At 43.6% G+C, this 288,358-nt stretch overlaps 1 protein-coding gene, 2 long non-coding RNA genes and 1 pseudogene across 4 annotated transcripts; 1 reads left to right on the forward strand and 3 right to left on the reverse strand.

Annotated features, from left to right (window-relative positions):
• Nucleotides 1-20,873: 20,873 nt before the first annotated feature.
• On the reverse strand, nucleotides 20,874-32,717 carry LOC308657296. The gene is made up of 3 exons (XR_014023897.1): nucleotides 32,614-32,717; nucleotides 21,160-21,274; nucleotides 20,874-21,004 (listed from the first exon to the last, which is right to left on the reverse strand). It is a non-coding gene; the product is annotated as an uncharacterized lncRNA (long non-coding RNA).
• A 3,758-nt stretch (nucleotides 32,718-36,475) lies between these two features.
• Nucleotides 36,476-40,499, reverse strand: LOC308653897. The gene is made up of 3 exons (XR_014023128.1): nucleotides 40,389-40,499; nucleotides 38,053-38,159; nucleotides 36,476-36,537 (listed from the first exon to the last, which is right to left on the reverse strand). It is a non-coding gene; the product is annotated as an uncharacterized lncRNA (long non-coding RNA).
• Nucleotides 40,500-84,654: 44,155 nt separating this feature from the next.
• LOC308645326 (obscurin-like) lies at nucleotides 84,655-232,769 on the forward strand (the record flags this gene model as incomplete). The annotated part of the gene is given in 107 exon segments (XM_081287369.1): nucleotides 84,655-84,658; nucleotides 131,086-131,361; nucleotides 132,596-132,871; nucleotides 137,358-137,633; nucleotides 138,667-138,942; nucleotides 141,186-141,461; nucleotides 142,711-142,986; nucleotides 144,053-144,328; nucleotides 148,621-148,751; nucleotides 148,755-148,896; nucleotides 152,880-153,155; nucleotides 154,405-154,680; nucleotides 158,667-158,942; nucleotides 160,115-160,399; nucleotides 160,518-160,784; nucleotides 160,937-161,206; nucleotides 161,962-162,228; nucleotides 162,457-162,723; nucleotides 162,904-163,016; nucleotides 163,109-163,262; nucleotides 163,447-163,608; nucleotides 163,697-163,801; nucleotides 164,436-164,702; nucleotides 164,983-165,252; nucleotides 165,789-166,055; nucleotides 166,142-166,408; nucleotides 166,494-166,658; nucleotides 166,661-166,759; nucleotides 167,735-168,007; nucleotides 168,617-168,883; nucleotides 169,054-169,320; nucleotides 171,092-171,364; nucleotides 171,809-172,075; nucleotides 172,621-172,887; nucleotides 172,984-173,247; nucleotides 175,089-175,189; nucleotides 175,193-175,352; nucleotides 175,649-176,114; nucleotides 177,758-177,870; nucleotides 178,236-178,499; nucleotides 178,950-179,213; nucleotides 180,723-180,989; nucleotides 181,623-181,889; nucleotides 182,016-182,288; nucleotides 182,834-183,106; nucleotides 183,603-183,799; nucleotides 183,984-184,059; nucleotides 187,353-187,625; nucleotides 188,578-188,844; nucleotides 189,398-189,670; nucleotides 190,506-190,862; nucleotides 192,511-192,589; nucleotides 192,839-192,957; nucleotides 193,225-193,422; nucleotides 194,050-194,082; nucleotides 194,307-194,405; nucleotides 194,617-194,835; nucleotides 195,263-195,323; nucleotides 195,551-195,621; nucleotides 196,183-196,299; nucleotides 196,468-196,607; nucleotides 197,154-197,354; nucleotides 197,505-197,584; nucleotides 197,971-198,144; nucleotides 199,002-199,158; nucleotides 199,545-199,661; nucleotides 199,752-199,916; nucleotides 200,052-200,210; nucleotides 200,398-200,575; nucleotides 201,038-201,151; nucleotides 205,441-205,608; nucleotides 205,872-205,974; nucleotides 206,252-206,381; nucleotides 207,156-207,267; nucleotides 213,378-213,420; nucleotides 215,818-216,956; nucleotides 218,816-219,010; nucleotides 220,162-220,261; nucleotides 220,588-220,718; nucleotides 221,172-221,284; nucleotides 221,526-221,694; nucleotides 221,891-221,972; nucleotides 222,057-222,257; nucleotides 222,933-222,985; nucleotides 222,988-222,992; nucleotides 223,311-223,388; nucleotides 223,673-223,741; nucleotides 223,743-223,846; nucleotides 224,049-224,075; nucleotides 224,829-224,981; nucleotides 225,077-225,122; nucleotides 225,490-225,567; nucleotides 225,833-226,073; nucleotides 226,076-226,128; nucleotides 226,132-226,155; nucleotides 226,159-227,653; nucleotides 228,338-228,412; nucleotides 228,630-228,740; nucleotides 228,821-228,988; nucleotides 229,888-230,010; nucleotides 230,168-230,338; nucleotides 230,852-230,936; nucleotides 231,135-231,374; nucleotides 231,573-231,796; nucleotides 232,041-232,116; nucleotides 232,333-232,482; nucleotides 232,563-232,769. Coding segments are annotated over 107 exon segments (21,225 nt in total). The 3' UTR covers nucleotides 232,741-232,769.
• Nucleotides 232,770-247,519: 14,750 nt separating this feature from the next.
• On the reverse strand, nucleotides 247,520-247,918 carry LOC308645399 (guided entry of tail-anchored proteins factor 1-like; annotated as a pseudogene). The gene has a single exon. The product of its transcript is annotated as a guided entry of tail-anchored proteins factor 1-like (transcript).
• Between the last annotated feature and the right edge of the window lie 40,440 nt (nucleotides 247,919-288,358).

Raw genomic sequence — 288,358 nt, forward strand, 5'->3', positions numbered from 1 at the left:
TTTCTCCCAGAACTCTTGGTTTATAAAACTCCACACACCACCACTAATGCTAAAGCAACAATGAATACAATTGAAGCTATAGAAAACACCTATTCTTTTATTTTATGAAAGATATAACTCATGATTACTTACCGTTGTTACTGATATAAGTTGATACATTTCTGTTTATTGTGCCAACTAACTTTGTGTGAAAATAAAAATTAAGTATGCAATTTAGTTCTATATTTTTTATGCACAGTTGGTTGCAATTACTTGGCTCCCCCCCAATCTGTGAGCCACAAGATATCTACAGGATCACTAGAAATGCACAGAATACAAGTTCTGTTAGAGATCCATTTTGATACATGAATAGACACACAAACAATATGAACAAGCAAGGGAACAAAGCAGGCCAAACAAACCAGAATGACTCAAAAGCAGATTCCACAAAAACCACAGTGAAGAAAATATCAGAGAAGGAATTTTGAAAGTTTATATTTCAACTGATCTATGAGATAAAAGATAATGTAAAAAGTAAAATCACAGAGAAGACACAAGAAGTAAAATATCAATAAGGAAATAGAAGTTATAAAGAAAAATCAATCAGAAATTTTCAAAATTCAGAAATCAATAAACCAAATTAAAAATGCAATGCAAAGCATCACCAATACACTAGATGACTTAAAGGACAAATATTCAGGTAATAAAGAAGTAGTGCATAATCTTGAAAATAAAGTTCATCATGGAGAAAAGATGTTACCAGACCATGAACAGAGTTTTAAAAAAATATATATGGGATAATAAGAAAAGGCCAAATTTAAGATTCACTGTGACAGGTGAAGGTATTGAATTTCAAAACAAAAAATGAACAATCTTTTCAATGAAATAATTGAAAATTTCCAAAATCTTAAGAATGAAATGAAAAATTAAACACAGGAGGTATATACAACTTTGAATATATAGAATTACAACACTCCTAGCCACAATAGTATGAAAATGCCTAACATACAGAATAAGTATAGAATTTTACTTATAATAGAATTTTAAAACCTGATAGTGAAAAATGATTGGTCATATTCAGAGGCAAACCGATCCAGATCTCAGCTGATTTTTCAAAGACCCTAAAAGCTAGGAGGTCTTGAAATAATATATACTAAGCTCTGAAAGAAAACAGATTCTGCATAGAATACTAAATAATATCAGATTTTAATATGAGATAATAACATCCATAATAAACAAAAGTTAAAAAAAATCACAACTAGAAAGCTGGCATTATAAAACACAATAAATAGTTTATTAAGAAAAAATAAAATATGCAAACAAAACCATACAGAAACTAAAACTAAAAGAATATTTAATCAAAGTAGAATTTATTTCAACTTGATAACTAGAAATGAACCAAAATAACAGGAAATATAAATCATCTCTCAATAATAACACTGAATGTTAATGGACTCAACTCATCAACACACATACACTGGCAGATTGATATGGAAAAAAAAGAACCCAACAATAGCCTGTCTCCGAGAGACTCACCTCTTAGACAAATATATACACAGACTAACTGTGAAAGGATGGGAAAAACATATCATTTACATGGATCTTATAAACAAGGTTATCTATTTTCGTATCTGATATAATGGACTTTGAGCAAAAGTTCATCAGAACAGATAAAAAATTCAATTTTCATACTGCTTAGTAGAGTAATACAACAGAAAGAAATAATAGTGGTAAATATATATGCTCCAAACTATGAAGCATCTAAGTAATCAAAGAGTCCTTTCTCAATATAGAGAATCAAACAGATCACAATACAATAACATTGGGAACTTTAAGATGCGTCTCTCATCACTAGAAAGATCATACCAACAAAAGTTAAATATAAAATTAAAATTACAATAAATAATTTAGACTTAACAGAAATGCACAGAATATTTTACTCGTCAATGACTGAATACATTTTCTTCTTAGCTGCACAGGGAACATTTTCCAAAATAGACCATATTTTAGTACATAAAGCAACATTTCACAAATACCAAAAATAGAGCTAATACCTTGAACTCTCTCAGACCATAATGGAATAAAACTAGAAATCAACAAGATGAAATTTTTTAAAAAAACTAACACTAGGAGACTAAATTCACTATTGAATAATGAACAGATAGATGAACAAATCAGAGTTTAAATAAAAAATTAAATGTAAATGAGAATAGTGATACAATATATAAAAACCTTTGGGACACTATGAAGGTAGTTCTAAGAGAAATGTTTATACCATTGAGCCCACACATTAAAAGAATAGAAAGTTACTGAGTAAAATAATCTAACTTTATATCTTAAGGACCTAGAGAAAAATACTAAAATCAGCAAAATAAAGGAAAAAATAAAAATCAAAGATGAAATTGATAAAATCAAGATGTAAAAACTGAAAAAGAAATGAATCAAAAATTTTTTAAATGAACAAAATATATAAATATTAACCAAGCTATCAGAGAAAAATGAAAAGTACCAAGACTTATGGTGAAAATGGAAATATCAGCTCAGATACTACTGAAACAGAGCATAAATAGAAGCTATTTTTTCAAAATCTATACTCCAATAATCTAGAAAATCTAAGACATCAGTAAATTCCAGGAGACATGAGCTACCCAAATTTAACCAGAAGTATATAGAAAATTTAAAGAGGATCAATTTCAAATAATGAGAATAAAAAGGTCATCAAGACTCTACCAACAAAGAAAAGCCTAGGACCAGATGGATGCTCAGCCAATTTCTACCAAACCTTTAAAGAAGAACCAATACCAATCCTCCTCAAATTATTTCATGAAATTGAAAAAGAGGGAATTCTTCAAATTCATTAAATGAAGCCTATCTCACACTGATACTAAGTCCAGACAAAGATACATCAAGAAAAGAAAAATTCAGACTAATATCCTTGATGAACATAGATGCAAAAATCCTCAATAAAATACTGCTAAATCTCATACAAAAATAGATTTTAAAAAATAGTGCATATGACCAAGTGGATTTCATCCCAGGAATGCAACACTGATTCAACAAATGGAAATCAATAAATGTAATTCATCACACAAATAGATACAGAGATGAGAACACTTGATTATCAAAATAGATGCAGCATCTATTTTTTACATAAAACCCCATCTATTCATGCTTTAAACACTAGAAAAAATGAAGGAATCATACCTCAACATTGTAAAAGCTATACATGACACACCCAAGGACAACATAATTATGAAGGGAGAACAACTACAGAATTTCTTCTAAAAACTCCAATGAGACAGGGATGCCCACTTTCACTACTTCTATTAGTACACAATGCAACTCTTAGCAAATACAAAATGTAGAGATAATACTCTGCAATCTATCAGATCATAAGTGAATAAAACACCAGAAGACCAAATTCACGACTGAATGATAAATAGAGAGCTGAACAAATCCCGTCCTTTAATCTCTTGCCAGAGCAAGTTGGCAAAGGAATGTAATTAAAGGGATATGAATAGGAAAGGAAGGGCTAAAACGAGCACTGTTTGAAGAAAACGTGATTCTATATTAAGAAGATCCCCTCAAAAAAAAATACTCACTAGAAAGCTTCTAGAACACAAATGAATTCATCAAATTTCAGGATACAAAAGTAACATTCATAAATCAGCTTTGTTTCTATACTCCAATAAAAGATGAGCTAAACGAGAAATTAGGAAAATTATCCTATTCAAAATAGCATAAAAAAACACTTGGGAAACAATCTAACAAAAAAGGTAAAAGACCTCCACAATGAAAATTACAGAACACTCAAGAAATAAATTGAGGAAGGTCCTAGGAATGGAAAGACTTCCCATGTTCTTGGATAGGCAGAATTGATATTGTCAAAATTACCATACTACCAAAAGTGCTATAAAATTTCAATGCAACTCCCTTCCAGAGCCCAAAGAAATGCTCTCCCTTCCAGAGCCCACAGAAACAGAAAAAGCAATAATGAAATTTACTTAAACAAGAGACCCAGAATACCCAAAACAATACCTAGCAAGAAAAATGAAGCAGGAGGTATCACAATATCAGACTTCAAATTACACTACAGAGCTATAAAGACAAAACCAGTATGGTATTGGCAACAAAACAGGTAAGACCACCAATGAAACAGAAGACAGAGACAAACTCACATAAATACAATTACCTCATACTAGACAAAGGCACAAATATCATATACTGGTGCAAAGATAGCCTCTTTACAAATGGTGCTGAGAAAATTTGAAATCCATATGTAGTAGAATTAAATTGAACCCTAATCCGCCCACCATGCACAAAAACTCAACTCAAAATGGATCAATTACTTAGGTATTAGACCAGAATCCCTGCACCTGATAGAAGAATACGTAAGCCCAAAACTTCAAAATATCAGCTCAGGAACTGACTTATTAATAAAATCTCTAAAGCAAAAGAAGTTGTTGGTGGGCCTGACCTTGGATCTACATGGAGGAATGCTCATCTTTCTCATTGTGCAGCAGGGATGTCCTAACATACAACACTATATTTTGGAACAGAGTGTTGTCAGAACACTGGCAAGCACCATTTACCTGCTCCTTTGACAAGAAATTACTCCCCAGGAAATCAATAAATGTTATTCACCACATCAATACACTTAAAGATAAGAACCATATGATCATCTCAATAGATGCAGAAAAAACATTCGACAAAGTACAGCATCCCTTTATGTTCAAAACATCAGAAAAACTAGAGATAACAGGAACTTACCTCGACATTGTAAAAGCTATCTATGCTAAGCCTCAGGCTAGCATCATTCTGAATGGAGAAAAGTTGAAGGCATTCCCTCTAAAATCTGGAACAAGACAGGGATGCCCTCTATCACCACTTCTATTCAATATAGTTCTCAAAACACTGGCCAGAGCAATTAGACAGATGAAAGAAATTAAAGGCATAAAAATAGGAAAAGAAGAACTTAAAATATCACTATTTGCAGACGACATGATTCTATACCTAGAAGACCCAAAAGGGTCTACAAAGAAACTACTAGAACTAATCACTGAATTCATCAAAGTGGCAGGATATAAAATCAACACGCATAAATCAAAGGCATTTCTGTATATCAGAGACAAAACTTCTGAAACAGAAATGAGGAAAAACACTCCATTCACAATATCCTCCAAAAAAATAAAATACTTGGGAATCAACCTAACAAAAGAGGTGAAAGACTTATACAATGAAAACTACAGAACCCTAAAGAGAGAAATAAAAGAAGATCTTAGAAGATGGAAAAATATACCCTGTTCATGGATAGGCAGAACTAACATCATCAAAATGGCGATAATATCCAAAGTTCTCTATAGGTTTAATGCAATCCCAATCAAAATCCCAATGGCATTTCTTGTAGAAATAGATAAAGCAATCATGAAATTCATATGGAAAAATAAAAGACCCAGAATAGCAAAAGCAACTCTAAGCAGGAAGTGTGAATCAGGCGGTATAGTGATACCAGATTTCAAACTATATTACAGAGCAATAGTGACAAAACAGCATGGTACTGGTACCAAAACAGGCGGGTGGACCAATGGTACAGAATAGAGGACACAGAGACTAATCCACAAAGTTACAACTATCTTATATTTGATAAAGGGGCTAAAAGCATGCAACACAGGAAGGATAGCATCTTCAACAAATGGTGCTGGGAAAACTGGAAATCCATATGCAACAAAATGAAACTGAATCCCCTCCTCTCGCCATGCACAAAAGTTAACTCAAAATGGATCAAGAAGCTTGATATGAAATCAGAGACTCTGTGTCTGATAGAAGAAAAAGTTGGCTCCGATCTACATATTCTGGGCTCGGACTCCAAATTCCTTAATAGGATACCCATAGCACAAGAGTTAATAACAAGAATCAACAAATGGGACTTACTTAAACTAAAAAGTTTTTTTCTCAGCAAGAGAAACAATAAGAGAGGTAAATAGGGAGCCTACATCCTGGGAACAAATTTTTACTCCTCACACTTCAGATAGGGCCCTAATATCCAGAGTATACAAAGAACTCAAAAAATTAAACAATAAGATAACAAATAACCCAATCAACAAATGGGCCAAGGACCTGAACAGACACTTCTCAGAGGAGGATATACAATCAATCAACAAGTACATGAAAAAATGCTCACCATCTCTAGCAGTCAGAGAAATGCAAATCAAAACCACCCTAAGATACCATCTCACTCCAGTAAGATTGGCAGCCATTATGAAGTCAAACACCAACAAGTGCTGGCGAGGATGTGGGGAAAAGGCTACTCTTCTACATTGCTGGTGGGACTGCAAATTGGTGCGGCCAATTTGGAAAGCAGTATGGAGATTCCTGGGAAAGCTGGGAATGGAACCACCATTTGACCCAGCTATTGCCCTTCTCGGACTATTCCCTGAAGACCTTAAAAGAGCGTACTACAGGGATACTGCCACATCGATGTTCATAGCAGCACAATTCACAATAGCTAGACTGTGGAACCAACCCAGATGCCCTTCAATAGATGAATGGGAAAAAAAAATGTGGCATTTATACACATGGAGTATTATGCAGCACTAAAAAATGACAAAATCATGGAATTTGCAGGGAAATGGATGGCACTAGAGCAGATTATGCTAAGTGAAGCTAGCCAATCCCTAAAAAAAATGCCAAATGTCTTCTTTGATATAATGAGAGCAACTAAGAACAGAGCAGGGAGGAAGAGCAGGAGGAAATGATTAACATTAAACAGAGACATAAGGTGGGAGGGAAAGGGAGAGAAAAGGGAAATTGCATGGAAATGGAAGGAGACCCTCATTGTTACACAAAATTACATATAAGACGTTGTGAGGGGAATGGGAAAAAAACAAGGAGAGAAATGAATTACAGTAGATGGGGTAGAGAGAGAAGATGGGAGGGGAGGGGAGGAGGGATAGTAGAGGATAGGAAAGGTAGCAGAATACAACAGTTACTAATATGGCATTATGTAAAAATGTGGATGGTTCAACCTATGTAAATCAACACAGGATTCATTAATAGACTTAAAAAACATAACATAATTATCTCAATAGTGGAAGAAAGCATTTGACAGAATACAGCATCCATTCATGTTCAAAATGGTAAAAAAAAAAAAAATAGGGATAATACGAATGTAACTGAACATTTTAGAAGCTCTATACCAAAAAAACCAAGACTAACATGATTCCAAATGGAAAAAAATGAAACATTCTTTCTAAGAACTAGAAAAAGACAAGGGTACCCTCTTTCACCACTTCTATTCAACATATGAATATTGAAATTCTAACCAGAGCAGTTTGGAAAAAGAGATTAAAGGGATATGAATATGAAAAGAAGAGCTCAGAATATCCCTATTTGCTGACAACAATATTTTATATGTAGAAGACACAAAACTACACCACAAAATTTTTAAAACTCATAACCACACTCAGCATAGTAGCAGGATTTAGAATTAACAATCATAAATCAATTATGATCCTGTACACAAATTATGCATCAGCTGATGAATCACAATGGATTCAAAACAATTTTAAAAATAAAATAATCAGGAAACAATCTAAGAAGTGAAAGACCTCTATTTTGAAAATTACCAAACACTAAAGAAAGAAATTGAAGAAGACCGTAGAAGATGGAATATTTCAAATGTTCATGGATTGGCAGAATTAATGTTACCAAAATTGACATACTACCAAAATGCTATAGTTTTAATGCAACTCCTATTAAAATGTCAATGATATTTCACAAAGAAATAGAAAAAGCAATCATAAAATTCACTTGGAAAAACAAAAAGCCCAGAATATTCAAAACAATCCTTAGTGAAAAAAAAGTGAAGGAGACAGCAGACATCACAAGATCTAATCTCAAATTATACTATAGTGCTACAAAAATGGCATGGGATTGGCACCAAAACAGGCAAAATGTCCAATGGAACAGAAAAGACATCACAAAGACAAAAATCACATACATACTGTCTTGTGAATCTAGACAAAGGCACCAACAACATACATTAAAAGAAAAGACAGCCTCTTAAACAAATGGTACTGAGAAAACTGGAAATATGCATGTGGCAGAATCAAATTGAACCCCTACCCCTATCCCTGCACAAAACTCAACTCAAAGTACATCAAGGAACTAGGCATTAAACCGAACATCCTGTACCCACTAGAAGAAAATATAGGCCCAACTTTCCATCATCTTGGCTTAGGAACTGACTTCCTCAACAAGACTTCTAAATTGCAACAAATAAAATCAAGAATCAATAAATGGGAAGGAAACAAAGTAAAAAGCTTTCTCACAGGAAAGAAAATTATCAAGAACATGAACAGAGAACCTACAAAATGGGAGAAAATCTTTACCACCTGTACCTCAGAACATTAATCTTCTGGATATATAAAGAATTCAAAACAAACCAGCACAGGAGGCTGAAAGAGGAGGATCAAGAGTTCAAATCCAGCTTCAGCAATGGTGAGGCATTGAGCAACTCTATGTCTAAATAAAATGCAAAACAGAGCTGGGTATGGGGCTCAGTGTTAGAGAACTAGCCTTGCAGGTGTAAGACCCTGTGTTTGATCTTCAGCATTACATAAAAATAAATAAATAAAAAATAAACAAGTAAATAAGTAAATTGTGTCCATCTACAACAAAAATAATAAAAATAAAATAAAATAAAACATAGGGCTGGGGATGTGGCTCAGTGGTTGAATGCCCCTGAGTTGAATCCCCACTACTGGCCCCCATGAAAAAAAAAATCAAAAAACTTAACTCACACACACACACACAACCCAATATAGTTAATATTCTCTTCTAGTGGTCATAGGATGTCAATTAATGTGCAAAAATCTGAAACTGATTGTTCACAGAACAAGAAATACAATTGGTGAGCAAATATATTTTTTAAATGCTCAATATCCAACCAGCAGTGCATGAGGGTACACTTTTCCCGCATCCTCAACAGCATTTGTTGTTGTTTGTCTTCATCATGGCTGCCATTCTTACTGAAGTGAGATAGTATCTTAGGGTAGTTTTAATTTGCCTTTCTATGATTGCTAGAGATGGTGAGCATTTTTTCATATATTTGTTGATTGATTGTATATCCACTTCTGAGAAGTGTCTGTTCAGGTCCTTGGCCCATTTGTTGACTGGATTATTTGTGTGTGTGTGTGTGTGTGTGTGTTTAGCTTTTGAGTTCTTTGTATACCCTAGAGATTAGAGCTCTATCTGATGTGTGAGGGGTAAAAATTTGTTCCCAGGATGTAGGCTCCCTATTCACCTCACATATTATTTCTCTTGCTGAGAAAAAAGGTTTTAGTTTGAATTCATCCCATTTGTTAATTCTTGGGTTTAACTCTTGTGCTATAGGCATCTTATTAAGGAAGTTGGGGCCTAGCTCCACATGAGGAAGATTAGGGCCTACTTTTTCTTCCATTAGATGCAGAGTCTCTTGTTTAATTCCTAGACCCTTGATCCATTTTGAGTTAACTTTTGTGCATGGTGAGAGATAGGGATTCAATTTCATTTTGTTGCATATGGATTTCCAGTTTTCCCAACACCATTTGTTGAGGATGCTATCCTTCCTCCATTGCATGCTTTTAGTACCTTTGTCTAATATAAGGTAGTTGTACTTTTGTGGGTTAGTCTCTGTGTCCTCTATCCTGTACCATTGGTCCACCAGCCTGCTTTGGTGCCAGTACCATGCTGTTTTTGTTACTATTGCTCTGTAGTATAGTTTAAGATCTGGTATAGTGATACCATCTGTTTCACTCTTCCTGCTTAGAATTTCTTTTGCTATTCTGGGTCTCTTATATTTTCAGATGAACTTCATAATTGCTTTTTCTATTTCTGTGAGGAATGTCATTGGGATTTTGATCAGAATTGAACTGCTGGTAAGATTATAAATTGGTGCAGCCAATTTGGAAAGCAGTATGGAGATTCCTTGGAAAACTGGGAATGTAACCACCATTTGACCCAGCTATTCCTCTTCTAGGACTATACCCAAAAGACCTAAAAACAGCATACTACATGGACTCAGCCACATCAATGATTATAGTAGCACAATTCATAATAACTAGACTGTAGAGCCAACCTAGATGCCCTTCAATGGATGAATGGATAAAAATGTGTGGCATATATACACAATGGAATATTACTCAGCACTAAAAAATAATAAGATCATGGCATTTGCAGGGAAAAGGATGGCATTAGAGCAGATTATGCTAAGTGAATTTAGCCAGTCCCCAAAAAACAAATGCCAAATGTCTTCTCTGATATAAGGGGGGGTGACTCAAAATGAGGGAGAGAGAAAAAGCATGGGAAGAAGATTACCTATACACAGGGAAGAGGGGTGGGAGGGAAAGGGAGAAAGAAAGGGAATTGCACGGATGGTGGAAGGAGAGCCTCGTTGTTATACAAACCACATGTATGAAGAAGTGAAAAAAAAAAGGAATAGTGCTACCTTAGATTAAGAAGAGAGAAGTGATGGGAGGGGAGAGGAGAGGTTGGAAAGACTGGAAGGATAGTAGAATGGAATAGACATTATTATTATTGGTGTATATATGTGAATGCATGATCAATGTGAATCTACAACCTGTATACTCAGAAAAATGAAATATTGTATCTCATGTGGTTCAAATGTATGATATGTCAAGGTCATTGTACTGTCATGTATAACTAACTGAAACAAATAAAAATAAAAAACGAATTGTAGTGCAAAAAAGTACATGTAAAATGGCATAAATTGACATAAACATACTTTATATTCAGAGTTAAAATTGTGCTTTATATGTGTAATAAGGATTGTAGTGCATTCCACTGTTATTGTGCACTTAAAAAAATATAAAATCAATAAAAAGTAGAAAAAAAAACACAAATGCTAAATTTCTCTAGAAGTTAGAAAATGCAAATTAACACTACATTGATATTCCATTCTTGGTCCAGTCAAAATAGGAATTATCAAGAATACAAGTAACAATAAATGCTGGAGAGAATGTGAGAAAATAGTTACACTCATACTTTGCTAGTGAGACTGCAAATTGGTGCAAGTACTCTGGAAAACAGTATGGAGATTCCTCTGAGAATGTGGAATGGAAACACCATTCAACCAGTTATCACCCCAGTTGAATCTTGATTTTATTTGTTGCAATTTAGAAGTCTTGTTGAGGAAATCAGTTCCTAAGTTGACATGATGGAGAGTTGGGCGTGTGTGTGTGTGTGTATATATATATATATCTCCAAGGGACTTTAAATCAATATACTACAGTGACACAGCCACATCAATGTCTACAGCAGCCCAATTCACAATAGTTAAGCTAAGGAAACAACCTAGGTGAGCTTCAACAGATGAAAGGTTAGAGAAAATGGGGTACATATACACAATGGAGTATTTCTTATCCATAAAGAAGAATGAAATTTATGGCACTTGCTGGTAAATGGATGGAACTTGAGACTATTATACTCAGTGAAATAAGCCAATACCAAAAAAACCAAAGGCCAAAAGTTCTCTCTGATCCTAAATAGAATCAGATGTAGCCCATGTATGTAAAAAATACACTCTCCTGTCATACATATCTAATAAAATAAAATAAAACCTGGTGCTGAAAAAAAATTAAAAATAAGAACAGTGATAAAAAGCTTTAACCTAACACACACATTTAGTAATGGAAAGAGATGACTAAAATTCAGTGGTCTGGACACACTAAAGCAAGACTAGAAATAAATGAAGAAACTCTTACAGAATTATGCGAGTTTGAGATCTTCATTTATGCAGGTTCTAAGCCTAGGTATCTCCCATATATTTGCAGACACCATATTATTGACAAGTATGGAGGAACCACCACAGAAAATGCATTTCAGATCCTCTACTGCCTATATCACTATTTCACTAACATGACTCCACTCTCACAACACTGACAAAGAAAGTTGTTACTTAACAGTGCAAGCTATCACCATTCAGGAGTCACAGATAAGACATAGGAAACTACAATAGAGACACCATTTGGAAAATAATTCGACATCACACATTTAATCAATAGCACAAGACACATCATCCAGGGAAAACAGTTTCCTAAGCAGACACTCAAATGAATGTGGAAAAGATATATATCCCTGAAGATGTACAAATTTCAATATAGAAATATAAGATAAAAAGCAAAGTAGCATGACTGTTTTATAGTTAATTACCCTAGAAACTACTTCCAAAGATAATACAATATAAAAAATGCCAGAATAAAATTCAAAAAAAAAAGTTAAAATAGTGAATTATTTCAAAGATGAAGCAAAGAAAAACTGAGTAGATTAAGGAAAACAATGCAGGGCATGAAAGAAGAATTCAATACAGATTCTGAAAAAGAATCAATTAGAAATCTTGAAAATAAAGAGCTCAATACCTCAAATAAATATATCCACTTGAAGTTAGACCCATAGACTAGATCAAGTGAAAGAAAAAAATACCAGAGCTTCAAGTTGATGATGAAATATCACATTCAGACAATATCAACAACAATCAAAATAATTGTAAACAAATTACAAAACCACTAGACACAATTCATAGACTACTTTTATGAATCACTGGTACACATAATGGAGAAGAGGTACAGGCTACAGGCAATGAAAGCTTTCTCAGTGAATAAAAGAAACTATTTCTTATATCTTGTGAAAGTTATGGACATCCAGGTATAAGATTTTAGAATACCAAATGGACATGGCCCGAAAAGAACTTCTCCAAATCATAGTCTATAAAATTACCAAAGGTACACTGAAATCTATAATAAGGGCCAAAGCAATTATAAACATATCAGAAAAATATTAGATTTCTGAGTAGAAATTTTAAGGCCCAGGAAATGGTATATTTCAAACCCCAAATAAAAATGTTAAAAAAAGAAACAAAGACAATAATTGTAAAATGGATGGAAAGGGTGGTCATCATGTTAAGGTGAAAAAATCAGAAAAAAAAACCCAATTATCACATTCTCTCCCTAACATGTGGAATCTGGGAAGAAAATAAGAATGACTAGAAAATGATGGAGGGAACATTAAGGAAGAGGGAAGGCAACTGGGGATGAAAAAGGGAGTAGAGGGGGAAAATGGAAGTAAGGAGAGTGGTCAGGATTCAAGTATTGTATATGTGTGTAGAGAAATATCACTGTGAAAGTCACTAATGTAGGCACTCAATAGGAGCTGATATTAACAGTTGACAAGAACACCTGGCTTTATAACAAGTCCAATCTGCTATCATGTGACCATATACGAAACAGAATGTATAATTTAAAAATATTCTTACTTCTGCAAAGACATAAAATTTCAGGGTCAACATTAATGTAAAATTTCTTCAGACAATATCATTCAGATGATAAATTTCTTATAGTTAATTATTAAGATATCCTGGATTCTATATGAGCAAGAAATGATATAAAAAATATGAATGGAATTTGAACATTTATTTTTTTCCACTCTTCTTTTGTGATCAAACATTCTTACTCTTATTTACACAGGGCATGAACACCAAGAGTAACTCATTTTTTTAAGTCTTACCTGGATTGAAATTGAAATTTTAAGTCTTACCTGATGTTTTATATTGTGCTTTCATGTATTGAAGAATTAAATCCCTGTTTCTATATTTGAAAAAAGTAATAAAATTGGTATTTTAACACTCATATGAAAACACTGACGAAATATAACTCAATACTTTATAATGTTTTAGATCTAGTATCAGAACTTTTTCATATGCTCTCCTAATCTGTATGCCCTATAAACATTTTGTTAACTTGAAAATTATTTGTACAATGTTTGTTTTTTTTCTGTTTTGTGAGATGGTATTTCATGATGATGGTCAGGCTGATCTTAAATACCTGGGCTCAAGCAATTGTCCTGCCTCAGGCTCTTAAGTAGCTGGGGTAAATGCATGTGTCACTGCACCCATAGCTTGAAGTTAAAGAAGAAAAAAGATGAAATGATCATTAATTGAGAACAGGACAGGTAAATATATTAACTAGTGTACCTTGAACTCAGAAAATGCCCTGTCTCTGTAAAAAATAGTTTTTTTGTTCTTGCACAACTTCTTTCTCTTAGGCTTAAGGCCTTTTAAAAAATAAGGGTTGTATCACTTTAGTTCACCAGGTTGTTATGGAGATTTACTAAGGTAATATTGAAACACGTTAAGCAAAATAGTAAAATAATGGCATACTTAACTACTTACAATCTCAGCTAGAACTAATGTGCATTTTTCATAGGTTCTAATATTCAAAAGTTAAAATTATTTTAAAAAATGCTTGAGTCCTAATTTTCATGATCAATTGGGCACTTCTTTGTGCTTTATAACTCAAAGCAAATCAACAATTAATTTATAACTATTTATAAATATCTCCTTAAATTAGAGAATATAATCATCCCCTTCTGTGAGACTAATCAATAACAACAAAGGCAAGAAATTAACAAATGCCAAAAACTTGGACTACTACTATTTCTTCTCTACCTAGTTGAACAGAATCAGCAGATAAATGTAGCTACATTTCCATGTTGATCTCCAACTGACTTGGAACACAAAATTCTCTTTAACACAATGGATACTGAGGAGTCATGATGGGGCTTAGCTCTCTTAGATTCAATGAATCTGCTTAATCTATTCCTTTTGAGGCAGACCTTAATAAATGCTGAAAACTTTAGGCAGCGATTCCAACAGCTTGGAAATTTCCATTACTTGGGAAAACTACTAGAAGTGCCAATCTAAATTGGCACTCACCATGGAAAACAGTGATGTGGAACCCGCTGCAGTCAAAGGAAATCTATTTCAAGGGATGGAAGGATTTGGGGCACAGATCTGTTAGCCAAGATGACAGAAAACTCTGATCTCTTCCAGAGATTACTTGAAGCTTTACTTGAAGCTTTCTAATAGATTTGAATGATTTTAATTTTATGACAGAAAAGACAAAGTCCTAAAAGGATAATGCACCAGAAAGGGCAAGGCTAATATGGGGATTCCACATAAGGTTCCTAAAAGGGGGGACAGGGTCAGAGTGCTTAGTATTTGTTGGCCAAAGCTAGAGGCCAACCTGTCAAAGCAGAGTGCTTCTGCTTGGAAACAACTGTTGAATAAAAAGCATAAGTGCATGAGAACTAAGAAGAGTGTTGAGTCTAAGTGTGGGTTACCATGAAGACTCAGGGATTGGATCAGTCAGGATATTTTGAAATAAAAGCTCTTCACTACCAGACTGCAGGGCCAGGTCTGGCAGAAACACCACAGCAACAGAACTGACAGAGACAAAGGAACAATTTAAAAATCTATTTATTCCCCTCCATCTGACTACAGAATTATCTTCCTTACACTTCAAGGATATCATTAGGTCCTTGATAAATTAAAGGGGGATGGTAGAATAGCTAACTTCAGCTCAACAGGGAATTTCAAGACTCAAATATCAAATTATAAAATCATAGGTGTGATACTATCTCTCCCTGTGAGGAGGGGTTATACTTGAAATGAACTGGATAATGCTGGAAACCCTAAGGATAAAGGTTTACAAAGTCCTAAGATATTAGCTACTGGTATATCTCAGTGGTAGGAAAATTTCCCAGCATGCATGAGAAGAAAAAGAAAAAGAGAGGGGAAGAGAGAGGAGAACAAACCTTGAAGGTGACTCATGCACACATCACTACTTATTTTTTTTTAAAAATAACTAATCCATTTTAATTATGTATATATGACAGTAGAGTGCAATTTGATTCATTGGACACAACTGCAACAACTTTCATTTCTGATTTTACAGGATGTACCACTGCATCATATATGCAGTCATACCTGTACCAAGGTAATAATGTCTATCTCACTCCACCATCTTTCTTGCCTCCATTACCCCTCCATCCTTCTCTTTGCCCAATCAAAGTATCATCACTGCTTCCTGGCTAGACTTGAAGGGTTTCTGACTAATGAACTGTCCTAACTAACTACGGTTCCATACATAGTAATGCTATGAAATCTCACCTCATATATAAGATGCAACAGGTGTAACTATAGTGGACATACATCTAATGTTGATTAGTATTGTAATGTAAATACTTACGCAGTATTTCCACTAGCAATGGCATAAGACAAGGCAATCTCTCCACAATTATCTGAAGCAGACACATTAACACCACATTGAAGAAGCAGTTCGGCTATGTGTGTTGATTTATGTTCCACAGCCAACATGAGGGCTGTTCTAAAATAAGAGAGATAACTTCAAATTTAGGTATTTTAATAAGTTTATTTAAAAAGACATTGTAATACATTTTACCAATTTGACATCTAGCTTTACATACACTAACAGACATATACATCTTGGAAGATCAAATCTTTATCTTTCTAAATCATTTGTAAGTCTAAAAGGAAAACAAACACATAAAAAAATAAATCACGTGTCCCAAAAGGGGAGAGTTACAAACTTAAAATCCTTCAATGAACATTAATTATGATGAGGTCATTCATCTGGAGTTGGCAAAGATTTCAATGAATAAAGCTCCATTTCTTTCTTAGAGTGATGTAATATATTGTAACTCACAGTCGGCCAAAGGTCAAGGAGTAAAAAAGGTATTTGCAGGTATAACGTAATAACAGTAGCACTGGTGATAATAATAATAATTGTTGCTTCAGTCATTCACTCTTGAGAAGCATTTGCCAGGCATTGAAATCAATGCTACATGTATAATCTTGCAACCAGATTTCAAGCATATGTTACACTCTTTTTCATTATAAATGTTCAAAATTTGTTAAGACTAATTAGACGTCACTTAGGAAAAATCTGAAATCAATATTCTACAAATTAAGTAATTTAAAGAAAATAGTCATATAAAGGAAAAAATAATTCTCAATGTCTATCTATACTCAACACAGCATTTCCAACAGAAAACTATACCAGGAGAAGATGAAATACTGAAGAAAATTTAAAAAATTCAATACTGAATAAAAGCACAAACTAAAAGTCTATATTTTACAAAACTAACATGAAAACTCTAGCTAACACAAGATTATGTGATCAACAAAATCAAATAGTAATCATCAGCCAATAATTATAAGGGCATGTGAATCATACTACATACTCTTATTTGTGTTGCTCAGTTTGAATAATTGCTCTTCTCCTTAATTTTAGTTTACGTTCACAAATTTCACTCTATTCCAATGATTATGTCATTCCCATTAATTTAATATTTTTAACTTGAGTGATTTTACTACAATATTAACCTTTTTCCAAAAAATATAAAGTACTATACCTTCCCTTATCATCAACTTCATGTATGTTTGCTTTATTCTGAATAAAAAATTCTACCATCATCTTTCTGTTTTTCTTTACGGCGAGTAGAAGTGGTGTTTGGCCCCTCTGAAAAACAACAAATATAGTTTATTCACAAAATTACTACTTTTCAACTGAAGTTAACCTTACAAAATACTGTATGAACATAAGCATATAATAATAATGTAAATTAAGTGTAGCCACTCTCTTCTCTTCCCATTCTGCTGCCATACGTGCTGCTCTTCCATTTTGAGATGCCTCTCCTCTGCCTAGAGTGGCCACATGAACTCCAGCATTTCTAAAACTGCTTCATACATTTACTGTTTCCATGGATCTTTGCCGCTGTCAAGCATTCATCCTGGCATCTTGGAGTTATGTAACATGAACCCTCCTCAACCAAGAGCATCTTTAGGACATAAACTGTATTTTATATCCCAATAGACCCATTCCCTAATACATGTTAGTAAAGGATATAAGTATTATATTTCACTAACAAGCCAAATTCTCAACTCACTAGTAGGGTGTATAAATCATATTCTGAAGAACGTCTACTTTTCCAGTAATACCAAGCCTCATAGAAAAGATTCCTTGTTTTAGTGTTTGAGAAAATTTACACAACTGTGCATTGTATGTCCAGTAGTACAGAAATAGCTTTTCCATTGCTTAACACCTACTTGACACTGATTTTTTATTGGAGATATTCACATGTGAACAATTGAAGTTACAGGAATATATTTCTGAGAGCTTTCCAGCAACATGGAAGTTTTCTCCATGTTATACAAGTCCACTTGATTCTTTTTTATTTATGAAATCAGAATCCCAGATTCCAATGTAAGGAATTTCTGCTTAAAATTGATAGAGTCTGAGTAAACTACGTTGCTTTTTCATAATTGTTCCTGTGTCTTCTCTTATTATAAGCTGAAAGATATTTATCTTACATGTCAGAAAGTTCAATACAAAAATATATTATTTTTATGCAATTGGAGAAAATTTTTCCAACTAATCCACTGAGAGGGGATTAACAAAGAGAAATAATCAACTCAAAAAAAAATTAACACAGAGCTGGGATTATGGCTCAGTGGTAGAGCACTCACCTAGCACATGTGAGGCCCTGGGTTTGATCCTCAGCAGCACATAAAATAAATAAAATCAATGTATTGTGTCCAATAAGAATTAAAATATAAATATTTTTAAAAACTCCAAACAAACAAACAAAAAAACCACCCAGTCAATAACTGAGCAAAAGAACTAAACAGAAATTTCTCAAAAGAAACACAAATGTCCCAACTATATATAAAAAAGTCTTCTAACATCTCTAGCAATTATGTTAATGCAAATAAAAACTACACTAAGACTTTATCTTACTCCAGCCACAATGGTAATTATCAAGAACACAAACAGTAATATATACTGGTAAGAATGTGGGGCTGGGGATGTGGCTCAAGCGGTAGCGCGCTCGCCAGGCATGCGTGTGGCCAGGGTTCGATCCTCAGGACCACATACAAAGATGTTGTGTCTGCTGAAAACGAAAATAATAATAATAATAAATATTAATATTCTCTCTCTCTCTCTCTCTCCCCCGGTTAAAAAAAAAGAATGTGGGGATAAGGCACACGTTTACACTGTTGGTGGGACTACATACTAGTTCAACCACCCTGGAAAACAGTTTGGGGATTCCCCAAAATCTAAGAAGGGAACCACAACATGAAGCAGCTATCCCATGACTCACTATTTTCCCAAAATTAGTAAAACAAAATTTTATGTGTAACTGTATATTAATACAGTCACATGTGTGTTTACAGTAGCACAATTCACAACAGGTAAATTATGAAATTAACCCAAGTACCTGTGAATGGATGAAAGGATTAAGAAATTCTGGTGCACATACATACAATGGAGTATTACTCAGCCATAAAAATACATTATGTCATTTGTTGGTAAATGAGTTGGTATCCAAGAATATCATGCTAAGTGAAATAAGTCAAATAAGAAACTCAAAGGTAAAATGTGTCATATGTGGAAGCTGGAGTTAATTAAAGAAAAAGAAATGAAGAACAGAATATCAAAAGATGTGTAGAAAAAGAAGATTGAGAGGCACAGAGATAATGAAAAAGGGAAGGCAATGAAGAAGGAAATCTTTAAAATTCATGTTATATGCATATATAAATATGCCACAGGTAATTACACCTTTATGTGTAAGTAAAAAAATCAACCAAATATAAATAAATAGACAGGTGATAGGAAAGGTAGCAGAATACAACAGTCACTAATATGGCAGTATATAAAAATGTGATGTGTAACCGATGTGATTCTGCAATCTGTATTTGGGGTAAAAATGGGAGTTCATAACCCACTTGATTCTAATGTATGAAATATGATTTGTCAAGAGCTTTGTAATGTTGTGAACATCCAATAATAAAAAAAAAAAAGAACAGAAGTATACCTAGACTATAGGGCTGTAAAAAAAACAAAACAAAACAAACAAAGGAGGTCCAGGAGAAGAGGAGGGGGAGAATGGAGGAGGAGGGGTAGACAGATGGAAAAGAGGGAATCAATGACTCAACTGGAATTCCATGCATGTAAGATTTGGGGGGAATGAATTCAACTACTATGTAAAACTATAAACTCTAATAAAAATAACATTGAAAATGTATTCTCACTTGTAACGACAATCCTGGTAACATAATGCTTGGTTATTTTCCAAAATTCTTTTTATTCTCATCCACTTTAATTGCTACTTAAAGTTACTTATAATTTTAGGCAAAATTTAATTCAGAAATTTTGTGTATCATCAAGATTTATGCTGATCTACACAGATTACTTGTAGTATCATGAAAGGCACTAAACATTTGCATTTTTAAGGAACAAAGCTGAAGACTAATACATAGTACAGCTGGCAAAATCCATGAGTTATCTACTTCTAGCAATAATTTATCCATTCTAGCAATGAGTTGACCTAATCAGCCTTTCAAAAATTCCAGTGGGAACATGATTTTTATAGTATATATAGAGAAAACTATTTAACTTCCAATTTCTAAATTCAAACAATTAATCCCATTTGAAAGAGAGTCATAATATATTATGTAGTCCATATTCTTGTATATCAGTAGAAAACATCATGAAATCTTTATCACACTATATTAAAAAAGAGGAGTTGTAACCTCATTTATAGAGGCAAAGTAGGTGATTGGAGTAAGTGCTGCAGTTGCCAGAAGCAAACTGAAGAACATGTGTGCCCAGCATGTGAGAGGCAAACCCTGCACACCACACCACACAGTACTATGGCTCAAGGGGACCGCATCAGGTTCCTTCACAGAAGCTGGAAGTTCAGATTTCTGCATGAGTCTCTTGAATTCTAAGTGTGGATTCAACTGATGGAGGCAAACTAAATACACACATGAGCTACAAAAGAAGGAGGAAGAATACGCGGAGAACTTCCAACATTTGCTAGTATTTTAATAAAAAGAAAATTTGCTTATAATCAGTATTTTTTAACATGCATTACTGTTAATTTTAAGAAAAATTTTAAATATTTTGAAAATAATAGTGATTGATATATATACCATGTTTTTGGCTTCAATATCTGCGTTGGATGAAAGCAGTTTTGTTGCTATTAATGTGTTCCTATAAAAGATAACATAGTGGAGCGGAGTTTCACCCTTGTTGTTGTGAACATTTGGATTGGCACCATGTTCTAGAAGAATAATTGCACATTCCTCTTCCTCATATTGTAGGGCCTGTTGGTTTTAACCAAGAAATAGATTGTAAATTTTGGAAATCCAAGAAAAATATTTCACGTTTTACCCATTAGTTATAACTAAATGGCATTAACCATTTTTTCTTCTAAGCATTTCATCAAATTCATTTCCTGCAAAACCACTGGTATATCTACCTTCATCAATGGTGTGTTGCCATCACTGTCACACAAATCGACATTACATTTCCTCTTCACTAGAAGAGCCACCACTGCTGGATTACCATAGGCACAGGCATAATGTAGAGGGGTTCTGTGCAAGTAAGAAGCTTTATTAGGAATTCATAAGGTACCTTTTGAAATACACAACTATTTATGCAATTATAAACATTAAGTAGCTCATAATTCCTCTATTTTCTTATGAAGAAGGTACAATATTTAGTAGCTGTCATTACTTATTTTATTAATGAATGATCAGCCTATGCCACTGACATTTTCTTCTTATTTCTTGTTTCTGATACTGCTGGGGATTGCACCCTGGGTTACTCAACTAATGAGTCATATCCTAAGCACATTTTTATTATATAAACAATTTTGATGCAGGGTCTCACTAAATTGCCCACTGTGGTCTTAAACTTCCAATGCTCTTGCCTCAGCATCCTAAGTCACTGGAATCATGGGTATGTGCAACTGTGCCTGGTTCCATTGATTTTACTTATTTTTGGTTGCTTTGTTTTCATATTGCTGGGGATAGAACCCAGGCCTGAAGCATTCTAGGTAAGGAAGGGCTCTACCACAGAACCACATCCCCAGAGCAGAGCAGCCCACATGCCTAGAAAGAAGATGGACTTGAGATTTAGCTCATCTTCAGTATGAATTCTACTTTAGACTCTGTGATGTACTAGTTATCCCACAGTCTTACTCTCCCTCAATTTCCTAAAAAAGTAAGGATTAAAATGAGTATCTCCCTGAATACTACCAGGATGCTTAATGGAGAATCTATGTAAAACATCTGAAGATTTTGTAGCACCAGCAACAGCTCCATAATTGGTAGCTATTGTAATCAATATTATTGCTTTTTATCAACTAAGAGTATTTCAATTAATAAGTTAGTAGTATTGTAGTGATTTTTAAAAATATATTTTAAAAACTATGTATTTCAATGAGTCTAAGATGATTTTTTTTCTTATCATTTTAACAACACTGACAATGGAATCCCACTAATAATTCAGGCTGCATTACAACTATAATTGGCAGCATTTAATTTTTTCTTCATAAACAAAATAAAGAACCATCATAATTCATGGTGCCTTACCTTAAGTGAAATGTGAGACAAACAATAGATTTATGGCAGTTCTCATGACATGGATGGCATTTAAATTCAGTTTTAAAAGTATGATAGGTAAAGTAGGCTGAATAATAACAGTAAAAGGCCAAACCGAAAGCAAACTTAATGCCAAAGGAAAAAGAACCCAAATGAATTAGTATGGTTAAACTAATTCAGTATTTATATATATATGGGATTTATATATGAATCAGGTGTTTTCAATGTTCAGTATTTAATACTGTCTTAATTTTTCACAAGGGACGTTTACAATTTCTTACCTCCATGAATGCATGATTGAAAAGGAGGAAGAACCGTTTCATTTGAAATTGAGTCCTATCACGTCAGTTTGAATTAACTGGTCACATCTAGAAAGTTTTTATGTAAGAGTTGTCTGAGATAGTAGAATATGTCAAATACAAAATAAGTAGCTGTGCAGTTCTTGCGCATTAAAAACGTATTCATTTTATGAGTACAAATGAATAGAATTAAAGAATAATTCTTTAATGCTTTACTTTATAAAAGCTTCACTTAAAAATACTAAAGTTGAGAAGTTTCGTATTTTTATGTGAAACTTTTATAAAGTAATGCAATATTTTTTCAGGAGTAATAATCTTTTATACTTGCTCTCTTCTATTCTCACCAAAACAAAATTATTAACCTATAATTGCATATGTAAAATAAAACATACATATATAAGAAATGTATGTATAGTAATATCTACAATAGATGAAATGCACTATAGGACATCTATATAGAAATGTACTAGAAGAAAACATAAATGCTTTCTTCATGTTGGCAAAGGCGTTCCAAGAAATAATGAATTTGAAAGAAGACTTCTTTTTTTCCTACCTCTCTTTTTAAAATTTATTATGTTGATGATGATGACAATGTTATTGTTGTTTTGCTGGGGATTGCACCCTTACCCTTTGCTTTGACATGCAAGAAGTGCTCTAACATTGAGCTACATTTCCAACCTTGGAATTCTAATTTAATCAGATAAAATACTCTAATTTTACAGATGCTCAAGTGACAGTGACATATGAACACAGAAAAAAATATTTATGTCCTTGGCAACAGAAGGAATTTAAGTCTAACAAATGAAATAAATTTCGCAGCTACAGTATTTTGAAGATGAAGAGTAGTGGTATTGGGCTGTTGATTATGGCTTGAGCTGTTTATTGCTCCTCAAATAGATGATTTAATGATAACTGCTGTGCCACATTTAAAACTGTGCATGCCACTACCTACCAATTCCATTTTACTCTCCCTTCCAGATATTTGAGTATTCTTTTTATCCTGTTCCAGTCACTTATCTTTTGGCCATTGGCAAACAAGTAATTTGTGAAAGTTAATAATGTATTTTGATACACAGAATGGCAAGTCTTTGTTCATTGCAAACATTTTCTTAGTGTCATCATGACCCTAAATGACTGCGTGTGGAACTAAAAAAATGTACAGATATTTTTATTTGTTTTTTGTGAAATTGATAACCACAGAGAGAGCTCACATTTGGGGTCAATGAGTATTCTAATGCACAAACCACAAGCAGGGCCTACCTTTGATACTCTTAGTCCCTTCAGAACAGAGTAGGGCAAGCTACAGTAGGGCACCAGCAGGCAGCACTGTACAGACTAGGCACCCTTTGTGTGCTACTCCCTTGGCCCTGGTGACTGAGAGCTTGCACTGCCTGGATGCTCTCAACCAATGCTCTACTCTTCATGCTTGTATAGATACACAGTAATGGATAACTACAGGAAAGGCTACTGGAACAGTGGAATCAGCAATTTTGGAATTTTGTGTGAGAAGCTTTTGGCAGATGCTTTTCTACTTTAGTCTAAAGTGATAACAAAATTGAAAAAGCATGTTGTGTCTGGTGTTCTGGAAAGTGTGAAAGCTGCCAGTGAACTCTAGTGTCCTCTGTGGAAAGGTAGCTAAAGGTAGTTAACTTCACTAACTGAAGTTAATGAAGTATTTGCAGAAAATTCAGGGCTTGTCAACACTGTTGTTATGAAAATGGTTGGATGATCAAGATGACACCAAGTTATCCTAATAATTTCATAAATTAGTGAGTGAAGCATGTGAGAAATAAGTAATATCTTATTTTTAGAGGTGGAAGACACACCCCTAAATATACTAGTGTGAAAGAATTTTAAAAATATAAAAAAGAAGAAAGAACATGGAGCCATCTTCCCAATTCAGAGTTCTTGTGAGGCTCTTGGGACACAACAGGTAATAGATTACATCTGAAAATTTTTCAATGCTTTTGAAAATGTGTACATTAAAAGCTGTTGTGTGTATTTTTTTTTAAATCAGTGACCTTATAGGGAAATTTTAAGTGTCTGGGAAACCAGTTAAAAATTTGGTTTTGTTTAGCTGCCCATTAGAAGTCCTGGGTACTGAACTTCCAAGGTGTGCAGGTCCTGGATATTGAGGACTCCACAGGATATTAAAGTCAAATATTCTGGTGAAAGGAGAACTGGTATCCTTTCTGCTCTGCTCCCATTGGCACAGCCTGGATGGTGCCGGCTTCAATTCCATCAGCCCATTGGTCCCTTACCCCTCAGTCCCTGGCCTCCCAGACCCTATTACCTATTTTTATGATCGGTGCCATCAACAGGACATCCACGTCCCAGATAACGCTTAATTCTTCCCAGTTCACAATTTTTGGCAGCCTGGTGGATCTTCCCAAGAGGGTTATATCCGAAAAACTTGATTCCCAGGCTTATATAAACAAATTTTCTCCAGGCTCCATCCATCCTAAAGACAATTAGGTAACAACCTCTCTCAAGTGGCCTACCAAAGCAGGTCTGCCATTACCTATCTGCCAACCAACTGGCAAGATAGTCGTTGCCAGGTGACACTGATAAACACAAATGCGCATTCCACAATCTGCATGGCCCTAGCTGATTGGCTCCTGGAAGGTCCGCCCCCTGTACTGTGATCAGCGCCTGGCTATTCTGTACAGACCCCACCAAGAACCAGGTGGGACTCCTCTGAGACCCCCCCAAGACCCATACAGTGAGTGAGATGCCCCACCAGAATCAGGTGGGCCTCAATGGCGGGCAGGTGAGAACCCCCCACACCCAGACCTGGGTGGGCAGGACTCATCCTCTCTGCCATTGCACAGCTGCCTATGTCCACAGCAGGAAACAAATACTGCACTCTTCCTATTACTTTATTCAGTAAATAGCAGAAAAGGAGATCCCTGACTTAAGATGTCCATTAAAAAAATCTGGAAAAATTCAGGAATGCATTTAATTTAAAGCAACAGATTAGAAGAAAACAACAGAATAACTGCACCAAAAGCAATTTTAGTGTCACTCTGCTGCATCATCCACTCCCTGACATAGCTCTGCTCAACACAAAGAGGGAGTAAACAGCCCACCAGTTCCACTCAAAAGCAAAAGGAGAATAGTGTAACAACCATCACCCTAGGCTTTCCAGTGTAGTACCAAAATGTTCTGATTTGATTTCTCCCGACCCAGATTACTGAGCAGAGAAGAAGAGATGAGCTATTTGGAGATGACCTGAAACAAAGAAGAAGTGGTGCAACACATGGATCAACTTGCAGCCGAAGAAATCATGGTCCCCAGTGGCTACTGTGACCAGAACCCCCACAACCTCTGCACTGTCTCCTTCTGTAAACAACTCTAGCCTTCATTTCTGGCGTTCCCTCAGGGTTTGCCATTACATACTTCAGGTGCTTTCTCCAAACAGACTGCAGTAGGTTTTGCCACTGAGGAAACCAACAGCCACAGAGGAACCCTGCATCTTTCTCTACTGCAAAAAGCCTCAAAGGTGTTTGCATTCACAGTCTCCAAGCACCTGTACCACTACCTCTAGATTCTGCCTACCCAAGGTAACCTCAGCTAGAGTTGCCACAAATCCAGACTCAAGGTCACCAAACAGCCTTTTCCTGTGCAAAAGAACATGAAGGCTGCAGCCCATACTGGAGGCACAATCCCATGAGATGGGTGTACACCTGCAGCCATATCCATGCACACTGCCAGATGTTGGACTGGCAGTTGCACATGCACAATACCACTTCCAACACCTGCCACGAGCCACTGCTCGCCATATTTAGCAGCCTCTGAAGTTACATACACATGTGTCACCAGCTCTGTTTCATGGTGTTATTAACATATGTAAGCACCCAGAGTCCCATTAACCATCCCCACCACCATGTAGCTTTGCCTGAAGAGAGTTAGTTGTTCTGTGCCACTGCACACGTTTCTCCTCAGTTCCACTCACAAAAAAATAGTGCATGTTTACAGCCATCCTCAACACCTCCATGTCCCTGCCACCATACTTCAATTCACAGGTGAGGTTTCTAGCTTTATGCATCCATGATCAGGCCCCAGATCTGTAGATACACAGCAGCCAGGCAAAGCTCTACTTCTGGTCCTTCCCTGAAGCCCTATGTGTCTACAATCAGATCTGATCTTACAGTCCTGTGCTTTAACAAACTAGGTCCCACCTCATAGGCACTCCTTGCCAGCCCTGGCTTCTGTCCTTGGTCGTAGCTTTTCCTTACTACTTCTCTGCCCACAGGTAGCCTGTCTACATTGCACATGCCTGCAGCTGACACTGCACCAAAGTGTGCACAATGCCTGGCCCATATCTTTCACCTTTTCTAGTCTTCTCTGCATGGATCTAGAGGCACTATCTATGACCCAGCTAGTCCTCATAGCAACTCTAGATTTCCCATAGCTCTAGCCACCAATGACCATGAAGGTTCTCATGTTACCAACAGTTGTGCCTGCTAAAAGAGAAGCAATGCATCCTTCAACCTCAGATAACAAAGATGTTGCTCCATGCCACTAGACCAGTGCTATACTAGGTCAGCTTGTCCTCCCGTACTGCTCTGCAGGAAAAAGCTTTTCCATCCTCAAATAAGTCCTTAAGTCTGGAAGAAGTAATGGTTTCTTCAAATGTGCATGCACCTTTTCAAGCTACTAGGGTCAAGAAGAATCAGAGAAACGTGGTAACACAAGGAACACAAAAAGTCTTCATTAAATGAATGGTCCAACAAAATTAGAGACCTTGATATAATGAAAATGGGAGAACAACATAACAGTTGGGTTAAAACAAAATCGGTTCAATGAAGAAAGTTTATACCAGGAGCCAACCCATGACACCCACCCTGATTCAGGCACAGATGACTTCCTATTCCTCTTAGAATAAAGTTCAAAATACTCACCATGGTCCACAGTCCCCATGACCAGGCAATGATCTCCGTAATCCTTTTGTACCCTCCCTTGATCTCGCTCCCTCCCCTCAGGGCCTGTGGCATTATTTCATATCCCTGCACTTAATCCAATGCCTCTGGTAGCACCTTGCTCCCACTTTTCCTGCCATCACAGGATAATGAAGCCCTCACTCAGAAGCAAGCCAGTCTTGGAACCGTGAACACTGAATGCCTAGTTTGTGTCCTTTACAGGGCCTTCTTCATTGTAAATATTGTACTTAATTTGTTTTACCCCTAAATATTAACTGAAATGAAGGAGACCAGACATACTATCTTGGACACTGTTCTAACCTACATAACTGACTTGCACTTTATCTTCCAGGACTCAGTCAAATTTGTAAAATGAGTGAATAGATGCATGGAGACACTCATGGACTCTCTGCTTCTCTAGGCTTTCAGGTCAGGACCTCCACATATGGCCCACATCAGCCAGTATCCCTCAATCTCTCTTGATAAGCTTTTTCATTGGCAAAAATAATTTTGGCAAGTCATTTTTTTAAAGAGATAAGCACCATACTCAGGTTCTCATACATGCTAAAGCCCTCTACCACTAAGCCATATACCCAACACCTGGGTCAATGCTTTTAAACAAAACAAGATTCCTATAAAATGGTCTAGTGTTGGAGGGCTGGTTGAGGTGACAATTGGAGGGAGCCATATATGGAACACAGAGTTTTTGTGGCAGATGAAAGGCCTTGTGAGGACCACACTGCATACTCTTTGCACTGCTGAGGTTTGGGGAAACCTTTCTGTACCATGCCCACCCAAAAAGAAAACTTGCCAGCCTAGATTCTTCAGAACTAAATGGAAAACATTAATCAGATAGACTGAACGGACATCTATGGACTATTTAATCCATAAACAATAAATTCATTTGCTTCTCCATGAAACAATGACCATTCTTTGAAATAGTTCATATTGTCAGGCGTGGTGGAGCACACCTGTAATCCCAGCAGCTCAGAAATCTAAGACAGAAGGATTGCAAGTTCAAAGCCAGCCTCAGCAAACAAAAGGTGCTAAGCAATTCAGTGAGATCCTGTATCTAAATAAGGCTGGAGATGTGGCTCAATTGTCAAGTGCCTCTGAGTTCAATCCCTTGAACCAAAAAAAAAAAATCATATTTTTGAGTACAAGGTAAATACAAGAAATAGAGATAACTTCTTGAACCCTATAAGATCATAAATGAAAGAAATAAAAATTTAATGACAAAAAACAAACCTTTTAATGCCTGGAGGTTAAAATATACAACTCTGGATTAGGATTGGAAAACAGATACAATCAGGGGAGAAAAATTTCAGAAATAAATGGGAACAGGGATAGAATATGTCAAAATTCATTGGGTTATTAGCACCCATAAATAATTTATGTACCTATATATCAATGGCAAATGAACTGAAAGAGAAATTAGAAAAATATCCCATTCAAAATAGCCTCAGAAAACAATATAATACTTTGGAATATATATAAGAAAAGGTATGAAATAGTTCTACAATGAAAACTACAGAATACTGAAGAAAGAAATTAAAGACCTTTGAAGATGGACAGATCTCCCAGGCCCTAATTCTGCCTATCTTAGGCAGAATTAATATTGTCAAATTAACCATACTACCCAAAGTGCTTTGCAGATTCAATGCAATTCCTATAAAAATACCAATGAGTTCCTTTGTAGAAATAGAAAAATCACCCATAAAACTCATTTGGAAATATTAGAGAATCAGAATAGGCAAAGCAGTCATTAGCAAGAAAAGTGATGCAGGAGGCATTACAATCAGTACCAGAACCATGGTAAAGAAGAGAAGACACAGAGAAAAACCCACATAAGTACAGTTATCTAATATTATAAAACAGCACCAAAAACAAACACTGAAGAAAAGATAGCATTTTCAACAAATGGTGCTGGGAAAACTTGAAATACACATGTAGCAAAATGAAATTAAACCCCTACTTCTCACCCTGCACACAACTCAAAGTGGATCAAGGACTTAGGCATTAGAACAGAGACCCTGCAACTAACTGAAGAAAAAGTAGGAATGTAAGCTTAGGAACTTACTTTCTTAACAACACCAGTACAGCACAAGAAGTAAAATCAACAATCAATAAATGGGATGGAATCAAAGAAGCAGCCTTTAAAATTCTTCTCAGCTCAAGCAACAATAATATGAAGAGAAAGCCTACTGAACAGGAGAAAATCTTTACCACCTGCACCTCAGTTTCAGCATTAATTTCCAGGATACATGAAGAACTCAAAAACATTATACTACTACTAATAATAATATTAATAATAACAACAACAATAACAGCCACCCAATCAATAAATGGACTAAGGATCTGAAAATACCATCAACAAATATATGAAAAAATGTTCATCTTTAGTAATTATAAAAATGCAAGTCAAATCTACACTGAGATTTCATCTCACTTCAGTCAGAATGGCAATTATCAGGAATTCAAGCACCAATAAATGTTGGGGGGATGTAGGAAAAAAGGTTCATTCATACCTTGCTGGTGGGAAGGCAAATTTTCAATTTATCATTATGAAAAGCAGCATGGAGATTCCTCAGAAAACTTGGAATTGACCCAGTTGTCCCACTTCTCAGTTCATACCCAAAGGATTGAAAGTCAGAATACTACAGTGATGCAGCCACGTCAATGTTATAGCTAAACTATGAAACCTGTCTAAGTGCCTTTCAACAGATGAATGAATAAAGAAAATGTGGTATACATACACAACCAGATATTACTCAGCCTTAAATAAGAATGAAATTATGGAATTTGGTGATAAATGAATAGAACTGGAGAATATCATGCTTAACAAAATTAACTAATCCCAAAGAACCAAAGGCTGAATGTTTTCACTGAATTTCAGATGCTAATTGACAATAAGGGTTGGGGTTCCTAGGGACGAACAGAGATACTGTGGATAAGGCACAGGGGAGTGAAGGAAGGGGGAAAGGAATGGAGGTAGGAAGAATAGCAGAATGGATCTGACATAATTACCCTATGTGCATATATGACTACATGATCACTGAGTCTGCGTCATATACAACCAGAAGAATGAGAAGTTATGCTCCATTTATGTATGATGTGTCAAAGAGCATTCCACTGCCATGTACAACTAAATGGAATGAATAAAAAATGTTTTTAGGTGCTCAGAAAAAAAGAAACATATCAAATAACTGTAAAAGATTAAAAGGTGTATCAAAGATGAAATCAGAATTAGAAATCACCTGATCCAATCCACCTATTTCATTAATGAAAAACCTTATTACAATACTAACATATCCCCAACCAGAAAAAATGAGAAAGTCAAATAATTATCAAAATTATACTACATACAGAATTATAGTTCACATGTGAAAAACACTGTGATACATACAAGAAGAATAAAATTTTATAAGATGAAGGCAATCCTCATATTGCAGACATTTTCTGGCTTAAAATTGGCACCCACGCTTCTCAAGGAAAAAAGATGATGGACATGGAGTCAAACTAATGGAGTTCCCTCCACAGCCATCTGTTTCCTTCTCTGGCTTAGTATCCTTCATCCTTACTGCAAGTTATACTATTCCACCACAAGGATGAAAGATCACCCAAAGGATCATGGCAGGCACACATGAGGAACAACAAAATTGGAGGCGAACAAGAAAGGAGGGCTGTGCTACTACTATCATCAATATGATGGACTAACACTAGCTTCCCTGTGTGCCTAATGCTAGGAATTCAAAAAGAAGTGAGATAATATGAAACTTTACTCAGCCATAAAATAAATGAAATTATGTCATCTGCAGGAAAATGGGTGGAGACCATAATATTAAACAAAATAAGTCAAACTTAGAAGATCAAAGATCATATGCTTTCTCTCATATGTGCAAGCTAGAATGGAAAAAGAAATAGAAAGGTGTTGGGGATGATCTCAGGAAAATCAAAGGGAGATAATTAAAGAAAAAGACCAAGGGTTGTGACGTAGGCAGGGAGGGAAGAAGTGCTGGGAAGCAATATTGGCCAAATTATATTGTTAAATTTTGTGCATGTATAAATATATAACACAAATTCTTGTTATGTACAATTATAATGCACAAATTTTAAAAATGTTGAAAAAAAAAATAATAGCCAGTATGAACTGATTGTTTCAGCTTAAAAATCTACAAATATCTATAATCATTTAATGATGCTCTGTCTCTTGGAAGCCCTATTACATACGTACACATGTATGTGTAAGTTTTTCTGCATATTTATATTACTGTGCTAAACATAGACATAGATAGATAGATAGATAGATAGATAGATTATGACACTCAAGACTTACAAAAGAACTCAACCTATTCATAAGCAGGGTGAGCCCCTGACCTTCTAAATGTGGACCCACTTAACTAAAGACAACATGATTTATGCTCTTTATATAATGGCTCGTGGTTTTCTAACTTTAGTGCTTTTTGTTTGGGTCCTTTATTTATTTTAACCCCAATTTGATATCCCTACAGATATATTCATGTTCTAAAACAGAACGGGATAGACAACCTGTCCAATATTAAAAGTAAATATATTAAATACCAAATAAAAATGCTATTATATATTTTCCAGCATCCAAAGTACTGCTAAATGCGAAAATAGGTTCCAAGGAAAAACTTTCTGAATAACAAAGAATAAGAATCAAAAAATAGAAAACTATAAAAGTAACCTTACCCATATACCTTATAAAGGCAACATAAAATGACTTACTTACATATCATAATATAGAAGTTATGGTAGCTTATAGTTATAGGTATTTAATTATATGAGCATTTACTCCCTGCTGAAGAGCATTTATGGTTCAAGGACAGATCTTCTGTTTCTACACTAATATCAATCATTCTTCCAACCATAGGAAAGTTCATTACTGAATTCTCATTCTGTGTCATATGGTCAAGTACTAATGAGAGACAAGGGAATGCCATTCAACTGTAATTGAGATGCTCATATAGTTTTAAGAATTTCATTAAATTCATGTCACTCTACTACAATCATTTTTAAAAGAATGGTTTATAAGTATGAAGAAGGAGTGATTCAAAATCTTATTACATCTACAATAGAAACATACCTTGATGTTTTTGATTCAGATACATGGTCAAATGTTTATATTTTCCATTGGGTAGAGTTATTTAATTTTCCATACAAATCCACAAAACATTTGCTTACTGTACCCTGTCAGAAAATAGATTTAGAGATAAAAGTATCTGTTATTTAAAAACTGTGTAGTGAATATGGCTCTCAAAATAACAGTGGAAAACATACTTATGATTTGTCTTGAGAAAAATATCACTTAATATTAAAACAACAGTTGCAAGATAATAATTGGAACAGCTCAGTGAAATTTCCCACAGGTGGTTAACAAGTCACAATATATAAACACCAATATAGCTGAGAAGGATATGAGTTGGTTCCAAAATGCATTTATAACTTGAAGCTTTTAATTTAAATTTTCCTTCTCTTCAAATCAAGTAGCCCAGCCTGAAGAACTCTCCAAATCATTTGAGATAAGCTTATGTATATTAAATAAGAATATATCCTGGAGGAGCTAATGGATCAAATTTATAGTCTCAATCATTTTTTTTCCAATTTGACTTTGAAGAGAAACTCAACATTGAAGCAAAAGCAGTATAAATGAAAATGTAAACCTTAATATATAAAATTGAGATACATTAAGTTCCACTTCAAAATAGCCTTAAAACCTGGAAAAAGAATAAACTGAAATAAAAAACAAAAGTTCAAAATTTTGATTAAAAAGTATCTCCTTCCCTGTTAATAATTATATATTAATATGACTCATATACCATACAACAATTTTAAGAAGGAAAGTTTATTTTTGCTTACATTTTAAAAACCTTCAGTACATGGTTGGCAAACACCACTGCTTTGGGTTCAAGGTCAAATAGAAAATCTTGGGCAAAGTTGGAGAAGAACATAGAGATTCAGGCTAATGGCGTCAACCTTTTTGATAAAATAACACTAAAAAAAATTTCAAACATTAAAAATAAGATAGACATATACATACACTATACATATAGAATCCCAAAGAAAAAACATTAAGATAAAAAGCAGCTCTGCAAGACATATTATAATCAAAGGATCTAACAATGGAAATAAAGAAAAATAGTAAAAGATACACATGAAAAACATTAGGTCACATTTATATAAAATTGTATTTGTTTGTATAAATTTAATTATATTTATGTTTATAAGCTTCACTTCAAACTTCTCACCTCAGACTCTAAAATCAAGGGGGTTTGGAATAAAGTATTCCAAGCTTTGAAAGTATATACTTACCAACCAAGACTGCTATGTCCAGCAAAGTTATGAACGGAACAAGGAATGACATGATCAGTGACATAATCAGACACAGAATGCAAAGGGTTGAAGGTTTTATACCCTATGAAAAAGCTAGAGAGAAAAATTAAGAACAAACAGGGATCACATAAAAATAGAAAGAAGATCACACAGTGATGAGCCACCTGACTGGTTACAAAGACTTAAGAGGGTAAAGCAGTAGCTACAGGATGAAATGTACTTTGGAATATATAAAAATGCCCTGAAGTTTCTGAGAATTCTCTCTCAATGAGGAATAAATTAAAAGCAATATTTATGCCCTAAAAAACATCATATGATTTAATTGCCAGAGGAAAGAAACATTGCACATGTATCAACTGAGGCTATGGAGAGAATTCATTCTTAAGTCGCCAGAAGGCAGTACAGAGTGCAGTGAGTGAGTGGAGGGCTACTGGCACTCTCTCAGAAGAATGCCAGAACTCCTCACTTTCTTCACTTCAGTCATGGTTTTCACATATATTGATAGATTGTTGGGTTTTGAAATGTCTTTCCCAAGTACAATATCAATAACCATATTGCCATCTTTGTTTTTGCTCAAATTCTGCTGTATGTCACAGCTTCCTTCCTCAAATATCCTCCAGTCCATGTTCAAAGGCTGGTTCTCCAATACAGATGCAAGTACACAGTCTGCTCTGATCAGCTACTAATGCACCAGGACCAACAACATCATGTCTTGACTAGCAAACAGTACTGCAGGAACTTCCACATATCCAAACAGAGCTACCAAAGAGGCACACATTGATAATGGCCCATGAGCTGAATGCTGATGTCACCAGCAGCAGAGTTGATGTTCATGGAAAATGGGGTGCATGGTGTCAGCCAAAGACCAATCACCAGACAATTCTACTTTTTCAAAAATATGAAGACCCCATCCATTCACAGCTTCTACTTCCTTGGTCAGAACAACTTCCTGTTCTCTCAACCCCAAACCTCAATATATGAGTAAGTCAGACTAGCACTAAGCATCTGTTTCTTTCTTTTTTTAAAAAAAATTATTTTTTACTTGTAGTTGCACACAATACCTTTATTTCACTTCTTTATTTTTATGTGGTGCTGAGGATCGAACCCAGGGTCTCACATGTGCAAGGCGAGTGCTCTACTGCTGAGCCACAACCCCAGCCCCTATGCATCTGTTTCTTAACAACACTGATCTTAGATATTGGTCTTTCCTTTTTCTCTTTCTACTTGTGATTTTGAGAAGATCCACTTCACGGTGCTGATCAACCTCTCTTGCTTCTGGCATACACCTGAGCTCCTAGAGAAGCAACCTGTGAAATTTGAGGGAGGGGCCGACACTGCAGGGTCTCTTAGAAGATCCAGACACTATTCTAGCTCCTGTGATATCTTGCTTCTCAATTGCTGGGCCTCCCTAATCCAAGCCAGCTGCCAGCATTGAGGGTTCCTTCTTCCCTTCAAGCACAAAAATGGAAGAGGCTTTGCTCCTGGAGCTGTAGGTCTCAACAAGATAGGATCCTCCATCTTGGCATGCTGTGGTTGTTGGGGGTTGAGGGTACAAAGTGCAACACACTGGCATTTATACCAGGACACCTGGATATTCAGCTTTTCAGTGGCAAGGTAGTTTTTAAGATGGGTGAGCTTAAAACATTGAATGGGACAGACAGCAAAGTTACTGAGTACTCAGCTTGCACAACTTGATGACAAATGTCAGTGGAAAGACACTGTTTATTGGCAAAGGTAAAATAAAATTCAAAGTACCAGAAGAGAGATAAAAAGAGCTTTGGGCAAGGTAAGCTTGTTTTAAATTACAGAAGTCACTGGTATACAAAACAATGAAACCCCACCAACCAGCTATGACCTATTGACTATGGTGAAAAAGTCACAAGTTTGCAGGAGACTCCTCATTGAGGAAAAGAAAGTGCTAAATGTTTTTCAGAACCTGGATTTCATATTTGCTATTTCAATATGCTTAATAACAAAAGGAAGTTTCTCTCTAACCAATGCCCACAATCAGTCACCATAAAATACTTCCTCCTCCATGTAATAACCCTACCTCACCCCCAGGTACAGGCCCTACATCCTTGAGGACACACATCCTTACTGGTGTGTGTCTCCAGGCTTGGCATTCTCTAACCTCTTCAAAGATCAATCAGCCAATGTCCAGACCCAAACTGCTACTCCTCAGCCAGTTGCCCCTGCACTGCCTCCCACTGTTTCTTCTCCCAGGACTCCCAGCCTAATCCCCACAAGAACCCTGTCCTGACAGGGTCCTGCATTCTATCAATTCCACTTTCTGGAAGCTCCCACTGCCTCCCACTTTCCTGCTGCTCACTAATACCTAGACACACATCCCAGGGCTTCCAGGCATCCAAAGCACTGTGGTACATGTAGAAGGCAGGTGGTCCTCTCAGTAGCAATATTCAGGAGCACACTTCCCCATCATGTAGGCCACAACTAACCTCCAATTTGAGTCATTCCCCTGGAGTCAAGAAGAATCCAGATCGGGGGGCTCCCTTCCATCCTTAAGCACTGGTGATGGTGTCTGCCAAGTGGATGTTGAACCAGAGCCCACACTGCCTTTCTGCTCAACTGCAAACCAGTGCCTCCTAGCTTGCAGCAGGGTCTCCAAGTGTCTCCAATCCACTGATTCATGGTCAGCCTCAGATTCTCTCTCCAGCACCTGCAAGATCACACTTGGTTTGAGTGTGAGAACTGATGTTTCTAGGAGTCATTCCCTTAGCATTGGAGCACCATTCTTCCCATTATACTTGGTGTCCCATCCCATCAACACAACCTGTCATACACAAAAATGGAATTTAGAGTGCAACCCTATCAGGAAATACTCTTCACAAGAAACCAGTTCACTGACTTGAGGCTCATAAAACTTCTACTCAGCAAGCAAGCCCTGAAAACTACCAGGCCAAGGATCAGAGGCAACAATGCTGCTATTTCCATACACTTCTAATACCAAACACAGTGTGTTACTAAGCATTCAGACAACAGGGATACATTTATCAAAACTGAGCACAAACAGAATGAGTTAAAATAACCATGTTAATATATTTAACTACCACGAATATGTACAACTCTGGTACATCTAAGTTTCTCCTGGTCAAAATATAAACATCATTTACAAAAGAAGGAGAGAGAAAATAAGAACTTCACTCACACTCGACTTTTTTTTTTAGGTTTACATACAGAAGGAAACTGGAAGCAAGAAAGATAAGGAAAGGCAAGGCAATGTCCTCACCATTATTACAGTACTAACAGATCAAGGCTAAACTAAAACAATTCTAGATTCTTCCACCTAGAAAAGATACACACAAATCTCAATATATAGCTAATTTTTTTCACAACATATAATGCTTTTCTGTTCAGAGATATCTTGAAGGATCATACTGCAGTATCCTTTTTCTTTCCTACTTGAGAATGTCATGGTCCCCCTCAGGTTCAAAACACTTTTGAGTACTTAATTGCACATGTGTGAATTCTATTTGGGCTAAAAGTCATCTCATCACGCACTTCAAAAAAGGATCTACAGTGGTCTAAATGTCTGTATAGACATTGGGGACCATGTTAATAAACAACATTGGACAGCTACTCTGCTTATTGGGAAAGACCAAATAAAAGTCAAGAAAGAAGTACACAAAATGTTTCTGACAACATTAAGTTGTGCATGGATGTGGAAATCTTTAGCATACAAAAGAGTGGACCGCTGCCATTCAGTTGAACTGGGATGAACGATCAGTGAAGAAGAAAATAACCACTCCTGAGACTAATCAGGTGAAGTATACACCTGCACTAAAACCCTGCAAGTTCTTCTTCAGAGGAAACACAACCACTGTCAGCTCACATTCTGAACCTTGACTTTGAATGACACCGCTTCAGGACACTTATTTATGTAAGAAATCTCTCCTTTATTCCAGTCCAAGTGTGCTTCCCACACCCTGAAGCCGTTCCAGTTCCCAAGCTTGGCATGCTACCACCTCTGAAAAGCTGCTGCCCCCAACAAACACCCAGCCTCCACTTCCTCTGCTCTGCACAGAACCCCTGAACAGGCTTCAATGGTCTCCCCTCCCCCATCTCCTTCTCACCCCAACCTTCCTCAGCAACACTGTGCTGGTCCCCTGGAACTTCTTTTGACAAAGAATGAAACACCTCCCACTCCCCCTGGTCACCCTAGAGCCTTCCCTACCTGCTGCTGGATGACCTTCCAGGATGGGGTTGGGCTGGCAGGTGATGTCATCCAGGATGGTACAGAAGACTCCAGGTACCACAGGCCAGCCTCTTGGGAATGTAACCCTGCTTACATGAAGCAGAAAGTTTTTAATTCTTACTGAATTGAGATTAAATGTCATTTGTATTTACCTTGGCTCCCCATCCAGAATCTGCTGAAAGTTTACCTCCTGTTTTTCCATGAGCTCTTCTTGTCATCTACATCGTTCCTCTTCTATCCATAATAAAGTACATATGAAAAAAGGTTCATTTCCAGAAAAATTCAAAAGCTTGTACATTTCTTTAAATTAAAAGTTTTTTTAATCTATACTGTACATTTCATCATATGCTGGCCTGGTCAAGAATTATCCTTCCATATTTAGTACTTTAGAGCTAAGTTTTTAAACAGTGTGATAACAGAAAAGGGTGGGACGGTATTCCATGTACTTATATTTTTGTGAGTGTTTAAACATTTTAATAACAATATATTAAAAAATAAAAATAAGGACTGCTTCTGTGTAACAGTTGCCACTCTTATCCAGGTGCACTGGTGTATACTTGTCACCTCATCTATTCAGTAGGCCGAGACAGAATATCTCAACTTTGAGGCAAGTTTCAACAACTTAATGAGAGATTGGAACAAAAATGTTTTTTAAAAATAAAAATATATAAGTTCAGTTGTTTGTTATAGTGCCTCTGGATTCATTAAAAAATATCAATGAAAAAGGTGGGGAGGGGCTGGGGATGTGGCTCAAGCAGTAGCGCGCTCGCCTGGCATGTGTGTGGCCCGGGTTCGATCCTCAGCACCACATACCAACAAAGATGTTGTGTCCGCCGAGAACTAAAAAATAAATATTAAAAATTCTCTCTCTCTCTCTCTCTCTCTCTCACTCTCTCTTTAAAAAAAAGAAAAAGAAAAATATGGGGAGGACATCACCACTGGGAGCTGTCCTAGGTAGTTACTTTAGCTTTCCTCCCGTGCACCCCACAGAGTTACACCCTCTCTTCCACACAGGTTTCTAAATTTTGGAGAGAAGCTGTGGCTAACTGATTAAGATGTGAACTGCTGTATAATGTTCCTTTAGATTTACAAAGCCCAGAATATCGGGTGATTCTCAGATAAAATCAGAATGTGTCATGCCTCTTCTTAGTCTTCAGCTATATACCAACACAAAACAAGCAAATTTCTGTGATATTTACCATGCAGAAAGAAATATGTTGATTCAAAAAAAGTATAGGTACTAGCCCCAGAAAGTCAAGCTCCATTGTGATGGTCCATTTAGAAAGAAAGAAAAGGAAACACACCCTCAATGACAAAAGTTCTGCTTAAAGAAACCTCTCCCACTGCCTCACAATCCCATCTTTCTCTTCCTATAAAAATCCTTTGTGTCCCTGAGATTCCCAAGAGGACACTATGAGGATGACAGCACCCTCCCTCTACCAGTGTGCTGGACCTTCAGTAAACCTGATTTCTTTCCCACTAATTCACATCTCCTGACTACTGGTTTTCCAGTGATGAGGAGCCTGGACCTGGATCTGGTAACACCTGGAGTCTGCCAGTCTTCTCTATCACTGATGGTGACTCCAAATTCCTTTTTAAAAACTCCCTTTTACATCATGTCTATAGGTTCATGTGTCCACAAATGATTATTTTCTATTTTCAAAGTAGCCCCTTTATACAGATAATGGTTTGTGAAGAAACACTGATTATGGAGTGCTTACACCCTGTAGCAACTCCTCAGGGTGCTAGTGATCAAAAGGTACAGCAAGGCATTGTATTTACTTCCATAAGTGCTCAACAAGCTCACAAAATGCTCACACACCACTTACAGAGTGTAAAGAATCAGGAGCCCACATACCTCTAGGGTGTAGGAGACCATCTTTATCTTCTCCCTGAAGCAAGGGATCATTTTACCAACTAATCTGGAACCTCACACTTCAAAATGAACTTCCACCATTCTTATTACTCCTAGGAGGGTACTATTTGCCAGCTGTTGGACAAAGGTCAGGTGCCTCCCAGGATACTAGTTTTGTTTTCATCATGTGCTCTGAATGAAGGATGTTGAACAATTCAGATAGTGGTGTTTTAAGCATCTCCTAACTTCTTGAAATCTTTTTATATAAAAGGCACTGCATGCGCCACAAACTTTTATGCAACTACCCACTGGTTGATCTCTATTAAATTTAGTGATCATTTCGAAAGTTAATCAGTGGAGAAATTCACAGAGAGAGGGGCCCTGTCTACTTATAAACCTGGTACTCTGAAGCACAATAAAATCATTCCCAGGTACAGGAGAGAAGACCCTTTTTACTTACTCTTCCATATGCTTGTGGTCTTACGATTTTGCTTCTCTTATCTGTTCCTGTGTCTTTTTTATGCACTTTCTTTTTTATTTTTTTCTTCTGATGTCAAAATGGGAAAAAAAGGGGAATAAAACGGGCAAAACAAATGACAGTTTGTAATAATACATACATATATATATATATATATATATATATATATATATATATATATACATACAATTGAAACGAGAATACAGGCTTACTTCTGAGTTCTTTGAGTTCTTTCACTGACTGTTCTAACATCCTTCAGCTATATCTGTCAACTTTTGAATGAGGCAATTTGTTGTTTTTTTTTTAATATTACAAGCAGAGCCTCCCTCCCTACCTCACCCACCCCAAACATCTGTATTTAGAAAATCAATGATGAATCCTAAACAATATTTTAAATTGTCAACATCTAATACTGGCAAAGAGGACATAATGCTAAACCATCATACTATCTGGGACAGTGGGTTTTAATAAGAATGGCTTATTATCTCTATTCAAACAAACTGAATTCATTAGATTTTTGGGCCTGTTACTACAGCTTGGCTCAGGGAAAACACAAATAACAGTGCAGAACTAGGTTTCTATCTGTACTCTATGACTTACTGAAACTGGGATTTGGCTAAAGAGCCTACATTTAATGAACCTACTTTCATGATTTTAAATAGGATTATCACTGCCTTTATCTCTTGAAGGTATTATGACTATTTAAATGAGCGTGACACACAAGTAATTTATATTTTGCTTTCCATGTATCATTTATTATTGAACTGCTTCAAGAGGGACATGAGTTGCCCATTTACAAATCTTCTTTACAGCAAAGAAAACAATCAAGCATGTGAAGAGAACCTACAATGGGAGAAAAATTGTTGCCACCTGCACATCAAGTTCAGCATTCATCTCGAGGATATATAAAGAAATCAGAAAATTTAACACTGTAAAAACAAGCATTCCAATCACCAAATGGGCAAAGGAACTGAACAGGCACATAACAGGAGAAATGCAAATGGCCAACAAATATATGAAATAAAATTTCAACATCACTACAAATTAGAAAAGTGCAAATTAAAACTACACGGGCATTCTGTCTCACTCCAATTGGAATGACAATTATCAAGAATGCAAGTAATAATAAATGTTGGAGAGGATGTAGGAAAAAAGTTCACTCATATGTTGCTGGTTGGACTGCAAATTGGTGCAACCAATACTTGAAAGCAGTATGGAGATTCCTCAGAAAACTTGTAATGGAGCCACCAATTTTACCAAGTTATCCCACTTCTCAGTATAAACCTAAAGGACATAAAATCAGCATAATAGACCCTATCAACCAAAGGCCAAATAATCTTAATGGTATGTGAATACTAACAAATAATCAGGGGGGAGAGGGAAGGATACATATTGATTGGATTAGACAGAAGGGAATAAAAGAAGGTAGGGGAAATGGGAATAGAAAAGACAGAATGAATCAGACATAACTTTCCTATGTTCATCCATGAATACACACACACAGTGAAGCCCCATATCATGTTACAACCATAAGAATGGGATCCTAATTAGAATAAGTTATATGCTATACTCTATGTGTATATAATATTTCAGAATTCACTCTACTGTCATTTATATATCTAAATAGTGAAGAAAAATATATTTTTAATTCCATACTATAAACCCGCATAGGATGTTCAATGAAATTCTAGTAATCTAAATTTAGAAGAGTAATATTGCAACTTTTGGGATAATTGATGAGTAAATTTGAGCACTGTTATTTTATTCATCAATTCCTGCTCTAAGATTCTCAAAGAGGCAGCTACTAAAAGATTTGAAGTCCCAGGGCTGGGGATGTGGCTCAAGCGGTAGCGCAGCTCGCCTGGCATGCGTGCGGCCCGGGTTCGATCCTCAGCACCACATACCAACAAAGATGTTGTGTCCGCCGAGAACTAAAAAATAAATATTAAAAAATTCTCTCTCTCTCTCTCTCCTCTCTCACTCTCTCTTTAAAAAAAAAAAAAGATTTGAAGTAGTACTCTGGGACTATTTCTGGGAAGCAGTCTCATGTCTACACATGTCTCATTCTTCCTTCTCCCTCCTGATTATTACACATACCATAAAGATTATTTGGCCTTTGGTTCTTTCAATGGACAGGTGGACCCATGCTACAGCTACACTGTGACTACAACCTTGTGTGTTCCACGTGCTTCTGGCTGGAGCACAACTTTACTGCGCTTCATATCCTAGTTTATTCGGTGTGAGTGATGCCTGTGTGTACCTCACAGTGCTGCCATGGGAAATACAGGGAATAGGGCACATTAAGTGCTCAATACATGCTCTGGGTTGAATAGTCATGTCCTTCCCAGCATATCAGCTTATTACCTCATCTGGAAATGAGGTTTTTGCACATAAAAATGTTGTATGAGTCCATAGTCAATTAGAGTGGGCTATAATCTAATGATTAATGACCTTAGAGGAGGAAATTTGGACAAGTATACCTGTGCAGAGATAACAACATGTGATAATCATGACAGAAAAAGGAGAGATGAATCTACACGTCAAGGTATGCCAAGAATTTCCTACAACTACTGAAAGCTAGAGGAGACAAGGAAAAATCCTCCCCTAGACCTTCCAGAACAGATAGCTTATAATAATTCAGTTTGGACTCCTAGACTCCACAACTGTGGTACAATAAATTGATCTTTTAGGACACCCAGTAAGTATTATTTTTAATAGTAGTCCTAGGAACCCAGAATGGCCCATGTTTGGCTCCTCCTTGACACTCAGTACAGGAGTTAGTCCCAGACTGGTAGCTTCCTTTCATAAAAGGGAAAAAGAGGAATCCCATTGTCATCAGCAACATCCTGTGTCCACAAAGTCCAGGATAAAATATCATGAAAATGCAGTGTGGAATTCTAAGAGTAAACAATGTTCTAAAATTCACATGGAAATCAACAATCCAAAAGATGAGATTCTAAAAACTGATATGAAGAGAGTGGTTGAAGTACAGAGATAGGGCTTGCAGTCTTCAGGGAAAAATATCTGAAACTGTGGAAGGCCCATGAGACTGGAAGATCCCACATGCTCCAACTTATCATGGACATATGCAGGTGTGATCTAAGTAGGAGCTACAGTAGGTTTCTCTGTAGGGCACTGGGAAAAGAGGTAGGGAAGAAGGTGAAGACTGGACCCAAGGAGGACCTTATGTCACCTTCACTGCCCCTGAAATTTCTAGACCAGGGCCATCAGTTGGAAGTGTTTAGACCAGGAACTTTAGCAAACCCTGAGTGCTTGTAAGAAATAAAGAAGGGCCACCCCGGGCCCTGAGTCAGACACTCTGAGTTGAGGCCCAGAAGTCTGAGTTTGAGTGAGCTCTCCAAGTGACTGTCATGTACCCTACTTGAAATGTACTGTTGTAGTCTTGAACAGATGGCCTGGGGTAAAAGTGTCAATTTTATTCTCCATAAGGACACCTGGGAATTACAGAATCATACCAATAGCTTTTCTCTTCCAAGCTTCTGACCCTTCATCCTAGTCTCTCTTACAATCAAATATCCAAAAGAATATATGGTTATATATACACAATAGAACATTACTCTGCCTTAAATAAAAATCAAATTAAGGCATTTGGCAATACATTCATGGAACTAGGAACTATCAAGCTAAGTGAAATACGTCAGTCCCAAAAACCAAAGGCCAAATATTTTCTTTTATATGTGGATGCTGATACACAATAAGGGACAGGGAGGAAATAATCAAAGTTCATTGGAGTAGACAAAGAGGAATGAAGGTGAGAGACCAGCATGATAATAGGAAAGACATGAGGATGAATTGAACATAACTTTCCTATGTTTATATATGAATTCATGACCAGTGAAATTCCACACCATGTACACCCACATGAATGGGATCCTAATTAGAATAAGGTATATCTCATCCATATATAATATCTCCAAATGTACTCTACTGTCACATATATCTAAAAAGAAGAAATAAAAAATGAGTAAAAGGACCTGGGGGAGGGAAGGAAAAAAAAAGGAAACACTGGGGTATAATATTGCTTATTTTTATATTAGATTTATATGTGAATATGTAACAATAAATCCATTGTTGTGTAATACTATAATGCATTTACAAAAATATGAAAAAAATTAAAAAGTGGATAGTGGCACATGAACCTAATTGGAAAATCATGCCTTGGTTCAATTCCCAATTCCAAAAAAAAAATGTAAGTACATATATGTGTACATATATACATATGCGCACACGCATGCATGAGCACACACACACACACATATACAAAATTTACTGTATAAACAAATTTAAGAACAAAAATACCATGATATAATCAGTAGATTCAGAAAAGCCTGTTCACAACACTCAGCACCCATTCAGGTTAAAAACACCAGAGGGACTAGTGATAGAAGGAGAAACCAAATGCCAACATCAAACTGAATTAAAAAAAATTGAAACATTTGTTCTAAAAACAAAAGCAAAACCACTCCTTGAATTCCCAGCAAGAGCAAAGAGGCAAGGGAAGAAACTCATTTCATACACATAGGAAAAAGAAGTCCTGTTGCCTCTGTTTACTGATGACATGAACATTTTACTTAGATGATTTAAAATGCTCCATCAGAAAATTTATAGTGCTGATAACAAATCTACTAAAAGAGATGATACAAGAAAATAATACATAAATCAATTGCAGTCCTATAAGCAATAGCAAACACGCTTCAAAACAATTGAGAAAAGTGTCTCATTCAAAACCCCTAAAGAAAATACTTTGGAAAATATCTAACTTAGGAGATGAAAAACCTCAACCATGAAAATTATAAAATGGTGAAGTAAAGCAAATCAAAGACAATCTTAAGAAGTGAAAATACTTTCAATATTCTTGAAAAAAGCAAAATTAATATTATCCCAGTGGTCATACTACCTTAACCAGTGAACAGACTCAGTACAATCCCAGTCAAAATATCAATGACATCCTTCACAACACATTCTTTTTTTTTAATTTTTTTAAATTGATTATTTAAAGCATTACATAGCTCATGATATATCATCTTTCATACATTTGACTCAAATTGTGTTTTGAACTCCCATTTTCACCCCAAATACAGACTGCAGAATCACATCTGTTACATATTCACATTTTTACATAATGCCATATTAGTGACTGTTGTATTCTGCTACCTTTCCTATCCCCTACTATCCCCCCTCCCCTCCCCTCCCCTCCCATCTTCCCTCTCTACCTCCCCTGCTGTTGTTCAATTCTCTCCCTTTTTTTCCCTCCCCCTTGCCCCTCATGACCTCTTATAACAACACATTCTTCATAACACAGAGACAAAACACATTTCTCAAATTCATTTTGACACAGAAGTGACATAGAACATCCAAATGTATCCTGAACCAGAAGAGTGATGCTGAGATCTTCACAGTACCAGATATCCAATTATATCACAGAGCTTTAGTAAAGACAAAAAAACAAACAAACAAAAAAAAAACAGCATTATATTGCACCAAAACAGACCTGAAGATGAATGGAAAAGAAAACACAGACAAACCCACATAGATAAAGTGACCTGATATGTGACAAAGGGGCCAAAAATATATGTTGAAGAAAACAGAAACACTTTAACAAGTGGTGCTATGAATACTGGATATTCATATGTGAAAAACATAAAACTTGATCCCTATCACCCTGCATAAAAGCCAACTCCAAGTGTATCAAAGACCTAGGAATTAAACCAGAAACTCTACAGTTGCTTAAAGAAAATGTGGCCCAACACTCCAACATATTGACAAAATCATCAACTTAACAAGACCTCTAAAGCACAAGAAATAAAACTAACAGTCAATAAATGAGATGAAATCAAATTTCAAAACTTCTGCACAACAAAGGAAACAAGAATGTAAACAAAGAGCTTACCAATGTGATAAAATATTTTTCATCTGTTCCTCAGGAAATTAATATACAGAATAATAAAAAAACGTAAAAAATATTAAACCCCAATTACTAAACAAAACAGGCACAAAATCTAAAACAGACATTGCTTAAAAGAAAAAAATACAAGTGGTGTGTGTGTGTGTGTTTGTGTGTGTGTATAAATATACATAAAACATATTTAGGAATCAGGGAAATGACAATCAAAACTACAAGGAAGAGAAAGTCTGTTATAATGTCCTTGCTCTTTCCCTATACTTCAATAAAACTATTAGATTCAAAAAGAACTGCATGGAGATTTTATCTCACTCCACTCAAAATATCAATTATCAAGAATATTGTGCAGAGATCCACATACCAGACAGAACATTTGGGGGGAAAGGAAGAATAAAGTTTATTGGATTAGACATAGAAGGATGAAGGGAAAGGAGAGGATGGGAATAGGAAAAATAGTAGAATGAAACAGACATAACTTTCCTATGTACTTATATGAATTACACAACCTGTGTAACTCTACAGTATATATAGCACAAGAATGGAAAGTTATAGTCCATGTATGTATAATATGTCAAAATACACTTTACTGTACATACACCTGAAAATAATTTTAAAAAGAAAAAAAGAATAATTCATGGGGAAATGCAGTGTTGGTAGGACTTCAAATTAGTACAGCCATTCTTGAAAACTGGATGAATAGCCCTTTCAAAACTTGGAATAGAACTACCATCTGACCCAGTTGTCTCATTCCTTGGTAATATACCCAAATATCTGAAATCAGCATACTATAGAAACACAGGCACATCAGTGCTTATAGCAACACAATATAACCTAATTACAGAACCAGCCATCAAACCCATCAACAGAGTAATTGATAAAGAATACATGGTGTATATACACAATGAAGTTTTACTTAGTCATTAAGAAGAATTAAATTATGGCACTAGGTGGAAAATTGATGAAATGAGAACACAATTCTAAGTGAAATAAGCCATACTCAGGAAGCCAAAGGTCAAATATTTCCCCTCATATGTGAATACTCGACCACATAATGGAAAAGAGGGCATTCAACAGAGATATCTGTGGAAGGGGTTACAGGGAAGGCATGGAGGACAAACAGAGGGATGAACAGTAGAATAAACAAACTAAACTCTCTTTGTACATCTATGAATAAAGCATGGTGAATTTCAATGTTGTGTATGTCTATAATGCAGTAATTTAAAAATCTATAAATAAATAGATGTTAAACCAACAGAAGCCAGACTCATTGTTCTCTCTTTCACTCTTCCTCTAATTTTTCTTTTACTTTTATTTCTTCTCTTCCCCCTCATAAATAATGAACAATAGGTTGTTACTGGATCAGCCCTATTTTGAAATTGCAAATCTTTGTCTCCCTAATATATTCTTCTTTACTCTTAATTATCTCTATTTTTAACTTCTCTTACCACTGGTTAGTTTGTATAATGTCAGACCCCATCACTAATGCAATAGAAGCATTTAAAACACTGGAAGTCATAGGTAATACCAATTGTTTGAGTTTTTGATGGACATAATTCATGATTAACTACTATCTTTAATGATAGAAATTGCTGACCCTACAATTTCTGTTTATTGTGTCAATCAACATCGTACATGTCATAATAGGAACTAAGTACTTAATTTAATCCTATACGTTATATGCATGGGTTTTTGCAGTTATTTGACTTCCCTTAATCTCTGAGGCACTGGAAAATTACAGGATAACTAAAAGCTGGTAGAGTAGAAACCCCACTGTTTCAGATCCATTTGAATAGATGGGTTGATACATAAACAATATGAAAAAAAAAAACAAGAGAAGAAAACATCCAAAACAGAATGATTCAACAATAGACTCTACTGATACTGCAGTGTAGGAAATGTCAAGGAATAAATTTAGAAAGTTCAAAGATAAGACATAAGAGGTAAAAAATGAGGTAAAGATTGGAATCAGAGAGAAAATATTCGAAGTGAAAGATCATGTCAAGAAGGAGATATAGATTTTGAAGAAGGATAATTTGGAAACTCTTGAAATTGAAGAATCAATAAACCAAATTAAAAATTTAATGGAAAGCATTACCAACAGACTATATCATTTGAAAAATAGATATTGACATAATAAAGGCAATATACATAATCTTGGCATGGAGAAAAGATGTTAAGAGAATAGGAGCTGAATTTCATGAAATACGGGATAGTATTAAAAGGTAAAATCTAGGATGTATAGGGGCTCTGAGGAACAAATTAAAGGAATGAAAAAATATTTTCAATAAAACAATGAGAGAAAAATATCAAATATTAAAAATTAAATGGAAAACTCTTTTTGATTTCAGATTTGGTTTATAATCTAACACCTTAAAATATAAAAATCTTAGGTGTGCTCATTAGATTCCCTTATTTCAGGGCTCACAAAAAATACTATTTGACTAAACTTTTTTGAGAAAATTGAATTATGAACTTGGAGAATGCATATGGCTTTAATTGGATACATTCAGCTATTCAGCATTGAAAAATAATTTAAATAATACATATTTTACAAGAATATTGCAACTTGAAAACCCAAAAGGTTTAGGATATTTAAACAATACCACAAATATCATAAATGTTATTATTTGTAGTTACTCAATGGTCATAAGATAAAAGTGGCCGAAGTATATTGAAGCTTTCCTGTAAAATGAATGTTATGCTACAATGTAGCTCACATTTAAGAAATTATACTTGAATGAAAGTCACATTATAATATGAATAGCCTACTATCAACTTTTTTATTAAATAAAAATGTTTTCCTTGAGTGATGTCTGAAATTTTTCAGAATATAAAGCCCCAGACCTCACTTCCTCACAAATATTGACATACAAAGATTATGGTCCAATGATCCCATAAGAACATTGCATAAGCCAGTTATGAAATTGGGGTATTCCAGGAATACACAGTTGTATTTAAAGAGGTAAAAAAAAAAAAGGCCATTTCCATTCACTTGCTATCAACCCCATGCCCAACCCAGCAAGACAAACATAATTCATGACTACTTTCTTAGGAGGAAGGGTGGAGATGCTTCCAATATTATAGGTGTTGTTTAGGGAGAGAGAGATGTCTGAGGAAATGATTTGTCTCACTTGTCTCAAGGCTCATATGAGGAAATTTCTTACTTTCAGTACCTGAGTTGGGCTGAGAACCAGAGAGAGCTCAAAAGGATTGTCTAAGCATCAGATTCTACCATACAGCAATGAGACACCAGGGGGAGGAAGAGAGTACAAGACTTTCTTAAAGAAACCAGCAAACCTGATTCAGAAATCATTTTTCAAGTCCAGAAAAGAACCACTCCCATAAAAGATCCAAGGGGCTTCCAAAATTTCTGGCTAATTTGTGAAACTTGTCCCCCATACAAAACTGATTCACAAAGTCTGGAAGAGGTAGCTGTTTCTTCAAATGCAAAAACAAAACAAAAAATTATAACAGAAATAACAAGACACGTGAAGAAACACAGAAACACAAATAAATCAAATAAATGAGATAACTCTACAAAGACCAATCCTAAGACTTTGAAGGTCTATGAATAATTTCATGAAATGAAAAATAGTCCTTGTAAAAATACCTACATGTGTTATGAGAAAACAGCAGAAAACTACACAAAAGGGCTGGGATTCTGGCTCATTGGTGGAGCACTCACCTAGCACACACAAAGTCCTGGGTTCAATCCTCAGCACCACATAAAAAAAATAAAGATACTGTGTCCAACTACAACTAAAAAATAAATATTAAAAAAATGACACAAAATCAGGAAAATGCATGTAAAGTGTAAAAATGCCAACATGACAGTATTTAAATAAAACAATAATTGAAATAAAATATTTTTTTGAAATTATTGATTGAAACAAAGAAAATTAAAAATATAAAATTTTAAATGTGAAGAAACTCTAAGGGACTTATGAGACAACATCACAAGGACAAATATGTGTTTTGCATGTATCTCTAAAGAAGAGAAAGAGAAGGGTGAGTAGAACTCATTTGAAAAAATAAAAGACGTTTTTTTTTTTCAATTATGAGAAAGAAATTGGATACCCAAATTCAAGAAACTCAAAGAAAAATAATTAAGATGAATCCAAAAAGGACCCATATTGAGGAAAATTGTAACAATCAAAATTTAAAAATAAAGATTTTTGATGGGTTGGGGCTGTGGCTCAGCAGAAGCACAGTTGCCTGGCAAGTGTGAGGCACTGGGTTTGATTCCCATCACCTCATATGAATAAATAAATAAAAGTCTGTTCAATTCTCAGCACCATATGTAAATAAATAACTAAAGTCTATCAGCAACTAGAAAATAAATAAATAAGTAAATAAAATGAAAATTAAAAATTTTGAATACAAGAAGTGAAGAGTGATTTATCTCCTAAGATGGAGCTTTCAGAAAAACACCAGCAGATTTTTTGGAAGAAAACTTTAGGTCAGATATGATGTATTAATTTTTCAAAGAAAAAGGATGCACACACACAAACTAAAAACAATTTAACAACTGAGAAGAGAGCACCAGCAATAATTTCCTTTAAAAATTAAGAAAAAATAACAACTTTTTTGGCAAAAAAATAAAAGCTGAGTGAGTTAATTACCACTAGACTTCCTTTTTGGAATTGCTACAGGCAGTCTTTCAAGTGGAAACAAAAGAATGGTATAACAAAAAAAGCAAATGATCATATAAACATTCTAGGAAAGGAAAATATGCAAATACTGATTCTTTTTATTTATCAGAGAACATTATTATATTTCTCATCACTGACAGCATAAAATATGTTAATTTGAATACAAAACCTATATAAAATTATTTCTCCTTTTTTAAATTTGTTTCTTTTTACATACACATGACCCTAGGATGTATTTTAACATATTATGCATATATGGAGTGCAAACCATTCCAATTTTTATCCCATTCTTGTGCAGGTATACTGCTCATGTGTTCATATGCACATTCAAAAATCATGTGCAATTCATTCTACTCTTTTTCTTCTTCCCACCCCTCCCTTCATTCCCTTTTGTCCAATTCAGTGTACTCCTATACTTCCCCTCCCTTGTTATGGGTTAGCATCCACATCTCAGAGAGAACATTTGGCCTTTGGTTTTTTTTGAGACTGGTTTATATCACTTAGCATGACAACTTGGGTCCCATCAATTAACAAGCAAATGCCATATGTTCATTCTCCTTGATACTGAGTAATATTCCATTGTGTATATATACACCATACTTTCTTAATCAATTCATCTGTTGAAGAGTACCTAGGTTGTTCCAACAATGTGAATTGTTAATATTACTCCACTACACACCTAAAATGGCTAAGATGTTATTTTAAAGGAATTACTATTTGATTTTTTTTAAGTATCATTTAAGAAAATTTATTCCTAACTGAAAATTATAGATTTAAAATACCAGCATATTTTAATACAAAACAACTATTTGCATATCTAACTTAAGAATGTTCAAATGGCATTACAAAATGGGATACTTAATAGAGCTTGGGACTGTAAAATAAAATACGCAATAAGCCTGTCACTCTTGTAAGTTCTTTATTTTAAATTATAATTTGAACAAAATTAATCTGTCAGTCTATAATAATGGCTAAGATGGTAAAATCCATTATGTTTTTATTACTTGCAGTAAACATGAGGGAATTAATGTTGCCCCTGAAACAATATGCTTGAAGGACTTATATATAAGATAATGGGAATGGAGGGACCTGTGAGAACAGAAGCAGATTGGAGTGAGGCAGCTTCAAGCTGACAAAAATTGAAGAGGATTAATGGTTATCACCAAAGCTAGGAAGAGAAACAGATGGATTTTATCCATAGTCTCAGAAGGAGCACAGCCTTGCTCACACCTTGATTTCAGATTCTGACAGCTAGAATTTTGAGAGAATAAATGTCTTTTGTTAGCTACACAGTTTGTGGTATTTTGTTACGTAACTTCCAGGAAACTTACATAGCTCCATTCAGGGCTGCTCTGTCACATAACTCTTAACCCCACATGGGTAGAAATAATAAATAAATCATAAAGAAATTACAAACTGAAAAAATAATTTTGGATTTTAAAAAAATAACATTTACCTACTATTACTACTACTACTAGAAACACTTTTAGTTATTGCCAAGAGTTACCATGGAATCTGGATAGAATAAGTATGTAATTAGATATTGTGAAAATTTTGGCTAGTACGGTGTGGATTTAGGTATTTTCATTGTTATTTTGGACTCATGTGCAAAAATGAAAAGAGCTCAAATATTTGAAAATATATACAGATATGAATTTGAATTCTAATTTTAGTACCTTGCTATTTTTTAAAAATATTTATTTTATTAGGTGTAGATGGACACAACACAATGCCTTTATTTTTATGTGGTGCTGAGGATCGAACCCGGGTCCTGCCCATGCTAGGCGAGCACTCTACCGCTGAGCCACAATCCCAGCCCCAACCTTGCCATTTTGTAACACAACAGGTAGTTTTTAAATTAATTTAGAAATCATAGTTTTCTTTATTTCTATTAGTTTATGCTGTATTGAGAGAAATACATCCATTTTAGCTTGGCAACTTAGAATTTAGTGTAAGGAAATCTGAAAGAACTCCCTAGATACTTCTGTTCTAGAACATCACAACATTGCTTTATATTGTGTGTATGTATATATATACACTAAAATACTTACATATATGATTATATGTATTTAATGTGTACATAATTCACAGTGTTCTTTGAAAATTGCATAGTATACATTGTAAGCTAACAAAAAAGTATTTTTTTATTCCTTTTCACAAAAATCCACTTTTTCTTATAGATGCACATCTGAAAATAAGATGGAAGTAGGTATAAATATGCACTTTTGTTTTAAAATGCCATTTTTAGGGAAAAATATAAACTAGACTGATCTCTTATTAATATTGAATTAGCATAATATTTATAAAATGTTTTAAGGATAATACAAAGTTTACTAAAGTTTTCACTGTGATGAGACTGGAATAAGATTTCTGCAAAATAGTTGAAATTCTAATGTTATATTTATTGTAGGAAAATTATATATTAATTACATTTCTAATGATGGCAGATAAAAAAACTACATAAAAATTACTGTCATCCTTAATTAAATGTGCATTCATTCTGAACTTTATTGAGATGCTTATGCAGTTCTACTAAAGAAACAGGTGACAATGTCATGGAGAAGAATTTACCTACAGCTTGTTGTTCTGCTGCAAGGTGCTTAATGTCATGCCTGTAAGAACTTGAACACCAATGTGTTCTACTGTTTAACTTACAATGCATGTACTCATCCATAAGATGTCACACGTTTTTTTCTGTAACTTCTGGCAGGATTTTTAGAATCCTGCCCGTGAGGCCCCCAGCCGTAGCCACTCCCTGGACCAAGACCCTCCAAGTGCCATCAGCCCCTTGAGTGAGGCCTGCAGTGAAGGACAGTGCCCTCCCACAGCCTCCACAGGGGAGGCTGGTGGGAGAGACCAGAAGCCCCTGAAAGGGCCCAATCTGTCTCTATCACCTGCTAGAGACTCAGGGCCTGCTCAGCAAGCGGGGTCGTCCAGGCTGGGGCAGGAGGCTCCTTCTTGTCACCCCGAGCAGGGTTCTGCCCCCCAAAAGGGCTGTGGCCCACTGTCACCACAAACTCATGGCTGTTTGCCTCCAGGGTCTGTCAAGGAGATACTTCTGGAGCCCCCCTGCCCAGCCCAAACAAGCCCCCGCCAGGCTCTGAGAAGGAGCCTGGCAGCATCTCTCGACCTGGGGGGCCTTGGACCAGCTCCTCCAGCTCCCTGGAACCAACCTGCCCCACAGGCATGGAGTCCAGCCCTTCTCTGGACACTGGCAGCCTGTCTCGGAGGCTGACCATTCCCCTGACCCAACACCCCCCTTACCAAGGCCTCAGGAGCAGGCCACCACCCGGAAGTTCTCCCTGGGGTACCGTGGGGGCTATGCGGGGGTGGCGGGCTATGGTACCTTTGCCTTTGGTGGGGATGCAGGGGGCATGCTAGGACAGGGTCCCTTGTGGGCCAGGATGGCCTGGGCCGTATCCCAGTCCTCCAAGGAGCAGGACGAGGCTGCAGTGGGAAGCCCTCAACCCCAGGCCGACTTGGGGCCAGTGCCTGAGACCAGAGGGGCTACCCTGAGGGCTTCCCCAGAGCTGACCTCGTGGGAGCAAGATGGGCAGGTGTCCCTGGTGCAGATCTGGGACCTGTCAGGGGATACAGAGGCTGCCGACACTGTGTCCTCAGACATTTCAGAGGTGGATCCTGCCTACCTCAACCTCTCTGACCTGTATGACATCAAGTATCTCCCATTCGAGTTCATGATCTTCAGGAGGGTCCCCAAGCCCTGGGAGCAGCCAGAGCCGCCCTCTCCTGAGGCTGAGGCTGGGGAGGAGCTGGCAGAGTTCCCTGAGGCTGCGTGGCCCTGGCCAGGGGAGCTGGGCCTTCGAGCTGGCCTGGAGATCACAGAGGAGCCGGAGGACCTGGAGGCACTGCTGGGGGAGGCTGCGGCCAGCAGAAAGCGCAAGTGGTCCCCCTCCCGTGGCCTCTTCCAGTTCCCTGGGAAGTGTCTGCCACTGGAGGAACCCCTGGAACTTGGGCTGCGCCAGAGGGTGAAGGCTTCCATGGCTCACATCTCCCGGATCCTGAAGGGCAGGCCGGAAGGTAACCTCCTCGTCCTATCCCCTGGCACATCCCTGCCCCTTAGGATCACTCACCCTTTCGTGCTCAGGGTCCTGCTGGGCCCCCCCCCTCTGGTGCTGTTGCCCCTACCTCCCAACTGCACCCACAGCTCTACCTGAGTCCTGGAGGCACCTCTGCTGACCTGAACCTGCCTTACTGGGCATGTGAGGCCATCCTGGAGACACCTGCAGGGAGGGCACCTGGGGAGAGGGCAGCCAGGATCCCAGGCCTCCCCCACTGTAGACCCTCTGACCCAGGAGTCTTATGGCCCCACCCTCAGTGACCTCAGACCTTCTGAGCCCAGTCCTGTGGCCCCAGATCCTCCTGACTCCAGGTCTCTCCTGATCTCACAGCAACTCGACCCTAGGCACAGCTGACCCCAGCTTCCCTGACCCCTGAGCTGCCTGGAAGTCCCAACTCCAGAGCAGCCTCTGTGACCCCCACCCTCCTGACCCCAGCCTGACCCCAGCCCCAAGCAACCCCCTCCTGCACTGTAGGCCTTAGAGCCCCCAACAGCCCACTGCTGAGGGAGGTGGGAAGCAGGTCCAGTTTGTCTTCACACCCCAGTCCCTAAGACCTGGGCCTGCCAGGAGGACAGGCAGTGTGAAATGAAATCTGATTAAATAACTGCACATGGAAGTAGCAAGTATTAGGTTTCAAAGATCTCAAGCAATATTAACCCACAAATTCTAAATGTACTTCTGATTGTGGAATCCCATTTTAATTACAGCATAAATTAACAATCTAAATAATACAACTATCATAAAGCTAAAATTCTCATTTACGCAGCTCTGAGTTAAAAGAATATAATACCACAATCTATTGCATTATCTGACATGAAAGCAAAAACATAATACAAATTTAGGCTTTTCTATCAAAATTACAAGAACTAAACTTTCTATCCAGAAGAATCCAAAGACACACAAAAGCATCTGGATTATTTTACATATGAAGTATATGGAAAAAAGTCTCTTGCCAAAGTAGTAAGAAACAACTTCTAATTTCCTAAGAAACTTGTATTTTACATTTGTTTTTTTCCTGAATCACTTACCCAGCCACAAAGAAACTCAGATTAGAGAAGTTAAAAGATGTCCTTTTCAATAGCCAACAGTCACCAAAGACCATAACAAAAGAAAATAGACATAAGTATTCCATGCTATTGTGCACAAGCAAGCCCAAAGTTTTACTGCTTCACTAGTTAAATCACTAAATGTTAAGCATTATTTCATGAACTTAAATTAAATCTGGTATATAAAGAGAAAAATATACCATAAGTGAAACTTACTTTCTATTTCACAGAAAGATTCTACTCCATCTAAAATAATCCTGTGACCTTGTGGAAACAATCTTGCGTTAAACACGTAAAGCAGATTTCTTTATCAAATGCACCAGTACATTACTTCTCTGAGAGCATTCAGTATGTTTACTATGCTCTCTAGATGTATGTTCATACACTGGTTTAAGCCATTTGCAGAAAATCATCAGAAATCCTTAAAAATGTTTGACCTGACATGCAATTTTAAGACATGTGAGTTTTAAATTGAAAGAGCTTTACATCTTTCGTAATGGGAATAATCAGAATTTTTATTCTGCAAGTTAAATGATTCTTCCATAGAGCAAATTTAACTTGACTTCCTTAAATGGCTACAGATCTGACACACCATTTAGAAGGCTAAAAGGAAACACTGATTTACTTCTTCTCTAAAGCAATACTGTTCAACAAAATTATAATGCAAGTTACACACATAATTTTGAATTTTCTAATAACTATGCTAAAATGGATGAAAATACAACTTTTAAAACACTTATTAAACATGTCAAATATTATTTCAACATGTAATAAATATCTTTAAAATATTTATTCTTTTACAACTTGTACTAAGTTTTCAAAATCCGGTATGCATTTCACACTTATAACATATCACATTTTCAACTAACCACAACCTGGTCAATAGTCAGAATGTGGCTAGTGGCTACATTATTGGACAGTACACTTTTTAAGTAATATTTTGAGATCTGATATACTACTCTGTTTATAGTTAGTTCACTTTCATGTCTCCTTTTTGAACTGAAAGGGCTGCGGCTACAAATATAAGCAAAACTGTTAATTCACTGGATAAATCAGGATTAGATCACCTTATCTGAGGATCTGGTTAACACACACAATAAGCAACAAATGGATTATGCCTTATTATGTCTCAAGTAGACTTCAGAGATGCTTCTGATGAACACGAGAACATACTTTGTAGCAAAAACTCAGGTTAAGCACCAAAACATTTTTATATCAAATCTTAACACTGCCTTAATTCTAGCATCCCTTCCCTCTCATTCTTGAGCACATACTTCTATGCAAATTACTTACAATATTGCTCTCTAAATTTGATAAAATTTATCAACTCTACAGTCACCATTCAAAAATAAACAGGACACTATATAAGACAAAAATGAACAAAATGAGAAAAAATTATCAACTAGCTACTTTTAATACAACTTATGTCAACCAATCTTAAATTATTCTGAGTTCCACTGAAAGTGATTTTTCTCACAATTCCAATTAATTTACTGCTAAGGATTTCCCCAAGTCATTAGGACATTTGCTTAAAATGTAAATAATTTCAACAATGTGTTTTCTAGAAAATAACAAATACAACCATAGATTAGCACATAAAATTTGTCCTTAAGTCAAGTTACTGAATAAATCAAACAGAAACAACTATACTCTTGTTTAATGCTTTTACATTTTTATGACACCACATTCAGCAATTTCTAAATTTGGAAAGTCAGTTCAGATTGCACACAAACAATAACTTTAAAACTTAAAACTTTACAAGTTTCTACAAAATACTTGTGAATAAATATATTCCATAGAAATACAACAGAAAAATCAACACCACTCAAACAAATCTCAGCAAGGAGCACAAGATCAATACATTAATAAGTACTGAATATATGATACATGCTAAAGAGTATTTTTCTCCTAATTTAATTTAATTCACCAGGCAATTTTTGTTTAATGCACTTGCAAAGCTGCAAGGAAGCAAATGTAGCCTGGCTAGCCTCTTCTGCTGCACTTATATACAAAGATAATACATTCATCTCCTGATATCTTTCCACAATTTAGAAATCAAAATAGCAAAATTTTTTTTCTTACCTGCAGTTAGGAGGAGGATTAAGGGTTATTTCAGCCAGCTCCTTCTGAATTCTGTTAGTGAAATGGGAACAGACAAAAAGGATTTGAGATAGTCTACAGAATAACTGGCAAATCAGACTGCTCTCTACCGCCATGCAGGTAAATGGAAGGCTGGTTTTGCCTTCAGTAATGCTAACATGACTGCTTCCTCTTTGTTCTCAGAGGCATAACCCAAATTCCTTAGCAGAAACTTTGCAGCTTTTTTCTCACTTGCTACTGTAAATAGGTAAGTCGTTTCCACCTGATTTGAGAAAAGTCCTCCACTACTACTCAACAAAAGGATATAAAATCTATTTTAAAACTCTTTTTACCAAAGAAATTCTCTTTTCAAGCTTATATGCAAATGAGACAAAAAGGGAGGAGGGAAAGCACTAGAATATTTTTTACAATGACTTCAAGCCACTTTTGCTGTGGTAAAAATAAGCAAGCTATTGCAAGAGCATATTAATAGTTTTGTCAATATTTTATCTGTTTAAAAAAGGTTTAAAATTTACAAATACATTTACCAATGAAAAACTTCCAAGGACTATTTTAGCAATCTTATTTAATCATTTCTTTTCTCTGATCATAGGTACAGCATGTAAATTTAATAATCTTAGAGGAAAGAGGGCCTTGAGGTAAGGGGGAAAAGCATTTCTTTGATTTTCTTGAAATTTAAAATGTTTTCAAAATTGTTTAATGTTACTCTCCACAAGATTACAACACACTGAGAAGAATTTTAAATTATTTCAAAGACTGCTGCTATTCAATATAATATTCTCAAGTTCATTAGTGTATGAATAATGGTACAATGATGGTAAAAATGTATAGAAAAATAAGAACATGAATCACTATAAAATTCAATAATTGATCAGTTTTTATATTTTCTTTTTCCTTTAGTTGCTATCATTGAAAAATCAACAAAACATCAAAACTAGGTAATGCTATAGATACATTTTATGTTTGATTACAGGAGTTCTACTCCATACGATCACTATCACTGATGGAGTCCCATTGATGGAATCATTTTTTTTTTTGCCATCATAGAAAGTAAAAGTCAGCAGGAAACAAATAATCTTTCACTTACACTCAACAAAACGTTTTTCCCGCTGTTCATTACTATGTCAAGAACACCTACAAGTTTTAAAGATGTGCAAAGACAAAGTTTTCAACAGCAAAGTGACACCTGAGATTGTAAATGGCTATTTTTCAGTTTTATTTGCCCTCACAAGAACAAGGAGGAATAACTATAACTACAAAAAAATCATACCTATTATGCAGTTAAAGCCTTGTTTGTAGAACTAAGCAAATTTAAAATCTGCTTTCAAAAAAAGCCAAGGCCTGACATTCAAAATTTTTTAGCAAATATAAACTTTTTTGATCATTTCCTTTCATGAAAAGTGACATTACTGATCTCTAGACGTGCCAATTTCACTCAAGAGTATAACTCACAAAAGGGAACATCCCCAATGTACCATCTAATTCAGTTTCACCAAATTTTCCTTGCCAACTCCTTAAACTGTCAGAATGAGAGTTCAGTCTCTAGGACTCTTCCTGAAGTTACCAAAGAACAGGATAAGTTTGCTTAGAAGCATAATTTTAGTGAGGACATTTTCATGCTCCCTAAAGGATGAAAATTCATTCAAGTACAAATAAAACTGATCTTGAAGTATTTCTGGAGTATTGTTTTTGATGTAAAAATACAAGCATCCAGTTGTTTGGAAGAAAATCTGACAGTGTTACCTTTGCTAGAGAGTTTGGTGCTCTTCTTCTGCTGGGTGGCAGAAGGTCCTTTCTTCTTGATCTTCAGGCTCTGGAGCAGCAGGGTCTTGCTGGTCCGCATCTGAGCATCTGAACTGCCTCTGCTGGTGCTGGGGCTGTCATCATCAGACTTTTGCTTATCACTGGCCATCTTGATGAAGTTATCACTTGGAAAACTTTTTTAAAGAGGAAAAAGAAAGAGTCAAAAAATGTTAATCTAATAAATCAATCAACAGCATTTCCTTACCTTAATATCCCCAAATTGTATCTTTATAAAAAGGCTTCAAAAATGTTCACATTTAATGTACGGCAATATTACTGGGGAGACGATGAGTCTTACAATGCCAGCATTCAGGGATTTACCGAACTCAAGTTAGAAAATCCACTCACATTTTTTTCCATCCCTTGAACAATCTATCAATTGTCTACTTTCTCAGAAGGTATGAAACAGATTTGCCAGGGAACTTAAGTCAACGAACATTAACAACATATGACACACTGTAAATAACAGATTTTGCTCAAAAATGTTAAAAAGTCACTACACATCTAAATATTCACAGACTGACATGGGTTAGAGCTACCAAATTCCCTTTCCCAGAGGAAAACATACCCTGTTAATCGCCCATATGCTTATTTAAGGTGAGCATTCCTCTTCTATGCACCTAAAACCTTTAAACATAACACTCAAACTCAACTAACAAGCTGCCTAGCCTTTTCTATGGCCAGCAGTGAAGATTCAAGCGGCCAAGACCCAGCTGCCACTCTGGGAAAAGCAGAATCCAAACTGCGCTTTATGCACAGCTCCCCACATCACCAAGGTTCCTTGCTCAATCTTTACATCACAGGTGACATTTTATCCAAAATTAATGAAAAGGGGGAGGTAAAAAAAGTTTATTCTTTAAGGGGCTAAATTTGGTCATTTAAATTGGTTGAAAAAGTTTTTAAGTTATTGTAAAATTCATTTTAAATTGAGAGACTTTAATGTTAGTAAGAAGTGGTTTTGTATGTTAAAATCTTTTCCCTCCTGTATTCATTATGCATCTTAAGATATGGTAATATACATGAAGAACTATATTTTTAAAATACTTAATTTAGTTTGAAATTATTGTAAGAAAGAAAAGATCTAAAAAGAGATCAGTGGTTTAAAATTCCATAGTGATAATGAAGTTGGAGGGAACCTCTGTACTAAGTGGATTTTAGTCTAAAGACAGTGGGAAAGCTACACTCAAATAATAATATTGGATAGCATTCAATTTATTTTTGAAAATTCATAGCTTGAGACATATCTGAAATATTTGGATTTTTCTTTCATGTTTTGATTTTCTTTTTGTCAATTTTTACATCATAGTTTAAGATGTGGTTTCATGTAAGGATACGCAACAGTTTTGTATAATACATGAAGCACTGAAGATCTGGGTGGATCTAGCTCTTTTACTTGATGTAAATTTTGAATCTGAGTTTCAGTTCTAGTTTTGCTGAATAGCTAGTGGCCTTGAGAAAGTCTTTTTGCCTTTTCAATTTTATTTTTCTTTTTTTTAACATTTTAACATTTTTAAGGTTTTTTTTTTTCTTTTTTTTAATTGGTTGTTCAAAACATTACATAGTTCTTGATATATCATATTTCACACTTTGATTCAAGTGGGTTATGAACTCCCATTTTTACCCCATATACAGATTGCAGAGTCTCATCAGTTACACTTACATTGATTTACATATTGACATACTCATGTCTGTTGTATTCAGCTGCCTTTCCTATCCTCTACTATCCCCCCTCCCCTCCTCTCCCCTCTTCTCTCTCTACCTCCTCTACTGTAATTCATTTCTCCCCCTTGTATTATTTTTCCCTTTCCCCTCACTTCCTCTTGTATGTAATTTTGTATAACCCTAAGGGTCTCCTTCCATTTCCAAGCAATTTCCCTTCTCTCTCCCTGTCCCTCCCACCTCTCATCCCTGTTTAATGTTATTCATTTTCTCATGCTCTTTTTCCCTACTCTGTTCTTAGTTACTCTCCTTATATCAAAGAAGACATTTGGCATTTGTATTTTAGGGATTGGCTAGCTTCACTTAGCATAATCTGCTCTAATGCCATCCATTTCCCTCCAAATTCTATAATTTTGTCATTTTTAGTCCCAATAGTTAGTTAAATGTTCATGGTTATGTAAAAATACTTCCTTGCCTGAGAAAATTTTAAAGTGGTATCATTTATATAAATTGCCTTTCTAAAGCAGTATTTATCAAAATACTTCTAAAAGTATAGCATTAAATAGTTAACTATAACCTGCCACTTTAATTGTAAAGTTGGTCCTCTAAATTATGCATTTAGAAAAGTAGAAAAACTTCATTTCTTTTCATTAAATGTCTGAGGATGTTTCAATGTACATCATGATTTCACTAGCAAATGAGTACTAGATGAAAACTTTCTCTAGATAATTAAAATATAAAGCTCTGAGATTTAAATAATTTATCAGTCCTAAAATACTATGCTTGAGCTGTGTACAGTAATCAAATAAAAATAAGGTGATACTACTTGAACACAGTAGGACAAACAGTTGTTTAAACAACAGAAATATGTTGTCTTACAGTTCTAGATACCAGAAATCTGAGATCAAGGGTCAGCAAGATGGATTCCTGGTAAGAATTCTGAAGGACAATCTCTCCAGAGCTCTCTCTTAGCTTCTAGGAGCCCCAGGAATTCTTTGCCTATAGATGGCCATCTCAATGAGTCTTCACAGCTATATGCATATCTGTCTCTCTCTCTCTACCTCCATCTCCATTTATCTCTACTGATATAGATACATAGATGGGTGTGTCCAAATTTCCCCTTTTTCATAAAGATACCAGTCATAATGGACTAGGGCCCACATTAATAACTTAACCTTATTTATAAAGACACTATTTCAAAATTTAAGATCACATTCACATACACTGGGAGTGAGAATTCCAATGTATGTTTTGGGTGAGGGCCACAGTTTAACCCAGAGCAGGTTCTAACTAAATATCATGAGATCCCATAATCTCTTTGCTTTACCAAAATTAACAGAAAGAGTACCCTTTACCATTGTCCTAAAGATATGTAGGAGGCCATCAGTCCTGTTGGTGAAGCTGTTATCTATACAATAAAGCTTTGGAAGATGTTTAAAAAAAAAGGGGGGGGGGAGTAAAAGCCCAAGGAAAAACAAACAAAGCGCCAAAAACAGCAACAAATTTCTGTGCCCTCATAAGGGAGCCCCAGCGCCGCCAGCAGCCACACACCTCTGCAGCCCTTTGCGGACAGAGCTCGCCACGATGGCCGCCAATTAATGGGAGCAGCCAGGCGGCCCACAGCGACTCAAAGACACCTGGGGCGCGGGCGCCCCGCAAGAACTAAGCCGCCGCCGCGGCGGCCGCCCCGACTACCCCCACGCGGACCTCAGCCCCGCCGCCCTACCTTGCCGCCTGAAGGAGCCCCGCTGCCCTGTCTCCGGGGAAAGAAGCCGCCGCCGCCGCCGCCGCCCCCGCCCCCACGCGGAACTCAGCCCTGCCGCCCTACCTTGCCATCTGAAGGAGCCCCGCTGCCCTGTCTGGGGGGGGGGGGAAGAAGCCGCCGCCGCCGCCAACCCCACGCGGACCTCAGCCCCGCCGCCCTACCTTGCCCCCTGAAGGAGCCCCACTGCCCTGTCTCGGGGGAAAGAAGCCGCCGCCGCCGCCGCCGCCCCCCCCACGCGGACCTCAGCCCTGCCGCCCTACCTTGCCGCCTGAAGGAGCCCCGCTGCCCTGTCTCGGGGGGAAAGAAGCCGCCGCCGCCACCGCCAGCCCCACGCGGACCTCAGCCCTGCCGCCCTACCTTGCCGCCTGAAGGAGCCCCGCTGCCCTGTCTCAGGGGAAAGAAGCCGCCGCCGCCCCCACGCGGACCTCAGCCCCGCCACCCTACCTTGCCCCCTGAAGGAGCCCCGCTGCCCTGTCTCGGGGGAAAGAAGCCGCCGCCGCCGCCCCCGCCCCCACGCGGACCTCAGCCCCGCCACCCTACCTTGCCATCTGAAGGAGCCCAGCTGCCCTGTCTATGGGGGGGGGGGAAGAAGCCGCCGCCGCCGCCGCCGCCGCCAACCCCACGCGGACCTCAGCCCCGCCGCCCTACCTTGCCGCCTGAAGGAGCCCCGCTGCCCTGTCTCGGGGGAAAGAAGCCGCCGCCGCCGCCGCCGCCCCCGCCCCCACGCGGACCTCAGCCCCGCCGCCCTACGTTGCCCCCTGAAGGAGCCCCGCTGCCCTGTCTGGGGGGGGAAAGAAGCCGCCGCCGCCGCCAACCCCACGCGGACCTCAGCCCCGCCGCCCTACCTTGCCCCCTGAAGGAGCCCCGCTGCCCTGTCTCGGGGGGAAAGAAGCCGCCGCCGCCGCCGCCAGCCCCACGCGGACCTCAGCCCTGCCGCCCTACCTTGCCGCCTGAAGGAGCCCCGCTGCCCTGTCTCAGGGGAAAGAAGCCGCCGCCGCCCCCACGCGGACCTCAGCCCCGCCACCCTACCTTGCCCCCTGAAGGAGCCCCGCTGCCCTGTCTCAGGGGAAAGAAGCCGCCGCCGCCGCCCCCGCCCCCACGCGGACCTCAGCCCCGCCACCCTACCTTGCCCCCTGAAGGAGCCCCGCTGCCCTGTCTCAGGGGGGAAAGAAGCCGCCGCCGCCGCCACCGCCGCCAGCCCCACGCGGACCTTAGCCCCACCGCCCTACCTTGCCGCCTGAAGGAGCCCCGCTGCCCTGTCTCCGGGGAAAGAAGCCGCCGCCGCCCCCGCCCCCGCCCCCACGCGGACCTCAGCCCTGCCACCCTACCTTGCCATCTGAAGGAGCCCGGCTGCCCTGTCTGGGGGGGGGAGGGGGAAGAAGCCGCCGCCGCCAACCCCACGCGGACCTCAGCCCCGCCGCCCTACCTTGCCGCCTGAAGGAGCCCCGCTGCCCTGTCTCGGGGGAAAGAAGCCGCCGCCGCCGCCGCCGCCCCCACGCGGACCTCAGCCCCGCCGCCCTACGTTGCCCCCTGAAGGAGCCCCGCTGCCCTGTCTCAGGGGGGAAAGAAGCCGCCGCCGCCACCGCCAACCCCACGCGGACCTCAGCCCCGCCGCCCTACATTGCCGCCTGAAGGAGACCCGCTGCCCTGTCGGGGGGGGGGGGGAGAAGCCGCCGCCTTCGCCTCCGCCTTCTTCGCCCAAAACGCCGCCGCCACCTTCGCCGCCCTCGCCTTCTTCGCCCTCGCCGCCGCACACGCCGCCTTCTTCGCCCACGCAGCCGCAGACGCCGCCGCCAGCCCCACCCGGACCTCAGCCCCGCCGCCCTACCTTGCCGCCTGAAGGAGCCCCGCTGCCCTGTCTTGGGGGAAAGAAGCCGCCGCCACCGCCCCCACGCGGACCTCAGCCCCGCCACCCTACCTTGACCCCTGAAGGAGCCCCGCTGCCCTGTCTCGGGGGAAAGAAGCCGCCGCCGCCGCCGCCGCCGCCGCCCCCACGTGGACCTCAGCCCTGCCGCCCTACCTTGCCGCCTGAAGGAGCGCCGCTGCCCTGTCTCAGGGGGGAAAGAAGCCGCCGCCGCCGCCCCCACGCGGACCTCAGCCCCGCCACCCTACCTTGCCCCCTGAAGGTGCCCCGCTACCCTGTCTCGGGGGAAAGAAGCCGCCGCCGCCGCCGCCGCCAACCTCACGCGGACCTCAGCCCCGCCGCCCTACCTTGCCGCCTGAAGGAGCCCCGCTGCCCTGTGGGGGGGGGGGGGGAAGAAGCCGCCGCCTTCGCCTTCGCCACCCAAAACGCCGCCACCGCCTTCGCCGCCCTCGCCGCCGCACACGCGGCCTTCTTCGCCCTCGCCGCCGCACACGCCGCCTTCTTCGCCGCCGCACATGCCGCCTTCTTCGCCGCCGCACACGCCGCCTTCTTCGCCGCCGCACACGCCGCCTTCTTCGCCCTCGCCGCCGCACACGCCGCCTTCTTCGCCCTCGCCGCCGCACACGCCGCCTTCTTCGCCCTCGCCGCCGCACAAGCCGCCTTCTTCGCCCACGCCGCCGCAGACGCCGCCTTCTTCGCCCACGCCGCCGCAGACGCCGCCTTCTTCGCCCACGCCGCCGCAGACGCCGCCTTCTTCGCCCACGCAGCCGCAGACGCCGCCGCCGCCGCCAGCCCCACGCGGACCTCAGCCCCGCCACCCTACCTTGCCGCCTGAAGGAGCCCCGCTGCCCTGTCTCAGGGGAAAGAAGCCGCCGCCGCCCCCGCCCCCACGCGGACCTCAGCCCCGCCGCCCTACCTTGCCGCCTGAAGGAGCCCCGCTGCTCTGTCTCAGGGGGAAAGAAGCCACCGCCGCCGCCGCCGCCAGCCCCACGCGGACCTCAGCCCCGCCGCCCTACCTTGCCGCCTGAAGGAGCCCCGCTGCCCTGTGGGGGGGGGGAAGAAGCCGCCGCCTTCGCCGCCCAAAACGCCGCCGCCGCCTTCGCCGCCCTCGCCGCCGCACACGCGGCCTTCTTCGCCCTCGCCGCCGCACACGCCGCCTTCTTCGCCGCCGCACACGCCGCCTTCTTCGCCGCCGCACACGCCGCCTTCTTCGCCGCCGCACACGCCGCCTTCTTCGCCGCCGCACACGCCGCCTTCTTCGCCGCCGCACACGCCGCCTTCTTCGCCCTCGCCGCCGCACACGCCGCCTTCTTCGCCCTCGCCGCCGCACACGCCGCCTTCTTCGCCCTCGCCGCCGCACACGCCGCCTTCTTCGCCCTCGCCGCCGCAGACGCCGCCTTCTTCGCCCACGCCGCCGCAGACGCCGCCTTCTTCGCCCACGCAGCCGCAGACGCCGCCTTCTTCGCCCACGCAGCCGCAGACGCCGCCGCCGCCGCCAGCCCCACCCGGACCTCAGCCCCGCCGCCCTACCTTGCCCCCTGAAGGAGCCCCGCTGCCCTGTCTCCGGGGAAAGAAGCCGCCGCCGCCGCCCCCACGCGGACCACAGCCCCGCCACCCTACCTTGCCCCCTGAAGGAGCCCCGCTGCCCTGTCTCCAGGGAAAGAAGCCGCCGCCGCCGCCCCCGCCCCCACGCGGACCTCAGCCCCGCCGCCCTACCTTGCCGCCTGAAGGAGCCCCGCTGCCCTGTCGGGGGTGGGGAAGAAGCCGCCGCCTTCGCCGCCGCCGCCGCCTTCTTCGCCCAAGACGCCGCCGCCGCCTTCTTCGCCCAAAACGCCGCCGCCGCCTTCGCCGCCCTCGCCGCCGACGCCTTCGCCGCCCTCGCCGCCGCCGCCTTCGCCGCCGCCGCCTTCGCCGCCCACGACGACGACGCCTTCTTCGCCCTCGCCGCCGCAGACGCCGCCTTCTTCGCCCTCGCCGCCGCAGACGCCGCCTTCTTCGCCCGCCTTCTTCGCCCACGCCGCCGCAGACGCCGCCTTCTTCGCCCTCGCCGCCGCAGACGCCGCCTTCTTCGCCCACGCCGCCGCAGACGCCGCCGCCGCCACAGATGCCTCCGCCGCCGCCTTACTTTGCGGCAGGAACGAAGCTGCTGCCTGGCTGATGCCCACAGGAACCCCAGCCCGCTGCCTTACCTCGCGGTGGAAACGAAGCTTCCCGCTGCCGACCCTAGCTGTCCCCCACGTGTACCCCAGCCCCGCTGCCTTATGTGGCGGCAGGAACGAAGCTGCCACCGCCTTCCCGGCTCCCCATATCGCCCCACCCTGCTCCCCACGCGGCCCCTAGCCCCGCGACCTTACCTGGAGCGTGAGTAGTTTCACTTGTTTGTGAATAACTACCCCCACAATAGACTTTTGTCATTTAAGAGTGCTACAGGAAATCTTTGCCTGTTTTTATGTTTAGGATTAAAGTTACAAGGAAAGTGTGAGTTTCTGCATAGGTGCACTCATAGTTATGTGCCCACCACATTCATTCACTGACTGCAGAACCATGTCCTGTGCATCAGACAGAAAATATGTGCAATATGTATCTCAGCAAAGCTAAAACCATCACCCATCACAGACTATTAGCTACTGAGAAAGTGTGGGAATCAGGAATGTTTATATTCTAAGGGTCTCCCTATCATATGTAATATATAAATATATATGTGATTTCATTAATTCTAACATGTGCCTTTTATCATCTCTAAAATCAAAATGTACCATCCAATAAATGATGTTTTCAATCATTCTTAGCCAGGCAGCAATTGTGACGCAATTATCATTGCCTGGGACTGCATGAACTTGTCCATTGCTCTTTATATTGTGATGTATGATAAAAAGCCAAGACCAAATAAGTTATTTCAATAAACATAACAAAAATTCTAAGTAACAAAAATATTATTACAGTTTAATTGGTAGTGATTTTTCTTTTATAATGGCACATAAAATAATGTTGCATCTTTGAATTAACTCTTTAATTTGATATTATAATTTATGCCATTGTTTAGCTGACAACAATTTTTCTTAGAGGCAAAATAATGATTATTTTATAATCAAACTTTCAATTTCATGTCATACGGCAAAAACACATACTAATTTTTAAGACTAGTCATTTATCAAATTGTTGGCTACGTTAAAGAACTCAGAATTATTCATATAGTTTAATGCATTTATCTATTATGCTGGGTGTTAGACATTACAAAATGTTTATACTAGATCTGGAAAGATGATTATAGCTAATAGTTCTTAAGCACTTACCATATGTCAAGCACTATTCTCAGTTCTGTACATGTTCTAGGACTTAATCCTTTTGCAACACTATAGGGTTAATATTATAACTATCCCCATTCATTTTATATATTAAGAAACTGAGGCACGAGAGGCCAAAAATTATCGAAAGATACATAATAAGTGTGGAGACAGGATGTACATTAAGATTGTCTGACTGCAGAAACTCTGATCCCACTTAGACACTATAGTCACAAATGTTTGTCCCTGCCCTTAAGTAACTAAGTCGAACAAGAAGAAAAAATATACCAATTAAGTTTAAGAGTAGTGCCATAATGGAGTTAGATATAAAGTTCAAGGGATGTTCAGGAGAAGGATCATGTAAGTTAGTTTGTAACAACATATTTGTGTATAGTTATCTAATAAATGTCTTATTAATGAGTCTATAAATCATCAAGAGGCAGGGACTTTGTTGGTTCATTGTTGTATGGTAAGCTCTTGACACAATACATAGCACTTAATTGTTTTCATTTTGCCTCAGGGAGTGAGGAAGGCTAAAGAGAAGTAATATTCGAGGAGACACTCAATGAACATGCTGTATGGTTTTTGTAAATTTAACAATATGTTTCAAGCCTGTATAGTAAGCAAACATGTTGGCCCTGCAATTTCAATGCTCATAATTCATCCTAGAAACTATATGTAGTGCTGAGAATCGAACCCAGTGCCTCACACATGCTAGGCAAATGCTCTACTACTGAGCTACAACCCCAGCCCCCTCATTCTAAGGAAATAATAAAAATTAAGGCTCACAAACTCTAATACTTTTGTTCCAGTTGCTATTAAGGCTAGGTTTGTTAATGTAGTAGTACATAGAATAATATACCTTTTCCCATGAATAGATGTCTGAGAGTTTGAGAAAGAAGGCTGAATCAAATAGCTTTTGAATTAGCTACATATTTTAGTGTACATGTTATATCTGTTCTTCTAATACCATAGATAATGGAGACTAAGTTATACTGCCAAATGTATTAGGCATTTCATGCACCAAAAAAATAAAGCCAAATCATTATCTCATTATAACTCTGCTCCTAAAATTACCTTATTTGTTTATGGAATTCTGTAACAAATTTGTTTGAATCATTGCACCCAAAAATCCCATAGTACTACTGACTTGGGAAAGGGGATTGGGAGTGTGCAGTAATAAGGTTTGAAATTTATAACTTGCCATGTTAGGCTGTAAACCTAGCCAAGTTTTTTAAAAGACAATTTGAGACACTAATAAAACTTCTGCCAAAATAATCTTTTGCAGAGCCAAAATAACTTTAGATATGATAAACTGGCCCCAATACATGAACTTATGAAACAAATTGGCTATCTGTAGTTCTGATATTGCTCTTTGCTTGAAAAGTATATATGGGAGAAAGCAATATTTTGTACAGCAAGTGGCAGAAATTCAGTCAGGCTTCCAAATAATGATAATTTATATTCATATAGAATGTGTAACTTCAAAAGATTCTTCACAAAATTCTTTATTTGGTTTCTATGGTTATTTAAAGAAGTCACTTCACTTTTTTTTTCACTTCACTTTTTGGTAATATTCTTTCTTTTTCTTTTTTTTTTTCCAATGCTGGGGACTCAATCCCAGGGCCTCATGCATGCTAGGTAAGTGCTGTACCACTGATCCACATCACCAGCCTGATAATACTCTTTATTAAATAAATTTTTATAGCTCAAACAGTGTGATAATAAGGTAATTTGAGAGAGAATTTATGATTGGTTGTGAGAAATGATCACCATGCTGTCAGGAAATATAAGGTAAGTCACTATAATGTTTATATCTGAAATTATTGCTGTTTCTAATTAGCATATTTATCTCTGCCTCAGATTCTACATCATTATCCTTCAAGACTCCACTTTACATATCTCCTTAATGTTATATTCTCTAAATAGACTATTGGCAACCACAATAATAAACACTGCATAAGAGGAAAATTTTACCTCTTAAAAGGAAAGAGTTGTCTACTGGGACTTGATGTGAACAAATGAATATTCATTCAAATAAACATCTATTACTTCTGCAAGCCATTGCAATAAATCAGTTTTAATAGGCTGTACAGAGATGAATATCATATCACCCTCCCTCACCCCAAATCAATCTCTTATAATGGGATCCCTTTGTTTGGATTTTATATAATACCCACTACATGAAAATACACTGTAGTTACTTAGCTCAGGCAACCTACAGAGCCTGTGCATATGCTTCTGATATCAGTCCCTAGTGGCTGTTTGCAATTATTTGGTATTTGCAACACACAACTTAGGTGAGTTTATTAAGTTTTGTGGTTGTTAAGGCTGCAATATTGATCCTCATTTGCAGTGTCTTTTTAGTAAGCAGGTGCATGTTCTTGTAGCAAATTGAATACCTGTGCACACACAGATAAATGTATGTATATGCAAACTCATATATATATATATATATATATATATATATATATATATATGTGTGTGTGTGTGTGTGTGTGTATATACACACACACACACACTCACACACACATATATAAACTTTGCTTTACTAGAGTGATTACCTCAGATTGAGTTATTAATTCAAACATTATTTATATCGGACTAGGCATGGATTGCCAGGTGCTGCTTGGAATTTTCCTCAAACAACAACCTTACATGACTGTTATTTGAATATGCTCACATAGTTAATGTACAAATATAATTTATTAGTATCTTATGTTCTTCAAAGGAATTAAGAAGTTTTATAATTCTATAAACTATTCTTCTTCAACCTACATTATGGATGTTTTGTGACATAAGTAGGTAGAGTAAGCCATTAGCCTTTGGAGATTAAATTCAACCTTTATCCTTTCTTGCCTTCCCAGACTTGAAGTAATGCAGAGGAAATTTCTATGCCTCTAATGATTCCTTAATCTGTCTGGCAACCAGCTCTCATCTTGTGGGCATGTAGAAGTAGCACTCAGTCACCAGTCCTTATGAGTATACAGAAGGCGCTTAGACCACTGGAGATTTCAAAGGGTGTAGGAGCGATGAGTCAAGAACCAGGTACAAATACCTAGTATTTAATTTTTATTGTACCACAGAAAGACATTGCCATTGTTTTTTAAAGGTTTGCTGCCCACCATACATCTTTTGTCCCTGGTTTCCTTTTATACTGTCTTCCTTTATATTTTATTGATTTTTTATAGTGATATGCTTTGATTTCTCTTTCTTTTCCATATCTTTATTGTGATTACACTCAGACTTACCTAAAATATTATATAGTTATAACAGTCTACTTCAAGCTAATAAAAAACCTCAATTGCATTTAAAAACCACATGATTAATCCTTTCCATGGACTTTATATTATTAACATCATAATTTATATCATTTTGTTTTGTGTAGCCATGAACATATTTTATACAGTTGTTTTTAAGACTTTTGTCTTTAACTTTTGTACTAGAATTGAACAGCAATTGCCACAGTACTGTTACAATGTTATATTATTCTGCATTTATCTATGCATTTACCTTCAATAGAAAGTTTTATACTTACATATGCATTGATGGTGCTATTAAGCTTTGGTTTGTTTTAACTTGAAGAATTTTCTTTTAACATTTCTTGTAAGACTGGTCTTGTAATGATAGACTTCTTCAACTTCGTTTGGGAATCTTTATGTCTTATTCAACTTTAAAGGACAGTTTTGTCAGATATTATATTCTTGGTTGTTGCTTTTTACCTTTCTGCATTTTGAAAATGTTCCACTGCCCTTTTGTGTGCAAAGTTTCTGTTGAGACATCCATTGACTATCACAGGGAAGTTTCCCTGTATGTGATATGTCACTTTTCGCTGAATGCTCTCATGGTTCTCTTTGTGTCTGACTTTTCACAATTCAATTGTAATTTCTCTCAATGTGGAATTCTTTGGGTTCATCTTATTTAGATTTCTTTGGATTTCATAAGTCTAGTTGTTCCTTTTTTTAAAAAATTTCAGAAGATTTTTTCCCCATTATTTCTTTGAGTAAGTTTTTGGGTCTGTCTTTTCCTTCTTGGACATTCATTGTATATATTGGTCTACTCAATGGTGTAGTCACCAAGCTTTCATCATTCTTTTTCACTTTTTTTTTCTTTTTATGCAATTGACTGGGTAATTTCAAATGACCTGTCTTCAAATTCAGTGATTCTTCAGCTTGATCTAGTATGATGTTTTGATGCAGACTAAATTTCTCTATTGAATTTTTCAATGGAGTTACTGTTTTCTTTAGAGTCTAGACTTCTTTTAGCTCATATGTATCTTTGCTAAAATTTTCATTTTCTTTATGCATTTTTCCAAGTTAATTTTGAATACTTTGCCAGGTAATTTATATATTATGTGTCAGTAAAATTGGGGTCTTGTAGTTTCATCTTGTTCCTTTTGGAGAGACATGTTTTCTTATTTGTTCATTTTCCTTGTCTCTTAGTGTTAGTACCTGCACATTAGAAAAAGCAACCACCTTTTGCAGTCTTCATAAACAGGATTTATATAGAACAAGACCCTCAGTAGGAAGCCCTGCCAGGGACCTTTCAAACTCTCTATGTATGTGTCTTTGCTGGATTTAGTTGTATAAATTCCCAGTTAAGGAAGTTATTGTTTTTCTATTTTTTTTATTGGTTGTTCACAACATTACAAAGCTCTTGACATATCGTATTTCATACATTAGATTGAAGTGGGTTATGAACCCCCAATTTTACCCCAAATGCAGATTGCAGAATCATGTCGGTTACACATCCACAATTTTACATAATGCCCTATTAGTAATTGTTGTATTCTGCTACCTTTCCTATCCCCTACTATCCCCCCTCAAGGAAGTTATTTTTATGTTTGCATTTCTTTATTTCTTTCCTTCATGAATTCACAATCTTCTGCTGCTTCTGGTTTCCGTCTGTGGTACCACTGGTTTTCTGGTGCAGCAGGACCCCTGGACTCTTTTGAGGTCTCAGAGGCACACAGACATCTAGATTATACCAGGTCTCATTCACACTCTGAAAACAGTGAGACTGAAGCCAGTTCTGAATGTATGGCATATTTTTCTTTCTTCTCTCTTCATTGCAGAGATGAGCCAGGCTCTGAGATTCTCATTGATTGTTTTGTGCTGAGCCAGGAGAGGGTGGAAGATGACTGCATAGTAGTCCAAACTTTGCCTTTATTCTCAGTGACCCTCATGTATCTAGAATATGTCTTGTCCCATCAGTGCTCTTAGATAGGTGAGATAAAGTCAGTCCCTCAGATAGCTTCTGAAAATGCTGGAACATTGCATGCTTGATCCAGCTCTTCCCTTGCAGGGAAAAACTGATATTTGTTTATTTCTTTACCCCCTTTATTGAACAACAAAGACAGGATATGATAATTACTTACTTGATAGTCCAAATTGCCACCTTTTCCCCCCTGTGTCTCAGGTATCTAGAATGTTCCAGGTCCCATCAGTGCTCTAAGACAAACAAGACAGAAGCCAGTCTTTCGGCAGCCCCTGAAAAAGTTGAGAACTTATACATACAGTCCAATCCTTTTCCTCCTCAGGAACTGGAATTTGGTGGTTTCCATCTGCTTGCTTTTCAGTTCTACTGAAGTTGAGGGGCTGAGGCAGGTGCATACTTGCTACCATCTTTGTTCTCAGTGTCTCCAAGATGTCCACAGCATGCCAGCTTCTCACTTGCTTCAAGGTAGGTGAAAAGGAACCAGTCCCTTGGGTAGAATTCAGTCCCTGAAAAATTTGGAATGTTGGACACGCAGTCCATCCCTTTCCCTCCCCATGAGGAACCTGGGATTTGGGGGTTTCAGCAGTGAACTCTGCACTGAGCCTTGGGGAGGTTAAAGGGCATACTTGCTTAATAGATATCCTTCACACTGTTCTTTTTGTTCTCAGAGACTCTCACCCAGGGTTCCTTTCTGTTAGGTCAGATTCATGCAAGAAGTAAAGTACCCAAGGGTTACCCTTGGGTAGCCCTTAGGAAAGTCAGAAAATTGGATTTGGATGTACAGTTCAGACCCACCCTTCCCTCCTCAGGAAGAAGTTGATGCTGCAGTTTCCTAGTGATCCTCTGACACTGTGCTGGGAAAGGACTTATGTTGTTAGGGTTTCATGGGTTTTGCTACCAGTTTCAATGTGGCTATTTTTATGCTTCTCACAAAATAGGATTCTTCATTTTTCACAAAGAGGCTTGATCCGTGTTTCTTTGAATCTGTGTGTCCAAGAGGGAAGGAAAGGCCAAAGCTTCTCATACCATTTCTCTGAGGTCACCTCCCAGTTTTTCTTTCTGCTTGGCTTTCTTTGCTTTCCTTCTGCCTTCTCCCTGCGGAGCTGTGTTTCCTCCCAACACTGTCATGTTACTGGACTAGTTTGCCTACCTTATTGCATCTAGCATAATCAAATCTCATGAAGATCTGTCACAGGCTCATATTCATGTACATGTTTATGAATACTCATCTATCTGAATTTGGCAGTATTTACAAATATGCTTTTCTGCATTTTCTGACTCAATAACACATTGTGGGAATTTTTTTTTTTGAGTTACTAAGTATGGTTCTATTGTATAGTGGCTATGTAACATTCCACTATGAAAGTGCACCATTATTTTCTTCTTTTTCCTACTGAAGGTAATTACCTTATCTCTACTTTTTCCCAGTACAAATATTTGCATATGTGTTTGCAGATACTGAGGCTTTTATTTTGATGGGAATTTTCAGGAGTGGAATTTCTTAACCAAAAGGTTTTTTACCACTACACTTTCCTAATATCCTCCTTTACTGTATTTGCAGGGAAATGTGTTGTTCTCCTGTTCACATCCTCAAATAGTCCCTGTGACTTTTCTGAGCTCCAGGAGTTATTTGGCTGCACACCTCTAGAGAGGATTCAGTAGTCATCAGTTTCCAATTTCGAAGGTGGAACAGAGCAGGGCTATTGCTGACAAGTCAGTTTCTACATTGGGGCTCTTGTCCTTGTTCTTACTGATGGGAAACTCAAGCTGAGCCTGTGCCCACCTGGCCATCCAGTGAGAGCCATCACAGCAGGTGAGAACTCTGTATGGTCATCAGTGTCCTTACTCATAAGTCTGAAAGCAGTCATCTTTGAAATAAATTTATAAAATGAATCAATGAGATATTTATAATCCCACTAGAACTAACTATAGATTCTGTTTCCTTTTAAATAAGAAGTTCTAGGTTGCATGTGGTGAGTCAGCATGACATAAGTCTGTCTACATGAAAGTATGGTTGTCACAGAATTTAAAATGTGACTCCTATCTGAAGTTGAGGGTTGGTAACCAGAAGTAAACTTGAAACACTAGAAGACATTAGCCTAATCCTGGGTAGTCTTGAGAAAAATAGATGTGTCTCTTTTACCTGTCTTTCAAACCTACATACTCAAGGATTATCAAAATACAGACAGTCTGGTACTTAGAATAGTTTGACTTATGATTTTTTCAGCTTTATGATGATGCAAAAACCGCATACATTTGGTAGAAATCATACTTTGAAATTTTAATTTTGATCTTCTCCTTGCCATGCAGGTTTATTGCAAATGCTGTCTTAGTACTAGGCAGCAGAAGCCAGCTTTGTCTCCTAGTCAGCCCTGTGATCACAGGGGAAACAACCTACACTAACACCTTGCAGTGTTCTGTGAGTTCAGTGGGTTTTTTGGATACAGGCATTTGATAAATTAAATGAGATATTCAATGCTTTATTATAAAATGGGTTTTATACTAAAGGCTAAGGTACGTGTTCTGAGCACGCTTAACTTAGGTGAGGGTAAGTTATAATGTTCTGTAGATAAATTAGGTTTGTTAAACAAACTTTCAACTGTGATATTTTCAACTTATGATGGGTTTACTGGGAGGTAAAATCATTGTAATTTGAGGAATACCTATAATTTAAGATATATTTCTTCCTCTTCTGTCAGAGCAAGTACCTCAGATGAAGGCTACTTGTTTTAGATGCAACCTCCTATACCTGTAGAGTATAATATCTTTGAACATTGGGGATAATTTTTCATTTGAGCATTAATGACAATTTGAACTCAACTTGAACAAGGGAATGTCACTCCATGAATGTTGAATATGGAAAGAATGTCTTGCTTATTGGTTTGAAAATCTGGGAGTGAAAATAAATTTTCTTTTTCCTTTTATAAACCAAAAGTTCTTGACCACCAGCATGGTGAGTTCCCTTGTGAACTAAACTGAAGGCACTAATTCAGTCAGTGTTTTGCCTAAATCTTGGTTCATTTAGCATTACAATCTGTATGCAATATTAGCTGGAACTGTTGTTTTCTCATGGATACAGGTTACCATGTGTGTGTGCGCGCGCATGCATTTGTGTATGTGTATACACACATATTTATATATCTGTGTGTGTGTGTATGTATGTATATATATATATATATATATATATATATATATATATATATATATATATATCTTTTTTGTTGGCCATCACTATTATTAAACACTTTTTTTTTGTTTTGGGAGGGTGGCACTCTAGACTGTGAACCCAGGGCCTTGCACATGCCAAGCGAGTGCTCTGTACTGAACTACACTTCCATCCAGGTTGAATGGCTTTTAAACTTCTACAATGTAATATATACTATTTTCTCCCCTTAAACAAAATGAAGATAAATCTCTCCTGGTATTTGATGCTTAAATTTGATATAGATGAAAAATAAGACTGAATACAAATTTTTTACCACATTTTTAAGTTAGAAGCATTACATGGAAAGACAATAAGAATTTTTTTTCCATTTAGAGTTCTTCTCCTAGCTCTAGGGTTACACAGTTTCTTTCTGAATTCTATTTCAGAGTTAATATCATCAAATATATTTTAAGCATCTAACCTAAATACTCTTATTCTTGTTTTAGCTCTTCTAACTCTCTAGAGCAGGATCTATGATTTTGGGGGGTCACATTAGAAATATGACCTACATAAGAGAATTATGAGTCCCCCAAACCAAGTCACTAGTGAGAGACAAGCAGAAAGGAGAAAGCTGGTTTGAAGATCATTTGTAGGACTTTATGTGCTCATTGGACAAGGAATACTAAAATATGATAATTAGATGTAAATTGAACTTCAACAGGAAGTAAGACCATATTTTATTTGGAGATTATCTCTCCACTGGGCTATTAAATGACATCTGGCTGGGCATGGTGGTGCATGCCTATAATCCTAGCAACTTGGGAGGTTGAGGTAGGAGGACATGAATTCAAAGCCAACTTCAGCAAAAGTAAGGTACTAAGCAACTCAATGAGAGCATAACTCTAAATAAAAATAATAAAAAATAAGGCTGGGATGTGGCTCAGTGGTTGAGTGCCCCTGAGTTCAATCCCTAACCCTTGCCCCAAAACATGAAAAATAAAAGATAAATAACTTCTGTTTCTATCCTTATAAAACTGTAACCAAGGAGTGGGGTAGCTGGGTTAAATGGTGGTTTCATTCCAAATTTTCTAAGGAATCTCCATTTGCAGTCAGTCCCACCAGCAATATATGAGTGTACCTTTTCCCCATATCCTCACTGACACTTATTTGTATTCTTGATAACTGCCATTCTGACTAGAGTGAGATGAAATCATAGAGGAGTTTTGATTTGCATTTCTCTAGTTACTAGAGATGTTGAACATTTTTTCATAAATTTGTTGATTGACTGTATATCAGCTCCTTAGCCCATTTATTATTGGGTTATTTATTTATTTTTCTGGTGTTGAGTTCTTTATATATCTTTATATATCCTGGAGATTAGTGCTCTATCTCATGTGTGTGGCAAAGACTTTCTCCCACTCTGTAGGCTTTCTCTTCAGATTATTGGTTGTTTCCTTTGCTGAGAGGAAGCTTTATAGTTTGACTCTGTCCTATGTATTGATTCTTGATTTACATTATTGTGCTTTTAGGCAAAAAAAAACTTCATTCTTCATACATACCAGAAACATATTTGAGGTTTACAAAAGAGAACTGTCCTTTTTTGTGCCTGATTACTAAATATTGTGCTGTTGTTAAAATGTCCTTTGGCAAAAGTTGGTCACATGCTCAACTCAGATTCAAGGCCGAGATGTAGTCTGTGCCTGTGTTTGGAAAGATCTGCAGTGTCACATCACAAGGGTGTGAAAGGATGGAGTGGAAATGTGTATCTGCCTATGGTCATTGTAAGCAGTTTATATCCTGGTCATGTATGAAATCAATCTTATGATTTTGTGAGAAGCAAAACTTTTTTCTGATAAAGAGAAGCATTGAAAATGTACCTGTCACAAATGCATGAGAATTAGTAGCATGTACTGCACTTACTGACTTGTGGTTGAAAGTTAGTTGACTTTGAGAATAGACTCCACAGTATTTGGTCCTGTTGAAATGTTTCTGTTGACTGTTATCCTTCATCTTTTCCTTTACTATATTAGTGTGAGATGGACATTTTATTTTGACTGAATGTGGAAACAGAAGTGTGTCTATACTTCTTTAGGTATTTGCCCAGCTACTGTGAACATGGGGGTAAATGTTCCCAGTCTTGGGACACTTACTCTTGCACCTACACTCACATTTGCTATGTGGGAACCACCTGCCAGTCCTGTAAGTTCCACTACCCCCTGCCTCTCCTTTCTATTCTGATGTCCCATTCATTATTTGGTGCATATGTGTTTGTGTCTGTGCACCTATGTACCAGAAAATAAGAAGCAATAGTTTTTCACAGACTCATTTTTGGCTGGTTTAATTTGATCAATTTTATTTCCCAATGATATTAAAGTAGCTTTAAAAATTAATAGTATCAAATACAACAGCATAGGGAGAAAAAAGTTTAAAAAAAGAACCAGCAAATGGAAAATAAGTGTGGTAAAATAAAATATAACGGGAAGTTAAAAATAAATAAACTGCAACCAGAACACACAGTGAGATATCTTGTTCTATTCCTCAATCTGAGCACACATATAGCTCTCAGTTCTTGTCTTCCAAAGACAAGGTGTGGCCAGGATGTCAACATGAAGTTGAATGAGGAACACCTCAGAAGTATCAGATAGGGTGCAAATGTGGCAGTAGTTCTCAATGATGAAGAGAAAACAGGGAAACTTTCAGGTCCTGTCCAGTATTGCTCTTGTTTGATGGTGAAGGAGATGGAAAGAATTAACACATCTGCAGAATTTACCATATGCCTTCCCAGTTTTAGTCCTCTGCATATTTTAACTCCTTGAATCCTCAAAACAAGCATAGGAGGTAAAGTCATTATTACTTACACTTTGCACATGAGGGAGGAAGGAGGCTGAAGAGATTGACAGTGACTCATAGATCTGAACCTGGAGCCAGGGATGTTAACTGCCACCCATCTTCTTCCTCAAGAATTATTCTATCAGTTTTCAAGCTAACAAAACTTTATTGACCACTAATTATTAGCTTCTAGAAGCATATGACCGAGCCCCTGAAATACTCATGTTTTTCTAATTATTAACTTTTATTCTGTTTGTTTTAGAATTTTTGTTTATTTCTTTGTTTTAAATTTGTGTGTCACTCCTGATGTTTGGAGTCCTGCCTCTACAGCACTTCCCTTCTTCTTTGGTCTTTAGAGGAGGAGCATGACATTTCAAGACTGCCTCCTTCAGTTTCTCCTGCTGGGGGAATACCACCATTGTACCATTAAAAACCCTTCCACGGACCTGGTGCATTAGTACATACCTGTGAGAGAATAAGACAAGATGACACTAAGTTCAAGGCCAGCCTTGGCAACTGAACAAGAGCCACAGCAACTTAGTGAGATCCTGTCTCAAAATAAAAACTATACAGGACTGGGGATATAGCTTAGTGGTGGAACAGTTTTCTAGTATGTATAAGGCCCTGGGTTTAATACCCAGAACTGGGGGGAGAAACCCAACTATTCCATGTGAATGAATTCTATTCCCATATAAACTGTGAGATGTAATGCAGAACTTTGTATGAACTGAATCCCAGGGATCTAGTGTCAGTTTGGAATGAGACCCCTGGGTTTCCAAATGTGGGAGTTCCACAGAGAAGCAAAAGAAGGTGACTCACCCCACTACATATCCAGTGATAAGTTCCATTTGTATGTCCACTTACTTTTACTTTTCTAGGTAAGAATTTGCTAAGGAAATCCTCACTTAAAAGAGACCCTCATTGCTATACAAAATTACATATCAGAGGTTGTGAGGGGAATGGGAAAATAAACAAGGAGAGAAATGAATTACAGTAGATGGGGTAGAGAGAGAAGATGGGAGGGGAGGGGAGGGGGGATAGTAGGGGATAGGAAAGGTAGCAGAATACAACAATTACTAATAGGGCATTATGTAAAATTGTGGATGTGTAACCGACGTGATTCTGCAATCTGCATTTGGGGTAAAATTGGGGGTTCATAACCCACTTCACTCTAATGTATGAAATATGATATGTCAAGAGCTTTGTAATGTTGTGAACAACCAATAAAAAAAAAATTTAAAAAAAAGGGACTGGGGGCTGGGGATGTGGCTCAAGCGGTAGCGCACTCGCCTGGCATGCGTGCGGCCCGGGTTCGATTCTCAGCACCACATACCAACAAAGATGTTGTGTCCACCGAGAACTAAAAAATAAATATTAAAAATTCTCTCTCTCTCTCTCTCTCTCTCTCTCTCTCTCTCTCTCTTTCCCTCTCTCTCTCTCTCCCTCTCTCACTCTATCTTTAAAAAAAAAAAATAAAAAAAATTAAAAAAATTAAAAAAAAGGGACTGGACATCTGATCTCGGAAACTTTGGGCTAAGGATATGGCCACAGTCGCAGAGTTAGAACTGAGATGGTTTCTTTTACTCACAGGCTCTCCCATCACAGTAGAAAAGTGTTTTAGACAAAGCAGATACCTACTAAATGTGTTTGTTATCAGTAGCTGATCTAAACATAAATCCATGTAATACTGAGGAAAAATGAAAACTTGACTGATAAATGTAAAGGATCTTCACTCTATGGCCCATGATTTGGTTTGTTAACTGATTCAGTTTTATTGTGATTCTTCTAATGGTACACCAAAATAAAGTTGGATAATGCCAAATCAAAACCAAGTGATCCTGGGGCCATTATTTTTTGGTGGAGTACAGGACAGGGATTGGAGTTCCAAGTATAAAATTAATGCATACATAAATTCTCGTTTAGATTAATTTTTCCCAATCATCCTTCCTCTCCCTTTGTTCTTATAGGCAATTTGAACCCCAGCCCAAATGTGTGCATGCATCACTCTGGGCTATTGTCCTAGGTGGTTATTAGCATGTTTGTTTATTCATAGAATGTAAGTGGCCAAAATTCAAGCATGATGGGGAAGGATCCATGTTTTCTGTACTTCCATCAGTTGGAGATGGTATTAGTTGGACTCTTGATTTGGAGTTCTCTGATTTGACACATTGGATCATTCCTTTGTCCTCCTTATTCTGTGAGATGAGAGAAAAGAAATTTCTATACACATCCCTGGGTCATTCTTAACTATTTGAAATGAGGGGAATATATAATGTTAAACTATATATATATATATATATATATATATATATATATATATATATATATATGTTATATATGTGTACATATATAATATATGCAGATACATATATTTATGCATATATAAATACACAGTACTATATAAATACATACTATGTGTGTGTGTGGATATATGTTTATATGTGTATATATACACATCTGCCTATACATACAGAGAGACAGGGAGAGCAGTCACTGTGGAATGGCCTAAGTTTGTATCCTCAGTCCTACTAGAATCTCTTGTCTTGATGTCACTTGCATAACCACTGCCCAAGTCTGTCTGTGTGGACACCTCATCTGATGCTTTTGCATTTCTTTCCTGGCAGCTATGGCCTGCATTTGAGGTTTTCCAAAGTGTTTTCCCATCAAGGTAATGTGTGACCCACACAGGAAATGGCATAGGTTGACTATTCATTTAAAATTATGCTAAATATTAATTAGGTTCACCATCTGGAGATTTAATCACTTGCCTTGTACATAACAAAGATTTATTGGTTGTGAATCAGGATAAATTAAAATGAAAAAGACAAAAATATTTTTAATTTCATTTTTTGATAATCATTTGCAAAGCATTTAAGAAAGTATCTTTTTAAAATGAACTTAAAATGGCATGAAGAGTCACTGATGTGTACAGTTCAACTCATTGGAAAATTTGTTTTAACATATAAATTGTTTTAAGTAAGCAAAAGGTGTAATTACTGAGTAAAGTGTAAAAAAAAATCAATCATCAGTAGATAAAAACAGTATTTAGGCAGGTTAAGCCAAAACACTTGAGATCCTTGGACTAGACTAGAATAAGTCTAATTTGCTTGATTTTGAAAATAAGGATGTGTAGGATTTTGATCAGTGATATCCCCAAATCTTTCACTCTGTGCCTCTGAATCATCCTGCTGCATAATTGAGATGAAAGGACACTGTCCTAGAGAAGACGTGACCAAGAATGATGCAGGATGAGTCTTGTGGGAGAAAAGTTCCACTCCATGAGCAACATGGAGGGGCCCATTTTCTCAAAGCCCTCTGTAACACTGTGTCTTCTTTGTAGCCCTGTACAAGTGGTCATCTGAAGCCTACAAGCACAGCAGAAATTCTTCAGGCCTCTACTACATTGATTCAGATGGAAGTGGCCCTCTGGGACCAGCTCTTGTGACAGGTATGTTAAGCTCTTCTGTAGTAGTTAAATTCCAATGAGTGTTTGGTGTGTGCAAAACCAAAATTAAGAAAGTCAAGCATTTACTTAGTTGACATGCTTGTTAAATGTGCATTGTGATTGTAATGTAATGGCCAATAAATATTAAGAAAATGTTGGAAAACAGTTAAAATGTGGTGTTGAAGGACAGTTTTGGTGGGTATTTTATTATTGGTTAGAAAGTTTACTTTTGTTACTGTTGTTTTGATGCCAACACTGTGAGCACTTTGGTTAATAATCCACTGATATTCCTTTAAATATTACCTTGTATTTGATGTTCTCCTTTTAAAGTTATTTCTTTACCTCTGAGAGTTGACATGTTGATTGCAATCTGTTTTTGTTTGTATTTCTTGGATTCATGATATCATGACACATTGAATTTTTTGAATTTCAATATTTATTCTATCCCCCAGATTTAGGAAGTTTATAACCACTATTTCTTTTTTTTTAAGAGAGAGAATTTTTTAATGTTTATTTTTTAGTTTTTCGGTGGACACAACATCTTTATTTTATTTGTATGTGGTGCTGAGGATCAAACTCAGTCCCACGTGAATGCCAGGTGAGCACGCTATTGCTTGAGCCACATCCCCAGCCCACCATTATTTCTTTAAATAAAAAAATGTGGTGTTCAAAAGATTGTGTCCTTATTTTCGGCAAATGTTCTTTCCTTGTAAAATAATAACTGATATCTTTGCTTATTAGTCTAAAAGGAAAATGGATAAAAGAATTTTATTACATCAATAAATGTGAAAGACTTCAGAGAATCTTTACTATTTTTTTTCTATAGTGATGGAATGGAGATAGAGCTTGCGACTTCACATGTGCTAGGCAAATGCTTTACAGCTGAACTTCATTCTGAGCCCTCTATTCACTTTCTAGATTTATGAAAATGTCCTCTTTACTTTCTTTTGAATCTTTCTAAAATATTTTATTTTATTCTCTGGATTTATTGAGGTATAACTGACAAATAAAGTGATATGTACTTAAAATATACAACCAGACATTTTGAAATGTGTAAACATGGTGAAATGCTTGCCCTTGTTAAGCAGTTAGCATAGTTATCACCTTATGCCTTTTATAATTCTTTATTTCATTCTTTCTTTTCTTTGGTGAGACAATTGAGATTTACTCTCTTAGTAAATAGCACCTAAACACTACAGTGCTGTTATTATAGTCATCATACTGCATATTACATTATCAGAGCTAATTTATTCTTCATATCTGAAACTTTGTACCCTTTGACCAACATCTCTCCATTTCCCCCTTGCTCAAGCCCAGAAACTGCCACTCTACTCTGGGTGTCTTATTTAGATTCACATAAGCACATGAATTTTCTGGAAGATAATAAATATTTCTAAATCATACATACTTCATGTAACCATGTATTCATGTGCAACAATGAGTAAGTAATACCTAAAGAACCAGTTATAAAATAATTGTGTGGTAGAGAGCAATAAATATATGTTGTACAAAAATTCTTCACTCTTCCTATTTGACATCTGCTTCTACAAGTACAGGAGCTCAGAAGGACTAAATTATCAAGTCTAGTGGATGACAACTACCCTAACTTAATTGGTTTGAGCCATTGCCTCTCTGAACGTACAGCTCTTGTCCATTCCTCTGTAACTGTATCTGTGTGTTCCTCTCCTCCTCAAAATTCTTTTTTTTTAAAGATAGATAGATAGAGAGAGAGAGAGAGAGAGAGAGAGAGAGAGAGAGATTTTTAATATTTAATTTTTATTTTATTTTATTTTTTAATTTTTTTTAATATTTATTTTTTCAGTTTTCGGTGGACCCATCATCTTTATTTTATTTTTTATGTGGTGCTGAGGATCGAACCCAGTGCCCCATGCACACCCGCTTGAGCCACATCCCCAGCCCCTAATATTTAATTCCTAGTTTTCGGCTGACAGAACATCTTGATTTGTATGTGGTGCTGAGGATTGAACCCAGTGCTGCACACATGCCAGGCGAGCGCACTACTGCTTGAGCCACATCCCCAGCCCCTCAAAATTCTTTCACCAACCCAAAAGGATCAACCCTTCTTTGGGAAGCTGTTTCTGTATTACCCTAGTGGTATAGAAACAGGTACTTTAACCTCTGCAGAATTTGACACTGCACATTCTGAGATAATGTTCAGAAAAAGATCAACTCTAGGTGATACTAAGGTAATTATAAGTTAGCTATAATTTGGTATTCCTATTATTACTACTCTTTACTGCCCTGATAGAGTTGCAATTTTGTTTTGCTGTTCTTTCTTTCAACAACAACAACAAAAAAAAATGCCACAGCCTTACCATGAAATGAGACTGTTGAACAACAAAGTACAAATGCTCAGAACCTGGCTAGGTTGCCTTAATAGTATAACATGTCTAGAATGATAACTTTGGATCTTTAGGTGCCTCTTGACCCAGTCCCTTCATTTACTAAACATGGAAACTGAGGCTCAGAGAAATTCATATTTTTTCTTTTCTAAGATTATAGACAATAAGCCATACTTTTCTATTGACAAAGACATGGTGTTCTGTCCATATCTAATTTTATAAGTGTATACACAGTGCTCTCTATCAACAAATGGTTTTGCTATAATGCCATATGGAAAGTTGAAATTCAAAGGGTGACACTAATAATAATACCATCTGATGTTAACTGAGAATTTGGGATATGACAGGCCTGGAAAGAGATCAAGCACATAAGAGACTGTCTCAAGAAAGCAGAAATCCTTCTAAGTGTAAAAGTAGACAATCACATGTATGAATGAACAGACCCTCATAATTTTTTTCAAAGTGAAATGACTAACCTTTGAATGTCCATGAAATGAGGCTGTACTGAACAGAAAGCTTTTGCAGGAGAGAGCTGATGAGTGATAGGGATATCTAGGTGCATCTCATAGCATCTACTTGTGCTGAAAATATTCAGGTAAATCATGGAAAATCTTAAGACTTCAGAACTATGACAAGAAGGGCAGTCCTTGAATGGCCCTAATATAAATACTAATTTAGAAGGACCCCATGTGTGGGGACATGACAGGTGCCACCCCTGTGCTTTCCCAGGGTTCTGGGGTCCGAGCTGGGATCTGAAGGCTATCACTTAGAGCCTGAAAGCTATCACTAAGAGCTGATGCCCTTCAACTCAGTAAGGCACAGATACCAAATCATTCTTGGATTTAATAAATGGACAATGTGGTGGGGCCCAGTAGCTCTGAGATTTAGGGCAGAGACAGGAATTGGTTGACCAGTGACTTTATGTGCACATGAATGTACATGATCTAGTTCTATTTTCTATTTCCTCCTGGGTTTTTGTCATATGAAATATAGGATAGGGCTTAGTTGGAGAAGGTACCTAAGAAGTCCTCAGACCTCTGCCATCTTTGAACATCTTTACTAATTCAGAAAGCTCAGTGACTAGCCCTAGGTTGCCCAGAATTATGTGGTGGAGTTGAATTATTTTGTTAAGTTGGGCAAGTAAATTTTTCTAGGCCTCCATTTTCTCACCTGTAGAGTAAGAGTTGAGCTGAATAAAGGATAGCATCTATCTCTAGCCTGTGTTTCTCTCTGAATAGGAACATAGTGGAAGAACTTCTGAAAAAGGTGGTGTGGGGCTGTATTTCTCAGAGGAACAATACTGGAACCAACTTTTCCTTGTAGATGCAGGATAGCTACTAGTGATTTTATTATTGAGTCTCTATTAATGATTCTGAACGCAAGTTTTTGACCAGTTCTTCATCTTAAGATAGAATATGACAAGTTACATCATCTGAACACACTGCTGTCCTAGCCTTCTCTAAACTTGTACACACCTTCCCCATCAGAGGAAATGTAGGCAGGTGGCTTCATCTCCAAAGAGGTAATGTGTAGAAATATATTGGGCTTCTTTTCTTATATACTTTTTCTTGAATCAATTCCCAAAGTGACAGAATCAATTTCCAAGATTGACAGATCCATCAGTTGTAAAGACATCCTATTTTTTTAATGAAATATTTCTTCTTTATTTTGGGGTAGGTGGACATGAGCATAGCAGGTATGCTTTGAATGTATGTTTATCTGAATGCAAAAAATAAACATGTTTCTTTGTCATCAAGCCACTTTTTTTTTCCTGTAAATGTTCCTTACATAACTTGAAGGTTTATTACTCAGTGTAGAAAGTTTCAAAAATAGGAAAGCAGACATACTTTAGCAGAATAAACAGAAACCAATGGGGCTGGGAATGTGGCTCAAGCGGTAGCGCGCTCGCCTTGCAAGCGTGCGGCCTGGGTTCGATCCTCAGCACCACATACCAACAAAGATGTGTCTGCCGAGAACTAAAAAATAAATATTAAAAATTCTCTCTCTCTCTCCTCTCTCACTCTCTCTTTAAAAAAAAAGTTTAAAAAAAAAAAAAGAAACCAATGGATGTTGTGTGATACAGCATCAGTGTTGTTGTTTGTATCTGGCTTAATCAAACCAAACCGTCAAGTTAAATTAGCTGTAAGTTTATTTGCCTGAACTTTAGAGGGTGGATTAGGAGCCACCAGAAAGGGGCTCCAGTGAGTTGGAGGAACATGTTTTCATGTGGTGGGATTTAAGGATAGTTCAAAAATCCTTTAAAAATTTGTTCACAGTTACAATTAATTTCTTCAGTCTTAATTTGCTATTCAGATTACAGAGCAGCTATTTGTTGTTCCAAGGTGTTTTTCTCTTTAATTATTTGGTCTGTTTGCTCATCCTTGAAAACTAAGAACAAATTATGTGATCTCAAAGTTCTCTGATAGGTAATATTTTGTTTGAGATTTGTGAAAGTAATGTGTTGTGGAAATGGTGTGTCTTACTTGGGGTCTTTTAAATAATATCACTAGAAAGGGCAATCATTTGAATTATGATTTTTTTCAGAAGAATAGTTTGAGAGATTATTATCAGTCTTCTCCTCTTCTGTACGAAGGTATTTTTACATTTTAACCATGCAAGATCATAAATTATCGCACTGACCACTAGTCTATATGATATGTTTAGGCACATCATTTTTTTATATGTCAAAAACCATGCAACTAAATGACAGTATGGCATTGTAATTGATGAGCTCCTAAGCCTCACACAGTCTTCTCCCTATTTTCTTTTACACTGGTAAATCCTTCTGCAGGTGGGGTAGGTAATCACAGAAACTAAATGCCTAGCTCACTTAATACAAATTGCCCAGTAAAAATATGACTAAAGGGGAAAAAAGTAACTATGGAATTCAAGTGACTATGAGAATGCTCACAGCCTCCTTTAGCCAAGAGAGAGAGAGTGAGATAATTTTATATTCAATTTTCTAATGCAAATTGAATATAAAATGGACATTAGTCCTGCTAAGTTCAGTTTATTCCAGTTCTTGCTAGTTTTTGGATATTTTGTAACCTTGCTCTTCACAGGCTTTGAGCCAAAGTTCTTTGCCCTGGCCATTGGAGTTCTTGGATTTCTGATTGTATTTGCTGCATTTTAGGCCTGTGTAAACAGCAGTGTTGCTGAAAGATTTGTCCCTTGCTACATGGTATGGAACATGAGCCAGGCATTGGGCCTCCACATCAGGGGCAGTGTCCTGTGGGGACTTACCAGAGGGATCCTTGCAATATTGTTTCGGTGTTTTAATCTTGTTCATGTAAAAGTGATAGCATTGTATTTGTTCATATAGCAGCACAAACTCTGCACAGCTATTTTGTGTCTTCAGTAACTTGGAATGTTTCTATATGGAGAAAAACTCATCATTTTTACCAAGTTCACATTATACAGAGGTGGTCATGTGACTTGGTATTATAGACAAGAGTTAAGGCAACTTCAAGACTCCTTTATACTGCTGAAATATAGGCCCTTTATACTGTGTAAGCTTTTATAGGTTTATGATATAAGATGAATTGGGGGGAAAGTGAGAGAAGTCAAAAGTTTTTTCTTCTGTAAACGTTTTGGAAGGCATTTTAATTTTTTGTAATTTTTTAAATTAAGAAACAGGAAATATATAGGTAATATAACAGAAATCTGTCAGAATTTTGCAGCTGATGTTTGTGTCCCTATGGTTATTACCAGGAATAGATATATTAGATATTCAAATGTCTCGTGTATTTTAGTGTTGGCCACAGAATGAGTTGCTGATAGATTTTTGGTCAGTTTTAGTCAAAAAAAAATTTATTTTAGGGCTGGAGCAGTAGCTCAGTGGTAGAACATTTTCCTAGTATCCACAAGACCCTGAGATTAATTCAGCACCTCAACATAATTACTTTATATTGTGTTTCATGATCATATAGCCTTTTTGTTCCTTAGATGTATCTGTTATCCATATATTTGAATATTCCAGAAAAAGATACTCACTTCATAAAGGACTATGATTATTAAAGAGATAAATATTCATAATTTGGGGTATTAGATTACAGAAATTCAGAAATGGACCCTTTTGTAATGGTGATTAAATTGTCAAAGAGATTTCACCAAAGATAATTACTGCAAATATATGGTAATGTAAATTTCAAATTTTAATATTGATATCTTAAGAATTCCAGTTATGTTGATCTTAATCTCAAAGAGATCTGATGATTAAAAAACCTTAATTAGGATAGAGATGCCTGTGATGTTTATATTCATTTCAGCCTAGTCATGTTCTACTTCCTCCCTCCCCACCCCTTTCTGCCCACAAGACTCTGAATGAACTTGAGTGCAGCATAATGGCTCCCACCTGAGTCAAAATCTCTCATGGGAGAAAGCCCAGAGCCTGTGATTTTCAATTACATGGCTTACAGGGACCAACTCCAGGCTGTAATTAACCAGGTGGAGCACTGCCAACAGGAGCTGGTTTTCCACTGCAGGAAATCAAGACTTTCAGCTCACCTTGGTAAGTCATCAGCCATTGCAGACTTTACTTCCCAGGAGCTTTCAGGAAGCAGCTGTAGATTCATGAGACTCCTGTATCCACAGCACGAAGGTCACAGCCTGGAAAGAGCAAAAATGCTTTTGCCTGGGGACAAATAGCAAGGGCAATAGTTGCTCCTCTTTTCTGAAAGCTGTGAGTGGTCTGAAGTTTCTTCCCAGCCTCATTTGAGAAACTGAGTAATAAAGACCTTCTGATAAGGCCCTTGTTATGCAGTGTTCATGCACTATGAGGGGCAGTGTTGCCTCTCTTGTGTTTTATCTCAGAAAATATTGCTCACAGAATGGCTTAGTTATTTGAAGGTGATTATTCCATGAGATTCTCTCTCAGACTGAATGCAATTAGTGTTCTGGATACTTGGTAATTAGAGAACAGAGTTAGTGTTGTATAGTTCTTTCAGGACTCCAGGTAATTCTGTGGATGCCTGATTATTTATTTTTAGTCTAGCCTGTAAAATTCTGTTATGAGTTTTATATCTTCTTTCTTTGAAGACATCCATTTTGTGAATATGTCAAACCCTGCTGCCTTGATGAAACCTCTTTGGTTTTCTGGAGGCTGGTCTGTGTTCTCTGAGGTCATATTTAAAGTCTGTTACTCAGCAGCTTGAGTTTGGTGCATCCTAGGATCTTTATGAATTTTTAAAAGTAAGATACCCATCTCTCTAAGATTTAGTAGTGTAGCATCTATAAAGCATGTGAAGTAAATGCTGCTTATTCACAGCTCTTCAGTGTGTTGGATTTATAGTTACTGCTGGGAGTCTTAGTACTTATTGTTAGTTCTAGGAGGCTTAGTACTTATTGTTAGTCAATTGCTACCACATAGATCACTGAACTAAGATTGTATATTCCCAGAAGAATGAGAAAGTTGGCTCCTCGAGAATAAATCAATGCTGTAGAACAATCAAAGTTGGGTCACTTAAACAGAGAAAATGAGGTAAATTGAGTAGTTTTTTTTTTTTCCTGAATATTAGTTAACAAATAACAGTCAAAAAGAAAAAAAAAATCACCCAGTGAGTCAGGGAGTCAAATTCATGTATCTCCCACATGTAATCTATTCCATAAGTGGAGCAGTGCCCAGATAGGTAAAAAATTACTGCATGAAGGACCAGTGTGTTCCTAGTGATTTGCAAGTGTTTGATTGTTATTATTTCTATGTACATATTTAAAACAACAAGAGTGACAACCAACTATTTTATTGGGCTTAGGAGAAAATATGGACAGAGAAAAGAATTTTAAATTTGTTAAAGAAAATAAAGGCAGTACATTATACACACTCAAAATATATGAATTTTTTACATGCTGTCTTTGGAGAATTCTTAATAGACACTTAATTCAAACAAATTCAGTTACAGACCCATGTTATCTCCAGAAGCTCTAAACTAGAGATAAGAGATAGGCAGCTACTATAGCCTAAAATTCCTTCAAATCCCTGCACTAATTGGCTTTGTATCATCAATCAATGTAAATAGGTGTGCAGAACATTGGATGCTACTCTTGTTCAGAAGGAGTAATGTCAACCAAAGACTTCAACTGGAGCCTTCCTTAGAATGCTGCAGAGTGAGAACACCACAGGATGACTGTGATATAGGGAGCAAATAATGTCAGAATAGATGGGCAGATGACATTCAAAATATAGTTCCATTTTATTTCCAGAAATTTTTATGAAACAAATTCTCAGGAAGTATTGGAAAAACAATACCTTGAATAATCACAAGAGGAGACTCAGGAACAGCAAGACTAGAGCCATAATTTAGTGATTTTTTTTTGTGTGTGTGTGCAACTGGCCTAGAGATGAAAGGTTGGGCACCAAGAAGGTGAATCTTTATTAAGATTCCAAATAAAGAGCCAAGCCATGCCATAAAGGAAAAAGAATTAAAAAGAAAAAAAAAAACGTGTCTCTATGCAATTTTTAACACACAATAGGGAATGTCAGCATTATAAAGATGCTTTTTGTCTTCCAGGTCTCTGTTTTAGAGTTTCAGGGGCACAACCATGGGTGGCTGAAGAGGAAGTGTGACAGTGTTGACACAGTGGAATAGTATTTAGTCACCACATTGTGAAGAGAATCAACTCAGGGCCAACATACTTGAGGAAGTAGAGCAGTATTCCTTGTCTATTGATACCTTTCCTATTTCTCTTCATTTCAGCCTCTGAATCCTTTTGATATCTTTTAAAATTATTCTCCATAGAAATCCTCTTGGTGAAATAAATCTTGAATGGAGTCAAAGGCATTCTGTACCTTTAAAAACATTCATTAATTCTTAATTTATAAATAAAATGATGAACTCCAATATAAACACAAAATTGTTCATTTGTATATAAGGATTTCTTTGCTTTTCAATCTATGAAAGAATAAATATGGAATAATTATGTTTTAAAAATAGAATTTTAGAACATATATACCAAATATGTGTTAAAATATCTGCTCCCTAGGAATAAGTTTGCAGCACATTTTAAAAAAGGAAAAAGGTGGTTGGTACTGATTCTTTGCACATGCTTCAGCCACTGGTCCACAACAAAGATGTTGTGTCTGCCAAAAACTAAAAAATAAATATTAAAAAAATTCTCTCTCTCTCTTTAAAAAAATTGACTAAAAAATAAAAATAAAGGTATTTTGTCCATCTACAACTACAATATTAAAAAATAAAAAAAAAAATAAATGCTATCATACTTAACATATTTGCATTAAAGGCCACACTATACATATCAAGTTATTTCATGATACTATACCATTAATATAACATTAATAACTAAATACCACAGGTATATAACATGGATTTTGTTATGTACAGTACAAAAGACCACAAGGCAGCCACATTATCCATTTTTAAAGCTATAATATGGATATTATATCAGTATTGAGGGCCACAAGGCAGCAAGCTTATATGTTTTTGATGCTGTATTGTGGATTTCATATGAGTATAAAGTCCATAGGGCAGCTATGATGTCATTTTTATGTGCCATAATTTGGATAACATCTCAGTATGAAAGGCCACAATGCAGCTATTTTATTGGGTTTTGATGCTAATTTAATTTGATGCTAGAACTGAAGAGCACAGTCCTGTAAACAAATTGTTATTTTAGTACAAATGTCTACAAAACATCTCTTTTCTTAAATTTGGATGCTATAATGTGAATATTATATTAACATTAAAGGCCTAAGGGAAGCTATAGTATTAATTTAACTTGCTTCATATTGATAACAAAGTACTACTAAAACCAGGATAAGTTATTAAATTATTTTTATTTGCTAAAATATGAATATTTCATCAATATCAAAGCCATAGAGAAGGTATTGTATTAGTTTAGATTCTGTAGTTTGGATACTATATTAATATTAAAGACCACAGGAGATCCATAATAATATATTTAGAGGTCACAGTATGAATATTATATTAATACTATAGCCATATTCTAGCAGTTACATTAGTTTATAGTACTATAGTATGGATATCATGTTAGTATTCAGGTCCACAGGCAGGTATTACATTAATTTTATATACCACAATATGGATATAATATTATATAATATGAAAGGCCAAGAGTACATGTTATATTAGTGTTAGATGCTACTACATGAATATTACACAAGTACTACAGGTCACTATGTGGTTATTATATTAGTATTAGTGGCCAAAGTGTGGACATTATATTAATCTCAAAGTGAACAAGGAAGCTATTAAACTAGTGTTAGAAGCTTCAGTATGGATATTGTATTTGCATTAGAGGCCACAGTGTGGACATTATATTAACATTAAAGACCATTTGGCAGCTGTTATATTAGTGCTCAAGGTCATCTATGGACATTGTACTAGTATCACAGGCCACCTGTGGACACATTAGCATCAAAGTTCACTAGAGACAATGCATCAGCATTAGAGACGGCATATGGATGACACATTGGCATTATATCACCACCATATCCATATTATTACACAGCCAAGTATGGGAAGGTGGTGTGCACCTTCTGGTAGTCACTGGAGCTCAGCACAGGATGCTGCAGTTCAGTGGTACACATAAACTCCATTCTAGCATTCCTGAAAAATGAATGATATTCAATACTGTATTTGGTTTATTTAAGATCATGATTTTGTAAATTCAAACTGAAATGAAATGTATTACCCATAATTTTTCAAATAGTGGTGTTTGAACAAGTTTTTGAAAACTAGAGTAAATGAATTAATGTATACACAAACTGAAATTCCTACAAAAATTGACTGTATTAGTCCAAATTTCAGCAAGAAATACTATGGGTACATTTTCTACTTTTAAGTTCTAATGTTAAAATATCTGACAGTACCATTTACACATAGATAACCATGATCTACAATTTTTTTTAAAGTATCATTTGTTTAACCAAAGGAAAACATCAAGTTGTCAGGAAATTGATGATACAGTATCATTTTTGAAACTTTAAGTGCTACGTGTATTTTTTCAGGGGTCATTATTTAGTCTGCTACTATTAAACATTTTTAAAATTAATGATTGGGGTGATGAACTGGAGTGTATCTTTATTAAATTTGCTGATGACACCAATTTAGTAGGACAATTAGCACATTTAAAAGCTGGATTAAAATTCAAAATGACCTTGATGAGTTGGAGAGGAGCCTGGATATAAACAAGATGAAGCTGATTGAGTTCATGTGCCATAATTCACTTAGCCTATTTCACATTCACAGTGGCCAAACCATTATGCAACCCTGATCGGAACTTTTAATCAAAGTAGTTTGAACAATCTGTCTTCATTGCAGTGCAGTCACAATGAAAGTGAAGTCAAGAGTTTTGTGTATCCAACTGGCATAAAACCTGAGTTATTAGTTTAATCAAAGTGATGTAGCTGCCAGGGATCTTCAAGGCATGAACACTAAGTTTTATTTCCACATAAAACTCACATGGAATAGGTCAGTCTTTCTTAGATAAAAACAACAGATACTCGCATGTTGGAAATGCCAAAATTACCATATGACCTGACAAATGTGCTAGAAAATTAAACAATGCTATAAGTATGAATAGAAGAGAGTTTGAAGAGCATGCTATGTTAATTGATGAATGCTTTGAGGGAAAATGTCCCTAACTTAATTATAGTATCACTAATTCAAATTTGATTATAAGTGAATAAATTGTTACATGTGAGTGAAGTGACAAAAAAAAATAGTTGTGAACAGTTAAGAAAGTAAGAATTGACTTAAACATTAACAATAATATTCGCACTTTAGGTATGAAATCTTTAAAGTCAAGGTGTATAGTGAGAATCTCACAGAAATTTTAAATGACAAGGATAAAAATTTTCACATAGATGTCAATATTCTTAACTTATTCTTGGCACCTTTTCTTTGATCAATATATCCATGAGCAGGCATGTGCATGTATACTTGTGTGCATAGTATTTATATATGTATAGTATTTATATATTATATATGATATAAATTACATAGATATTTTAAATGTAAACATATATTGGTATATAGATAGATAGGTAAATATAAGATAGATTAAAGAATATCTCAATGGTTTTCAGCTTTGGTAATCATAAAAAAACCTACTATAAAAAATAATGCATGTTTTTTTTTTATAGACATAAATTTTCAGTTTTCATCTCTTTGGAAAAATATCCAGAGTGCAACTGTTAGATCATATGGTTAAAGTATGTTTAAATTTGTTTAAAAAGTTCCACATCTTTCTTTCAAAGTGATTATATCATTTTAAATTCTGATCTACAGTGATTTAAAGTACTTTTCCTCTAGTCTCTCTATTTATATTGTCATGGTTTGGGATTTGGTCCATTCTAATTGAATTGTCATGGGATTTTGTTGTTTTGATATATAATTTCCTAATTATATAACATATGATGAGCATATTTTCACATGTCTACTTTTCTCTCTTCATGTCTTCTTGAGTAAGGGATCTATTCAGTTTTTTTTTTTCCGCCGCATCTGACCCTCCCTTTCCTTATTGATAATTTTAAAGAGTTACTTGCACACTTTAGTCACAAGTCCATTTTCAAACATGACTTTTGGACACACTTCCAGTTCATGGATTGTAATTTCTTTTTCTCTTAATAGTATTTTTTTCACAGAGTTGTTTATTTATTTATTTATTTATTTAATATTCTTTCAATTGTGTCTGCCATCATTTTTTTTCATTAGTCCTGCTTTTGATGCATATAAAAACTAACAGCCAAATTCAAGGTCACCTATATTTCCTTCTTTGTTAACTTGACAAGTCTTAGGTTTTGTGTACTATTCATATTTCCCATATTTCCATTTTCTGATGCCACATATAATATTTTACTACTACTATCCTCACAATAAGAATAAAGATGAGCAATCCGAAAATCCAAAATCCTTAGTTCCATGAGATCATTGGGGTAACCAAACTGCAGCCTTGAAACCTGGGAATGAAGGCAGACAGACATAGAATCAAGGTTAGATATCCACATTCAGAGAAATAAAACTAAATACCTATCTCCTACTAGTGACAAAAATCAATTAAAAATGGACTAAGTATTTACACGTGAGATGTAAATCTGTAAAACTTATACATGAAAATGTAGGGGAAATCTTTCAGGAGACTAAAACTGGCAAGAATTTTTTGAACAAAACACCCAAATCAAACAAAAGCAAAACAGAGAGAAATCAAACTACATCAAAATAACACCATTTTGCTCAGCAAATGAAATGATCAACAGAACAAGGAGACAATGCACACTATGGGAGAAAGCATTCCAAATTCTACAAGAGGTGGATTCCAAAAATATACAAGAACTTGAAAACACCTCAGACCAAAGCAAAACAGAAACAAGCACACCAATGAAGAAATTAACGATGGAACTAAAATGACATTTCTTAAAAAAAAAAGACATACAAATAGCTAACATGTGTATAAAAAAGACTTGACTTCACTAACAGAGAAATGCAAATCAAAGCCACACTGGTTTATTGTCTCAACCCAGCAGAATGGCTATTATCAAAAAGTCTAAAGGTAACAAGTGCTGGAGAAGATGTGGAAAAAAGGGAACCCTTATAAATTTTCCTCTATCATGGAAAAGAATACAGAAGTTTTTCAAAAAACTGAAAGCAGAGATACTATAAGATACAGCAATGCCACTACTAAGTAAACATCCAAAGGAAATGAAATCAATCATGTCAGAGAGACATTTACACTGCTATGTTCTTTGCAGCACTATTCACAATAGGTAAGAAATGGGAACAACTTAAGCGTTCAGCAATTATTGATGGATAAGGTAAATATTGCACACATACACAATGCAGTACTATTATGCTGTAAATAAAATGGAAGCCTGTTATTCATGGCAACATGGGTGGAACTAGAGGTCATTATGCTAAGTGAAATAAGCCAGCAGAATAAAACAATTACCTCACAGTATTAGTCATGTGGAATATGAAAAAGTGGATTTTGTAGAATTTGTGAAGAAAATGATGGTTATCAAAAAATAATGATGCTAAAGTCAAGGGTAAAATAGAAGGAGGGATCTTGGATAGAGGTTGATCAGTGGATACTCAGGAGTAGGAGGTCCTGGTGTTCTATTGTACAGAAGGCTGACTGATTATACATAATAAAAATGTACTGTATATTTCATGGAGGTAGGAGAAAGGAATTTGAATGTTCTTAAACCATAAAGAAATGATAAATGTTTGAGGAGCTAGATATGTTTAACTTGATTAAAAATTACACTATATGTATCCATATATCACAAAGAACAACAAAAAAATATATAATGTTTATGTTTTGTAACAGTACAGAATAAATAAAAAAACCTGGGAATGAAGGGAATTTGCTGTTTTAATATATAATTTCCTAATTATATAACATATGATGAGCATATTTTCACATGTCTACTTTTCTCTCTTTAATTTCATAAAATTTGCCAACAGAATTGCTATAGTTCAACAATAATAGATATTTGATTGACAATTACTCACCATGACATTAGTATCTCAGTGTTATTATTTATTAGAAAATGCTAACTAAAATTGCAATGAGATATCTCTACACCTCTACTTGAATAATCAAATTTAAAAAGACTCAATAATTAACAAATTTTGATGGAGCATTCCCTTGTATTGCCATACAAAATGGGATAGCCACTTATAAAACAGTTTGACAGTTTTGTATAAAATTAAAACTATCTTTCTCATGGCATCAGCAGTTTCACTCTGAAGTAATTATGAAAGTAAATTAAAGTATATGCACCCAGAGACAAGACCCAGATACTTACAATAGTAGTTTTTTTTATATTATATGAAAACTGGGCAAATAAATTTTGTATATCTATATAATACAAATCAACACTATAATTTAAATTCATTTCTGATTCATGAAATAGTTTTATAAATCTCAAAGATATATTTAAAAAGCCAAAACCTGAACACTATATCTTATATAACTTTATTTAATATGGTGTCAGGAATAAGTTTATTCATTGCTGGTATACAGAGCATATGAGGAGAAGACTGCTTATAGAAGTGCACAAAGGACTTTGCTGATGATGGAAATGTCCTGTATAATCACTGTGGCTGTAATTAAATAATTGCAAACTTTTAAGATATCATCAAATTACAAGTTAGAAACTGTTTACATTAAAATGATACTTTAGTAAGACCTAAATTAAAATAAATAAGGAGGCAAGCCACCTAACTAAGGACATTTTTATAGTTTGGGTACAAATTGTACCCTAAAGATTCATATAGGAAGCCTTGGTCCTCAGGTGGTAGTATTGGTAGGTACTGTGGACCTTTATGAATCGAGACCTTTGGGTGGGTTCTAAGTACATTTTAAGTACACATTTAAAACAATTATGGGACCATGCTGATCCTCTTTCTCATTCTGCTTTGGTTTAAAATGTGAGTTTGGGGGGCTGGGGATGTGGCTAAAATGTTAGCACGGTTGCCTGGCATGTGTGCACGGCGCTGGGTTCTATCCTCAGCACCACATACAAATAAAATAAAGATGTTGTGTCCGCCAAAAACTGAAAAATAAATATTAAAAAATTCTCTCTCTCACTCTCTCTCTCTCTCTTTTAAAAGAAATGTGAATTTTTCTCTGATCTTTATTAATGACCATTAGCATCAGCATCATGAGGTAATTTCATTAATCACTGACTATTTCGAGGTCAGTACTTTGAGCCTCTGAATTTTGGGTTGAATAAGTGTTTTCCCTTTATGAAGTTAAGTATTTCAGTTATTTCATTATAGTGATGCAAACATGACCAATATATTCAGTTATTTCTAAGGGTAAAATATTTGCATTATTCTATATTTCATTCTTTGTCAAATGCCATGACATGAAATTATAACCATTATGGTATGTCCAAGAAAGATCTAATTCTTCAAGGCACTAACAGGAAGGTGATCCTTTCCATTAATGAGACTCTGTTCTATAAGTAACAGATCAGAATATTCATTCCAGTCTGGTGCCACAGACAGATTGTCTCATTTTGACACTTTATATACCTGATTCTAGATCTCAATTTTAGTTTTATTTGGGGCTATACATTTTATCTTGTCTTGTTACACCTTCAAGCACCACAGAATATTCTATTCCTTTATTAATTGTCTGAAACATGGCTTTAGTCACTGTTTCCACCCCCATATATCTAGGATTTAGGGATTCTGTGTCCTGTCCTTAAAATCCTTTTATTCTATGAAAGATCCACCCACCAAAGCTTATCATTTGTTGAATATACAAAAACGGAGAACTTCCAATAAAAGTTATTGGTATATAATAAATTCTTCATGTATGTGTCTGTGTGGTGTATGTGTGTATTAGAAACACTACATTTCAGAAATGACTTATTGTTTTGGTATTTGATGAAAGGCTATCCAAATTACATGAAAACATGAATTATTTCAGGATAAATTTTACAGTTTAACAAGGAAATAAAATATGCTGTGGTAAATTTTTAGATGGTGAGTTAAAAAAAAAAACTCTTGCCTTTTTAATTCATGAATGATCTCTCTCTCTTACTTTTTCTGCCCTTCATTGCAAAATGAAAGAAAGACAAGTATTAAAAACAAAATGGCACAACTGGAAAATTTTGACTATGTAAAATGGAAGATAGAGCCAAAATGGAATGTCTTTAAAATGGTAGAGCCAGAGAGGCATTGTGTTGAACTTCATACAAAATGTCATCATTTTTTTCTCACCTTCTCATAATAAGTTTTGTTGACTTTCTAAAGGGGACAAAATCATCCTGGTTTTTGGATGAAAATTTAGCAGGACTGTCAGAAAGATCAAATTTTTCTCAAGTATTATTCTTTGTCACAAAACTCAGAAGTACCAGATCCCCTGAGGCAGATGTAAACAGCCTGCCACTTTTGGACTCTGTCTGCTCCACTGCTTTGTGATGCACCATCTCTTGGGAAACAGACCTGCTTCACTGACTTCTCAAATATTTACTTTGTACTACTAAATACTAGGTTAGAAAAAGTCAAGGTGAAATGATTCCTCACAATTTAGAATGGATATTTTAGACTTGGGATTCTTTAACATTCTTAGTCATCAATAAAGATCCATTAATTAATTAAAAACAAAAATATTATAAATCAATATGAATAAAACAATTAATTTTATACCATTAAAGCAATCATTGGCATCAAATAGTTAACACGTAAGAGAGAGATGAGATAAAAAGTGTTTTATTCTCAACTAAATTATGATGGTGAAACAAATCCATGATTATTTCATTATTACAAAAATATAAAATAATTAGTAAAGTTTTCAATATTTCTATTTGAGAATAATATTGCCTCAGTAAATTATCAAAAGCAAGGGTAAAACAGGAAAGAAAATTAGCATATATAAATATAGGTCCCAATAGATATACCTCACGGCACACACTACAGAATAATATTTAACTTTATTATAAGCTTTTAGACAATAAGTATCTCAATAACTGAGGAGTAGTAAATAAAACTTTTACAGGGAAATACAGGTGTTTTGCACACACACACATAAATACAGTACACAAAACCATAGCCATAGGCACAAAGTCCTAGCTTCATTCAAATGTCAAGTCATGGAGATATTTATTAAATAATTGCCATCTCATTTCATCCTCAAAGCCATATATCAGTGTATGTGCTCTTTCACTTATTTAATAAATTGAGGGCACCAAGAATCATTGATTTAAATAGCTTACACAATCTTGTAAGTGAAAAGGTTGTATTTAAAACCAGATGTGACTTTATCCATGGTTCATCATATCATAGTTACCCTGATGCCACCTTACTGCTGCTTTCTGAGAGAAAAGATATAAAAGTGAAAAACTACAAAAGAAACACAAAATACACTGATGCACAATAATGTGGCTAACAAAGCATTTCAGAGTTTCACCAGATTGAACTTCCCTAAAAAGTCTTATTTTTAAGAAGTCAATGAAGTTAAGAAAAAATTTCTCTGTATATTCTTCATATTATTTATAAAGAAATTTAAAATAGTAATGTGGATCCAGCAATACCACTAAAGTTCATATACAAAAAAATGAAATCAGTAGATAAAATAAGTATCAGCTCTGCCATAATTGTTTCACCATTATTCACAATATCCAAGTGATAGATTCAAAAGTATCTATGAACAGATGAATGAATCCAGAAACAGAGAATACACAGGGATATGCAATGAAATACTACTCAGTCTTTAAAAAACAAAGAAATCCTGGCATTTACAATAACATGGATGAACCTAAAGATCAGCATGTTACATGAAATAAGCCAGGTACAGAAAGAGAAGCACCACAGGATCTTATTTACATGTACAATCTCAAAAGTTAAACATCATAGAAATACAGAGTAGGATTGCAGCTACAAGGGTCTGACAGAATTGGGGAAGATTGAAGATTTTGGTTAAATACTACAAAACTTTTTTTTTTTAATACAGAGAAATAATTTCAAGAGATATATTATATAACATGACAACTGTAATTTATATCAACATATTATTCTTGAAAATCTCTAAAGACTAGAATGTGTATGTGGTGTGAGACACTAAAACCAGGGTCTCAGACAGGCAAAGCACACAGACTTACCATTGAGTTACACAACCAGCTTCTAAATAGTAGATTTTTAAGTGCTCTCACCAACAAAAAGAGGTGAGTAGGTGAGATAATATGTATGTCAAATATTTCAATTTAGCCATTATACAATGTATACATATTTCAAAGCATCATGTTTTGCCATGTATCTGTGTTTTATCTATTAAGAAAACAATGACTTTAAAGATAATGAAACAATGTTGAACAATCAGATCTCTAAAATAAATATCTGAGTGAATGAATTAAAAACTAAGGTAGTTGTGTTCAAATTGGTTTAGGCTCAACTGTCAAAGCAATCAAATTTACACAATTTTTCCAATCTTCTTTTTATGACATCTCTAAATAATTTCATATAGATTATTACATGACTAAAATTATCTTAACAAATTTTATGTGGGAAAAAGTTTTCAATTTTAATGAGGCATGCCTAGTTTTACAATTATTGCACCATATGATACAGTATTTAACTGTGTCAGAAATGACCAAAATGGAAGCTGGGTGTGGTCAAGCACATCTGTGATCCCAGCTACTCAGGAGGATCACAATTTTGAGACCAGCCTTGGCAATTTATCTGGACCCTGTCTCAAAATAAAAATGGTTGAGGATTTAGATATCCCTAGTAAAATAACACCAATAAATTTAAATATCCCTAGTAAAAATAACACCAATAAATAAAACTAAACAAAACAAAAAACATAAATAAAAACAAACCAAAAAACCCTGGCAAGTATCTTTTATATTTTAAAGCAGCTGTACCAGTTTTCATTCCTACAGCAATGCATGAGAGTCTCTGTCTTCAAGCATTCTCATCAGTACTTGGTAAGAAAAATATTTTATGTACTTTTTATAGTGTATAGCAGTGCTTTATGCTGTTTATTTATGTAAGTTACTATTTTTTTTGAGAAATTTAAGGTTTACTCAGAAGTTGAATGGAAAGTAGAGTTTCCATATGCCCTGAGACATGCTACCACCAAACCACCTTGGTTTCTCCTAATATTGACATCTTGCATTATTGATGTGCCTTCTTTAGGATCAACAAGTGAATCTTGAGACATTGTTATTAATGAAAGTCTATGTGAGTTTTTACTCAGTCTTGTATCTGTGATGAGTTTTTTTTTTTAAAGAGAGAGTGAGAGAGGAGAGAGAGAGAGAATTTTTAATATTTATTTTTAGTTCTCGGCGGACACAACATCTTTGTTGGTATGTGGTGCTGAGGATCGAACCCGGGCCGCACGCATGCCAGGCGAGCGCGCTACCGCTTGAGCCACATCCCCAGCCCTGTGATGAGTTTTGACAAGTATATAATGACATGTATATACCCACTATTGTAGAAGCATATCAAATAATTTCATTGATTCAAATGTTTTCTTATTCTGATTTATAATTTTGGTTATTGTGCTTTGTTTGCTAGTAGTCCCCTTCCCCAGGTGAAAACACTTGAGTCTGGATTTCTTAAATGCTTAATATTTCTTAATATATTATTTTTAAAATTAATTTATTTATTATAATTTGTTAAACATGTCAGAAGAATATATTTCAATTCATAGTATAAATATAGAGCACAATTTTTTATTTACCTGGCACTTCATAAAGTAGAGTCACACCTTTTGTGTCTTCATACATGTACTTAGGGTAATGACTTCCATCTCATTCCACCATCTTTCCTACACCCATATTCCCTCTCCTCCCCTCCCCTTTGCTCTATCTAGAGTTTGTCTAATTTTCTCATGGTCCATTATGAATTAGTATCCTTATATCAGAGAAAATATTTAGCCTTTCGTATTTTTTGATATTGGGTTACTTCACTTATTCTCCAACTTCATTCATTTACCTGCAAATGTCAGGATTTTATTCTCTTCTAATGCTGAGTAATATTCCACTGTGTATATATATCCTACAGTTTATTTATTCATTCATCTATTGAAGTGTATCTAGGTTGGTTCCACAACTTAGCTATTGTGAATTGTACTGCTATAAATATTAATGTGGCTGTGTCACTGTAGTATGCTGGTGTTAAGTCCTTTGGGTATAACCCAAGGAGTTGGATAGCTGGGGCAAATGGTGGTTTCATTCCAAGTCTTCCAAGGAATCTCCATACAGCTTTCCATATTGGTTGCACCAATTTGCAGATCTGCAAGGGAATTTGACTCAGTGTTGCATTGTTGGTCTGTTTCTAAGACTCAGAACTTTCTAGACATTTGTTTAATAGCATATCACAATGCTTATTTGCTTAATTCATGGATAGCTTTGGTTATCTGTGAGGTAAGGATTGCCTTTATGGTTTCAAAGACTTTATCACGAGGTTATTAGTTTCAGAAATTCTCTGGGTAAGAATTCTTCCAGAAAACCCTGTGTGAATCACATTTACAGAAAGCTGGTTTCCAGGCAAATGATAAAATGCCAAACATTACACAAAGTTTTCCCCAGCTTCAGTTTCCTCAAAGAAGTGCCTAATTAACTTTATTTCGAGTGCATGTATTTTTTTACATGAAAATCTTTTTTATTTTTATCTGACTGAGGGTGGAACAAGAATGTTAAGCAGATTGACATATTTTTGTTTGTAGATATATATTTCTAAATAGTGCCCATTACATGGAAGTTTCTCACTCCTTCCCTTGATGTTTCTCACATACCTCATGTATTTAGTGGGCACATTGATTATTATCAATGGAACAGTTGGGTGTAGTAGCATTTTCTACTTCACTTCTCAATCACTTCTAATATGACCTTTTAACAAATTATTTCATTAAAATAATTCCCCCAATAAAAGTCTACAAAAAATCTAGAAAACAGTACAATGAATAACTTTCTATTTTTTACTGATATTCCTCAATTATTAAAATTTGTCTCTTTAGCCTTATTTCTGGTGAAACAAATTTTCTGTACTAATATTTTCTTTATGACACTTTGTTTGTTTGAACTGGCTTGACTTTAGTATGATAGTTTGTCTTGCTTTGTTTCTGAATAAATTATGTCTTTAAAATAATAATTATTATTTTTTATTTCAAAAACTTGATAACAAATTTTTTTAATCAGAAAAAAATACTTATTTTGAAACTGTTAGGTTTAATTTTGAATTTTATTTTTTAAAAATTTATATCTTTGAACAACTCATCTTCAAACATCCTTTTGTCTTTTACTGACCCTGTTGGTATAGATATTATGCTCAATTCCACCGTCAATACATCTTCTTTAACCAGATGCATTATCTTCTTGAAAGTTCTGAAGTACTACTTAGCATTTTTGCTGAGATCTGATACATCCATATATTGATTTTAAAGTCATTAATTCTGCAAATTCATGCACAAAAATATAAGAATTTATGGAGGATAAAAGATATGACAGAGTAATTAAAACTTTGGCAGCTTTGTAATCTGGGCTTCAACTAAGCTTCTAACTATCCTAATAATCACACAAGCATATGAAACCTCCACTGGCATTTCAGCCCAGGATCAGCCAGTTCATCAGAAGCAGACAATTCAGGGCTTTCTGCCTCTTCCTTGGAGACTGTCAAAAGAAGCATGGATTCTATCCCAATTAAAATTTTTATAGAGCCTACATTTCTATCAATCAGGTTTTAAGTATTTATTTTTTGCACAGGGGAAATATCTCTGCATTTATTTTATTTCTATTTGCAGCATCACAGTGTCACCAGAGAGCTTGACATCATTGGGAGAAAAACACTGTTTCCAACCACTAAAATGAATACCATTGATCTTAGAAAAACACACTTGGCAGATATTTCCAACTATAATTTTTCCTTTTCTTTTTTTGACAATTGTTTTACTGATTTTTATTTAATTAGTTATACATGACTGTAGAATGCATTTATGCACTTTGATATATAATACATAGATGGGATATAATTTCTCATTTTTATGACTGTACATGTTGCAGAATCATATTGGTCTTGTAGTCCCATATATACATAATGTAATAGTGTCTGTTTCATTCAATTATCCTTCCAATCCCCACATCCCCTTCTTTCTCCTCCCATAACTTCTCTCTACCTAATCTAAGGTAACACTATTATTCTCTAGTGCCTCCCACCTTATTGTGAATTAGCATCTGCATATTAGAGAAAACATTTGACCTTTGGTTTTCTGGGATTGGCTTATTTTGCTTAGCATAATATTTTGCAACTCCATACATTTACTGGCAAATGCCATAATTTCATTGTTCTTTGAAGTGGAGTAATATTCCATTGAGTATATATACCACATGTTCTTTATCCTTTCATCTATGAAGGACACCTAGGTTGGTTCCATAGTTTAGCTACTGTGAATTGAGCTGCTATAAACATTGACTTGGCTGCATTACTGTAATATGCTGATTTTAAGTTCTTTGGATGTAAACTGAGGTACGTAATTTCTCCTTTTCTTACTTGAAATTTTGGCATGTGTTCTTTTATGGTGCTACATATTTTGAGGCTTAAAATCATTTGTTTTTTCATATTTCTCTTTATTTGTTATAATATTGCAATAGGAGTGTGGACATTAACAGTCTATAAAGAAGATTTTCTAAAAAATTTGCATTCTTTCTGAATTCGGATGCTATCATAGCATACCTATGTGAAGCTATTAAAACTCATGCATTATTTCATTTTATTTATGGATAATATTGTCTGTACCATAAAATGCTTATATGGTGAATATACAGTGTGAAGATAAAAATAAATTCATTGTAAGCTTAAATATGAGTAGAATAATTTTAGAAACCTACTATGGTTTATCTATGGTTTTTATATGTCACTCAAAGGCTTGTTTACTAGACCTTGGACTCAGTCTGAAGATATAGAGTCAGTGGTTTCTTTAAGAGGTAGAATTTAGTTCAAAGTCACTAGACCATTGAAAGTACTTCATTTATAAGGTATAGATGCTGTACTACTAGGATCCTGGTTAATTCTTATGAGATGATTATTGTAGAAAAACAAGCCTGCCCCCCCCCCTCTCTCTCTCTCTCTCTCTCTCTCTCTGTCTTTCTATAACCTGTCCCTCTCACACACATTTGGGCCATGGTGATGCTAAGATTATCCACTATACCCTAAGATGTGAGTGCCATGCCTCTGAAATTCTAGAAAAGTGAGCTTAATAAGTATCTTCTCTTTATACTTAAGTCACTCAAAGTTATTATAGTACAGCAAAGGACAACCATTTATTTATATATTTATTTAAGTAACATAGCTATACAAAAGTCTTGAAAAGTTGATTTGGGGCCAAGTAACTGAAGTCTAGCTATTGAAGTATAGAAGAAAGGAATATACTTCAGTTTCTAGGTTTGACTCTTAAGCTTTCCAACATATGATCCTCTTCTTCCTATTACATCACAAATCTGAAGGCACTACCAAAAATAGTAACTTCAATCATGGGAAAGCCATACAAGCAGAAAAGTATAATTCTAACAGCTTGAAATGAACTCTGGTGGTGGAAAATTAATTGTTATTATACCTTAACAACATATTTGCACTATTTGTTTCAGCATGCCTAATATAATGACAAATTGCCAGAAGAAGAAAGTGGGAAGTATAAGAGGAGAAATAGCTGATTTGAAGGCACCTCAGAAAGTGTTGACTATGTAATAATTTATATTCTCCAATTCAGTGAGGGTGGCAGTGCTGTCCCATGCCACCCTACAACATCAGAAATTAAATCCAATGCATTTTTTCATATGGATATTTTTATAGCTACTGTCTATCCACAAGTTTGGTGGTTCCCTATGACTTATGATAATGCTTCTTTGTGCTTTGTGGCAACTGCTGTCCTCAAGAATGTTAAATTTGCTCTATAAGCAAACCATGATTTACTAAGAGGAAACAACTTGAAACAATAAGTATTAGATTCCCAATTTTTGTAATCTAATTTAGAGAAACCTGAGAAACAATTCCTTATTTCAGATGCCATAAGCCATGTGAGAGGTAGAACTTCTAACAAGATCTGTGAAGAATCTGATATTTTATATAGCATGTTTAGTTTAAATTTATGTAGTGCATCTCAAAGGTATTAACTCAGCAAAAAGAAGGAGGTATATAATTGAATTTCTATAGAACAATGGCTCAAATACATTAGGATTCCTTGCTAAATCTAATTTTTTTATATGTGAATATAAAAAATAAATAAATAGTTCAGAAACTATTTTATATTTTGACATGTTCATTGACATGTCCTGAGTTCCTTTCAATGAAGAGAGACTGACCCTTTAACCCACTACATTCTAGTTTTCAAAAACAAAAGAAAACAAACAAATTTTAGAAGCGATTATAACCAATATGTTATGACAAATCAGGTGATACACCCTTGAAGACTGCACACAGGAAATTGGTATGTTTAGTTTTGAAGAAGAGCTGCTCCTTAAGCACAGATGTTACAGCTCACACAAGGGAAGCATGCTAGGCATACACAGCCGCTCTCTCAGTGGGGATGGGCCACCTCAATTTTTGGAAACTGATTTTCTTTGCCAAACCTAGGATGTATTATACTCACTGCCTAATTTTCTTTGCAGCATCTAATTTTCTTGCCCTCAATAAGAATAGACCCATTTTCTTGGGTAGAAGAGTATTTATATCAACCCTAGGTCCACATATTTGAAATAAACATTCTTTTTATTGGATAGACATAGTCCAGATTGAGCTTCTCACAGGATTACCCCCTTGTTCCAAAAATCATTCATTCAATGTAAGTCCAAGTCCCTGGATGATCCATAAGACATAGTCTTTTTTTTTATCTTGTGTAAAGATAAAAAAAAATTTAAAAAGGGGCATATAAGTCAACTGGCAATCATAAGACACAAATCTGGACCTATTGGTGGACAACTTAGTTTTCACTTTGAGAATGCCTTGAAATGAAGCAAATTCAATTGGAAATGATATAGAGCTAGAAAAAATAAGATTCTTGATGATGGTACTCAAACATCTGAACCCAGTTCTGGTAAGTTTTAGTTTTCTGTTGTTTCATTGGTGGGTGTGTGTTTATGTGTGTGTTAGTATCAATACATTTGTGTCTTTTGTTTAAGTCAGTTTGAGGTTAATAATGTAGTCTGATTTTCTATAAAAATCTGAAACTTGATTGTCTGTTGTAGTTTTGTTTTATCTTTTGACTAAAGAAGGAGAGTACAGCAGTATGGTTAAGCTCTGGTCCATACAGAATCACTAACACGAACTATGTCATCAACCTTACCCAATATAAGCAGAAAACTGAATGTGCAAACAGAATTGTTTTGGAAGCAAGAATCAGAGGTGATGCTTGGAGTGGTGGGATGCAGGCAACCTGGGTTTGGTGCAACTTTGTCCTTCTTTGGCCACAACACTTTTATGTACTACAAAATATATTTAATTTACCATCTGGATTCACCTTCGTACCCGCATATGCACTTGCTGTTATTTCTTCCTTCTTTTAATTCCTCTAGTCAAGGGTACCTCTACTGGTATCTGATATAAGAAGATAAGTGACCCTAGATTTATGTGACTATGTTTTTAGAATTTATATCATGACATCTTCTGCCCAGTGTTTACCTTCTACTTTCACCAGTTTATAAACCATCAATTCAGCTACGCTTATTACACAAAAAATAACAAAAAGTATTGCATGAATATTAAATATTTTTTTCTGGAATTAAAAAGAAAATTTGTCAGTTTACATTTTAATGAGAAATAAGAGAGAGAGAGAGAGAGAGAGAGAGAGAGAGAGAGAGAGAAGCCTGAGTTTTCTTTGAAGTTCACAACTTCTCTAAAATTGTATATTGATTGCGGGGTTAAAAAGCAAAGATTTCTTTTTTAAAGTTCAGAAAATGCTGTATAAAACTGATAATAAAATCCTATACATCTTTTTGAAAACTTTCATGTAACATAATATAATTATTTCAAGACCAGTCTCTGAAATTTCTAAACAAATGATTACTGTGATCTACTTCCTTTAAAATATTATATTCTACATCACATTATATGAAATATTTATGGGCTTATTCATTATCTCTTCCTATAGGACTATAAATTTCCAGGAAATTGATCCTTTTATAGATTATATTTCACAACAATACATGTGAAAAGTCATTTTAATTGTCCACTAAGCATTGAGGACGTAAAAAATTCTTAATATGGACATACCTTATGATTAGAATAAATTTTTTAATATTTATTTTTCTGTGATATTAACTGCCTAAACTATTGATTTCACAGTTTTCCATTTTGGTTCATATTAGTCTCAAAACAATTCCTGATTAAAAAACAGTAACAACAGAGATGTTCAACTGGGTACAAATAGCAAAATGTTTTGTTGTTTGGGAATTCACTGAAGATAAGTGCAGTCTCTGGGGATGCTCAACGTGATCCAATGCTGCAGCCTTCTGCCCAAAGAGCCTTATTGCAGTAACAATCCTGCCCAAATGGTCTCTGCTTTCATTTATTCCTAAAAACACTGATAAAAATGCCCCTCTTATAAACTTCCATTTTTACCCCATATACAGATTGCAGAATCATTCATAACCCACTTGAATCAAATGTATGAAATATGATATGTCAAGAGCTTTGTAATGTTTTGAACAACCAATAATTTAAAAAATGCCCCTCTTAATATTACTCATAAATGTGAATAGTGCATATTAGAAACTTTGACTTTAAAACAAATGATACTTTCAAAGCAGCAAATTCTGAAAAATATTAATAAATTGTTAAAATAAAAATGTATTCTGCACATGTATTTTTTTAATGTTCTATTTTATAATGGACAAACCTATTCACATATGTACATCCTGTTATAATATTCATTATACTTCTTTTATAATCATAATTTTAATGTTGTAATTACCAGCAAAAGGATTTTTTTTGTACCAGGGATTAAACCCAGTTGCACTAACCACTGAGCACCATCCCTAACCCATATATTTTGAGACAGGGTCTCACTAAGTTGTTTAGGACCTAACAAAGTTGCTGGCTTTGAACATTTGATCCTCCTGCCCCAGGGTCCTGGGCCACTATGATTACAGGCATGCACCACCCAACCCAGCCAGGAGAAGGATCTTTATGAATTTGTGCAGATGGGATAACTTTGATAAACTTTGGTGTGAAAGAGAAGTCTTACATTACTTGTGCTTCCTGGAGAAGCTACTCTTGGTTTAGCAGAAATAAAAACCCAAGATTGAAAAATAAAGCATTCCTTTGAGTACTTGCATAAAGAATATAGGGTCCAGAAAACAGGGAAATGGAATAGAAAAATGAAAAGAAAATTAGTTGGGGCATCTTTACCTTTACGCACTAGTGTGGCACATGCTGAGTCCACTGTATTTCTTTCCTTATAAAGAAAATAATATGTGAAAAAATGAAGCCTTTATTTTACATTCTTCAAAATATGTGGCTCTGCATAGCAATTGAACTTTAGAAATTTTAATGTAAGAAAAATTTGTATATCTCATTCTGAGAATGAATGCCACTTTTGATCACATCTTAAACCCCTTCGATATTGAGTAGAACCTCTGAATATGACAGATGTCATTCTTGGGACTGTGGCACATTGTGTGACAAAGAGATTTTTGGGGTGGGTTCCATGTGATCGCATGAGCCCTTTGCAGACTGTGACCTCCAGATGATGATAGAGGAGGAGTCAAGGAGATTTAAAGGCTAAGAATGACTCACAGTGCCACTGCTGACTTTGAAAATGCATGTGGCATTACATTGACCTTAACATTTCCACCAACTTAACTAACCTTTAGAAGATTTCTTCTTCTTGACTGTGGGCCTCTGATTTACCCTTTGTTAGAGCACATATTTTAGAATTTGTAATTATAAAATCTGCCTTTGCCTCATTTAGATGTGAATCCTTCGTGAAACTAGAAACATTGAGATGTAATCATCAAAATCATCACATTGAGATGTAATTATCCAAAGAGATGAGAAAGCATCTTTTCCCCCCAAGTCTTGGAAGGCAGGATAGAAGCCCAACTTCAAGGAACAACAATCAGCACACTTGATGGCCAGATCCTACTGGCCAACCCTTCTCCTGACATCTACCACTATTCCATTAGCTCAACCCACCAATGAAAATCTTCCTAATTATTTTTTTTTTCTGGAGAATTAAATTTAATTTCTCACCTCTGTGACAATAATGGCGTTCCCCTATCCCAATAGTCTTGAATGAATTCTTCCTTTAATGTTTAACTGATCTGATGCAACTTTTCTTTTATAGAATACAAGAACTAGACAATGACATCTAGGAGCTGATAGGAATGAATGAGGGCAATAACAGTTAAAAAGTGAGCTCAACTTTTTAGCCTCGAGAAATAAACTACACCAACATTCCCAAAGAGGCTGAAAGTAGATTCTTCATCAGAGTCTTCTGCTAAGAGCTCACCTTGATTTGGCCTGGTGAGAACAATTAAACACACACCTGGGCATCCAACCTACAAAACTTATTAAAGCCACTGAATTTCTGGGAATTTGCTATAAAGCAATAGAAAATGAATACATTTCATTTGAATCACAGATAATTTAAATTTCCCAGCTTAAATATGCAGAATGAAATAAAGATTGAAGACTTTTGGAATGCAATTTAAATAATTTGGTCTGTTTGTAGCTACATTAAATGGCACAACTGAGGATTGTTTAGGCTTTATTTTTACATAATTCAGGTACTTCAATGTTAAAAAAAGGTCTTAAATTTTGATCAACTTTTTAAGATAACTTGTACATACAAGTCAGTTTATTGATCACTATATGCAATAAACATATATAATAAACATAATAAAGATCAACAATAAAATAGATTATATTAAAAAATAAAACATCACATGTATTTTAAAGCTTTCCCATATTGTTAGATATGCATGCTGGTAAGATTAGTTATTGACATGGCTTAAAATGGGCAAATGTTTAGGTGTTAACTTTCATTTAAAAAGGAAATATTTTTAAGAATACTTGAAATATGTTAGGATAATCTGATATAGATTAATTAAGGAAACATAAAAAAATTAATCAATTTTGAAAATTCTCCAAAAAACTCCAAAATATACATGTAATGGATGATGTACTGTAAATCATACAGTATTTATATATTGAAAATGAAGCCTTTCAGCTGCTCATTTCTGGGTTACATTTGTAAAGAAAAAAAAGAGCCATTCATCAGCTAGAGTCATTCTTATGCTTAGCATGTCTCTTGATCTAAAAATGAATGTAATTCATTAGGCCATCAACTAGAGTACATTAACAAAATGATGTTTATCATAACTACATTTTTTTTTAAAGAGAGAGTGAGAGAGGAGAGAGAGCGAGAGAGAGAGAGAGAGAATTTTTAATATTTATTTTTAGTTCTCGGCGGACACAACATCTTTCTTTGTATGTGGTGCTGAGGATCGAACCCGGGCCGCACACATGCCAGGCGAGCGCGCTACCGCTTGAGCCACATCCCCAGCCCTCATAACTACATTTAAAGTTGAAATTTTATGACTGCATTCATGCAATGCAGAGCACAATCATACAAATTATTTACTGAATCATAACCTAGCTCATATTTCCAAGAAGGCAACATGTTGTTTTTTTCCTCTGAGTATTATTATATAATTAATTCTGGGAACAATGCATTTTAAAGTGTGTTATACATTTTATTACACCAAATACAGCTGAAGTACTGAGTCTCACCACACTTTACACACTAGTCCAGTGTTAGTGCTGCTTTGTAGAAGCCATTATTCAATCATACCAACTGCCCACTTGCTGCATAATCAGACTTTGGTCTTTGAGTTTTTTACTGATTGACATGAGACCTGGAACTGAGAAATGTTTCCAAGTCCTCTTTCTAGCTTTCATTTATTCCATCATTGAAACTTCTTAGAATATGGAGTTTCCAATCGGTTCTTAAACCTTTTGTAAAGGCTTCAATCTTACTTTCAGTATTGGTGAAAGCTTTGTCCTTAGCTTCAAAACAGAGCTCTCTTAGTGAAAGACCTTGGTACAGCCTTTGATAGAGCCACTTCTTATGTTCAACAGCCTCCTTTTTTATTTCTGATATCAAAACTATTGACAAATTGATGAAAGCATGGAATATATCTTATTCTAACTAAATAAATAAATCTTTAAAAATTTCACAAATGGTGTCTATGATTAAAATAAGTTTCCATTTCATTTTGTACTGATCTAATTCAATGCTGATTGAATTCCAGTCATTTTAATAAGTAATATCTTGTGATTATTTTTATTGACCTACTGTTTCTTAAGCATCACTGAACTCAGAGCACTATAACAAGCTCTTACAGAGACCAACTTGTGTGCCCAGAGAAAACAGCACCTCAACAAAATGCATTTGTGGATTGGTATTGGTTAATGCCTACCAAGAAAAAAAGCTAAGTTGCATTATGTAGGGTTTAAGATGACAATGAAGATCTAGCTAGAGAAAATAAAAAGAGAAAAAGTATGCTGAAATATAGAGAATCATTTTAGGAAGTTGGCTATACATTGAATGATTTAAAATGATATGATCAGAAAATTACTTGACTATGACTACACAACAAAAATCACCAGTTATTATTGCAATTAATTAACCCTGGAGAATTTCTTCCAGGCCATTTATTCTGACTGTGAGGTAAAAGAAGCAACTCAGACAGTTCCTTTTAATTTTCATTAAAAATCAGTTTTTGTTCATAAATCAAGATGTCCATCTCACCATGATTGCCTAATCTTCAGCATGCGTTTTGGATTTTCCCACTTAATTCAAAGTGGTCTGAAAGGAACAAGTGAGAATCATTCTAAAATCTTTCCCAAAATTGTTTCACAAACTTTGTCCATCTTTTTTTAAGACCATAGTCAGGAAGAATAGTTAAACTAACAAAAGTTTGGTTTCTGGAAAGCAAGACAGTATGTTTTGAAACATTTTGTTTCCTCTATGACAAAAAAATTAAAGTAATATTTTTGAAGCTTAATAGAATAAGCCTAAAGATATTACAAAAGACAAGTGTAGCCTTAAATTTATATTAAGGGAAGGAAATCTAGTTAAGCCACAACTCCCACCACATCAAACATTATTATTCAATAAGCCTGTAGTTTAGGCAGGAGGAAAGTAACTTTAGATAATGCTGAGTTGTTTATGGAATAAATTACAATAAAAATTGTATTTATAGAATATTAATGAAAGTTGACAATTAAAAACCTACCACCATGTAGAGGTACTTCAAAGAAAAGAGCAGTACCAAGGTGATGAGAAAAAAGATAAAGAATCTCAAGAATTTAGAGGTCCTTTATTTAGAGGTTATTAGATAGGGTGACACAACTGAAAAAATCACATAATATCATTAAAAAACATAATGAGGTCAGTGATTCTATGCTAAAAAGCAATTCTATAATTTCACTTGCTTGACAAACAAAAAGTTTACTTTAGATAGATACTATGTGACCAAAATAAATCAAGGAATGGAACTGCTCATGGAGTTCCCTAGGGACACAGGCTAATGGACTTGATTGATGTGAGCATGTACATATGATCTCCCAAGTTGTGGGAAGTAAACCTGGTAAGTTCACTTTTACTTGGGGATTATTTCCCAAAGTGAATCACATTTCTTCCGGTCTTATGCCATTGTCCAAGAAATCAGATGACCATAGAAAACTTAAACAATTTTTCAAAAAATTATCTTCAGTATATTTCCATGTAGCTACAAAGAAAAACTCTGGAAAGATTGTACTAACAACAACTGATGCATGTCTTAGTCAACCTTAGTACCCAAATCACTCTTCCTTCATTCAGGTGAAATGCTCTCCAAATATAACATCTAGAGATGGAAACCACCCTAGACCCAAAGACCTATAAATGGAAAGGAAAAAAAAATCCTTTTCACACACACAAATTAAAATTGGAAGAATAAGGCCCCCTGTTTTGTATTTTGTTTTGTTTTCATAAGTCTCTTTTTTTCCTCCACTCACATGTAGAAAACTTGTGACTTAATGATTTTGGGGTCGATGTCTGCATTTAATGTCTTTTCTCAATAATCTTTCTCTCAATGGAAAAAGTGTGTTGAGTTCTACCATAACACACTCAGAAGTATTAAAAAAGAAATTACTAATGTAGTTGATGACTTCCTCTTTGTAAAAGGGGTAAGCATAATCATTCCTAGTTATCAAAGTATATGTCAATTTTTTAAATTATTTAATAGTTGAAAAATCCTTTAGTTCTCTCAATATTTTGACTATTCTCTTTGGTTTCAAATTAGCCAATGGTATATTTCTTTCTGAAGTCAATAACTCTGAAAATATGTTGCTGAGCATAGAAGACGAAAAAATACTACTACATTCAGCCAGGTATCTCAATAAAAAATAACCAGAGAATTATTATATCATTCAGTAATCAGATAATACATAGCATATAATTTGTTTTCCAACCTACTTGTTGCTACTTATGCATTATAATCTTGAAACTATGCATACACACACACACACTCTATGGTGAGGATTTTATCTAGTATTTTGGCATTACCACAATGATCACCTTGTAATGAATTTGTATCGTTTCGATTTTCATTACCATTTTCTCATTGTCCTTCAGGTGCTTGCCTCTTTATTTGTTCTTAATTTTCCTTGAACACCCTGTCTTACTGGAAATAATTTACATTTTATATGTAGTCAGAACTTTGCCAAATGTATAGGAAAATAAATAACATAATAGAAAAATGAGCCCAGAAATGGGTACATAAATCGTTTTTGATTCTATAAAAAAGTGCTCAACATGGCAACCAATAAAACTATCCTCACAATAAAAAACAAAACACACACACACACACACACACACACACACAACTTCAATTTGGATAGGAGAGTCAATTAGAACAGTTACTTTGAAAATAAGATTGGAATTTTATAGTAACAATAAAAATGTGCAAAACATGGGCACAAAAATCCCTCTGCCTTGTATCATAATAGATCCAAACTGGAAAAAAATAATAAATCCATCAATAACAAGATAAATAATGTAGTTATTACATACTTACATAATTAACTGTTACAGAACAATAAAAATAAAATGAATCTTTATACAATAACAAATAACATTCACAAATCAGTTGATTGAAACAATTAACCAAAGAAAAATATATATAAAATAAAACACATACTATGATTCAATAAACAAAACAGGCAAAACTTTGATAACAGTAGGGATGGTTAATTAGGTGAGAAAATTTTAAAGAAAATTAAGGTGATAATTATCACAAGCATTGGCACAGATAGGGTAACATCAAGGTCAGTTGTACATTTTCATACAGATGGAATGTAGCTAAGCTTTTCCTTAGTCCTAAGTATAGTAATAACCAGGTCTTTTCATTTTAACTATTTGAACCAGCATATATATATATATATATCATCATGTATGCTTCTTTAGGTAAGTTACAATCCTAATAAGTATTGATAATATAATATAAAGCTCATTCTTTGGTCATGCAATTAAATAATCCTATAATTCAACTGCATCAGAAACTAAAATCTTGGGGAAAAAGTAAGAATACAAAATTTCAATGAACCTTCTGGTATTCTAGAAGAGTTTTCTAGCTGCAGTATGTATTAGCTGTTTGAAATTGGCAAAAATAATTTGCACTGCTGAGCTCGTTTCTAATTTCAGCAACACAAATAATAAGGGAACTTATATCATTTGATTGTTGTGAGGAATTGATATGTGATATGAAAATTGCTTCACACTGTGGCTTATTAATATTATTATGTGGTTATTATTGTTATAAAGACCACATAGTTAATTAATAATTGAATTGATTACTCTTGAGCTTTCCTGTTTGTCAATAAAACCCTTCATTCCCTTAACATATTCTGCTTTTAGGTTCCTCTATGGATCAGTGTAAATTAGTTATATTTTCAAAATTATAAATTATTTCCATCAAGCCTTACATGCCTAGGCAAACATTCCATTATGGTGAGATTAAATTTTAACTTTTTTTAGAGATAAATTATATCAAACAAGAATAAAACTCTCATAGAGAAAATGATTTCTCTATGAGTTGATGTCAATGTTTATGTTGAGGACATGATCAGCACTCACACATTTTAAGTAAACTCTGCCTATCAGCAGAGTTAGTTTTGATGATTTACATCTCTTTGGAGATTAGGATTAATGATGTTTGTAAATTAGCTTTACTGAAAACTAACTAGAACATAGCTTTTTTTCATTGCCAGATATAAGTAAATACAAATCTCACTTAGGCTAAAAAAATGCTAAATGATACCAAACAATCATCATTGTTTATTTGTCTATTCTGTGAGTTTTTTATGATTTTAATGTTCATAATGTTAAATTCATTTTTATACAAATGGATGGTTAAGGCAAAAAGAAATGCATACTTGTTTAATTTAAAAATAACACCATTGGCTTTTATTTTATAATAAACTTCAGCTCATTAATTTAATTTAATACATTTTCTGCTGTGTAACCGAAATGCTTAACGGGCTCATAACAACAACAGAAATGGGCAAACTGCATACAATTATTTTAGATTATTTTGTTAAGACTTAAAATTTCCACCAGATGGCAGTCCATCCCCTAAAATGAAGAGCTTACTAGAAAGCGAACTTAAAATAAATGTGAAAATTTAATAAGAATGTTTCTAAAAATATTGAAATAATCAATTTCAACTTATTTCATCTCTTATAATACTTTGAATTATGTTTTTTAGATAGGTAAGTAGATCACTATATTAACATTTAGGTATTTCAATCTTGGTTATATTTCACAGTGAGAGATGAGAAGTTTTAAAAAATATTTTAATTAAAGATCATATGTTATTTTCAAAAATAAATAACAACTTTCACTACTATGTTATCCTGAATGATCTGCACATTTAAAATATTAATCATGTATGTAAAGGTCAGTGGAGGAAAGTATGTGAATGAATAAATATTTAAAAATTGCATCTTTTTGCAAAAAGCTCACACTGTAGTATAAAAACACCATGTTTATACTATAGTTTGATAATACACTATGATTAAGCTTTTTGAGTGCAACAATTATTTGAAAGGGAAATTAATTTTAGTGCAACAATTATTTGAAAGGAGAGAGAAGATTTTCACATAGAATATACTGGTATAGTCAAAAGTTAAGGGAGGTAAAATTGGCATTTTTCCATCTGTGAAATACATTTAAGGAAGGGAGGCCAGTGTACATAAAGCCAAGGAAACAAGGAAAATCACAAGTTGTTTGTAAAAGCTGTCAGTTTAGGAGTGACCAGAGACTAAAAAGGAGAACTGCAAAGTGAAGAGAGAGAAGAGTGGAAAGATAGTAGGGAATGATTCTGAGAGCATTGAAAATGTACTCAATTTTATGTAGTGTGAGCTTCAGTAAGGAAAGCACACTGAAAACTTTAAAGCAATGGAAGATTAATTAGGAAGTTGCACAGGTGGGGACAAATTATTTAGCCTGGCAATGAGCATGGATCACACCATGGGAGGCCAAGTGAATGAAAGGAAGGTGAAAGAGACAAGAGCTCTCAAGAGTAAATGCTCATCTCACAGGTGAGGTTGCTGCACTGCCTCAGTCAGTAACATGAAATGACTCCCTGCCATGGTCAGACCTTATCTATGGTGATCCTTTATCGCTTTCACCTATTTAAAATGGACAACAACCATGTGAGGGAGAAAAGGCAAGTGTTTTTGAAACTTTGGGGAAGATCCATGTCCTTGTAGTAGGTGTGGAAAAGGCATGGGTAAGAGGCCATGATGGTTATAAGTGGAGAAAGGGGAAAAGTGGTAGTTATTTTAGATTGGACATAGTGTTCTTTTGAAGAACAACCTAATCATTCTATTGAATAGGTAGCTGGAAATATGAATAAAACTGAAACTTCACAGACATCAGGAATATAACAAAGATTTAACAGTCAAATCTGAAGAGCAACTTTTATAAAATGAAGAAAGAAGCATCTGAAGAAAATTGACACTGAAGTAGAAAGCAAACACAGACATCCTTACAAGCATGTGTGCGAACAGTAATAGTATATTAATAATACCAAATGTGTATGGAAGATTTATCATGTGCCAGGTACTCAAATTAGATGCTTTAAATTTACTAGCTTTCTCACCCTCTGAACAACTCCATGATATAGGTATTAATTTTATGCCAATTTTATAAGTTAAAAAAATAGAGACAGAGATATTGCAAAACTTCTCCAATAACACAGCAATGATTTGACAGTGCCGGGTTCTAAGGTTGTGTCAGATTACTCTGAATTTTGAACTTTTCTTCCCAAGTTGTTTTGTACTATAAGCCAGAGTTCTGTATAACCTCTCATGTGTTTTCCTTCTTATGTCCAATGAAATGATTGGTTTTATTAATAAGCAACAAAATTTCAAAGCATTATTTCATTTTGGTCCTGCTTTTGATACAATATTATCTTTGCTTCATTATTTATTGTTTCTTCCATTATTTTTTGTTCTTTTTCTCTCTATAAGTTAGGTTTCAGTCATTTTTCTTGTTTTTTCTTAGATTAGTTTGCTAAAAAGAGGTACTGGGAATGTAGATGGTCTTTGTATTTCTGCACCTTAGTAATTGGAACAAATGATCATAACTTAACCACACATGTGTGTTATTGTAGTCATTACTGTCGCTGCTGTGGTTCTCTTTGATTCTGGATGGGGATGGTTTTCATTTGATTTTAGACTGAGATAGGAGAAACAATCAGGGCAGAGGTTGACATTACAGGGAGGAGGAGACTAGATGACACCTTAAGGTACTAGAGAGAGCGCTATGGAAAAGATGTCAACAGGACACAGCTTGGCCTTGAGGTGGACGTGTATATCTTTCAGAAAACAAACAATCAAGAAAAGCTAAACTACACAATGAACACGGAGACGAGTTTCTATTGAAAATATATGTCTCCTGCAACAAAATTGCAATAAGCACAATGAAAATAAATATGGACCTGGGTTATTACCCAAGTCGTTTATTCAGAAAAAAAATATTGATATAAACCAGAGGCAGAGAACTTTTTTAGGGGATAAAATTTTATCTGTTCTGAAATATTATGCTATGCATCTCAAGCACTATACAACGAAGTTGTATCCAAACCAAATTGCAATTTGGGGGAGATTACTTTTCTCTCTCAAGAAAGTCTATGGTGCTGTGGTATCCATCTTTTATTTGGAAAATGAGTAATAACAGAGCACACACATATTTTAAACAATGTTATTGTGTGTTTACTAGTGACATTTTGATTATTGATCATAAGTAAAAGAACAAGAAAACATATAAACAAACAGAAAATAAAGAAAAGCAGCAAAAATGAGTGCATAAAGTATCCTACATAAATACAAAAGGTTTATATATCAACTATCTTTCTTTCCTTTTTAAACTAAGATTTACCTTTGTTCAAATTAATAACTATTGGTTATGTTAATCTTATCTATGCAATCATATATTGTAACCACTGTCTACTAGCAGTTGATTAAATTAATCTTAGCTAAATTTAAATTAATTAAATTTTCAATAATTAAGTTCTGATAGCCACACTTCTAGAACTTTGTAGCCTCTTGAGTCTAGTGGCTACTATTTTGCCCACAGTAGTGACAATGTCTTTAACACTCAGAGCAGCCTTAATGTTCCTCTCAAAATTGACTCAACTTTATAGATGGCTTTTCCCTTCATGTAGCCTCTGATTTTGCTTTTATTGCAGCATTTTTTTAGAAAACTTATAATTGTAAATACTGTCTCTGCCCCTTTTAGATACATGTAAATGTATTTAAAAACCTCTCCCCAGGTTTACAATCTGTGAATGTCTTTCCTAAGGACCTTAGAGCCACCTTTTAGAACCTAAATATAAAGAAAGCTAAATACTCTCATCTCTCAGTTTGTGGTAAGGCAGAAACCTAACTGCATTGGGAAGCTCACTCTTGGGAATAAGGGGAAGTTACTTGTGTGGGGGAAAGGCCAAGTAGCACACACTGTCAACTAGCGCCCTCTACCACAGCCTTCAAAGTCCTTCTGCCCTTTTAATCAATGGAGTTATGTTCAGACTGCATTTTGGACTCTTGAAAAATGTTTTCCTTAAGAATTGAACAATATTTTCATGAAAAATTTTCTTTGATGTCATCAAAGTAGAAAATTATAGTACATAGCAATAATCTATGCTAAGACTGAATTAAAGAGAATATTCTGATAAAAAATTGGCCAAGGTTAAAACACAGACAATTCTGAACTATCAAGAAAAAAATGTCATTCCCTCTTTAGATATGCATTTTTGTTCTTTGTGATAGAGCACTTGTGCTCAGTGAAGAAAAAATGGAAGCATTTGCCTCAAAATGTAAGATATCTCATGGCATAGTGCCTTAAGAACAACAAGAACAATTATTCTTTAAGGTACATTTTTACACTTCACTTTTCAACACAATATTATTGAGCACATATAGAACAGAGATAACACAATTCACTTTTCTATCATTATAAACAACAGTAAATCTTTCACCTGAGGTATCATTTGGAGAACTCCAAACCTGTCATCCTATAAAACTAATTGGTGAGTAAAGTCAAGGATTTTTGTTTTGGTTTTCTTTCTTGTGTCTGCTAGGATAAAATCAAATAGAAATAATAGTTGGGTCATAGTAAAACCTTTACTTCTTTGTTTGGCTTTATGAGTTCTAAAGTAAATAATAGAAAATTACAATAAATTGGTGTGCATGTGTGTGAGGTGAGTGGTAGTGGTGTCCAGACGTATGTGTTAATGGTGTGCATGTATGCATACATACATCTACAAGCAAGTGTTTATATAATTTATTATAAAATAAAACATATTTTTCATGAAGTAAAAATGCATGTTTACAGGTGCATGTTGGCTGAATGACATTTGACATCATCACCATTGCATAAAACATATAATATTTTAGTTATTATTATTAGTTTAATTTGTTCACTGGGAAGAGAGAATGGGTCAGAGCATGGCAGTCTAAGTGTGAAGACCTTTCTTATTTTTACATTCTCAGTTTTTCAAATCTCTAACTCATACCTATATTCCCTTATGTTTCATTTATTACCTTACAATTTGATATAAAATAGATTGTAAAAATAAGAAATTCTGCTGTTTCAAATATATTCAAATTTTTCTTCATAATATTTATGTGTCATTGCTGTAATTTTAAGCATAAGTTACATAATTGGCTTTGAGGAAAAGTCATCCATATTTTGCAAATGTTAATGTCATGTGCTAGAAAAAATTATTGTCCATCTAGAGGAGAGATGAGCTGCCACTGGCATTTGATGTGCCCTAGGCATCAAATTCATATGCTTTACACAGGCAATGGGGATCATTGACTGGTACAGCAGATAGTTAAATGAAGAAGCTTTGCTAATAAACTTTGTAATGTTTAAAGTTAATCTATTGAGGAAAATTATTCTTACTTGAATTATCTAGATTAACTGAATATACTAATTAAATATTTCAAGTTTTTTTATAATAACTTATATATACACAATATTGCATCATAAAAATCTTTTTTTTCTTTTCTTTTATTTTTTTATTGGTTGTTCACAAAATTACAAAGCTCTTGACATATCATATTTCATACATTAGATTGAAGTGGGTTATGAACCCCCAATTTTACCCCAAATGCAGATTGCAGAATCACGTCGGTTACACATCCACAATTTTACATAATGCCCTATTAGTAATTGTTGTATTCTGCTACCTTTCCTATCCCCTACTATCCCCCCTCCCCTCCCCTCCCATCTTCTCTCTCTACCCCATCTACTGTAATTCATTTCTCTCCTTGTTTATTTTCCCATTCCCCTCACAACCTCTTATATGTAATTTTGTATAGCAATGAGGGTCTCCCTTCATTTCCATGCAATTTCCCTTTTCTCTCCCTTTCCCTCCCATCTCATGTCTCTGTTTAATGTTAATCTTTTCTTCCTGCTCTTCCTCCCTGCTCTGTTCATAGTTGCTCTCATTATATCAAAGAAGACATTTGGTATTTGGTTTTTAGGGATTGGCTAGCTTCACTAAGCATAATCTGCTCTAGTGCCATCCATTTCCCTGCAAATTCTATGATTTTGTCATTTTTTATTGAGGCATAGTACTCCATTGTGTATAGATGCCACATTTTTTTATCCATTCATCTATTGAAGGGCATCTGGGTTGGTTCCACAGTCTAGCTATTGTGAATTGTGCTGCTATGAACATCGATGTGGCAGTATCCCTGTAGCATGCTCTGCATCATAAAAATCTTTATTCCAGTAGACATTAGTCGATCTATTAGAACATAATTAAGATTTGCTTTTCTGCATAGTGATGACATATATTTGAAAGCCAACAGTTAACCATAAATGGATGATATATTACAGAAACTAAATGATAGATATCAATGTATGGCAAACATGTAAAATAAAATTAGCATATCACTTGCATTCAAATTATGCCACAATGTGAGCATTTCAGTATCTGAATATTTTAATTACTATGATACCTATTCATTGGCCATTTGATGAGCCTCACTGCAGAGTAGGACAGGCTACTAGAAAAAAAATGGAAGTCAATGTAGAATCCGAGGCATGTGATAGCCAGCTACATATCTAATAGGCTACTAGCAATAAATTCTACATGGTTAAAAAATGAACTTTCTCTATAGTGGTGGTATATTTTTCCTTTACAAGGAATTACATTCCCAGGTCTTTTGTTAAGAATGAGGATGCTATTCCAAATTCACAAATGTTCATGGATATAGGCTCACTGTATAGCTTGGTCTTGCTGGTGGGCATTGTGGAAAGAGATTGCCAGGTTCCCTTTCCCTTTTCTTTGGTGGGCTTCTCTTATATTCTACATTCAGCTCTACCTTTGAATTTCCTGCTCCAGTTATTAAAAATACTTCAATTCTTCTGAGATTAATTTTACCCAGTAATACTAGACATATTCCACAAAGTAATTTCTGCCTTTCCTGGAAAACTTCAATTTTCCTATTTCCTCAAATACCAGTCTCCTCAATATTCGCAAGTTATGCTTGTTGATTGAAATCCTTGTCTGCATTGGAGATATGATTCTGACCAGCTAAAGAATGTTAGTTTATTAGAGATTATGGTAAATGTCACAACCAATAAATGTCAACTAAGTTGAGACTTCATCTTTGTATTATATCAGAGTATGATGGGAAAGCATACAAAAGAAACCTAAAGTTCTGATACCATTACAAATATTCCCAAAGAATTATATGATTGGATGGATCTGGAGACTATTATGCTAAAAGAAATAAGCCAATCCCCCCAACCCAAAGGTCAAATGTTCTCTCTGATATGCAGATGCTAACACACAACAAGGGTACGGGGGCAAAGGGAAGAGTAGAAATTCAGTAGATTAGACAAAGGGGAATGAAGGGAAGGGAGGAGGTACAAGAATAGGAAAGCAAGTGGAATAAAGCCGACTTAACTTTTCTTTTTTTTAAATTGCTTTTATTTTTTAAATACATACACCACAGTAAATCTCCACATCATGTACAACCACAAGACACAAGACAGGGATCCTAATTAGAGTAAAATGTACCTCATTTTGTATAAATATGTCAAAATATACTCTACTGTCATGTATAACTAAAAAGAACAACTTTAGAAAAGAATAATTTGGTGAAATAAACTTTAGAAGTCCTTATTTCAAGTTACAATAGGCCATTTATTTTCTCTGTATAGTCATCTTAGCTAGCCTCAAAGTGTTTACTTTAGGTGTGCTGTTAGCATATTACCAGTTTCCTAAAAAAAAAAGCTGTTTTCAACCTATTATGATTTTGCTCTGTTATTAGAGGAAAACACCTCCTTTGTAGTCTGAATCACATGAGTCTCAGAGTGTCTTGCAGCAGAATTGTGGTCACATAGGTGCTGATGTTGTGGACAACACAAGTACTCCTGGCCTGCCCTGATTTGTCCAGGTGTAAACCTGTGATTGACACTGAGAAGTTTCTTTTGTCTCAGTGTTTGAAATTTATAGCAGTGACATCCTAGGATGGAGATATCCTGAAGCTGAATACTGCTATCTTTCGTGCCCTGAAAAAGGATTAAAAAATCCCTACTGCTGAAAACACTGCCACTACTTCATTACAGTTATTTTTAGAAAAAAAAATGCATTTTTATTAATGATTATCTTAATTTTCATACTTATGGAGTATTGTGTGATAATTCAATACATGTATACAGTGTGTATTAATCAAATCAATGTAGTTAATATTTTTAGACTATTTTTAGTTGTCAATAAACCTTTATTTTATTGATTTATATGTAGTGTTGAGAATCAAACTCAGTGCCTCACACATGCTAGGCAAGCACTCTACCAATGAGCCACAACTTCGTCACAGTAGTTAGTATTTTAATCTCCCTTTATGTTTTACAAAACTCTTTGATTAACAGGTAGTAATTATGTACATTCTTGCAGCATAGTGTAATGTTTTTCAAAGTAATAATGTGATGGAAATCTTAATGACCTTTATTTGATCAATATAAATTATAAATATTTACTGTATCATCTGGGCCCTTCTCGATTCTTGGTATTCCAACCTTTTCATTGACTTCCATTTTTCTAAGCTTTGATTTCTCTTATTTATTTAATAACATGAATGCAGTTTGATAGTGAGTATAGACTGTGTTTCTACAAAAACTCTGTCCTCTGACTATGGATTCCACACCTGGAGTGTTATGGTTTAAATGTGTCTCCCAAGGTGGGGTGTGGAGATGTGAGGAGGAGGAAGCAGAAGCTGCAGTGGTGACCCCCATGTTAAGAATTGCCTGTTCAATGGAATGTCTGCAGAGAAAATCTGTAGGAATGAATCAAAGACAAGACAACAGAGAAACCAGGTGGACTGCAACAAGCAAAGTCATAGAGTTAGAGCTACACAAGACCTTTGGAGAAAACATCACAGAGCCAAGTTCCCCAGATGCTGGTCATAGAAATATAAGACTTGTTTGCTCAGCTGGATTTTAGTCTTGCTTTGGTCTCATCCCTTCTTTTAATGCCCCTATTTCTTACTTTTGGAATAAAATGTTTACTCTGTGCCTTTATATATTGGATAGATGTAACTTGCTTTTGATTTTTACAGGGGCTAATGCTGGGAGTTTGCCTTGATTCTCAGGCAACATTGGACTTGGACTTTTGGGCAATCCTGGAACTGTTGAGACTATGAGAACCCTAGGAAATGGGCTAAACATGTTTTTCATTGTGTGATGGGGGAAAGGAGTAGAGTATTATGGTTTAGATGTGAAGTGTCCTCCAAAAGTTCATGCATGAAACAATGCAAGAAGACTTAGAGGTGAAGTGATCGGTTTATGAGAGCCTGATCTAATCAGTGCATTAATCCCCTGCTAGGAATTCACTGGGTGACACCTGTAAGGAAGTGGGGTGTGGCTGAAAGATCTGGGCCCATGGGGGCATGCCATTGTGGTTTATATTTTATCCATGGTGTGGAGAGCCTCTCTTTCTCTGCTTCTTGGTGGCCATGTCCTGAACCCCTTTCTTCTGTCACACTTTTCTGTCATGATGTTTTGCCTCCTCTGGAGTCTCAAGGAATGGAATCAGCTATCTATGGATTAAGATCTCAGAAACCTTGAGCATGCAAATAAACGTTTTCTCCTAAAAATTGTTCATGTCAAGTCACAGTGGTGAAAACACTGACCCAAACCAGGAAATTCAACCAAACTACAATTGAAAAATATTTGGAGAAAGAACTATCTGTACTGGATATCCATACACTTATTTTCTTGTCTTTATTACTTCAACAAGTATTTATAAAAGCTGTTACTTCTACTTTGTAACAGATATGAGCAGGAATCTAGACATGATTAAAACTGTACGGAAGGTGTGTATAGATTATGGGCAAACACAACACAGGGCTGGAGCATCTATGGGTGTTGGTATCCAAGAAAGTCATAGAGTCCATCCCTCACAGATACCAAGGAACCACTGAGCTTTATGGTCAAGATTAAATAATTGTAGTTGAAGAAGGGAAACAAAGAATTACAGAGAAAAAATTGTACAGGGGTATAGTATTGATTTAAGAGGTAATATTTTATAATTTAAGCGAGCAAGAGTAAACGGATATTTCTCATTTGATTCAACATGTAGAATCTGTTGCAAGACCATTTGATTGCCTATAAATGGGTAGGGACTTAAAGTTTACACTAAATGAGTACAGCACTGATCAGTGGGGTAATTGTGCCCTCACATTATATTTTCTGAATATTGTAATCATGAAATCCTATATCTGAAATACATGCAAACACACACCTATTGTTAGGGTTTAGATATGAAGTGTTCCCCAAAAGCTTATGTATGAGACAATACAAGAAAATGTAGAGGTGAAGTGATTGGATTATGAGAGCCTAACCTAATCAATGCAGATGATTAACCCTAGATAGGATTTAACTTGATGGTAACTGTAGGCAGGTAGGTTGTGTCTGGAGAAGGTGGGACACTGAGGACTTGCCTTTGGGGTTTGTATTTTGTATTCATTGAGAGCACAACTCTCTCTGCTTCCTCTTATGATGTTCTGAGCTGAATTTCTCTGCCACATTCTTGCACCCTAGTGTGCTGCCTCACTTTTCACTCACTAGGAATGGAATCTGCCTTGTATGGACTAAGACCTCTGAAACTGTGAGCCCCCAAATAAACTTTTTTCCTCTAATTTTCTTGTAAGATGGTGACAGTGACAAAAAGAAAACTAAGTAAAACACACACACACACACACACACACACACACACACACACACACAGATCAAGGCTCAAGGCACAGGACAGTATTTACTTAGGTCAACATAGAGTTTTAAATTAGATGTTGGCCTGCATCATATTTTAATTAGATGTTTCTGAGAGATAAGTGCCATTCTGTATGAACTCACCTCTTTTGTGTTTGCTTTCATATGAAAACAATTTATGTTTGTAAGAAAAAGGATATATTTACTATAAGAGACAAATATATCCACATGCATTTAAATATAATAAAATTTCAAAACATAATAAACCTCTGTAATCTCCTTAGTCTTATACAACAATACATATTTACTCTAGGGAAATGGCCTCAGCCTTTTTCTTTATTGTGGTTTGATTTTATTTGACTTCCTACCTAACAGCATTAGACTTTTCAAAACCTTTAAGGAGCACAACTGCATTATCAATTCAGATAAGGATTAAAGAAAATCATAAACTAATGCAAAAATATTAGGTGAAAATGCATCTTAATACAATAAGCCAGAGATGAACAGAGTAATTCAGAGTTACATCAGGAACAAATTTATATCATTTCACAGCATGATATGTTCTAAATGATTGAAATGAAATTACCCTGTGTACTAGAGTTGACAGCAGAGCCACGTATGTGTCTCTTTGTGAATTCAAATACAGAAAACCCCTCAACATTGGGAAGTAAAGTCAATTAAAATGTATGAATGATTTTACTTTCCTGTACAAGCAAGTGTTATTTTCCTAAAAACAACCAGACGACAGGCAAAAAAAATTTACCAATAATAGAGAGTTGGTAGTCAAGGTAGAGTCCAAGAAGTTTTCAAAGAAGTGTAGTCTCAATTTGCATCAACATCTAATTAGTTCATTTAATTACTCCATGCTGAGAGTAATTGATTTTAGGCCTAGAAGGAGAAACATGTCTACTATCGGGAAAAAAGTAATTTTGGCTCTTTCAATTCGAATCTGGGCAAAGGTTGCATCTAAGAGTGTATACTTTTTCACATTTTATCTACTATTTCAACATTCTTTCTAGTTATCACCAACATTAAATACCAATGTAATTTAGGTCTGATTAAAAAATGCTCATATTATGGAAATAAACTTTTATATTATCTAAATAAAATAATATAATGACATAAGTTACAATTAAAGATTTAGATATTTTGTTGAAAGTTTTTGGGTCATTTTTATTCACAGATATTATTTTTATATGGTTTCATGTTTTATTTTAATAAAGAAAAGTTTTTGTTTCTTTTTTTTTTTTTAACCACATTTCTTCTGATTTCAAACTGCAAAAAGGTGAAAATCCTCCCTCTACCTTAATCTCCAGTTATCCACAGATATCAATCAAATGTTTGCTTAGGTGAAAACTCACTCTTCCCTTACCTCATCCTGTCCTTAAAAGAGTTTTATGTTATGATAGGGCACTTCATGGGCCAAGAAAGAATTTCTGGGGTGACTTCCTTCAGTAACAATCAGAAGTAGAGGCTGAACTTTTTCTTAACAGCTTTTGAGGAGGACAGGGACTCCTCTCAATGTGGATGTATTTCTTAAAAGAAAAGACTTTAAAATCCAGTCCAGGGCATTGAGAGTTTCTGCACACTTGCATTGAGATCTCAGAGAGGCATCCCTAAGGCAAAAGTCTCTATTAGATGACAAAGTGTGAGGTGGCAGGGGTACAATCAGCCAGTCTGTGTGTCTGGTCCCACCAGTGTGATGGACTTCTGTAGTGTGGAAACCCTCTTTTCATGAACAACAAGAGATGCTGGTGGAACTGTTACACAGGAGGGGACGTCAGCACCTGACCTTGAAAGGATAGGGGGTTTCTAGGTAGTGGACATGAGGAGGGGACAGTTATGTTCATTCTCTGTGGGCCTGTCGGTCTGGGAAACTGGGTCTTCCTTACACATGTGTTCGTCAGCTTCTCCTCATTGAGAGGGAATTCTCAGCAGCAACGAGAAGCAGAGACATGATGACATTGTGTTCCAAGTTGTAAGGGTCACCGGTCAGCCGTGAGCCCCAAACCCAGCTCAACTGCATTCAAAAATGAGGTAAACGAAGAATTTTCAGAAAGCATGTTCAGAGAGCTTACCGTCCACAAGATGGCCAAACAGTCACCAATGTGTGCATTGTATAAGGAAGAAGATCCAACTTAGGCTAATGAATGGATCCTACAGGCACCAGAATTTGAGGACAAGAAGGTGAGCCCTCATTTATTTATACCAATTGAATTCTCCAACTCTCTGTCCCCAGAGCCCAAAGCTGTGTTTGCCAAGGGGCAGCGAGCACAAAGCGAGGTGAAGGCCGAGGCGGGGGTGAGTGCCACTCTGAGCTGCGAGGTGGCCCAGGCCCAGACAGAGGTGACATGGTACAAGGATGGGAAGAAGCTGAGCCAGAGCTCCCAGGTGCCCGTGGAGGCCTCTGGCTGCAGGCGGCAGCTGGTGGTGCAGCAGGCGGGCAAGGCGGACGCTGGGGAGTACAGCTGCGAGGCCGGGGGCCAGAGGGTCTCCTTCCGCCTGGATGTCACAGGTGGATGATGCTAGGGCTGGGTGAATGGAGGGAGGGTGGTAACTCTATGGCACCTGTGGCAGCCTAGGCTCTGTGAGGCCTGTGTACTTCCTGACCTTGGACCTCAGCATCTGTGGCCAAGCTTTGGGTGGAGTTGGGCACTGGGGGTTGTTTGTGGCTGGGGAGTGTGTCCTGCAGGGGCAGGGGCTCCCTCTACCTGCCTGTGCCTACTTGCTGGGCCCAGAGCTCCAAAAGCCCTTGCTTGGGCCCTTTGGAATCCTGCATGTCCATCTGTCCTTCCCCCATCTCCTCCCTCTCCCCTCTGTGACCTGTCTCTGAGCCTGTGAAGGGGCCACAAGGGGCTCAGAGCTTTTCTCCTGATAGCCTACCTGGTGCTGGGCTCTCTCCCAATGATCTGCCTGGTGCTGTTTTTTTGTTTTTGGTTTTTTTTTTTTTTTCTGATTGGCTCAGGATGATGGTTCTCTGATGATTGGTTCACACTGGCACTTGGCTGTCTGCTGATTGGTCCAAAGTGGCACTTGGCTGTCTGCTGATTGGCTGGCATTGAGCTCTGTGCTAATTTGCCCCATCTGGTACTGAGTTGTCTGCTGACTGGCCCACACTGTAACTGAGCTCTGGGCTGATTGGCTGGCACTTGACTCTCTGCTGATTGGCTTGCACAGGCTCTGAGGTCTCTGCTGATTGGCCAGCACTGGCAGTTTGGTCTCCTGCATTCCTTTGGTAGCTGTGGCCAACAAAGATGTGGGTTTCTGGTTTGGTGCGGGCAAGGCGGACTCCGGGGAGTACAGCTGCGAGGCCGGGGGCTGCTGTGTCTGCCTCCCCATGCTTTTGTGCCCCCTGCGTAGTGGTAGAGCTGGGAAGCCACTGATGGGCTGGGGTCCAAGGGAGGAGAAGGGTCATGGTCTATTCCCAATGTCTGGGAGGGTGGTGGCATCAGGAGGTAGGCCTGGCTGTGATAGCCTTGTGGGCCGTGACAGTGCAGTTACCTGCAGGATCAGAGTGGATCAGGAAGTGCTTAGGGCTCTGATGAGGACAGGCTGCCCAGCTGTCCACCCATCAGCCTTGGAGTTTGCAGCTTGGGTCATGTGTAGGATAGAACTTAGGCATGGCCATGCAATGTTCTGCTCATGATGGACACTCTGCTCGGCCATCCCTGGGGTGGGCTCAGGCTGTGAGACAGAGCTGGGTCTGTTCTGGAGTCCCTGACCTGTGCGTCCTTTCCCTCTGTCCCCAGAGCCCAAGGCTGTGTTTGCCAAGGGGCAGCTGGCACACAGTGAGGTGAAGGCCCAGGCGGGGGCCAGCGCCACCCTGAGCTGCGAGATGGCCCAGTCCCAGACAGAGGTGACGTGGTACAAGGATGGGAAGAAGCTGAGCCAGAGCTCCCAGGTGCACATGGAGGCCTCTGGCTGCAGGCGGCAGCTGGTGGTGCAGCAGGCGGGCAAGGAGGATGCTGGGGAGTACAGCTGTGAGGCCGGGGGACAGAGGGTCTCCTTCCGCCTGGACATCACAGGTGGGTTTCTTGAGGCTTTTCCTTGTGTTGCTTGTGATAAGTGTCAGGAAGTTAGGGTGTGTGCTACTGTTGGCCCCTATTCTCACGAGGCCTCCTACCACTATGGCCTGCCACTGGAAATTCACCCTGAAGACCTGGAATTTGTTGACTGTTGTTTTGTCTTTTTACTTGCTTACACTTTACAACAACTCTATGTGGAAGGATTATGATTATACCTATTTTAAGATAAGGCTCAGGTAAGCTCTATAACTGGCTAAGATTTGTCTTATAAGGATTTGCACCATCAGGGGTGTGTGTGTGCTTGAAGAACTCTGGCTTCCCTATTTATGTAGCAGGACTGCTGTGATATAGAGTCCCCGCCTTTTGCTTGTATGAAAACAAGATCTCTTTCATGCTGAGGGATCTTTTCTCTGGGTATCAAATTATAGTTCAGCAGTTACTTTTTTTTTGAAAGAGACACTTATATATATATTTTTTTATTTTGAAGACTTTTAAATTTTTTAATTTTGTTCTAATTAGGTATACATGACAGTAGAATGCATTTTGACACATCATACATAAATGGAGTAAAACTTCTCATTCTTTTGGTTGTATGTAATCATGTATGAACAAAGGGTATTCTATTGTCATTTCTACCTGCATACCGCCTGCTCTCCCTTCATTCCCTTCTGTCTAGTCCAAATTAGACACCCCTCCCAACCTTATTGTGAACTAGCATCTGCATATCAGGGAAGACATTTGGCCGTTGGTTCTTCGTGATTGGCTAATTTTGCTTAGCATATTTGTCTCTAGTTTCATCCATTTACTGACAAATGACATCATTTCATTCTTCTTTAAGGTTGAGTACTATTCCATTTTGTATATATACCATAGTTTTTTATCCATTTATATGTTGAAGGGCACCTAAGTTGATTCCATAGTTTAGCTACTATGAATTGAGCTTACTATTTACTTTTTTCCTATTTAAAGAGGCTATTCCATTGTTTTGAGGTGGTGGGTCTGTTATGAGGTGGCTCCACCCTCATGAATGGATGAACACTATCTCCTGGAGGAGGGCAAGTCATGGTTTCCATATTGTACTTTGAAATATTTTCACATTAGGTTTATTATGGTTCCTTTGAGAGTCAGGTATTTTTTTTTCCTTCTGTTACTTTTGACTTTTTCATTTCAATTTTGATTTTCTACAGCATGACCTTGATGAAACTTATATGGTTTCCTTTGTATTCATCCCAGTGGGGGTTGCTGAGCATCTTGAATCTCTGGGCTTATATCTTTGATCAGCTGTGTGTGTACTTGGCCTTTGCTGTCCTGTTCCATGTGTGTCCCCTTTCAGGACTCCTGTTTAGCTCTGTTAGACATTTGCATGTTTTTTACATGTATATCCTCTCTTTGCCTCATAATCCTTTCTTCTTTCTTTGCTTTAACCTGGATATTTTCTTTTGACCTGTTTTTCAATTTACTAATATCATGTCCTGCTATATCTAATTGTTTGTCAGTCCCACCAAAAGTGAGTTTACTTTGAGTTATTGCATTTTTGATTCATAAGTTCCACTTCATCAATTTTTTATGGATTCTAAGGTTTGAGATTCTGTAGTGGAAGTCACCCTATAATTCCTGGGTCTTGTACATGTTAAGCCCACATTCTACCAGTGAACTCTATCTCCAGTAAGTTGCCAGATTTGATTCATTTTCTTATCTTTATTTTTTCAGTACTACTAAGCATGGTTATATGCCTGTCCAATAGCTGTAATAACTGAGATCACCTTTCCTCTAGCATGGCATTTTTGTGTGTGTGTGTGGGAGGTTTGATAATATTTATGCCAGTTCCTGGCATGTCAAATAATTTTCAATTAACTGGCATTATATGAGAAAAGATGTTGAATATGGATGACTTTGTCTTGCTTCAGAGAGAGGATTCCTCTTTGCTCTTCTAGGCAGGTGGAAAATCACTGACCCATTTGGGCACATTCCAGAATCCTCTGACTCGAGGCTGAGTTGCAGTTTGATCAGGGTCTTTTAGCTCTGGTTTGCCCTGATCCTGGGCATAGTCCTCCATGGATTTCTCCAAAGATTAGGGTACCAGCAGCTGTAACCATTGTTTCTTTAGGAAAGCAAGATGCTGAAATGTTCACACTAACTGTCAGAGGCTTTCTGCTTCTCTTCTGCTATAGTTCAGATGTGTTGTATCTAGGATGTCTGTGTGTGGGCTTGGTACCTAGTGCACTGGTGTTTTGAGGTGGTGGGTCTGTTATGAGATGGCTCCACCCTCATGAACAGATGAACACTGTCTCGTGGAGGAGGTCAGGTCATGGCTTTCAGTTTTGTGACCAGATCATTACTTACCTGCAGGTGTTGGGCAAGATGTTTGGGATGCATTGGTTCTTGTGAGAAAGGGTTGTTTTAAGAATCCTGGTGCCTCAATGACACCTCACGTACTCTTGCTATTGGGATGCCATGAGGCCTCCTTAGAGCTACAGCAGTGCCATACCATAGCCTCAGACCTGCAGGTCTTAGCAACATAATCTTTTCTTTTCTAACATCTGGCCTCAGCCATATATTTTAGCAATACAAAACAAACCATGACAGCTCTGTAGCCTCCTGCCCCCACGCAGCTTCAAACTCCTCAAAGTCTGGATTGGAAATGACTCAAAAGTGGGCTTCATTCTCTACTGCTCTTTTCCTTGGGGGCTTGGCTCCTCAATCTCAAGATTTATTTTTATCTATTTGTGTGAGAAGTCCCTACATCTTTGGCTCCCTTCTTTCTTAGAGCTGCACTGCACCTGGCCGTTTGCATGGGTTTTCACTATTCTGTCATAGAAGCAAAGACAAACAGGGGCCCAGTGTGAGCACACCTCTGAGAATACCTCCCTCAGGACTTTGCCTCCTCACACCCAGACTCCTTGGACTGCTCTGAAGCACACTGCTAGGCGCACATGCCCACCGTCCTGCTCATGCCATGTCTGTTGCTGCAGGATGATCCTTGGCACTCACCAGGGCTGAGGGTCCCCAAATATCACTCTGACCATGGTGTTCCCTGGCTCTGCATCTGCATCACCAGTCTCCTCCTCCAATTTAGGGCACTCACTGATCTCACAGAGTGTGGGACCTCCTGCTCAGTCTCCTCTTCCAGCATGGCATCCTGACCAATTTCACGGAGTGTGGGACCTCCTGCTTGGTCCCCTCCTCCAGCATTGCGTCCTGACTGATCTCACAGAGAGTGTGTCCTCCTGCTCAGTCCCCTCCTCCAGCATGGCGCCCTGACTGATCTCATGGAGAGTGTGTCCTGGTGTCCATGCTTTATCTGCCTTTGTCTTCCCCTTCTGAAAGTGCTGTGGGAGCACAGCCTTCTGTCTGACTGGGGCAGCATCTGCTGAGGTCTGCAGTTGTCTGTGGCTGAGTTCTCCACAAATGGTAGCCGTGGAGACCAGTGAGTCAGTGAATACCACATCCACCGGGTGGACTCTCTTCAGCATATTTACATGCCGAAATGGACAGGGATGGAAACTAGTGCTGTGAGGGGGCATATGATTCAGTTGGAGTGGGATGTACACAGTTCAAGAACCTCGAGGTTGTGGGAGGTTGGAGACGGGAGCTGCCCACACTGTTGAGAGTGCCACTTGGTGCCCTGTTTGAGAGGTCTCCTAAGGCCATGCACATCCTGTGCTGCTATGGACATCCACAGTAGCCTTCCTCATTGTATCCCCATCCTGGAAAAAGCCCCAACAAGCCCCAAGAGTAAGGGAATCCCTCAAGGCGCTATGCAGCACAACTCTGTCCCAGCACAGAGACCAATGCCTGTGCGGCCACGTGGCGGCTCTCACAGACTCTGTGCTGGAGGAAGGAGACCAACCCCAGCATGCTCAGCTGTGGGCCTGCTCTGAGAAAGGCTGTCAGTGGGGTGCCGTAAGGTCCCACGGGACCATCATGTGTGCTGCCGCTACTGACTTGGTCCTTGAACAACCAGAGGCCAGGCCCTGGCAGGATGTTACAGGGGTCAGAGCAGCGGCTGCCCCCATTCTGCTGTGTGTGGGTAGCCCCTGGGTAGGTTAGTTGGTGTGTTCTGGTTGTGTGGAAATGGGAACACCTGAGGTCGTGGAGCCAATACCTTGATGTGAGCTCACACTGAAGTGAAAGGCATGATTGGTTTGTAGAGGACAAAGGTGTGTCAGCCTGGAGTGTGGTAATGAACAGCCAGGACCTGCCAATGCAGCCACTGTCCCGAGGCAAACAGTGAACCAGGGACCTGGAGTTGATGGTCCAGCCTCTTCCCTCCAGCTTCAGATCGCGCTTGGCTCAGGACATAGCCAACATGAGAAGTTGACCTCTGAGACAGGAAATGCTCTGTGAACACAAGCCTGATGGGAGTGAACACATGATGTCTCTTCATTGAGGACCCAGTTCACGGAGATTGAAGCTTTAGTCCTGTCAGATGGGTTGATATCAGTACTGTGTCCCTGATCTGTGCGTCCCTCCCCTCTATCCCCAGAGCCCAAGGCTGTGTTTGCCAAGGGGCAGCTGGCACGCAGTGAGGTGAAGGCCCAGGCGGGGGTGAGTGCTACTTTGAGCTGCGAGGTGGCCCAGGCCCAGACAGAGGTGACATGGTACAAGGATGGGAAGAAGCTGAGCCAGAGCTCCCAGGTGCCCGTGGAGGCCTCTGGCTGCAGGCGGCAGCTGGTGGTGCAGCAGGCAGGCAAGGCGGATGCTGGGGAGTACAGCTGCGAGGCTGGAGGCCAGAAGGTCTCTTTCCGCCTGGATGTCACAGGTGGGTTCTGCTGGGGTTGGGTGAATGGAGGGAGGGTGGTAACTCTATGGCACCTGTGGCAGCCTAGGCTCTGTGAGGCCTGTGTCCTTCTTGACCTTGGACCTCAGCATCTGTGGCCAGATTTGGGTGGAGTTGGGCACTGGGGTTGTTTGTGTCTGGGGAACATGTCCTGCAGGGGCAGGGGCTCCCTCTATCTGCCTGTGTCTATTTGCTGGGCCCAGAGCTCCAAAAGCCCTTGCTTGGGCCCTTTGGAATCCTGCATGTTCATCTGTCCTTCCCCCATCTCCTCCTTCTCCCCACTGTGACCTGTCCTTGAGCCTGGGAAGGGACCACATGGGGCTTACAGCCTCTCTCTTGATGGCTTACTTGGTGCTGGGCTCTCCCCCCTGCCTGGTGCTGGGGTCTCTCTTGATTGGTCCACATTGGCACTGAGTTCTCTGCTGACTGGCCCATAGGGGTACTGAGCTCTATGCTGATTGGCTTGCACAGGCTCTGAGGTCTCTGCCGATTGGCCAGAACTGGCAATCTGGTCTCCTGCATTCCTTTGGTAGCTGTCGCCAACAAAGATGCGGGTTTCTGGTTTGGTGCTCAGGTGGACTTCCCTGCTGTGTCCGCCTCTACCAGCTTTTGTGCTCCCTGCATGGTGGGAGAGCTGGGAAGTCACTGATGGGCTGGGGTCCAAGGGAGGAGAAGGGTCATGGTCTATTCCCAATGGCTGGGAAGGTGGTGGCATCAGGAGGTAGGCCTGGCTGTGATAGCCTTGTGGGCTGTGACAGTGCAGTTACCTGCAGGATCAGGGTAGATCAGGAAATGCTTAGGACTCTGATGAGGACGGGCTCCCCAGCTGTCCACCCACCAGCCTTGGAGTTTGCAGCTTGGGTCATGCATAGGATAGAACTTAGGCATGGCCATGCAGTGTTCTGCTCATGATGGACACTCTGCTCAGCTATCCCTGGGGTGGGCTCAGGCTGTGAGACAGGGCTGGGTCTGTTCTGGAGTCCCTGACCTGTGTGTCCTTCCCCTCTATCCCCAGAGCCCAAGGCTGTGTTTGCCAAGGGGCAGCTGGCACACAGTGAGGTGAAGGCCCAGGCGGGGGCCTGTGCCACTCTGAGCTGTGAGGTGGCCCAGTCCCAGACAGAGGTGACGTGGTACAAGGATGGGAAGAAGCTGAGCCAGAGCTCCCAGGTGCGCGTGGAGGCCTCTGGCTGCAGGCGGCAGCTGGTGGTGCAGCAGGCGGGCAAGGCGGACACTGGGGAGTACAGCTGTGAGGCCGGGGGCCAGAGAGTCTCCTTCCATCTGGATGTCACAGGTGAGTCCTCTGAGTTCCAAGTTAACCTGCATGAAGGTGACAATGAGTAGGGCATTTGACCTCGGCAGATCTTTTGCCTGGGTCTGTGGCTTTCTTTTGTCTAGTTTCTCAATGTTGCCTGTCCCCAGTGCTTGCTGGGAGCCCTAGTGGGCCAGGTGGGAGAGGGCCCAGGGCTGTTCACACGGTGTCTCATGGAGTGACCCTTGGCCATGCCTCCTAGCACCCAGCACCTTCCTGGTGCTCCTTGGTATCTGGGACTCTGGCTCTGCCTGTGCTTGTGTTCCTGAGTTCCAAGGTGTCTGTCACCTGAGTGTGTGAGCTCTTCCTCTCAGGATGTGTGTCACCTGGCTCTGGTCAGAGGGAGACTGAATATCGCGGAACTTTAATGAGGTGGAAGTTTGGCTGTAGGTCATGCTCTAAGGTGCTACAGGAGTGAGCTGTTCATGGTCGATTTCTTGTTTTGGACCCTTCCTCCCATGGGCCTGGAGCTGTTTTATCTTGTTTCCTATGTGCAGTGACATCAAGGGACCTCATTGTTGCTTGTTTCCAGAGGAACCAGGTATTGGCACTGAGGCTGATGGTGCTTATGCCAGATGCTGTCCACAGTTTTCATTGCCATACTAGGTCAGAGCTACCCTGCAGAAATGTAGGAACAAGAAGGAGCGAGCAGCTTCTGCCACAGTAGCAGGCTCTGCAGTGCATTAGTGGCCAAGCAGCTGCCCACCTTCTGTGGTTGGAGTGTGCGGGCCTCGGTGGAGAAGCCTGAGAAGCTCAGTGATCTTCCTCTCTCTAGGGTCCCAGGGTGGGTGGGCTGCAGGGCTGTAGGTGGTGCCAGATCTGATTCTTGTGGCTTCCAGAAGTGTGCTCTCTGATGACAGATTGACAGGCTTGGCTTATTCCTAGTAAACAGTGAAAATGGACATAGAAAGTACAGAAATCTGCAGTCGTCCTATGGCGTCTAGATAAATGGAATTAGTGACCAGATCTAAGCCTGATAATTTTCTGGTAAAATATATGAGATACTAATGGAAACAATTATTCCACACGTGTGGAGATTGCCATCACGAGTGGAGCAAGGAGACGCCTCTGTGGGTCATTTTAAGCTGAGCACAGGGCAGCAGGGCCAGAACCTGACAAGGAAAGTGGGGGTCAGTGCACAGTCCAGCCACCAGACTCTGGAGGAGTCTAGACATGGAGCACTGGCCAGCCCCTCAGCAGCAGGCAGGAGGGCAGCCTGGAAGCACCAGCTCCAGCACAGCTTTCCCAGCTAAGGTGCTGGACCAAGTCCAACATTATAAATCTAGAGATCAGCGGACGCACTTAGCCTGGTTGAATGGAGCTTTCTTCAGCTGAGGATGGGTGCAGAACACCAGGGCACCTGTCGGGGGTGCCTGCAAGGCCACCGTCACTGTCACCACCTTTGTCCAGCACCTTTGTCCAGGAGCAAGGGGAAAGAAAAGTGGACAGCATAGGTGTAAGAGTGTAGCAATGAGTTCACAGGTGATGATTATCAGTTGAGGAGCCAACAGAACTGCGGGGTTGGAGGTGTGGCTGGGCACGGTCATCACATAGACGACAACGGGCAGAAAACACGTCTTTACCTACACGCACAGGTGACAGCAGAAGTGAAACTTCAGAAAATTCACAACGCATCAAACCGGTCACGTTCCTAGTTCTACCTCTAATAAGGATCTTAAGGTTTGGGGGCATAATTTTTTTTTTTTTTATGACAGTCAACAGGGCTAAATAAATGAATAAAAATTAATTAAAAAAATCAAAGACATTTACTAATAATCAAAATCCAAACAAGGGTCATTTGGGGGCAGGGCCAGTGGTAGACAAAGGACAAGTGCAGCAACCACACACTGGAGGGGACAGAAAGGCACTGAGAGGCTGTGAGGTGGACAGGACACTTCCATACAGGCCATACAGCATGGTCCTGGGGAGACTCTTCCTGGTCACTGAGGGGCAGGTGCAGCATCAGGCTCTGCAGTTCCTCCCTGGAGGAGCCTGTGCTGGGGCCTGTCACAGTGTTCCCATCTGGAACAGCCCCATGCAGCAGGGGAAGGCTGTGTCACACACTGTGGTCCCTTGTGCTAAGGGTGCTGGGCTTCTCCAGGGCACGAGCTAGTGTGGCCTGCAGAAGGTTCTGTCCTCAACTGTCCAGCCAGAGGTCCTTCCCCAGGTGGCTTCCTGCCATAGACAGAGTCTCTAAACTGTGCATCCCTCCCCTCTGTCCCCAGAGCCCAAGGTGGTGTTTGCTAAAGAGCAGCTGGCACGCAGTGAGGTGAAGGCCGAGGCGGGGGCGAGTGCCACTCTGAGCTGCGAGGTGGCCCAGGCCCAGACAGAGGTGACATGGTACAAGGATGGGAAGAAGCTGAGCCAGAGCTCCCAGGTGCGCGTGGAGGCCTCTGGCTGTAGGCGGCAGCTGGTGGTGCAGCAGGCTGGCAAGGCAGATGCTGGGGAGTACAGCTGCAAGGCTGGAGGCCAGAAGGTCTCCTTCCGCCTGGATGTCACAGGTGGGTGATGCTAGGGCTGGGTGAATGGAGGGAGGGTGGTAACTCTAGGGCACCTGTGGCAGCCTAAGCTCTGTGAGGCCTGTGTCCTTCCTGACTTGGGCCTCAGCATCTGTGGCCCAGCTCTGGGTGGAGTTGGGCACTAGGGATTGCTTGATACTGGAGACCATGTCCTGCAGGGGCAGGGGCTCCCTCTACCTGCCTGAGCCTACTTGCTGGGCCCAGAGCTCCAAAAGCCCTTGCTTGGGCCCTTTGGAATCCTGCATGTACATCTGTCCTTCCCCCATCTCCTTCCTCTCCCCACTGTAACCTGTCCCTGAACCTGGGTAGGGGCCACATGGGGCTCAGAGCCTCTCTCCTGATAGCCCACCTGGTGCTGGACTCTCTCCCAGTGACTTGCCTAGTGCTGGTTTTTTTTCTGATTGGTTCAGGATGATTTCTGATTGGTTCTGATGATTGGTCCACACTGGCACCTGGCTGTCTGCAGATTGGTTCACACTGGCACTTGGCTGTCTGCTGATTGGTCCAAAGTGGCACTTGGCTGTCTGCTGATTGGCTGGCACTGAGCTCTGTGCTAATTTGCCCCATCTGGTACTGAGTTGTCTGCTGACTGGCCCACACTGTTATGAACTCTGGGCTGATTGGCTGGCACTTGACTCTCTGCTGATTGGCTTGCACAGGCTCTGAGGTCTCTGCTGATTGGCCAGCACTGGCAGTTTGGTCTCCTGCATTCCTTTGGTAGCTGTGGCCAACAAAGATGTGGGTTTCTGGTTTGGTGCAGGCAAGGCGGACGCCGGGGAGTACAGCTGCGAGGCCGGGGGCTGCTGTGTCTGCCTCCCCCTGCTTTTGTGCCCCCTGCGTAGTGGTAGAGCTGGGAAGTCACTGATGGGCTGGGGTCCCAGGGAGGAGAAGGGTCATGGTCTATTCCCAATGTCTGGGAGGGTGGTGGCATCAGGAGGTAGGCCTGGCTGTGGTGGCCTTGTGGGCCGTGACAGTGCAGTTACCTGCAGGATCAGAGTGGATCAGGAAGTGCTTAGGGCTCTAATGAGGACAGGCTGCCCAGCTGTCCACCCACCAGCCTTGGAGTTTGCAGCTTGGGTCATGCATAGGATAGAACTTAGGCATGGCCATGCAGTGTTCTGCTCATGATGGACACTCTGCTCAGCTATCCCTGGGGTGGGCTCAGGCTGTGAGACAGGGCTGAGTCTGTTCTGGAGTCCCTGACCTGTGTGTCCTTCCCCTCTATCCCCAGAGCCCAAGGTGGTATTTGCCAAGGAGCAGCCGGCACGCAGCGAGGTGAAGGCCGAGGCGGGGGCCTGCGCCACTCTGAGCTATGAGGTCGCCCAGGCCCAGACAGAGGTGATGTGGTATAAGGATGGGAAGAAGCTGAGCCAGAGCTCCCAGGTGCGCGTGGAGGCCTCTGGCTGCAGGCGGCAGCTGGTGGTGCAGCAGGCGGGCGAGGTGGACGCTGGGGAGTACAGCTGCGAGGCAGGGGGCCAGAAGGTCTCCTTCCACCTGGACGTCACAGGTGAGTCCTGTGGTACCTGTTTGGGGGTGATGAGACTGGCTATTGGCCCAGATGGACATTCCTGTGAAATGTTTTCCTATTAGATCTCATCTATCCAGCTTCCATCTTCCTAACTGGAGGACAGTAGCTGGCTGGGAATGGCTCACAGGGAGAGGGCTTTTTATGAACCCCTAGTGGGGTTTCCACTCTCCAGTCACCAGTCACACCACAGAGTCTACCCAGAGCCTTCCAGGTTCTACTTGGTGTGCAGGACACTGGCTCTCCCTGTGGTCTGACGTGGACCAGATGTCGTGTCTGTGCGTTTCTTTCTGTCGGATGCTCTGGTGCCCTCCACGTCCCCTCACCTGCACCACGGCTAGTTCTCACTAGTGAGAGAGGTCTGAATTTCCCAACTGGGGTAATGGGTATTTCACCCATCGAAGGGTGTGTGGAATTGTTCAAGGCATATGGGCATGTTGGAGTTCTGGTGTTCTGGGGCAGCCTCCCCTCCTGTGAATGGTGTGGCCATGGTCTGTGACTCAAAGCTGGTGGGAATCCCTGACCTAATGTGGGAGGTTTTCCTCCTGTTCCATCCCACAGATAAGAACCAGCCCTTTGCCCAGTGTGTACATGCTGCGTGAGCCCCTGCCCACTGGCCAGTCATCAGGTGGTGTGGTCAAGGTAGTCAGAGTGTCACAGTCTGATGTTCAAGTAATGGCCCCCAAACCACAGGCTTTACTACAATGTGTTCTCATAATTGTTTGCTTTTGTTATTAGGCACTGTTTTTAATTTTTTACTGTGCCTAATTTTAAGATAAGCTTCATCATGCTGTGTGTACGGGGAAACCCAGAACCACACAGGGCTCTGTGGTACCAGTGTCCAGGCATCTGTTGTGGGTCCTGGGTGTGTTCTGAGCAGAGAAGGGGATGCCTCTACTGTGCTGAGGGTGCTGAGGCTTCCCCAGGGTATGAGCTGGTGTGGCCTGCAAAGGGTCTGCCCTAGCCATCCAGCCAGATGTCCTTCCCAAGGTGGCTTCCTGTCCTGGACAGAGTCTCTGAATTGTGCGTCCCTTCCCTCTGTCCCCAGAGCCCAAGGTGGTGTTTGCCAAGGGACAGCCAGCACACAATGAGGTGAAGGCCCAGGCGGGGGCGAGTGCCACTCTGAGCTGCGAGGTGGCCCAGTCCCAGACAGAGGTGACGTGGTACAAGGATGGGAAGAAGCTGAGCCAGAGCTCCCAGATGCGTGTGGAGTCCTCTGGCTGTAGGCGGCAGCTGGTGGTGCAGCAGGCGGGCAAGGCGGACGCCGGGGAGTATAGCTGCGAGGCCGGGGGCCAGAGGGTCTCCTTCCATCTGGACGTCACAGGTGAGTTCTGAGTTTGCTGGTGTGTGAGGATGAGACTGATATAGTGGATGTTCCTGGGTGCTCCTGCCCTCAAACTCCATGTCTCCACATGCCCCGTGCTCACCTGTAGTCTTCAATCCTAGTGTAAGTACCGATGGCCAATCCATGTGGACAGCTAGGCTTCTGCACCAGACTTGCCCTCCCAGGTCTAATGCTGAGGGGCGTTTCTCAGCACCTGGGAAACTATGCACTACGGGCTGTGGCTTTACCTGCTGCTTGGGCTGAGGTGGTCCAGAGACCTGAGGCCATTGGGATCATCGCCCTTTCAGTTCTCTGGGACACTCTTCCCTCTGTCCTCATGGACCTGAAAGCTCTCTGAGCAAGTTCATGGGGGAAACACACGGACCCTAATTTTGTTGCACTGTCTGTGCAACATGAAGGGCGGGGTGGTGCATTTGCTGGGAAGCTGGGAGGCCAGAAAGTCTCTTTTAACAAGACCTATTTTCATTTTGTCTCAAGTTGGAGCAGTCAGTGTCTACATTGCCTCCATGGCTTGGTTTATAAATTCAGAAATGAAAAGGAATAAACCAATGAAGTCACATCTGCATGCTTCATTAAAATTGATTTTCTACACTCTTAGCTGCTGAGGGGTAGAGCGTTAACACACAGCATCCCCCTAATAAGCTGTGTGTCTGCTCCCCCTGGCTGGTTGGCAGGAAAGCTGGGAGCAGCTTCATTTCCTTTGTCGAAGGAGTCTAATGTCACAGAGAGAGGACCATGGGCACAGTGCTCTGCAGTTGCATCTGCATTAAAGTTTTGTGGGTGTATGTGGACACCAGGGAATCCCACTGAGTTCACTGGAAATGTCATGGTGTGAGGATAAGCCATTATTTTATACAAGGCAACAAGGTACCTTTTCTTAGTAATCAATTACTAGAAGATCATGTCAAACCTACACAAGAAAAACTAGGGAGTGGAACAGTCCTCTAATCTTCTAAAGAAGTAGAATCATAGTAATAATCTTATAGAGCCTTATCTTAGCCCAGTGGCTCTGCTAACAAATCATACCAAATATTATCCCATGTTAATAGACATTATAGAATGCTGAAGGAGGAAGTACACTCCCTAGCTCATTTTATGTAGGTAGTACATGATCGACGCTAAAGCATACAAGGTCAGCAAGAGGCTTATATTGCCAGTGTGAAGTTCAAGCCCCTCTGCTAATGTTAGCCCAATGAGTCCAGCAAAGTGAAGGGATTGTCTGCTCTAGGAGATGTGAAGTGCAGGAGTACAGGCCTGGTTCACCCAGGAACATCAGGTGGTCACCAGGGCCCAGTGCTAACAGGCTTGAGGGACAGGGTATGACTCTTCCTGGGCATGCAGTGACAGTATTTGATGAGTGTGACATCAGAAGTTGTAAAGATTGTTTGACACAATTCAACATGCAGTTCTTAGCAAACTCTGGATGAGATGATTCCTCCTTAGCTTAACAGAGTGGTTGTAGGAAAAGTGAGGGCAAAGGGACACCAGTGGTGCAGACTTCAGAGTGTCACCTTCAAGACCAGGAGTGGACAAGGGAGGGGTTGCTGTCGGCATTGGAAAGGGAAGGAATGGGGCTCAGACACTCGTGCTGGGGCTCACAGAGGATAGGGTTATCAGTACAGAATGCTGGAAATATCGTTAACTGTGTCCAGGAGGAGAGCAGGGGCAATGTCCATGCTCAGGTGTTAGTGTACAGACTCTTCTTCATCCACACGAGTAAGCAAGCAGATGATGGAAGTGGAGTTTCCAAGAACTAGCGCAGAGCCAAGAGCGTGGTGTTACTGTTCCAGGTCTTCTCAGACACAGGCCCACAGACGTGGTGAAGATGCACATCACTAGACACTGGAGAGGAAGCAGAAGGGGTCTAAGTGCATGGAGGCAGTCTGTGGGAGAGCCAGAGGTTCGCAGTCACAGTCCAGGTGCCTGCTGCTTCTCTCCAGGAGTAGGAATATCGACAGGCCAAATGGGCAGAGCCACTTCTGGAGAGCAACTGGAGGGCACGGGCGACCAGAGTCAGGACATCCGCATGGCTGAAGGCAGGAGCAGACAAGAGGACAGGGGCAACTGAGCAGTTAGCTCAGAACAACTAGGTAGCTGGTGGGCTGGCCATGCCTGTAACCCCAGGGACTCGGAGGCTGAAGCAGGGGGAGGCAGGTTCGAGGCCAGCATCAGTAACTTAGCAAAACCCTATCTCAAAAAATATAATTTTAAAAAGCAAGTTGGGGATGTAGCTCAGTGCTAGAGTGCTTGCCTAGCATGTGCAAGATCCTGGGTTCAATGCCTAACATCATACACACACAAACACCCCCCCCCAAAAAAAAAAAAAGGAAAGAAAAGGGACACAGCTCTGAGTGTAACCAGGTCCCTCTCCTCCTTCATGACTCTGTTCTGGTGCTACCAGGAGGTATAGAGAGGGATGTTATTTTCCAAACTAGTTCTAAGACCATTAAACTTAGAAAAAAAAATTGAAAATCAGATATCCAACTCAACACAAAAGGAATCCAATACAGGCTGTATCTCAGCGTAGAGGTGAAGCAGGTCTTCAAGGTGGACCTCAGTGGAGGTGAGGTGGGCTCTTAGCAGGTGTCCTGTGTTTCTCCATGACTTCAAGTTAATTGTACTTTTCTTAGAGAGAACATAGGGCATTGGCCATTAAGCAAACGGATGTATTTGCCTGTGGTGAAACTGAAACTGCCCCATCAGAAGACACTCTATAGGAGGAAAGGGCAAGCCCCTCGGATGGGGCCTACTCAGGACCCATGACTGTCCACAACCTAGCAGGTAATCATATGCAGAGCTGCTAAGAAGGAATTGGAAAACACAGTGCTACTGAAAGTGGGCAGGATAGTTTAGCAGGACCAGCCCAGAGCAGCCCACAGCAGCCCACAGCAGGACACAGCAGCCCAGAACAGCCCAGAGAAGTCCAGAGCAGCCCACAGAGCCCACAGTAGCCCACAGCAGCCCCCAGCAGCCCACATCAGCCCAGAGCAGCCCAGAGCAGGACACAGCAGCCCAGAGCAGCCGACAGCAGGACACAGCATCCCAGAGCACCGCAGAGCAGGACACAGCAGCCCACAGCAGCGCACAGCAGTGCACAGCAGCCCAGAGCAGGATGCAGCAGCCCAGAGCAGCCAATAGCAGCCCACAGCAGCCCAGAGCATCCCACAGCAGGACACAGCAGGACACAGCAGCCAAGACCAGCACACAGTAGCCCAGAGCAGCCCACAGCAGCCCAGAGTAGTCCAGAGCAGGACACAGAAGCCCAGGGCAGCCCAGAGCAGCCCAGAGCAGGACACAGCAGCACACAGCAGCACATAATTGCCCAGAGCAGTCCAGAGCATCCCACAGCAGGATACAGCAGGACACAGCAGCCCAGAGCAGCACAGAGTAGCCCAGAGCAGCCCATAGCAGCCCAGAGCAGTCCAGATCAGGACACAGCAGGACACAGCAGCCCAGGGCAGCCCAGAGCAGCCCAGAGCAGCCCGCAGCAGCCCACAGCAGCCCAGAGCAGAACACAGCAGCCCAGAGCAGGACACAGCAGCCCACAGCAGCCCACAGCAGCCCAGAGCAGGACACAGCAGCCCAGAGCAGCCCACAACAGCCCACAGCAGGACACAGCAGGACACAGCAGCCCAGAGCAGGACACATCAGCCCAGAGCAGCCCACAACAGCCCACAGCAGGACACAGCAGGACACAGCAGCCCACAGCAGCCCAGAGCAAGACACAGCAGCCCAGAGCAGGACACAACAGGACACAGCAGCCCCGAGTAGCCCCAAGTAGGACACAACAGCCCAGAGCAGGACACAGCAGCCCAGGGGAGCCCAGAGCAGGACACAGCAGCCCAGAGCAGCCCAGAGCAGCCCACAGCAATGCAGCAGACATCGGCAGCGTCTACCTCATGGGGCTAAGGAGAGTGGGTGGGAGCCAGAGCAGTGTAGACACACCCAGAGGGATATTGGTCTGGCCCTTCCAGACCCTCCCCAGAGCTCATGCCCTGCACAGTCCTGGGGAGACTCTTCCTGGTCTCTAAGGGGCGGGTGCTGTGTCCTTAGGGAGGAGTCTGAGCTGTCACAGTGTTCCCACCTGGTACAGCCCCAAGCAGCAGGTACAGGCTGTGTCACACACTTGTACTGAGGATGCTGGACTTCTCCAGGGCACGAGCTGGTGTGGCCTGCAGAAGGGTCTCTCCTCAGCTGTCCAGCCAGTTGCCCTTCCCCAGGTGGCTTCCTGGACAATCTCTGACCTGTGTGTCCCTCCCCTCTGTCCCCAGAGCCCAAGGCTGTGTTTGCCAAGGGGCAGCCAGCACACAGTGAGGTGAAGGCCCAGGTGGGGGCCAGCGCCACCCTGAGCTGCAAGGTGGCCCAGGCCCAGACAGAGGTGACGTGGTACAAGGATGGGAAGTAGCTGAGCCAGAGCTCCCAGGTGCCCGTGGAGGCCTCTGGCTGCAGGCGGCAGCTGGTGGTGCAGCAGGTGGGCAAGGCGGACGCTGGGGAGTACAGCTGCGAGGCCGGGGGCCAGAGAGTCTCCTTCCATCTGGACGTCACAGGTGAGTTCCTATGGGACACTAAGTTGGCTTGTTTGGAGGTGATGACTGTCTGTACCCATGGCTGACCCAGTGGTCTTTCCACTTGACTTCCCCCAACTGCTTATCCCATCTTCCCCACTCCATGGTCAAGCCTAAGGCTGAGCCGGGGGTACTGGAAGGGAAGACAGGAAGGACGAGGGCCCTCTGTGCCTCAGAGGCTTGGTCATGCCTGGCACCTGCTCAGAGCTGTCCTGATATCCCTCCGGGTCAAGGACTTCGTCTCTACCAGGCTTTGAGTTCTGAGGTAGGCCGATGTCACTGTCCCAGTTGTGAGGATTGTGACTGAGCTTGAACTGGAGGTTCTGGCAGCTCCAGAGGCCCACATCCAGCTTCTGATTTCAGTGTCTTTGACCCTGATGAGGGGAAACCCAAGCTCCAGTCATACTAGGAGTTATCTCAGGGTTGACCCACAGGTTATCGAGTCTATGTGTCTGGCCTGCTTCCCTCCTGGCATGTGGATTCAACGTTCTCTGTGTGCCCGCCGTGGCATCATGCAGGTCCACAGTTGGTCAACACGCTCCTTAGGCAAACCTCTGAGGTTTGGAGTCTTCTTTTTAGAGCAAATTTTGTTTTTCTCTTTCTTTGATTAGAGCACTGTGCATCAATGTGCCTCTTAGGAGTTTAATTTGTGAACGTGGAAGTGGAACGAGTGTGAAGCTTATGGCATACCTGTGGGTTTTGTTGGAGCTGTGTCACTGCCACAGCAACCTGACTGGCTAGGCAGAGAGTTCTGAGCATTTCTCTGGTGATTCCTGTGTCTAGCTTCACTGCTGACCCCTGAGAGCTCTGGGAACTGGTGTAGTGCCCTGTGTCAGGGTGCACCTGGGGGGCAGGTGCCCCGAGCTGCTGTGTGATGGCTTGGTCCTTGCCCCGTGTGAGCAGTTGTTGCCACGGGCACCAAACACAGGTTCACTGTGTGTGTTCTTGTCAAGATATTTGTGACATTTTATGATTTAATGCAAGGAAATTTGAAAAAAATTGACAAATTAGCCAATTCCTGGAAAACTACATCAGAATTTACATAAGAAAAAGTAGAGAACTCAAACAATCCTATAGCTTTTTAAAGCAATGGAGTCTAATTTAAAAAATCTCTCAAAAGAGCTAAATTCATTTATCATGGGTAAATTATACCATATATTTTTGAAATAAACTACTCTGTTCATGATCATCCTTCTAGAGAATAGAAAGGGGATATGTGCCCCCTGACTCATTTTATATAGATGGTATAATACTGACATAAAAATCTGGTGAAAAGTGCATTCAACTTTGCAATCACAGGCTCATCTCAGATGGATACCAGGGCCAAAATCCTGTGCAGAACACTGGCAAACTGCATGGGGCCCATACTGAGAGCACAGTACACACTGGGTGAAGATTGGAATCCAGGACACAAAGTTGTTTATTGATCAGAACATCAACAAATCAGTATGATTATGGCTTGAAGAGACCATGAGAGAAAAGGCATGAGTCCCCTTCAGAAGATAGAGTGCCGGGTTTCAGTTCATGACTAAAATGCTCAGGGGTCACTCCAGGGAAACTGGGATGACTGGATTGTGCAAAATAACTACACAAGAGATACAAATACCTTTTTCATTGAGGTCCTTGTGACGGCTCCTCTGACCTTAAGGGTCTGCAGGAAGACAGAGAGAGAGAGAGAGCACACTCTAACCCCTTTTGTTAAGGAGAAGCTATTCAAATGAGGCAAGGGGTCAGGTTTCAGGGGTCTGAGTCTATCTTCCTGATGTCCACTGTCAGCAGGTTGACTGACACCTGGATAGGCCACAGCCAAGGGCACAGTAAGAGAAGGGGACACACATAAGGCACTTCCATGGAAGATTCTATTCTAAACAGGGCAAGGGGTTATATTACAAAGGAACAGATGAGTATAGCTCCACCCATGGGGCTGTAGCAAGACACACCCATGCACGAGACACCGACCCTCAGACCCAAGAAGGGTGGGGAAAGCTCTGCCACATTTCTGCGACTGAGCGCCTCAGCACCCAGCTGGGGAGTATGACTCAGTCAAGTGCAAGGTTGGTCTCCCACAATAGAGAATGGAGTGCTCAATAATGTTACAGAAAATGTGGCACTGGAGAGAGACAAGCTATGCTTGGAGATGTAAATAGCAAGATTCTTTCAACTCCTGTGCAGGCTCAACAGAATCTTCTCCGAAGGCTGAGCTCTCCCCTTTGTTCTCAGCATCTTAATACAATACAGACTCCTGGGTTTCAAGACTTCCCTCATGCAAGTGGCCTTGCTCCCTCCTCGATATCCAGGCAGCTGCTGAGCAAGCCTGATTACAGAAGCAGAGACTTGCAGACTGCAACTGTTTACACAGAGAGACCCCTCAGGAAGGAGTTGCTGCTGCAGTAGAAGTTTGACTTCTCGCCTGAGAGACATAGTTTAGCTTCCTTTTGTGTTTAGACCTTCTTAGGCTGGGGTGTGGCTCCATGGTGGAGCACTTGCCTGTGTGTGGGAGGCCTATCAGGTCCCAGCACTGCAGCAAACCCCTGCTCTGGTAAGAAGAGGAGCTTCCTAAGCCCTCTGTGGAGGGCACCACAGCAGCAATCGCCACCCTTTAGCATAACTCTGAGCACTTCCCTTTTAAGGACAACAGGGCCACATGACAGTGTGTCCAGCCTCATGTAGATACTGAGGAGGAATATCAAACAGAGACTCACAGCTTGGGTAAAGTGAGCGTAGATTCCACAGAGGCGGTGGTCAACACTTCTGTCTGTAGATGGGCTGCAGAGTCAGAAAGTAACAGAACTACCATAGTATCCCCAGTACCATGGTTGTAACTGCATGCAGAGGAAGCATATTTAAGGCCTCAGAGGACAAATTAGTAAGTATGTTAGGGAGACACAGAGGTGACACGAGTCAGTGTTGAGAAACGTGTAGAAGACAGAGAAACGTCTGCTCCTGATGATCCACAGAGTTCTTTTTCAGGGAGTGTGAAGATTGTCAAGTTGAGTCCAAAGGCCAGGCGGAGACACCGTACCATAAGCAAAGAGAGAACATTCAATCTGTCTAAACCCAGATGTACTCTTCAGCCATAGTACAGAAGACAGCTGGGCACCACAAGGGCATAGAGACAGGGCCAGGAGAACAGCACATGGAGCCCAGAGACCTGAGCATCCTTTACCATGGCAAGGGTGTGGGGCACAGAAAGAGGATGGCTGTCAGGTGAGTGGTGTGGAGACCTCAGCCACAGGTCTGCATGGAAGAGAATGGAAGTGATGTCTCCCTCTCTCCACACACAGTCATCAATTGGGTGCATCAGATTCCCACCTGGAGTAGAACCAGCTCTTAGCAGGTGGTGTGGATCGTGTATGACCCCAGAGTAACAGGTTCCTACACAGGACATGATGGCGCTGCCCACAGAGGCAGATCAACATATGTCTCCTGAAATGAAGGACTATTATTGAAATATGTCACGAGCCCCAGAACAAACATGAAGGAGAGCTCACGCTACTGACTACTGAGTACAAGTCTCAGCAGGGAGACCAAGCACCATTGGCTAGAAAAGGAAAAGCCTCAGCCACATGGGCCTCAGGATAAGGCACAGGAGTGGCTGAACATCACCAGAGGAGAGAAGCTGTCAGGCTCATAGCAGGCAGGAGCTGGGTGATCCAGCAGAACTCATGCCCTGCACGGTCCTGGGGGGACTCTTCCTGGTCATGGGCAGGTGCATAATCCCCAGGGAGGAGCCTGTGCAGAGAGCTGTCACAGTGTTCCCACCTGCAACAGCCCCATGCAGCAGGGGCAGGCTGTGTCACACACGGTGGTCCCTTGTGCTAAGGGTGCCTTGCTTCTACAGGGCACGAGCTAGTGTAGCCTGCAGAAGGGTCTGTCCTCAGCTGTCTAGCCAGATGGCTTTCCTCAGGTGGCTTCCTGCCCTGGACAGAGTCCCTGACCTACGTGTCCCTCCCCTCTGTCCCCAGAGCCCAAGGTGGTGTTTGCTAAAGAGCAGCTGTCATGCAGCGAGGTGAAGGCCCAGGCGGGGGCGAGTGCCACTCTGAGCTGCGAGGTGGCCCAGGCCCAGACAGAAGTGACATGGTACAAGGATGGGAAGAAGCTGAGCCAGAGCTCCCAGGTGCGCGTGGAGGCCTCTGGCTGCAGGCGGCAGCTGGTGGTACAGCAGGCAGGCAAGGTGGATGCCGGGGAGTACAGCTGCGAGGCCGGGGGCCAGAGGGTCTCCTTCCATCTAGATGTCACAGGTGGGTGCTGCTAGGGCTGGGTGAATGGAGGGAGGGTGGTAACTCTAAGGCACCTGTGGTAGCCTAGGCTCTGTGAGGCCTGTGTCCTTCCTAATCTTGGGCCTCAGCATCTGTGGCCCAGCTCTGGGTGGAGTTGGGCACTGGGAGTTGTTTGTACCTGGGGAGCATGTCCTCCAGGGGCAGGGGCTCCCTCTACCTGCCTGTTCCTATTTGCTGGGCCCAGAGCTCCAGAAGCCCTTGCTTTGGCCCTTTGGAATCCTGCATGTCTATCCTTTCTTGCTTCCTCATCTCCTCCCCTCCCCACTGTGACCTGTCTCTCAGCCTGGGAAAGTGTCACCTATGGCTGGAAACCTTGTTCCTGATAGCCAGACTGGTGCTGGGATCTCTCCTGATAGGTCCAGGATGACAGCTGTCTGCTGATTGGCCCACAGTGGCTCATAGCTCCCTACAGATTTTTTCCACACTGGCATTGAGCTCTCTGCTGATTTGCTGGCAGTTGGCTGTCTGCTGATTGGTTCACACTGGCACTTGGCTTTCTGCTGATTGGCCCACAGTGGCACTTGGCTGTCTGCTGATTGGCTGGCACTGAGCTCTCTGTTAATTTGCCCCCATCTGGCACTGAGCTGTCTGCTAACTGGCCCACACTGTTACTGAGCTCTATGCTGATTGGCTGGCACTTTGTTCTCTGCTGATTGGCTTGCACAGGCTCTGAGGTCTCTGCTGATTGGCTAGCACTGGCAGTCTGGTCTCCTGCATTCCTTTGGTAGCTGTGGCCAACAAAGATGTGGGTTTCTGGTTTGGTGCTCAGGTGGACTTCCCTGCTGTGTCTGCCTCCCCCTGCTTTTGTGCCCCCTGCATGGTGGGAGGGCTGGGAAGCCACTGATGGGCTGGGGTCCCAGGGAGGAGAAGGGTCATGGTCTATTCCCAATGGCTGGGAGGGTTTTGGCATCAGGAGGTAGGCCTGGCTGTGGTGGCTTTGTGGGCTGTGACAGTGCAGTTACCTGCAGGATCAGAGTGGATCAGGAAGTGCTTAGGGCTCTGATGAGGACAGGCTGCCCAGCTGTCCACCCACCAGCCTTGGAGTTTGCAGCTTGTGTCATTTGTAGGATAGAACTTAGGCATGGCCATGCAATGTTCTGCTCATGATGGACACTCTGCTCGGCCATCCCTGGGGTGGGCTTGGGCTGTGAGACAGGGCTGGGTCTCTTCTGGAGTCCCTGACTTGTGTGTCCTTTCCCTCTGTCTCCAGAGCCCAAGGCAGTGTTTGCCAAGGAGCAGCTGGCACGCAGCGAGGTGAAGGCCGAGGCGGGGGCCTGCGCCACTCTGAGCTGTGAGGTGGCCCAGTCCCAGACAGAGGTGACGTGGTATAAGGATGGGAAGAAGCTGAGCCAGAGCTCCCAGGTGCGTGTGGAGGCCTCTGGCTGCAGGCGGCAGCTGGTGGTGCAGCAGGCGGGCAAGGTGGACGCTGGGGAGTACAGCTGTGAGGCCGGGGGCCAGAGGGTCTCCTTCCATATGGATGTCACAGGTGAGTTCTTGTGGTTCCACCGTCACTGTGTTTGGAGATGAAGGGGAGCCTTGCCAGTGCCCACAGTGACCTGGTGTATTTTCCATCCATGTCCATGTCTGTACGTCTCCTGAACTCACACCTGTGGCTAGGCCACTGGGTGTGAGAGGAAGTGTGTGAGGAGGCCACGGCTGTGTGCTGCACTTGGCATGTCCACCTGTGATGTCCATCTCATATTCCCATAACCTGTCCTGACCCAGCAGTGTTAGTCTTTTCTGGACTCTGCTCTTCCCTGGTGCTCAGGGCTTAGCCAACGAGGGTCCCTCTCTGGAGTATACCACAGTTCCTCCAGGACTCACCCAGCCCCCCACACGCTCTTCCTGCCAAGAGATTTTTGAGTTTGTTGAACCAACCTGGGAAATCCCAGACACTCAGCCAGATCAGGATTTGACCAATGCTGACATGGGCTATGGAGGGTCAGTTGTGTAGGTGTTCTGGAACACTCTTCCCTTCTTTCCAAGGACTTGGACATGCTGTCTACCCCTCTGTGGACACATGCTGTGCTACTCACAGGAGAGGTTGGAATCTTGTTTTCAAAGCAATTCATGTTTGTGTTATTTTATCTCTCTCTCTCTCTCTCTCTCTCTCTCTCTCTCTCTCTCTCTCTCTCTTTGTGGTACTGATAGACAAGTGCTCTACTCTGAGCTACATCCTCAGCCCCAGTTCCAATATTCTGGACCAGAATTCCCCTTGGTGTTCAACTTAGCAACTTAGAGGTAGAACATAGTTCTAAAAAAAAAATGTAGTTCATCAATATAGTGCTTTGGCACAGTTGGTGAGGCCGGGTTACTATTTGGCTAGGCTGTTCCCTTTTCCTGGGGACTCTGTGTCTGGTTCCCTGCTGATTCATGGAGACTGCTTGTTAGGAGAGTTGAGCTTCCTGTCAGTGTGGGCATGGTCCACAGGGATACCACATAGCATCCCCGACCTTGCAACCCCAGATGCTCCCAAGGCAGAGGCTTTGTGCTGACATGACCCACAAGTCATGGGCTCCACATTGCACAGCTTCACTTCATATACAAAATTATTAAAAACACTGTATAATCACCTTCAGGCTCAGTGTTTAAGGTCTTCATGAAACATAAATGAATTTTGTGGTTAGCATTGGGTCTCATCCCCAAGAAAGCTCAACATTTGTCTGCAAAGATCTTGAAATCTTTTTTTTTTTTCAATCTGTAATCCAAAGCACTTTTGGCCCAGGCATTTTGGAAAAGGGATTCTCAACCCATATTTGGTCTATATACCAAACCCTGTAATATCTATTTTTGATACATTATTTTAATAAGCATATACATTATTTTATGCAACCAGATTTGAAAAGTTTTGATAAATTATCCAGTTTCTTAAAGACTAAATAAAAACTGACCCAAGAAGAAATAGAGAGCTTACATAGTTCTCAGGGTTGTTAACAGTGGAGCCAGGAGGAAAGCGGCTTTTCAAGGGGCAGTAGAAGCCAAGTGGCTCCAGTGGAGAAGTCCCCACATGTGCTGGAAGTGAACTCTCCTGTATCCAGGGAGGTTCCTGTAGAGAATAGAAAGGGGTGCACTTTTAAGTCTCACTTACAGAAGTAGTAACATTGGTACTAACACCAAACCAAAAAAATAGGAGGAATTCATATTTTAGATCAATCTGTTGTCAGTATCAACTGAACAAAGATTTAGCAGGCTGAATTCAGTAATACATTAAGAGAATCAGAATGCTAATGGAATTCTTCATCCAGGGATACATGTCTGCTTAACATTACAAATATCAGGAAATCAACATGAAGCATTATCATATCTGATTGAAAAAAATGTAGTTCATCAATATAAGTGCAGAATAAAGTATTTGATAAAAATTTGACACTGTAAATTCAGAAGAAATGTTTGACAAAATGTATCCTCAATCATGCTATAAAATTCTTTTGTCTTAAGATTTGTAAGGCAGTGCAAAAAGATGTAAGTAGAAGGTTCTTTCTCAATTTAGTAAATAGTTTTGTACAAAATTCACAAAGGGAAACCCTGAGAGTGTCTCTGAGAGCAGGAACCTCCCAAGGCAGCAGCTGTCACAGGTGAAGGCGCAGTGCATAGCACGGTTAGGGAGGAGAGGAAACGAGAGGTGTGAAATCAGGAAGAAGTGAAGGTTACAGATGGTATGATTTGTCCAAAAGCTAAACCACTGGCTCAATAAGATCTGAGACATCGCAAGTGCCATATATAAAAACAATATAAAGTAAGTGTGTCACAGCACACTAGCAATAAGTGATTTGAAAACGACCCCATGAAAGATCTGAAAGAGCTTCAAAAGTGCTGTTAGTAATTTCAAGCCTGATAAAAGACATCAGAGACCCTGTGTGCTTTTTTGAGAGATGACAAAGATATACATAAATGGACAGAAATATGTGGAAGGATCAGGGATGCTCAGTCCCGGTCAACATCTAAGCAAGTGTGTTTTGGGATGGGGTGCAGAGGTGAGCTCACACACAGACTTGTGCAGAGGTGGAGTCCCAGTACCCGGTCTGCATTACCTTTTCCCACTCTGCACACGTGTGAAGAAAGGATGGCTCTTCTGTAACACAGGGTCGTGTGAGCACGGGAGGGTTCCTGTCTCACAACCTGAGAACGAAGTATGCACACAATGCTGGGTGAGAGCTCGGTAGCAGATTTATCAGAAGCAAGGCCAGCTCCCACAGCATGGAAGGATCCCCAAGGGCACTATGGGGACCCTATGTCCAGGAGTCTTCTGTCCAGGAGTCTTTATACTGCTTTAATGAGGAATTAACCTTTGACTGGAGAGTTCACTTGACTGTTGTCTTCCTATGACTCAATTCAGAGTGTGCAATTTTAACTTCTTATTCCAACAGTGGGATGGTGTAATGTGTTTGTTAACTTGAATGTGTCTTGTTCTCATTCTTTAAAACAGAAGAATTGCCTAGGTTCAAAGCAGCTCCTTGGCATTGATCAATGTTGAGGTCATCAAGAAACCTGGGGGAACAGCAGGAAATGTGGGCTCCAAGCGCGAGTAGAGTCTTCCAGTTAGGAGCCAAAACAAAATAGAACCCAAGCCATCAGCTGTAGCCTAGGGTTTGAATCTGGGGTGGTGGGACCCCATTCTATGAGGTCCAGATTTCTATTTGCCTATGTGTCTCCTGCCTTACTTTGACAAATGGAGCTTTGAACATTTAACCACTTGAAAGAATTAGACCAGTAATTCACAGCTTATAGGGTAAGTTCAAGATGGGTTGGAGAATTCAGTGCAAAAGTCAAACCATAAACATCTGAGATGATGGTGTGTACTTTGTAAGGACCTGAGGAAGGAAAGCTTTCCTGCATAGAACCCAAATGCACTCACCACAAGAGCGAGGTCAACATATTTGATCACATTAGAACTAAATGCACTGACTCATCAGAAGACTCTAGGCACAGTGAAAAGATAGGAAGATGTTCACATCATAGCAGTGGTCAGATCTCAGGCATTCATTATACAAAGAAGCTGAAAGTGAAGGGAAGAGGACAGTGCTACTGGGCATGGAGTGGAAACTGTGGACTGACACCCAGGATGAGTACACACTGGTGGCTAACAGGAGTGGCTCAGGCTTCAGAGGAGCTGCCAACATGCTCAGATCAGGAGGAGCTGGGCTCTGCCAGGGCCTTGCCCAGAGCTCATGCCCTGCATGGTCCTGGGGAGACTCTTCCTGGTCATTGACAGGGGGGTGCTGTGTCCCCAGGGAGGAGCCTATGCAGGAACCTGTCAGAGAGTCCCCACCTGGAACAGCCCCATGCAGCAGGGGAGGGGGCTGTGTCACACACTGTGGTCCCTTGTGCTGAGGGTGATAGGGCTTCTCCAGGGCATGAGCTAGTGTGGCCTGCAGAGGGTCTGTCCTTAGTTGTCCAGCCAGATGTCTTTCTCCAGGTGGCTTCCTGCCCTGGACAAAGTCCCTGACCTGTGTCCCTCCCTTCTGTACCCAGAGCCCAAGGTGGTGTTTGCCAAAGAGCAGCTGGCACGCAGCGAGGTGAAGACCGAGGCAGGGGCTAGCGCCACTCTGAGCTGCGAGGTGGCCCAGGCCCAGACTGAGGTGACATGGTACAAGGATGGGAAGAAGCTGAGCCAGAGCTCCCAGGTGCCCGTGGAGGCCTCTGGCTGTAGGCGACAGCTGGTGGTGCAGCAGGCGGGCAAGGCGGATGCTGGGGAGTACAGCTGCGAGGCCGGGGGCCAGAGGGTCTCCTTCCGCCTGGACGTCACAGGTGGGTGACATCCTGCCAGGGCTGGTCAGGACGGATGCTTGCCTGACCAATTGGGGCAATCAATATTTACCTGCAGGGCTCTCTGGCCTTGTGCATGTTGGGGCCCTTGAGGGACCCCTTCCTGGAGCTTCCAGATGCTGGAAGGTCCTTGGGTCAGAGCACCTAGTCATTTCCGTACATTTCTGGGTCTCCTGCCCAGGTTCCTCTACCTGTCCACCATAACTCTATCATAATTCCTGTGATTGAGGCTGGGGCACAGGAGGTGCAGAAAGCTGTTAGGGCCCAGAGTTGGTGGAAAGATCTCCTCCCCAGCTGGAGTCTCCGTCTAGGCTAAGGCCCCCTGCATGCTGGGATTCCAGCTTGGCTGTCAGAAGTCTTGGCCCCAATGTCCTCTGCAGATCCTGGCTCTTGTCTTGATCCTGGGGGTCCTGACAGTCCAGCTCTTCTGAGGTGGGCACTATGGGATGGCACCCTGCCCGCTGCACCTCAGTCTCATTCGCAGCCCCCTTCCCTTTCCTCCATAGCCCCACCCACCCATGTGGTCCTCTCTGCACTCTGTGGGCTTGGCATCTATTGAACACACAGTACCTCTGTCAGAAAGGCTGGCAGGAGTGTCCCTCCAGGCTGACACCCTCCCAAAGAATTCCAGCAGTGTTGATGCAGAGCATCCCACACCAGACTTCTCACTGTAGCAGTCTCTGTCCTTGACTGTGCTCCTGACCACTCGCCCACCAGCCGCTGACTCTGCAACCAATGCTCTATCCGAGTGCTCTGAGGGCAGGATGGGAGGGCCTTCTTGGCTTCCCTGGCCCTCTCTGCTCTGGTGCTCTCTCTAGTGCCCAAAGTCAGTCTCTGCTCTTGGGGTTTGACACCCACACAGTTTCCTTGGGCTGCCTTTGAGGATGCCACCCTCCCCGCAGTTGGGGGAGGCCTGATCTGGACTGCTAGCTGCCCTTTCTCCCTGTGGTATCTGTTTGTGGGTGGATTTCTCTCTGAAGGGCAGGACCTTGGGTAAAGAGCTGGTGGCCCCTAACCTGGTAGCAACTTCTTCTGGCCATCCTGTATGACCCTGAGGACCCTAAATGGTGGCCCTTAGGTGCTGGCCCAACAGAGGCAGTGGTTAGGGCTAGTGTGGAGAGTCCTACACCTTCATGTCAACTGACCTCCCCCAGAGCCAGCACCTGAGTCCCAAGCCCTGGAGAGATCTGGCCGCAGGGAGCCTCTGGTGATCAGGGAACATGAGGACATCGTCCTGACAGCCACGCTGGCCACACCCTCTGTGGCGGCAGTGACTTGGCTCAAGGATGGTGTGGAGATTCGGCGCAGCAAGCGGCACCAGGCCACCAGCCTGGGGGACAGGCACACCCTTACAGTCAGAGAAGCCCAGGTGCTTGACAGTGCAGTCTACAGTTGCCGGGTAGGCACGGAGAGTCAGGACTTCCCAGTGCAGGTGGAAGGTGAGCTCCTCCAGGACCACTGGGCCTGCTGCACCCACCTGGTGCAGCCACCCATAGCAGAGCCCCGTGGAGCTTGGGATACGCAAGGTAGCTGACGGACATCCCCTTGTGCTTGCAGAGGTGGTTGCCAAGTTCTCTAGGCCTCTGGAGTCCATCACAGGGGATCTGGGTGGCACAGTGACCCTGGCCTGTGAGCTGAGCCCACCACAGGCGGAGGTGGTGTGGTACTGTGGGAGCACGCAGCTGCGGGCGGGCAAGCGCTTCCAGATGGCCGCCGAGGGCACCCTCCGCTTGCTCACGGTGTTGGGCCTGCGTGAGGAAGACGCAGGAGAGTATGTGTGTGAGAGCCGTGATGATCGCACCAGCGCCCAGCTCAGTGTCCGTGGTATGCTAGGTGGGGTGGGGGGTGTAAGCTGGGGATGGTAAGGGGATGGGGCAGTGGGCCACCTTCCAGAAACTTCCCTGAGAAGGTGTGCAAGGGGTGGAGATCTTCACACAGAGACACTCCTACCTCCTCAAGCAGACCTTCCCCTGCAGTGCCCCGCGTGGTCAAGTTCACATCTGGGCTGAGTGCAGTGGTTGCAGAGGAGGGCTGCGAGGCCACCTTCCAGTGTGTGGTGTCCCCCAGCGATGCAGTGGTCACGTGGCACCGGGACGGCATCCAGCTGCAGCCCAGTGAGAAGTTCCTCATATCGCAGAGTGGTGCCAGCCGCAGCCTGACCATCTCTAGTGTGGCGATGGAGGATGCGGGCCAAGTCACAGTGGAGTCTGAGGGCGCCGCCTCTTCAGCTGCCCTCCGGGTCAGAGGTGAGCTTGGGAAAGGGACCTGTGGGGCAAGCAGCTCCCTGCCACAGACTCCCCTGCAGGCTGGTTCCAAGGAGCTGTATTGTTCCTGCAGCCAGCTAGTCTGGCTGACCTCAGGGGACACAGAACCTGTCCACCAGGAGATGGAGGTGACTTGGGTAACATGAGGAGCTGGGCGCCTTCTCCCTAGAAGGAAAGATACCATCCTGCAGATGCATCTGGTGGGGAAGGGCCAACCGAGGTTGAGGCACTCAAGGGAGACTTCCTGGAGGAGTCGGGGCCCAGCTGATCTGGTGATGGGAAGGTGAAGGGAGTGAGGCTGGCAGCTGGTAGAGGCAGAGGCAGGAGACGGGGAAAGCTTTGAGAGCCAGAACTTCACCTGAAATAAAGTGGGAGCCATGGCAGGTTCCTAAGTGAGGGAGTGATGGGGACAAATGCACTGGGGCACTCACAGAGCAGCCTGGGGTGGGGAAGCCCTCTGGAGTCTGCTTTTCATTCCTTTATACAAGCACATGTTCTTGGTTGTAGTAAAGTGCAGGGATTCTAGTGGCTCTGATGGGCACCACCCATTTGCTGGAGACCAGATACTGCTGGCCTTGGGCCACACTTGGTAGTTCCAGGCACTAGGGCATGGCACGGTTGTTCCAAGCTGGGAGGCTGGGCAACGTAGGGACCTGGTGGGGACAGTGCGGCCATCTGGGTTATGGGCGGGCTGGCCCTGGGTGTCTAGGATGACCTTGGCTCTTGCGCCATCCCAGAGGCGCCTGTGCTGTTCAAGAAGAAGCTGGAGCCGCAGACCGTGGAGGAGCGGACCTCTGTGACGCTGGAGGTGGAGCTGACGTGTCCGTGGCCCGAGGTGAAGTGGACCCGGAACGCCGCAGTCTTGGTGCCGGGGGAGAATGTGGAGATCCAGGCGGAGGGCACACGCCATCGCCTGGTGCTGCGCAGCGTGGGCTTCACTGACCGTGGCTTTTTTGGCTGCGAGACACCAGATGACAAGACCCAGGCCAAGCTCACTGTGGAAAGTGAGTGTCGCTGTGCTGGCTGGGGCCTGGGGTGTCGGGAGAGGCGGGGCGCCACCTTCTCCTGAGGGGCAGGTCCTGGGGTGTGGGTCGATGGCCGCTGGCCTCTGCTCACCTCTGGCACCTCCTGGGGAAGCTGGCGGTGCCTACCCTGGGGTCCCAATGCTGGCTGGTGGAAGGGCAGGGCTCTGGGTACAGCGGACCACTGGCGCCTCTCCTGCATCTCCACAGTGCGCCAGGTCCGGTTGGTTCGGGGCTTGCAGGCAGTGGAGGCGAGAGAACAGGGCACAGCTACTATGGAGGTGGAGCTGTCGCATGCCGAAGTGGAGGGTACCTGGATACGCGACGGACTGCAGCTGCAGCCAGGGCCTAGGTGCCATGTGGCTGCGCACGGGGCCACGCACATTCTCACACTCTCGGAGCTGCAGCCACAGGACAGTGGGCTAGTGGCCTTCAAGGCAGAGGGCGTGCACACATCTGCCTGGCTGGTGGTCACTGGTGAGTGGGTGGAGGTAGCAGGACCTACTCCAGAGAGGCCTGCGTCCTTCCCCAAGGTGGCCTGGGAGGCAATGGGGACATTGAGGACCAGGATGTGTGACTTGAGACAGCTAGAACTCCCTATCACCCACCTGGAAAGCACCTTCTAGACCATTGATCACCTTCCTCCTGTCTTCCCAGAGCTGCCTGTGAGCTTCAGCCGCCCACTGCAGGACATGGTGGCTACCCAGAAAGAGAAGGTGACCCTGGAGTGTGAGCTGTCCCGTCCCAATGTTGATGTGCGCTGGCTGAAGGTGCTTCTCTCCCACTCCTTTATGCCCTCCCTGCCTCTCACCAGTGGCAGCTGCCCTCCACCAGTGCCTGACCAGGCCTCTTGGTTCCACAGGATGGTGTGGAGCTACGGTCAGGCAAGACCATGGGCATAGTGGCCCAGGGTACCTGCAGAAGCCTCATCATCTACCGGTGTGAGATGGGGGACCAGGGCATCTATGTGTGTGACACTGGTGAAGCTCAGAGCTCTGCTTCTCTGAAGGTGCAAGGTGAGGCTTGGACAGGTGGAAAGGGCAGGGCCTAGGGTTGTGAGTGCCTCCTTGCGCACCTGCAGCCTGCAGCCAGGTGCTTGGCTGCCTGTGCCCTTAGCTCTCAGCAAACTGGAGCCCTGGGTGGGAGCACCAGGATGGCCACTGTACCTGCAGGCATGGCTGGGTCTTGCTCCCTCCTCAGGCCGAAGTGTCCAGATTGTGCGGCCCCTGGAGGACGTGGAGGTGATGGAGAAGGAAGGTGCCAGTTTCTCCTGTGAAGTCTCCCATGACGAGGTGCCTGGCCAGTGGTTCCGAGAGGGGATTAAGCTGCGGCCCAGTGACACTGTGCGTATTCGCCAGGAAGGTGCGTGTGGGGCAGGCTGGCTGCAGGTGGGGTGGACCTGCCCCCAGGCTGCTCCCTTCATTCCAGGGCTGGGGGCTTTTGTCCCTAGGAAGGACATACACTCTCATCTACCGGAGGGTCCTGGCAGAAGATGCAGGGGAGATCAAATTTGTAGCAGAAAACGCAGAATCGCGAGCCCACCTCCGAGTGAAAGGTGAGTGGAGTGTGGAGAGGGGGGGACTGGGGTGTGGGGGTGTACGGGGTATGTGATAGCCCCGCCATCCCAGACCAGACCGCTTGCTGGGACTGGGACAGCAGTGGTCAGGAGGAGGAACGGGAGTGTCACATCTTTCACAGGAAGATGTGGTCGAAGAGGGAGGAGCAACCTGGGGGGTGTGAGGACTCAGGGTCTCAGTGAACTCTCCCTCCTTGGGTTGCAGCCATCACTGGAGAGGAGGGTGTGCACTCCAGCAGGTGGCGATGTGGCCTGCCAGGGCAGGAGAGGTGGGAGGGTCTGAGGTTGTGGGTGGGGGTGAGTGCAGGATGGGGGCATGTGGGATGGGGCTTGGGCACTGGGACTGTGGTGTGTGGAGCTGGACATGCACATTCAGGGTACACATCAGCTGTGATGTGTGAGGCGTGGTGGGGGGCACGACCATGGTGCAGTGGTCTGTGGCACACAGCTGGTCCTAGACCAGCCTGGATGGGGACAGTCTGGCCCCTGCTGCCTCAGGTGTAAGTGCACAGGCTGTTGGGGGCAGCATCCAGTCCTTCAGCAGCCCTGCTGGGGGAGCCTGTTGCCAAAGTGCTCATGGTTGGGCCCTGAACCCACTGGCCACACACTGCAGAGTTGCCAGTGACCCTCCTCCGCCCGCTGAGGGACAAGATTGCCATGAAGAAGCACCGCAGAGTGCTCGAGTGCCAGGTGTCCAGGGCCAGTGCACAGGTGCGGTGGTTTAAGGGTGGCAAGGAGCTGCAGCCTGGACCCAAGTATGAGATGGTCAGCGATGGCCTCTACCGCAAGCTGGTCATCAACGACGTGCAGCCAGAGGATGAGGATTCTTACACATGCGATGCTGGCGATGTCAAGACCAGTGCCCAGTTCTTTGTAGAAGGTGTGTTCCAGGCCAGCGGCAGCTCTCAGGTTCTTGGGGGTGGCTGTGGTTCCCAAGATCTGTGCTGGAAGTCCTGGAGGTGGCCCGACTGGGGACATCCAGGCAGCTGGATGTGGACACAGGAAGATGTGGGTGCAGAGGGAGGAGCAACCTGGGGGGTGTGAAGACTCGGGGTGTCAGCGCACTGTGGGGAAGGTTTGTGTTCAGCAAGGACCTCAGAGCCTGCGGGGGTGGACAGGTCCAGCCTCCAGGTCCACCGTGACTACCTCCTCTCCCACAGAGCAGTCCATCACCATCATACGGGGCCTGCAGGATGTGACCGTGATGGAGCCTGCTCCTGCCTGGTTCGAGTGTGAGACTTCCATTCCCTCCGTGAGGCCACCCAAGTGGCTTCTGGGCAAGACTGTGCTGCAGGCAGGGGCGAATGTGGGCCTGGAACAGGAGGGAACGGTGCACCGGCTGACCCTGCGGAGGACCTGCTCCACTATGACTGGGCCTGTGCACTTCACCATTGGCAAGTCCCGCTCCTCTGCCCGCCTGGTTGTCTCAGGTAAGCTGAGGTGGGCATGGCTCAGGGCCTCCAGTGGGCGTGGCTCAGATGGTGGGTAGTTATGGCCTGGGCTCACAAGGTGGGGGTGTGTGGGGATGCACAGGACAAGGTGGGCAGGATGTATGTAAGGGCTGGGCACACCATGGTGCTTGTGGTACCTGGGCCCGGGGTGGTGGGTGGACACAGCTCAGTGGTTTGTTGGGGGAAGGATCAGGGCATGGGAGATTTTGGCTGGAGCTGGTGCAGGGTTGGGAACCAGTGGTCAGAGGCCTGCAGAGCAGGGTGCAAGCGCTGGGGCAGGGCAGGGCAGGATGTGTGGGGCCAGGGCATACATGGGTAGGTGTGTGGGGTGCGGGGTATCTTGGGGACAGGGAGGGGCATGTGGAGCAGAGTGGGGCAGGAGAGGAGGGGCAGGTCATGATGTGCAGGGCAGAACGTGGACTCAGTGGTGTGGGTAGAAGACTACAGAAGAATATAGCTCAGACCCAGGGCACCCAGTCCTGTGGCCCCACAGCCCTGCCTTATTCCCGCTATAGACATCCCGGTGGTGCTGACCCGGCCACTGGAGCCCAAGGCCGGGCATGAGCTGCAGTCGGTGGTCCTGTCCTGTGACTTCAGGCCGGCCCCTAAGGCCGTGCAGTGGTATAAGGAGGACACACCGCTGGCCCTGTCGGACAAATACAAGATGACGCTGGAGGGCCAGATGGTAGAGCTGCGCATTCTCCGGCTCACCCCTGCTGATGCTGGCACCTACCGGTGCCAGGCAGGCAATGCTCAGAGCAGTGCTGAGGTCACTGTGGAAGGTAGGACATGAGGTGGGCAGGCCATGGGAGGGCCTGGGGTGGGCTGTGGCCGTGGGCAGCACTAAGGCCCGGTGTGTGCCTTCTAGCTCGGGACGTGACAGTGACGCAGCCGCTGCAGGATGCTGAGGCCACCGAGGAGGGGTGGGTGTGCTTCTCGTGCGAGCTGTCCCGTGAGGATGAGGAGGTGGAGTGGTCGCTCAACGGCACACCCCTGTACAACGACAGCTTCCACGAGATCAGCCATGAGGGCCACCGCCACACACTAGTGCTGAAGAGCGTCCGGCGGGCTGATGCAGGCACCGTGCGCGCCAGCTCCCCCAAGGTGTCCTCTACTGCCTGCCTGGTTGTCCGAGGTGAGCTGTGCTTGTGGGGTCTATGGGTCCCCTCTGTTCACGGACAGGTATCAGGCTTCCCTCACCAGCCCCATCTTCCCTGCAGCCAAGCCAGTGGTGTTCCTGAAAGCACTGGACGATGTGTCCATGGAGGAGTGTGGCACGCTGGCCCTGCAATGCGAAGTGTCAGACCCCGAGGCCCGTGTGGTTTGGCGCAAAGATGGCGTGGAACTTGGTCCCAGCAACAAGTACGACTTCCTGCACATGGCGGGCACAGGGGCCTCGTGGTGCATGACCTGAGCCACGAGGATGCTGGCCTGTACACCTGCCATGTGGGCAGTGAGGAGACCCGGGCCCGGGTCAGCGTGCATGGTGCGTGGCCAAGGGCTGGCCGAGGTGGGGTGTGGGAAGGGTTGGCACATGGTGGTCTTCCTGCATCCCAAGAGGCCCATGCTGCTCTCCAAGACCCCGGGGCTGCTTTGCAGAGCCGGGAGAAGTTGGGAGCTCCCACTGTGGCTGGTGCTTGCGGAGGTCCTGTGAGGTCCCAGAGTGGACAGGCAGGGGGATGGGAGACTCTCTGGATATGCCTGGGGGCTGAGGTCGGCAGAGACATTGCTTTGTGCTGCAGGAGCAGGTTTCTGAGCAGAAACCAAGAATTCAGGGTCCGGGCAGGGCGTGCCTAGGAAGGTCTCCCTGGCCAAGGGCAAAGCCTGGTCATGCAGTGAGGGCAGCTGCACACAGATGACATGCACTTCCCTTCTTAAGGAGCCAGACCCAACCCTGGACCCTGAACTCTTGGGTCTTTTGAGTGCATCCTTTTCATCTAGGGTTGGGTTCCAACTGCAGGGCCAGCACCCCCTATCCAGGTTCAGTGTCTGGTCATCCTGAGCTCAGTCCCTAACATATTCTGTTTCCAGGGTGTGTGGTTGGCAGGCCCACTAATTTACTGACCCTGTGGCTGCTGGCCCAGGTTGGCCTTGGTGGTTTCTGATGAGACAGGAAAGGAGAGGGGGGTGGAGTGTTTGTCACAGAGTGGGGCTCATGCTGTCTGAAGGCTTTTCTCCTGGGGCTCCTGTCCTTTTTCCCTTGGGGTTTGTGAGTGGTGGGAAATGTGGGTGGTCCTTGCTTCCCCTTCTTTGGAGCTCATAGCCACTGGCTACACAGGCACCAGGACATGGCCAGCCCCAGGCCAAGGGTGCATCATGATTTGGTGATCGTGCCCTGCATAGGTCCTGGGCCTGGGGGCAGGGGGCCAGCCCACCTGCTGGGGCCAGCCCTGCCTGGGGTCTTGCATGGGCAATGCTGCCGGTGTCTGGCTCTGGCCTGAGGAGTCTCTGTGGCTTGCAGACCTGCACGTGGGCATCACCAAGAGGCTGAAGACGGTGGAGGTGCTGGAGGGGGACAGCTGCAGCTTCGAGTGCGTCCTGTCCCACGAGAGTGCAGGCGACCTGGCCATGTGGACTGTTGGTGGGAAGACAGTGGGCAGCTCTGGCCACTTCCGGGCAGCACGCCACGGCCGCAAATACACCCTGACCATCCAAGAAGCTGCGCTCAGCGATGCTGGGGAAGTGGTCTTCTCTGTGCGGGGTCTCACCTCTAAGGCCTCACTTGTCGTAAAAGGTGAGTGTGATGAACCCAGCTGGGGACTTGTCACCAGAGGCCCCCAGGCTGCTGAGCCTGAGACCCTCTCCAGGTGGTCAGGAGTGGTTGAGGGACTGACCCCAGCCCTCAGTGAGCTTTCCTTTAAAGGATGTGGGGGCATAGAGGCACCTGCTGGACCTGGAAGAGATTCTGGCCCTCTGAGGGGGTCACTCTGAGCTAGTGTCCCTGGGCCAGGCCCAGGGTTTGGGTCTTAATCTGACTGCTCTCCTGGCTGGGGTTCCTAATGCACATGGCTTACCCTACCATCCCGCGACTCTTGAGCCGGGGCCACAGGGTCTATGCTTGGCTGGGAGGTTCCCAGCGGTCTGGACCTGTGCTCTTGGTGTACATGCCTGGTGCACACTGCAGGCTCAGTGTTGGGTCTCAGGAGTGGCCTGAGCACTGCTGTGCTGGGTGCTTTCCCCTGGTGGCCAGGGCTCCTGGCAAGTCAGTGTTGGAGGCTCCTGGGGCCTGGGGTCCAGGCTCTGTGGTGTTGGTCTTGAAATGGACGCTCCCAATGCCCACCCCTGCCCCTGCCCCTGGCTGAGCATGTCTGTGCTTCCTGGGTAGACATTTTGTTCCCTTCAGAGAGGCCAGTGGACATCATGAAGCCCCTAGAAGACCAGCAGGCCACGTTGGGGGAGGACGTGGTGCTCACTTGTGAACTGTCGAGGGCAGGCACGCCTGTGCACTGGCTGAAGGATGGGAAGGCCATCCGCGAGAGTCAGAAGTACAAGCTGCTCCGCGAAGGCACACGGGCTGTGCTGGTCGTCCATGGAGCCTCTCTCAAGGACTCTGGCACATACACGTGTGAGACGGACGCTTCTAAGAGCACAGCCAGACTCCGTGTGGACGGTGAGTGCCCACACGGCCCCACAGCAGCTCTCCCTTGGCATGCCCAGGACCCCTGCCTCAGAGCAGGGGAGGTCTCTCTCAGGGCTCTGCTTCCACGGCCGGCAGGAGGGACAAGGCTGGCCTGGGATGTATGCAAGCTTTACACTCACCTCTTCTGTCTTCTCTCCCAGAAAAGGCCAACAGGTTTACAGAGGAGCTGGTTGACCTGCAGGTGGAGGAGAAGGGCACGGCTATGTTCGAGTGCAAGACGGAGCTCCCGGCATCCACTGTGACATGGCGCAAGGGCCTCAAGGAACTGCGGGCCTCGGGGAAGCACATGTTGAGCCAGGAGGGCTTGGCCCTGCGGCTCACCATCCGCACCCTGGAGAAGACGGACAGTGACACCTACACCTGTGACATTGGGCAGGCCCAGTCCCAGGCCCAGCTCCTGGTGCAAGGTGAGTGGCTGGTGCAGCCACAGTGCTCATGTGTGCCCTGGCTTGCCGCAGTCTTGGCTGGGCACAGAATCACAAGCCACCACACACCTTGTAGATTCAAACAGCAATTCTTTATTCCCAAACTCACACCGGCCTCCACACACGTTCTGGGGCAATCCCAGTTCTGCCGCCACCCAATTCACCTAGTCCACAAGGCTTTTTTCCCAAAATACTTTCTGAATCTCACGAGAACTCAACGGGAGCTCAGGTAGCAGGAACGCCCTATTTCCAGCAGCAATAATCTTCAACCTCCAACTTCCCTAAAACCCATATTGTCTTAAACCGGGAACGCCTTAAACTTGTCTTAAACCGGGAACGCCCTAAACCCAAGGACCAGGATACTTCCTCAAACCTGATCAGCTCTAAACCCGGATCCGCCCTGGTCCTTGAGCAAGGTCACCTTACATGCAATGTCAACAGCGAAATTCCAAGGCAAGTCCATTTAACATGGGGTACGCTGGCAAGGAAATTTCGATGCGTCATTCCTACTTGGCAATGGCCCTCAGCACTGGCTTTCAGCACCTCGGGGGCTCAGATGGGCCTTATTGAAACTGACCCTAGAGGCTCTGCTTGGCCGGCCCAGCCTCTCCATCTCTGAGGTAGAGGGGATGAGCTGGGGGCCTCTGGGGTGCTCCCTGTGCCTTTCTGTGGGTAAGTCGATGGCTTCTTCCCCTGGAGCTGTCCTTGCCTGCTGCATGTTCCTCCAGGGCTCAGGCACACTCTGCTCTGGGCCTGCACACCTTTTTCCCTCTCCCTGCCCACCAGAGGGGCAACCTGACCCAGATGCTGACAGCAGGGAGCCCAGGTGTTCCCAGGGTGGAGCTGTTAGTGTGCCTGTGACAGTAGATGTCTAAACAGGTGGAGGGAGATTCTCCAAAGAATAACAATGTTACTCAGAAGAGCGGAGCATTGCAGGGCCATGGTAAACTAAGTGTATGCCAGGGAAGCTAAGGCCAGGGGAAGGCTTTAGGGCACAGCAGGGAGATAGCCAGGTCCAGAGTTGGTGGCCTTGGAGACCCCACGCAGGTGCTGGCTTCTGCGTAGGTGGAGGCCACTGCTCTACAGGTGTTCTGTCAGAGGTCTGGTTTGTAGTGCAGTGGTCTGAAAGAACGGACTGAGCTGCTGGGTGTGAGGTGTAGGACTGGGAGGTGTTGAGAATGTGCCCATCTGAGATGGGCAGGCAGAGCCTTCCCTGGGGAAACTTCCAGCTCTGGTTTTGCCAGTGTCTCAAGGAGCGTTCCTCCTGGATCATGGCCTTTCACAATGGTTGTGAGGGCTTGTTTGCATCTGATGTACTGGGTGAGAGCCACCATTTTTCTTGCTTTGCAGACAGGTAAGTTGGAACTAAAAGGGTCTGTGGTGGCCTGGGGTTGCAGGATGTACCACCAGCATCAGGACAAGTGCGTCCCAGCCCTCCTGACCATCCTTCACCTGGCTCTGGCATCCTGGGCTGGCATCCAGGGCCAATTTTGCTAGAAGTTCTTTCTGGGTCTGTTTTCTGGGGATGGCAGAATGGTGTCGAGAGCCTTGCAGACCTGAGCTGGGAGATGGGACTGGGACTCAGAAGTCACCCTGAGTCAGACTGTTCTGCACTGTTCAGCTCCCACGTGCATCCTGTTGTCAATCCTGACTGGCTAACCAGTCACTTGCTTGCTGCTGGGAGCCCTCCTTGGGTCTGGAGAGAGCAGACTTCCCTGGGTAGCAGGCCCTGATGGCTGTCTGTGCCCTGCAGGGCAGAGGGTGCTCATCGCGGAGGAACTGCAGGACATGGAAGTGCACGAGGGCTCCTCAGCCACATTTTGCTGCCGTGTTGCCCCTGCTGACCACGGGCCTGTGCGCTGGTTCCTGGACGAGACACGCTTGCATGCCAATGAGCTCAATGAAATCGTGATCCAGCCTGGGGGGTACCATGTGCTCACCCTGCGGCAGCTGGCGCTCAAGGACTCGGGTACTATCTACTTTGAGGCGGGTGACCAGAGGACCTCGGCCACCCTGCGGGTCACTGGTAGGTTTTGTACCTCAAGGCCAGGGCCATTTGGGGTGGGGATGTCATACTGTTCATGCTGCTCAGGGTACAGCTTTGAGGAGGGTGGGCAACAGCTCAAGTGGCAGCTGAGTCATTTCTGAGCTTGGGTGCAGACTCATGGTGACGTGAGACTAGCTGTCCTCAGCATGGGGATCCTAGGAAGGCAGGTGTGTGCACTGGTGCTATTTGGGATAAATGCCCCTCGGTAATGCTCAGAATCCTGGTCAGCATGTCTCAAGGTGGCCTGCTCCCTGCCAGGGCGAGAGCCACACAGAGCCCACCCTGTCCCCTCAGCGTTCCCGTCTGTGGCTGCAGCCCAAGGCAGTGGCAGACATGGACAAGATGATGACCATCTGCAGCAGGGGCCCCTCTTGCAGTAATACCACAGCCCCAGGGACCCTTGGCTCCTTTCTCTTCCCCCAGAGAAGCCGAGCATCTTTTCCCGGGAGCTCACAGATGCCACAGTCACAGAAGGTGAGGACTTGACCCTCACGTGTGAGACCACTGCTCCTGACACCCCCGTGCACTGGACCAAGGATGGGAAGATGCTGCGGCCATCTGCCCGGTGCCAGCTGAGCTACGAGGGCTGCTGTGCCCAGCTGGTCATCACAGGTGCCACCCCGCAGGATGGTGGGCGATATAAGTGTGAGGCTGGCAGGGCCTGGAGCAGCTCCATTGTCAGGGTCCAAGGTGAGCTCAGTGCCTGTGGCTCCCAGTCTACCTGGCAGGCAAGGGCTGGGGTGCATGGGTGTCCATGTCGGTGGGTGGCCTGAACTTCATGGCTGCCCTCCTGCTGCTGACCTGCCTCGCTCCTGGCTCCCTGGCTTTCTGGCCCCTTGGCTGGCCTCAAATTGCTTGGGCTGCCCCAGCCTGGGCGGATGGGAACCAGGACCTCACCTCCCAGCCTGGAGGCTTAGGGTCTCGAGGCTGCAGGTTGCAGGGCTGGTGCCTTCTGAAGCCGCCCGCCTGCATGTTCTATGTGTGTCTGGAATTAGGGTCCACTTCTAATTATCTGCCTCCCACACTGTGTCTGGAGGTCCTGGGTCAGGCTCCGGCACCCAATTCTTGGGGCATGCTGGTCTGCCGCAGGTCTGCCGTGTGCCTGCCCTGCTGGCCTGCCTCCTGTGACCCTTCAGGAGTGCGGCAGCAGGGCTGGGACCACCCCCACCCTGGCTGAGAACCTCGTGGCTGGGGGTTCCTGCTCAGGGAGGTGAGCAGAGCATGTCTGTCTGTAGCTCGGCCAGTTAGGTTCCGGGAGGCGCTGAGGGACTTGGAGCTGCCGGAGGGTGGTGCCGCCACGCTGCGCTGTGTGCTCTCCTCAGTGGCGGCGCCCGTGGAGTGGCGCCACGGGGAAGATGTCCTGAGGTCCAGCAGCAAGTACAGCCTGCGCCAGGAGGGTGCTGTGCTGGAGCTGGTCATCCGGGACCTGCAGCCCCAGGACGGGGGCAAGTATTCCTGCTCCTTCGGGGACCAGACGACCTCAGCAACACTCTCTCTGAAGGGTGAGCACCTCTGCCTGCCTGCCTGCCCACATAGCTGGACTGGCTGCTTGCCACTGCAGAACAAAATGATGTTCTCTGTGTCTTTGGTCCCCTCAGCCCTGTCTGCCCAGTTCATAGGAAAACTGAGAAATAAGGAGGCCACGGAAGGGGCCACAGCCACGCTGCGCTGCGAGCTGAGCAAGGCGGCCCCCGTGGAGTGGAGGAAGGGGACAGAGGCCCTCACAGACGGGGAGAGACTGAGCCTGAGGCAGGAGGGGGCTGTGTGTGAGCTGCAGATCCAGGGCCTGGTTGAGGAGGATGGCAGGGAGTACTCGTGTGTATGTGGGCAGGAGAGGACCTCGGCCACACTGACCGTCAGGGGTAAGGACCATGTGTGTCCTCAGACACTGGCTGCTGTGTGTCTGAAGACAGTCTCAGGTTCCCTGTGTGCCGTGTCTGCTGTATCCTCCACTGCTGTGTGCTCTCAGGCTTCTCTCACACTTGCACTGTGGGGCCTGCTCAGACCCAGAGCAGCAGAGAGTGAGCTTCTCCCGGCCCCGTGGGTCACAGCCTGGGATGGAGAATGTGGGTGAGGCCAAAGCATTAAGATGGTGCAGGAGGCCTTCAAGGAGTGCACGCTGGAGAAGGGGTGGGTGGGAGACAGAGGAGGAGCAAGTGGAGGGTACTCTGACAGGCGTCCCTGCAGCCAGGGCAGCTGCCTGCATTGGGGCCGTCTGATGGGCAGGTGAGGGCCCCAGTGTCTGTTCAGTGTGGTGGGAAGGATCTCCCCCAGCTGTGAGGGGCCTCTCACCCAGGATGCTGCTGTCTCTGCTCCCATGTCAAGAGTCAGGGAGGGACTCCTGGGGCAGTAAAGTGTATTGTGGGGCAGGGCATGGCCATCTGTTCACCTCCACCTGTAGTGGAGGCCCCACAATGTGCACGGATGTTGGTGACCTCTGTGGAGATGCCCCAGTGCCATGACATGTTGGAGCATGGACGGAACGTGTTCCTGCACAGAGGTAGACCCCGGTGTGACAGAAGCATGTGCACACCAAAGCCCACCGTGTTGCTGCAGGACGCTGGAGGGGGGCCACCGGGAAGATGCTCCCTCCCTCAACTCAGGGAGCGCTGCCTGTGGCTGGGAAGTGGGACCCTGCTGACCACCTGAGAGCTGCTTCCAGAACTGGGCATGGCCCAGGAAGGACCAGAGGTGCACAGCCCTCCTGGGCCCTTCCAGAGAGTGCTTCACTTTCTAGGATGCTCCGAGGCACTGTTGCCCTGAAGCCCCTGGGGTGGATGGACCTGGGCTGGTGGCTGGAGGGCCCCAGGAGCCAAGCTGTCCTCCCTTCTCTGTGGGGGCTACCCACCCATGTGCTGCCGTGGATGGGCTGTTGTTCAGTTGTGGGTTATCTCATCAACTCTGCTGTGGAGGCGAGCTTGCTGGCACTGTGAACAATGGGCATGGGCTCTGTGGCTATATGCTCCAGGGTGACAGTTCCAGGAGGAGAGTGGGGGCTTCTCTCCCTGGCCAGGATGCTCCTTTTCTTGGTTTGCTCTGGAAGATGGAGTCGGGTGTGATTATGGGAGAGTTTCAGACAGGCTGTCGATGTCCCCAGTCATCTATCAAGATCAGAGAACAGCTGTTACAGAGAGCTTCAGAGAGGTTGTGGCCAGGCTAGGCCCTTCAGTCTGGTGCTGTACAGAATCTGAGCTGGGCCAGGCCACAGAGGACACTGTGGAGGGGCACGGCCCTTCCAACCCATGTTCCTGCCCATCCGTCTGGGTCCTGTGTCCTTCTGTGGGCCTGTCCTCATGCTGAGGCCCTCTTCCACGTCTCACTGGCCTCCACATGAATGGACAGCCAGTCTGCTGTCCAACCCCCTGGGCCGCCTGTGTCTGGTGCTTCCATTCCTGTTTCCAGGTTGTCTCCCTTGCTGAGTGCCGTGTCTTACCCCATGTGTTCTGCAGAGACCCTGGTGTTCTTTGTGGCCTCCTCAGGCCAGTCCCGTTTATGCCAGGCATGAGGTCTGTGGATGCTTGGAACAGACCCTGGCTGGGAAGCATGCGTGCAAGACCACGGGAAGCCTCAGCCCACAGCTGGTGCTGAGCAGCCCAGCACCGGACATGTCCAGCTGGGCTCACGTCCTCTCTGTACTGTCTGTGTCCTGTCTCTTCTGTGCACTCAAAGAGCATAATTGCATCCATGTCTTTCTGGCCCCCAGCCCTGCCTGCCAGGTTCACAGAGGGTCTGAGGAATGAGGAGGCCGTGGAAGGGGCCACGGCCACTCTGCGGTGTAAGCTGAGCAAAGAAACAGCTGTGGTGTAGAGGAAAGGAACAGAGACCCTCAGGGAAGGCCACAGACACAGCCTGCGACAGGAGGGAGCCATGTGTGAGCTGCAGATCCGGGGCCTGGCTCTGGAAGATGCTGGGGAGTACTCCTGCATGTGTGGGCAGGAGAGGACCTCGGCCACGCTGACCATCAGGGGTAAAGAATGTGTCCTCATGGGTTGTGGCTTGGCATTTTCGTGTCGTCCACTGCCACTTTCTGCTCCATTTGTAGTACTGCTCCTGCATGGTCTGTGGCCCTGTCCTCTGCCTGGGGTCCTCCTGCTCTTGTTCATGTGCTGTGTTGTCCTCCCCACTGGCCACTTCCCTCCACATTTGTACATTAGTTCACCATCCACACCGTGTGGCTATGTGTGTGGTTCTTTGTGGATCACATGTGCCTTTGGAGTCTTCCAGACTGCCCCATGTTCTCAGTGATCACTTGGCCCTCCTCAGCCTTGCCTGCCAGATTCATAGGAGACCTGAGAAGCCAAGAGGCCACAGAAAGGTCCATGGTCACTCTGCGGTGTAAGCTGAGCAAGGTGGCCCCTGTGGAGTGGAGGAAGGGGTCTGAGACCCTCAGGGATGGGGACCTGTACAGGCTGAGGCAGGAGGGGGCCACGTGTGAGCTGCAGATCCAGGGCCTGACTGTGGCAGAGGCTGGGGATTACTCGTGCATGTGTGGGCAGGAGAGGACCTCGGCCACGCTGACCATGAAGGGTAATGGCCACTGTGGCTTCCCCGTGCCTCCTGTCTCCTGTCCCCTTATCAGGTGGTCTATGGCTTCCCTGTGTCTCTTGATGATGTCCTCTGATTCCCTGCCATCCTTCTGGGTGGTCCCTCCCAGGTGTGCTCCAGGGATGTCCTGGGCCAGAGTCAGAGTAGACTCCAGGGGTGCAGGGCAGAGACCTGTGGAGCAATAGTGAAGGGCTGCTGCCTTGGTCCACTCAGGCTGCTCTAAGGAGGTGCCACAGACTGGGTGGCTCAAAGGACAGGGGCATGTCTCTCCCAGCTCTGGAGGCCATCGTCCATCACAGCTTCTCAGCAGGGCTGGTCCCTCCTGAGGCCACTCCAGGGCTTGCAGATGCCATCTTTCCCCCTGTGTCCTCATCTCTTCCTCTATGGGTACTGGTCACCTTGGATTTGGGCCACCTGATGACCTTCTTCCTCCTTGAACAGTCATGTTCTGAGATTCCAGGTTAGGACTCCAACCTGTGGCACCCACCAGTGACCCCCCCCCCCCAGGTTCAGGTCCTTCTCACATGCAAAATACACTGAGTTAGCCCCACCCAGCATCCGACCTTGTCCAGTCTCATCTGAATGTCCCCAGGTTGAGACTGGGTTCCAGCTCACCCCAGGGCAGAGTTCCTCCCTGGCTGTGACTAGAGCTAGGCAAGGCACGTGCTTCCAAAGCGTGGTGGGCCCAGTGTGGGACAGACCCTCAGAGGAGCAGGAACAAGGATGTGGGTCACGAGTCCAGACAGTCGGGAACAGCAGGACCAAGCTCCTTGGATTTCAGGGCTGGACAGCACTCTACTTTGACTTGGTGCTCTGTCCTGCAAACCTACCAAGGTTGAAGTCTGCCCCCAGCCTGAGTGGAGCTGGCCGGTCCTCTGAAACCGAGCAGGGGACAGCCTCATGCTCTTCCAGGCCTGTGGCAGTGGTACTCCTGCCACTCTGACCACCTTCATGGCCGTCTTTTGCTTGAGGGGAAGCCCATGTGTGTGGCTAGTGGCTGTGCTCATCCTGTGGCAGTGTCCTTCATCTCACTTGACTGCTGTCCCTGCAGTCCACACTGCCAGCATTCCTGCTCCTATAACGTTTTCAGCCAGACATGGTGATCCATGCCTGTAATCTGAGTGACTCAGGAACCTGCGGCAGGAGGATGGAAAGTTTGAGGCCAGTCTCGGCAACTTAGTGAGGCCCTAAGCAACTTAGCAGGACCCTGTCTCATATAAAAACTCAAAAGGGCCGGGGATGTGGCGTGGTGGTAGAGCACCCTGGGTCCCATCGCCAGTCTCCAACCATGTGTGTATCTTTAGGACCTCTGTTCTGCCTCGCAGTTGGCGAGTGTCACGCCTCTGGCACGTGTGTCCTGCGCAGGGCTTTCCTGTTATCCTTGGCAGTCTTGGCTCCGGGGGAGGAGCTGCCTGGTCACCAGCCACCCGTGAGTCCCCTTAGCAGGTGCTCAGCCACGCCTGACGCTCTCAGGGCATCTCCCACTCTCTTCACTGTGGATCCAGGTGTTTTCTAAGTCTTCGGGGCTGGTTCCTTGTTGATGGACAGTTCTGCCTTCTCACACTCTCCTGTGAGCCATAGGGAGACAGCAGGCCATGCCTGCCACACTTGGCTTAGCTGTCTCCCAGCTGGACATCCATCTGGTCCTGCTGTTTCCCACTGCTGCCCTCCACAGAACACTGGAGCACAATCTGGCCACTTCTGTGCCACTTCATAGCTAGGATCACCTTTCTTCCACTCCCCACGAGTGTTTCCCTGTGTCCATCTAGTCCTGGCCAGAAGCACTGTTAGTGTCTGTATTTCCTCTGTCAGGCCCTTTCTGGCTAGCTGGGATTTTTCTAGCATATACCTCAAAAGTCTTCCAGACTCTGGCCGCCATCCAGCTCGAAAGCCGTTTGTAGTTCTTGTGGGACCTGCTGACAGTGTGGCTGGAGCCTGCAGTGAGAATCCCACTTGTTAGGCAGGGAGGCTCACAACTGGGAGCTGCCTCCCACAGGGTCCAGGGAGAGGGGTCACCGCGTGGTACAGACGTGAGCTCACAGCTCTAGGCACCTGGTGTGCTTCCCGGCAATGAGAAGTTGTGGGTGGGCAAGATGCCCTTGAAGAAGGAGGACCTGGAACGGAGCACTGCTCCCAGCCACCTGATCAGGAGCAGGCGCGTTCAGGACCTCACTCAGACCCTCACGGATCTCCCACTCCTATGACCCTCCAGGCGTCCTGCTTTATTTTCCTTCCTTGATGTTCCGGTCTTGACCTCAGAACCTGCAGAAGGTTTGATGGCTTCTGTCCATGTGATCCTTCCTAGCCCTGCCTGCACGATTCACTGAAAATCTGAAGTCCAGGGAGGCCATGGAAGGGACCACAGCCACACTGAGGTGTGAACTCAACAGAAAGGCTCCTGTGGAGTGGAGGAAGGGTGTGAAGACCCTCACCAGTGGGGACAGACTTCTCCTGAGGCAGGACGGGGCTGTGTGTGAGCTGCAGATCTCTGGCCTGGCCACAACTGATGCTGGGGAGCACTCGTGCGTGTGTGGGGAGGAGAAGACAGCAGCCACATTGACTGTGAGGGGTAAAGACTATGTGGCGGAGTAATCTGTGTTCTGGTGTTCACATACTGACCTCATGTCAACTGTCACTCAGTCTACCTTCTCTTCCGGGTCTGTGACACCCTCTTACCCCTGCATGGGATCGGAGGCAGCTGGTCTGTCAGTCTGTCTCTTGTCCTCATTATTGTCATGTTCTGTCCCCTGAAGTTCCCCAACACACCTGAGGTTCTTCATGTGTTTCAGACCCTCCCTGGCCTTGCACGTCAGGTTCACAGGGAGGCCTGCGGAGGCCTCAGAGTGGGCCAGGGCCACATGTGCTCAGGCTGCATTGGGGAAAGATGAAGGCCCTGGTGCCCAGCACACCCAGCAGGGGGCTTATGTACAGTTGTGTTTCATGTCCTTTCTGTTGTCCACGTCCATCCTCTCCACGTGCCTGCAGAGCATGATTGCATCCATGTCTTTCTGGCCACCAGCCCTGCCTGCCAAGTTCACAAAGGGTCTGAGGAATGAAGAGGCTGTGGAAGGGGCCACGGCAATGCTGCAGTGTGTGCTGAGCAGAGAGGCCCCTGTGGAGTGGAGGAAGGGTGTGAAGACCCTCACCAGTGGGGACAGACTTCTCCTGAGGCAGGACGGGACTGTGTGTGAGCTGCAGATCCAGGGCCTGGCCCAGGAAGATGTCGGGGAGTACTCGTGTGTATGTGGGCAGGAGAGGACCTCGGCCATGCTGACAGTCAGGGGTAAAGACTTTGTGTGGCCATGTGAACCTCCAGCTGGTGTCTTTACCCTGTCTCTGCCTCCTACCTCCTGCATCCACACACGGCCCAGCTCCTGTGGCAGCCCCGTGGCCACCTATCCTATCCTCCCCTGGGCTTCTTTCACCTCTCCTTCTCGTGTCCATGTCCATCCTACTGCGTACTCTGTTCCTCTGTGGTTACTTGCTTCCTTCCTCATCTGTGCCACCACCCACCTGTCCACACCATGGTCCTCTGGCAGTGTGTGGCCCCATGTTCTCAGTGACCGCTTGGCCCTCCCCAGCCCTGCCCGTCAGATTCATAGAAGATCTGAGAAGCCAAGAGGCCACAGAAGGGTCCACGACCACTCTGCGGTGTGAACTAAGCAAGGCAGCCCCCGTGGAGTGGAGGAAGGGGTCTGAGACCCTCAGAGGTGGGGCCCGGTACAGGCTGAGGCAGGAGGGGGCTGTGAGCTGCTGATCCAGGGCCTGACTGTGGCAGAGGCTGGGGAGTACTCGTGCGTGTGTGGGCAGGAGAGGACCTCGGCAGTGCTGACCATAAAGACCTCCCATGACTGTGGGCTTGTTTGGGTTTCTGCCTTTGCTCTGTGTCCAGCCATGGCCATGCTGTCCCTGTTGTCCAGAGGGAGGGTGCCCTTTCCCTCTGTCTCATGCTGTTTCTCTGTCCTGCTTGGATTTCTGTCATAGCACTGCCCAGTGTACTAGTGCCTTGCCAGTCTCCCCAGGGACCTCATATGGCCAGCTGTCACGAGGGACAGAGTTCCCACCTTGTTTTCCTAATCACCTTTTGTCATTCCTCCTCAATCTCTGCATGCCATGTATAGCCCAAGATTTTCTTTTGGGGGCCCTGGGGGTTCTGATGCCCAGGGAGGTTCCCCAGCCTGGGCTCTGCACCTTGCCCCTGATTGCCAGTGTGTCCACGTGAGGCAGTCAGCACCTGCTGCCCCTTAGCATCTCAGGGGCATGAGGGACAATCCTGCCTGGGGATTACTGGGACAGCCTGGCCTGCAATGGGGAATTATGGCCTTTCCTGTGGACTCAGCCATGCCCTAGGGTCTGGCCTGGGGAGACACAAAGCCCTGCCCTGTGATCTGAGCCTCCTGTCCCTGTCCTGGGGTCTGGGAGGAACAGGGCCTTGTCCACAGTCTGGGAAGGATTTTGCCTTGTCCTGTGGTCTTGGGGAGAATCACCCTTCCCTGGGGTCTGGTGGGAGTGGGACAAGGTCTTGTGCTGGCCAAATGACTATATGACTGGACTTGGCCCTGCTCTGGTGGTCCAAGGGGGACACATCCCTCTGGCAAGGCTAGAGGTTCTGAGGGGGAGGCTGCCATTAGAAAAGCCTGTGGCAGATCTCTGCTCTGCCCCCAGCTTCCTCACCTCCCTCCTTACATAGACCCGTCCTGTGGAGGTAGGCCAAGGGGCTGGGAGAAGCTGGGCTCCCCAGCTCTGGCCAGCTGTGTGCCTGATCTTGACCCTGCCTCCTCCCCATCTGCAGTTCCACAGGTTGTGTTCCGGGAGCCCCTGCAGTGCCTGCAGGCTGAGGAGGGCTCCACAGCCAGGTTGCAGTGCGAGCTGTCCCTTCCCAATGCCACTGTAGTCTGGAGCAAGAACGGTCTGGAGCTGCAGGCTGATGGGCGCCGGGAGTTGCAGCAGCGAGGCTGCACCGCCGAGCTGGTGCTGCGGGACCTGCGCCGCGAGGACGCCGGCGAGTACAGTTGTGCTTGTGGCTCCCAGGCTACCAGCGCCACCCTCACAGTCACAGGTGACTTCACAAGACAGGGCGAAGCCTAGCGTGGGTGCAGAGTCCCCGCTGACCCTCAAGGCTGCAACCTGAGGGGGGGGGGGGGTCCCAGCAGAGAGGACCCGGCTCAGTGGGGCGCGGCGGACCTGCCCTAATAACTTTGCTCGCTCCTCCCACCTCGTGGTTCTGCCCGCCCAGTTCCTCCCTGCGCCCCAAGACCAAAGGACAAGGCTGTGGACAAGGCCCTGTTCCTCCCAGATCCCAGGACAGACAGGGAGCACCACCTAACCTTTCCTCTTTCTCTCTCCCTTACCCGTTGGGCGCCTCTTCCTGTGCAGTCCCCCAATTCCTCCTGGTGGCTGTGATCCCGCCCCCTCCCCGTAGTGCGGGGGTCCTGCCCCTGTGCGAAGCCGCTCGCGTGTGCTCCGCTTCTCTATATCCGCTCCAGGACCTCGCTTCCCTGGGTCTCTCCCTTTCTGGTAGCTTTGCTGGCCGGTATTGCCTCTGCCCCATGCAGTTCCCCAGTTGTTTCTTCCCAACGGTATGCCTTGTGGGTCCGACTCAGGATTTGCCCGGATGTGGTTCTTCACCTACACGGTTCTGGGTCTTAAATGCTCAGGGTCTCGCTGTCATGTTCTCTTTCCTGCCCAGCAGCTGCGCCCGTGCGGTTCCTCGGGGAGCTGGAGGCCTTAGAGGTGGATGAGGGAGCTACAGCGCACCTGCGCTGCGAGCTGAGCCAGGCTGGAGCGAGCGTGGAGTGGCGCAAGGGCTCCCTGCAGCTCTTCCCCTGCGCCAAGTACCAGATGGTACAGGAGGGCTCTGCCGCCGAGCTGCTGGTGCGCGGGGCGGAACAGGAAGATGCGGGAGACTACACCTGCGATGCGGGTCAGGCGCAGACCACAGCCTCTCTTTCCATCCGCTGTGAGCTGCCCACCGGCCCTTGTGCTTCCCCAGCAGCCTCATACCTCAGGGGTGGGCAGGCACCTTGCTCAAGGCGAACATGAGGTGGGAACCTGCAGTCTTAAGCTTTCCTTTCTTGTCCCTCAGCCCCCAAGCCCAAGTTCAAGACCCGGCTGCAGAGCGTGGAGCAGGAGGCAGGCGGCGTGGCTCGGCTCTGTTGCCAGCTGAGCGAGGCTGAGCCAGGGGCCCCTGTGCAGTGGCTAAAGGAGGGCGTGGAGCTGCCTGTGGGCCCCAAATATGAGATGCGGTGCCAAGGGGCCATGTGCGAGCTATTGGTCCATGGGCTGGAGACCAAGGACACGGGAGAGTATGCCTGTGTGGTGGGTGGCCAGAAAACCTTGGCCTCTCTCAGGGTCAGAGGTGAGCCAACCAGGACCTCGTGCCACACCCTCTTCCTGACAGCTCCCCTGGGGGCATCCTGGCTGTGACAAGTGCAGCTCACAGGGTGGTGGAGGTCCCTCAGGTTATAGGCTCTCTTCTTGCTACTCCACCCCCATTCTGATCCTCCAAGAGAAGGGCTTTATGGGGGTAGGCATGAAGCCTGCAGCACTGAAGGCTGTGCTCCCTCCTGCCCCCCAGCTGGCAGCAGACTGGCCTGAGCTGGCCTGGTGGCCCTTTCTGGCACCTACCTGCTCTTCCTGAAGGTTTTACTTTCCCGGTGACCTGGCCAGGACTGGGCCTGCAGCAATGTTGGAGCCAAACAGGGCATCTATCCACTGTCCTGCAACCAGAGCTGTACCCTTGGCCTTGGGGAGATAGCTGCCCCAGCTATTTCTAGACTCATTGAGTGAAGCAGCTGGCAAATGCCACACAAGGCAGAGGAGTGTTAGGTGGCCAGGAAGGCTTTCTAGAGGGGCACTGGGGCTGGCCCAGCCTGAAAAGGGACCCTTCTTACCACCCACTAGAGCCTGAGGTGACCATCGTGAGGGGCCTGGTTGATGCCGAAGTGCAGGCTGACGAGGATGTGGAGTTCAGCTGTGAGGTGTCACGGGCTGGGGCCACAGATGTGCAGTGGCGCCTCCAGGGCCTGCCACTGCAGAGCAACGAGGTGACAGAGGTGGCTGTTCAGGATGGCTGCATCCACACACTCCAGCTGAAGGGTGTGACACTTGAGGACGCTGGCACCGTGTCCTTCCATGTGGGCAGCCATGCATCTTCTGCTCAGCTCACTGTCAGAGGTAGCCAGCTCTGGGTGGGCCTGCCCTATCACTGCCCCTGGGAGGCTGTCCTGGCCCAGCCTCTGTTCGGGACAGAAGTGGACAGCAAGGGTCCCTGCTTTTGGGATCCTTGGGTGTTGGTAGAGAGAGGGACTATGAACTGGCCATTTCTTAGTAGCCCCAGTCAGGACAGAATGATTCTGGACTGAAGACTGAGTCATGCTGGTGAGCAGGCAGTGGTGGGCTTCCCAGAGCTTACCAGTTTTAAAGCTCCAGTTTCCCTCTCCTGATTTTCATGAGGGGTCATTGCAGACTGGCCGCCCCAGCCTTCAGCCATCTTGGCATTTCCCTTTGGTCAGAACCCTGGCTAGAGGAAGGACTGATAACACACCCCCATGTACTGTCTTCAGGAATTGGGGTGGGGTCACCAGGGAGGACCCCCAGGATATGGAAGCTATGCTAAAGAAGGGAGCATCCTGGACACAGAGGCTGACACCCATGCCTACCCTGTGTCTAGTCCCAGAGGTGACCATCCTGGAACCCCTGCAAGACATGCAGCTGAATGAAGGCCAGGATGCCCACTTCCGGTGCCGGCTGTCCAGAGCTGCAAGCCAGGAAGCCCGCTGGGCTTTGGGAGGGGTACCTCTGCAGGCCAACGAGATGAATGACATCACCGTGGAGCAGGGCACGCTTCACTTGCTCACCCTGCACAAGGTGGGGCTCTGGGACCTGTTCCACTTGGACAGGGATGGTTCCAGCTCCATTCAGAAAGACCCTCCACTAGGGGGTCGGGTTAGGGAGGTGATGAGCCCCATCACTGGGGGCTGGCTAGATGGACCAGTCCTTCCTGTCAGGATGAGTTGGCCAGGGCTGAGCATCTTCCTCCCTGTGTCCTCAGGTGACCCCTGAAGATGCGGGAACCATCAGTTTCCAAGTGGGTTCATGCAGCTCAGAAGCCCAGCTGAAAGTCACAGGTGGGCAGCTCTCTCCTATACCTAGGCCCTGGCCTGTGGATGCCTGTTTTCTGGGCACCACAGCATCTTGCCTAGTGGTAGCTGGTGTGTGTGTGAGTGTCTGTGTGTGTGTGTGTGTGTGTGTGTGTGTGTGTTGGTGTGGAGAAGAAACCCTAGACTTGGCAATTTTCCAGTCCTTGATCCCTCAAGTCATGGAGTGGGGTAGGCTGGTGAAGATCTTGAGGAATGCTGTGTATGGGGGGAGCACAGGCCAGGATTGGTATTCTCTGTAGGAGAGCCTTGCTGCCTTGGACCCTGAGGTGGAGACAGGGTCTTCTGGACATCATCTTCCAATGCCTGTCCTTCTGATATGGTCCATGTGGGCCCACACACATCCATGTTGAAACGCTCTTGCATACCACACAAGCTCAAAGATGTGGATACAACAGCTGATGCGTGACACCTGTGTGGACTCAGGCATGGTGCACATGGCCCCAGAATGCAAACAGGACTTTAGGAATCTTCAACTTGGATTGTACCTTGACTCCACAGGTCACTCTTGAGTGCATTCCCTTGCTACCCTATTCCTGGCTCTCAGACTGGTCCCATCAGTCCACACCAATCATCCATTCATCCATCCACCCATTAACCACCTCTCCATCCACCCTCCCATCCATCCATCTCTATCCATACGTTTATTTATCAACCATCCATCCATCTACCATTCATTCATTTACTACCACCATCTGTCCACTGTCCACTCATGTACCCATTATCCATCTATCTATCCCTCCACTTTCCATTCATCTATTACCTATCTTCCATATCTAGCTATCCACATACCTTTCCACTCATCCTCTGTCCATCCATTTATCACACATTCATCCATCTACCACCAGTTCATTATCCTTCTGTCCATCCACTAACCCATTAACTATCCATCCATCCACCCATCAAACATCTACCAGCCACTATCAAACCACTTATCTACTCACCATTGAGCAAGCCCCTACCATGGTCAAGTCCTGGACCTTGAGGTCCAAAGGTAGTTTTGCCCTCAGGGATTCCCCGTCTGCTTGGAGGAGCTGGACATGGAGACAGTGTATGTTTGAATCTCATGCTCTCCTCCCCAGAAACCTAAAGAATAGACAGATATGGTCAGCTCTGTGGCCTGGGGGCTGGGAAAGGCTGCTTAGTGCCTTAGGTTGAGTGATGAAGATGAAGTGTCATGGGTTTCCTGAATGGGAGCAGTGCAGGAAGGGCCTTGTGTGTTCCTGGGGCGATGACTATGTGGGGGTGACATGGCTCTGTGTCCCTTGCCTGGGAAAGATGGCTCATTATGCATCAGGACAGTGATCTCAGGGGGAGGGCCCTGGGCTTAGGTATGTGAATGGATGTCCAGGTAGGGGTGTGATAGGCAGGCCTGGGAACTGTTGCTCGGAGCAAGACCCAAGAATTGGCAGAGCAGGAGAAGGAGGTGCAGATGTACACTTGGGGAAGGCAGGTGCTGGTGGGGTGCATCGAAGGGGAGGAGTGTGGAGAGGCTTCTGAGGGAGGGCTTGCTGGGGTGGGCATGGGGGCTGCCCCGCACATCACTGTCCTGATGGGCTCTGGTGTCTGCCAGTGACTCCCACCTGCCCCTTGTGACCTGCCTCCTGGGGTAAAGGCATCTAGGCCTTACCAAGCTGAACAGTGTCTCTGTCTTCACAAGGAGGCCCCAGGATGGCCTGTGGAAAGCGCTCAGAGAAGCACAGGGTGGGGGTGACATCCTCCCTGCCTGGCCCTAGGCAGCAGGTGGTGGAAGAAGTCTCTGTCTGGTCCTACTGGCTGGCCTGTGGGGATGGGAGGATTAGACGTGGATGCTGGTATCCTCTTCCTCCAACCACCCTGAGTGTCCATCAGGAGGTAGACAGGATGGAGACTGTATGGAGGGCACGGGAGGGCAGCCATGATTCATCTGGGAAGGCCCTGAGCTTGGACCTTCTGTGTGACAGGGACAGGAATATTTGGATCCAGCATCAGGGCCCTGAACCCTGGTGCTGAGGGACTTCAGAGGAAAACTGGATGAGGTGCCCTCTTGGGATTGAAGGTGCCCCCAAGGACAGAGAGGTCCCCTTCTGAGGCCAGCCACCACCCCTGGGGAGAAGCAGGTGCTGGGGCCTCTGCTTCCTGCCCTAACCTGGGTCAGACGAGGCATCCGCACTAGAAGGAGCCCCAGTCATGGGGCTTGGGGCTTGTCTGCTCTCCTGATGGATCAGGGTACCATGCATGGCATGGCCTCCTCTGGGTGAAACCTGTAGTGTTCTGATGGGGTGTGAGCTGGGCTCACCGTGGTGGCCTCTGTGCCTCCCTCTGTGATGAGGGTGGATTTCTAGACCCCAGGGCTCAGGTCATCCTTTTGGTCTGGATGGTGCCAGCAGGCCCCAGGGTGGCCCCACACCAGTGAGTCTCAGAACTAGGCCAGCACATCCCATTTCTGACATCTGTTCTAGAGAACGGTCACTATTCTCTTCCTGTCATACTTCCTCAACCTAGAACATTTGACCAGACACTCCCAACAGACATAAGCAGTTCTCCAGTGGACACCCACTGGGTGTCTTGTGATTCAGTTCTGACACTATCTACCCAGATTTAGCACAGACCCTGCAAGCTAAGGGCTCAGTCCATAGGCTTCCCCGGCTTCAGATGTCAATGGCAAATCTCAGATTGCTACCCAAACTTCTGAGTGGCTTCAAGTGAGGGCTCCCACTGTCCTCTCCTCATGATTGACCAGTTTGCTAGAACAACTCACAGAAGTCAGGGACACACTCATCTTGGATAGCTTGTTGCAGAGGATCCCGCTCAGGGACAGCCAGGTGAAAGACAAGAATGGGAAAGGACACAGATTCCATGTCCTCTCCACGCTGCCCTCCCAGCCTGTGTTCAGCATTGTGGAAGCTCATCTGGTCTTGTTAAGAGTTTGTCTTATGGAGATTGATGTCCAACCACCCTGCTTTCTCAGAGGATGGGGCTGAACCTTGTAACCCTGTAATCACTTGATCTTCTTGGTGACCAGTCCTTTCCTGAAGCTGTCTCAGGGCTGGGCCTGAGTCACCCTATTAACATAATCTCAGGTGTCATTAAAAGAAAAAAAGATCCTGTTATATATAACGAAGGGACTTGCAGCATTTTCAGGAGATTCTGCTGGGTTAGGAGCTCTGGGCCAGGAACTGGGCATAAAGACAAAACCTGCTATCATAGGACACACCTGCACCAGTAGCCCCAGGTAGCCTCTAAGGGATGGACCCAGCCCTCCTTCTTGCCCTCTTATGCAGAGGCTGCACTGTGCCTGGTCCGTGGCCTGCAGAGTGTGGACGTCTTCGCAGGGGAGGTGGCCACGTTCTCCTGTGAGGTGTCTCGTGCGGGTGGGCCAGAGGCCCGCTGGTGGCTGGATGGCACCTTGCTACAGGACAGCCCCCAGAGTGCCATCACTGTGCGTGATGGGACCTTTCACTCCCTCACACTTTCGGGCCTGGCGGTGGCCGACTCAGGCACCGTCACCTTCCGCACAGGGCCCCTGGTCTCCACAGCCAAGTTATTGGTCAAAGGTATTGACCACTGGGGACTTCCCCATGCTGGTGCTTCTGCTCCTGCTGCCACATGCTTCCTGCGGGCTCCTGGGGAAAGGGGGAGGATGGGCACTGAGGGTGGGGACTGTCCCCAGAGCCAGAGGTTGGGCATCACTCTACATGTGCCACCTACCCTGGGCACCCCCAGGAGGCACAGTGGGCAGCTCTTACTTTTGAATGGGAGATCTAGCTGGAGGCTAGGTCCACTGCCACCTGCCAGGTAGGGCCAGTGCATTGCCGCCTGCTTGGCCACCAGTCACCTAGTTAGCTGCACATCCCCAGCCACGGGGGCCAGTCCCTTTGGGAGCCTTTTTGGGCTTCTGAGGGGAGGCCCATGCCCTTGGCCCTGGCCTACCTGTCCCTGCTCACATCTGCTCCTCTTCTGTGAGCTCAGCTGAGATCCGTGCCCTTCTGGGGAGGAGCTGGCCAGACAGGGAGAGTAGCAGCTGCTAGGGTCTCCCTAGCCTCTTCCCAACAGCTCTGCCTGGTGCCTGCTGTGTGCTGTCATGTAAAATGTGTTGAGATTTCAACAAATGGAGATGGAATGGGGGCCCTGGGTGGGCAGCAAGGCCCCTGGAGAGGAGCAAGCAGGGCAGAGGTTCTGGGTTCTGGGGCAGGCTCTAGGACATCCAGAGGAGCCTTTCCAGTGGTGTATGTTTCTGGGGGCCAGCAGGTATGTGGGGCCAGAGGAGCTCTGCCTGGACAGAGGTGAAGCCTAGGCACTATGCTCATGGGTGAGGTGTGTCTGATGGAGGGCTCTGGGCTGCGGTGTGGGTTCCTTTCCTAGCCATATGCCAGGCAGCTCCTGCTAAACTGTCACCATGAAGCTCCATGCTTGCAGCCGCTGAAGCCACTAACACTGAGTGGGGTGGGTGGGCCATGGTGGTGCTGTTCCTCAGGGCTGATGCGTGTCCGGCGTGTTGGCCGACAGATCCTACGGTGGAGGTGGTCAGTGCCATGCAGGACCTGGCAGTGGAGGAGGGTGGCTCTGCCGAACTCCTCTGCCAATACTCACGGCCGGTGCAGGCCACGTGGAAGATGGACGAGCGGGAGGTACACGCAGATGGGCACCGTGTCATCATAGAGCAGGACTGGACTGTGGCCAGGCTGACCTTCAGGCCGGCCCTGCCCTGTGACAGTGGCATCTATTCTTGTGAGGCCGCAGGCACTCGCGTGGTGGCACTGCTACAAGTGCAAGGTGAGGCCACCTGGCGGGCAGCCCAGGTCCAGCACGGCTTTGGCGTGGCTCTGGCCATGCAGCAATGGTGGAGTGGCAGGCAGCAACAGCCAGCTCCGCACTGCAGGGGACCTACATAGTGGGAACAGGCCCAGGAGGTGGCAGGCAACCTGCCCTGGGCCTGCACTGCTGCTGAGCTTGTGCTTCTGGGAGGAACCATGGCCAAGAGAACCTGAAAGGGAGGAGGGGACAGGGGCCGAGGACCAGGGAGGCCTCCATCAGCAGGGCTATGGGGGGAGTATACCTGAGCAGTGGCAGGGCCAGGAGTGCTATTGGGACACGAGGACAGAGTTGTGTCCATGCCTGTGACTGAGCTGGCTGGGTGGTGTGAGTCTGCAGTCTGTGAACACCTGTGAGTTTCCTGTGGTCAGGAGACCACTGTTGATGTGAGGTTCCCAAAGGGTGGGCAGGGTGTGGAGGGAACACTACAGGCCTGGGTGCCGCCCTCCTGAAGCTGCTGGCTCTCCCAAGGGACAGTGAGGTCAGCAGTCCCTGAGCCTTGCTCTCCCTACAGCCAAGAACACTGTGGTCCGGGGCCTGGAGAATGTGGATGTGCCTGAGGGCGGGGAGGCCTTGTTTGAGTGCCAGCTGTCCCGTCCTGAGGTGGCTGCCCACACCTGGCTGTTGGACGATGAGCCCGTGCACACCTCGGAGAACGCGGAGGTGGTATATTTCGAGAACGGCCTGCGACACCTACTGCTGCTCAAAAACCTGAGGCCACAGGACAGTTGTCGGGTGACTTTCCTGGCTGGGGACATGGTCACCTCTGCTTTCCTCACCGTCAGAGGTAATGGCAATGAGAGCTGGCGGGGCGGAGGTGGGTGAGACCTCTCCCACAGGAGGTTGGGCCACTTTCTGGGCAGCCCAAGGTGGCTTCCAGGACTCTCCCACCAGAAGGGAAGTTGCTCCTTGGGAACCCCCACTCTACCTCCAAAAAGAGTTGTCTGGACTGCTCACTCAGGGGATGGGGCCTGGGACAGGAGCAGCTTGCAGGAGAGTCCTCCACCTGGGCTGGTGGCCTCTGGGAGAGTGCTGGGGCCCTGCACGGCTGCTGGATCAGGGCATGCTGCTGCTGAGCTTGTGCTTCTGGGGGACCCATGGCCAAGAGAACCCAAGAGGGAGGGGACAGGGGCCGAGGACCAGGGAGGCCTCCATCAGCAGGGGCATAGGGGGAGTGTACCTGCGCAGCAGCAGGGCCAGGCATGCTGTTGGGACATGAGGACAGGTTTTGTCTATGCCTGTGACTGAGCCAGCTGGGTGGTGTGAGTCTGCCTTCTGTGAACACCTAGGAGAGGGCGGGGCCTGGAGAGTTGGCTGGAGGCAGGACATCAGTCTTTGAGACAAGCCCTGCGGCTAGGGAATGGAGTGAGATGTGGGGAGCCCGAAGAGGGTCTCCAAGACTCCTCCAGGGGCTGGGCAGCGCTCCCAGGACTGGAGTGCAGCTTCCAGTGCAGGGCGTGTGTCTCCCAGGCCCCTCCAGCGTGGGGCTCTGCAGGTAGGGAGAGCTGGTGGAGATGGGATCTCTGTTCACTCCCACTCAGTGGGAGACCCAGTGGGCCGTGCTGGGCTTGCTCTCTCTCGACCCTCCTACACACCCGCATTCATTCCACCCCTGACTGCAGGCTGGCGCCTGGAAGTCCTGGAGGCCCCCAAGGATGTGGTGGTGCGAGCTGGCACACAGGCTCGATTCACCTGCGTGCTCAGCGAGGCCCTGCCGGTGGGCGAAGCCACCTGGTACATCAACGGAACTGCGGTACAGCCTGACGACGACTGGACCGTCACTGCTGACGGCAGCCACCACACCCTGCTGCTACACAATGCACAGCTACACCACTCTGGGGAGGTCACCTTTGCTGCCCGAGACGCAGTGACCTCAGCTCGACTTTCGGTGTTGGGTGGGTGGTTTGTGTGTGTGAAGGTGTGTCCCTTCTCTGCAGATTGGGTCACACTCCTGACACCAGGGTGGATGACCATCCTGGGCTGGGTCCTGCTATGAATCTGTCCCACCCCCAGAGTCTTAGGATGCTCCCTCCATTCCTAGGTGGCTTCTCCTGCAGGTGTGTGGGCCAGGTCACTAAAGTCTCAGGGCTGCTGTTGATCAGATGTGTCCTGGCTCAACCCTGAGTACCCCCTGAGGCCATGGTCCCCAGATCACCACCTACCTTCCCCTGCTTTGTACCTGGGAGAGGTCCAAGCTGGGCCCTGGAGGGGTGGGCAGGAGGAGCAAGGTTGCCAATCTATACGTGCTGGGGGCTCTTGACAGGAAGCCTGGAAAGGGCCCCACCCCATCCACTCAGGATGGCATGTGACACAGCTGGAGTAGGGTGCCCAGGCTCTGGGCCTCAGGGAACTTCGGCCTGATGGAAATAGAGGTGCTGGCAGGGGCTGTGCCCACCACAGCTTGCCCGACATGATCTCACATCTGGCTGCTCCTGAGGTGTCCTTAAGTCACCTTCAGCCTAGGCAACAGGACCCTTGGTTGGCTCTGTGAGCTGCCCTGGCAGGTTAACCCTGCCCCAGGGAGACCATGGGTCCTGATTTATATCCACTGGGTCCACCCCAGCGAGGAGCCTGGGCTTCTGACTAGCCTCTGAAGCAGGTTGTCTTGGGGCCTGACCTGTCCCCAGGCAAACAGGGTCAGAGCTGAGCTGGGCTAGAGGACATGCAGCTGGCAGGTGCCCTGGCCACAGAACTGCTGCTGGTGTGTGTGGGGTCGTGGTGGAGGCTCCCCTGCATACAGGTATGCTTGGAGCTGTGGCATGGTGGGCGCTGATGGCTGGTCTCCTTCCAGAGCTGAAAGAGCTCTTCACGTGTTCCTGATTCCGGACTGCATCAGAGGCATGACCTTGGTCTTTCCCTTTCTTGGCCATGTACTTGGGGGCACCGTGTCTGGCCTGATGAAGGCTAGGGTCTCTGCTCTTTCTTGACTGCTTGGGCTTCGCCACACTTATGCAAGTGCTGCCTTAATGTGAGTCATAAAGACTCACATGTGTGCTTTCTTCTGGAAACTTGGTGGTAGCTCTTAAGTTGAGGTCTTTGATTCCCTTGGAGGGAATTTGTGAGTGTGAGGTAAGGCTTCAAGTTCACTCTTGCTCAACACCATTTGTAAAAGACTATTTTCTTCCATTTTATTGTCTAAGAAATCTTTTAAAGTCCCCAAATTTTACCTGAACGTCACTGAGAACGTGGCAAGAAGGGCCAGGGGTCTCAGCTGCCATTCAGCTCCCACTGGCCCCAGGCCCAGGGCCACACCTCCCAACCATCCTGCTGGGGTAGTGTCTCAGCATGGGCACTCTGGGGACTCTCGCTTGGCCCACAGTGGTGGAAGTCCAGCTTGTTGCCCCTTCTTGGTCAGAAATCCAAGTCTCTTTCTCTTGGTTTTGAGGCTTGTGTCTCCAACCTCTCGTGCCCTGGTAGGATGGAACCAGAAGGTTCTGCCACTGTACCTGTCTGCTGTTCCTGGAGACTCAGGTCATATGACATTTTGTGCTGGGCCTAAGAGGCTTGCAGTTAGTTATGGGTGTGGAAGAACGAGGCTGGGAACAGCAGGGGTGGGCAGGCCCAGGAGGGCGCGTCCCCCTGAAATCCCAAAGTCCTGAGCCTCCTCCACTCACTTTTCCTCCCCAGTGACCAGCACAGACTACGACACTGCCGCCGACGCCACGGAGACCTCATCCTACTTCAGTGCCCAGGGATACCTGTCTAGGTGGGGCCACACAGACAGCGGCCCAGGGCCTCCCGGGAAGTGGTGATCTGGGCTGGGTGGCTTAGATTGACTTTCCCAAGCCTGCAGCTTTCAGTCAGACCCTGGCCGTTTCTGTCCCTCTGCCCCTCCACTCAGCAGACAGGGAACCTCAAACCCATCCGCCTCTGACCTTCATCCCGTGGGTCCTCCCGCATGGACCCTCAGCCTGCTCCACTTTATGGCTACCCCCTTATTTGTCTTTTTTGCCAGCCGGGAGCAAGAGGGAACCGAATCAGATGAGGGGCAGCTGCCCCAGGTGGTGGAGGAGCTGAGGGACCTCCAGGTGGCCCCTGGTACATGGCTGGCCAAATTTCAGCTCAAGGTGAAAGGTAAGGTGCTGGGGAGTGGGCACTGTAGCTGGAGGGAGGCCAGGAGCTGTCTCCCGTTGGTCACACATGGGAAGGGCCTGACCAGTGGAGGTCAAGAGGTCATGTGTGCCTGCTGCTGGGCAACAGGAGGCTGCCACCCCACCCCCACACCAGAGGCTCGCTGGCCTCTGAGCAACCTCTTTTCTGGGCCTTTGTCTGTCTCCCATCGAAAGAGTATAGTGCCCATTGAGAATGGTCCTGTGTTGACCACTCTCCTCCATGGGGTAGGCTACCCAGTCCCCAGATTGTACTGGTTCAAAGACAGCCAGCCCCTGTCTACATCTGCCCACATTCGCATGGCTGACAAGAAGACACTGCACACCCTGGAGATCGTCTCTGTCACCCGGGAGGACACTGGCCAGTATGCGGCCTATATCAGCAATGCTGTTGGTGCTGCCTACTCATCTGCCCGGCTGCTGGTCCGAGGTGTGTGCCCTGAAGGAGTGAGCAGTGCCACATGTACTACATGCCAGGCCCCATCAGGCTGGGCCCAGCCCATTGCCCCTATGCACAGTGGCACAGATGGCAGAATTGCCCCACAGGAGCGGGTGCCCAGTGGGGCTTGGACACCCTGAGTGATGAGCAGGCTCTTAGGGGAAGCAGACGAACACTGGGCCCAGCAGACCTGCACAAAGCCCCAGTGGCAGCTCTGACAAGAAAACTCCTGTGTCCTTATTTTCCCAAACGTTCTGAGCACTGAGAGCTGACTCCCAGTTTGACCCATACTGGTCCTGCGGAGAGACTGTTGCTGGGTCCTCCTCCTGCCTCTCAGGGTGCAGCCCCAGCTGCCATCTCCCAGTGCCCATGTGGTTCCAGGCGGGGCCCCAGAATCCCAGTGGGCACAGGGAGGGTGGGGATGTCACACGGATGTACACTGGAGTGTGAGTTCTTTGGCCTCCTGGCCAAGGTTTCAGGCAGGGTAATGGACCTTTGACCATGGGTGGGGCCATGCCCAGGTCCCCCCACTGGGCAGTAGGACCAGGACCTTCCCACGTGTAGGGAAGCAAGGGAATCTGTGCGTGCTGCACATCTGACTCCCTCTGCACTTTTCAGGTCCTGATGAACCAGAAGAGAAGTCAGCATCAGGTGAGATGGCCCTGTGGGCAGACAGAGGCTGGGTGGATTGTGGGCATGAGGCCAGAGTGGACCAGCCCTGGGCCTGGTAGTGGTGGAGGTGCAGGAAGAGGGCTCTCTGGGGCCACAGGCACAGGTGGCAGAGAACTACCTGGGGTTCCCAGAACAAGGACATCAGGACATGGGAGCTGAAGGAGGGGTGCCGGGTGTCCCCATGGCTGTCCTTGCTCTCACAGATGTGTGTGAGCAATTGGTGCCACCCCGCATCCTGGAGAGGTTCACCCCCAAGAAAGTGAAGAGGGGCTCCAGCATCACATTCTCGGTGAAGGTGGAAGGTGGGCATCCTCACTCCCGGGAGAAAGAGCACCCCCCCAGGGCCCCCATGCCACCCTCCCACGGGTCACCCATGCCACCCTCCCACAGGCCACCCATGCCACCCTGCATGGCCTCCTGCTCCACCCCTCATATCACTCTGGCCAAGCACCCTCTTCTGAAGGCCCATAGCCAGTGGGGCTGTGTACCCACTGAGCCCTCTCCTGCCCACAGGATGCCCGGCCCCCACCATACACTGGCTCAAGGAGGAGGCCGAGAGAGGCGTGCTGTGGATTGGCCCCAACACCCCAGGCTACACTATGGCCATCTCTGCCCAGCAGCACAGCCTGGTCCTGCTAGATGTGGGCCGGCAACACCAGGGCACCTACACGTGCATTGCCACCAACGCCGCTGGCCAGGCCCTCTGCTCTGCCAGCCTGCATGTCTCAGGCCGTGAGTAGGGAGCCTGGGTGTGGTGAGGGACCAGCTTGGGATGTATGGCCTTCACCCACCTGTGATCCTTCTCCTGCAGAGCCCAAGAGCAGTCTGGGCCCAGTGGTGCAGGCCAGTTTGGCCTGGAACCTCAGCCCTGCCTGCATGGTGCACAGATGGCCTGCGGGCCCTGCCCAGAGCCCTCTGTTCAGCCCCTCCGGGGGATGGTGCTTGGAGGGCAGGCCTGTCCCCCAACCCCATGGGTGACCAAGTGCTGAGAGTGGACAGGGAGGTGGGCTTAGGCATAGACCCTTGCCAGGGTTTCTTAGGGACAGTGCAGGCAGGGCCTCCAGGGTGGTCTAGATGTCCTGGGTAGGGGTCCCAGCCCAGGACTCAAGGTGTCGGAGTACAGGACTGGTCCTGATACTTCCCCTGGATCTCTGGACAGTGCCCAAGGAGGAGGAGCAGGAGAAGATGAAGGAGGCTCTCAATTCTACCTTCCTACAGGGGTGAGTGGGTGCCCTGACTGACTTACCCAGGGGGCTAGGGTGGCGTAGCCCTGTGGGTGGCCACCCCCTTCCCTGTGCAGCTTCTCCACACTATAAAATGAAGTTTTTATGGGCCCCGTCTGGTGTGGAGCCCCTGATTGTGGTGTCCTGGCCCCTAGGCCCCCCTCTATGGGGAGCAGAGTGGTGGGGTCCAAGCTGGGCTTGCAGGACACCCCTCCTCCCCTCAGGACCACCCAAGCCATCTCAGCACAGATGTCAGAGTCTGCTGGTCTCACCGGCCTTGCTGGGCAGAGGAAAGGTATGCCCGGGTTGGGTGCAGGGGGTGCCGCCCTTTGGACCTGAGCAGCCTGGGCTCTGGGCAGGTCCCTGCCCTCTCATGGCCAGCTCCCAGCTCTGGTTGGAGTCAGAGCTGTTCTGACCTCTGTGGTCAGGGGGCCCATGCCCAGTGGGCTATGTGGAGGTTTGGGTTCCAGATGTTAAGAAGAGCCACAAAGTCACCTCGGCCCCCACAGCCCCAACCCCGCCTCAAGCCTGATGCCAGGCTGGACCCTGCCCAGCCCTGTCCTCAGCTCCCTCACCATCTGCCTGTAGCCCTGCCTGCCACCTGCTGCCTCTTAGCTGTGCTTGCCGTTCTCTGGCCACTTGCTGCCTCTTCTGTCCAGACCTGCTCCCTTCATTCTCATCCCTGGTCACAGGCTCTGCATCCTGCTGACCTCACTGGTCTCTTCCTGCTGGCACCACCTCATGGTCTCCCTGCCAGGGCCTGGCCTCCTGCTCACCATCAGCCCCTAGGAGAATTGCAGTGAACTTTTGGGGGAAGCATGACCCCAGAGTGTTGTGTTTGTTCCCCCAAGGGAGGCCCTGGTGGCTGAGGAGGCCCATGGCCACCTGTCCCTCGCTGAGGTGGGCACAGAGGAATTCCTACAGAAACTCACCTCCCAGATCACTGAGATGGTGTCAGCCAAGATCACACAGGGTGAGGGGGCCAGGATGGGCATCCAGGGTCCCCAGGGGAGGCTGGGACCCTGTGTCCTCGCATGGGGCCTAGCTAGGACTCTGCGCCTGGGAGCCCTGGAGACTGGCTGGGTGGTAGGCAGTAGGGGGACAGCCTTCCAGGGACATCACAACCTTTGTGTTCGCCCAGCCAAGCTGCAGGTGCCTGGAGGTGACAGTGATGAGGAGTCCAAGACTCCGTCTGCCTCCCCCCGGCATGGCCGGTCGCGGCCCTCCTCCAGCGTCCAGGAGTCATCCTCGGAGTCAGAGGATGGGGACTCCCGAGGAGAGGTGGGTGGGCTGGGACCCTTGGGAACAGGGCTTGGGGCCTGACCTGCTGAAGAGACGATGGGAGGCTGCAAGGGCCTGGTGCTACCAAGGGAGGGGCATCACCACCAGAGACACCAAGGGACACCAGAGGTTGGAGCAGAGGGCAGGGTCTCTGCACGTGGGTTCCTGCAGAGCACTACCTCTGATGTCCCTCTCACTGCCATCTGTGGAGAGTGCACCTTTGCCTCCAGAGCCCACCACCTCTTGGGTTGCAGGGGGCAGTGGGCAGCAAGGCGCTGTGAGCAACCACAGTCTAGGCGCCCATCCACGTGGGCAGGAGCCAGCCCTCTCACTGCCATCTGTTCAGAGTGACCCTGGGGGCTCCTGCCCTGTGGCCCTGGACTGGGTACCTCCTCGGCCCCTAGACTCAGCACCCTCCCCTCTGTGCTCTTGGGGGTTTTAGGGGGTTGGGAGAACCTCTCCCTCCTCAGAGGTGGGGGGCCATGGGGGGTCTTGGCAGGCCTCACCCCTCTGGCCCCAGGACTTAGGCCCATTTCTCTTTATCAGATCTTTGATATCTACGTGGCCACGGCCGACTACCTACCCCTGGGGGCCGAGCAGGATGCCATCACACTGCGGGAAGGCCAGTATGTGGAGGTCTTGGACTCAGCCCACCCGCTGCGCTGGCTTGTGCGCACCAAGCCCACCAAGTCCAGCCCCTCCAGGCAAGGCTGGGTGTCACCAGCCTACCTGGACAAGAGGCTCAAGGTATGGTAGTCAGGAGCTGGGGGAGGGTGCCAAGGCCCTGGGATCCTGGCCCTTCGCCAGAGAACCCTGGAAGTAAGGGACAGGAGCCCGGTGGCCACAGAGGAGGTGGAACAAACTGGTGCCCTGGGACAAACTCCTGTTTCTCAACAGCTGTCTCCTGAGTGGGGGCCCAGTGAGGCCCCCGAATTCCCCGAGGCCGTGTCCGAGGATGAGTACAAGACCAGGCTGAGGTATGTGTTGGGGAGGGTTGAGGGTGGAGCCACAGCTGGCTGCTGGGCCTCAAGGGCCAGCTGGCGTTCTGCCCTGCTTCTTCACGGGGGACCTGTGCTTGCTGAAGCTGTGTGAGCCTCCTTAGGTCACGGTCCTGCCCCTGGTTTCTGCAGCTGTGCCCTCCCAGAGCCTCATGCGGGAGGGCTTCCTGGGGAAGAGGTGGTGCCCTTGCTCCACCACCTACCCACTTTCTGAAGCTGGGTGACAGGCTCCTGATCACAGGAACCCCGTTTAACTGCAGTGCAAGGGAGCAAGCTCTCCATGTGTCCCTAGTCTCCATGTGGAGACTAGGGACAGTGGGAGCAGGGCAGCTGCTGGGCACCCCCTGATGCCACTCTTCCGCCAGCTCTGTCATCCAGGAGCTGCTGAGCTCAGAGCAGACCTTCGTGGGTGAGCTTCAGTTCCTCCAAAGCCACTACATACAGCAACTGGACCGTGCTCCCCGAGCACCAGCAGCCGTGGCCAGCCAGAAGGCAGTCATTTTTCGCAATGTGCAGGACATCAGTCGCTTCCACAGCAGGTAGGCAAGGCCACACACATGCATGTGAGGTGCACGCACAGCTGTGGGTCAGGCCTCGTGGAGGGTGACACTCAGCAGCTGGGGTAGGAACTCTATTTACCCATGAGCACATCCCACTTGTGTGATGCCCCAGTGACAGACGCTCGCCATATGGGTTGAAGGCTGCAGAATACCTGCCACCCATGAGCACTCACACAGGCCCATGTGCATGCACATGAATGTACACGGGCACATGGGAAGTCCCATGTGCACACCACATATGCTCACGCACCCAGCCTCAAATGTGCATGCACATGTGCTTGATATGTGTGTGCACATAGTGTACATGTGTGCAAACATACATATGTGAATCCTGTACAAAAATGTGCATACATGCTGGATACACATAGATATGTGCACTCACATGCATGCTGATCTCCATGCACGTGCACTCTTGCACACTCACACAAGCATTTGAGTGCATGTGTGTGCCATGTGCACATCCACAGACACATTCAGGCAAACACATGCACACATATTGTACACACATGCCACACATGCATGGTCACATCTGCACACTTGTGTATACATGCACAGTCACATGCATGCACACATGCACCCACACACGTGCACATGTATATGCATGTACCCACATATACATGCTCACATACTACACATCTGCACACTCGTGGGCAAGTGTACATACCCATGCACTTCTGTACGTGCCCACGTGTCTGCACACCCAGCTTAGTATACTCAATCTCACAGGCCCAGAACCCACTCCTGGGCAAGAACCATAGCCTCTCAAGGAGAGGGCCCAGGACTGGGCTGTGAGCTGTGCCTGACCCTGTCCCTGACCCTGTCCCTCTCTGTGGCAGCTTCTTGCAGGACCTGCAGCGCTGTGACACAGATGACGATGTGGCCATGTGCTTCATCAAGAACCAGGAAGCCTTTGAGAAGTACCTGGAGTTCCTGGTGGGCCGTGTGCAGGCAGAGTCCATGGTTGTCAGCACGCCCATCCAGGAGTTCTACAAGGTGCCCGTGCCTGGCTCCATGGCGTTGGCCACCGGGCCCCTCCCTGGCTGCTCCCAGGCCTAGTGCTGGCCTTGACTCCCACCAGAAAACTCACTAACCTGAAAGTCCCCTGAGGCTTAGCCCTTGTCTGTGCTCATGGCCTTAGTTCATATTCCCTAATCTTTTCCCCCACAGTCCCCAGGGCCCCTTGAGCCTTGTAGCTCTGTGCTCCTGGGCTGGCCACTTCACTGCCCAAGTTCTGTGCATGCCTCCAGCTAGATGGTAACACAGCCATTGTCCAGGTTCAGGGCCAGGTGTGAGAGTGCCCCTGAGATGTCCTCTACTGTCAGGATGCCCTAACTGGGGCTGTGCTTTCTTGCCCGAAACCCGCCCTGTGGTGCCTACAGAAATGCGCTGAGGAGATGCTGTCCGCTGGGGACCCCTCGCAGCCACCCCCACCCCCACTGCAGCACTACCTGGAGCAGCCGGTGGAGCGGGTGCAGAAGTACCAGGCTCTGCTCAAGGTGGGAAGCCCTGTCCTGCCCCAGCCTTGAATATCCAGGCCAGACCTTGGGGCTGAAGCCGTCTGGGTCCTGACCCTTGGTCTGCCTCAGGAGCTGATCCGCAACAAGGCCCGGAACCGGCAGAACTGCGCCCTTCTGGAGCAGGCCTACGCAGTCGTGTCAGCGCTGCCCCAGCGTGCTGAGAACAAGCTGCATGTGTCCCTCATGGAGAACTACCCCGGCAACCTGGAGGCCCTGGGGGAGCCCATCCGCCAGGTGGGGGGACTTACGTCTGCTGCCATGTGGTGGGGTGTGGCTTTTGTGGGTGCTGGGCTCATAGATGACCCTGGGGTCTGCACCCAGGGATGGGGCCAGGCAACCACAGTCCAACCACATCTACTCACACCCCAGGGCCACTTCATTGTGTGGGAGGGCGCACCAGGGGCCCGCATGCCTTGGAAGGGCCACAATCGCCATGTCTTCCTGTTTCGGAACCACCTGGTGATCTGCAAGCCCCGACGAGACTCGCGCACCGACACCTTCAGCTATGTGTTCCGGAATATGATGAAGGTCTGTGGTGCCAGGGGCTGGGGGTGTCATGCAGGCCAGTGGAGGTTTCCCTGTTCCTGGGCTCCAGGGTGGCTAGTGGAGCAGAACTTGCCATTGTTCTGGGGTGACCTGGGCATGGCCCTACTGGACCCTGTCTATCTGGGGATGCTTAGCTCTGTCCTCCCACTAATGTTGCACCCCTCAACAGCTAAGCAGCATCGACCTGAACGACCAGGTGGAAGGGGACGACCGTGCCTTCGAGGTGTGGCATGAGCGGGAGGACTCTGTGCGCAAGTACCTGCTGCAGGTGCGCACAGTCATCATCAAGCACTCCTGGGTGAAGGAGATCAGCGGCATCCAGCAGCGCCTGGCCCTGCCTGTGTGGCGTGAGTGTCCCTGGTGCTGTGCTGGGGTGGGGACCTGAACATCACTTAGATGCCCAGAGGGCTGCACCCAGGCCGGGCACGTGGGCATGGGTTGCTTTTTGCACTGGTGGCTTGGTTCTCCCTTTGTTCAGATCTAGCTGAGGGACCGGTGGCTTTGGCCTCCCAGGGAGCCCCAGAGCAGGAGTTGAGCTGACCCTGACCCAAATGGGGGACACAAAGGGATGTAGTGGGGACACGGCATAGCTCCAGACTTGGGGTATCTGATCAGGTCATGTTTGGGTGTGATGGTCTTGCACCTGGGTCTGTCCCTGCCTCGTGCAGCCACACCCAGCTTAGTCAGTAACCAGGCCCTTGGATGTGGGGCCAGTGCTGTTGTTGGGGGCAATTTGCCAGCGTGCACCCAGGGGACATAGGCCTGACATCCCACCCTCAGAGTCCTCAGACCCCCACATGTGTCCTCAGGTCCTCCGGAATTTGAAGAGGAACTGGCTGACTGCACGGCTGAGCTGGGGGAAACGGTAAAGCTGGCTTGCCGCGTGACCGGCATACCCAAGCCTACTGTCAGCTGGTACAAAGGTACCTGCCAGGGCCTACAGACTGACCCTTCACAGGAACCCCCACCGGGGGTGGGCTGCACGGGGGCTGAGGACAGCATGGGGTCTGGTCAGTGGGCTGGGCATGGGGAACAAGAGACAGTCCAGGCCTGTTCAAGGGCAAACATCCTGGGGATGGACAGTGAACAGGTAAGTCAGGTGGTGCCATGGCCACCCTGGGGAATGAGCAGGGTGAGGAGTCAGCACAGGGCTGAGACAGACATGCCTGAGGGCAGCCGAGAGAGCACCAGGACCACAGAGGGGCCACAGGCAGGCACCTGGGTGCAGGAGAGGCCTGTGAGCTTAATGGGCCAGGAAGGGTGCTGATCACACTGCACCTTCAGGGTCACGGAGTACAGGCCTTACATGGCTCAGGGATGGGAGCTGCCAAGGTCAAGGGAGGTCAGGTGTCTCCCAGGCCTGTCTCACTTGACACTGCCACAGGATTGGGGTCCCGAGACCATCCTCACTTCCTGCACCACCATAGGCTTGGGGTCCCGAGACCACTCTCACTTCTGACATCCAGTCCACTGGTCCCCAAGGTTGCCTTCAGGTTCAGTGATTCACCAGAAGGTCTTGGAGTTCAGAGCTATTATGCTCAGGGTTAGCATAAAGACAAGACTGCAGCCCCTGAGAAAAAAGAAGAGCACTTCGGGAGGGTTCAGTGTCACCACTTGTGAGCTGCCAGCCTCCCGCTCCCAGTGCAGTGAGGAAGAGCACCTTCTCCTCCCAGTGACACCTGAGAACACAAATAGACCTATGCCAACCAGGAGGCTTAATGAGACTTGACGTCAGCATTTGTCACTGGAACTCTGTCAGACCTGCATGGCTGACCGCTCATGTGGCTGACCTCAGGCTCTAGTCCTCCTGAAGTCAAGATTAATGGCCTGAAGCCCACTATGAATCTCAAGTTAGCATAGAAGACAACATGGAGCTCCACTAGGAAGCTCATTGTTAGTGTAGACGCCAGTGTGGCCTGGGTCATCCATCGGGAATCTCCTCATTGGTGTAGATGCCAGTGTGGCCCAGGAATCTCGTTATTGCCATAGACACCAGCGTGGCCCTAGTCATCCACTGGGAATCTCGTCAAAGGTGTAGACACCAGTATGGCCCAGGTCACCCACAGGAATTTTGTCATTGGCATAGATGCCAGCATGGCCTGGGTCACCTACTAGGAATCTTGTTGGCGTAGATGCTGGCTTGGCCTAGAGCATCCATCAGGAATCTCATTATTGGTAGAGATGCCAGCATTGCCCTGGTCACCCACCAGGAATCTCGTCATTGGTGTAGACAGCAGCATGGCCCGGGTCACCCACCAGGAATCTCATCATTGGCATAGAAGCCTTCGTGGCCTGGAGCATCCTCCAGGAATCTGTTCATTGGTGTAGACACAGCATGGCCTGGGTCACCTACTAGGAATCTCATAGTTGGCATAGACACTGGCATGGCCTGGGTCACCTACTAGGAATCTCCTCAATGGCATAGACACAGAATGGCCTGAGAATCCCCCCAGGAATCTCATTGTTGGCATAGATGCTGGTATGGCCCAGGTCACCTACTAAGAATCTCCTCATTGGCATAGATGCCAGCGTGGCCCGGGTCACCCACCAGGAATCTCCTAGTTGGTGTAGAGGCTAGCATGGGCCAGAGCCTCTTCCATGAATGCCATTGTAAAATAGAGTGTCCAGTCTGGCCCTGAGCCACAAACCCCTAGGCTAGCCCATCTGTTGTGGCCCAGGGTTCCAGAAAATCCGAGGCTCTTCCCTGGCAGACTGTTCTCGGGTCCCGAGGCACCTTGCTGGTGCCAGGGATCAACATGATTCCTTTGGGCAGCATGGAGCATTGACTACATGGAAACCCCATGGTCTTGTGAGCAGCAGGGGGCATGGTTCAGATCTGTCATCTGTCACCTTGGCTGTAGTGCCAAGGGCCTGCTTAGGGACATAGCATCATGTTGGTGGTCGCCATGGTTGCATCCTGGATGCATTTTGAAGGCAGAGCCAGCCAGATTTGCTGATGGGTTGCATGGGGTGTGTGGAAGAGAGATGGCATCCAGGGAGCAGCACAGGGGTTGTGGACAGCAGAGGCCACTGGTCCTATTCACAGAGGTGGGGCAGACCCACAGGGAGGCAGGCTGGTACATTCTGAGCTGGGCAGGGAGGAAAGAAACCCAGATTTGTGAGGTTTTGAAGAATCCAGGTGCCCATTGGGCTCCAGGTGGTTATGGAGGGGATAGCTTGAGAATAAATCTAGAGCTTAGGAGAGATGTCTGGCTGGAGGTGAGAGATGGCAGGCAGGTCCTTGGCATACAGTGTGTCTGAAACTATGGGTCAGGTCTAGTGCACAGCCCTCAAAACAATTCCAGCAGCTCAGGAGACTGAGACAGGAGGATGCAAGTTTAAAGCAGCCTCAGAAACCTAGCAAGGCCCTAAGCAACTTAGTAAGACCCTGTCTCTAAATAAAATGTAGAAAGGGCTGGGGATGTGATTCAGGCCCTTGGGTTCAATCCCTGATGAGAGAGAGAGAGAGAGAGAGAGAGAGAGAGAGAGAGAGAGAGAGAGACAGACTGTGGTCAGTTTGAATGTGGAATGAGTGTGAAGAGATGAGGTTCAGGCTTCAAGGCTTGGGATCTGGGATTCACAGAGTCAGAGAGGTGAGGAACATAAGTGAAGGGGCGGCAAGCCAGAGAGATGGGAGGGACCCCAGGAAGCTAGCGAGGAAGGGCGGCCAGGCAGAGAGGGCCCAGGAGTGCCCAGAGCTCTGGCCAGCCCCCAAAACAATGAATGAGTCCAGCTTCCCTTTCCTGGGTGATGAGACTAGCGAGCTGCCATGTCAGTGGGCTTCAGTTTAGCTAGACCATGCGAACCCAAGCCCATGAGTGGAGACCCTTGGATCCAGATTCTCATGGAGTCAGCTGCCTTGCATCAGGGAGTGGAGTGGAGAGAGGAGCCCACCCTGCCCTTGGGGGACATCCACTCATTCACGAAGCTCTCTTCCTTTTGATGAATGCGGCTGGGCAGCCCTTATCTCTTGTTCCTCAGGGAGTCCAATTGGAGCAGTTGCAGTGACAGGAAGAGAGGGGCTCAGGACCAGGCTGGCTTTTATAGCAGCTTGCTGACCTCTGGAGACCAGCACCCATCCCTTCCCAAGTCAGTGCCCTCAGTGACTGATTTCACTTCTGCCGGACCCCACCTCTCAGGAGGGGAGCGCTCCCAGGGCACCCCATTCGGAGCTACCCCATCTGGAGCTGCTGGGCTTGCACGACCTATGTCTGTGCCTACCACCTGGGGCCATGGGGGCAGCAAGTGGATAGAGCTGGTGGTGATCACTCTAGCGGCCAGCTCCCTTTGGCCATTTCTGCTGGTCATACAAGGCCATCAAGTTGTGATTCATCTTCTCATTACCTTGGCTGCCTCTGTGTTACAGCAAGGCCTGGCACTTCCTCTGCCAGCCACGCAAAGGCTGGGAAGTTGGGGTGTGGCGTCCACGCTCTACTGCCAGGTCTTTGCGTGGAGCTGTCCCAGCTTAGCTGGTTAACTGTCAAACCAAATGGCCATGCCACTTGCAGCAGCCCCTGGGTCAACAAGGGCACATGGCACTAGTGGCCTCAGGAAGACCAGCAGGATGCCTGGCTCCCCCTGAGCAGAAGGCTGGTGCTAAGGGTCCACCATGTGTGAACTCAGAGTCACACGCAGTTTCAGGCCAGAGTTCAGATGCAGACATTATCGCCATGGCACCCAGAGGTCCCTGTCCACAACTGGGTGTCCTGGTGCCTGTGTCCAGCAGAGCCATGGAAATCTGAGTTCCTTCTCGAAGCCCCCTGCAGATTGGATGGGTAGAAGGGCCCTCCATCCCTCTGCATGTTGTGATGAGGGACCAGGTGTGGGTGGGAGGGAAGGGGTGTTAGGCAGTGGATTATGTAGCTGTAGGCTTGGTGGGATTGAGTGAGAATGGGCCCATAGCCAGGGAGCTGGGCATGATCAGCACATGGGAGGTCCACAGGGAGTCACACTGGGGTGGTGGGGCTACCACGGACTTAGCTGTCCATGTGGATGTCTTCTGTCAGGTTCAGGTCTTTCCACCTGGCCCTGCCTCTAGCTAATGTCCAAGGTGGACATAGAGACACAGAGACAGAGGTCTGGGCCACACCAGAGACAAAGAGAGAGAAACAGAGACAGACCCAGAGAGGTGCAGGCCAGCCCCAGCCTCTTATCCACCGGGGCAGGCTTATAAGGTCCCTGCTCGACGACAGCCCTCACTCCTCCTTTCTAGATGGGAAGCCAGTGGAAGTGGACCCTCACCACATCCTCATCGAAGACCCAGACGGCTCCTGCACCCTCATCTTGGACAACCTGACTGGGGTCGACTCTGGCCAGTACATGTGCTTTGCAGCCAGCGCCGCTGGCAGTGCCAGCACCCTGGGAAAGATCCTGGTGCAAGGTGAGCCTGGAGGCCCGTGGGGCAGGGAGACACCCTGACCAAGCCCACCACGTGGCTCTGGTGGATGGGTGGAAGGGCCCTCCATCCCTCTGCTCGCTGTGATGAGGGACTGGGTGTGGGTGGGAGGGAAGGGCAGGCAGGCAGGCATGTGGGGGTGGAAGCCCTATGTGGTCATGGGCTCACTTAGGGCTCAGGAAGGAATGTGGGGGCTCAGACACCCCCAGCTCCATCAGAGTGGCTCCCTGTCTCTCTCCACCCTGCAGTCCCCCCACGGTTTGTGAACAAGGTCCGGGCCTCGCCCTTTGTGGAGGGAGAGGATGCCCAGCTCACCTGCACCATTGAAGGCGCCCCGCACCCTCAGATCAGGTGGGCCAGCACATGGTGGGGCAGCAGGGGAGGGGCTTCAGGCTCTTGTCTGCAAAACGGGGCTGGGCACAGTGACTGTCTGATCACTGAAGAGAGGGCATTGTGGGGCTGAGACCCACTGGGCATGGGGCTTCTGCCACAAGATAGCATGGCCAAACTGGATGTGGGCATCCACAGGGTGGGTTCACCAAGGACTGTAGAATCTGGGCCAGGGCAGCGGGTCTGCAGCACAGGGAATGTCACACCCTGCCTCATGGACTCTTGGGACGGGTTCTAGGTGGTACAAAGATGGGGCCCTGCTGACTGCGGGCAACAAGTACCAGATGCTGAGTGAGCCCTGCAGCGGCCTGCTGGTGCTTGTGGTCAGAGCAGCTGGCAAGGATGACCTGGGACACTATGAATGCGAGGTAAGACGGGTGGGCAAGGGGCCTCATGGCCAGCTGTCCACTAGGGCTTGACAAGGGAAGGGCCTGGGCCCTTGGCACAGGCCCGGAGACACCAAGCCACTGTCCCCCATCATCCCCAACCCACCACACCATGTCTGGCCTTGCTCCTCTTCCACACGAGGCTGAGCCCTGCCACCTGCCATTGTTCTCACCCTCTCAAAGAAGCCCTTTGGTTTTTGCCTTTCTAGGGAACCCAGTACTGACCTCAACTTTCATCCATTTATGTAAAAAGTAGTGTTAGTTTCCACCTTTTCCTGGTGTCACATAGGTGGGACCCTACAGAGGGAAGAGCTGCCCTGTCCCTGTTCATTGTCCAGAGGCCCAAGGCTGGGGCTCCTGAAGGCAAGGCCCAGTCTGAGCCTCTGGTCTTCAGGGCCTGTCCTGGCACACAGTGACATTGAGCAGGTGTGTGCCCGCTACAGGGCCCCCGAGAGCCCCAGGCTCCAGTCTCTGGCTCTTGTCTAGAGGCCAGCCTCCTGCATGTGGGCCCCACATGCAAGTTCCAGGAGGCAGGGAGACCCAGCCAGCTCTGCACTTCAGGGGCTCAGAGCCACACACGGCCAGCAGCCATCTGCACAGCGCAAGATGCCTGGGTGAGGCCCTGGCTGGGAGCCCTGTCCCCTTTGGGGGACACAGTCTCAGTGGGGACCTCAAACTAAAGACCACCAAAGTGGACGAGAGACAGCTAGGTCCCTTGAGGATAGGGGTCCTGAGTGGTTTCTGTCCATCCTGCAGCTGGTGAACCGGCTTGGCTCCACTCGTGGTGGTGGGGAGCTGTACATGCAGAGCCCTGTGCTGCCGGCCCGGGAGCAGCGCCACAGGGAGCAGACTGTGGCTGCCATAGAAGGTAGGTGCCACCGAGCCTGTTGCCCATGCTGCCTAGGTGGGTCCTCAGGCTTGAGCCTTGTGTCACAGCTGCACAGCCAGCCAGGACTGGGGGGCAGCAGACCCACCATGTCTCAGAGCGGGTGCACTTCCTGCAGGGGTGGCTGGGCAGGCATTTTGGGCGGATGACCTGGCTAGAAGAGGAGGCTGCGGGGAGGAGCCCAGAGGCTGCAGGCCACGTGGTCTCAGCACCTGTGGGGCAGGCGGAGGTGGCCAGGAACCCGGAATGAGTGCTGGAGAGGCTGCTCTGTGGTGGGGAAGTGTGAGCCCTGCCCCTGGCCTGCAGGACAACCCACGGAGTCACCTCTGACCCAGGGCAGCCTGCCTGGCAGTGGTCACACAGGCCTCCTGCAGGCAGCAGCTGGGATGGGCTGCACTTCTAGAGAAGGGGGTTTCCCCCTGAGGGCAGAGGCAGGACAGTAGGACGTCTGGGGAAGGGCGTCTACACTGAGGGCAGAGGACAGGACAGTAGGACGTCTGGGGAAGGGGCATCTCCACTGAGGGCAGAGGCAGGACAGTAGGATATCTGGGGAAGGGGCATCTCCACTGAGGGAAGAGGGCAGGACAGTAGGACGTCGGGGGAAGGGCATCTACACTGAGGGCAGAGGCAGGACAGTAGGACGTCTGGGGAAGGGACATATACACTGAGGGCAGAGGACAGGACAGTAGGATGTCTGGGGAAGGGCGTCTGGGTAGAGGCAGTACAGTAAGACGTCTGGGGAAGGCATCTCCACCGAGGGTAGAGGCAGGACAGTAGGAAGTCTGGGGAAGGGGCGTCTACACTGAGGGCAGAGGCAGGACAGTAGGACGTCTGGGGAAGGGGCATATACACTGAGGGCAAAGGGCAGGACAGTAGGACGTCTGGGGAAGGGCGTCTACACTGAGGGCAGAGGGCAGGACAGTAGGATGTCTAAGGATGGGGTGTCTACACTGTGGGCAGAAGGCAGGACAATAGGATGTCTGGGGAAGGGGTGTCTAAACTGAGGGCAGAGGCAGGACAGCAGAACGTCTGGGGAAGGGCATCTACACTGAGGGCAGAGGGCAGGATAGTAGGACATCTGGGGAAGGGCGTCTCCACTGAGGGCTAAACTGATGAGTGGAGAGTCAGATATTGGTCTGCCCTTTCCCACCAGGCTGAATTGGCCTTGGAGAGGCCAGAGCATTTGTGGTTTAGTGTCCCTGCCCTGGCCTAGGTCACTCCCAGGGTCACAACAAGTCACTCCTACAAGGCCCCATCTAGGTGAGCCAGTGCCCAGGCCACCAGGATGGGAGGAGGGCCACTGTTATATGTCTTGGCTCCCAGGTGGAGTTGCTCCCCTGGAAGGGCTGCCTTGGCAGGTGAGGAGTCCGTGTCCCTACAGCCATGGAGCAGAGGCTGGACCCATGTTGGTGGAGCCACAGCTTCCACACGAGGGTGGTTGGAAAATGTGTCATCCAATTCCTGAGCACAGGCTCCTGTGGAGTGTTCCCACTGCAGTCTGTTCATCCCAGGGACCAACACACAGGGTCTCTGTCCCTCTGGACCTTCAGAAGACCAGGCCAGCCAACGCCCTAGATCCCAACCCTAGGAACTTCGAAGCCCCCATGGCCCTCATGGACTCTTTCTCCAAGGGCAAGTCCCTGTGTGAGGGCTTGTGACCCTCATCTGCCATATTGGACCTGTGTTCCTGGGGACCCCTGACATGTACTGTCCCACAACCCGGGGACAGCAGCACCATGCATATATGCTTTTGCCGCCACTGGCTCGTCCGCTTCCTCTGCATTGCGTGTCTCATGGTTGGGGACGTGCCCTTCTCACTGGGGCAGAAGTGTCCTCTGCAGCTGTTCTCTTGTTGGTCACGATGGGTCCCTTTCTGGAAGAAGGCGGGTGTCAGCGTGAAGAGCAGGCCTCCAGAGCCCACTGGGGCCAGGCACATCAATGAGTGCTGGTTCTTGAAGGCCATGTAATCAGAGCCCTGTGCCTCCTGCTTCCTAATCCTGTCCTGCTGCTTTGTCTTAACCAGTGGCTCCGCAGCCAGAGGGGCCCTGGCTGTCTCCTGTCGGTGGCACTGACCTGGCTTGAGTGTCTGCACCAGGCCAGGATGCTGCTTTGCACGGCTGCAGCCCTCCTGTAACGGCAGACTCACTGGGGTCCACAGCTGGTCTGGGGCAGTTGGGGACCATGAATAAAGTGCCAGCTTAGCAACTCAAGGTGTCCTGGAGCAGCAAGATGGAGCAGTAAGCCGGGTCCCTGCCAGGGAGGACCCAGGTGGAGGCCCTGGGCTTTCCTGTCCTTCTGTGCACAGGAGCTTCCCTGCAGATGGCACACAGGTTGTCCCTCTTTGTGCCCAACTTAGTCTAAATACATACAGCTTCCTGACTGGATTCCTATTCCTGCCATCAGCCACTTCCCTGTAGAAAAGCCTGTGCAAACAATTCACACATATAAACGCACACATGCCTCAGCACAGCCTGTGCAAGCAATGCACACATATAAGCACACATGCCTCAGCACAGCCTGTGCAAGCAATGCACACATATAAGCACACACATGCCTGAGCACAGCCTGTGCAAGCAAAGCACACATATAAATACACACACACCTGAGCACATCCTATGTAAGCAGTGCACACACATAAACACGCACACACCTGAGAACAGCCTGTGCAAGCAATGCACACATATAAGCACACACGCCTGTGCAAACAATGAACACATATTAACACACACACGCCTGAGGACAGCCTGTGCAAGCAGTGCACACATATAGACACATATGCCTGAGCACAGCCTGTGCAAACAATGAACACATATAAACACACACAAGCCTGAGCACAGCCTGTGCAAGCAATGCACACATATAAACACACACATGCCTGAGCACAGCCTGTGCAAGCAATGCACACATATAAACACACACGCACACACTGCCTGAGCACAGCCTGTGCAAGCAATGCACACATATAAATGCACACATGCCTGAGCACAGCCTGTGCAAAGAATATACGCATATAAACACACACACATGCATGAGCACAGCCTGTGCAAATAATGCACACATATAAACACACACTCCTGAGCACAGCTTATGCAAGCAATGTACACATATAAACACACACACACCTGAGCACAGCCTGTGCAAGCAATGCACACATATAAGCACACATGCCTGTGCAAACAATGCACACATATAAACACACACACACTGCCTGAGCATAGCCTGTGCAAGCAATGCACACATATAAACACACTTGCCTGAGCACAGCCTGTGCAAGCAATGCACACATATAAACACACACAAGCCTGAGCACAGCCTGTGCAAACAATGCACACGTATAAACGCACACATGCCTCAGCACAGCCTGTGCAAGCAATGCACACTTATAAATGCATACACACACGTGAGCCCAGCCGGTGCAAATAATGCACACATATAAACACACACATGCCTGAGCCCAGCCGGTGCAGGCAATGCACATATATAAACACACTTGCCTGAGCATAGCCTGTGCAAATAATGCACACATATAAACACACACATGCCTGAGCCCAGCCGGTGCAGGTAATGCACACATATAAACACACACAAGCCTGAGCACAGCCTGTGCAAGCAATGCACATATATAAGCACACACTGCCTGAGCACAGCCTGTGCAAGCAATGCACACATATAAACACACACAAGCCTGAGCACAGCCTGTGCAAGCAATGCACACATATAAACGCACACATGCCTCAGCACAGCCTGTGCAAGCAATGCACACTTATAAATGCACACATGCCACAGCACAGCCTGTGCAAGCAATGCACACTTATAAATGCATACCCACACGTGAGCACAGCCTGTACAAGCAATGCACACATATAAACACACACAAACCTGAGCACAGCCTGTGCAAGCAATGCACATATATAAGCACACACTGCCTGAGCACAGCCTGTGCAAGCAATGCACACATATAAACGCACACAAGCCTGAGCACAGCCTGTGCAAGCAGTGCCCACATATAAACGCATGCACACACCTGAACACAGCCTGTGCAAGCAATGCACACATATAAACGCACACATGCCTCAGCAAGCCTGTGCAAGCAATGCACACTTATAAATGCACACATGCCTCAGCACAGCCTGTGCAAGCAATGCACACTTATAAATGCATACCCACACGTGAGCACAGCCTGTGCAAGCAATGCACACATATAAACACACACAAGCCTGAGCACAGCCTGTGCAAGCAATGCACATATATAAGCACACACTGCCTGAGCACAGCCTGTGCAAGCAGTGCACACATATAGACACACATGCCTCAGCACAGCCTGTGCAAGCAATGCACACTTATAAATGCATACCCACACGTGAGCACAGCCTGTGCAAGCAATGCACACATATAAACACACACATGCCTGAGCACAGCCTGTGTAAATAATGCACACATATAAACACACACTCCTGAGCACAGCTTATGCAAGCAATATACACATATAAACACACACACACTGCCTGAGCACAGCCTGTGCAAGCAGTGCACACATATAAGCACACACACACATTGCCTGAGCACAGCCTGTGCAAGCAATGCACACATATAAGCACACACTGCCTGAGCACAGCCTGTGCAAGCAATGCACGCATAAGTATGCACACACGCCTGAGCACAGCCTGTGCAAACAATGCACACATATAAACACACTTGCCTGAGCACAGCCTGTGCAAGCAATGCACACATATAAACACACACAAGCCTGAGCACAGCCTGTGCAAACAATGCACACATATAAACGCACACACACTCCTGAACACAGCCTATGCAAGCAATGCACACATATAAACACACATGCCTGAGCAAACACATGTACATGTGCGGATGTGCACATACATGTATACACACTTGTGTGTGTGAATGTGTGTGCAGCGTGTCTGAGCATGCATATGTGTGCAGACAAGTACACCTGTGTGCACATTTGTATGCAAGGTACATCCATGTGCAGGCACACAAATGTAGCCAGTGTGACCTCCAATGCACACACACACAGACAGTGTCTAATTCTTGTGCTCATCATCTGAGACAAGCTTGAAATGCCATAAGTTGCCTAGGGAAAGCCTGTCTCAGTGTTGCAGTGCAGTGAAGCAGAAAGTCCCCTTGTCCAGGAGATGTGGGACCATGTCCCAGTACAGGCCACTTGGCTTTGCTGGCCACCTCCTCCACCTTCCCACTGAGCAGTGAGAGGGCTGCTGAGCCTGGAGATGGCCTGCAGTAGTCAAGCCCAGGCCTGCCCAGAGGTCAAGGGAAGAGGCCTCAAGGTGGTTGGGAGTAGGTGCTGCCTGGTTCCAGATGAGTTTCATCCTCTCTGGAACTCCAGTCCCCAGCAGCAAGATGGAAACATAGGCCCCATGGGCTGGCTTTGGTAAGGGCAACAGCTGGGAAAACCAGGAAAGGCCACGCAGTTGGGACAGCTGCCCTTCACACTCAGACCTCAGGCACCCACCACATGCATGGGGCTCAGATGTGCCACGTGCAGCACTCTGGTGCCCCCTCCCCTGGAGACACTCACCACATGCATGGGGTTCAGATGTCCACATTCAGGACTCTTGTATCCCTCTCCCCTGGAGACACCTTTTGGACTTGAACTCATTTTGTGGCAAAGGCATCAACCATCCTGGCCCCATTGTGGCTGGTGGCCCACTGCATGGCCACAGGCTACTCTTCCCTTTCCGTAGGCCTCAGGGCTATGTTGGGCTACATGTTTGAGGAATTCACAGGCTTATGTCAGCATGAGGAAAAGCCTGGGCCCTTTTGAGTAGGCAAGAGATGCCAGCTCGTTCTCCTCCCCACAGCTCCTGTGGCGCTCAGGAGGGAGAGTGGGCCATCCTTGGGGTGCCTGCTGTCACACCCCAGCCCCTCAGGGCAGACGCTTTCACCCGTCTGTAGCTGAGGAAACTGGACCTCCTAGCTGAGACAGGCTGCTCAGGGACACATGGCCAGTGCTCCTAAGCCCAGCAGATGGCTGCACTGCAGTGCCATCAGGGAGTCAGCCCCAGGCACTGGCTTCTCTGTAACCCTTGCTATTCTGACTGTTTTCTTTGTAGTCACTGAGCAGGCGACTAAAGTCCCCAAGAAAACCGTCATCATGTAAGTGCAGGCGTGTTCCTAACCCGTCCTCGGACTGCAGTGCCCTGCATGCCACTAACCTTCCTGGACCTTGCTGTGTGTCCTGGCCACTTGCAGTGGCTGCACTAACAGCCTGGCTCACTTCTGGCCACCAGTGCCTTGCAGATTTCTCACACAGCTGTGGCCTCAGGTCCCTCCACACGTCATGGCTCTCTTGCTCTGCACACAACACAATGGCTCACCAGAGTCGCACCACTAGGGTGGGGCTAGAACTGAGCCACTTCCCTCAGAAGACTAGAGACAGACTCTTATCCCTTGGTACCCCAGGTCTGGGACGGTATCATCCAACAGAACTTGCTGCAGTGGTGAGAGTATTCTCTCTACACTGCCCAGTGTGGCAGCCACTAGCCACGTGTGTCTGTTGAGTACTTGAAGTGTCTAGTGCAGCTTAAGAAATGAATTTTAGGGGCTAGAATTGTGGCTCAGTGGTAGAGCACTTGCCTGGCATGTGTGAGGCCCTGGGTTTGATCTACAGCACTGCACATAAATATATAAATAAAATAAAAAGATCCATTTACAACTAAAAATTTTTTTAAATGAAGGAATTTTAGCAGTCTCCAAACCCAAGCCTAACCAAGGTTCAGGGAAGTGAGGAGGCTTAGGGTGGCTCCCAGAAGTCAGCTGAGAGCCCATTTCCCCAGAGCCATGCCCGTGGGCTCTTTGTCCTTCAGTACCTTCATGCTGTAGAAAATCTGGGCATGTTGGTGAGCTGACTTGGGGGATCAGAGCTGGGTGAACTCACAGAAGGTAGGCTTGCTTATGACCTGGACAGTCCTGGAGACTTGCAGAGGAGGTATGCAGGTGGAGGTGTGGGGATCTGTAGGCAGGACTGGCTGAGGATTTTATAAGTTACAGGCTGGAATGCTCCAGGATAGAAACCTCCATTCCCCAGGGGCTGAGCAGCCACCAGAAAGGCCTGAAGGTAGCTGTGCTACAGAAGAATTCTGTCATCAGAATTGATGAGGCCCTGGGTTAACTCTTCCCTGACCTCCCTTCTCCCCAGAAGTAGGCTTCTCCTACTGTGCCACCCAACAGATGGGAACAGTTGGGTGGTAGAGTGCCATCCTGGGTACAAGCAGGTGTTCTAGGGCCTCAGACAGGTTATTGCTCCCTTCCCTCCACAGGAGGAGCATTGTAGAGATGGAGCCAGATCCCATTTGGGAAGCTTCAGAGGCGACCTGAGGGGGACTGGGGATCAGAAACATTCTGGGAAGTACCCACCTTCATCCTGCAGAGAAGGCTGTGCCCCCTCAGCTTTGGCCCTCAATAGGCCACCAGGAGCCTCAACCTCCCCACCAGTCAGTGGAGTAGGAGATTCCCTTCCTCCTGGACAAGAGATAGGGAATGTAGGGTTCATCACTGCTGTGCACCTTGAGGGTGCCCATGTGTCTCTGGGCCCGTCCCTGGGAGCAACTCTTCCTGGAGCCCCGAAGTTAGAGCAAGAAATAAAAATAAGTGCTGAGAGAGAGAGATAGGCAGTGCCTTGGTCAAAGCACCAAGTCCTGACCATGGGTAGATCCTCAGCTGAGCCCCGTGGACTTGCCTCCCTCAGCTGGAGCCTGCTCCCTGCTCATGGCCCACTTTACCTCAGCTCCTGCTAGAGCCAGGATCACTGGCTGCAGAGGAGGACCTGGGCTAACCAGTGCATTGCTGACCCTTGGATCTGGGCATTTTTGAGCCTTTCCCCCTGTCCATGCCTGTAAAGGGGATAAGAACCACTGAGGGCCCTTGCTGAGACAGGCCAGGGCTGCAGAGTCGCTGGCCCTCCCAGCATGCACTCCTGAGCTGTTGGCCTTGAGCTCTGCCCCTCCCACCTTGGGAGATGCCAGCCAGGTGGGGTACATGGCCATGTGGAGCTCAGTGTTCAGCCAGTCTTCCCCTTGGCCTGATGGGGCCTCACTGGCCTTAGATCCAGAGGCCAGGAGCACAGGCCACAGGCCAGCAGCCTGTCACTTGCCAAGGACTTCACGGCATGCGGGCACTTCCTGGTAGCAGGCTGGGCACCCTGCCTGAGGTACAGAGCAGAAAGCCTGCTGAAGAGGGGGACGGGGAGACAGTGCAGTCCTGGTGTCCAGAGGCTTCAGCTTGGGTGATGTAGCATGGGCCTTCTAGGTGCCTCCACATGTCTTGAGCAGAGCAGAACTTGAGCTTAGCCATGTGAAACACTGTGCTTGGTTTCCTTGGCTTCCTGCCAGGGGCTCTGCAGGTGGGGCTGAAGAGCATGTGTAGGAGTTTGCACACTCACCCTCCTCACCTGTTTGTACCTTAACTTGGTCTCTGGCATGTGCTAATGGCTTGGAGCTGGGTGAGGCTGCAGATCTCTGTGCCCATCTCTTCTTGGGCCCTCTCCCCTACCAGAGAGGAGACCATCACCACCGTGGTGAAGAGTCCCCGTGGCCCACGACGGTCCCCCAGCAAGTCCCCCTCCTGCTCGCCTTCCCGCCGCTCCACCAGCCCACAGAGGCCAGTTCTGTTGGCCCCTGACCTACTGTTCCTGCCGGAGTCCAGGCAACCTCACAGGCCTGAGACAGAGCCAGGCCGGAAGCCCACTGTGCCCACACTGTACGTGACGGAGGCTGAGGCCCCCTCCGGAGCCCTGCCAGGGGGCACAGGGCCCCAGCCCAAGTGGGTGGAGGTTGAGGAGACTGTTGAAGTCCGAGTGAAGAAGTCAGGTCCTCGGGCTGTGTCTCCCACCAGGGAGGTGCCCAGAGGCATGGGGGCACTGCTCTTCACACTGCCTGGTGGGACGCCAGGTGGGGACCCCAACGCCAACAACTCCAACAACAAGCAGCTGGACCAGGAGCCCCATGCCCAGGGTCCAGCTGTGGTCAGCATTGGGGAGTCCCTCGTCTTCCATGTGGATGCTGGGGGCAGTGTGGACTGGGCTGCTTCTGGAGCAGTCAGCCCTGAGCCAGAGGAGACTGGGGCTTCCCTCAGGGACAGCAGCACGGAGTGGGCAGGAGGAGAGGGTGATGGGGAGAGCCCTTTCGTGGTGGAGGAGCCCCCGGACACGGATGGCCTTTGCAGCCGTGACCCCAAGATCCTCACACACAATGGTCGTGTGCTGACCCTGGCTGACCTGGAAGATTACGTGCTCCAGGCAGGGGAGACCTTTGGCTGCCGTGGCCCAGCAAGCAGCACCTCCGACGACATGCCCTGTGAGGTCTCCGTGCTCCAGAGAGAGATCAGTGAGCCCACCATGGGGCAGCCCATCCTGCTCAACGTGGGGCGCCCACCCAGACATGTGGGTCCACCTGGCTTCTTCAGGACGGGATCCCAGGTCCACAGCCCTGAGGACCTGTCCTTCCACGTGCGAGGGGCCCGAGCTGGGCCTGTGGGCAGTGCTCCTTGGACCTCCTCCTGCACCCGGGTCCAGCACTCTACAGACGGCAGGCAGAGCAGCTTCAAGATGGAGGTTTCCACCCAGATGGTCAGCTTGGGGACTGTGGGAGAGACTGTCACTCTGCATATTCGCCCAGATGGAGATGAGGCCCCTGGCCCCTCCCAGGGCTGAGGCCACATACCCTGGCAAGACAGGGAGGCCAGGGCACTCTTACTGTGCCGTCCTTGCAGCATGGGGCCTGCATCCTGCTGGGCAGCAGCACCTGCTCAGGAATCCCAGCTCACCTCAGTCACCTGTGCTCAACGCGCTGCTCTTCTGAGCTCAGGGTTCAGCCTGCCATGCCCTCTGTCCTGGGCCCTTCCTACCTCACTGGACTTTGGTCCTCAACAAAGAGGACCACAGTGCCTACAATGCTGGATGCACTGAAGTCCTTCAAGAGAGCCCTGGCCAGGGGCAGCTCAGAGACCAAGCTCTGGGTTGTCTCTTCTGGCCTGCAGGAGCCTCCAGGCTCTGGACACAGATGTGGACTTGGGCCTGTGTCCTGCTCCCACTGGGCACAGCCTTACCTGTCCCCAGGCTAGGGATGGGACCCAGACCCCCAAAGCCACACCCAGGGCCTAGTGGCCACCAGCGGCTCTGCAGGGTGGACACAGGGTCTGTGTTGGGAAGTGCACCTGTATTCTGGCTGATAGAGCAATAAACCAGTCTGCGCCTCCTCTCTGCTCCTCTCGCTCTCGCACTCAGTACCCCGGGATCCCCTCCACCCATAGCCCTGGTTGGGCCTAGACCAACTGCCCTTGTTCCTTCACTCCAAGGTCAAGCTGGGAGCCACATGGGTGCCCTGTATTGGCTCCTGTGTGCCCAGACGGGCTGTGGCAGCACATGGGCCTGTCTTGTTCCCAGGCAGGGGCTGTGGGGCTGGTCCTGTGGACACATGATATGACCAGAATCACCCATAATTGTCCCTCTGGCCCACCAGGAGCAGTGTAGGCTTTCCTCTACCTGGCAGCTGAGGCTAGTGTCAGGACAGATGTGGTGTGGGCGTGTGATATGGTGGTCCCAAGTTCTCGGCATCTAGAGGTTTACCCCTTTGTCCCCAGCTGAGGTGACCCAGGACAACCTAGCATCTGTCAGAGGGGTGGGAACCACTCTGTGCTGAGCTCCAACTGGGAGGGATCCACTGACCTCTTGGATGGGGAAGGGGAGGGTGGGTTCCCTGACCCCACAGAGGGCATCCTGGAGCTGCCTTTCCATTTTGGGTGCCCCTCCTGGGCAGGGGCTCAGGAGGGCTGGGGAAGGCTCTGGGAAGGGACCTTCTGGGGATGGGAGTGGTCAGCATCCTCAGGCTGCAGACAGTTTGCAGGTGGGAAGGGCAGGGGCCATGCCTGGCAGGGACCTGGGGAGTCCTTCAGGGATAGGTGGAAGGGGCCAGGGAAGGGTAGCATGGCCTGGACTAGCTGTAAGTGGAGGGTGGACGGTTACTATGCAGATGGAGTTGGGTAAGGATAGGGCAGTGGGTCTGTCCCCAGGAGGGGGGCCAATGGCTCTGGCCACCTGGACACCAGCCCCATGATCCCTTGGACCTTGACATGGTATCAGGTTGCCCCCAGGTTTAGAGCTGGGGTTCAGAGTCAGCCTTGCAGGACAGCCAGCCTTGGGATGAAGTGTGTGCTGGGATTTGGGGCACATGAAGGGTGAAGGGTGGGTTCCCGGTCCCCTGGCCCAGGAGGAGGAGGAGTTCTCCATGGGGCACCTGGGTGAGGACAGGCCTGAGCTCCAGGGGAGGAAGTAGCTGTCCCCAGTGTGGGTTCTGTGGCTTCTCTCTCTGTGCCAAGCCTCCATTCCTCACAGCCTCCTGAGCGGGTGGGTGAGTGAAGCAGGTGGGAGGGGACAGCTGGGGGTCAGCCCACTGGACTGTCTCTGACAGGGACTGGTCTCTGGAGGCCCCTACCTGGGGTCAGGCCACACCAGACCCTGGGCATTACCATCTGCTGCTGACCCACCTCTTCATAGGTGTTACCCAGGAGGGCTCTGCCCCGCCCTCCCTTGGAGCCGACCAGGAAGTCCCATCTGTGCTGCAGAGACTGCTGGGCCCTGAGGCTCCAGGCCCTTCTGCAGGGGACTTTGCCAGCCCCACCCCTGGCCCCAGGGAACCACTGGCATTTCAGGAGGCTGGCCCCCAGGCCCCAGAAGCCTCGGGCACACCTGGTAAGCCCTGCCAAGAACTGGCTGCAAGGACACATCCTGTGCTGACCCTGTCCTGGCCAAGGAATGTCCTCGGGTTCTGAATTTGCACATGGCGTTCTCAGCATGGTGTCAGTTAGGTGCAGGTCTGGCCCAGTGTCCCTCTTGGACCAAGAGTAAGGCAGCTTCGTCTTGTCTGTCACCATCACCACCACCAGCTGTGACAGATTGGTGCCCACAGGGGATGGAAAGGCAAAGGCTAGGGATGGCATCTCTGTGGGAGGCTGCTGGATCAGAGTGGCCACAGAGTTCTGGTGTCCAGGAACGCGGTGATGGAGCAAACCCCTGGTGTTGCTTGGCCTGCCTTGGCACTGGTGTTCACTTTCCCTGCTGCTGCTTTGGGGAGCAAGCCGAGCCCCTTCCTATCCTGGGCTCCCTTTCCCTCCACTCATTCCCTGTGTCCTGCCTGAAGATGGAGGGGTTCCCCTAAGTTCAGCCTCCATCCAGCCCTGTCCTTGGAGGCCCAGCACATTGCCCCTCCCTGCCCACCCCTGTGCTGGCTCCAGCCTGAAATGCCTCAGTTCACCTGCAGCCAGCCTCAGGGCCCTGGAGAACCTCCCCAAGGGCACCACCGCCTGCTCTAAGTGGCCACCTGGTCACCCTATGCCCTACTTTTCTAGCCAGTCTGCTAGGCTATCCTCTGTTTTGTCCCTGGCCACTGATAGAGTGGGCCTTGTCTGTGTGCTATGGCCACAATACAACTTGTAGTGCTGGGTGACGTCACCTGCAGTCTCTCCGGCCCGTAGGAAGCTGCCAGAGCCTATGGCACCCATGGCGTGGGATATAGCCACTTTCCTGGGTCACCGACCTATGCTGTCAGGATGTTCCCTGGATGGCAGCCTAGCTGCTGGGCAGGGACACTGAAGTGGGTGTCCCTGGTGGGGCAGGTGCCTGCAGAATGGACCCCAGCCAGCATGCACATGCTGAGCCATGGGCTGAACCTGGGCTTTGGGGACAGTCTCACCCATGGCCCCCAGGTCCCTGCAAGCAGTGGTCTTGCTGAGCATACACACACCCTGGCCTGGTGATGTGGGGGACAGTTGGGCAGTGCAGGGCCGAGGAGGGTCCCTTGAGCCCCAGCCCAGCTCTGTCTCACGAGGCTCCTCATCTCCCAGCAGCTGAGACCCCAGAGGTGCCACAGCCTCTCATCCGGGAAGTCCTGGAGCAGGAGACGGTGACTGGTTCTGGGGCCCAAGGATGGACCGTCCCCATCCGGTAACCTCCCCCAGTTAACTGAGTCATGAGATGGGGGCAGTCCTGCCAAGGACAGCTCATGGGTGGGCAGGTCCATCCACTCTGGCCGTGTGGTACGCAGAGGTAATGGGGTGGTCCTGTGGCCTCCTGTGCACTCCTTGACTGCCCCAGGCCAAGCCAGTAGGCAGGGAAGAAGGCCAACCTTAGGGCAGGAGGTGCAGGAAGCCCCCACAGCAAGGACCAGGGTCTTCCATCTTCACACCTCATCCCCCCGCATGTGGGGAAAGCCTAGGACCCCATCTTGTCACCTCTAGCCAGCAGAAGCTCACCTAGCTCTGTGATTCCAGGGTGGAGGGTGCTGCCTGGCCAGGGGCAGGTGCCGGGCAGATGCTCTGGGATGTCCACAGCCATGTAATCACAGAGACCACACGAAGGACCTATGTGTACCAGCCCATCGACACCAGTGCTACAAGTTCAAGTATGGGGGTCAGGGGTCAGGGCGTGCTGTGAGGGTGGCCCTGCAGTGCCTGGGCTGGGGGCAGTTGCTTGGAGGGTGGAGGGGCCCGCTAGGTCCCCGCCTGCTTCAGCCCAGGTTCCCCACACCTTCTCTTGTGCCACAATGGGGTAGGGGCTGGAGCTCTCCTCCAGGAGAGGCAGGCACTACAGATCTGGTGTCTGCTGGACCCAGTCCTGGAGAGAGCCACCACCCCCTAGCATGTTCTGCCTGCCTTGGCTTGACTGTTCTCGTGACTGCTGGGCCAGCTGAGGGCAAAGCAGGGAGACAGTGGTTGGATGGAAGGAAGAACTTCCCAGTTACCAGGGGGTCCTGTTGCCTGTTGCCCTGGGGTGTACTCAGAGCCTCACTGACCACATGTATGGGCTGTGCAGCCTGGGAATCCCTCCTCATGTCCCCCTTTCCACCTCTTCCCAGGGCCCCCAACCATGCAGGTGACCATTGAGGATGTGCAGGTCCAGGCGGGTGGTACAACACAGTTTGAGGCTGTCATTGAGGGGCACCCACAGCCCACTGTGACATGGTACAAGGTAAGAGCTGGCTCAGGGAGGCAGGGTGGGGCCCTCAGAGGCCGGAGGCACCTGTGTGTGCATGTGTGTACGAAAACCGCACCACACGATCCTAGCTGTGCGGCCCCTCCTGCCATCCCCAAGCCCATCATGGCTGGGCATGGGGCTGGACCGGGGGCTGACACACAGCAGGTGCCAGGGAAGGGCAGGTGAGCCTGATGCTGGGATGGGCTGATGGCGTCCTGGCCTGCTGGTGTTTCAGGATGGTGTCCAACTGGAGGACAGTGCCCGGCTGAGCCAGCAGAAGGATGGCACCACTCACTGCCTGCTACTGAAGGATGTGGCCCAGCAAGATGCAGGCGTCTACACCTGTCTCGCACAAAATGCTGCTGGCCAGGTGCTCTGCAAGGCGGAGCTGCTGGTCCATGGGGGTAAGTCAAAGAGCCTCCCAGGCCCAGGGCCGCTCGGTCTCCACATGGCATCCCCAGTCCCCACAGGGACCCCAGCTCAAGGTTCCCATGGGCCACAGGCCCAGGCCCAGGGAACAGCCTGCCAGCTCCACAGTACTGGGGACGAGGGCCAGGGCAGTGCCTTTGCCGTCCTAACTACCTTCTGTGCTGACCACAGGAGACAGTGAGCCAGATTCAGAAGAGCAGAGCCATCGGAGGAAGCTGCACTCCTTCTACAAGGTCAAGGAGGAGATTGGCAGGTACACTCCAGCCCTTCTGGCCCCGGGGATGCCCAGGACCCGTGGCACAGCGTCACCATCCTGATCCCCCTCCCTCCTCCCCAGAGTCGTGTTTGGCTTTGTGAAAAGGGTACAGCACAAAGGAAATAAGGTATTCTGTGCTGCCAAGTTCATCCCCCTGCGGAGCAGAACTCGGGCCCAGGCGTACCAGGAGCGAGATATCCTGGCCATGCTCAGCCACCCGCTGGTCACTGGGCTGCTGGACCAGTTTGAGACCCGGAAGACGCTCATCCTCATTTTGGAACTGTATCCTTTCTTCTCCTGGCCCCTTCCCTTGGGGTTTGAGGACGGGTGCAGTGGCCACCAGGCTGGGGATTGGAGGAGCGTATGCTCCCTGGGCCTGGCAGGTTGTGAGGGCCTCAGCCCACCTTCCTGTGGCCAATGCTGTGTGACAAGCAGCCCTGTTCCTGCCGCTCGTGATGGTGTTGGTCAGGGGGTTCTTTCTCTCTGAGGGTGGTCCATGGGGGTCACCAGGCAGGGTCAGTGGCTGAGCTGGTCCTGAGGGTCCAGATGTCCTCGGTGGAGATGGCCAGGGGTCTCCTCCCATGGGTGACCTCTCAGATGTCAGGAGAGGTGTGTCCTACACAGGTTACTCCAGGTCTTTGCCCACTGCCCATAGGTCCCTGACTGGGGTCTCAGTGTGGAGGGCCTTGTGGCTGGATCTGCTCCTGTGTTCTTGTCTCTCCCCTGAGGAGGGATTTGTGCAGACAGGCCAGGTGCCCCCACCCTACCACTGCCCTGTGGCCTCAGTCCCCAGGCAGCCCCCCTCATCTGGGCTGGATGCTGTCTGGGGTTCCAGGGGCCCATGGCACCTCCCCTCAACCTGAGCACCAGTACCCCACCCTTGAGACCGCAGGAACCCTGTCCTGGCCACCTCCTGGTGGGTTCCAGCCTCAGCTGCTTTCCTTGACCAGGCCCCAGGTGCTCATCAGAGGAGCTGCTGGATCGCCTCTTCAAGAAGAGTGTGGTGACAGAGCCGAGGTGACCCTGAACCTGCCTGCCACTGGCCTGAGATGCATGCGGGTCCCAGCCCCACCCAGACACAGCTGCCCCAAATGTGGCCCAGGCCCCGCCTCTCTGGATCCCAGGCCCCGTGGCTACCCGGGCTCTGTGCCCAGCTGCACTGCCTGGCTTCCTGCACACCTTGCTTGTTCCTGGGGATTTCTCTGGCTTTGGCACTTAGGGCTCAGGGTGCCACCTACCCTGTGGGCTTGTCCCAGGTGCTAGACTGGGGCACTCAAGCAGGATGAGTCAAGGTGGAGGGCCGGGGCCCCTCCCTGAGCACAGCATTTGCCACAGGTCAAGGTCTACCTCCAGCAGCTGGTGGAGGGACTGCACTATCTGCATAGCCACGGGGTCCTCCACCTGGACATAAAGGTACTGTCCCTCGGGCCCCTCCAGAACCTGGGTGGGAGAGGGGAGCCCTGGGCCTACAGGATAGGAAGGGACAGGCTTACCGTGTCCAGTTTCCTTGACAGGGCTTGCTGTCCTGCAGGGACTGGATGCACTGCTAATTGGCAGCTCATCCGTGGGCTCTGCTCTGACAGTCTGACTGGTGCTCCCCATGCCCCACGTTGGCCTCATGGACCCTGAATGACTCCCTGAGGCCTGGAAACCCCAGGTGGCCCAACCCCCATAGACTCCCCAATACTTTCTGACAGCCCCCCAATATCCTGATGGTGCATCCTGCTCGCGAAGACATTAAAATCTGCGACTTTGGCTTTGCCCAAAAAAACCACCCCTTCAGAGCCACAGTACAGCAAGTACGGCTCTCCAGAGTTCGTGTCCCCCGAGATCATTGAGCAGACCCCCGTAAGCGAGGCTTCTGACATCTGGTGAGTGGTCAGGCTGAGTCAGGACTGTGACCCTCCTGGGACCATGCTGGGGAGTCATCTGGCAGCCCAGCAGCCAGCCAAAGGGTCCTCTCTGAGCCTCTGCTTCCTTCTGCACCCCTGGATCCCCCATGCCTCCTCCCACATAGCCCTTGCCTGTGGCCAGGCCTGGGGTGACTCACAGTGGGTGGTTTTCTTTCTGCAGGGCCATGGGGGTCATCTCTTACCTCAGGTGAGCACAGCCTGTTCTTGGCAGCTGCTTTTCAAAGCCAACCCTTCTGCAGAATCCTGAGGGCCACGTGTGATGCTGGCCACACCCCAGACCAGAGACCCAAGAGCCCAGGGGCAGCTATCTTGGGAACAGGCAGTCAGCCAACCCTGATAAGAGGCTCCTGCCCACTGCTCCTCACAAACACCCTGTCATCACTAGGCAGAGCTGAGCTGACCCTGTAGGGTCTGTGGGATTTTTGTCCAGAGTCCACTGGTAGTGGTCACTGCTGCCCTGAAGATGCTGGTGGTACAGACTGATCCTTGACCTCTGCAGACTAAGACCTGTCCCCACCTCAGACATAGACTGGTGCCTATCTAGGCTCCCTGGACTCCTGTCCCAGCTGAGCCTGGATCCCTAGCTGAGGCTGAGGCCAAGTACCCACCCCGGGTTGAACCAGCACCCAGCCTTGGCATACATCCCTGCTTCAAGCTAGCCTGGGTCTCCTTTGTAAGTTCAGCCCTGTACCCACCTCTGGCCATGAGAGCCTCAGGTTAAAGCAGGGCCCCCAGGCAGGCTGATGTTTCCTTGATCCCTGTCCCAGCCTGAGTGGGGACCCCAACCCTGGTCTGAGCCCAGACACCCTCTTAGGCTTTGCCTGGATTGGTGTTCCAAGCTGAGGCAGTATCTGGGGAACCTCAGATACTACTGGGTGGGAGTGGTGCCAGAGTTCGTCCCCAGGGGCTTTGTTTGAGGGCAGGCTCTGCCTGTTTCCAGCCTGACCTGCTCCTCCCCGTTTGCGGGAGAGAGTGACCGTGCCACCCTGCTGAATGTGCTGGAGGGGCGGGTGTCCTGGAGCAGCCCCATGGCTGCCCACCTCAGTGAGGACACCAAGGACTTCCTCAAGGCCACGCTGCAGAGGGCCCCAGGGTGAGTGCATGCCTCTCTTGCCTGCCCAGGGTGCGGCCAGCCCTGCCCAGGGCCAGCTGACTGCCTGGCTGACCTGGGCTCTGCTCTCCCTCCAGGGCCCGGCCCAGTGCCTCCCAGTGCCTCACCCACCCCTGGTTCCTGGTGAGTAGGCCCAGCCTGGCTCAAACCCCAGGCCTGCAGGGAGGGACATCCAACCCAAGGGGGACGAGGGCCTGCCTGCATCAGCACATATGGTGGTGGCACCCAGGCCCCTGTGCCCCAGTTCAGTGGATACTTGTCCCTTCAGACAGGCTTGGGATCCTGAGACCCTCACAGGGGGTCAGGGCCTCCCCTGCGACCTCTGGCCTTTGCCTTGCCCTGTCTGGGCAAAGTAAGAGGATGAGCCCATGAGACCCCAGGGCTGAGGGCAAGTCCACCTGCCCCTGCCCAGCTGGGCCTCCATCCCAGGAGGGGCCCCCATCAGGGCGCTGGGGTCTCTCCTCAATGTGGCTGCTCCCTCACACCCCAGATATCCATGCCTGCGGAGGAGGCCCACTTCATAAACACCAAGCAGCTCAAGTTCCTCCTGGCCAGGAGCCGCTGGCAGGTGAGCTGTCCCCTGAAAAGGGGGTGAGGGCAGGGTCAGAAACGCAAGCCTAAGCCCGCCTAGCACACTCCCAGGCCTGGCACCTCATCGGATCTCAGCCATGAGTGTGCCAGGCGCACAGGGATACCCAGTGGCCAGGCAGAAGCCAAGAGCCCTGGTGCAGAGGTTCCCACTGCTCTGGGTCCCCAGCGCTTTGGCCCACTGGAGGGAGAAGGCCTGCTCGGTGCCGCGGCCCCACCCAGTGACTGCTCTGTGCCGCCCCCAGCGCTCCCTGATGAGCTACAAGTCCATCCTGGTGATGCGCTCCATCCCAGAGCTGCTGCGGGGCCCACCCGACAGCCCCTCCCTGGCAGTGGCCCGGCACCTGCGCGCAGAAGCCAGTGGCTCCTCCAGCTCCTCCTCCTCCTCGGAAAATGAGCTAGCCCCGTTTGCCAGGGCCAAGTCGCTGCCATCCTCGCCAGTGACCCATTCCCCGCTGCTGCACCCACGGGGCTTCCTGCGGCCCTCGGGCACAGTGTCATCAGCAGCCTGTTCTACCAGCAGGCAGGCGAGGGCCCTGAGTGAGGCGCCCTGGCCCCTGGAGGCCACTGACACGCGGCCCGGAGGCGGCACCTGCTCAAGGGCGGGTACTTCACCAGGGCCCTGCCTGGTCTGCCTGAGCCGCTGATGGAGCATCGCGTGCTGGAGGAGGAGGCTGCCAGGAAGGAGCAGGCCGCGCTGATAACCAAGACACCCTACTTTGGGACAGCCCTGCGCCTGCCCAGCGCCAGTGCCCGTGAGGCCTCCGGCCGTAGCCACTCCCTGGACCAAGACCCTCCAAGTGTCATCAGCCCCTTGAGTGAGGCCTGCAGTGAAGGACAGTGCCCTCCCACAGCCTCCACAGGGGAGGCTGGTGGGAGAGACCAGAAGCCCCTGAAAGAGCCCAGTCTGTCTCCATCACCTGCTAGAGACTCAGGGCCTGCTCAGCAAGCGGGGTCGTCCAGGCTGGGGCAGAAGGCTCCTTCTTGTCACCCTGAGCAGGGTTCTGCCCCCCAAAAGGGCTGTGGCCCACTGTCACCACAAACTCATGGCTGTTTGCCTCCAGGGTCTGTCAAGGAGATACTTCTGGAGCCCCCCTGCACAGCCCAAACAAGCCCCCTGCCGGGCTCTGAGAAGGAGCCTGGCAGCATCTCTCGACCTGGGGGGCCTTGGACCAGCTCCTCCAGCTCCCTGGAACCAACCTGCCCCACAGGCATGGAGTCCAGCCCTTCCCTGGACACTGGCAGCCTGTCTCAGGAGGCTGAGCATTCCCCTGACCCAACACCCCCCTTACCAAGGCCTCAGGAGCAGGCCACCACCCGGAAGTTCTCCCTGGGGTACCGTGGGGGCTATGCGGGGGTGGCAGGCTACGGTACCTTTGCCTTTGGTGGGGATGCAGGGGGCATGCTAGGACAGGGTCCCTTGTGGGCCAGGATGGCCTGGGCCGTATCCCAGTCCTCCGAGGAGCAGGACGAGGCTGCAGTGGGAAGCCCTCAACCCCAGGCCGACTTGGGGCCAGTGCCTGAGACCAGAGGGGCTACCCTGAGGGCTTCCCCAGAGCTGACCTCGTGGGAGCAAGATGGGCAGGTGTCCCTGGTGCAGATCCAGGACTTGTCAGGGGATACAGAGGCTGCCGACACTGTGTCCTTAGACATTTCAGAGGTGGATCCTGCCTACCTCAACCTCTCTGACCTGTATGACATCAAGTATCTCCCATTCGAGTTCATGATCTTCAGGAGGGTCCCCAAGCCCTGGGAGCAGCCAGATCCGCCCTCTCCTGAGGCTGAGGCTGGGGAGGAGCTGGCAGAGTTCCCTGACGCTGCGTGGCCCTGGCCAGGGGAGCTGGGCCTTCGAGCTGGCCTGGAGATCACAGAGGAGCCAGAGGACCTGGAGGCACTGCTAGGGGAGGCTGCAGCCAGCAGAAAGCGCAAGTGGTCCACCTCCCGTGGCCTATTCCAGTTCCCTGGGAAGTACCTGCCACTGGAGGAACCCCTGGAACTTGGGCTGCGCCAGAGGGTGAAGGCTTCCATGGCTCACATCTCCCGGATCCTGAAGGGCAGGCTGGAAGGTAACCTCCTCGTCCTATCCCCTGGCACATCCCTGCCCCTTAGGATCACTCACCCTTTCGTGCTCAGGGTCCTGCTGGGCCCCCCCTCTGGTGCTGTTGCCCCTACCTCCCAACTGCACCCACAGCTCTACCTGAGTCCTGGGGGCACCTCTGCTGACCTGAACCTGCCTTACTGGGCATGTGAGGCCATCCTGGAGACAGCTGCAGGGAGGGCACCTGGGGAGAGGGCAGCCAGGATCCCAGGCCTCCCCCACTGTAGACCCTCTGACCCAGGAGTCTTATGGCCCCACCCTCAGTGACCTCAGACCTTCTGAGCCCAGTCCTGTGGCCCCAGATCCTCCTGACTCCAGGTCTCTCCTTATCTCACAGCAACTCGACCCTAGGCACAGCTGACCCCAGCTTCCCTGACCCCTGAGCTGCCTGGAAGTCCCAACTCCAGAGCAGCCTCTGTGACCCCCACCCTCCTGACCCCGGCCTGACCCCGGCCCCAAGCAACCCCCTCCTGCACTGTAGGCCTTAGAGCCCCCAACAGCCCACTGCTGAGGGAGGTGGGAAGCAGGTCCAACTTGTCTTCACACCCCAGTCCCTGAGACCTGGGCCTGCTGGGAGGACAGGCAGTGTGAGGTAGCTGGTGCTGCCTGAGGACAGACCTCCCTACTGAGACCCTTCCCCCTCCTCCTGCAGGCCTGGAGGAGCCCCCCAGGAAGAAGGCAGGCCTGGCTTCCTTACGGCTGTCAGGTCTGAAGGGCAGGGACCAAGGTGAGCAGGCCCCACTGTCTCAGGGTCCTCTCCCAACCACCATGGTGCCTACACCAGAGGGGCAAGCCCCCACCCACCTATGGGGCTTAAGCCCAGAGGCAGGCTGGGCATGGGGGCTGAGCAATCTTGGAGGCTTCCAGGAGGAGGCAGTGCTGCGTCCTGCCCACACTTTCTGGCCTGGACTTCCCTCTGAAGGCTCTTCCTGCCTCCTCCTCAGCACCAACCTTCCTGAGAGAGCTCTCAGATGAGACCGTGGTCCTGGGTCAGTCGGTGACACTGGCTTGCCAGGTGTTAGCTCAGCCAGCTGCCCAGGCCACTTGGAGTAAAGGTAAGGGGCTGGGATACAAGCAGGGCAGCAGGGGCCCTCACTGTCTAGGGGAAACTCAGACCGGCTCTGTGCTGTCACAGATGGGGCCCTCCTGGAGAGCAACGGCCACCTCCTCATCTCCTCCACTCTGAAGAACTTCCAGCTGCTGACCATCCTGGTGGTGACTGCTGAGGACCTGGGCATGTATACCTGCAGTGTGAGCAACCCTCTGGGCACAGCAACCACCACGGGCGTACTCCGGAAGGCAGGTGGGTGCGCTCTGCTAGAGGTCCCTGCCAGGCCAGGGAGGCTGGGCTGGGGGTGCTGAGCCTCATTTCGTGAGCTGGACTGGGCCACTCCCTCAGCTGTGGGGCTGTGGAATTTGGGGTTCAGGAGGTGACCACAGGTGCATCTGAGTTACCGAGCAGTCCAGTCCTGATGGGCCGGGCATTGCATGTGGCTGTTGTGGGTGCCTTCTGGACTGTCCAGGATCTTCAGGGTTTGGCAGGAGGCAGGAGACTGACAGGAGACAGATGGAAGGCAGGGGTGGGGGAGCAGTGTGCCCAAGAAGGAGGAGAGCAGTGTGGCAGTGTTCCAGCCTGCTGTGCACCCTGCTGCCAGGAGCTGGCCCGAGGCCTCTGCTGGCCAGGAGGCGAAGCTCACTGTGGAGGGTGCCACCTTGCCCTCCAGTGGTGCAGGAGGGAGGAGCCCCATCCTGTTTGTGTCTTCATCAGAGTCCAGTCAGGAGCTGAGTATGCAGTGCCTGGGGTGTGTGGGCAGCTGAGACGGCTGCTGGCCCAGTCTGGAACTTGCAGACTGACCTCAGGCCCTGTACTGGGGCGTTCAGCCAAGCTTAGAAACCAGGGCAAGGCCCCCCAACCAGAGCCTGGGCCACTCCACCGAGGCCTGAACATACCCTGGCAAAGGCTGGCCAGGAGGGATCCTGGTGGGGAGGGCTGGGCAGACATCTGACTGCCCACTAGGGAAGGAGGCACACCCCTCCTCCCATTGCTTTCTAGGACCTCACCCACCCCAAACAAATGGCACTGGGAGAGGGTGGGCTTAGGAGCCTAACGTTTGCCGAAAGTAAGGGAGGGTGAGGCAGGGCCAGCTAGAAATCAGCCCTGGGGGTCAGATGCTGACCCAGACCATGGGTGGCCTCTTGCAGAGCACCCCTCGTCTTCCCCACGCCCGGACATCGGGGAGGTTTACACAGACAGAGTGCTGCTGGTCTGGAAGCCCGTGGAGTCTTATGGCCCTGTGACATACATCGTACAGTGCTGCATAGAAGGTACTGTGTGGGCCCTTTGCCCTCTCTCCCTGGGGCCCCTGAGGCTCAGCATGCCCCAGGGTCAGCATGGAGGGCCCTTGCCCACAGCCTGCTCTGTGTCCTGGGGAAGGTCTTTCCTCCTTCCTCCCCAACTGCCTCTTACTCCATCTGTGACCAGGTGGTACCTGGACCACTCTGGCCTCTGACATCTTCGACTGCTGCTACCTCACCAACAAGCTGTCCAGGGGCGGCTTGTATACCTTCCGGACAGCATGCATCAGCAAGGCAGGAATGGGCCCCTACAGCAGCCCCTCGGAGCAGGTCCTCCTGGGAGGGCCCCGCCACCTGGGTGAGCCACTCCTGGGCAGCCAGTGGATGGGGTGGCTGGCAGATCAGAACTGGCACCCTCCTGCCTGCGGACCCTGTGGTGGCCACTGCGGACCCTATGGTGGCCACTCCTGCACTCAGCCAGCTTTCAAAATCTGCACATTCTGGGGCCCTCACCCTTCAGCTCCCTTCACTCACCCACACCCACTGGTGCCACCCCAAGAGTTGGCAGTGACTTCCTGGGTGCTGGGTCTGGGTTGGGTGGAAGAGTGGTTTGATGGATCAATAGTATCTGTTGTGGGCCTGGGAAAGGATGGTGTGATGCCATGGTGGTCCCAAACACACTTATGATGAGGGCTTTGTTGTGTCCTGAATCCAAGTTCCCTTCTCCCCTGCAAAATGACCTGAGGGAGCAGAGGCCAGAGCGGGCACTCAGGCAGGGCCACTGTCTGGTGTCTGAGGAGGAGTGAGGGAAGAGGAGGGGAGAGCCTGCGTTGGGATCCTCCTGAACCTGTCACCTGCCCCTCCCTAACAGCCTCTAAGGAGGAGAGTGGCCAGGGGCAGCCAGCCCCGCCTCTCCCCAGCATCAGGAACTTCCCCTTCCAGATGCAGATCCGGAGGTGCAGGGGCCTCTGGGGACAGTGGGTAGTGGGATGGTTCCTCAAGCTGCCCTGCTGGCTCTTGGTGCTCCCACCCCCACATTCCCATGCTCAGCTCAGAGCCTCTTCCCTGTGTCTGGCTGCTGCCCCTGCTGAGCTTGGTCTCTGCTGCTCTGAGTGCATGGGGGCCACTCAGGTCCTGCTGTGTCTCTCTCCCAGGGGCCGCTTCAGCGTGGTCCGACAGTGCAGGGAGAAGGCCAGCGGGCGGGCCCTGGCCGCCAAGATCGTTCCCTACAGGCCTGAAGACAGGGCAGCCGTGCTTCGGGAATACGAGGCGCTCAAGAGGCTACGCCACCCACACCTGGCCCAGCTGCATGCTGCCTACCTCAGCCCCCGGCACCTGGTGCTCATCCTGGAGCTGTGCTCAGGGCCCGAGCTGCTCCCATGCCTGGTGGAGAGGTGGGGGCAGAAGGCTGGGTGGAGGGATGGGTGGACAGGCAGATGACGCAGGGTTCTGGGAGGGAACGCCAGGCCTGCCACCCTCCTCCGCATGCCTGACCCCGAGCTGTGTCAGAACCGGGTGCCTTTCCCAGTCCACTGCTCCTTCCCTGTGCACATGCCCCCTCGGGGCCTGTCCTGAGCCACCTCTGCCCCCAGGACCTCCTACTCAGAATCCGTGGTGAAGGACTACCTCTGGCAGATGCTGAGTGCCACCCAGTACCTGCACGCCCAGCATATCCTGCACCTGGACCTAAGGTCTGAAAACATGATGGTCACCGAGTACAACCTGCTCAAGGTTGTGGACCTGGGCAATGCCCAGAGCCTCACGCAGGAGAAGGTGCTGCCCTCTGACAACTTTAAGGACTACCTGGAGACCATGGGTGCGTGTGTGGCCACTGTGAGAGGGCAGGCATGGGCGTCTGACCTATTGGGGGGGGGGCAGGAGGAAGCCCTCTCCTTACCTGCTCTACTCTCCCCTCCCCTCAACTCCACTGCAACCCTCCAGCCTCACACCTGAGCCCACCCACCTGGGCCCACCCTCCTGTGCCCATCTGTGGTGCCCACCTACCTGACCTCTCACCTGTGCCCCTCCCTCTGTGCCCACCCACCCATGCCCCTCTGCAGCTCCGGAGCTCCTGGAAGGCCACGGGGCTGTTCCTCAGACAGACATCTGGGCCATTGGTGTGACAGCCTTCATCAAGTGCCCTTCATGTGTCTGGGGAGAGAGGTGCTAGATGGGCAGGGCAGGGCTCCATCTGTCTGAGGGTGCTCTCAGAGCCCCCATGAATCTCCACGGAGCCATCCAAATATGACCTCAGAGTCCCTGCACCCCATCATCCTTCACGGGTGACCTTGGAGTCCCTGCACCAAATCATCAAGGGTAATGGAGAGCTCCCTGTGCTTCCTGTCCTTTCAGGCTGAGCGCCGAATACCCCGTGAGCAGCGAGGGGACACGCGACCTGCAGAAGGGCCTGCGCAAGGGACTCATCAGGCTGAGCCGCTGCTACGCGGGGCTGTCAGGTGGCGCTGTGGCCTTCCTGCGCAGTGCACTGTGCGCCCAACCCTGGTACCGAGCGCCCAGCCCCACCCCGCCCCGCCGCTCTCGGGCTGCTCTAGGCCCGCTCACCGACCCTCCCTCCTCCCCAGGGGCCGGCCATGCGCCTCCAGCTGCCTGCAGTGTCCCTGGTTGACCGAGGAGGGACCCGCCGCCTCCCGGCCAGCGCCAGTGACCTTCCCCACCGCACGGCCGCGCGCCTTCGTGAGCGAGCGCGAGAAGCGGCGTGCGCTGCTGTACAAGAGACACAACCTGGCCCAGGTGCGCTGAGTGCCAGCCCTGCAGAAGCGCGTGTGTGGAGTCGCTCGCTGGGCCATGCAACGCACAGACGCACAGACTTACCAATAAAAGTGCGAAACCAACTGAAGTGTCTTCTGCCTCAGGGAATTCCGCCGCTCAGGGTTCCGCCTCCCCCGGGTAGCTGCCCCCCCCCCCCGCCCCCATGGAAGGCGGGCTTGGGAACAGTTCCCTGGGAACCTGTGCGCTCTCAACCCTGTTGAGGTCGTGTGCACAGCCCTCACTTGTGTGCGTTTATACTAGGACGCCTTAGTTCTGCTTCATCACAGGACCCCACACCCTGGCCAATCGCCTTCCCCGATGCATGCAGCTCCGCCCATTGGACAGTGCATCAATGGCAGTTCTTGAACAAAACCGCGGAGAGGCAGAGGGGAGTTGCTCGCCACAGCAGTCTGTGGGTTTTTCACCCTGCATGTGGCGATTGCTGGCTCTCAGCCATAGTGAAAAGTAGACTGACATTCCAAAAGATGGACAGTTACTACAACAAAATACCTGGGATAATTAACTTTATGCAGAGATAAAATGTACTTGGCTCACGTGTTAGAGAATCCAGGCCATGATGGATTGGCCAGTGGTGAAGCAGCACATCACAGTGGAGAAAAACCCTTGAGGTCATCAGCCAGGAAGCAAAGAAGAAGAGGAGGGAGCAGAGGTCCTACTATCCCCCCGGAGGGCACACTCCAATGACCTAATGCCCTCCCACCAGCCCAAAGTCTCCATCGCCTCCCAAGAGCAGCACCTAGAACCAAGCCTCTCGGCATGTCCAACACCCTGCTCCAGCAGGATCCCAGTGGAGATATCCCAGAACTGGCCTGGGGTCCTTCTCTCCCATGTAACCCCCTCTCTCATGCCAGCCTTGAGGTCCCTCTGAGAGCCAGGCCACCTCCCACTTCTGTCTCAGCACAGTTGAAGCACACCAGCCCAAAACAGCCACTGCTGATCGGCTGTGTGGCCACCCCTGGGTGGGGTGTGGGGAGGCACCATCACAACTGACAGTAGCCAAGCAAACACATACCTGCCTCCTCAATTGCTCTTTGGGATGACCCAGATGAGCCCCAGTCCCTTGGTTCTTTCCACGCCTGCTTCCTGAGCATGCTGTGGTTGCTGGGGTGGAGAAGGGCAATCTTCACTGCAACCAAGGATAACCTGCAGCTGTGTTCCTGGGGGCACTGGGCTGGAAGGCATGGACAGCCTTTTGGTCTCAGACAATCCCAGGGACCCAGTGACTGCCCAGTGCCATGAGTCCAACCTGCCTCCACCTCCCTATCTCCAGGTCACTGTGCTGGAATACTGCCACCCATCCAATCTTACTGAAGCCAGGACACTTGACCTAAAACCTGAACATCTCAAAAACCAAGCTGATGGGTCCCCCACTCCTGCCCTACTTCCCTCCTGTTTTGCATTTCTGCCAGCGTCAATGCATGGACACTGGGTCTGTCTTCCATCACTGTACCCAAGGCTGGGAAATATGTAAGGAAAAGAGGTTTCTCATGATCCTTCATGAGTGACCTTGGAGTCCCTGCACCAAATCAGGGACTTGCCTATGCTCGGGGTCCCTGGCCACATCAGATCATACTGGATGTGACCCCATGGACTCGCCTAGGCTTGGGGTCCCTGGCCACATCAGGTCACAGTAAACAGTGTTGACTAAAGAAGACTTTGAGATGACCTCTATTGAATCGCCAAGGCCAGACAATGCACAGGGGAAGCTCTAAGGGAAAGTGAATCAGGTACTTGTGGCAGTTTTGATTTTGGTAAAATCACAATCTCTGTCCTGGCCGCTGTTGTTATTATCATTAGTTTTCATCTTAGCCATCCCTGAGTGCACATTTGGGTATTGTAAATTACATTCAGAAATTCTATTCTGAGTCAAAAGCACAAAGCAGATTAGGAGGAAAGAAAGAACCTGCCGGAACTAGAGCAGCCCCGGGCAGGGAGAATGCGGGCAGTGGGAATGCCTGTGTGTCCACCAAGTCACTGTATGAAATACACGAGGTTGGAGTCTCAGAGGCAGGTCAGGTCTGCATGTCCCTCCCATGGAACTCTCCAGTAAGGACAAATACAACACAGCCTGGGACCCATGCACGAAAATGGCAATAGGGATTAGCCACTGAAGTCAGCACCTACCCTACACAGCACTCGTGGCTTAGGTTGACCCAGAGCAAATAGTATGTGGCCAGAAGCCCTCCCACAGCATCCCCCCAGTGACACATGGTCCAGGTGTCAGATTTGGCTGGCTCTGAGAGGGAAGTATGAGGTGACCAGATGTCCTGGGGACGAGACTCATGTCTGGGTGTGCAATGCATCTGCACCCTGTGACCTCACACCCGTGCGCGCAGACAGTGGCCTGGGAAGTGCTGTCAGCACCTGCATTCTGCCTGTGTCCCCCCATCAGGCAGGAGCAGGTGCCCAATAGCAATGCCTCCCTACTTAGTGTCTAGGAAAGAGGGTGAAAATAAAAGGTGAAATTGGCGCATCCACAACCATATCAGGGGATTTTACCACATTGATCAGGTAGAGAAAAAAATAAATGGATTTGTACAAGTATTGCAAAAAAATTATTGGAAATACTTGTGTGATAGACAGATAGGTAAGACTGTGAGACCAGAAGAGGTTTGTGCTACATGCAGAACCCCAGAGGGGTCACAATCCTCCCTCGCTGAGGCAGTGCAGGCCACATGTTCTGGCCACTGTGGAATGATGTCAGTGACTATCGGTGAAAGAATGACCAGCAAGCAGGGCTAGCCGTTTGGAAGTTCTAGAGAACAATCTAAGTGATACCTGTGTCGAATGGAAAAACAAACTAAAAATCAACTTTAAAGAGTATCTCACGGAGGAAGCAGGAGTCTGGCAGCCAAGTTCTCTCCCAGCTCTAGGAGTTCTTGGGTCAGTGTCAGGAGAACCTCAGATTCTAGGCATATGCAGTTTTCTGCACTGAACTAGTAATGAGATTAGCACAAAGCATAGAGCATCAAAGATAACTCAAGGTTTGAAATGTCACCATGCAGAACATTTTCACCACATGGACCTTAGATACAAAGAGCACTGAGAACACAGACCCTCAGCTTCTCCTGAGACCCTGTGTTCTGTCAGTGTGACATCAACACAGATACCTCACGTCCCATGAACATATAGATGCTGGAACCTCCGTCAGCTTTTTCACTGCTGTGACTTAAAGACCTGACCAACACATCCATAGAGGAGGAAGAGTTTATTTGAGGGCTGGGCTCACAGTCCATGGAAGGCCAGCTCCATTCCTCTGAGCTGCAGGTGAGGCAGGACATCATGGGGGAGGAGTGTGGCAGAGAGAAGCTGCTCACCTCACAATGATCAGAAAGCAGAGAGAGGTCTCCACTTGCCAGATACAAATAGATACCCCAAAGCCACACCCCAATTCCCACCTCTTCCAGCCACACCCTACCATGTCAGTTAATCCCATTAGAAATCATTTAATGGATTAGGCTAAGGCTATTACCCAAACATTTATCTTCCAATACTTCTTGCATTGTCTGACACTTGAGCTTCTGGGGGATACCACATCTAAACCATAACATGGGGCAACTGGGCTGAGAGTGGTAATAGTTGGATGACAGGTAGGTAGGTAGATTGACAGACAAAAAGATGGCAGAGTTAGACAGATAATAGATGGGTGAATGAAGACGATACCTAGATGGGTGGATACAGATGATAGGAGGATGACAGCTGGATGGGGATGATACCTAGATGGGTGGATGACAGATGATAAGCAGATGACAGATGATAGGCAGTTGGCAGCTGGATGAAGACAATACCTAGATGCACAGATATTCCATAGGATGCTTCATCTCCTAGGAGGGCACAGGGGCATGCCATGGGAGCTCATCACACTACATAGGTTGGTGTGCAGCTAAAAACTTAGGGATTTTTCACCTACTATTTTTAACACACAGTTGACCACAGGTAACTGAAACCACAGAGAGTTAACCTGTGGATGAGAGGGGAGTACTGTAGAGGGAAACAGAGATGCATAGAGAGAGATGGCAGGATGACAGGAGTGATAAAGTGGACAGATGCAGATACAGGAGACCGAGATCAGAGACAGGTGCAGGCCTAGATTCAACCAGAGACTGAGGGCTTCACATGGGTCGGTGACTGTGGAAGACAGAGCAGGTGGATATAGACATGGATGGATGGATCTATATCTAGACTGACAGATAGTGGATGGTATGGAAGACAGACAGACACTCACACTCACGCACACTCTCTAATTTAGAAACCAAGCGGTTTTCATGTGCTCACCGTTACCATGGAGTTCCCAGGGACAGGGGATTCTCAGGAGCAGAACCAAGGATGACAGCAGAAGCCAGAGCAGGGCATCTGAAAAGCAAGGGCTGCCCTGTCCTCGCCCAGCCACTGGCTGCAGAGCAGCGTCCTGGCCAACGGGCTGCAGGTGCAGGGCCTCTCCCGCCCAGTGACAGCCAGCACCTGTGTTGAGGCAATGAAGCTGCCCAACAAGGTGCCCCCGAGCCCATCAACCTGCAGACTGCAGAATCACAGCTGATGGATTTTTGGAGCCACACAAATGATTTCTGTGGTGCTGGGAAAGTCTGCTCAAGACGAACACCCATGTGCAGGAAAGTGATGGTCCTTGCAGAAGCTCGGCTGCCCTTGTGTGGGATCGGGTCAACACAGATGGCTGAGTGGCATAGTGCTGGCCACAGGTCTCTGCACAACAGGACAGTGAAGGGACAAGGTGCCAAGGTTCGTGGCCGGGGGTTCTTGGGGAGAGGCAGGTGCCATGGAGGTGCAGAGGTGGCCTCGAAGCCTGGACAGTGCCAAGAAAGAGCTGGACAGCAGCCAACAGGACGTCCTCAACACTAATGTTACAAAACAAGTCCCCAAGGATGTGGCTCCTGGGAGGAAGTGAGCAGTATTTAGGGAGGAAGGAGGAGCTCAGCCTGAAGTGCTGGAGGGAGACACTGAACAGCCACGCTACCACTGAGGGGACATTCAGGGACCTGTGAACAGCAGGCAGTGGACGGTGTGACTCATGGGAAGGGGCTTTGAACAGGGCCAAGCAGGAGGAGCTGGGCCAATGGTGGTGGGCTGGATCATGTTCGCTGGCAGAGGGTACATATGGGGATCCCACAGGGCGTCCCACGCAGTGTTGCTAACAGAGCCGTGGTGAGAAGCCCTGGGGTGTGGACCAGGGCAGGCGGCAGACGGTCAGGCTGCGGGGTAGGTGGTAGGGCATGGGGGGGCAGGCAGAGGATGCTGGCGGCAGGCTGGTGCCTGCCCTTGCAGTCAGGAATGGCATGGTGGCCACACGGTACACTGGTCTCTGTGGAGAAGAAGAAATACTGTGCAAACCTGGCAGGAGGATGGAGGAGTAAAGCGTCCTCAGTTCACCCACATCGTGAGCCACCAGCCCCACCCTCACCTCTGCCCTCAGCTCCAACCTCACATGAGTTTGTCAAAATGTTTTTAATGAATCACAACTTACTCTTAGCTATACAGCACATACTTCTTTTATATCCTTTTCTCCCAGGGAAACCAGCTATCTCAAGCCAACAGTCCGAATGGAGCAAGGCTAGTATTTTGTGATCTTTCCTGGTTGGCTTACTTCCAAGCAGTCATTTGGGAGAGAGAATTCAGCTCTGTTAAAGATTTTCTCAGAAGGTGATATTGTCTGCCAGAAGAAGAAGTGAGCCCCTGACCATTCGCCTCCTAATGGTCGGTCTCCCTATCTGGTCTGTTTTGTGTTGCTAAGAGCACACCTGGGGGTGGGTGACATGGATGGAGTAGAAGGCTCCAATCGAGCTCCAGCATCGGCCAGGCTCGCTTGCTGCATCACCACATGGCAGATGGAGGCAGGGCAAACAGGAGAGGGGATGAACTCACCCTCTCAGGATGGCGCGGACCCTATGTTCTCAACGCCCACCTCTCTGCTGCACACGTTTTCCCGGGACGAATGTTCAAACCAGGGTACTCTCAGAACTCGAGAGTGTTCGGTCCCTTTCATGGGGGGCCTTAGGGTGTTCCTAGCTAGGACAAGCTTTTGCCCCCTTCACAAGAACCCCAACAGAAGCTGTGGTCATGACCAGAGTCTCCAGAGCCCAGTTTGCTGAGAGCGGGAACTCCGCACCTTTCTCATCTTGGTGACCCTGTGGAGAAAGCTCCATCACAGGCTGCCTGTGTTTGTGCTAGACTCTTGCTAAGAGGCGTGAGCAGAGGAGTGAGTACCTTGTAAGTCCTGGAGGGTTCTTTGCTCAGTGGTTGTAAGGATTCTTTGTCTTCAAGCTGCCTTTGGAATAATATCAATGCTTTCCATGGCACACCGCTCCCCACATGGACCTCACAGACACTCTAGAACATTCTAGCAGCTGTAGACATTCAGGCTCATCAGACTGTGGTGCTTTCTCAAGGCCAGCCTACATCTTGGGCCACAAAACAGGCCTCAGTAAATTCAGGAAAATCAAAAAATTATTATTTTCTCAGACTGCAATGCAATAAAATTAGAAACTAACAAGAAAAATTGTTAGAAATCATACAGGAACATGGAAACAACATGCTCTTGAACAACAAATAGGGCAGAAATCAGAAAAGAAATTAGAGTTTGCTGGAAGCGAGTGAAGATAGAAGCAGCACACACTCAGGGTCATGGAGTGTAGCACTGTCGGTCTCAAGAGCAAGTTCCGAGCAGAGGAGCCACATCAGAATGCACAAGGACTTCCGGTGAACAACCCAAGAGTGCAACTCAGGAGCAGAATGACGGGGCCATTCAGCCCAACCTAAGGTTAGGAGAAAAAAGGAAATATCAAAGACCAGAGCAGAAAACAGTGAAATAGAGACCAAGAAAACCACATAAAGGAGCAATGAAATAAAGAGCCATCCTTTTAAAAATACACAAAATTGACAAATACTTAATTGAATGAACCCAAAAAGAGAGAGGACCCAAATAAACAACATTAGACATGAAAATGGAGACGTTATAACTGACACCACAGAAGTTCAAAGGATCATTAGAGAACATTTTGAAAAAGTACATGCTAATAAATTGGAAAACGTAAAAGAAAGGGACAAATTTCTGGACACCCAGGACCTATCAAAACTGAATCAAGAGGGCACAGGAACTTAGGGGACCAAGAACAAGGCATGAGATTGAGTCAGCAATGACGTCTCCCACACAGAAAAGCCAGCATAGATGGCTCCACCGCCGATTTTACCAAACGTCCAAAGAAGTACGAACAGTTGCTTCTCAGATCTTTCCATAAATAGAAAGGGAGGAAAGAAGCCTTCCAAGCTCACCCCACCAAGCCTCACTGTACTCTGCTACACACACACACACACACACACACACACACACACACACACGAGAGAAGGAAAAGAAAACTACAGACCAATAAACTCAATGAACACAGAGGCAACAATCCTTAGCAAATACTTGCAAATCAAATTTAATGGCACATTAAAATGGTCATACAACATGATCAATTTGGTTTCATTTTAAGTACACAAGGATGGTTGAACATCTGCAAACCAACACATTTAATAAAGCACATAAATGGAACCAAGGTGAGGCTTATGTGGTCATCTCAAGAGACCCAGGAATCTAACTCCCCTCCATGACAAAGTCCCTGAATAACAGGCGAGAGACAGCCCCACAGCCAACATCACACAAACAGAGAAGAACTGAAGCACTTCCCCCAAGATCAGGAGCAAGACAAGGGTGTCCACTCGCACCACTTTTGCACGAGTACATTACTAGAGGTTGCACTCAGAGCAATCAGGCAAGAGAAATAAATGAAAGGCATGCAAAGAGGAAAGAAGAATCAAACTATCCCTGTTTGGAGATGATATGATGCTAGACAGAAGAACCTGAAGACTGCGCAGAGACTCTAGGAGCAGATGAGCAAATCCCGCCAGGCAGCAGAGAGCTAACCCAACATTAGAAAGTCAGGAGCCACTGTATGTACAGCCACAGTGAACTCCCTGGCAAGAAATCCAGAGGCACTCCCACTCCTCACACACACGCCTGCCAGGATACAGCCCTAGCAGAAATCCGGAAGTCCTGAAGGAGGAGTGGCGTCAGCGAAAGAAGGATAGGACAATGGGTTGCAAGCTACTAGCAGCCTCCAGAAAGATCTGCTGCCCCCGGAGGGGCTTTATTTTTATACCTTTTTTACAGGTGTTTTTTCAGGTCATTAATGGATAGCCTCAAAGCCTTTTCAAGAGTTACAATCTTTTCTGACATATATTGATTACCTAAGATATTGAGTACATTGTTTAAAGTATTTTTCTGTAACCTTAGCCAATCATGATTAAGCTTTTATGTTTTTACCTCAATCACTAGGTGCTAGGCTATGCAACTAGACTGCATATCCCCAGACCTATTATTCACTTCTAACTTTAAAGCATACCCATAATTATTTCATTAACCTTTAACTTTAAAGCATACCTATGATTACTGATAAACTTTCTTACTTCTAAAGTCCCAATAAAACACACTTAAAATAGTGAAAGTCTATTACTTAAAAGCCTACTACTCTGAAGTGTCTCTAAAATATGTCTATGTTCATTATACATTATTTTATTTTTAATTTCCTGCTGCAGTCCGGCTGCAGCAAAATAACCCCGGGAGGGGGGGTGACGAATAACTTGTGTACGTTGATACAGCAGGAGTGGAAGCCATTTATTGTAGGACAGGAGTGGTATTTATACATTCCACACAGCTTATCTAATTAACATAAACTAGATACAGCAGTCAACCAATAAGGAATTTCCACACTTAATGGCTTGCTTTTGTTACTTCTTAAACCACTCCCTCTGGCATTTTGCCAGGCACCATCCAGACTTGTTTAAGAACTCTAACATTCCCCTGGCAAAATGCCAGGTGTTATTTTGACTTGTTTACAGACTCTAACATTTCCCCCTTTTGTTTAATTTAAATAACGACCATAGTGGTTTTTACAGAAACACCATAAATAACCTGCTACAAACAGAAAGGGAGGATACAAAATGCTACAATACCAAGCCAATTGATGGCTCCATGCAAGAAGCCCTTGGAAAAATTATACCAGCAATGACACGGTTAGCAAAGATACCGAGTTACAATTTGTTGTAGATTACAGTTTGTTGTCTCAGTCCAGGTAAAGCAGTGTCTCCATAGATTAACTCACAGTCCAGGTAAGTTCTGCAGGCAGCTAGCTTAAATCACAGTCCAGGTAAGTTCACAGTCCAGGTAAGTTCTGTAGGCAGCTAGCTTAAATCACAGTCCAGGTAAGTTCTGCAGGCAGCTAGCTAGATCCGAAGTCTTGTCCGGTTCTCAGCCGAAGTCTCATCAGGTTCTCAGAAACACTAGAAATTCTTTCACCTTCATTTTCTCCGGCACTGGGATGAAGGCAGGAACTCTGCAATGCTGGCGAAAGAAAATCCTGTAGCATTCCAGCAGGCACTAAGAAAAGAACCTTCTGAGCAATTTAGTACATTATCTCAAGTTTTTTTTACATTTGAAATAGGCCTTAATGGTGCTCATTTAGCTTCCAGGTGTGGGAGAACCATTGTAGTTACTGGCCTTGGAAATGATCAAACTTTAGGGACGGGCCTCTTCTGCTGGCTGTAGCGGCAGCCCTGGATGGCCCTGGGGAGTGTCCCCACTCAAACTGCTTCTGGGCACAGGTTTGGATTTGGGCTCTTGCAGTGGTGTCCGCCCGCGGCCAGCACTTGGAAAGTCCTTGTTGTGCCATGACCAGCTTGCGCACCTGGCAGCTGCCGCCGCGCCGATTGATGCACCCTCCGGTAGTGAAAAGGATTCAGTAATATCCTTTTGCTGCAACTTTTTTCCTGATAATCCTTCTTCTTCTGAACTTTCTTTTTCTTTCTGATTAGAGTTCCTGGGCTCTTATCAACACATGCCCTAACTGCTCTTGGTTCCACTGGGGTGCCTCTTTCCCTTATCAATTTACTTAACACCCCTTCCATATTTTCATCACAAAGACAATACAATACACTGAGACAAAACAAGACACAAACACACTGTATCAATCTTCTCCATTTTCTCAAAATGGCCATTTTTCCTCTCGCCCTATCTGCCTAAGGACCAGCCTATCTATGGACGGGCAGCTTTTTTTTGTCACTTACCCCCAAGTGTCTGGGGGCTCCCCGTAAAGGGCCACCAGCTGCCGCAGTCCGGCTGCAGCAAAATAACCAGGGGGTGACGAACAACTTGCATACATTGATTATTGTAGGACAGGAGGGGTACTTATACATCCCACACAGCTTATCTTAATTAGCATAAACTAGATACAGCAGTCAACCAATAAGGAATCTCCACACTTAATAGCTCGCTGGCGTTACTTCACAAACCACTCCCTCTGGCATTTTGCCAGGTGCCATCCAGACTTGTTTACAGACCTTAACATTAACCACTCCCTCTGGCAAAATGCCAGGTGCCATCCTGACTTGTTTACAGACTCTAACAAACATATATTCTATAAATGGTTTAATGTAATGTATAGGCAAATTTAACATTGATAATTGAAAATACAAGCTAAAATAAGCTTTAAAATTTATATCATTGTACATGGATTTAAGAGAAATTTGGTTTACTTATAAAGGTAAGGTAAGGATTAATATTTCATTCTACTTAGGATTCTGCTTGCATTAAAGAATGAACATGTACCTTGGGAAATATAAATATTCAAAATAATATATGTGAAGATATTACATCTCTTCTAACACAGAGGAGAGTACATTCTGAGTCATGTGATCATATATTTTGTACATATGGGGATGTGTATATATATATGTATATTAATATCTTACATTAAAAATTGAAATAAAATTCAAACATAAACTTTAAATTCATAATTGGGGTACATGAATTCATGTAAAATTCTCCTTAGATATAAAGGTAAGCTCAATATTTAATTTTCTTTGGAATTGGCTTAGGGTTAAAGAACAATAATTGGGAAATCTCAATATTTTAAGCATATATATATGTGGAAATAGGCATTAAAGTGTGTATAAACATACATGTTTTAAGATAGAAAAAAGTATAATTTGAGTCAGATGATTAAATATTATTTACATATGGGGACACAAGCATATAACCCATAAATGGTACATTGTAATGTTTATGTAAATCAAGAGACTCATAAAAATTCATACTGATTTACATATTTTTAAATAAAACATGGTTTAGGTATTGAGGTAAGGTAGGGCTTAATATTTAAATTTGTTTTGGGTTAGGGCTAAGGTTAAGAAATGATAATGTGTAACAGGAATTATCAATATTCATAAAAATGTATGTGTTGTGATATGTATGATAACATATATAAGCATGCAGGTTGTGACACAGGAAAGAGTCAAATGTTAGTTAAGTGATTAAAAGTTCTGTAAATATGGCAATGCAAGAATATATCTCATAAAATATGGGTAGTAATATAAATGCAAATTTAATATTGATGCATATTATGATTACATATATGAAATACACATAAAATTTCATATTGGTATACAAGATTTTAAATAAAATTTGGTTTAAGTACTGAGGCAAGGTAAGTTTTTATGTAAAATGTTTGTTTAAGTTAGGGTTAAAGAATTAACATATATATGAGGATATATGAATATTCATTAGAAAGTACATGTGAAATTCTGTATGAAAACAGATACATACATGTTCTGACAAAGGGAATAATAAAATATGAGTCATGTGTTTACATATTTTATAAATATGGGAAATGAAATGATATATATTATAAAGGATTTATTGTTATAAAATATGTATATTAGATATTGAAAATTGAGTTAGAAGTAAAAATACCCTTTAATATTGATATATGGATTTATATAAAATTTTTATATATACATGGATTTATATAAAAATTGGTTAATATGTAGAGGTAAGATTAGGTTTAGTATGAAATTTTGGTTTTGAGTTAATGTTAGGATTAAAAAAATTAGCATGTATATGTTGAAATAAAAATAGTCCTAAGAATGTACATGAAAATAGGTACAAACATATATAAATATACATGTTGTGACACAGAGAAGTGTAAAATATCAGTCATATAACTACACTTCCTGTATATAGGTTGATTGGAGGATATATACTATAAATGATATATATTAATATATATGCAGATTTAAATTTGATAATTAAAAATGGAAGTCAAAATACAATTTAAATTTTATATTGGTGTATTTTGATTCAAGTCAAATTTGACTTAGATATAGAGATAATGTAAAGGCAATATAAATTTTGGTTTGAGTTTAAATTTGATAATTAAAAATGGAAGTCAAAATACAATTTAAATTTTATATTGGTGTATTTTGATTCAAGTCAAATTTGACTTAGATATAGAGATAATGTAAAGGCAATATAAATTTTGGTTTGAGTTAGGATTAGATTACAGAATGGACACATATGCTGGAAAATATCTGTATTCACATGACTGACATGTAAAAATATGTAAAAAAACATAAAAGATACATGTCCTGACACAAGGGAGAGTGTTTTGTAAATAATGTGATGAGACATTTTGTAAATATGGAGTTAGAAATAGATACCCTATAAATGATATAGTGATATGTATGTAAATTTATTATTGAAAATTGAAAATAGAAGTCAAAGTACACTGTAAAATTCTTATTGGTGTATAAAGGTTGAAGTAAAATTTTCCTTTCTTATAGAAGTAATATAAGGATCAATATAAAATTTTGGATTGTGCTAAGGTTTTAGTGAAAGAATGAATATTTGAATTGGGAAATATCAATATTCATAAGAATATACTATGAAATTATGTTTCATAACATATATAAACACACATGTTGTGACACAGGCATGAGTAAAATGTAAGTCATGTGATTACAAATTTGGTAAACATGGGGATGAAGAATATATCCTATAAACTATATATACCAGTATATATGCAAATTTAATATTGATAATTGAACATATAAGTTAAAATACACATAAAATTTTATCATAGTTTACATGCTTTTAATAAAATTTGGTTTAGTAATTGAGATAAGTTAAGTGTTTACATAAAATTTTGGTTTGAGTTAGGGTTATAATTAGCAAGTGTTTGTGGAAATATGAATATTTCTAACAATACACCTATGAAATTATGTACAAAACATACATGTAGTAATACAAGGAAGAATTAAAAAGTGAGCCATGTAATTACACATTTTGTAATGATGGGAATGCAAGGATACATATCCCATAAAGGATGTAGCGTAATACAAATGCAAATTTAACAGTGACAATTGAAAATAGAAGTCAGAATACACTTTAAAATTCATATTCTTTCCAGTCACAGTGGTGAACATCCGTAATTCCAGGCACTCTGAAGGCTGAAATGGGAGGATTATGAGTTTCAAGACAGCCCCAGCAGCAGCAAGGTGCTAAACAATCCTGTCTCTAAATAAAATACAAAATAGGTCTGGAGATGTGGCTCTGTCCTCAAGTGCGAGTAAGTTCAATTGTGGTTTAAAAAAATCATATTTTGGTATATGGATTTAAGTAAAATTTGGTTTAGATATAGAGGTAAGATAAGGGTTAATATAATCCTTGTTTGTGTTAGGATTAGGGGTAAAGACTGAATATGTATATCAGGAAATATAAGTATTCATAAGATTGTAAAGTGAAAATATGAATGAAAACATAGACAGGTGTTCTGACACAATGAAGAGTAAAATGTTGAGTCATGTGATTACATGTTAGAAGTCAAATAAGTATCAATTCAAATTAACTTAATCAGATTCCCTATTTTGTTTTTCAAATTCATTCCAATCTATACAGCAGAAATATTAAATGTTTATAAAACATACCTAATTTGAAATGCTTTCAATACAAAACAATTCAATCACAAAACAATGCATTATGGTCTCATCAGTACATTTATAAAACACTGTAATGAAAAACTAACAGTTGCAAATAAGTAGATGATATACACTATAGAAATGTTCATCCAACTAATGACTTTAGACACAAAGAACACACAATGTCAATTAGTGTTATTCTTTCAATTTTACTACATGAGACACTAAACCAAATGTTCAAGTTCTAGTAGTTGTAATAAAACTTTCTAAAATAGATATAAAAGTACTTAAGTTTGGGCTGCAGTTATATCTCAGTGGTAGAGCACTTGCCTAGCATGAGTGAGGCACTGGGTTCTATCCTCAGCACCATCTACAACTAAAAAATATATAAATTAAAATATTTTTAAAAGTATTCAAGTTTTTAGAAAATTTTGACTTTCCAGTTGGCAACAGGACCACAATGTGCCAATACAGCAAATCAGGAGTAAGGCATGTAGGCCCCCATTCCTGTTTCAAATCTGGTGTTACTGTAGAATACTGTAGAATACTGGGATTCTTATAAGAATCTCACATAAAGCCCAAGAACATATTCAATACAAAACTACCCTATGTACTTTGTTTTTTTTTTTTTTTTTTGTATTTTTAAGCAGCAATCAGACTTTTAACCTAATAAGAGAATCATTTTAGAAGTCACAATAGCTGGGATAGGTGCGGTGGGGCACAAGTGTAATTCAAAAACTCATGAGGAAGAGGTATGAGGATGGTAAGCTTTAGGTCAGGCTGGGCAACTTACCAAGAACCTGTCTCAAAATTAAAAATAAAAAGGACTGTGGCTGGGGTTAGGTGGTAAAGAACCTTTGAGTTCAACCCCCAATTTAACAACACCAACAAAATCCCACAGTGGTATTCATCTTTCTTTTCGACTGAAAGGGTAAAGTACAAGGGGTCACCACAACTTGTTACAGACTAAAATCCAACTAGTAATTCCAACACCACCTGCTGTTCTAGCAGGGAAGGCTACCAGGAGGCCTAGTGGTGTTATCCATTTCCTCAGCACAACAGTCACAGGGGCAGAGTAATACTTCCAAATGAGTGACATCATCAAGGTAGCTTGCAATGTACAGAAAGCAACACTTAAAAATCATTTTATCTTGGCTAGTTGAGCAGTCCGTGCTTTCACATAAGTCTTGAGCTGGTCCACCATCTTGTTGATCTTCCATTCCAGCCTGGCATATCTGGCAAACTCATCCATCTTTTTGACCATGGAGAACTCTTGCTTCATATCCTGGATCTCTGCCCTCATCTGCAGCTCTGGCTCTGCATCATTCTGCAGCACTCTGGACATGAAGGAGGACAAGGTCAGAAGGAGGATCAGAAGGACATTGCATCCAAACAGGAAGCAGAGGACCAGCAGCCACGTCCAGCTGTGGGACTTGGTCAAGTTCTTCCATTCTTCCCAGATACTCCCTGCAGCCTAGGCACCTCTATCAGAAGCTCCAAGGGGACCTCATCAGTAGGCGTACCCGCAACTGCGCAGTGAGTCCCACTAGCCCTGCTTCCTTGAATGAGGTTTGTAAAATTTATTCCTACACACATTACATTTTTGATGCTTTCTTTAATTATTATAGCCTTACTTAGATTATGGATCAGCCCAATAAGCACCCTATAAAATGGAGGATATTAATAGATAAGACAAGATTAGATAATAGGATAAATAATGTTAAGTTATCCTGACTGTACTTAAAAGAATTTAGCCTTTGGCTGGAGTTGTGGCTAAGTGGTACAGCGCTTACCTAGCATTTGTAAGACACTGGGTTCAATTCTCAGCACCCCATATAAATAAAGTCCATTGACAACTTAAAAACAAAACAAAACAAAACAAAACCTTGCCTAAGTGACTCCATTTGGAAGTTCCAAAATGTAACCCTAGTTATATAACTTATTTCTTGTAAAAGTTGTTTATTTTTTTACTGCATGTGTTTGGAACAAGGATGTGGTTATATGCATTGGGTGGCTGATTGTTAACTTTAGCTTCTGCGTCCTCCTTGCTTGCTTGCATCTACATTTTCGAGGATGTTGTTGTCACCCTTATAAACTTGCACCCCGTACTGTTCCTGGCAGAAACAGTTTGGGTCCATCAGGGAGCAGGCAGGCGCCAGCTAGCTAAATAAAGACTCTCCAATTTGGAAAAAATTCAGTTGAGAGTGTTTTCCGGGCTATAGACCCACAACAAAATGGTATCTTTTTTTAAAATCTCTATTTATGAGCATTCACTTCTACCATATATACAATTGATTTTTATTTGTATGTTCATCTTGAATCCTGCAATTTTACTATTACTTCCAGACATTTTTAAAAGATTCAGTGATTTTTACTATAAATGTTCATGTTTTCTGCAAATAAAGTTAATTTATTTTTTAATTTTTCATTAGTATGATTTTTAGTGTTTTCCCCCCTTAACTGAGTACATCAACAGACTCTTTAGTAGCAAACAGAAAGAAATGATATGTACAAAACCCCATTTGTTTCTGAGGATTTGCTTAAGTATTCAGTCTATTGTCATTAAGTATTGTGTTTCCGATAAGCTTTTAATAGATTCCCTGTGTCAGATTGAGGCACTTACTTTCTATTCCTAGTTTGCTAAAATTTTAAACAGAAGTTGATATTGGGTTACTAGGAAATACTTTTCTACACTTATTGATTTTACGAATATATATGTGTATATGTATATGCATATTACATATATATGTCATTTTATATCATTGATATGGAATTGCATTGATCAATTTTGGAATGTTAAATCAACTTTGCATCTCTATGAAAAACTTTGGTATGATATATTAACCTATTTCGTATATTGTTGAATTTTCTTTGCCAAGTTTTGGTTAGAATTTTTGCATCCAAGATCATTGTGTGGGGGGGTTGGGGTGGGAGTGTTGGGGGGAATCATTAGGGAATTAGTGATCTTAGTTTGTAATAATATTCTCTTGCAATGCTCATTCCTGGGTTTTTTTTCCATGAAAATAATACTGGACCCATTAAGTGAGTTGAAAAGCACTTCATCTTTCTTTATAGTTTTGTGTAAAATTTTATTACTTCTTCCTTTGTAATTGGAATTCAATATTGTTGCCACTTGAGATTGGATTGGTATTGGTACAAGGGTTTTTAACTAAAATTTCTATTTCTATATATACAAGACAATTGACCAAATCTATTTCTTCTTGAGTAAGTTTTGGTTTATTTTGAACTTTGTAAGAATTTATTCATTTTATAATAGTTGTCAAATTTATTGGCATAAAGTAATTCATAATATTTTCTGATTCTTTTTTTGAGGGGAATGTGGTTGAGTGCTTGTTTGTAGATATTCTGTCCATGGAAATAGACATGGAAGCATTTCCCCTAGTGAGCAAATTCCCAGGGGTGTTAACTGGTGCCCTGATTCCCACAATTGGCATACACAGCCTCCTCCCTGTGAGGTAATTAGACAACTAAGCAGTCACTATCTGGTCTCCTTAACAATGTCCTTGGAGAGAAATTACTCTGTGTTTGTATTAAGGGGATCTTATCTCAGTTAGCTAGCACTTGGGTTAAAGAAATACTAATTAGAATATAGTCATAGTAACAGGAAGTATATATTCTTTGAGTTATAAACCCCCAGGCAGGGAAGAGTGGTCATTTCACTTCTGTACTTCTTCATCATCACTTCATTTTGCTCCTCTCCACTCCTCCTGTTTGCTTGTGCTTGTGTGTCTGTGTCTGTTCTTTGTGCACCTCCTTACAGGTATTCCTCCACAGGTGTTCCTTTACACTTGGTATTGAACCCAGAAGTGCTTAACCAGTGAACCCACATCCCTATCTCTTTTCATTTTTTTTTTATTTTGAAATAAGGTCTCACTAAGTTGCTTAGGGTTTTATTAAGTTGTTGAGGCTGGCCTCAAATTTGCAATTCTTCTGTCTCAATCTCCTGAGCCATGGGGATTACAAGAATGTGCCAACAGGACAAGCTGTCTTTTCATTTAATATCCATAGAATATTTAGTGATATAATGTCTCACATTCCTAATATTGGTAATTTTTGTCTATTATTAAATTTACTTGTCATTCTTCTAAAGATTCATCAAGGTTATTTTATTTGTTCTAGAGACAGCTTTTGTTTTTATAGATTTTAGAAGTGTTTTACTTAATTGATTTCTGTGCTGATAGTTCTTTTTTCTCTGACTTCATTAATTTCTTGTTTGTTTTTATTTTCTGCTGTTAAGGTGGAAATTTTATCAATACAAACTAATTGGACAGATAATACATGCAATAACATGTATCCACACCATACCTACCTCTCTATTACATCACATACTTTCCCCTGTGATTTTCATCTTGCATTAGTGGGACACATTTGCTGCAATTATTGACCCCAAATTGGCACTACATTATTAGCTGTATTCCATAACTTATATTGTTTCACTCTGAGTTACACAGTTTTGCGGCTTCTGATAGAATGCATAATGATAGAATGCATTCACCTCCCTAAAATCCCCTACGATTCACCTATTTATCCTTCCCCTCTTTCCTCCTACATTCCTGGTAACTATTGAGTTTTCTAACTCTCTGTATAAATTTACCTTTTCCAAAATGTTGTATAGTTTAAACTTTCTAGTATATAGCATTTTTAGACTACCATCTTTCATTTACTAGTATACATTTATAATACCTCCATGTCTTTTTATGGATTCATACCTCATTTATTTTTATTGCTGAGTATTATTCTGTTGTATGCATGAAGTACTGTGTGTTCATCTATTAACCAGGACAAAGACATCTGGGTTGCTTCCCATTTTGTGATTATCAACAAATCTTCCATAAATATTCATGTGCAGGCTTTTGTTGAACATAAATTTTTGACTCATTAAGACAAATACTTAGGCATGAAATTGCTGGATTGTAAAGTAAAACTATGTCTTTGCAAGAAACTTCAGAGTGGTCTTCCAAAGTGAATGTACCACTTTTCATTCTGACCAACACCCATGAAAGTTCCTTTTACTTCATATTCTCACTTGTATTTGATATTGTCATTTTTCAAAAAAAAATAGCCATTTCAATTGTGGCATAGTAGTGTCATGTTGAAAATCCCTAATGACACATGGTATTATGTAGTTTTCAATAAGCTTTTGTTCCATGTGTAGATTTCCTTTGGTAAAATGGGTTTTCAGGTTTTTGAAAATCTATTTACTAATTGTGTTTTTTTTCCTTATTATTGTATTTTTGGAGTTACTTTTATACTTTGGATGCAGGTTTTAAGAAGATATTTGTTGTGTAAATATATTTTCCAAGACTATGATTTGTTTCTTTATTCTTTCAACATTTTTTTTCCAGAGTATTAGTTATTGATTGATTGATTGATTGGTTCATGCATTTTTTGTGATGGTATCTCACTATATTGCCCAGGCTTGTCTTAAATTACTGGACTCACATATTCCTACCACCTCAGCCTTCCAGGTTCTTAGAGGTTTTAATTTTATCAAACTTACAATTTACTAGTATTTTTTTTCATGGATTATATTTTGCTATTGAATTTTAATATCCACTGTCAAATTCAAGGTCACCTAGACACTTTGTGATGTTATTTTCTAAATGTCTTATATTAAAATTTGGGTTTTGAAGTTTAACTCATAGAAGTAGAGAGTAAAATGATTGTTACAAGACACTGGCATCAAAACAGACATGTCCTCAGTGGAATACCATAGAAGACACAGAGATAAATCCCTACATCTACAGTCATCTGATCCTTGACAAGATATCAGAAACATACATTGGAGAAAAAAAACAGCCTTTTAACAAGTGGTTTTGAGAAAACTGGATAACATATGGAGAAAAATTTAATGAAAACCTTATTATATATTTCAAAATAACTAAAAGTAAGTTTAACATGTTTTACCAGAAAAATATCAGATCATTGAATGACTAGATAGATATGTTAATAAGCTTGACCTCTTAATAATTCCATATTGTATACATATACAAAAAATCATGTTACCCCATAAATATTTATAATTATGATTTCCCAATTTAAAATAATGTTAATAATGTTAATAAAAATTACATCTAAATGCAGGTTGAATAAATATTTATTGAAAGGAGTAAGGATTGTTTTAGTGTTATGGTTTGGATCTAGTGTTATGGTTTTGGATCTCAAAGGGCTCATGTGCTGAAAGCATGGTCCCCAGTGCATCAAGTTGCACAGATGGGGATTTTAGGAAATTATTGGATCCTAAGTTCTCTAACCTCATCAAAGGATTAATATATTGATAGTTGAATAGACTTCTGGGAGGCAGGACCTAGTTGGAGCTAGTAGGTCACTTGTGAACTAACCTGGAGATTATCTTCTCCATTGCCTGTTTCTTTGCCTCTCTTTCTCTGCTCCCTGGCTGCCCTGAACTGAAAAGCTCTTTTTTTTCCACTAAATGCTTCCACCATAATATTCTGCATCACCTCAGGCCCAAGAAATGGAACCATCCAGCCAAGGACTTCAACCTCTGAAACTGTGAGCCAAAATTAATCTTTCCTCTTCCAATTTGTGTCAGGTACTTTAGTATCAGCAATGAAAAACTGAATAGCACAGATCATATCTAGATTAATTTTTTGTTTTTCTTTTTTTTCACTGCTGCTGCTTTTTCATCTCTCCTTTTCCTCTTCCTCCATTTTCAACATATAAATATACAAAGATTTTACTTGGTGTGGAGAAATTATCTTTCCTGTATTGAATTGCCTTTGCTTTTTTGTAAAAGAACAGTTAACTGTGTTTATGTGCTTTCATATCTGGATTCTCTGTCTTGTTCCATGGATCAATTTGCAAGTCATATAAGTTTTTTCTTTTTCTCCAATATTGTTGACTATATGCGTCTTAAGCCTTTCTATAAGAACTTTAGAATAAGTTTGTTAACTTCCACAAAATAAATTTTTTGGTGTCTTCACTGAATTGTATTGAATGTATAGATCATTTTGAAGAGAAATGACCTCTTCACAACATTGGTTTTTCTCATCTATGAGCATGAAACATTTTTTCATTTGTTTAAATCTTCTTTGATTTTTTTCGATTGAATTTTTAAATTTTCCTCATATAGACTCTGACCATATTTTACCAGATTATATCAAAGTATTCATTTTCTTGATACTAATGCAAATAGTATTGTGTTTTTAATTTCAAATTCCAATTGTTCATTGAAGGTATATAGGAAAGTAGTTGACTTTGTATAGTAACTTTATATCATGGAACATTGTATAACCATTGCTTTTTTTTTTTTTTAAAGAGAGAGTGAGAGAAGAGAGAGAGAGAATTTTTAATATTTATATTTTAGTTCTCGGTGAACACAACATCTTTGTTGGTATGTGGTGCCGAGGATTGAACCTGGGCCATACGCATGCCAGGCGAGCTTGCTACCGCTTGAGCCACATTCCCAGCCCACCATTTCTTAATTATAGAAGTTTTTCTGGTTGAATCTTTGAGATTTTCTACATAAAAAATCAAGTCATCTGTGAATAAAAGCATTTAATTTCTTTATCCCAAAGTTGTATACATTTTATTTTTTTATTTTTATTGTTTTACTGCATTAGCTAAGAATCCAGGAACAGTAAAATGAGGTATTCATGCCATCCTCCTGATCTTTGGAGCAATCATTCAGTTGTTCACATTATGTATTACATTGCTTGCTGTTGGGTTTCTTATTTTTTTTTGATAGATTTTTAAATCGAATTGAGGAATTTCCATCGTATTCCTAGTTTCCTGAAAGTTTAGTCATGAATGAGCATTGAAGTCTGTCAGATGCATTTTCTGGACCTTTTTATGTGATCAAATGATTTTTCTTCTTTAGTCTGATTGATGAGTTAATTACTTTAACTATATTTTGAATGTTAAGCTAGTCTTGCACACCTGGAGTAAATATCTCTTTTTTGGTGTAGAATAGTTATTATTTTTTTGTTATTTTGTTAAAAAAATTGTTATTTTTTTGGTGTAGAATTGTTATTATGTATTGCTAGAATCTGTTTGCCAATACTTTTTTGAGGATTTAAAAAAAAATCTTATGTTCCTGAAAGATATTGGTCAGCATGTATTTTTTTCTAATTTTGCCTTTATCTTGTTTTGGTATTTAGCCCCATGGAATAATTTGGGAAATGTTCTATGTTCTTCCATTTTCTGGAAGAGATTATAAGTCACTGTCATCATTCCTTCCTTAAATTTTTGGTATAATTTAACAGTGAAATTATCTGCACCTGGTGTTTTTTTTTTTTTTTTTCATTTGGAAGGTTGTTGATTATTCACCCTTTTTTTTTAGATATAAACCAAACCTACTTAACATTATCTATTTCTGCTTTTGTGAATGCTGTAGACTGAATTAGTATCCCTTTAAAATATATTAGTTGAAACATTGTCTCCTATGTGATGATATTAGGAGGTAGGGACTTTGAAAGGCAGTTAATTTCTGAGGGTGGAACCTCATGAGTGGGATTAGTGCATTGATAAGAGAAGCCACAGGGACCCTCACCCCTTCTGCCATGTGAGAACACATTCATCCATATTGCAGGAAGTGGATCCTCATCAGACACTGAAACTGCTGATGGCTTGCATTGATTTTTGAACCCACTCATCCTCCAGTAAGATTAGAAATAAGTTTCTGGTCAATTCAAAATAACATCAATCCACCCAGTTTGTGTTTTTCTGTCACATAGATTCATGAATATATGAAGACACTGTGTTTTGGTATTTTGTGTCTTTCAAGGAATCAGTGCATTTTAAAATTCATAAGCATACATAATTTTCATAATATTTTTGATAACTTTTAAATGTCCATGACATCAGTGGTGATGAACTTCTTTTATTTCTGACATTAGTAGTTTTAAAATATTTTATGTCTGTTTCCTCTCCTCTTATCTTTCCTTCTCCTCTACCTTTTTTTTTCTTCTCTCTTTGCTGTTTTCCCTTCTCTTTCAGTTACCTTGGCTTGGGTTTTATCAATTTTATTGGTCTTTTCAAATAATGAACTTTTAATTTTGTTGACCTTTTGATATTGCTTTCCCTTTAAAATTTTCATTGATTCTTGTTCTAATTTTTGTTTCTTTTTTTTTCTGCTTTATTTAGGCTCTTTCTCTATTTTCTTAAGGTGGATGCTTAAATTATTAGTGTTATATTTTTCCAGTGCTAAACTCTTACTTCTAAGTACTGTTTTCTCTACATCCCTCAAATTTTGACCAAAAGTTTTAATTTTCAAAATGCTTTCTAATTTCTCTTGAGACTTTGGCTTATGTGTTATTTTGAAGTCTATGGTTTGATCTTCAATATTTTGGGAATTTTGGTGTATTATTCTGATATAGTTTTCTACTTTACTGTTGTTGTCCAAGGCTGTGTTTTGTGTGATCATTATTATTTTAATTTGTTCAGTTGTGTTTTATATCCTAGCATGTGATCCATCTTGGTTGGAGTTCTATGTGAGCTTGAGAAGAATGTCAATTGTGCTATTGTTGGATGAAGTATTCTATATATGTCAGTTATTTCCAGTTAATGAGCAAGCATCACTCATCATACTTGGTCTCTTTAGACTGAAATATATGGAAATGTTATTCTCTTGAGAGTGGGAAACATAGGATAAACTAGCCAGAAAAGTGGGTGTGTACCTCTCCCTCCCTAGCATTGCTAGCAGCCAGCCAGGTTTAAGATTTACTGTCCCGGCCTGCACTTCCCTGTACTGCCACCAGAGCAGCCTGGATGTGGGGCTCTGCAGGTGTGTGGGGCAAGGAGTGCAAAATGGCAGATGAGTGCATGTGTCTGCAAGTTCCACCTTCGCCCCACATCAGAGAGGAGAGAAAAGGCGGTGAGGATGTGTGCCAAGAGACCTCTGCATCGAGTGAGATATTGGATGTGGGATGGAGGAACCTCAGATAATGTGGACGTGAACCCTGTTCCTGGAACATTGCTCAGGATGCTCACTCTTTTGAAATTGCAGACCTGCAGCCCAGTAGTGGTGGGGAGTACTTGGAAGTACAGCAGATATTTTAAACTTATATTGAAAACTTAGAAATTGTGTTGTTATTGTTAATAAATATTGACAAATGTAATCAGTGGTCTGTTTCTGAAAATGTAGCTTTAAAAGTATCTCCAAATCCCACCACTAAAATTGTTTTTCCTCTTGTTGCAGCTAAAGTATAAGAAGCATGTTTTGACTTTTGTGAATCTAAATGTAGGCTGCTGTTTTGTATATTCTTTGAGTAAGTGCAAGTTCTAGTGAAACCTCAGATTAGCACTAGAATATTGACAGTTGAGATGAGGTGAGTGCACATAATAGGAACTTGTAACTTATGCCATTTCATTACAAATGTGTTTCATAGGAACTATGTAAGAAAAAGTAATAGAGGTTGAACTGGCTCTGTCCTGCATAGTGTAGTTCCTTGCAGTTGCTACTCTGCAGAGTAGAGTGGACCAGAGAACTCTGGCACTGCACTGGCAGGCACAGCATCAGGTACAAGAATAAATCTGGATTTTTCTGGCATTTTCTGGGAGACTACCAGCTCCTCTCCCTAGAGGGCTTTGGCTTAGTTGAAAAATGGTTTGTCATTCAGTTTGTTTTAAATGTTCAAATGCTTACATTTTGTGATTTGTTCTGTTTCTGATTTTTGTGGGTTCAGGGTAGTCATGTTGATTGCTCTGCTCTGCATTAACTCTATGATATGCTAGCCAAATGCTTTCAGCAGACCTCAAGGCATTTTAAACCTTTTTAATTAAAAAAAAGGTTTAAAAATCTGGATCACAGGCCTTTTCTTTTCTTGAGGAATTTTTAAAACATTCCTCATGTCTTTCACTCTCTCCATTCCTCATTAAGTTTTTTTAATTAGTTGTGGCTGGGCATGGTGGTGCACTCCTGTAATCCTAGGGGCTCAGGAGGCTGAGTCAGGAGGATCATGAATTCAAAGCCAGCCTTAGCAACAGTGAAGCACTTAGCAACTCAGTGAGACACTGTCTCTAAATAAAATACAAAATAGGGCTGGGGATATGGCTCAAAGGTTGAGTGTCCCTAAGTTCAATCCCTAGTACCATTCCCCCCTCAAAAAAAAAAAAAAAGAAAGAAAGAAAGCACATTGTGGGCAGGAGGACAAATTAATGTGATTTTCAGGAAAGTCACTTTGCTACCATGTATTCAGATTAAGTTTTGTCATCATGGGAAAGTTTAGCCTGAGGGGAAAGGCATTGCAAAGTTACTCTTCCATCATTCATCCCTTTGTGCCAAATGGCTTAATGATTTCATTTCACTCATTTAAGACCATAGTGTATGTGAGTCCCTGAAACAAATGAACATGCAAATACTCACCTGTATTTCAGACACAATTTTAACTTAGCTTTGTGTAACCACCTCCACAAATTAATTAAAATGGAACATTTACATAAAACCTAATCATTAAGTCCTCCAAGAAAACATTGTTATTTTGCTAAGAGATTTAAAAATAACTAGACTAATTAATTTGCTTGTAGAAATGAATTACCAGATAATTCCACACACAGTCACTGAAGTACAATTAAAAAGTAAGTCAGTGGATGTCACTATTACCTGGAGGAAATGTGGCTTCAAAAATCTTTGCCATGAGAGGAGCAGACGGCTTTGCTGCCTTTCCTGTTTCCTTAGTTTTAATTGCATAATATTGATGTTGTTAACAGTTTTATTCTTTGTTTTCCATTGGTATTGCATTCCCTGGAACCCAAGGGGATGCCCCCTCTGACACTGAGCATTCTTGCTAAAGAGTCTCATGTGCAGTGCTCTGTGGGGAGGGGCAGTACACTTGCCTGCAGTGAATGTGTTTCTATGCTCAGCTTTCTGTGTCTCTCTGGATGACTCTGTAAATTTCAATGCTAGCTTTTTCATGTATCACCTCTTTTTTAATTTGTTGTATTTAGTACTCAAATTAATGTTAAAAAAATAAATTGACATTGCCATGAACATTTTAGATAATGAGGTCAATCTCCATGGGGAAGAGATGGCTATTGATGGTTCTTCAAATGTCAAGATTATATTTAAATGACTTGTGGCTTCAAAGGTTCACAGAGACTAGATAAATTACATTTGATAATTCCTTAGGGCTCCCATTCTGATAGTACAAATTGTGGAAGTAGAAATAATGGAGAATAGGACTGGGGCTGTAGCTCAGCAGCAAAGTGCTTGCCTAGCATGCATGAGGCAGTGGGTTTGATCCTCAGAACCACATAATAATAAACAAATAAAATAAAGGCATTCTGTCCATCTACAACATAAAAAAAGAAATAATAGAGAATAAATGTTATTAATCTTATTAGGTAAGATAGATAAGCGAATATTTCTTTGTTTTCTGAGGATTTGGGAACTATTTGTTTGTGTGTGGTTTTGTGTGTATGTGTACACAAGTAAGACACTTAAAACTTGTATTTGAAATCTGTTATTACCAAGTCATTAAGAGTTATTCTCATGTCTGTTCTATCCTCTGAGAAATTAAATTATTTAATTAATTAATTAATTAATTTTGCTTTACTGAGGATTAAACCCCAGGGCACTTTACCATTGAGCTACATCCCCTGCCTTTTTTTTTTTTTTTGAGATGGGGTCTCCTTAAATTGATTAGTGCCTTGCTAGTTTGCTGAGGTTGACCTCAAACTTGCAGTTCTCTTGGGAAGAGATCCAACATGGCGGCAGGTGCGGAGAGATCAAGTCTCTGACCTCTTCAGCTTTGCGGGCATAGGGAGTCGTAATCAGTGTAAATTCTGTTTGCTCAGGATCATTAGGCAATGCTGAGCTGACGTGGATCTGGGGTGAATAGTCTGGGCCTCTCAGAACACACACTGAGCCCGGATCGGCTGAATTCAAGCTCCCGTTCGCCTGCTTCCTGCACAAACAGCTGTGACTCAGCACTAATCCATCCGGCTGAAACAACTGGTCGGCCCTTCTGATCCTATTCATAGGTAGTGGCCACAGGTCTGAAACGGGCTTGGGAGAGACAGTAAGGACCCACCCATTGCATTGGTCGCCCGGCAAAGGGAAACGAACTGTCGCCATTTGCAAGAGATACCACCATGGCAGCGAACTGACGTCACCAGACTGCGGCAGAGGAGATAACTTCATTGAAACCAGCAGCTACAGGTGTGTAATCCCCTAGCCTTCCCTTTCTACACATCGGGGAATACTTAAGGGCCACTCCCAGCTCTCCCGTGAGCGCGATAGCCAGACCGAGGGAATCAGACGTGGCGCGGGACCCGCAGTACAGAACTCCCGGCTACTGCTTCCACCAGTGCTGACAACTGAGGTCTCTTGCACCAGCTACCGGGGGCGCGGCTACCGGAGGACAAGTAAAATTCACTGAGGATTCTCAGCCCCAAGCTCTACAAACTTAGGGTCTGAGGGAATGGCAAACAGGGAGAGTGTGCCCAGTCGTTCATGAAAACAGGGCTCCCGGGAGCAGCAGACCTGGCATGTAGCCAGTATTGTGGTGAGCGTCACTGGTGAGAGGGGCCTGGCAAGAGGAGAAGTGGGGAAGTGACAAGACACAAGAGGAGGCCCTAGGCACTCAGGATTGGAGACTCGCCCAATCTGGGAGGAGGAACTGCTGCACAGTGATTGGTTCCCATGTATTGACAGGAGAAGCTTGGCCTGGTGGGCACAGCTCCACCTACTGGAAGAGAAGTTAATCAAATTCTAAGACTGCAATTATTAGTTTTTTTTTTTTTTTGATTTGGGATTTTTTTCATTTTCATTTTTCTTTCTTGTTGTTTTTTAATTTTTTTCTTCTAATTTTAATTTTAATTTTTATTATTATTTTTTTTAATTTTTTTCTTTTTTTCTTTCCTATTTTTTTCTTCTTTTGTCTTTTCATTTCTTTTCAATTTTCTTATTCCCCCTTCCTTGAATTCTACCTGCTTACTCTCATTCTCTTTAGTGACTTATTCCCTTCCCTTCTAATACCTTTCCTCCCAAGCATCAAATAAATTTATAGGAGTAAACAGTAACTCAGCAGTCAAACAGAACAAGAAGTAACATGAGCAGCATCAAAAATCAAGGAAGAAAAGGAGTACAAACAATGCAGGACAGCCTAAATATTCAGGAGGACCTAGAGTCATCAGAAAAATGGTCATATAAAGAACTCAAGGAACACCTTAGACAGACGGAATGGAACCTTAAAGAGGATATGAGACAGCAAATTCAAACAGTGAAAGAACACATTGAGAATGAATTACATAAACAGATAAAAGAAGAAGTTAAGCATCTTTATCAGGAGATAGAGATTATAAAAAAAATCAAACAATAATTCTAGAAATGAAGGAAATGATAAACCAAATTAAAAACTCAAATGAGAGTATCTCTAACAGAGTGGAACAAGTAGAAGCCAGAACGTCAGATAATGAAGACAAAATATATCATCTTGAAAAGAGTCTAGCCAACTCAGAAAGGCTGGTAAAAAATCATGAGAAAAACATCCAAGAGTTATGGGATAACATAAAAAAACCAAACTTACGAGTCATCAGGATAGAAGAAGGTACAGAGATTCAAACCAAGGGAATGAGTAACCTGCTGAATGAAATAATTACAGAAAACTTTCCAGAAATAAAAAAGGAAACAGATATACAAATTGTAGATGCATACAGGACACCGAGCACACAAAATCACAGTAGCCCAATGACAAGACACATTGTTATGAAGATATCCAATATACAGAACAAAGAGAAAATATTAAAAGCTACAAGACAAAGGAGGCAGATTATATTCATGGGTAAACCAATAAGGTTAACAACGGATTTTTCATCACAGACACTGAAAGCAAGAAGGTCATGGAACAATGTATTTCAAACACTGAAAGACAATGGATGCCAACCAAGAATTCTGTATCCAGCAAAATTAAGCTTCAGGTATGACAACAAAATAAAAATCTTTCATGATAAACAAAAGTTAAAAGAATTTGAAGCCAGAAAGCCAGCATTGCAAAGCATCTTGAGCAAAACACTACACGAGGAAGAAATGAAAAACAATAACCAAAACCAACAGTGGGAAGTGCCTCGGTAAAGACAGAGGGCCGGGGGAAAGATAATCATGGAGAAACAAACTAAATTTTAAAAAAAAGGATAAATAATCAAACATGGCTGGAAGTTCAAACCATATATCAATAGTAACTCTAAATGTTAATGGCTTAAACTCTCCAATAAAGCGACATAGGCTGGTATCATGGATTAAAAAAACAAATCCAACAATATGCTGCCTCCAGGAGACACATCTGATTGGAAAAGACATACACAGGCTGAAGGTGAAAGGATGGGGAAAAAATATACCACACACATGGTCCTCGTAAGCAAGCAGGGGTGGCAATCCTCATATCGAATAAAATTGACTTCAAGACTAAGTTAATCAAAAGGGATAAGGAAGGACATTGTATACTGTTAAAAGGAACCATTCACCAACAAGACATAACAATTATCAATATTTTTGCACCAAATAATGGTGCTGCGACATTCATAAAACAAATTCTCCTCAAGTTCAAGAATCAAATAGACCACAACACAATAATTATGGGTGACTTCAACACACCTCTCTCACCATTGGACAGATCCTCCAAACAAAAGTTGAATAAAGAAACTATAGAACTCAATATCACAATCAATAACCTAGACTTAACTGACATATATAGAATTTATCAACCATCATCAAATGGATATACTTTTTTCTCAGCAGCACATGGATCCTTCTCAAAAATAGACCATATATTATGCCATAGGGCAACCCTCAGTAAATATAGAGGGGTGGAGATAATACCATGCATTTTATCTGATTATAATGGAATGAAACTGGAAATCAATGATAAAAGAAGGAAGGAAAACTCCTACATCACATGGAAAATGAACAATATGTTACTGAATGATCAATGGGTTACAGAAGACATAAAGGAGGAAATCAAAAAATACTTAGAGATAAATGAAAATACAGACACAACATACCAGAATCTATGGGACACAATGAAAGCAGTTTTAAGAGGGAAATTCATCACCTGGAGGTCATTCCTCAAAAAAAGAAAAAAACCAACAAATAAATGAGCTCACACTTCATCTCAAAGCCCTAGAAAAGGAAGAGCAAAACAACAGCAAATGTAGCAGAAGGCAAGAAATAATTAAAATCAGAGTGGAAATCAATGAAACTGAAACAGAAGAAACTATTGAAAAAATTAACAAAACTAAAAGTTGGTTCTTCAAAAAAATAAATAAGATCAACAGACCTTTAGCCATGCTAACGAAGAGAAGAAGAGAGAGAACTCAAATTACTAACATACGGGATGAAAAAGGCAATATCACAACAGATGCTACAGAAATACAGAAGACAATTAGAAATTATTTTGAAAACTTATATTCCAATAAAATAGAAGATAGTGAAGACATCGATAAATTTCTTAAGTCATATGATTTGCCCAGATTGAGTCCAGAGGATACACACAATTTGAACAGACCAATATCAATGGATGAAATTGAAGAAGCAATCATAAGACTACCAATCAAGAAAAGCCCAGGACCGGATGGGTATACAGCGGAGTTTTACAAAACCTTTAAGGAAGAATTAATACCAATACTTTTCAAGTTATTTCAGGAAATAGAAAAAGAGGGAGCTCTTTCAAATTCATTCTATGAGGCCAACATCACCCTGATTCCGAAACCAGACAAAGACACCTCAAAGAAAGAAAACTACAGACCAATATCTCTAATGAACCTACATGCAAAAATCCTCAATAAAATTCTGGCGAATTGAATACAAAAACACACCAAAAAAATTGTGCACCATGATCAAGTAGGATTCATCCCTGGGATGCAAGGATGGTTCAACATATGGAAATCAATAAATGTTATTCACCACATCAATAGACTTAAAGATAAGAACCATATGATCATCTTGATAGATGCAGAAAAAGCATTCAACAAAGTACAGCATCCCCTTATGTTCAAAACATTAGAAAAACTAGGGATAACAGGAACTTACCTCAACATTGTAAAAGCTATCTATGATAAGACTCAGGCTAGCATCATTCTGAATGGAGAAAAATTGAAGGCATTCCCTCTAAAATCTGGAACAAGACAGGGATGCCCTCTATCACCATTTCTATTCAATATAGTTCTCAAAACACTGGCCAGAGCAATTAGACAGACGAAAGAAATTAAAGGCATAAAAATAGGAAAAGAAGAACTTAAATTATCACTATTTGTGGACAACATGATTCTATACCTAGAAGACCCAAAAGGGTCTACAAAGAAACTACTAGAACTAATAAATGAATTCAGCAAAGTGGCAGGATATAAAATCAACACGCATAAATCAAAGGCATTTCTGTATATCAGTGACAAAACTTCTGAAACGGAAATGAGGAAAAACACCCCATTCACAATATCATCAAAAAATAAAATAAAATACTTGGGAATCAACCTAACAAAAGAGGTGAAAGATTTATACAATGAAAACTACAGAACCCTAAATAGAGAAGTAGAAGAAGATCTTAGAAGATGGAAAAATATACACTGTTCATGGATAGGCAGAACTAACATCATAAAAATGGCGATATTACCAAAAGTTCTCTATAGGTTTAATGCAATGCCAATCAAAATCCTAATGGCATTTCTTGTAGAAATAGATAAAGGAATCATGAAATTCATATGGAAAAATAAAAGACCCAGAATAGCAAAAGCAATTCTAAGCAGGAAGTGTGAATCAGGCGGTATAGCGATACCAGATTTCAAACTATATTACAGAGCAATAGTGACAAAAACAGCATGGTACTGGTACCAAAACAGGCGGGTGGACCAATGGTACAGAATAGAGGACCCAGAGACTAATCCACAAAGTTACAACTATCTTATATTTGATAAAGGGGTAAAAGCATGCAACGCAGGAAGGATAGCATCTTCAACAAATGGTGCTGGGAAAACTGGAAATCCATATGCAACAAAATGAAACTGAATCCCCTCCTCTCGCCATGAACAAAAATTAACTCAAAATGGATCAAGAAGCTTGATATGAAATCAGAGACTCTGCATCTGATAGAAGAAAAAGTTGGCTCCGATCTGCATATTGTGGGCTCGGACTCCAAATTCCTTAATAGGACACCAATAGCACAAGAGTTAATAACAAGAATCAACAAATGGGACTTACTTAAACTAAAAAGTTTTTTCTCAGCAAGAGAAACAATAAGAGAGGTAAATAGGGAGCCTACATCATCGGAACAAATTTTTACTCCTCACACTTCAGATAGAGCCCTAATATCCAGAGTATACAAAGAACTCAAAAAATTAGACAATAAGATAACAAATAACCCAATCAACAAATGGGCCAAGGACCTGAACAGACACTTCTCAGAGGAGGATATACAATCAATCAACAGGTACATGAAAAAATGCTCACCATCTCTAGCAGTCAGAGAAATGCAAATCAAAACCACCCTAAGATACCATCTCACTCCAGTAAGATTGGCAGCCACTATGAAGTCAAACAACAACAAGTGCTGGCGAGGATGTGGAGAAAAGGGTACACTTGTACATTGCTGGTGGGACTGCAAATTGATGCGGCCAATTTGGAAAGCAGTATGGAGATTCCTGGGAAAGTTGGGAATGGAACCACCATTTGACCCAGCTATTGCCCTTCCCTGAAGACCTTAAAGGAGCGTACTACAAGGATACTGCCACATCGATGTTCATAGCAGCACAATTCACAATAGCTAGACTGTGGAACCAACCCAGATGCCCTTCAATAGATGAATGGATAAAAAAATGCGGCATTTATACACCATGGAGTATTATGCAGCACTAAAAAATGACAAAATCATGGAATTTGCAGGGAAATGGATGGCACTAAAGCAGATTATGCTTAGTGAAGCTAGCCAATCCCTAAAAAACAAATACCCAATGTCTTCTTTGATATAATGAGAGCAACTATGAACAGAGCAGGGAGGAAGTGCAGGAAGAAATGATTAACATTAAACAGAGACATGAGATGGGAGGGAAAGGGAGAGAAAAGGGAAATTGCATGGAAATGAACGGAGACCCTCATTGCTATACAAAATTACATATAAGAGGTTGTGAGGGGAATGGGAAAGTAAACAAGGAGAGAAATGAATTACAGTAGATGGGGTAGAGTGAAAAGATGTGAGGAAAGGGGAGGGGGGATAGTAGGGGATAGGAAAGGTAGCAGAATACAACAGTTACTAATAGGGCATTATGTAAAATTGTGGATGTGTAACTGACATGATTCTGCAATCTGCATTTGGGGTAAAAATTGGGAGTTCATAACCCACTTCAATCTAATGTATGAAATATGATATGTCAAGAGCTTTGTAATGTTGTGAACAACCAATAAAAAAAATATTCCCCCTTGATGAATTTTCTGTGTGTTTTCCACATTCTAAACTCCAATATTTACCTATTTCTTAGTTTTAGAAAAGTCTTACACAATTTGCCCATAGGTACCAAAGTCTCTTGGAGTACTCAGAAAAATCAATATCTGAGTCTTGCCTTTTAGGGATCATTTCAATTATAAGTGTGCAGCCTTTAAGGCAAGTAGATGAATGATCTGCAGCTGGAATAAACCTTTTCATCAATACCTTGCATTTAAAAGGCACTTCATTTTATTCCTTTTATTAGATACTGTGAATAAACCTACAATGAAAATGGAAGTGAAGTAATTTCTTTAACAAAAGTGTCCCGATTTCTTTAGATATATATCTGGAATTATAATTACTGTGTTATAGGGCATTGTTTTAAACAAGAATTGTTATTTGTGGGTTTTTTTTGGCACTTTACCACTGTGTTACATCCCTATTTTGTTTTTAATAATACAGGGTATCACTGAGGCACTTAAGCCATTGCCAAGTTTCTGAGGCTGCTCTTGCATTTAAGTTTCTCCTGTTACATCCTCCTGAGCCACTGGGAGTACAGACATTCACAATAATACACTGCTTCAAAAATTATTATTAGTGGATTATATGGGATTTATATTTTGATCTTTTAAGAACCAGGATAGTTTTTTCAAAAGTATCTTATTAAATTTATATTGTAACCAAAATTTTTAACTATACATATACACATATACTCTGGAGTCCCTACTATCGTTCAGATATTTGTTTGGTTTGGTGCTAGGAATTGAACTCCAGAGTTGCTTACCATTGAGTTATGTCCCCAGGCCTTTTTTTAGTCAGGTGATATATCACTAATATCTCACTGAGTTGCTTATAGCCTTGCTATATTGTTAAGGGTATCTTTCAAATCACAATCATCCTGACTCAGTCTCTCCAGTCTCTAATATATTTGCCACCACACCTAGCTCTTTTAGATTATTACAATAACCTTTTCAAAAGCACTTCCCAGGCTACAGAAATTCTCTTTGACTGATGCATTTTATCCCTGTGGAAAGTTTATATGAAGTAGCCAATGTAAGACTATTCTGTAAAGATTTGTTGGAATAAACAGAGATCATTGGTTTTTAACCTCCTTCTGAACTACTGTTTGGTATCATAGTTCATAAAAGTTCTGGGAAAAGAATGTAAATTCATTTGTTTAAAATCTGTAGAGATTTACATAAGCTTACTCACCTTGTGAGTAAGCTTATGGAACTTCAGGACATAGTAAAATAAAAAAAAATGTTAAAGTTGAGACATTCAACACACACACACACACACACACACACATAAAAAAATTCTAGGAGCTATTGGTAATTCTAGCATTATTACTAGTGTCTTAGGGTTGGGGAAGGATTCAGAAAGTGCTAAAATCTCACTCAGGCTAAGAGTAGTTTACTGGATTTCTCCCTATTTCATCTAAAAGACAAGCTAGAGTGAACTTCATCTGTCAGCAATAGCAGTTTGGAATATATGCTAGAAGTTTTTTTTTTTTTTTTTTTTTTTTTTTTAGTTAAATTGACAGCTTTGATATTTGGGTATTTCTGTGTCTTGATCACAGCTGATGAAACACTTGCAAAGGCTTTTATGGCTCCTAGATATCACCATTTTTTTTTGTATCACTTCTCCCATATTTCCTTCTTTATTTTTTATTTTTTTTGTGGTGCTAGAGATGGAACCCAGGGCCTTGTGCATACAAGGCAAGCACTATAAAAACTGAGCTACATCCTCACATCCTCAGCCCCTCTCTCACATTTCTGTTTACTATAGGTAATGATGGTAATTGGGGATTTTTTCCCAAATGTGATACATTGCTCAAGACAGGACTAATATCCAGTGTATGTAAATCTCTCTACTCACTCATGATTTTGCCATAGAGACACTAATAGTAGTTTTTTTTCTTAAATGTATCTATAGATGGAGGGAGAGTGTCTCATTTTAATATTCTGCTTTACTTTCAACATCATTCCCTCTTAACATTTGCCTTTTATAGTGTTGCTAAGGTTAGAACTGACTACCTTGCACATTCTTCACACACACTCTACCAGTGAACTTTGCCACTAGGTCCCAATTCTAACTTTAGGTTGGATAGATTCATTCATTCACGTCTAATGTTATTTTTCATATGGTCAGTTTTACATATGCCTTTCATATTGATTTTAACAATACTATTGACATGAATATGGTTTCAGATTTGATTCATATTATGATTTGTTGGTCTGTATTATTGCAATATAGTTTCAGAATTTATATTAAATGTGTCACATAACAATAACTATATTATTTGGTTTTTATTAAAGGTTTTGAGGTATTTTACATATTTTATTTCGAAGATAAATTTATATATTTTCTTGGTCCCTTCTTTTCTTTTCTTTTATTTAGTACTGGGAATTAAATTCAGGGGAAATTAGCCATTGAGCCACATCCCCAGACCTATTTTGTATGACATTTAAAGATGGTGTCTCACTGAGTTGCTTAGGGCCTCACTTTTGCTGATGCTGGCTTTGAGCTTACAATACACCTGTCTCAGGTTCCCAAGTTTCTGGGATTACAATTGTGTACCACCATGTCCAGCTCTCTTCTTGTATTTAAAGAAAAACATGATAAAATTTTGATGGGAAATTATTATATTTTAAATTGAGTTAAAATAGTTGTCTTTGTAATGATTAGTTTTATTTACACACATGGTATTTTATGTGCTTTTGTAAATTTTTATTTAGTTTGTGATAAATTCTACATACTTTTTAAAGCCATTATACATGTGATGTATTTAACAGATGTAACTTCAGTATAATACTTATGTGGTATTTTGTACTCTAATTAAACCAAAAATATTTCTGGGCTCTAGAAACCAATTTTTTCTCAAACTTTATTATTTTTATTTTTTTGAATGTACCTCCTCTTTCCTCCTAGGCACCAGATTTTCACTGTATTGACAAGTATAACTCTAGCCTTATACTATCATATAACTGTATGTTGTCATGGTATACACATACGATAATTTCTACAGGTCTAAGCTGATTGATGAGGATATATATATATATATATATATATATATATATATATATATATATACAGTTTTCATGAAGAAATAACAGCAATTTCTACTCCATCTTTAGTTCATGAGAATTTGTTTTGAGTCCTCATAAATACTCTGTATTCTTTTGGTTGTTATTGTTTCTTACTGGAAATTTAAATCAGGGGCACAGTGAGGCTGGGTCACACATTGTTGCTTAGGGCCTTGCTAAGTTTCTGAGGCTGGTTTTGAACTCAGGATTATCTTGCCTTAGCCTCCCAATCAAATGGGATTAGAGGTGTGTTCCATGGAAACTGGTTCTATTTTATTTTTATATTGAAATATATATTACTTCTGAAAATAATTTATTCTTGATATTAAGAAATCATAGAATACCATTTTTCCATGCAAATAACACCTTTTTTGGAAAAGATGTCATTTTTTTTGAAAAGATGTCATTAGTGCCAGATGTATACTTTATTGTTGTCTAAATGGCAAGTTGTTTATTATTATTATTATTAAGCTATGTATTACTTACAAAAGTTTATCTGTTCATATTATTATAAAGTATATATTCTTTTATATAGCGTTATAGCATACATGAGTGGGTATCAAAATGACCTGTCGGGGATTGGGAGGGGAGGAGAGGGTTCATGGGGTTAGATATGGTGGTAGAATATGATGTATATTATTTTATAAAATACATGTATTAAGAAGTGACTTTGTGTAAATATGCTTTGTATAAAACCAGAGAAATTAAAAATTGTGCTCTATATGTATAATAAGAATTGTAATGCATTCTGCTGTCATATATAATTTAAAAATAATTAAAAATTAAAAATAAATGATGACATTATGTTCTAACTGGAAATAAATACTACTCCTTTTAAAAATTGAAAAAAAAGGACTGTTGGTCAGTGATAAACTTTATAAAGAATAAAATGTACCCTTAACATTTGGTAATACATAAACCTAGATGTAGGTATTTATAGTGTTGTCACCAAAATTAAAAAAGATATTACTGTATACTTAATGTCTTGCAATGTATACTCATAATTATATGAGCTGCATTTTGTACATATACATATATACTACCATTATATATAATTAATAAATGATTACTACATCTCACATTAACCACATTTATTTCAAATTAATTTGTCTTTTGAAAGCACCAATACATGACATTCTTTGGATATATATATATATATATATATATATATATATATATATATGGATAAATATATATATATATGGATAAAAAACATATATATGGATAAATATTTACTTGGTGTGTCTTCAAATTTGCCACTTTTATATATTATGTTCTTTTCTTTACTCTCCTTTTTATAGAATTTCTTTTTTCAAATTATTGCGACTAATGAATTTTAGATACTTCAGTTTAACAGTGCACTCTGTAGATTTTATTTTTAACCTCAGCTAAAATGCATCCTAAATTTTATAGGCTTATTGTTATGTAAATGACTTCTAAAAACCTGCATATATAATTTTCTAACCTGACCTTATTCTGTACTATTGATATCTGAGTTAAGGGGATCTCAAAATGATCCATGGAAAAAGTAGAACAGGGATGGGTCAGGATGTAAGATTGGTGGATGCTGAGTATGTAGTAGTGAGTATTCATGAAAAAGTATTGGTGGAATAGATAGGGGTAGAGAAAAAAGTGCTGTGAAGGAAGGAGGGAAAGAATGACCAGATCAAGGATTCAGATTTAAAATGTCTAATTGTGGATCAATGGTAGCATGAGGTAAGGGGTAGTTTCTTTAGAGGCAGAAATAAGGTAGAAGTGAAAGAAGAAGGTAACAGTCTCCAAGAAAAAGAGTCAGATTAATGGGTTATGTGTTTATTTCTTCCCATCTTGGAGTGGAATTGATAATTCACAGAGTATGTTTCAGTAGGTAGTATAAAACCATTTCCAAGTAGCTTTACAAATTTGTGTGGCCACAATCAACATTTTACAATTGAAGTAACGTAAAATCTTTATACATTTTTATCTGTTTTTTTTTAAATTAATTAATTAATTAATTAATTCCATTTTTTCATCCACTTTTGCTTTACTGTTATTGTGTATACACTCCTGGTGAGTATACAATGTTATATATATATATATATATATATATATATATATATATTAGATTCCACTTTTCACATCAAATAGTGTCTGCTAATGGGGATGATTATAAGATGTCATAGAAAAGGCCATTCAAGCAATCAAAAGCAGAAATTTATGTAACTGTTTAGAGAATATGTTTACATGTCAATTAATTAAAGTATTATCAGTTTTTATGAATATTTTCTGTATCCAATATTTTTATATTGTATATGAAAGTGAATACCACAAGTTCAAACATTTTTAAACTGACATAAAGAATTTTAATATTTAAATGTACAATGATGGTGGAGAGTTTTTGTTTTATTTACTATTTGAACTTAAATTATTCTCTCTGTATTTTATATGCAAATATTCAAAGTTATTCAGTGTTGAACTTCAAGTGGTATCTTCTCATTTCTCTTTCCTCAGTGTCTCTTAAAATATGAATATTTTATAAAGGATAAAATGCAGAGAAGAAAGCTTATAAAAATTTGAAAAATATTTTAGAATTTTGGTGAATAATAAGCACAATATATCTTAATATTCAATAATTGAAGACACATGCATCAAAATAATTCTTTAAATAGAATTTTTGAACAAAAATATATTTATGATATTTTCCTCAAATCTGAGTGTTTTACTAAAAGAGGCAGTGCTGTAACAGTTTTATATTTTAAAACAAAATGTGAGAGGCTGAAGATGAGGCTCAAGCAGTAGCATACTCGCCTGGCATGTACACAAAACTGGGTTCGATCCTCAGCATCACATAAAAATAAAAAAATAATGATGTTATGTCCACCAAAAAGTAACTAACTAAATAAATAAATATTTAAAACTTCTCTCTCTCTCTCTCTTTATAAAAAGAAGGTGAACAGACCACCCATAAAAATCACAAAGTCTTTTACTGAGTAGTTGTAATCACAAAGTCTTTCACTGAGTAGTGGTAATTTAACATGTTTTATTACTACACACATAAAATAGTATTTTGTGAAATATGTGATTTAATTGCCCTAAAAAATTAAATAATTTTATGTATCAATACATTTTTTAAAAAATATATTTTAATTATTTACTATTAATTTAAGCTTAATTGAACTGAATATTAGATTAAATCACTATTCAAAATTTTTGAGAGAATTAAAGATTTCCTACACACTATAATCTTGATTTTTATTATAATTTTCTGCAGTTTCAACTTATTTTTAATTTCATGCACTATTCAACCAGGATAAGTTAACACTAAAAATGGAATAAATTCTTTTACAATTTCATGTTTATAGGCTATTAAAAATAACCAATAATGGATTTGAGTAAGAAAAACAAATTATATTTACTACTATTTAGTATAAAGCTGTTTTGTTTTTTATTTGAAATGCTCTCCAAAAACTTATGTGTTGAAGACTTTGTCCAGTGCAAAAATTTTCTGGGGGTGAGGATGTGGATTTCAAAAATCTGACCTCATCAATGGTTTCATCCATTGGGAGTTCATCCATTGAGTATTCAGAGCTAAATAAACTATTGGAACATAGTTGAAACTGTAGGAGGTGGGTCATTTTTTAAGTCGGTGGGCTTTTCAGGGTACATCTTATATCCTTGCTTTTTTGATGCTATAAGGTGAGTGGTTTTTCTGTGCCACATTCTTCTGCCATGATTTTCTGTCTCAACTTGAAAAAAAGAAATGCAGTTTTATGACCATGAACTATAACCTCTGAAATCATTAGCCAGAATAATCTTTTTCTCCTTTAAGTACTTTATTATTTTGACACAGTGACATGGCTTTGAATAGCTAACATTCAGCTACTTTGGAAGAGCTTTGAATTAAGCAACATAAAACCTGAAATTATCTAGAATTTTTAAAATGAACTTTTATCATCAGGAAAAAGACACTTAATTTTATGTACTTCTCTTTAATAATCATGTGATTGGAAAAGTACATCCAAATTATTCTATAATCTTCCCTAAAAACATACTATATTAGTACACATATTTATTTATTTTCTTATTTATATATTTTTTTATCATGGGTTGAATTCAGGGGCACTTGATTAAAAGTCTTAATCATGATACTTGTTGTAATACCGAGCTGTATATATACCAGAGAATAACATTAATTTAAAAAGATAGGACATAATGACAATTAAACAGGAGTATTGCAAGTTCAAGGGCAGCCTCAGCAACTTTGTGAGATCCTTTCTAATAAATGATTCCATCTTTCACTTAAATATAATGTTGGGGATCTAGCTCAGTTGTAGTGCACCCTTGGGTTCAATTTCCAGTGTTAGAAAGAAATGAATAAAAATAAATGAAAAAATAACCAATTAGTTGATAACAGTTTAATGAAATGAACATGTATGTTTTTAAGATAATGTATTAAAAGTTTTTTTTTATTTAGGTGGAACAAACAAAAGGATAAGGGTTTTTTTTTGTCCTAATCATAATAATATACAACTCATGGAATTTCTTTTGGTAATTTTTAAATTACTGAAAAATTGGAGTATTAGTTTAATTATTTATATTTCTCTGTGTTAATAACTAGTTGCCAACTAGTTGTACCTAGTGTATAGTGGGCATGGTTTGGCCACCATTCTTTGATAATATCAATCATTAAATAGTAAATATGGCTTAAGAATCCTAATCTGGAGGCTTACTGAGCCTGGGGTGTGAATGGCAAATATAGAGGTATGAAAATAATAACAACTTTATAAAATGTTTTTCTCTCTCTTTCTCTGATTGATATGGAAATCTATCTATATGTCTATCCATTTATTTAGAAACATGTTTGATTGGAGATTGAAAACCCAATTTTATATTATAGCTTTTTATATGACAAAGGAGGAAACAGTCACCTTTTCCTCTATGAAGGATCTGAACATGTGCGTTCTCTCAAGTCAAGTCATCAAGATTTAAACCATTTGCTACTTAGAAATTGAGGCAATTTACTTATTTTTTCTGTGTCTTTTTCTCTATCTAAAAGGTAGCAATAACTATAACAGCTTGTTTATAGTGTTTTCCATTAGTTTTAAATAAATGACTTGGAGACAACTGTCACGTAGACAGTGCCCAGCAAAAATAGCAGCAACTCTTACCACTATCATCCATCTTGTGGTTCTTTCTCATCATATTACAACAGTGCTGTAGGTTCAGAGAGATTTAATCCCTGACAATATCATTGATTCTCTGTGATATAGATTTTGACATCTAATCTTTCTGGGTTTGGTTTGTCATAAATCAGATGGTGATGAATGGTTCCTTTCCCGCACAGATGTTTGAAAAATTTTATGCATTGTTCATATATTGTTGGGTGAAATTCTTGGAACACATCCAACTGCAGCTATTTGAAATAGTATTACTAACAGCCTTCCAAATTGTCTTCATGACACCTATCTTCTGTAGATTTTCCTATTATTTTTACTTACATCAGACTTTTTTTCTAAAAATAAATTTACTTTTGTCACATTACTTCAGATGTACCTTTAAGATAAAAATACATACAACAGTTACTAATAGGGCATTATGTAAAAATGTGGATGTGTAACCGATGTGATTCTGCAATCTGTATTTGGGGTAAAAATGGGAGTTTATAACCCACTTGAATCTAATGCATGAAATATGATATGTCAAGAGATTTGTAATGTTGTGAACAACCAATAAAAAAAAGAAAAAAAATAAACTTGCCATTCTAAAAAAAAAGATAAAAATACAAACACAAAAGAAACTAACAAAAATATAATGAATTCCATTTGTTAGTCAAGAAGCTAAACATATTATAGAAGTTCTCTAATTTAGACCTTCCAGTGATTCTTCAATATGGGTGATTGTTTTCCCAATTTTAACTGCTGAAGAGACTGGCAGAAGTAAGATGAATCATGTTCTAGTGGCATCATCTTCTCCTTTTTATTGAGACTTAATGAAGAATCTGTCAGTGATTTTTCTCCTCCTTGCAGCTTAGAAATTAACATGATTTTATGCACTAAAAATAAATACAAAAAATGAAATGTCATGTTACACACCTTCGTTAAGGGAATAGTATAATAAAAATCCTAAATATCAGCAGTCAGATATAAGGTAAAAATTTTTTTAAATATCTGCATCAGCATTTCTGGGAATAATTTGAAAAAGTGATGTAAGGTATTTGAAAAAAAAGCTACAACACTTCACTGAAATAAACAGCACTGTTATTGTTTTGGGGGAAAAAATAAACATTCTGGGTATTTTGAAGTAAAAGATAATTCATATGGTTAAGTTATAAAGGATAATACTTAAATAGTTTAAATTTAACAAAACATTTGTATAGGATGCATAAGTATGATCAAGTATAACTAATCATAGTAGAGATACCTGGAAAATAAAAGTAAGTACTTCTACCAAATATTTAAATGTATCATGATACTATAGTAAAGCATTATAGTGAGGTCACAAAATAGCAGATCTATTATATGAGAACAACAATGGAGAACTAGAAAATTTCTAATGTTTCGAAAATGAATCTGATAAATTAATTGTAGAACTTGAAATTTTTATACTATAAACTATTTCTAAAAATCTTGTGAGAAATTACAGAAAAAAATGAGTGACATTTATGGATGATCACATGCATTGTAAGGTAAACAGTAGAACACATTGTATGTTCAAGTTCTTACAAGCATAACATTAAGCACCTTGCAGCAGAAGAACAAGCTGTAGGTAAATTCTTCTGAGTGACATTATCACCTATATCTTTAGTAGGACTGCATAAGCATCTCAATAAAGTTTAGTATCAATGCACCATTAATAAAGGCTGACAGTAATTTTTGTGTAATTTATCATCTGCCATCTTTAGAAAAGTAATTAATATATAATTTTCCTACAATAAATATAATATTAACATTTCAACTATTTTGCAGAGATATGATTCATGTCTCAACACAGTGAAAAACTTTAATAAACTTAGTATAACCCTTAAAATATTTATTATAAATATTATGCTAATTCATTATTAATAAGAGATCAGTCTAGTTTATATTCTTTTCTACAAATGGTATTTTAAATTTAAAAATTTCATATTTTTTACCTACTTTCATTTCATTTTCAGATGTGCATCTATAAAAAAAAATTGTGAAAAGTAATAAAAAATTATTTTTGATTAGCTACTATTACAATATATATTATGCAATTTTCAAAGAACACTGAAGTATGTACACATTAAATACATTTAAGCATATATGTAAATATTTTAGTATATACATATACACAAGTATATACATATACATATACAATGCAACATAATGCATTGTTTTGATGTTCTAGAACAGAAGTATCTACAGAATCCATTACACTAAATTCTAAATCGGCAAGCTGAAATGCATATATTTCTCTCAATGCAATATAATTTAATAGAAATAAAGAAAACTGATTTTTAAATTAATTTAACAACTACCTGTTGTGTTAACAAATAGTGATGTGCTAAAATTAGAATTCAAATTTATATCTGTATATACTTCAAATATTTGAGCTTTTTTCATTTTTGCACATGAGTCCAAATTAACAATGAAAATACCTAAATCCACACACCCTAAGAGACCAAATTTTCACAATACTAATTACATACCAATTCTGTCCCTAGTCCTTGGCAACTCCTGACAATGACTAAAAATTTTTCTAGTAATAGTAGTAATAGAAGGTAAATGTAAATGTTTCTAAACACCAAAATTATTTTTTCAATTTGTAATCTCTTTATAATTTATCTATTATTTCTGCCCACGTATCGTTAAGAGATATATGACAGAGCAACCCTGAATGGGACTACATAACTTTCCTGGGAGTTGCATAACAAAATACCACAAACTATGTAGCTGACAACAGAAATTTATTATCTCAAAATTCTAGCAGTCAGAATGTGAAATCAAGGTGTGAGAAACGCTGAGCTCCTTCTGTGACTCTGGATAAAATCCATCCATTCATCCTCCTAGCTTTTGTGATAACACTTAATCCTCCTCAATTTTTGTCAGCTTGCAGCTATATCACTCCAATCTGCTTCTGTTCTCACAGGTCTCTCTCTTCCCATTATCCTGTTACATAAAAGTCCTTCAAGCATATTGGTTAAGGGCAACATTAATTTCCTCATCTTTACTGCGTGTGATAAAAACATAATGGATTTTACCATCTTAGACTTTTTTTTAAACTCACAGATTATATTCTTCAAATTATAATTTAAAATAAACAATTTACAAGAGTGACAGGTTTATTTCATTTTTTATTTCACAATCCCACACACTATTAAGTACCCCATTTTGTAATGCCATTTGAACATTCTTAAGGTAGATATGTACATAGTTGTTTTGCATTAAAATATGCTGGCATTTTAAATCTCTAATTTTCAGTTCAGATTGAATTAATTTAAATGATACTTAAGAAAAATCAAATAGTAATTTCTTTAAAATAACATATTAGCCATTTTAAGTGTGAAATAGAATAATATTAACAATTCATATTGTTGGAACAACCTGGGGTTCCCTTCAACAGATGAAGAAAGTATGGTGTATATATACACAATGGAATATTACTCAGCCTTAAGGAGAATGAACATATGGCATTTTTTTTTTTTTGTTAATTGATGGGACTGAAACTATCATGCTAAGTTATGATATAAATTAGTCTCAAAAAAATCAAAGGCCAAATGTTCTCTCTGAGATGTGGATGCTAACCCATAAAAAGGGAAGATAAGTATAGGATTTCACTTACTTGGACAAAAGGGAATGAAGGGAGGGTATAGAAAATGAAGTAGGATGAATTGTACATGATTCTCCTATGCTCATATGAACACGAGACCAGTGTACCCACACAAGAATAGAATAAAAATTGGAGTGATTTGCACTCCATATATTTATAATATGGTAAAATACATCCTAGAGTCATGTATAGGTAAAACAAAAACAAATTTAAAAAAGGAGAAATAATTTTATAATTTCATTGAAATTAGAATATTTTATACTGTCAGTGATGAGAAATAAAACAAAGTTTTCTGATGAAAAAAAATCTGTATTTTTATATATTCCTTTCTCAGAATGTTTTTATGGTCATTTGCTTATTTTTGTTATTGCCTAGTATTCTTAAGTTTCTACTTGAAAGACTCCCTGTAACAATTCCCATAAAGTAGGTCTAGTGGTGATTTATTCACTCAGTATTTTTTTTTCAAAAAAGAGGTTATTTTTTCTTAAGTTTATAAAGGACATTATTGCTGGTGCTCTTTTTCTTTGTTGTCAAATTGTTTTTAATTTGTGTGTGCATCTTTTTTATTTGAAAAATTAATACATAAACTCTGACCTAAATTTTTCTTCCAAAATAACTTCTGATGATTTTCTCAAAGCTCCATTATAAAAGATAAATCACTCTTCAGTTCTTGTGTTCAGAATTCTTTATTTTCATTTATTTTATTTATTTAGTTAGTAATTTTTATTTGTGAATAGACTTTACTTATTTATTTATATGTCGTGCTGAGAATTGAACAGACTTTTATTTATTTATTTATAGGAGGTGCTGAGAATTGAACCCAGTTCCTCAGACATGCCAGCCAAGTGTGCTACTGCTGAGCCACAGCCACAGCCCATCAAAAATCTTGATTTTGAAACTTTGGTAGTTACAATTTTGTAGTTACAATTAGGAGGAAGAGTGGATATGCTTCCCTCACTGTAGGTCCTTTGTGGATTTATCTTAATTATTGTTCTTTGAGCTTCTTGAATTTTAGTATCCATTTTCTTTCTCAGAATTGAAAAAAAATTCTATTATTTTTTCAAATGAGTTCTCCTCCCCCTTTTCTTTCTCTTCTTTAGAGAAAAATGCAAAACACATATTAATTTTTCTGATATTATCTCATAAGTCCCGTAAAGTTTTTTCACTTATAAAATTTTATTTTTTTTGCTTTTCTTTTTATTTCTATCAGTAATTTCAAAAAAGCCTCTATTTTAGTTCAGTGACTCACTCTTGTGCTTGATCAAATCTGTTACTGAACACATATAGTGAATTTTTTTCATATATTGTTTTATTTAGCTTTTATACTGTTGTGTTGGCATTTTTATATTTTACATGTATTTTCCTGATTTTTTGTAGTTTTCTTTCCTTTTTTTGAGAGAGAGAGAGAATTTTTTAATATTTATTTTTAGTTTTTAGCGGACACAACATCTTTGTTTGTATATGGTGCTGGGGATCTAACCCGGGCTGCACACACTCCAGGCAAGTGCGCTACTGCTTGAGCAACATCCCCAGCCCTAGTTTTCTTTTTTTTTTTTAATATTTATTTTTTAGTGTAGTTGGACACAGTAACTTTCTTTTTTTTCTTTTTTTTTTTTCTTGTGGTGCTGAGGATTAAACCCAGGGCTTTGTGCATGCTAGGTGACTGCTCTACCACTGAGCCACAATCCCAACTCCTTTGTGTAGTTTTATGCCTGTATTCTGTCATAACACATGTATGTACTTTTAAGAGGACTATTTTCATTTCATGAAATTATTCATATTACCTTCAAAGTCTTAGGATTGGTCTTTTTTAATTGATTTATTTGTGTTTCTGTGTTTCTTCATGTGTCCTGTTCTTTCTGTTACAATTTTTTTTTTGTTTTTGCATTTGAAAAAACAGCTACCTCTTCCAGACTTTGTGAATCAGTTTTGTATGGGGGACAAGTTTCACAAATTAGTTGGAAATGTTGGAAGCCCCTCAAATCTTTTAAGAGAGTGCTTCTTTGTGGACTTGAATTATGGTTTCTGAATTAGACAGGTTTGCTGGTTTCTTTAGGAAGGTCTTGTACTCTCTTCTTCCCCCTGGTGTCTTATTGCAATATTGTAGAGTCTTAGACAGTCCTTTTGAGCTCTCTCTGGTTCTGAGCCCAACTCAGGTATTGAAAGTAAGAGATTTCCTCATATGAGCATTGAGATATGTAAGACAAATCATTTCCTCAGACACTGTCTCTCCCTAAACAACACCTTGAATATTGGAAGTATATCCACTCTTCCTCCTAAGAAAGTAGTCATGAATTATGTTTATCCTGCTAGGTTGGGCATGGGGTTGACACCAGGTTAAAGGAAATGGCTTCTTTCCCTTCTTTAAATAAAACTGTATATTCTATGGAATACCCCAATTTCATAACTGGCTTCTGGTATGTTCTTACAGGATCATTGGACCATAATCTTGCTATGTCAGTGTTTGTCAGAAAGTGAGTTCTGGGGCTTTCTACTCTGAAAAGTTGCAGACACCACTCATGAAAAAAATTTCATTTTAATAAAAAATTAATACTGTTATTCATATTATAATGTGTCTTTCATTGAAGTATAATTTCTTAAATGTGAGCATAAAATTCATTTTATGGGAAAGCTTAAATACACTTCAGCTGCTTTTATCTTGTAACCCATTGAGTAACTATAAATAATAACATCATGATATTTGTGGTATTGTTTAAATATCCTAAACCTGTTGGGTTTTTCAAGTTGAAATATTTCATAAAATATTTAACATTTAAATTATTTTTCAATGCTGAATAGCTGAATATATTCAATTAAAGTCATATGCAATCTCCAAATTTATAATCCAATTTTCTCAAAAAAGATTAGTCAAATAGTATTTTTTCTGAGCCCTGAAATAAGGGAATCTGATGAGCACATTGAAGGTTTTTATATTCTAAGGTGTTAGATTATAAACCAAATCTGAAATCCATATAATTCCGGAAATTTGGGGAAGATAAAGGTTGAGAATCTTGGCAGGACAAGAAGAACCTTCTGGTTCATTTCAGAACATCAGATCACAAGTGAAGTTTTTCTTCAATGCTCCTATTAGCTTCCAATTCTTTTTTTATTTTTCTGATACTCCCCTTGCCAGCTTTGCAGTTTTATACCTACGCTTCCCATTTAATAGAAACTTCATGATTTATAATGCCTAACTTACTTTTTTGTCTTCCTAGCTAAAAGATATCATATAATTTAGAGATTGATCTTTATTTTTCTAGCATACTGTCATATCATGAAGTGATCCTTTTATGAATTAATGGGAAAAATTACTTTCTTTTACATTGAATGTTTTCCCATTTATTGTACCATATACATAATACACACATTTCATGGTTGCACATTTGTAAAATATCTTGATTGAAATCAAGATGTAAGACACTGAATCTAGTTTTCCTAATAATAATTAGGTTAATATTAACTGAATTGATAATTTATCATATACAAATCAGCATCATAGGAAAAAAAAGTCTACTATATATCACATGCTGTGGTGATAATAGATTTTAGGCTATGGAAAACCGAGGTATTGTTTCGTAGCTTTAAACATTTACTTTTATCTTATAATCTGCTCATAAGTGTCATAGCCATACTCTAAAATACTTTCCTAACATAACAATGAAGGATGGAAATTAATTCCAGTTGTGGATTTTGATTAGATGATTTTTGAAAATATATTAAAGTCTCTGAACAATTTGTAGTTTCTGAAGTTCTAATTTACATAATTATTTGGAACTTATTTTTTTTCCAGTGTGTGTGAAGAACTTATAAGTCATCACTCCCATGCTTCAACTGAGAGAAAAGAGTTAAAAAACTAAAAATCAAAAAGCCTTCTTAAATACATCACAGAAATGAGATTCTATGACCAAGAGATGCTCTTAAAACTGGAAAGGTTGACAAATACAGAGAACCATAGCTTGCAAGGAACAGAAGATGCCAGAGCAGAAATGGAGGAATGGTTGAGACCCATCATTGCTTTGTGTGAGATAGCTTGAGAGCAACAAACTCCTGAGAATTCAGTCTCACTGTTCATGCATAGTTGTAGCTCCAGGAGCTCTTCCAAAATTAATGGTAAACCTCTGAAAAAAATTCATGCTTCCAAAAGAGGCAGAGAAATTCACTTGTGTGGAATATGCTCATGGTAAAGAAATCATTGTGAGAGATTCTCAGGGCATTTGTTTTTCTCTGCCCACAGAGAAAACAATTTCGTCAGAGTTTGTGACAATGTAGTGGCAGGGAAATCACTCCAGCCCCTTCTATCTTTTCTCACATCAACAGGCAGGTGTGGGGGTGGGAGAGAGTTGAGAAACTTAAGAAGATTTCAAACCACTGACAAGTGCCCACTGAACTAGGATTTATAAGTTTATTTCATGATTTGTCTCTACTCATAAATTGAGATAACTATGGTTAATATGCTACAAATTGTGAGAAATAAATTATTTGTGTCAACTTGCATAAGTGTGGTACTTAGTGTTTTAAATGTTGAAGTGAAGACATTTTTAAGATATGCTTAATATCAACAATCAGATTATTTTAATGAAGGATATAAGCCAAATTAAATATGTGGTCTCATCAAATCAGTTAGAAGCCTCAACAATAATAACTAGTTTTCCTGGGAAAAGAATTCTATCCCGATGCTGGAACACAGAAATACTGCATGAATTTCCAGTTTGGCAGAGTTATGATGACATTCTGACTTGTGAGCTGTGACCAGTGGTTTTACTACATGTTTACAAACTCAGAAAGAGCACAATTTGAAATCTGGCAATAAAGAATTACAGGGAAGAGGTATGGGGATCCATATCTCTGAATGGGTTAAAAAATAAGAATATTTGTGAGAAAAAATAACTCTGTACTGTTATTTCATATCACAAATATTTGGGATTTTTAAAAATGTTATTTTGCAGATGTATACCCTTACTCCTGAAGTATTAACTCTTCTGAAGTATTAACATTTTTGGCCAGTGATCTCTTCTCTCTGGTAAGAATAATAATGATGATTATAATTATGATGATAATAATAATATCCTTTTTTTCCAGTGGGTTTTGAGTTAGCTTTATTTTCTTTATGCAATAATCTTACATTGAAAGCACAAATTAAAACAAAAAATGAAAAATTCAAAAAATAATTTAAAAGACATTTTGTTTATTTGTTAAGAAATTTTAAAATTCTATTCAAGTCTCATTATTTATTTATTTTAGATGGAAAAAGAAATGAATTTGCATAAGATTATATTAATAGTATGCAAAGATAGAAGATACACAAACAATATTGTTGAAAACGTGGAACAAGAAAGTTGCAAAATATTTTACATTAACAGAGAGGAAAAATACTAATTTTGTCTAAAAAGTTCTAACAAGGGACTAATATAATAATTTTTAATGTTAACAAGAATTATATTTGAATATTCATTCGATGCTAACATGTAATTTTAGTTTATTAAATTCCATGAAGTTAGGAGTTGTTTTTCTAATTCCTTAAAAAAAAATTAGAATGATGCAGGGAGTAAAATTGCAAAATAAATATTGATAACATGAACCATAATGTCTGTGTTTTCATTAACTAATTCATAATCTATAGGACTATGTTTAGGACTATGTTGATAAGCAAATTGTGTTCTTTTAAATCTCTAGATGATATGTGATTTTAAGTGTAAAAATACATATTTCTCACGTAGGAAAAAAACTGTTTAAAGTTGTCTAAAAAAGCACAGTAAAATCAGAAACATATTTCAAAATTTAGGAATATAAACATTTTTCCAATTACAAATTTCAATGGCAGGTTAACATTTTTTAATTTTTATTTAAATATAGTACAATATCTAACTTGCCTCTATTACTTTTAGTGTTGTCTTCTTCATATTTTGTTTAATAGATGCATTCCTTCTATAATGTATGTTTATATGTCTTATTTTTAAATTTATCTAATATTTACAATATCTATATAAAATATTTAGTTTTAGATTTTATTATTCTTTGATACATGTGGTGGTGGGAATTGAACATGCTTTTCATGCTTAGTAAGTGCTCTACAACCTAAGTCACACACCCCACCCTCAAGTCTATTCTGGAGAGATATGATTTTGTTATATGATTGAAGCTATTACCAAAAATTAGATAGGGGATGTTCTTATATACTGATGCTAGTGTTAAATATTTTTAAAAAAGATTATTCAGCTAAATGAAAATTGATTAATTCAGAACACTATATTTATAAAGTTTAAATTTGTTTATACATATATCTTAACATGTTAAAATATGTTCTATACAAATTTACTACAAAATTTCTCTAGGAGACATATTATTGCTCAGCAAACGGTTTTAGAGTAGAAATCAATGGTAACACTACAGAAGTCAGGATCAGGGTAAGTGCTAAATACTTTCTTTTGAATATGTGAACCTATACTAGCAGCAATTACCAGTTCCCAACTGGCAACTGGCCTTGTGCAGCTCTTGGAAAATTTGGGTTAAAACTAACTATACCATTTAGTCACACATTATTTACAGATTTGGCAAAAAGTACCTGTTCCCAAATATGCATATTCCTGAAAGTTTGGACATTGTCTTAGTTTACCTTGTATTTCTAAAACTTCTTTAGTTGCGAGGCAAATAGAAAGTAATCAACAGATTTGTTTAAGAAAATTGATTCACTTCTAAAATATTCTTAATTATTTTAAAAAATTAATTTTGATAGCATCCATTATCTTTCAGAGTTTTGTATATATTATTTCAAGCTCTCCTAGTTTTTAAGGGTCTGGCTTTAAAAATCAGCTGAAATCATTTTTGTTTACTTCTAAATATGACCAGTCATTTTTTCTAGCTGCTTTTAGGCATTTGGCATATATAAATGCCTAATCAATACTATATATATATATATATATATATATATATATATATAGTATTCACACATATATGTTTGTGTGTGTATATAATATATACAATATAATATTATATTATATTATATATATTATTATATTCAATTTTACATGGACACAATATCCTTATTTATTTATTTTTATGTGGTCCTGAGAATTGAACCCAGTTTCTCAAATGTGCGAGGCAGGCACTCTACCACTGAGTTAGAGCCCCAACCCCAAGGTTAGACATTTTTACAATCGTGTGCCTTGGAATGGGTTTGTTATAATTTTGTATATTTGAAGTCCTGTATGCCTCCTGTATTTGATTTTCCATTTAATTTTTATTTTTATTTTTTTATTTATTTTTTCATGTAACCAGTATATTTTCTTTTTTTTTTTATTGTTGGTCATTCAAAACATTACATAGTTCTTAATATATCATATTTCACAGTTTGATTCAAGTGGGTTATGAACTCCCATTTTTACCCCGTATACAGATTGCGGTATCACATCAGTTACACTTCCATTGATTTACATATTGCCATTTTAGTGTCTGATGTATTCTGTTGTCTATCCTATTCTCTACTATCCCCCCTCCCCTCCCCTCCCCTCCCCTCCCCATTTCTCTCTCTACCCCCTCTACTGTAAATCATTTCTTCCACTTGTATTATTCTTCTCTTACCCCTCATTTCCTCTTATATGTAATTTTGTAAAACCCTGAGGATCACCTTCCATTTCCATGTGATTTCCCTTCTCACTCCCTTTCCCTCCCACCTCTCATCCCTGTTTAATGTTAATCTTCTTCTCAAGCTCTTCCTCCCTACCCTGTCCTTGGTTACTCCCCTTATATCAAAGCAGTCATTTGGCATTTGTTTTTTAAGGATTGGCTAGATTCACTTAGCATAATATGCTCTAATGCCATCCATTTTCCTCCAAATTCTATGATTTTGTCATTTTTCAATGCAGAGTAATACTCCATTGTGTATAAATGCCACATTTTTTTTTATCCATTCATCTATTGAAGGGCATCTAGGTTGGTTCCACAAATTCGCTATTGTGAATTGTGCTGCTATGAACATCGATGTAGCAGTGTCCCTGTAGCATGCTCTTATTAGGTCTTTAGGGAATAGACCAAAAAGGGGAATAGCTGGGTCAAATGGTGGTTCCATTCCCAGCTTTCCAAGAAATCTCCATACTGCTTTCCAAATTGGCTGCACCAATTTGCAGTCCCACCAACAATGAACAAGTGTACCCTTTTCCCCGCATCGTCTCCAGCACTTGTTGTTGCTGGACTTCATAATGGCTGCCAATCTTACTGGAGTGAGATGGTATCTTAGGGTGGTTTTGATTTTCATTTCTCTGACTGCTAGAGATGGTGAGCATTTTTTCATGTACTTATTAATTGATTGTATGTCCTCCTCTGAGAAGTGTCTGTTCAGGTCCTTGGCCCATTTGTTGATTGGGTTATTTGTTATTTTATTGTCTAATTTTTTGAGTTCTTTGTATACTCTGGATATTAGGGCTCTATCTGAAGTGTGTGGAGTAAAAATTTGTTCCCATGATGTAGGCTCCCTGTTTACCTCTCTTATTGTTTCTTTTGCTGAGAAAAAACTTTTTAGTTTGAGTAAGTCCCATTTGTTGATTCTAGTTGTTAACTCTTGCGCTATGGGTGTCCTATTGAGGAATTTGGAGCCTGACCCCACAGTATGTAGATCATAGCCAACTTTTTCTTCAATCAGACGCCATGTCTCTGATTTAATATCAAGCTCCTTGATCCATTTTGAGTTAAGTTTTGTGCATAGTGAGAGAAAGGGATTCAGTTTCATTTTGATGCAAATGGATTTCCAGTTTTCCCAGCACCATTTGTTGAAGATGCTATCCTTCCTCCATTGCATGCTTTTAGCCCCTTTATCAAATATAAGATAGTTGTAGTTTTGAGGATTGGTTACTGTGTCCTCTATTCTGTACCATTGGTCCACCCGCCTGTTTTGGTACCAGTACCATGCTGTTTTTGTTACTATTGCTCTGTAGTATAGTTTGAAGTCTGGTAATGCTATACCGCCTAATTCATACTTCCTGCTTAGCATTGTTTTTGCTATTCTGGGTCTTTTATTATTCCATATGAATTTCATGATTGTTTTATCTATTTCAACAAGAAATGCTGTTGGGATTTTGATTGGCATTGCATTGAACTTATAGAGAACTTTGGGTAATATCGCCATTTTGATGATGTTAGTTCTGCCTATCCATGAACAGGGTATATTTTTCCATCTTCTAAGGTCTTCTTCTATATCTCTCTTTAGGGTTCTGTAGTTTTCATTGTATAAGTCTTTCACCTCTTTTGTTAGGTTGATTCCCAAGTATTTTATTTTTTTGGGGGGGATATTGTGAATGGAGTAGTTGTCCTCATTTCCGTTTCAGAGGATTTGTCGCTGATATACAGGAATGCATTTGATTTATGCATGTTAATTTTATATTCTGCCACTTTGCTGAATTCATTTATTACCTCTAATAGTTTCTTTGTAGACCCTTTTGGGTCTGCTAGGTATAGAATCATGTCATCTGCAAATAGTGATAATTTAAGTTCTTCTTTTCCTATTTTTATGCCTTTAATTTCTTTCATCTGTCTAATTGCTCTGGCCAGTGTTTCGAGGACTATGTTGAACAGAAGTGGTGAGAGAGGGCATCCCTGTCTTGTACCAGATCTTAGAGGGAATGCCTTCAATTTTTCTCCATTCAGAATGATGCTGGCCTGTGGCTTATCATAGATTGCTTTTACAATGTTGAGGTATGATCCTGTTATCCTTAATTTTTCTAGAGTTTTGAACATAAAGAGATCTTGTACTTTGTCAAATGCTTTTTGTGCATCTATCAAAATGATCATATGGTTCTTATTTTTAAGTCTATTGATGTGGTGAATAACATTTATTGATTTCCGTATATTGAACCAGCCTTGCATCCCAGGGATGAATCCTACTTGATCATGGTGTATAATTTTTTTGATATGTTTTTGAATCCGATTCGCCAGAATTTTATTGAGGATTTTTGCATCTAGGTTCATTAGAGATATTGGTCTGTAGTTTTCTTTCTTTGAAGTGTCTTTGTCTGGTTTAGGCATCAGGGTTTTGTTGACCTCGTAGAATATATTTGGAAGTTCTCCCTCTTTTTCTATTTCCTGAAATAGCTTGAAAAGTATTGGTGTTAGTTCCTCTTTAAATGTTTTGTAAAACTCTGCTGTATACCCATCCGGTCCTGGGCTTTTCTTAGTTGGTAGTCTTTTGATGGTTTCTTCTATTTCCTCTATTGTTATTGGTCTGTTTAGGTTGTCTATATCCTCCTGACTCAATCTGGGCAGATCATATGACTTAAGAAATTTATCTATGCCTTCACTATCTTCTATTTTATTGGAGTATAAGGATTCAAAATAATTTCTGATTATCTTCTGTATTTCTGAAGTGTCTGTTGTGATATTGCCTTTTTCATCCCATATGCTAGTAATTTGAGTTCTCTCTCTTCTTCTCTTCGTTAGCATGGATAAGGGTTTGTTGATTTTATTTATTTTTTCAAAGAACCAACTTTTAATTTTGTCAATTTTTTCAATTGTTTCTTTTGTTTCAATTTCATTAATTTCAGCTCTGATTTT

This window comes from Spermophilus citellus (assembly GCF_964194105.1).
Source record: "Spermophilus citellus genome assembly, chromosome: 1".
In the NCBI taxonomy this organism is placed as follows: Eukaryota; Metazoa; Chordata; class Mammalia; order Rodentia; family Sciuridae; genus Spermophilus; species Spermophilus citellus.